The following is a 249,835-nucleotide window of genomic DNA, read 5'->3' as shown; positions in this document are numbered from 1 at the left end:
CTCCCAAAATGCATAGTAACAAGGATTGATAAAAAGACTAACCCTTGTGACTAAAAACTTAATCCCATTAATATGGAATGAGGGCAGCAAAGCTGAATGGCAATTCTTGTAAAAGAGTTAGAATTGGGTTGGATTAATAGAGGCTTGTTCACAACAAGGGAGGTGACGGGCCAGTGTACTCCACACAGGCCTGGTCCCAGGTGCATCATGCCAGTCCTAGCCCTTATTAGAAAAGGCCACTGTCACAATGGAAGGGCCCAGAGGCAGGCACCCTGCACAGAAAAGGACTGGAGGGACCCTAGTGGACATGTCCTTAGAGGAATGGTCAAAAGGGCTAGGGATGTTTAGTCCAGAAAAGAGACCAGGGTAGGGCAGGGAGGATAAGATCCTTTCTTCAAAGCTGTTAGGTGACCAACATATAGCTCTTCTAAGTAGAAGCTCTAACTCGTGGGGTAGAACTTGGCCTCAATGCAAGTCTCCAGGGTCAATATTTTTGGCAACTTTTTGACAAAGATGTTTAAAAGTGGTAATGAACTTCCCAACACAGGAAGTATTCAAGCAGAGGCTCTTAAATGCTGGAAGAGAGATTTCTAAATCAGAGAGGGTGGTGGTGAGAAAAGGTAGCGGAGAGGTGAGAGAAGGTGGTGAGAGGGTGGTTGATTCCAGGGCCACAAACACGGGAGTGAAGACTCTCCAGGAATTAGGGTCCCAGCCTTTTGTCTAGGGAGCGTCCTGGCTGCTGGCCTTTGCTGGTTTTTTCCCAGCCCAGCCTCCCAGAGCTTTGGGCCTCCTCTCCTTTGCCCTCCCCACCCAGGTCTCCGCAGGGGCAAGCAGCCGAGGCTGGCCGGGGAGGCCTCTTGAGGAAAAGAAGCAGGCCGTCCTTGGGAAGAGCAGCATGGCTGGCTGCGGCCCTGCCCTCTAGTGGTTACGTGGGAGATTGCTCATCTCAACTTCTGCTGCCCATCTCCCCCACCCTCCAGTCCCCACCACTGCCCTCTACTGTGTCCCAAACCAAATCCGGGCGTCTAGTCGGGACACTCCCAGAAAGACGCACCCTCACCACCTGCCAGTCCTGAGTTCCTCTCGCTTCCCTAGGCCCAGGTCCTCTGGCCTCAGGGGGGCCTGAGGCCAGTACTGCCCACCTCCCACTCCAGGAAGCCTTGTCCCACCCTCCTCACTCCAGCTGCCGAGACAGTCACGTGCCCTGCGTCCTCTTAGGATTGGGAAAGCCCTCCACGGGGACCTAGGGTTGGTGTCCTGGAGCCCCACTCCTGCCCCAGGAGAGGCAGGATGCGGTCAGGTGTGCTGTGAGCCCAGGAACAGTGTCCTGGTCATTACCAGGAAGGCTGGGGCACAAGCTGGGTCTCTGCCCTCCCCATGCCTCTCCTGTGGAGGCCGAGGGTCAGAGACCAGACCTCTGCCCAGGCCTGCTGTGCCCAGAGCTCCTTCTGAGGGTCTAGGAAGGGGCCTGGGGGAGTGGAGCCCAGGCCACCCTCGGGAGTCTCCAAGGCCTGGTGCTGAGCAGGGAGGGCCAGGGTGCTGGTTAGTCTAGGGTGGCAGCCAGAGACACGGTGGGGCTGCAGGCTTTCTGGGGGAGGGGTGTGGCTAAACTACCCCCCTCCCCAGCACCCCTATCCCCACCTGCCCACTCCCCCGGAGAACTGGAGGAAGGAGGACGCTTTCTCAAAGAAGGCAGTGGGATGGTGCCTGCAGGTTAACTCCTGCGGTGCAGGTGGTGGCCAGGGGCCTCGGGCACAGGACAATACCTGGGGGTCCCTGTTCCAGCCATTCCCTGCTCACCACTGCAACGCAACACCGTCTCCAACGCTGTGACATCAAGGCCCCAGGAGGCTGGAAACGAAGCTGCCTTCCCAGTGGTGATTCCTGCTCTCAGCTCCAGAGGCGGATCTGAGAGGGACAAGGAGGATGAGCACTGCCATGTAGTGCATCCACAGGAAGGCCGCACCCATGACCACCTGACCCCACAGATGACCCCAGGGCCCGATCTGCCCAGCCTGGCACCATCCCTATGTCAGGCACACCTTTCCCCCACGTCCTCCACTAGCACCCCTCCTGGGGGCCCACTACACTGGATGACTGTGACCTTGAAGAAGACCCCAGCTGCCAGTGCCAGCTCAGCTCCAATGGTTGCCGTGGCACCTGCTACCGTTGCAGGCAGAAGCCAAACAGCCAGAGTCCACTGGCAGGCAGCTGCTGCAGGTACTGCCCCTAAGGGCACCAGGCACCTTCTGGGGGCCCTGGAGGCAGCTGCTGCCCTGCTGCCCAGCTGCCCAGCCTGGGGAGTGCAGCCACAGCAACGTGGGCTGCCAAGAGGTACGTCCCTGCTCCCCTTTGAGCTTCTGCTCTCCCCTCCCTCTGGCCTTCTGAGAAGGGGACAGATTGGTTCTAGAAATCACCATTGCCTGCTGTCCGGCAGAGCAGCGCCGATGGCTAGGAGCCAGCGAGGACTGAGGAAGCAGTCCTGAGCGCCCCGGGCAGGCTCTCACTGGCTCATCACCCAGGTAGGCCAAGTTCTTGGAATCTGCAGCCTAGTTCCTGCTAAGCCGCACCCTCCCAGGGTCAACTTAGTCTAGCAAGATGCTCAAAGGCAGAGGGCCTGTGCAACTGTAGCCCTGCCCAGGGCTACCCCAAACCAGGGGCCCAGGCCCTGGGAGCCAGGTGCATGGAGAGCACGGCAGCAAGTGTGCAGCCCAAGGGTACCCCAGAGAAGGGGCTGGAGCAGCCCTCCATCCCCACTGCAGGAGAACTAACCACTCCCTCCAAGTCAGAACCTCCCCATTGGCACTCAGACACAGAGTGGTCCAGACATGGCCATTTTAATGCAGAAAACCACCATAATTTACAAATGAATCACTTTTATGGGCCAGAGCCAGGACGGCCCGAGGGGCTATGAGGGCAGAGAGGAGGTGGAGACTGTTGAGGGGCCACGAGCTCAGTCAGCACCTTCACGACCCAGCCTACCCAGGCTCTCGCATGCTGGTCGGCCCTGGAGGTCCCTGGTCCCTGCCCCTTGACTCCTGCTAGTCATTCCCAAGTGACTCCTTGGGTCCGTTTCAGGGCAGAAGGTGGACATAGAGAGACAGATCCTTGGAAGTGAGGGCCTGGAGGGCAGGGGAGCCAACAAGGCTGCTGTCCAGCCACTCCACTCTGGCTCTGTCCCCTCCAGCCAAAACACAGCATGAAGCAGAGCCAGGCTCTGAAGGCCCAGGACACCACCACTCCCTTGCCCTCCCTCCCAGCAGCCAGCAGAAGGACAGAACACAAGCTCAGAGCAAAAAGGGCATGGCGGCGGGGGGTGGGGGGGAGGCGCGAGTTCTCGGGTTGAGGTTTGGGGAAGGGGCTATTGGATTGATCTGGCTTGGAGAAAGGGAAGGGTCTCAGATGAGGCAGCTGCTGAGGGAGCCATCAAACCCAATTCCAGACCACCCCCCACAAGATAGGTACATCCGTCTGTCTGTTGGCACCATGCTGGTCTGGGCTCAGCACCTCCCACGTGGGGCATGTGAGGGGATGGGCTGGAGGCTCAGGGCACTGGAGGTAGAAAGGAGCCCTCCCCGCTTCCCCAAGCCAGGAAGGTCAAAAACACATCTAAGGCAGCCCAGATTCCCGCCTGGCCCGGGACTGGCAATGCTGGGCTTCCCAGGGGTGGTTGTGGTCCAGGTTGCGACTGGCTACAGGTACTTCCCCCAAGTCTGGCAAGGTGAAGAGGACCCCCAGAGGGCTGGGCCCTGTCAGCCCATCCAAACAAGAGAATGCGGTCTCCAGCAGCATCCACTGGGGGCTGGCAGCAGGGGCAGAACCTTCTCCCTAGACACCCACCTGTCCCCTCTCCCACCTTGTCCAAGCGTTGGACCCAGAGCAGAGCCGAGCCCTGGAGAACAGGTCTGACCAGGCAGGTGGGGGGAGGGACGAGGAAGCTGGTCACTTTGGCATCTCCAAGGCTGACACCTGAGGCTTCACCTCCAAGTACTGGTTGAATCGGATCACTGCGTACCTGCGGAACACGGGGCAGGGCGCTGGGAGTGAGACGGGAGGCCAGGGAGGCCGCGCTGGGGCACTCACGCCACGGGGGAAGTTTCTCACCAGCTCAGCCCATCTAGGTCTGGGCAGGTCAACCCCAGCCCAGGCTGATTTTTACTTTTTTTTATTTCAACTATCATTTTTTCTTCTTAGATCAAACTGGAGCCACCCTTCCCCAAATATGTTTGCTTGCTTTCTGATTTTTTACAGCCTAGTAGTATTAGGAACATTCATATTGTTGTGCTACAGATCTCCACGATTTTCTCATTTTGCAAAACTGAAACTCTGTCCCTGTTAATCAGCAACCCTCCATTCCCCTCCCCCTAACCCCTGGCACCCACCAGTCTACTTTCTGTTTCTACGATTGACTACTCTAGGTACTTCATATAGGTGGGATCAAACAGTGTTTGTCCTTTCATGACTGGCTTATTTCACTCGGCATAATGTCAAGATGCATTCATGTTGTAGCATGTGACAGGATTTCCTTCCTTTTTAAGGCTGAATAATATTCCATTGTATGACTAGACCACATTTCGTTTATCTATTCATCATCCCTAGCCAGTGGGGTTGCTTCTGCCTTGTGGCTATTGTAAGTAATGCTGCTATGAGCATGGGTGTGCAAATATCTCTTCGAGGCCCTGCTTTCAATCCTTTTAGATATATACCCAGCAGTAAGATTTGCTGGATCATATGGTCATTTTATTTGTAATTTTTTGAGGAAGCACAGTATTGCTTTCCATAGCAGCTGCACCATTTTACATTCCCACCAGCAGTGCACAGGCTTCCAGTTTCCCCACATCCTCGCCAGCGCTCATCATTCTGTTTATTTGATAGCAGCCATCATCCTGGGTGTGAGGTGCTGTCTCATTGAGCTTTGGGCTGCATCTCCCTAATGGTCACGAACTGTGAAGCCAAGGTAGTGACTCCTTTCCAGCTGAGGGTGGGTCAGGAAGAAAAGGGCAAGGAGGACAAAGTGATTGCTGGCCCTCAGGGACACCTGTACCTGGCAGGACGGGCCCTGGAGCAATCAGAATTCAAGTACGGTCTCCCATCTCCATATAGCTCTGAATGTATCACTGAGGCCACTGAAGGAGGAGCTGGGTCTGACACCCACACAGGAAGCCTGAGCCAGCCCCGGGGCCTCAGCAGTCACTTCCACTCTCCAGAACTCTGTCTCTTCTGCTATAGAGTGAGGCTCAACTCACAATCTTTCAGACCGATTTTCAACACTTCCCTTCCCTTTGCTGCCTGGCTCCGTGGCTAGGAGCGTGGCTAGCAAAGCGGACCATGGTGGGGGGGGCAGGGAGAGGGGAAGCCAGGGAGGGGAGTTCGAGAGCTTCTGACTGCTTTCTGAGTGCTGCTCCTGGTCACATGCTCCCCAGGCTCCCCGGAGCCGTGACCCCACTGGACACAGGCTGGCCAAAATGGGCATGAGTTAGAGCAGAGGCATGGCCTCTGGACGTTCTATTCAGGCTGTCCTTTGCCCCTACACCCTCAGCTGCAGGCTCTTCCTTTCCTCCGCCCCTGCCCCCAGCTTGTCCCCTGCACTCACCTGAGGAAATCAAAGTTGATGGTGGAGAACTGGGCCTGGATGAGGGCCCAGAGTGCCCAGAAGAAGTGGGACGCCTGGAAAGACCAGAGAGGGTCAGCGTGGCAATCCCCTCATGCCTGTCACGAACCCCACATGGCTAGAGGGGCATAGTCTGGAAGACACAGAACTAGGACACTGGCAGAGACACAGTGGGGTCTCCCCAGCAGAGGTGAGGGAAATTGCAGAGATCAAGTCACTGGACAGCACATGGGGGCTCCACTCCCTCTAGAAAAAGGCAAGCAGAGTCGGCTCCACCCATCCCGGGAGAGGGTCAGCAGGATGGTGCTTCTAGGGCTTTCAGCTTGTTCCCCAGCCTAAGCAGGACCCGAACTCCACCCCTGGCCTCTCCCCTGCCTGGGCAATCTCCTCAAGTCTTCCAGGCCAAGGTATCCAGGACAAGATGAACCTCTAAGCCAGAGCTCAGGCCCAGGGGAGGGGCTGGGGCCCCTCAGCAGAGCCCTGGCCACATGGTCATCGGGGGTCCTGTCTGCTGGAAGACCCCTAAAACTGCCCTCCTCCACCCCTTTCCCTCTCTCCTCTCAGGAGGTGGGTTGTGTGGGAGAACGAGTGCAGGTGTGGGAAGCAGAGCCCCGAGTCTGGGCGCCGACTGAGCACTGACCTGCACTCCCCGGAGCCAGAGGCCACCCCAAGCTCAAGAAGCCAGAGAGCCGTGCTTCCTGCTGCCCTGGACAAACTGCAGTGACATCACCACTCTCCCAGGCCGGGGCCCCCACCCTAGTCCTGCTCGCTCTGGGGTTGGCTATAAGCACCTCCTTCTACTTGCCTCCCTTCTCAGGACTTAAAGGGGGCCTAGATCAATTAGCAAGTATGAATGATTACTAAAAATTTAGCAAGAGAAAGGCATGGGTGGAACAGTTAAGAAGAACCTGATGGAGAATCAGTTTTGTGCCAGGGAGGAAAATAGAAGAGGCAATCCAAAACCACAGGTAAGTAAAGATTTTCTTGAGCTCTACAATGTGCTGTGAAATTCAAGGCCACTGACATTAACAAGACCAGTTAGCAATCCCCTGAGCACATAGCAGTGGAGACCTGGCACGAACCATGTACCTTGGATAAGTGGTACTCAAAATTGAGAACTGACAGCATGGTAATGGGAGCAGGAAGAGCCTGATGGGAAAGGCTTACATAGAGTTCTGAGTCAGCAGAGGTAGTTAACAAGGAGGATTAGAACTGACATTCTCTATAAGACCTGAAACCATGAAACTTCTAGAAGAAAACACAGGCAGTACGCTCTTCGACATCGGTCTTAGCAGCATATTCTCAAGTACCATGTCTGACTGGTCAAGGGAAACAAAAGAAAAAATAAACAAATGGGACTACATCAAACTAAAAAGCTTCTGCACAGCAAAGGAAACCATCAACAAAACAAAAAGACAATCTAACAATTGGGAGAAGATATTTGCAAACCATACATCTGATAAGGGGTTAATCTCCAAAATATATAAAAAACTCAGACATCTCAACAACAAAAAAACTAACAACCCAATTAAAAAATGGGCAAAAGACCTAAACAAACACTTCTCCAAAGAATATATACAGATGGCCAACAGACACATGAAAAGATGTTCCACATCATTAACTGTCAGGGAAATGCAAATCCAAACTACAATGAGATATCACCTCACACCCATCAGAATAGCTATAATTAACAACACAGGAAACAAGTGTTGGAGAGGATGTGGAGAGAAGGGAACTCGCACTGCTGCTGGGAGTGCAAACTGGTGCAGCCACTATGGAAAACGGTATGGAGATTCCTCAAAAAATTAAGGATAGAACTACCATATGATCCAGCTATTCCACTGCTGGGTATTTATCCAAAGAACTTGAAAACACCAATGCGTAAAGATACATGCACCCCTGTGTTCATTGCAGCGTTATTCACAATAGCCAAGACATGGAAGCAACCTAAATGCCCATCAAAGGAAGAATGGATAAAGAAGATGTGGTATACATACACAATGGAATACTACTCAGCCATAAGAAACGATGAAATCCAGCCATTTGTGACAACATGGATGGACATTGAGGGTATTATGCTAAGCAAAATAAGTCAGAGGGAGAAGGTCAAATACCATATGATCTCACAAGTAGAAGATAAAAACAACAACACACACACACATAGAGACAGAGATTGGATTGGCGGTTACCACAGGGGAAGGGGGAAGGGGGGGGAAAGGGGTGATTAGGCACATGTGTGTGGTGATGGGTTGTAATTAGTATTTGGGTGGTGAACATGATGTAATCTATGCAGAAATAGAAGTATAATGATGTACACCTGAAATTTATATGTTATAAACCAATGTTACTGCAATAAATAAATAAATTTATTAAAAAAAAAAAAGAACTGACATACTCTATCTCCTCCAAAGGCTAAAAAAAAAAAAAAAAATGAAGGGATGCTTTTAACTGTAGCATGAAAGGCTAAGGTTAGATACCAGAAAGAACTACTTGTCCAAATGAGGGAATTGCTAACAAAGGAAGCCGGGATCTTTCTTGGAAGTAGTTCTCTAGGAAGGAGAGAACCTAGACCTGATGGGGTGGGGGAAACAGGGAATAGGGCATCTTAGTATTAAGAGGATGCCAGAGATGGCTCTTCCCAGACCAGACCTCTAGGCTGGGGTTCAGGAGCATATGATGGGGGTCCCCAGGACCTCACATCTGACCCTGGGCTATGCTTCCTCCTCCACCACAAGGCTGTGAGAGGGTAGGAGCTGGGGGTGGATCTGTGTCCCTCCCTCCCCTGCCCCCTCCCAGTCACAAGCACTCACCAGGGCAAACTTGTTGACTTGCACGTAGAGCCTCTCCACCTCCCTGGGGGTCACGGCTGTCCCCTTTTGTGCCTGCAGGTAGTAGCGCAGCCACTGCAGCTGGGTCTCCCGCGCTGGGTACTGGCAGTAATCGACTTCATTCACACCTGATGGGGAGGTGGGGCGCACAGAAGTTGCTAGGAGATGGGCCCACCTGGGGGTCTCTTCCAGCTCAGTAGGTGTTCCCTGCTCCCCTCAAAACCTGCATCAACTTTGCCCTGCAGGGCTGTGCCCCAGGAGGCAGGCCTGGGAATGCAGCCAAACTCCTTTGACCACCAAATTCATTGAATGTGTGGAGGGCCGAGCCCCACCCCAACCAGGGACACTGCTTTCAGTGGGCTGGAGGAAGCAGAGACAGGCAGACTGGTTGAGAGGCAAGGCACGGTCCTGGGAGTGACGGGGACCCCCTAAGACAGAACTACTGCATCCCTATGCCCTCTATGAAACTAGGGCACGGAGAAGGAGCTCAGCCAAAGCATGGCATCAGAGGCCTAGTCATCTTAGGTCTAATGCTAATCTCCAGTTAGCCGTGGGCAAGCCCTTTCCTCTCATCAGCCTAAATCTCCTCATTTTTAAGGGAGGGAGCTGGACTTAACACGTGTGGCTCAAACATTGCTTCCTGGACCATTGTTGAGCTAGCTACTTAAAAATATCACCTGGAGGGCTTGGTGAAAACAGATTCCCAGTACCCCTCCCCTGTGTCCAATTCTCCAGAGGATTTGGAAATGCAGCCAGGCTGGAACCCCTGGACTAGACGGCCTTGATTCCTTCCAGCCCTGCCCTTCCTTGAGTCCTCAAGCTGCCAGCCCACTATGCACCAGTCACATCCTGGGCATGGCAGCAGAGACCCTGGCTTCACAGCTGGTACAGAAAGCAGTAATTTATTTAAGATGGGACCAGGACTGGGCCACGTTCCCCACAGTCTCTTCCTAACCTCTTCTTTCCTTCCTATCCTTCACAAGCCTCCCTTACATTCCTAGAGAAACACACTCACTCTCCTGGGGCCCCAAGAGTAGAGCTGGAGAAGAATTTCCTCACGCAGATGTAGACACTAAGGCCCAGAGAGAAGCAATGTGCTCAAGGTCACACAGCCAGTTAGAGGTGAGTTCAGGGTTGGAGTCCTTCCTCCCAGCCCCCGAGAACGCAGGAGGGCCCTTCGCTAGCTCTCAATCTCCTCTGTTGCCCTCCTCCTCCCCCATGCCAGGTTCCATCTCCTTCATTCTCAACTTGGGAGCAGGATGCAATCTGCTCCTTTGGAGAAATTCCAGCTGGACTTTGCTCTGGGCAGTGGGTGAAAAGGACTTAAAATGCTTAAGAATTATCTCTTCTGGAAAGGCCGGTGGGTCTGGCAGCTGACACCCAGGGTCCAGTGCCCTGGCAGTGCCAGCCTCTGCACCATGCCACAGCCCACAGCTCAGCTGCTCTGCCCAGCTGAGGCCCTGTCATCCCCTGGGGTCCTCAGTGCAGCTGGCGGCCACCCCGAGGAGTCATCCCCTCAGGTACAGTCCGTGCTTGACAGACCTGGTCACCTGGGCTTCCACAGGGGACCTGACTGGGCTGGGGAGTGGCTGAGGCTGGGCCAGGTGGTGGCTTTACAGTTGGTCTGGGCGTGCCGCACCCATGCTAGGCCACAGGGGCTGGCCACCTAATGCTGAGCACCCCCACTGCCAGCCCGGACGTCCCTCCAGCCTCAGCGTCCAGCTCCATCCCAGAGTTGCCTCTTCAGTCCCATCAAATTGTTTTTTAACAATGAAGCCCTCAAGCTGGAAAAACCTGCCCTGTTTCCTTTACTCAAATGATTCTATTGTACACAGGGTCCTTTAGAGAACATTGCCCGCCCCTAGGAAACACGCCCTCACCCAGCCTCTGCCATGCCTGCTCCAGGCTCCCTCAGCTGCCTACTGTCAGCAGTAAATACCAACAGGATGCTTAGTATGTGTCATACTTGTGTGTGTAACTCATATCAATACTATGAAGCAGGTACTATTAATATCTCCATTTTACAGAGGCACAGAGAAAGTAAGGAACCTGCCCAAGGTCACACAGCTAGCAGGCAACAAAGCCAAAACATGAACTTGGGGTGTCAAGTTACAGAATACATACATTTAACTAGTTCCACCTAGATTATTCTCATCAGGCCACCAAACAGCTACTCACAGGTTGCTCTTCTCCTTATCTGCATGCAGGGCCCTTATTTCTAATTGTGCAGGCTGTACTGGGCATAAAGGAGCTTGGACAAGGGGGCAAGTGGAGGCTGGGGCTGTCCTGTGCTGGCCCAGCTGTCGTGGGCGGTGTCTGCCCAGAGGAAGGGGTCTTTTTCTAACTCACATGCCAAGCCAAGTATCCTCAGAGGGCACGTTTTCCTAATTTGTACCAAACTACCGTATGGGCTAGCAGGGGTCTCCTCTGTGTATGTGGGTCCTGCCTCCCCCATGAGACTTGGAGCTCTCTCAGGCAGGCTGTGCCTTTCCCCCTCGAGCTGTGATATTTTGGAGGACAGTGGTTGTCTCGCCTCCACCCCCCAAGTATCAAACCCCTCTTATCCTCCCCCTGGACCTGCCCCTCCAACATAAGGAGGGTATCTTGGACACTGGCCAAATAGCAATGCCCCTCTCACCTGCAAACTCATTGAAATGGTTGCCAATGTCAAAAGCTTGGTAGTTGTAGCCGGCATATTCATAGTCAATGAACCGTACATGACCTATGAGGTAGAAGAGAGGCAATGAGGGTCCGTCCCAGGAGATCTGGAAATAGGGGCTGTCAAGCTTGCACAGACTTCTGGAATGCACCCCTGACCCTCTGCAGCAACCCGGCCTAACCCAACCTGCTCAGCAGCAATCTTCTCAGTTGCTTCCTTCCATCTGTCCATTTGTCCACCTGCCCTGCCCTCTGCTCTGTCCCTGCCCTGTCCCTCTCCCATGGCTGGACCCTCAGGCTCTCTCCATCTAAAGACACCTGTCCTCAGCATGGCTGAGGACTAGAAATCAAGCTCAGGACCCCCTGGGGGGAGGCTCTCTCTCCACGAAGGCTTGGGGCAGCCAACATGTCCTAGGAAGCCCAAAATGTCGCCAGGGGCAATGGCTCAGGTGCCCTAATATTGAGGACTTCCACAAACCACGATCCGACTTCTTTCTTGGCATAGATTATTCTAAGTGGGAATTTGCTTCCTTTTCCATTTGTCTCCTACAAATTACCTAAAGACCTAAACCAGAAGGTTTTTGTCCAAGTACTTGTCCAAGTACCAGCCTGAGAGACAGAAGCCTGAAGCCAGCTGATGCACCAGCCTGAGGCCTGCTGCGGCCTGGCCAGGGTCAGGGAAGCCGTACCTTTGGTGCTGTCATAGATGATATTCTTGCAGAGCAGGTCATTGTGACAAAACACCACAGGGGAGTCCAACTGGGACAGGTGCTCCTTCAGCCAGGCCAGCTCCTGTTCCAACACCTCTACCTTAGGGACATCTGCAGAAAGGCTGGACAGTGCGAGAAAGTGCTGGTGGGGGAGGGCTGATGGTAGACAGGTAGGTGCTTGGCCTCAAGAGCCCTGAGCTCTGGCTCCATCACTGCCTCTTACTGCAGAGGGGCCCTGCACAGACGGCTGGCCTTCCAGACCCTCCCTTGTGTCACCTGTAAAATGGCACTAAGGCCTCCTGTCCTTCTGACTTCCTGTGGTTTCTCTAAGAAGCTGAGAAAACACGGGTGTAAAAGCATTTTGCAAAGCATAAAAGTCCCTGACCGAACAGCATCCCTGCTACTTTGTGAAAGGGACAGGAAGGCAAGGAAGGAGGCACAAGAGAGGACAGGGGAGGTGGGAATGAGCGTCCAAACTCAGTTATCCCAGACTAAGAGAACAAGGGCAGAGGGAAGAGATGCAGACAGACCTGCTCTTAGGACACAGGACACATTCCTAGGGGCAGGTGTCGCTCTCTACAAGATTCTCCCAGCCAAGTTCCCCAGGCAGAGGAACTGCAGCACCTGGGGAGGGCGGGAGCACCGTGCTCTCTCAAGGAGGCAGAGGCACGTCCCGGTATGTCTCCCTCATGCTCTAGCGCCTGGTGTCACAGGTGGAAAGGACCAGAGAGATCACGTAGTCTAACCTCTCAGCTCACAGAGAGACCACTCAGGCCCATACAAGAGAGCGAGCAAGTTCCTTCTGGGCTCGCTCCTCCATGCCGAGGGAATGTCAGGGCCTCTCAGTGGAAAAGCACTTGCTCTGTAGCTCCCAGGAACGGGCCCCTCCCACCCTGAACTACGAGTGTGTGCTTCCTGGTCCCAGAACCCTGCCAGGCTGTGCAGGGGCAGCTTGAGGGCAGGAACAAGCATGCACGGAGGCCACCCCTACTGCGGCCCCACCCTGTCCCATGGCACATGCAGACATTTCTGCGGAGTGCATGGGTCAGGCAATGACATCCTCAGGGGCATGGGGAAGCTGGCGATGGCGTGCTGTGCCCAGATGCTCTGAACTTTGGTCCCCAGGAAGCACACAGGTCTATTTACACTGAAAAGCCAAATAGCTAGCAAGGCCCTTAAAACCCCAGAACCACCAATGGGTGGAGGGGAGGAGGCTGGGGTTTAATCTCCAGTCACATGTCCCCTGTTTGCTTTCTCGTCCAGGGCAGGGAGAGAACACGCAGGAGGATGAGACTGAGATTTGTCCTCTCTGACTCTCCCACAAGATGGCTCATTGTCCCCTCACCCAGCCCAGAGGCCAGAACACAGCAAAAAGTATTCAGCGAAGAGTATTCAGCGACTAAGGCATCCCCAGTTCCCCCAGGAAAAGGATGAGTGGCAGGCTCCCCCCCCTCTTTGATCTGAGAAGGTCAAAACTAAAAAGGATCTTAAGTCTCCAGTCCAACCCCATAAGGAAACTGAGGCTCAAGGAGGGGCAGAGGTGTCCTTCCAGCTTCTAGATGTCTCTGGCATAGGTGGACTCTCTACTACCTCATCTCAGGAAAGCAGTCCTGGGATTCAGAATCGAGCTGAGCCTCCTAACTGGAAGGGCTTGGTGCCCCTCGGAGGCTCTGCACAGGCAGCCCCAAGTCCAGGAGTCTGAGTGGGATGATCTGGGGGAGGCCACCCCTCATCCTCACTGGAATTTATCTGTGTCAATGGGTCTGCATAAGATGCATTTCAATCTTGGCTCTCCTTAAGAAGCTACCTTTCCTTTTAAGATTCTCTTCTTTTTCCTTGGGCTGAGACCATCCAAAGATAAGAATCAGGAGGCTTCCTTTGGTTTGCCCAGGTCTCAGCCTGAAAAACATGTCTTTGACATCCCAGATAGCGGCTGCCCAGGCCCTGACCTCTGTCTGACCCCACCCTACCTACCCCAAGGCCATGCAGATGCTTACTGTGGGAACAACCCAGGCCTCTATCTCTCTGGGCAGCCTCCATCGGCTGCCGTGCTTCCCTCCCCTGAGCACTTGAAACATCGCCAGCTTTGCTACCAGCCCTGACACCACTAGACTCTCTTAAGGCTGCAGGGTTGGCAGAACAGTAACTACCACCACATCACAGAAACGTTCACACCGCAGGCAGAACGGATCCTCCCACTCTGTCCCTCAGAGGCAGCAGGAGGGGGATGAAGGGGTAGGGGCCCTCCTCGGGGAAGCCTGGGGGTTCCTCCTGATGAAGGGACTGCTGCCTGGCCAGCGTCCACTCAGCTCTCAGGATCCGGGTGGGGGAACGTACCTTCTCTCATGATGGACTTCCTACGTGTTCAAGCTTCCTGGCTCATCACCTTTGCCCTCACACCACTCAACCCATCCGAATCTCCTCTTAATGCCCCCGAAGCAGTCATCAACCCCACATTCTCCCAGCCACCCCAGACACCTCCACGCCCACCCAAGCACCAAGGCTACCAAATCTATGTATGTCCACAAGGTCTCTGCCTCATCCCCCTATTCTCCAACCCCCGATGAAGCTGCCCTAGGGCAAGGCTCCTCAAAATGTGGTTCCTTGATCCCCTGCCTCAGAATCACCTGGGGAGCCTGCCAAAATGCAGAATCCTAGGGTCTAATGCAAGACCTCCTGCCCAGTCTCCAGGTTGGGTGGGAATCTGCGCTTAGTGAGCACTCTAGGGAATTGCAGGCTCAGATGCTGAGAACCCGAGTCCCAGATCTTGCTCATTCCGTACAACACTCCCTCAGTCGGTCTCCCTACCTCAAATCCCTACCTCCTTCCCCAACTCCCACCCAAATCTTCCTTTACAATGTTGGAAAGCTTTCTTGCTAAACCACAGTCGTGGCCAAGTTACTGACCTGAGTCCCTGGCTCAAACACCTTCACAATGGCTTTCCACTGGCCTGCTGAGTTAAATCTTGGCTCCTTGGCCTGGCATTTAAGACCCCTCACAATCCAGCTCCAATTCACCTCTGCAGTCCCATCTCCCATGACCCCTCCCACTCCCTCCTGAAAGTCTGCTCCAGCCAACCTCAACGACCCATCATCTAGGAGCAAACCGCACTCATTCCACCTCCTCCAGTTGGAGTGGCCTCCCTCTCATCTCTGTCCTGCCGCCTCTGCCAAGAAGACTCTCCCTGGCTCCCCCACCCTCAGCATACATTATACACCCTGCCTTCTTTTGCAGCTAGGCATGGGCAGGTCCTATTTACACAGATAGTTACTAAGCTCCTTGAGGACAGGGCCAATGTCAAGTTCCTGTTTTTGTTTTAATCCCAATCACTGTGCAACGAAGGACTGACTGTGTCAGGATTGTTAGGCAGCAACTGGAGTGCAAGTGCTTCACCTTGTCCAAGTGACTGCTCCCCACTGCCCTGCTATGGGCACGAGGCAGTTTAGGGCTGACATCAGCCCCTAGTGAGGCTCAAAGAGGTTACGCAACTTGATTTGCCCAAGGTCAATGGTGTGACAAGAGCAAAGGGGTTGGCTGGCTCTTCTCCAGGAACCACTCCCCTCCCAACAAGGTCACCCCCAAGGTCACACAGTGACAGTACAGTCAAAGGGAGCTGAAGTAGCAAGGATCGTGCCTGAGCATCAGGCCTGAACTCTAGTCCTTGAGCTGCCGCTGATCGACTTGACTTTGGGCAAGTCCCCTCCCCTCTCTGGGCCTCAGTCCTTCCACCTGTCAAATGGAGGCAGTGGGCTGGATGATCAGAGGGTCCTCTTGGCTCAGACAGCACAGGATCCTGCTCTCCCACTGCAGTTCAACTCCTGAGGGGGAAGGCAGTCCTTGTCCTAGAGATGACATTTGACATAGAAGGTCTGAACATGGGCCATCCTGGACAAACAGTCCCAAAGCAGTGCTTGATGTTCATTAAGTGGAAGGATCCAGATAAAGTCACGCACGTGTGTGTGTGACAGAGACACATGAAGGGGACAGAGTTAATTACCGTCTTGTCATCTGAAAGGGTGGAAGGAGAAATCCTTCCCCCAATCCCCTTCTGTACCCCACTCCCGTGAACTTCTGGAACAAGGATGGTGTTCAACCCCAGCAGGGAGCATGAGGGATCAGAGACTCACTACTGCCTTTCTTGTGGAGGGCGGTAGGAGTGACAGCACTCTTCTCCACGCCACCATCCTTTCCTCAGCACTCAAGGGTATGTCGGGGAGTCGCGTATCTGAAGGCCAGAAGGACTCTCAGGTTGCCAGCCAGAGAGCTTAACTGTGTAGGAACCCCATCTTCCCCGGGGAAAGGCAATGTCAGGATGGGTGGAGTACTCCCTTCCTGGAAAGAACGGCGAGGAAGCAGCTGGCTGTCAGTCTGAACAAGGTGGGGAGCAGCGTCCCCAGGGGCATGTGGCGACGAGAGGTGTCCAGGCAAGTAGCAGGAATCTTGATGTTCCGAGGCCTTGTCGGCTGACGAGCTCAGTTCTTCTGCCTGACTCTGAACTCGGCCTCACCCCATTCTGAGGGCCGGCCCTCCCTTCTCATTGCTCAGAAGGCAGCGCAGATAGAAAGGGCTCTGGGCCTGCCTCCGACTCGGCCCTGACATTGGGCAAAGCTTAGTCTCTGAGCCTCAATACCCTTCAAGTAAAATGGGAGACACTGCCCCCAACCCTAGTCCCTGCCACAACCAGAAGACTCAAGGAGAGATAAGTGCAAAGGTATAAAACTGTGGATCTAAGTTCCTGAGATGTAGTCAATCGGCCCAACTCTGCTTGGAGACAGAGACTCAGCAATCAGGACTGAAGCCCCTAAACCTCCTGTTGGCATGGGAGGGAGCCAAAAGAATGGGGGCATCACATTAAGGCAGTGGAGATGGTAGCAGCCTGGAACCCTCCCAGATCTTTGTACCTGGGGCTGATCTCGCTCTTCACAAGGGTGAAATAATTGTGCATCCTGTGCCAGAGAGTGGGCCTGGGCAGGCTGCCGTTGGCGTGGATGGTGTGAATCTTTGCCATTTCTAAGGCGATTAGCCTACAGCAGAAAACAGGAAGGGCAGAGTATCAGTGTGGGGCAGGCCCTCCTCAGCTCAGCCCCTCCTGACCAGAAAGGGGCCCTACAGGGTCCACTGGGGGGCTAGCCAGACGGTGAGTGTGGGGCTATTACAAATCTTTCAGAAACTCTCAGTCCTACAGGAGGATGGTCTCAGCAGACGGTGTGAAAATGAGAGAAAGCCTTTAGCCCGGCAGCAGCTCCCTCTCCCTCTCCAGAGCTGGGCAGCTTCAGGCAGCGAAAGGGCAAAGCAGTGGGCTGCTGGCCACAGGTCAATGACCCTGTCCCACCCCAAGGCTGTACCCACAGCAACCCCTGACGACAGAGGGGTCACCTGGGGATGGAGGCAGTGCCCCCACGCCCTCCTTTGACTCTGACCCATGCCCTCAGGGGGAGGTGAGGGCAGGGCACCAAGGGGTCAGGGGGTGGTGCTGCCAGGCAGGGAAGAAATGCCCGCCTCTTATCAGCCTGGCCAAGGTAGGGAGGGAAGCAAGCTGGCCCAGGGCAGCCCCTTCCTCTGCGGCAGGGAGTTGATGCTGGCGGCTGGGTGCCAAGGACGCAAAACAAACCAGCGTTCTATTTTCAAGTTCTCCTGTGGACATTATCCAAGGTCCCGGGAGAGAAGGAGGGGCGGAGGGGAGAGGAGAAAGCAGCACTGGGGAAGGGTACTGGGCGAGGGCTGGGGTAGATGGAGGACTGACCAGTCAGAGAGGGAGGGCCTTGATAAAGACCTCAGCATCTGAGGCCCTATGTGCCAGCTGGGCTCCCCCAGGCCTCTGCCAGCCCTCCCTTCTGGAGTCCCAGCCCCCACCCAGCTGCCAAGCCTCCAACATTCAAGCTTCCTTTGCCTCTGCCTGTTGCTCGAATAATAATCACTGGGAAAGACAACAAAGGCACTGGCTGTTTGAAACCTTGTTACCGAGCTGTTCCAGGGACACCCCTCCCCTTGCCAGGTCCTGGGAAGGGACAGGCCATCACCCAACAGGATAACAGGGCAGACTAGGGGCTCCTCCGGAAGCCCTCGAGGCTCCCACCTCCTAAAGGGTGGAAGGAGCAGGGGGTGTGGCAGCAACTGACTGCGTGAGAGATGAAGGCTGTGCTTTCAGAGCCTAGAGGCCCTGGGGCAGGAGGGAGCCCGCCAGGGTCTGGGCAAGGCAGAGAAACAGACCTGAGACCCAGGCCTTCCCTTCCCAAAGGAAGATTCCGAATAGAGCACGAACAGAGCGTTTCCTTGAATATCAATAGGGCTGTTGTCTGGAATAGCAATGAAAGTAACCTCAACACTCAGCACTTTTATGCTGCAAAGCCTCAGCTGGCAGAGGTTGGGAAATGGGGTTCAGGGGAACATGGGGAGGTAGCTCCCCAAGGCCTTCTCCTCCCTGCCTTTCCCTCAGAGATCCACCTTCACCCCAGAAAGATAATGGTCCATCCTGGGAAATCACCAAGGAACGGCCTACCTCCTACACCTATCCCAATTTCTGGCTCTCGCCAAATGTAAAGTTCTTATCGAACCTAAATCCCCCTTCAATCTTCCTGACAATGGTAATTGTTTCCATGAGAGAATGAGTGAAAGCATCAGATTCACAGAGGTGGAGGGAAACCAGGAGTGGTGAGGACCTGCTGATATTTGAGCTTGTTTGCATCAGACTGAGGGAGAGCTGGGAGGAGTCCAGTGGAAGAAGCCAGGACAGGGCCCCGCACTGCCCTGCTCTGACCTCACATCTCCGGTGGACGCACTGGAGCTGCTCAGCCGGAGCCTGAGAAGACCCTTGCACAGGTTTGTATGTCCCCCACCCGCAGACACGCACACACAGCTGAACACACAACTCTACGTGAATGAATATCCTGGAGCCTGACCAACCTCAGAGGCAGTGCTCAGGAGCACTGGGGGGCGGGGGGTGGTGGACTCAGATTCCCTTCTTCTAGGTCCTGAGAGGGCCTGCCAGGGGGTCTCTGCAAATAGGCCCACATGCACTAACTTGGGGTTCACTGGGTAGCAGGTGAGGGAGCAAAGGAGTTTCCTGGTCGACTCCCTGGGTGGGCTTGACTGCTTCCCCTTGGAATTTGGAAGGCTACTTCCCTTGGGTGAGACAGGACAGATGCCCAGGATCCCAGGCAGACCCCTGCACTGCTGGCCTCAGTGTCAGGCATAAACCTCACCTGCCTAGGGCCTCACTAGAGGCTGAGAGCCCTGCACATGGGCGTGGCATTGGAGGGAGGAAGGTGGTACTGCTGGACACCCCTGCCCAGCATGGTCAGAGAAAGGGAATGTACTCCGGGCTCCTCTTTGGTTCTCCCCATTCCAGACCACACAGAGGCATCCACAGGGCTTGAAGGTTAAGTCCAATTCCCGGGTCCTACACATCCAGGCATTTAATGGGAGGGGCTCCCTGGGGGCCATTGGTTCTTGGGAGCTTCTGGAAGGAAGCCTTGGCAACTCCCCAAACCTGAGCTCCCACCTGTCAGGGAACCTGGAAGGAGCTCAGACTGGGGGAGGGACGGCGTCTCTCTGGGCTGGTAAAAGCATGCTCACCGTGGATGGGGCCACTCTCCTAGCATACCTGAGCTCTTGGCAGGAGGAGAGGGGCAGGAAACCCCAAGCGCTCTGGGGATTTGACTCAGATTTCATTTCCAAGGCTCCGAGATGTTTCCAGGTCAGACTTGGGGTGGGCAGAAGGCTGAGGCATGGGCCGGGAAGCAGATCCCTGCTGCATTTAGGGAACCAGGTCCTTTGGTCTAATGTTGACCAAACTTCTCACTTGCCTCCTCAAGAACTCATCCTTCTAGCAGACCCCACTGCAAATCTATACAAAGCTATAACCCCTCTCTGCAGAGCAATGCACATAAATGCACACACATTTTCCATGCAATTTCAGGGAGTTCACAGATCTTAAGACCCTCATTCAGGGACACCACTCTACACCAAGAAGCTGGTCAAGGATTTCAAAGCCCAAGGCCTGAGGAACAGTAGAGACGCACGGTACCTGGGCACCCGCTCACCTGAAAAGCCGGGGCTCACGGATGTGCTCAGGCCCCAGGGCCATGCCCCGCATGTACTCATAGCACAGCCCATTCTGGAAGGTGCAGTAGAGTTTAGGGGCGCAGCCATGTGCTCGCAGCAGCTGGAAGTTCCTGACCTCATTCTCCCGGTCCACCAGCAGCTCCGTCCGCTCCCCGTACACCCGGACCAGCACACAGTCCCGCATGTCCTCCTCCACGTAGCAGGCCACCAGCTTGTTGGTAATGCCATCAGTGAAGCGCTAGCATGGGGACAGGGCAGCGCAGGTGTGTGGGCAGGGCCTCCGCTGCTGCCTTGGACTCCCCAACTCCAGGACAGGGTGCTCACCTGAATGCTGAGCACACCATGCAGGACCCCAGGCCTTCAGCCCCCTCCCTTAACAAAGAGCTCAGCACTGTTCCCACTGCTCTGCTCTGTCCCCATGCCTGCAGCAGCCCACGGAGTTCAAAAAGAAAACAGTAGCCTAGGCTCAGCCCCGGCACTCACTCCCCCTGGGTGTGCCTCTAGTGGGTGGGAGCTGGCAGTGGAGAAACGTCCATATCACTTGGCAGGTAGAAGCCCTCTCTCCCTCCTTACTCTTCCATCCTGGCCCTGAAAGAAACCTCCACGGACCAGAATGTGACAGAGGAGGGCCGAAAGTTGCCCAGGACGAGTGCGTCCAACCCACCGCCTCTCACCGCCTGCCAGGCAGGGGGCTCTTTGCTGTCCCTCTTGCCCTATCCAGTGGCAGAGGTGCAGGACCCCACAGCTTTGTGGTCAGAGCTCCTTAGGGCCTCTGCATTCCCACCAGAAGAGACAGTGGATCCTGGGCTGGGAGAGCGGACTCTGGGTAGGGTGACAAGGAGGGATGAACCATGGAATTTATGGGGAACAGTGTGACAGAGCTGGAAGGGGCCTTAGAGAACATGTGAACCAATTCTAGGTGGGGAAACTGAGGCCCAGAGAGAGGAGGGACTGGCAGATAGCATGTTAAGTCAGTGCTAGAATTAACCTCAGCCTTGCTTGATGCTGGGACAGTTTTACCCCAGAGGGGGCTTTTTATTTTGGAAATGCTACCCACCTATGGCTCCCCCAAGAGGGGCCTGTCAGCCTCCCCACTTGGTCCTGACCCTGCCTTTCCCCACCCCAAGGCCCACCAGCGCGGAGCTCCTACCACTCCAGCACAAGCTGCAGGTGCCCCGCTCAGGGCACCTTCCTCTCCAGGCAGCATCCAGAGAGTCTGGGGGAGGGGGGGCAGGTGAAGACTCTTTTCAGAGGATGCAGGTCAGCTGGGGAGTCAGTGGGAGGCTCCTCAGCGGGAGGCTCTGGCTGCATCCCTGTCCCTGAGAATGTGCCCAGCTGGGCGTGGGGAGGCGCCCTTTGTGTGGGCTGCTGAGCTAGAGCCTGGCGCCATGGCGAGGCTTGCACCCAGGGCAGGGGCTCGGGGCTAACCGCAATTCCACAGGGGAGCTCCTGGGACCCGCAGGGCCACTCAGAGTCTGGAGGCTCTGCTTCCACACGGGGTGGAGAGGGAGCAGCAACGTGTGTGTGAGTTTGGGGGGTTCCTTTAAAAGTTCCCGCCGCCTCAGGTTTCAGAGCCGGCTGGGTACGCGCTTCTGGGCAGCCAGGGGCACCAACACGCAGTGACAGGGGGTGGGCCCTGCACGCGCAGCATGCTGACAGTGGGCAGGAGACCCCAAGAGGAGGGGGATGTGTGCAGGGCCGACGGGGGCGGGAGCCTAGCTTTGCTTAGGGACCAAAATAGATGGAGAAAGATACATACACAAACTGCCAATCCAACCCTTTCCTGCGCAGCAGCCGCGCACGCCTGCACCGACACCCGGGCGGATGCACGGACAGACGTCCCCGCACCCCGTTCCGGCCCCGGCAGGGCCCCAGCCCGGACCCCGCGGCCGCTCGGCTACCTTGGTCCGAACTTGCTCGGGCTTCCAGCGCGGCCGCAGCTCCTGGATGAGGCGCAGGGCGCCGGGGAGGATGTTGTCCTGGTCCACCGATATGCCGAAGCACGGGACGGCGGCGGCCCTCGGGGGGCCCGGCGGCGCACGGCAGCCCGCGCCGGCCGCCGCCTTCTCCTCCATGCCCCATGAGCAGCGCGCGCTCGGCGCCCGCCTCCCCAGGTGCACGGGCGAGCGCGGCGGAGGAGCCGAAGGGGGCACAGCCATCCCCGGCACCCGCGCCCTCGGAGCCGCGCGCCAACGCCAGCCCCTGCGGGGGGCCGGCGCGAGTGGGAGTACTGGAGGAGGGGCCGCGGGCAGTCCGTGACTCAGGGGCCCGCGGCCCGGCGCCCGAGGCCGACCCGGGAACGCCGGGCCCGCCGCGCCTGTGACATCACGGGCGGAGGGCCGTGGGGCGGGGGCCGTGGGAACGCCCCCTCCCCCGCCCGCGGGCCGCGGGGGACCGCTGACCCACAGCTACCTGGAGCGCCAGGCGGGGCGTCACCCCCGGGAGGCCGTGACGCCAGGGGCCGGGCGGAGGGCGGGGCGGGGCCTGGGCGGATCGGCCGGGGGCGGGGCAGGGGCCGGGACCGCCCCGACCTGGGTGCCAGGCCCGGCTGACCCGGCTAGCTTCCCTGTTTCAGAAGTGGCGAGGTGGCCTCCTCCCTCCCACCTCGGCTGGGGCCGCTCTCCCTGGGCAGCCTGGGGCAGTGCCGGGGGAGGGCTCTTCCTGCGCCTCCACTCCATCCCGGAGTACGGATATCTGGCTGCTTCCAAGAGGTCCGTGTGGGCTCACCCTCCTGTTCCCCACCTCCCTGCCCCAAGTCCCTGGATTCCTGGAGAAAGCTCTGGGGAGCGGCCCCTGCTGCATCTCAAAGGCCCTTCCCTGCAGGGAGCCCTCAAGGCAAATTCCCCACCCCCCAAAACACACACACTCGATGGAGGGAGGACGTGGGGTGCTGCATGTTGGGCGTCGGTGTGCCAACGGGGACCTCACTAGTGACGAAGCTGGGTGGAGAGCTCTCACTGCCCCACCCAGAAAAGTGCCTACAGAGAAGGGGCCCTTTTCTGTTTCCCCGGGTGGTCCCTTTGGCCTGTTCAGGAACCTCTCAACCACAAGGCCCCTATCATTATTGCTGTCCAGAATCCAGCTCTGCCCAGTGGAACTTCTGCAATGATGGAAATGTTGTATATCTGTGCTGTCCAGTGCAGGGGCCACTAGCCACATGTGACTATCCGGCACTTGAAATATGGCTGGTGTGACATTTTATTAAATTTTATTTAATTTTAATTTAAATGTAAACAGCCATTACGTGACTACCATATTGGACAGTGTAGGAGATGGGGGGGGAGCTGCCCACTTAAGGTCGTGGAGCCCCAGGATGTCAGAGCTGGAAAGGACACTGACTCCAGCCCTTCCTTTCTGCAGTGAGAAAATAAAGCCAGGCAGGCAAGCGAGCCACAGGGGGAGAAGGCAGATGTCCAGAGTCTTGAACACAGGCTCACACTCGAGGCTCTGCGCAGGGATGCTGCACACAGCTCCTGCCTGCAGGCATGCTGTCCTAGAGGAGTGCTGGGGTTCCACACAATCCCAAGAGCCTGAAATTCTAGAACTATAAGGTTTGCCAGGCCCTGGTTAGGCCATGCACTGCCTCACCCATTTTGGTCAAAAGAGGAGTGAGCAGCTACCATGAGGAGGGACAGTGTCAATGGCTTCAGGTGGGTGCTGCCTCTCATTCCCCAAGCTGTGCATCTCCTGCAGACGGCCCAAGGGGTAAGAGTGGGAGAAGACTTCAGCCTGTTGTTCCCAAGTCCATGAGATGGAGGGGAGCAGTATGCGTCTGTGTGCTTATACACACGTCCCCATACCAGGGTGTGGGAAGCTCTGTTCCTGAGAAGATACACCTGCACGTGGTCCCCCAGGACCTGAGTCAGACAGGCTGGTTCTAGTCTTGATTTTTCACACTTCACTGAGTGATCTTGGCCAAATGCCTTCCATCTTCTAAGCCTCGATTTCGCCACATGTCGGATCTCTTGTGGTTTCTAGGTGATAGTGCCCTAGACTGCAGGTGTAAATGGCTACATGGGGGCGGGAGGGGGGGGACGGGGAGGGCTGCAGTGCACAGAGACAGGGCTGGCTAGCTCAGCAGTGCAGAGCCTAAGCTTGGGGCTGGCTTCCACAAGCTGGGAGCATCTTTCTGACCCACAGTGACTGTCACAGCATTAGCCTTGGTCCTCGAGAGGCTAGAAGGGGCACAAGGCTGGCTCTCTGCAAACTTCCCACCCAAGGTTGTGTAAACAACCCTACCTAAAGGGATGGATGGCATCATCCTTGCACACAGGAACCTGTGCATGCAGGTGAATGTGTAGTTTGTCATTCTGTGTCACGTTCCTATCCACACATGATCACACGGCCGTGCCTCTCTGTTTCAAACCCAAGTGAACCCAGGTGCAACAGGGTTATGAACATGAAGTCTTTATTCTGTTTGTCCTCAAAGCTGGGAAGAGCTGGTGCCGGGAGCAGGGCAAGCGTCCAGGAGGAGCTCCACGCCCCAGGCTCCTGCGCAAGGGCACAAGCTAGGCAGCGGGGGCCCCAGAGGTGCTCTGGCTCTGGGCTAGGGCTGAGGGCAAAGCCCGCCTGGGCAGCAGAGGGCCTCAGCGGGCCAAGGCAAAGCCAATGCGATTGTTGTGCCGATCAAACTCTGTGTAGAATTTGCGAATGAAGCTGGCGCCCAGGACCCAGACAGGCCCAGTGGGCGGTGGGACATCCAGACCGTGGAGCGCCAGTGTGCACAGATCATCATTACTGTAGGGATCCTGGCAGGAAACGAGGGTTTCTCCACTGCCCAGCACATAACCATTCTCCCTCCACCTTGCCTGACCCCAGCAGCTGTCCTCAGCAACATCTCCCACCCCTCCCCCATCCACACTGGGACTCCATCGCATCCTGGCCCTTTCAACCCCTCATGGATCGCATGCCTCCTGGATGCAGGCACTGAGCTGGACACCGGGCAGACAATGCGTCAGGCACAGTGCTACCTTCAAGAGCTTACAGTCTGGCAGAGCTTCTGACCCTAGGCCAGTCACTTCACTGCGCTAAGTCAACTGAATATGAAAGGGGATGAGATACAGGACTACAGCATTCCTGGGGGCGTTTGATGAGAACCTGGAGACAAGAGGATGAGCACAGCGATTCCTGAACTTGGCTGCACGTTGCAATCGCCCAGGGGAATTTTGAAAACTCTGATGCCCAGGTGCCACGCCCAGAGCTTCTGAGTTAATAGATTTGGGAAGTGGCTTGTTACTGGGATTTTTAAAAGCTCCTAGCTGACTCTAACATGCAGCCCAGTTTGAGAACCACTGATCTAGCATCTAATCTGTGCATAATAACTTGTCGCTTTTTGGGGGCCCCTGCCCACCCTTCCTCCCTATCGCTGAGGGCAGACTCAGGCCTCACCTGTAACACGTAGTCCTCACTGGTAAGTGTGTAGGCTCTGCCTCCGAGGTGGAAGGAGATGTCGGGGAGTGTGGGCACCTGGTTACAGTTCACGACATACTGGGCCGAGGGTAGAGGGAGCCCCTTTGAGTGTGGGAAGTCCCCCAGCAGACACAGCCCTGTGCTTTTGGCCTGGGCCCTCTGCTGGAGAGGGCTGGGTGCATGCTCCCCTCCCCCGGGGAAAGAGTGTGAGAGGTGAGGAGGGGAAGGCCCCAAATGGCCTCATTTGGGACCTAATGCTGCCTGGGGTAATTTCAGGGCCTCGATCAGGTGGTGCTCCCCCCACCCTTGGCACCCACCCCTCCAGCTTCTTACTTCATCCGAGCTCAGCTCCTTGGCCCCCAGTGTCTCCATAAGCAGCCTCAGGGAGCTGGTGGGACCTGAGACATAGGATGCGCCGGTATCCACCACTACCATGCAGCCCTCCTCACAGAGCAAGGTGGCCGACCTCACAGACACCCTGGGGGAGACCACAGTCAGACAGGCAGAAGGCTGATGGGGCACCACCAGGCTACATAGCTTTCCTGAGGGCAGGCAGGTGATAGGAGGCCATGCTGGGGTCCAGTGATGCATTGGGGGATGGGTAAGGCGTGAGCTGGAGGAGAAAAGGTGCTGTCCCTCTCCCTCAGCACGTGACTTAGTGACCCTCCACTTCCTCTCAGGAGGCCCCCTCCCCTGTTCCTCATATCTGTGTTGCCCATCCCTGGACAGAGCAGGCAGAGAGCAAATGTTGGCTGTACCTTAAGAAGTGGTTGCATCAGGAGAGACCCTGCCCCTCCATCCCCCCCGACCCCCACGGCAGCAGCATTTTTGGAGAGCTGGGAGAGTGGAAGATTCCTGACCCTTTCATTTTGATCTGCCAGGAGTCAGTCTTGCTGATGCTCACGTAGTGGAAATTCCCTTGGTAATACTGGGGGTCACTGCCTCCCAGCACAATCTCTCCCCCCAACAAGTGGGAATTCCTAAAAGGAAGATCAGAGGCTCTTGGAGACCCATAACCTCGGAGACCCAGCAACCCCAGCCACAGGATGGGGGTGGTTGGGCAGGGTGCAGGGTGGGGCAGAGGAAGGCGGGAGGGCAAGGCTGGGAAGTTGTGGAGCACACCGCTTCTCCACCTTTCTGGCCCCTCCCCAAGCCCAGCCAGAGGTGGCTCCGGGATAGTCCAACCGCATCCAATAAAGCATCCCCAGAGAGGTCACAGAAAAGGAACAGGCACAGGGACAGAGAGTAGAATGCAAACAAGACGCAAATTGCCCCCACCTTCCCTTGGCTCTGGGCCGCTGCGGGTTGAGCAAGTGCACGGGAGGGGACTCTGGGGAGCTGCTGGGCAGGGGTGGGCAGGGGCATGAGGTGGGCAGGAGTGGGGCGTGGAGAACTTTGGCTCCTAGGCAGAGCCTGGGCCTGCTGAGGTAAGTTTTGGGCGAGTGGCATGTGTGATTCTGGGCCAGGTGCTCTGGAGGGTCAGGGCCATGTGGGGGGTTTCGTCTCCTTACTTGGAATTTCTGCAGAGAAAGAGACACAGCAGAAAGGAAGCTTTTGTTTCTGGTGAGCCTCACCAGCCTGTGGTTTGGAGTCACCAAGAGGTGAAGTCACTTGCCTAAAGTCACCCAGGCGGGGAGTGGGGTGATGGAGGACTGGAGCCAGGGCTCCTGGTGCCCAGTCTGAAGCGGATCCCCCTTGCTTTCTTCTCCAGGCTGCACAATGCCTCCCACAGCTCAGGGCCTACTTTAGGGCTGGTTTCCAGAGTGTGCGCGCACACGTGTGTGTGTGTGTGTGTGTGTGTGTGTGTGTGTGTGTGTGTGTGTGTGATGGGGTTTTCCAGAGCTCATAATAGGAGGCATGAGTATATGCACATGTGTGCATGGGTGTGTAGGTGTGCACATGTTATTCGTGCAAGTGCAGTTAATTGCATTTTTACAAATCCAGTATGTATGTGCACATGCCAGCACAAGCTCCTTCCGCCCCTCCTGACACTTCAAGATCTCTAGGGATGTTCCCTCCTTCCCCTCCTAGGGTAAAGGAAGAGGCAGGCCCTCTCCTCAACAAGGCCCGCCTTCTTCCTGTTTGCTGGGTCCTCCTCCCTTCCATGGCCTCCAGGCTCCTGGGCCCTCAATTATCTCCACTTTTTCCCAACATTTTCAATCTCTCACTTTCCATTGGCTTCCTTCTCCACCTGCAAGCATGCTCAGGCGTGTTCCAGCATTTAAAACACCTACCCTTCTTCTCTCTGCTTCTCTGCATCTCTGCCTGCACCCCCACCTGAAACTCCCTTCCCTGTTCAATCTCTCAGGGCAGCCTACATCTGCCCTTCACTTCCTGACACCCGCACCTTCACTACTTGCCATCTGGCCTTGCTCCCCTCTAAAATGGCTCTTCCCAAGACTGCTCCTGATGGCAGAGCCGACTGGGGGCCTTTTCTCAACGCCTCCCTTTTTCTCACCAAACCAGACGCTCCTCTCTGCTTTACCTCTGCGATTTCTCTGGACTCCAACCCTCGCCTCCATCCTGCCACTGGCCTCATGTTCTTACCCTTATCATCCCTTGTCTCCAGCTCAGACCACCTTTCTAAACCCAGCAGCTCGGAGCAGATCACAGCCCTGCTCAGCAGCTGCCGACGGCTTCCCCAGGCTGGCGGAGCTGCATGTGAGCTCAGCCTAGAATGGAAAAGCACCTACAGGTTTCAGCCCTGTGCTCCCTGCTGTTGCTCACAGGTTGTAATGTTTCTTGTTTTCCCTGCAGACTATAGGCTCTGTGAGGGCAGGGACTCTGTCTCGTACACTGTGTTCATGGCTGTACCCCCAGAGCCTCGCACAGCACTTGGCACATAAGCACCCAATATTTGTCGAATCAATGAGCAAACAAATTCATAAATTAATGGATGAATGAAGTCGGCTGTTGCTGTGTGAGAGGAGCCGTGGGCTCTCACGGGGAGGGTCCCTAGGTCACAGCAATGCCTGCTTCCCAGCCCCCCACCCTGCATTCTCCTCTTGTTCTAGAGCAGCGCTGTCTAATAGAGCTTTCTGCAATCACGCAAATGTTCTGTATCTGTACTATCCAATATGGTAGCCACTGTGGAGCATTTGAAATGTGGCTAGTGAGGCTAAGCCACACTGAATGCCTAATTTCGTTTGACTTTAGTTCATTTAAATGCAAGTAGTAGCTTCCATATCGGATAGTGAAGCTCTAGATACGGACGGGATATCACCTCATCATGAACACATCTGGCCCACACTCTCCTCCTTCTCTCCAGCTCTTCTGCTTCTCTCCCTGTCTCTGCCTCAGCCCCTGGAGTCCCAGGCCCACCTGCTGTAGTAGACGGAGAAGACGTCCTCCTTTAGCACCCTCTGGGAGAGGATGTGGTCGAAGAGGGGGGTGACCCCGCCGACGGCCTGTGCAGGGAAGCCCATGCCCAGAACCCCATCAAACTTGGCCAGCATGAAGGGCATCAAAGGCAGCTCCGTGACCTCTCCAAATGTCTGTGTCACTGTGATTCCGGCCACCTGTGGGAGGAAGAACTGGAGGAGACCAAGCTCACTGCCCATCCCCTGGCCAGAATCTGGTCTGGGCTTCCACACTGGGGGCCCCAGGGATGCATATGCTCCAGGGTATAGCAATTTGGGGTAAGACCATTTCATCAACCCTCTCTCTCCTTGTATACATCCAGGCTGTGGAGTCCAGAGAGAACTGGGGTTGCCCAGTGACTGAAAGGGGCAGAAGCTAAAAAGGCAGTACTACCAAGCAGGAGCAGAAAAGATGCCAGGAACTCCCATTCCCCTTCCCCAATGGCCCAGCTTTCACAGCGGCAGGACTGGGTCTGAGTCCCCCACCTCCATATGGGCTAAGGATTTCTTCAGCACAGCCAGGCCTGCCCTTGATGTTCCTTTTTCCCTTATTTCACAGACAAGGGGAGAAGTAAGTTCATACTGATTTCCTCCAGGTTCCACGTGCAGCCCTCTCCTAACTCTCACAGCTCAGGGCTAGAGAAACCCCAGAATGGGGAGGAGTCAGACACAGGCCAATGAAAAAGAAAACCAGGCCCTGACCCTGATCCCAAACTCTAACCTCAGCCATGACCTTAAAACCTGTGAAAACTAATCAAGGATACCTCAACTAAAATTGGAGTTGGGAAGGCCTGTAGAGGGAGCTCTCAAGCCCTACCACTCCTCCTCAATTACTCCAAACAGGAAGGGTCAGTTACTGACCCCAACAGGATGAGAGTACCTTGTACTCCCAGACAGGAAGTACAACTGCTATACTACTCCAGCAGAGCGGAGGAAGACTTCCTTCTTGCCCAGCAATAAGCTGAGCCAATGGAAAATGCTGCAGCTCAGCCAACGAGAAGCTGTCATCACCTGAACTTTTACCTTTCTCCAATGAATTTTCATTTTTTCCTTGCTGATGACTTCATTTCCTTGACCCATCTGCTTTACTATAAAAGCCTTCCATGTTATGTACCCCCTTCAAGTATCTGTCTCTATGCCAGATGAAATGCTGCCTGATGCATGAATCGTTTAATAAAGCCGGTTAGATTTTCAGATTTACTCAGTTGAATTTTGTTTTTTAACAAACCTATGCCTGACCCTAAAACCAACCCTGACTATGATGTCAAAAATTCCCCTGACTCTGACTTTGATTTCAGTCTAGGGTCTGGTTAGGAGCCAGTCAGAGCTGGGTGACCTCAGTTGATTACTTGACTGGAACCTGTGGGGCTCAGGACAAGCCCTACATGTGAGTTAGATGCAAAAGCCTCCATAAATCACCCAGCATCCAGCAGAGAGCTCAGGCTTGCTCTGTCGCAGGTGCTGCTGTGTTGTGGCTCCAGCGAGAGGTGGCAGAGTAGGGTATTCCTCAACTCCCCAGGCCCCAAGGTGGGCTGGACTGAGCATTCCCCAAGTACGGGCCCTAGAGTGGCAAGAGAGAGCTGGGGACACAAAAGGCAAGGAGTCAGATGACCTGGGGCAGTCCCACTTACAGTCACCATGTCCTGGCTCAGGAAACCTTTGACTTTCCCAGATCCATAGTGGATGGTGAATTCCGTTCCATTCTCCATGTAGCTGGAGGATTCCGAGGAGTCATAGAGGCTGTGAATCTCTGGCAGAGGGACATAGGCTCAGGTCTGTCCAAGAGCGGCCCAGCACAGGGGTTCAGAGGCAGGCGCGTTGTGGGTAGGCTCGGGTGGCTGAGGACTTAGGTGCAGGGAGGGGGTGGCCCTGAGGGTGGAGGCTTGGAAAATGTGTTTCATCAGTCAAGGACTGTGTTCTTTGGGCCCCTGTCGTGTGCCCATATCTCTGAGAATTTTGTCTCAAATGAAGCATTTTAAAGCAATTTCCAACACTGGCAGAAGGAGAAGATTCTGGTCGCAGTAAGCACTCAACAAAAGGCTGTTGACTAAGGATGGGGTGGGAGAGCAGACGTGCCTGGCTGGGTCTGGGAATTCAGTCCTCGCTCAGTCTCAGGAAGGCTGGCAAATGGCCTTCGGTGTGGGCTGGGGCCTCCTGGAGCTTGCTTTCTGACCTTGGTGGCCATATCAGGAAAATGGGGGACATTTTCCTCTCTCCACTCAGGGGCAGTGGGAGTAGAGGGAGAGAGGAAACAGCTCAAATGGTAGCAGGAGGGATGTAGCGGGGTGTGAGGCAGGACTGCCCAAGCGCGGCAGGGCAGGGGGCTTGGGGGGCACCACAGGTCTTGGGGCTCACCACAGGCTGTGTAGAGAGGGCTGCACTTGCTGGAGGGCACCCAGAGGTTGGCCGAGCCCGTGTCAAAGATGACTTTGAAGGTCTGGGGTGGGGTGCCAATGCCGATCTCGCCGTAGTACTGTGTCTGTAGGGGTGAAAGGAAAGAGGCGGCAGGAGGGGCTTGGGGAGCCTTGGGGTCTTGCCTGATACCCCTGTTGGCTCTTGGGATGAGATTAAGTAGATCATACAGCCTCTCTGGGATTCCATTTTCCAGCAAGACCTGGGTGGGAGGCTTAGCACTGTCTTGTGACTTCCCAGGAAATGAGATAAGAGGGCAAAATAAAAATATGAAGCAAGAGGGTGCTCCCCTCGCCCCCCCATCCCCCGCATCCCCCGAAGGAACCACTGACGCAGTAAGCAGTCAGGCTGTGCTCAGCCTGGTCACAGAAACCTGCATCTGAGGTCACACACCCCTCCTGCCCACTGGCGACACCAGAGCCGGATTCCTGAGTTCCAAGCCTAACTCTGCCTCTGGACTCCCTCCTGCCCTCTGTGCCTCAGGCTTCCAGCTGTGAAACGGGAATTTTGTAGGGTGCTTAGTGGTCCTCAGTCAAAGACAGCATGGAAAGAGCAAAGAAAGCTTTCTGCCCAAGAGAGAAGGAGCCAGGGAAGAGCAAGTGACTGGGCGGGGACTCACGTCCAGGTAGTTGGTGAGGACCACCGGGGAGGTGCTGTTGTCACAGGAGCGTCTTTTGGTGAACTGGCTCCACTCAGCGCCGAGCCTGCTCACGTCCACGCCTCGCTCCCTCAGGGTCTCCCGGACTGAGGGTATCTTCTTGAGGAAGATCCTGGCCCAGGACAGAGGAAGAAAAAATAGAAGAGCTCCATACTCCCCTATAATAATAGCAGAGTCCTTGAAACTTCTAGTACAACTCTCCCTATCGCAGCCCAGGCAGCTAAGAATCACTCTTGTGCCCTCAGTCCTCTGAAGGAGAATTTCCAAGCCTCCTCGAGTCACCTGTGCTGGTATTCAATAACCCTCAACTTCCTACTGTTGTCTAATTTTGATCCCTACCGCTGCAAGGCCATGTGTGCCTTCACTCATTCCTTCATTCATTCCATAAGCACATTGTGAACACACACTCCGTGCCCGCACCGCACTGGATACTAGAGATATAAACATCGCTGCTGCCTTCACGGAGCTCCCGCATTGGCATCCCCCTGACAGAGATGAAGGCTGGGAGTGCCCCCTCAAGGCTGGACAGGAGGAGGCAGTGCCATGTGGGGGCTGTAGGTGGCAGCAGAGGCCTGCAGCAGCCTGCCCGGGGCTCCGGGATGCCCCAGGGCAGGTGCCCAGCCAGGGCTGCAGCGTGGAGCAGACTGACCGAACTGGGTGGGGCAGGGAGAAAGAGGCCCGCGTCTCCAGAGTGCCTGTGCACCCTGTCCTTGGAAAGATGTGCCTTCTTGAGCCTAAGTCCCAGTCCCTCGGCTTCTCGTCCTGACACCTTTGGGAGGCGCAATTAAAGAGACCTGGCACCACAGCATACTGGGTGCCAAAGACTGTTCACGCCCCATGTAACCCTCACAACCCTGCAACCAGCTGTTGCCCTCACTTTATGATGAGGAAACGGAGGCTCACAGGGACGAGGTGCCTCAGACGTGATGGAGCAGGGATTCAAAGCTGCGTGTCTGGCCCTATTCCGCATATGGGGTCCCCTGGGCTCCATGAAGGCTGTTTGCGGAAGGCTGGAGGAAGATGTCCCTAACTGTTGGCTGGGGGCTGTCCCAGGATTGCAGCCCACTTTGTGGAGAATGCGCCGTCTTCTCAGCTCTAGTGCCCCTGTCACTGCGCAGTCCTTTCCTTGTCACTCCCCCACGTCTACGTCCCCAAGACACCCATGAACACAAAGGCAACTTTCATGCCTGTCAGTGTAATATTTTAATGGAAATGACTTGCAGATTCATATCACAGTTTGCTGTTGACAAAGTATTGTCACAATTATAATCTTATCTGATTCTCAGCCACCCCATGAGGTGGGTAATTTTATTATTCTCATTTTACAGATGGGAAAATTAAGGGGCAGAGAAGGCTCGACCCCGAAGAGGGTGCATTTTCTACTAGTTACTCAGAGCAGCCCCCACTCTGGACCTTTACCTTTACCATTCTCCTTTCAGAAAGTCCCTTCCTTCTCCCCTTCCCTTCCTCCCAGTCTTTCATCCTTCCAAGCGCAGCCCGCACCACCTCCTCCAGGAAGCTTGCCCATGAACTCCCGTTCACACTGGCCTCACCTTCACTTGGGCTCCTTGGTGCTCACAGCCAGCACTGCACGGCTAATGCTCATGGAGGTGGTGCTGTCTGGGGGTGAGATTCTGAGCCTTTTCTGAGGCCTCATAAACTCCTCTATAAAAATGGACTTAAAGGTAGTACCTACCCAGAGAATCACTGTACAGATTAAACAAAGTGCCTGCTGCCCGATGAATATAAATTGTGTGTGTAAAAGGCAATGAGCGCTCCTTGAGGATGGGGTCCTGCGTTAAGATCTCCCAGACACATGGCAGTGTGCCTTGCGTGATGCTCTGCACGCAGCAAGTGGCGCAATTCCTATGATTGTGCTTCAGAAGCCTGACTCCCTCTCCACCCCTGGCCCAACTCCCTTCTTCTTTTCTGTTTGAAGATAACAAGGGAGAATGATTCCACCTTGCTCTGCCTTTCCCCCGGGCGTGGGGGCTCCCTCGGGCAAGTGCAGCTGAGAAGCTCTCGTCCTCTCACCCCACACCCCTAACCCAGCAACTACTCTCTGGGAGCCTTGGAGCAGGCGAAAGAGGCTTTGGGAACAAAAGGCCTGGTGTGTGTCGAGGATCAGCCTCTTACAGGTGGCCTCCCTGAGCCTCAATATCCTCATCTGTAAAATGGGACGGTTGGGTTGTTGGGAGGGGGATTTGAGATGAGATACATGAAAAGATCCTGTGGAATCCTAAGTGTTTTACAGGCTTAGCAACTATTACTGTTATTAAAACCTGCCCTCTTACCTTCAGCTCTTCTGGTCCTGTCTGCACTCCCCAGACTGAAGCCCCTTTTCCGCGTGGCCCTTTCCCATCCTGCCTCTCCCCTTCTGCAGGCTTGATGAATCGCTGGTCCCCACAGGGCCTGGCACCGAGTGTGGATGTTAGTCCAGTCTCTCTCCTTTGGGCTGCCTGAAGCCTTTCTTTAACCTTTCTGGTAATCTGCCCTACAGTGCTGACAGCTGGGCTCTCACAGCCTGCGGCATCACGCTGAGGCCTTTACATGTGTTACCTCATTAAATCTTCAAAGCCACTCTAGTGAAGTCGGTGCCTATTATCCCTGTTTTAAAAAACTGTAAGTGGAGACCTGGAGAGGTTAAGTAACTTGCCTGTGGTTCCAGAGCTAGTGAGCTCTGCTAGTGGAGCAGCGTTTAGACCCTGACAATTCAACTCTAGCAGCTTTGCACTTACCATATGCCGTGCTTCCTCCTGCTAGACTTAACCACACCACGCTCCTCTTAACAGTCAGGCCGAGAGCTCCTCGAGGGCAAGGGGCCTGTCTAAATCACGTCTGCCTTCCCCACGGTGCCTAGCATGGTGATCTGTGCAGAAGGCAAGAGCTCTGGGCAGGGATCAAAGACATGGCTTCCAGGCCTGACTAGTGCCACTATTGGCTGTGTGACACTGGGGGAGTCACCTGACCTCTCTGAATGGGACCATACCTCCCTGCCCAGCTAGTGGTGAGGACTGGATGACATCACATATCTGAAAGCCAGGGGAGTTAGGAAGGTGGGAAGTCCTGTGCCCTGCCACCCTCTCTGGGCCCCAGTTACCGTCTGAAGGCGCCGGCGTCTGCAGGTGGGCCAAAGGAGCAGGAGCCCCAGAGCACCAGCAGGAGTCCCCAGCGGGGCATTCTGCTCCATTGGTTCATGCTGCTCCTGGGTCCCGGGCTCTCTGGGATCCACTGAAGCCTTGTGGCTCCCAGACTCTCCTCCTTTTATACCCACCACACTTAGGATGCTTGCGATTCTGCTCTGCCCTGATTTATCACCCTGGGGCAGACGGCAGGACAGCCAGTAATAAATCCCCCCATGGGGCAGTGCTAGGTGGGTGAAGGGTGACCAGGTTTCCGCATGGAACAGGGGAGCTGGAGGAAGGAGGGCTGTGGGAAAGCAATGCTGCGTCCGATGACGCCAGCAGGCTCGTCTCAGCCTGGCCCTCTGACCCCTGAAGAGGGCAGGGGCTGATGAAAAACAGCACTGCTCAGGAACAAGGTCAGGGCTGGGACTGGCATAGAACCTAGGTTTCCAACCCCCTGGCCAGACTCCAGCCCCCATGCCCTTAAAGATCCGTCCTCTCTGTTAACCTTGGCTGTGCCCCTGACCGGCTTCTCCCAGGCTGCATCTCAGTGTTCCCATCTGGTACATGGGTAACTCCTCCTGGCTTGTTCCCTGACAGAGCCAGATCCAGGGGCCTCCATGCTGCCTCCCTCCAAGCCTCTGTCAGCAGCAGCTGTTTACGGGAAAGTGCAGCACAGCTTGGCAGGAGAAGACGCTCCTTGTGTAGCCCTCAGGAAGCAGGAAGCTGGGGCCGGGTGTGTGTCCATCCTCAGCTGACCTAGTATCGGTGAGAGGGAAGGGCAGCCCTCAGGGGCTCGGGGAGGCTTTTGAAGAAGAGTGTGGCAGGGCAGCTGGTCTTCCACCTCCTCCTCCTCTTTCTGCTTGGCCCTAACTCCTTCTGGGCCCTGCCTCTGCCTCCTGCCCTTTTCCTTGTAGTTTACAAGCAGTCTGGGGCAGCTCCCCAAACACACATCTGCCCCTAAACCCCAGGACGGGTGCTGTTCATTCAGCCTCCGATGCCCTCTCCTGGCTTCTCCCTGCTCCTTCTTCAGGGCCCACTTCAGCTATCCCCTCCTTCTCCACGAAGCAGGCCCTTGATGCAGCCCGGAATTGACTGCTTTCTGCTGCAGGCTTCCACGGCGCAGATAGGAGCCCTTCTGCAAGAGCAGGGACCAACTGTCCTCTATCCGAGTTATTTCTGCATGCAGGCATCTGCCTCTTGCCCAAAGTGGTGCGTAACCCTTATCAAACGAGTGAACTCGTGACCTGCGACGGGCGGTGCGAACAGCTCTGAGCGAGTTGTCAGGACCTGGGTTCTAGTTCTGACTCCACCACGAGCTTGCTGTGTGGCGTTGGGCCCCTCCCTTCCGCCCTCTGTATAATGAAGCAGATGGCAGGTGGCCCCCAGGGTGCTTCCTGCTCGGACACCTCGTCTTCTAGGTTCTGCGCCTTCAGGTGCCGCTCCCTGTGCCAGCTGTGCGCCGTTAGGACTCAGTCAGAGGAGCTCCCTGTGCTGCTGATGTGCTGGCTAATTATGTATTCGCACCCCTGAGATTATGACCTCCTCACCAAATGATGGCAGGATTTGGTGTAAACTCTTACTGGAGAACGTTCAGTCCCTGTGGTTGCCAGTGGGGGAAGTATCTGAGGGCAGGGCAAACTTGAGAACTTCTCAAAGTGGGAGATCTGTCTTGTGAGTGGATATTTACTAAGTGTTCCTGTTGGCCTCCATACTCTTTTGCTCCTCTTTCACTCATTAGCAAATATTCATTGAGCATTTACTTGTCAGACACTTTGCTAGATGCCGAGTTACAAAAGTGACAAAAATGAACACAGTTTCTGCTCTTATGGAGTCCACGGTCTGTAGGAGAGATGAATTGTTACCATCACAACATAAATGTAAAATGATAACGATGAGCAGCCCCCGTCAGGGAACTCCAGGAGAGTTTCCCCCAGGGGAATTACACCCGAGTTGTGATCTGAAGCTGCATAGTCAGGAAGTGAATAGCTGAAGAGGAAAGAAAGAGAGTGCCAATGGAGAAAGCATGTGCAAAGGCCCCGTGGAGAGAAGGAACATGGGAGAATAAGGGCCCAAAAGAAAGCCGATGTGGCCAGAGAGAGACGAGAGGGGTGGGGCGGGAGATGAGACTGGGGAGGCAGAGGATGATAAGAGCTAACACTTATCAAATGCTTATTATGGGTCAGGCACCATTCTAAGTGCTTAATGCATTTAATTCTCACAACAACCATGTGAGGTAGTACCATTATTACTCCATCTCACAAAACAGGAAACTGAGATACAGGAGGATTCAGAAGGTAACTTGCCCAGGGTCACACTGACAATAGTGATGGAGTCTGGCTGTAAATTTAGCCATAACTCATTCCATAGCTGACTTGAGTATCAAACCATAAAGGTTCTTGAACTCCATGCTTTGTTTACCCTAAGAGCAATGGGTAAATAGGCTATGAAGGGAATAATGGTGTAACTGGATGTGCTTTACAAAGACACTCTAGTAACAGTGTGCATAGCAAGGACTTGGGAATGGTCCAGAATCATGTAGCACATACCAGGGAGGAAGCCATGACACTAGAGCTAGCTTGTACTGGGGGAGGTGGCCAGGTGGAGATGGAGAAGATTGGATGGATTCGAGAGAAGTGTGGGAAATAAAATCCATAGGATTTGGTGATGGGTTGGCTATGAGAGTGAGGGAGATTGAGGTTTCTAGATGCCTGGTGATACATAGGGTGCTGTGGAAGAGAATCAGGATTCCAGAAGGATAAGAGGGTTGGGGAGATATGAGTTTGAGGACATGTTGAGTGTGGGGTTCCTTTGAGATATCCCAGGGGTGACATTAAATAGCAGGTGTATATATGGACCCAGGAGAAAGATTTATGTGTTATTTGCAATTGGAATTAATGCCACAGTTATGAATGAAAGTAGTCAGGGAGAGGGTAGAGAGAAAGAAGGCCCAGGACTCCAAGCTTTCATGGACCAGCAGTGGAGGAAGGGTCTGCAGAGGAGAACCAAATAGAGAGGGCAGAGAGGCAGGAGGAAACCAGGAAGTGTCCCTGAAGTCGAAGGAGGAGAGCCATTAATGGGGGATAGTGAGCAATGGTGGATGCTGCTAAAACGTCAGGCAAGATGTGAGTTAAAAGATAGACATGCAGTCATTGGTGCTGTTAGTGAGAGCTTTTTTGGTGATGCAGAGGGACAGGAATCCAGACAGGGATTGGTGGAAGAGTGATGGGTAGTAGGGAGATGAAGGCAATACAGTATAGGCAGCAATTTTGAGACGCTGGGCTGTAAGGAAGGGGGAAGAGAGTTATAGCTGGAGGGAAATGAGAACCGACAAGGAGGTCTCTCTCTTGTCTCCTCCCTCCTTCCCTCTCTTCCTTTCATTCTTCTTTCTCTTCTCTTCCCTTCTCTTCTCTTCTCTTCTTTTCCCTTCTCTTCTCCTCTCCTCTCTCCTCTCCACCTCTCTCTTTCCTCTCCTCTCCCCCTCCCCCCCATCCCCAGCCCTCTTCCCCCTCCCTCTCTCCTTCTCCTCCCCCTCCCCCACCTCCCCCTACCTTTCTAAGGACAGGAACGAGTTGAATATATTTAAAGGCCTAGAAAGGACTCCATTGACAGGAAGGGATACTCAAGACAGTAGAATTCCTGAGAGGGCAGGAGTGCACAGGTGGACCACTGCTAGGAAAGGAAGACAGGAAGGTAGGGCATGTGCCCTCTTGTGGTTCATTTGCTTGGTATTGGAAGCTGAGGGACTTTCTGTCTGGTGACTATTATCTTCTCGGACAAGAAGGGAGTAAGGACCTCTGCTGGGAGTTGGGGATAGGAGGGGGTTTGGAGGTATGAGGAAAATGGAGAAGGTCTGAAATAATGATGGAAAGCGGGAAGAAGATGGCCAGGGAAACTAGAAGGATTTCTGAAAGGAATTAAGACATTTAATGGCTGGAGATGATGACTTTATACAGGAAGCCAGTCTGCCCTGTTCTCTGACTCTCCTTCCACCACTACAGTGCTTGGCTGCTTGGGTACAGATGCAGAGAAAGTACATGGGTGGCTTCATCCAGGGCCGGGATGATGCCAGATGTGGTGATCAAAGATGAGGGACAAAAAAATGGGTTACTCAGGGTCTAGCAAAAATGTTCTTGAATGATAGACTGTGGACCAGAAGGTAGATGTGGAGAGAAGTCAACACAGGAGGGATGGATGAACTGGAAGGAAGCAGAGGACCACAGATGGGTGAGAAGAAAGAGCAGCAGTGGTGGGAATAGTTGAAGCATAAAGTTGGAGGGCAAAGAGCTGGTCAAGAGTGGGTCTTCGAGATAATCTCTTTGGAGGTGGAGCAGTTACAAGTGATGGCAAATCCAGAGCAGGATGTGAGGGTGGATGGCTGAAGTGGAGTGGGGGTGAGGCCATTGGAAGGAGGGCACTCAAGGAGCCAAGAGGTCAGGGTGCTGGCTGGGTCACCGTCTGCGTGGATGGTGATGTCATCCAGGAGGATGCAGAGGGCACGGGGTGGAGGAAAGCTGTAAGCCAGAAGCCCAAGTCCTTGATAAATGATGAGGCGGGACCTGCAAGTCCAGTAATGACATTGAGTGAGTGAGGGAAGGTCCAGGGCAGAAAGCAAGGGCCTGAGAGGAGGACATTCTTCTCCCCGTGTCTACATCAGTCCTGGGAGGCGAGTGAACTGGTATCCCCCTAACACAGGAGGAAACCAAGACCTGGAGAAAAGTAATGTGTCCTAATTCACAGCTGGTAAGTGGCAGAGTGGGGCCTTGTATCTCCCCTGTACCATATCCTGTGTTACACGTGGGTCCAGCTGCCAAGGTGGCGGGGTGCCCTGCCCCAGAACCTCACTTCTCCCCACCTTGAGGCCCTCTGCTGATGGAGAGTCGGTCAGGAATCTCAGGAGACTGGCTTAACAGTGATGTTCTTTCCTTTCCCACCAACAGACCCTGACAAGCCTGTGACCTATCATGGCCAGTGCGTGTGACTGACCACCCACCCTTCCTCTCCCTCCCCTCTCCCCAGCCCTAGAGCAGAAGGAGCAAGGAGCAGGGAGAAAGCAAGTGGGGAGAAGGGGTCAGCCTGGAGGCTGCTTTCAGAACAGAGTAACCAGCCCCATTTATTGGGCACCTACAATGTACCGTGAAGTACTTTGCATATGAATGTGTTTCATCCTCTCAGCAGCCCTGGGAAGGGGGCGTTCTCTCTCATTTCCACTGTTCAGATAAGGAGGCTGAGGCTGCAGAGAGCTCAGGGAGGGACGAGCTGAGCACTCCACCTTGTGACTCCTGGCCCCTCTGTGTGACTGTGGGTGTCAGAGATGACTGGCAGAGCCAACGGGGTTCAAAAGAGAGAGGTGCTGAGCTGTGGCTGGGCTGTAGAGAGTGCTGCCAGCCCCTCAGAGCTTGCCGCAGGAAGGAGCTTTTTAAAGCCTGTTGGGGCCCAGGGCAGGCCACCCCCGAATATCTGGCAATAGCATGTTGAGTATTTTGACTTAAAGTTACTTGAGAAGCACAAAGGGCTTTCTGACCCTCCTCTCTGTGTTCCTCCTGAAAGCAGGAAATCAATCTCCCCTGTGAAAGGTGCTCCCCTGAATCCTCGTCACCAGAGCTAGGAATTCAGGGCTGAGAAGCCTGTATAAACAGACCTTGCTAATTTATTACCTCCAGCCTAAACTCTGCTTAAATTCCTCACTATTTATGTACCCTAAACCTAAGTTTCTTTGTTCTGTCAATTCTTCACAAATTTATTGTTTCGTTTTGTAAAAGTTATACTGCCTGCTTTGTTCACTCTCTGAGCATCATTTCTTTATGATCTCTAGTACGTATGTATTAAACTGAGTTTTTCTCCTGTTAATCTGGTCTTGTGTCAATTTTATTATTAGTCCAGCCATAAGAACACAAGAAGGAAAGAAAGGGGATTTTCCCCCGTCCCAGCAAGCCCCACCCCTAGCTGAGGTTGGATATCCAGTATACTGTAGCAGGACCGTGACATATATTTTAGCTTAACATTCAAGACTCTTCTATGGCAAAGGCAGGGCCAGAGGGTCCAGCCAAAAAGTCTAGGCCCCCTGTGGCCCCAGGCACTCTCCAACGAAAAATGCCCTCCCTCCTCACATCCCTGTCTCCTGCCAGTGTGTGCAGCACATCCACATGCTACCCGGAGACCAGCAGTGGGACACAAGTGTGAATCAGAAGTGTGAACAGCCTCACCAGGAGAGAGACTCACGACAGTATGAGGCTGCTGTCAAACTGTGGACAAGAGTTGCAGGGGACCAGAGGAGAGGCAAGGAAATAACTTCTAAGAGGCTAACAGGATCCAGAAATAACAGTTTCTTGTTTCTCCTGATCACTCCAGCTCAGAAGCTGGGAGACTGGCAGCTGTTCCTTGCTCTTTTCTTGGCTCCCCTCAGTCCACCTTCTCAACTTTTGTGGGCCCAAGACCCTGAGACCAGAGACCAGGTACCACATCCAAGCACAACTCCTCATGGTCTGGAATCGGAATGAGCAAAGACCCTGAAACCCGGTCCTTAAGGTCTGTCAAGGGCTCTGCAGCAGCTTAGCCAGGAGAGAGATGCCCCAGGGGGTCATAAAGCCCTTGAAGGATTTTCCAAGGGAAGCAGAGCCAGCCCTATCTGCGCAGCCCTACAGGACAGAACTGAGGCCCGTGAAGAGTGGCAGAGAGAAGGGGTCCTGTGTGAGTTCCGTTCTGAGGAAGAGCTGTCTAGCAGTTGGCCTGCCCAGTAGGAGTGAGCGCCCTGCAAGGCGGTCAGCTCCGACCCTGGGACAGCCAGCTCTGGTCTTTGAGGAGTCTGTGTGGCCTGACTCTCTGCCAGGTTGCCTGACCTATGGCTCTTCCATTTCCACTGTTGGTGGAGATAGTGCAGAAGGGATGTGGAACCGCCACTAGAGTCTCTCCTGTCTGAACTTGGACCTTCCAGTGCCCTGGGCTGTGGGGTGGAAAGCAGAGTGGGCAGGGACCCATATCAGTTATCCCCCAAGCCCCGGCAGCCCAGGGCTCCAGTTTTTCTCACAGAGACTCCCCAGGATCCCACGTCTGGGCCCCAGGCTGCGTCAGCTTGAGGTCGCGGGAAGTGGAGCTGGCGGAGGCAGAGGGAAGGTTTGCGTGCACCTGCCTTTTCCCAGTGGGGCAGACCCAGGACGTGAGAACTGGTCGGGGAAGCGTAAATCCCTCAGAGCCTGGCCCTCTCCTCTCTTCGGATCCCACAGCTCAGTGTAGAGAGTGGGGGCAGGGCTGGGGGCTGGTCTGGGGGTCTCTCAGGAGACAGGTGGTGCTCAGGGTTTCTCTAAAAATGGCCCCAAATCCCACTTTGCTCCATGATAAAGATCCCAAAGAAATTTGGGTATTGTGATCAAGGCTGGGAGTGGCCAGCAGAGGTCAAGGGTAGAGGGAAAGAAGTCTGGTAGTAGAAGAACCCGTTTTATGCTGCTTTGAAACGGGCATGGATTTATTCCTGGCCATTATTAGTTTCGTGGAAAACGCTTGCCATGACCACTGCCCTGGGGAAGGTGATGAAAAGATGGAAATTGGACTTATTGAAGTTTAGTGTTGAGGAGCTAAACGTCTTTGGGCTGGTCCTGCTTCTGTTCATACAAAGTGAACAGAGAAGCAGCAGTAAAGGTAAAAAATGGACATGTCTGTCTTCCACCTGTCTTCCCCCTACATCACGCTTCACTCCCATCCCTGGAGGGCCCCAGCTGGCTCCTCGGAGGAATTTTCAATCACATGGGGCACTAAGCTCATCAGAGATGAGCACTCAGCACAGATGAGCAGCTGGGGCCTTGAGAGGGAAAGAAAGAGTTTAATAACAGCCAGGGCTGCCTTGTGTGGGTGGACCCTCTGGGAGGCGTAATTACTTAGAGAGCTGTGGGGAAGGCATTGGGGAGCAGGAGAACCTTGGGCGGGGGTGGAGAGAACCAGGCATCCTTAGCTGTTTGTTCAGGGGACCTTGGAGGAACAGAAATTCAGCTAGAGGGCTGGGGTGATCCCAACCTGAGGGCTGCTCAAGTGGTGAGCCAAGAAAATTGAAGTCAGGGTCACGCGGGTCTCGGGAGCTGCAGGGGCCAGGGGAGGATTGGCAAGGGAGTACTTGGTAGGAGAGCCTGGTCAAAGGCGTCTTCCTGAAATAAGATGCACCCAACGTAGTGGGAACAGACACCATATTCTGTGGCATGAAAGCTAGACACATCATAAATTGCTTTTTCCCAGATGGCGCCAAATGTCTGTTTTATTATCAAAAAGCGTAAACTAGAGTCTCTTCATCCAGAGGAGGGCGTGACAGCAGAGCAGCTCAGTGGAGTGTGTGTGGGGTTGGGGGCTTGATGCAGCGACAGTGTTCTGATGGGAGGTTTTGTGTGCTAAGAGTGTCCCCAGCAGAAGTGCAGCTGGGATGGGGGAGGGCTGTTAGGGAAAGAGATTGTATCCCAAGAATGCCTTTCCCAGAAAATGAGCCTCTTCCTCCCTCCCTCCTTTTCTTCTTTCCCGCTTTCCTATTATTTTTTATCAGAAAAATAAACACTCTAGTTTTAAAAACCAATAGAACTAAAAGGCTTATCATGAAAACCAGCAGTCATCAGTTCCGTCCCCAGTCCCCCCAGCCCCTCAACCTGCCCCCAGCCCCCCAGCACCCAGCCCCTAGCACCCAGCCCCCAGTTCCCAAGCCCCTAGCCACCCAGCACCCCTGCCCCCAGCATCCCAGCCTCCAGTCCCCCAGCCTCCCAGCCCCCAGGCCCCCGGGCCCCATCCCCCCAGGCCCCAGCCCCCTGTCTCCAGCCCCCCAGACCCCAGCCCCCTAGTCCCCCAGCCTTGTGACCCCCAGTCCCTCAGCACCCCAGCCCCCCAGCACTCAGCCCCCAGTCCCCCAGCCCCTAGCCCCCCAATCCCCCAGCCTCCAGCCCTCCAGCACCCCAGCCCCCAGCCTCTCTACCTGCCCCCAGCCCCCAGTCCCCCAGCACCCCAGCCCCTAGCACCCAGCCCCTAGCCCTCCAATCCCCCAGCCTCCAGCCCACCACATCCCAGCCTCCAGCCCCTCCCACCCCCCAGAACCTAGCCCCCAGGCCCCAGCCCCCCAGCACCCAGCTCCCAGCACCCAGTCCCCAGTGTCCCAGCCCCCAGTCCTCCAGCCCCTCCAGCACCCCAGCCCCCAGTCCTCCAGCCCCCCAGCACCCCAGCCTCCAGCCTCCCAGCACCTCAGCCCCCAGCCCCCAGCACCCAGCCCCCCAGCCCCCAGTCCCCCAGCCCCCAGCCCCCCAGCACCCCAGCCCCCAGCCCCCCAGCACTCAGCACTCAGCCCCCCAGCACCCCAATCCCCAGCCCCCCAGCACCCAGCCTCCCAGCCCTCAGCCCCCAGTCCCCCAGCCTCTAGCACTCCAGCCTCCAGCACCCCAGCACTCCATCTCCCAGCCCCCAGCCCCCCAGCACCCCAGCCCCCAGCCCCCCAGGCCTCAGCCCCCAGCCACCAGCCCTGCTCCACAGAGGCAACACCTTTCAACTCTCTTGGCTATTTTGCTGTTGTCGGTAGCCCATACTCCTGAAGGTCATGCTTATTCTGCCATTTCTTAATTTTTCTATTTTATACATTATTTATTGATCTTCCTTTATGGCAGATGAGGATTTCTCTCTCTTATACTCTGCCCCTCCAATTTTGGCAAAATCAAAAGTCAGTATTCACATTATTTTAATTAAACTATTGTTCATTGTGTATTATCATTACATTTCCTTTCATGTGTAATTTTTTGCTTTTCGTTAAGTTCATCATTGCCCCTTCCCCCTTTTCCACTCCTTGTTTTCCTTTGATCCTATGAATTCTATCCAGATGCTCACACCCCCTTTCCACCTGGTGAACGCCCAGGTATGTACAGTGGGACTTTCTCCCAGAGCTCCGTGCCCCGGGTGGGCGGCACGCTGCTGTCTCACTGTCTGGGGCATGTGTGCTGTGTCCTCTGTGGCTTTCTGTCTCAGGCTGCGAGGGCTCCTCTCCCTTGGTTTGCACTGTTGTTTAAGCGGAGCATGTACTCTGGAAGCTTGCTGAGAAGCAAACGTTTCCAGTCCTGGCACGTCTAAAAATGTTTCCATTCGACCTGTACTCCAAATAGTTTAGTTGTGAATAGAATTCTAGGTTGAAATTTATTTTCCCTCTGATATTGGCAGTTGTTTTTCCAATATCTTCTGATTTTCCTGAGTCTGGTGCAGTTCTGACCGCGACTCCCGTGGTTTTATCTGAAGGGCCTTTCACCCGCTCTTCTCCTCCCTGTCTTTGGGTCTTTTTCCATTCATTTGCTGAGCACTCCGTGGACGCCCTCAATCTGGAAACTCATGTCCTTCCATTCTGGGAAATCAGCCCACATCAGTTCTTTGGGAAATCAGCCCACATCAGTTCTTTGGTCATTTCTTTCCTTCCATTTTCTGTTTTCTCTCTTCTGGAACTCATATTACTAGGCTATTGCAACTTTTGTTTGTTTTCTAAGATTCTTATATTTTATCTCCTGATTTCTTTCTCTTCTACCTTCCAGGAGATTTTCTGACCTTTATTTTCCAACTCTTTTATTTCTTTAAAAATTTTTTTCTCCTATATTTTTAACTTCCAAGGGCCCTTTCTGATTCTTTGACTACTCTTATATTTATTGCGTCCACTACTTGTTTCATGGATGCAAAATTTTCTGATGCCCCTGAGAATCTTCATTACAGACTAGTTTTCTTTAAACGCTGTTTCTCTTCTCTGTGTTTGTTAGCTTTGGTCTCTTTCCAACCGGGGGTTTCCCTCAAACTCCTGGGACTCCTTGGCTCTCGACTCACAGTGAAGAGAGAGACGGCTGGAGGGGCCTTGAAACTCAGTGTGCGGGGGCAGGGCTGGTGCACCTCACGCTAGGGGGGCCTCTGAGCTGGCTTTTCCCTGGGGCACTACCATAGACTGAATGTCCATGTCCCCCCAAAATCAAGTTGAAACCTAACCCCCAATGTGATGGTATTTGGAGGTGGGACCTTCGGTAGGTGATGACATCATGAGGGTGGAGCCTCATGAATGGGATTAGTGTAAAAGAGGCCCCACAGAACTCCCTCTTCCTTTCTGCCACATGAGGACACAGCAAAATGACTATGAACCAGGAAGCAGGCTGTCACCAAGCACTAAACCTGGGGCCCCTTGATCTTGGACTTCCAGCCTCCAGAACAGTGAGAAATAAATTTCTGTTGTTTATAAGCCACCCAGTGTGTGGTATTTTGTTACAGCAGCCCGAATGGACTAAGACAGGCACCCTCCATGTCAGTATCTGATGGTCTTTTCTTTGGGGCCTCCATCTCCCCCCTGGGGTCTGGGGAGGCAACCTTGCTGCCTGTGTAGTGGGAAGGGCTTAGGATGGGGCTGGGGGCTCGCCCAGACAGACTTGCACACAGTCCCTCTCTTGTCAGCCACTCTCTATCTCCATCCTCATGCGCTTGTGTCTCCATGACTGGAGGTCTCTACTGAGTCCTCAAAAGAGGAACCCTCCAGCCTCTTCCTGGCGTGGAAGCAGGATAGCCTGGCTGTGTTGGCTGGGGAGAGCAGACCAGGAAGTCTAACTTCTCCATGTACAGATTTGCTGTCAGTCCTACTGTTTTCAGTCCAGATTCATCCCAGACACCTCCAAGCACCGAGACCTGGTCCTGCGGTGAACCCATCATGTCCCTTTAGTAACCTCCTTTGCTGGCTTTGAGGTTGTGGCTTCCTTCATTCGGCCAAGCCCTCCATCTAATTTCCATCTTGAAAATCTGGTTTCTTGAAAATCATTTCTTGTCTGCTGTGGTTTCCTCTCCCTTCTCTTTGTCCTTCAGAGTTGATACCGCTCTTATTCACGTTGTCTTCAGAGGCTTAGGGAGTGCATGACTCATAAATGTGTCAAAGTGGTACTTTGTAACATTTCATGGAGGTGATATGTTGAAGGGACAGTTGTTAAGACTATATTGGACAGATTGAGCCAGCCCTTCTAGTGGTTAAGATTTGGCGCTCTTACCACCATGGCCTGGGTTCGTTTCCCAGTCGTGGAGCCAGGCGGCTCACGTAGAGAATTAAGCTAACAACTAGGCTACACAACTACACGCTGAAACTTAAAAATAAAAAGACTATATTGGACAGATAATAGAGAAACTGTAGGAAAGTCAAATCTGAGAAGGTGGTGAAAGTGGGGGCTGTTTCTTGTGTCCTGGCTCTCCCCAAAACAACAACCAAGTCCTGTCCCCAGCTCCCTGCTCTTGGCCAAGCACTGAAATGTGTGGGGCTCTGATGTCTGCCAAATGGAAGAAGGCACTGAAGGTGAGGAAGGGCATGCTAGCTCTGCTCAACTTGACGTCCTTCACCTCCCTGTGACCAAGTCTCGACTTGGGGAAGCTGCTTCCAGAGAGAGAAGGAGACAGACGGGGCAAAACCCAGATGGTTGGGCCCTGGCAGGAGCTTTGAGAGGAGGAGGCCTGCTCTGGGGATTGGTGACTTCACCTGTGTTATCATCAAAGAAGTCTAGAGAGTGACTGGGAGAGAGTTTCATTGGCTGCTGGACCTGCTTCCGAAGACAAATCATTCAGGAAAAGGGTTGGCTCTGCCACGCAGCAGGACCAGAGAAAAAGGGAAGACTAGTGTGTAGGAAGATTATGGCATTTGGAGTTAGAATGTGCGAGTCTGTTCTTGGCTCTGTAACTTTCCAGCTATCTGACCTTGGGCACACCACTTAACCTCTCGGAGCCTCAGTTTCCTCTTCTATACAATGGGGATGTACTGCCCGCTCAGGCAGTTGTGAGGATGAAATGGGGTAGCCCTGTGCTTGGCACACTGAGAGGACTCAAAAATTGCTTGTTAATGTATTAAGAGTGATACTAGAGGCAGAACTCTCTCTGTACGCCTCCCACCCCCGCCCCCCAATTCCTTCCCATAGGGGTGTGAGACCAGCTCCCTACTAGCATAACAGACTCTCCAAAAGGGGTGGAACCTGGAAAGAAGACTCTCCCACTGCACCTTCTTCCAGCGAGGGATGCCCAGGCCCTCCTGGTTTCTTGCCCTTTAGGGACTGTCCAGAGATCCCAGGGAGGATCCTAGGATTTGAGCACTCCTAGGCAGCCCCACTGTTTCCAAGTCTTTGGGCTCTGGTCCCCTAGCTCTCCGAGCTCACCCAGAAAATTTGGACACACGGACAGGAGTCCCTGGGGCTTATAATGTTTATAGCCCCTCACGGCCTCCAACCTGCCCTACACCCTCCCTCCAATCTGTGGAGCAGGTTCAGAGTCAAGCTGGAAGCCTGCTCTGAAACAAAGACCCCTTTGTCCCATGGAGACCCCTATCTCTCCCCAGGACATAGGGCAAAGAACCGCAAAGCCCAGGGTCTCACACACAGCAGTCCTGGCACAAGAGGCATGGGGCAGGCAGACACAGCTCTCCTCCTGCTTCCTGCTGAAGCAGGGCCTCTGAGTCAGCGAGCACAGAGATCCTGCGGGACACTGCGGAGCAGGGGCAACTGATGGGGCCTGAAATGTCGAGAGAGCCCACGCCACACACAGGGTCACACAGACTCCTGGATGTGAACATGCACACAGTTTCTCATATTTATCCCTCTCACACAGACAGGCCTACTTCCTACACTAGAGATCATGCGTCACTCTCCTGCCGCTGAAACTACACACACACTCCTGCCTCCTATCTGCCTAAACTTAAGCCTTTGAGGAAGGGCTAGAGGGGATCACAGGGAATTTTGTAAAATCAGGCTGGCTAAGAGCAGATTTCAGAGACCCAGCAGCCTCTCGCCCCACAGTCTTCATCAGGGAAAGGACTGTCCAGGGAGGAGGAGAACAGCTGACTCAGAATTGAGGCTGAGTTTGTGATCCCTCTCCCAGAGGTACAAGGACACATCCCAGGAGGTTTGGGGGATGAAATGCCTTTCTAAATAGCCACAGCATCCCCTGTTATGCCATGTATGACATGAGCTCACAGCAGCATTGATAATGTGAGAGATCCTGGAGGACTGTTTCAGGGTAGAGATGGGGGTGGGTGGGTTGTCATGTTCCCATGGCAGCCTATCTCGTTGCCATAGCAACAGCAGGTAGAGTCCTGGTTTCTGTAATGGGTGGAACACTGTGGCCTTTCACAGGGTGGTGGTGGGTCCCACAATCCTTCTGGGAGAGAACATTTTCCTCCTAGACCAAGCAGGGTAGGGGTGGCCTGCATCCGTCAGATAGGGCTGGGTTTTCTTGTGTGCAAAAAGGTGGCTTTCCTGGGGTTTCCCTACTGCAAGCTCTGCTCCTTCCCACAGCAATTCCAACTCCCCCGTTATCAGGCCTCCAGGAATGTCCCCACAAGGCAGACTGCCCTTTCCTGATGTCCACCACGGCTGACTCAGATGGAAACTCTGCCATTTCAGAGAGGAATGACAGTGCAGTGGGGGAGCCAGGCTCTGGTGTCAGGAGCTGGGTTAGGCTTGCTTCTCATTGGCTGTGGGACTTGAGCAAGTCATTTATCTTTCTGAACCTCAGGGCTCTCACATGTGAAACAGGGCTAATGCATGCCCAGCTCCCTGGGTGGTTACGAGGGTGCGGAGAAGTGATAACGTAAAGTGGTGGACTCACCAAGGGCTTCCCAGGGGCCAAGGGATGGATGGCCCAGTCCACTGTTGACACCCCTTGAATGTGGAGTGGGGCTCAGTGCCTTGGGCTAAGCACGTGCAGAGGTCTGATTGTGGGGTTGGGGTGGTATTGACCCTCAGTGGAGAGGGCAGTGGTTGGCATGATCTTCCAGATCAAGCCGTCCAACTGGCTGAAAACTTCCCAGGGAGAGGAGAAGGTACCTAAGGCGGCCGCCTTCCCCTGGCCTAGATCAGTGCTACTCAAGGTGTGGGCCGTGGCCCATGCCTCTGTGCAAAGTGTCTGTTACCCCTTCTCAGCAAGACACTGTAGGAATTAAGAAGACGTCTTCAGAAATTTTTATGGAAACTTGATATTGCTGAAACACCCAAGCAGCATCCGATTTGAGCTTCTCATTAGCTTTTTTTAAAATTTTTCAGTTTTTTTAGTGATTCATTTTTAGTGTGTGTGTGTGTTTAAAAGTATTGGTCTACCCCGGGGTTGGGGGTAAAAAACACCTGGTCCTTCACCACCTCTAGTCTGAAAAGCCCTGACCTCGGTAACAGTAAAGCCAACGTAAAACCAGCTAAAGACCCGATCGAGGAGAGAAGGCAAACAACCTCATCCAGGCTGCTTGCAAAAATGAGCCACAAATCACACGTGGGTGAGTCGTCAGCATTTCCTTTATCGCTTCAGGACAGAAACTCCAGTCGTCCTCCCTCTGCCCTGCCCCCAGCCCCGGCCCCGCGCGCTCGGACCCTCGTCCGTGCGGGGTCGTCCAGCGCCGCCACCGCGCGCTCAGCCCCGCGCGGCACCTCCGCGCGGCGTCCCGGGCGCCGCCCGCCGCCGGCCGTAGCGCAGCCCGAAGGAATTCCAGTTGTAGGCGGGCAGCGCCTTCTCCCGCTGCACGGGCGCGGCACCCCGGGGCGCGGGGATCCGGCGGCTGCGGGGGGTGCACGGGCCCGGGCGCTGGGGCCCCGCGGAGCTCCCCGGAGGCGGGCACAGCCAGGCCCCCCGAGGGCGCGGCCCGGCCAGGGCGGGCTTCCCCTCCGCGCGGCGCGGGCTCTGCGCCCAGGGGGCCAGGAGCGCCAGGGGTCCGAGCCGCCGGCCTAGGACAGAGCCACAGGGAGAGGCTGTGGTGAGGCTGGCTCACGAGGGGCGGCTTTAGAATACCTACCTACGCACGTGCCCATCCTGTGCTTCCTTCTTGCGCCTTGACCTCGAGGAAGCCCAGCGCTCAGTGCCGGGCACCATCAGCATCAGCATCTCAGCCTGGCTGGTGAAGCCATTTGCTCCTCCCTTCTTCAACATAGCTTTGATTTCAAATGTTTTCCAGAATTATCCTAAATAGCTTTTATATTACATTACTTCCTTTTAGGAAGCAAACAGGGTGCAGCTTGGAAATAAAGAAAACGACAGTATTTGCTGAACACTGGGCTTTGCTCCTCTTCCTGGCTCACTGCTGGCCTCTGTCCCTCTCTGCCTCAGGCTCCTCCGCTGGACTGTGAGCCCTGGGGCCGGCAGCGGCCTCCGTTCCTCTCTGTCTCACTCAGAGTGCTTGGGACAGTGCCTTGCACACACATAGTAGGGCCTCAGTAAGCGCTTGTTAAATATGTGAAAGCTAATGAGAAGCTTGTAGTTACAGAAATCAAGAAAGTGGAGCTGAGACCATTCATTGTGCCCGCACATCCCTTCAATAACTGCGACCCCATAATAAGCAATACAAGGCCTCGATGAACAGTGGGGAATTATCTAGGTCATCTTAGGCGGCTCACCTCCTCCACTCCGGGCGTAATCAATCTGTCCCCTTCAAACTGAGGGTTAACGAGGCCAATTTGGAAGGCACTGCACATGCAAGGCTCATTGAGTTCACTCTAATTTTGGGCAGTAAAATAGTGCAACTAGCTCTGAGTAGACAATAACCCCAGCCAATTGTGGCAAGAGATCAGTGGAAATGAGGCCTGGTGTGTGAGTGGGTGTGTGTTGGCCGGGTGGTTAGCTTTGAGCCCTGCCCTTCCATTCCCTGGCTTACTTTGGAGGAGTGTGGGCATGGTCCAGAGTTAATAATAATCTTCCTAGGAGGCCCCTCCCACCTTACCTAGGGCCTGGCTGAGATGGGGAGGGCTTCCTTCCCAGTTACACCCATATCCTGCAGTAGGATCACTGCTCAGGCTGCTGAAAGCCTTTTGCCAAAAAAAGCCAAGAGCTCAGTGTCTCAGGACAGTGGTGAGGTTATTCTCCGGGGGCCTCCCTTACCCAGAAAGGACACCTGATCCCAGGAAAGACGCTCTGGGCAAAGGACATCGGGCCGTGTTCTTTTGATCTGGGATATCTTATGTAACAATGAAATCAAGTGTGGAGAGAATCTGCTCCACGTCCCACGGCTGGAGGAGCTGAGGTCCCGAGAGGCTAAGCCATGGCTCGTTTGCCCAGAGAGCTGACCACTGGGCAGTGTTAACCCCTGACTCCATTCTAGCTCGTGTCCCTTAGAGACACACTCTTGGGGAGCTCTGCGCCTGCTGGGCTTCTGAGCGTTTGATCAGTGACTTTGGGGACGTTTGTTTTCCTCTTTGGGCCTCAGTTTCTCCTGCTCATCAGCTCCACAGTGAACTCATACGGTTGACAGGAATTAGGATCTGTCCTTCTGTTTAGGTTCTTTTTTTTTTTTTCCAAATTCCCCACAAAGGGTCTGAGGTCACTAATAAAAGAAACCTACGTCGTAAATTCCTTCTCAATAGATCTGCACAGAGAGGCAGTTGGCGTGAAGCAGAGAAAACCGTGCAGAAGCCCTGCCGTTAACAAGCGCCTGAACCCAGGGGAGCCTCCTGACGCCCATAACAGCGGCAAGCCAGCCCTAACATGCAAGGTGAATGGGACCCCTAAATGAGTTGCATGGGCCAGTCTCCGGCTTCCATTAGATGCAGTGTTAAACTCACTTCAGTAGACTAGCCATCATCTGAAAAATATGGTAACTCGCACTTTGCAACAATTCGCTTCCTCCCTCCCACCCTTATTCCCAGACGGCGCATACCTGTGGATCTAGGATTCTCCGCGGGCGCCACCTTTTCTAATGTCTCCCTGAAGGAGGTGGCACAGAGGAAAAGCATCAGCTGCCAAAAAACCAGTGAGTTCATTGTGGTGGGAAGATGCAGGTCCTGGAAGTGCCCTGAGGCCAAGACAGAGAGAGGGAAGAAGGACTAGGGGAGGCGCAGGGTCTGGCTTGGGTGCTGGGGCAGAGCCCCGGGTGAAGGAGAGAGCCCTGGAAGGGAGGAAACAGACCCTGTCCTTGGAGGTCCCAGGAGAGGGATGAGTCTGAACAGATGCATCATGGAAATGGGACTGAGACCACTTACACAGTCTAGTTAAAGCTGAACTGATGCTAAGTGAGGATTGTCAGGGAGGGCTTCCTGCAGGAGGTGAGGCCAGTCAAGTTAGGAAGGAAGGAAGGGCCCATATTGATGGAAAGGGCAAGACTGCTCAGGTTGGAGAATGGCCGGGATTCTGAATCTCAGGCTTGCTTGAGAGGAACATTGTAGAAAGGAGGGGTGAGATGCAATGTGTCGGAGTGAGCAGGGAGGGGTGAAGGGATGTGATGCAAGGCATGCCACGGAGTGGTAGGACGTTGGGATCAAATGTTCTCTCTGGAGCCTGCAAGCAGGCGCTTCTTCCCTCCAGCTGGGCTCTGCATAAATGTACTCTGCTCTTCTCATTAGAATGTGCTTTCTCGAACCTGGCCCAGTTCCCTCCTGCTGTAATAGAAACTTAATTCTTTTCCTTTTTCAAGAAAAAAGGAAGAAAGAGGCAATCATCTTGCGCTCTCTCTCTTATAGCCTTTCACAGCCTTGAAGACCGTCATTAAATTGTCTTATTGCCTATAATTCAGAGAAGAGAAAAACCTTTCCCTGGTTTCTCAGGGCTATTGTCCCCGTATTCTATTCTCTGCGGGCTGGGAGGATATGAATGGAATTGACCTCAGGATTTAGGCTATTGAAATGGGAGCTGTGTACCGTGACCTCCCTTCACCCCCTTTCCCTTTACCCTCTCACGCCCTCCACGCCCGCCGCGTTGCGCTTCCAGCTCCCAAGTTTAATTTCTCTTTGAAAAAGTCATCAGGCACTTTGAGATTGTGCGACAGGCATGATTAATGACAAACTGATGGGGAGGAGGTGGCGCTGCAGGCTCAGGAAAAGGGCATCAGCGCTAGATCTAAGGGCTGGAGCCTTCTTGGTGAGCGAGGGGGCAAGAGGGAGGGAGGGGCGGGACCATCAGCTCCTAACGGTTGCTCAGCCCCATCCGTCCTTCCGTCCTCGCCCCCACTCCCCATTTCCCCTTCCAGCTCCCTCCAGGCCCCAGGCGAGGGGTAGAGGGTAGGAATCCTGAACCGGGATCAGGAATACCGGAATCTGGCCCCAGCTCTGCCCACCCCTCCCTGTGGGACGTGAGCAAATCACGCCCATCTCTGGGCCTTATTGCTCCGTCTGTAAATAGGAGCATTGGATCAGACTGGCCACCGACTGTCCCCTCAGATGGTCATTTATCCTTGCAGACTTTGATTCTTTGACACCCGAAACCAGACCTCCGCTCTCTGCACTTGCCTTAAGGCCTGGGGTGGGGCGTGGAGTAGAAGCAGGATCAATATGTTAGAGAGAACAGTGCGAAACCATTCCTTTTGTGGCTCCAGACCCTGGATGCATAGGGTCCAGGTTAGTTCAGAAATCGTTCCTGATCACAGCACCGCCTAGGTACTGTGTGTGCACAAGTGTGTCAAGGCACAGGGTTGCGGCCGGCAGCCCCTCCCCCCAGATCTCGAGTCTAGCACAAGAAATTGAGTCGTCAGCAGGCCATTTCAAAATAACACTGTACTGGTAGGCCAGATGAGTTGGTACACAGGGACTGGGGGGTCTGGAGGGTCCAGGCAGGCTTTCAGCAGGGCTGGCACCTGAGCTGAGTTTCTGAGCACAAGTCTGCCAGATGAAGAACGGTTTACAGAAGGCAATTCCAGCAGGGGGAGCTGGAGCGGGCCGGCCGGGCTGGGTGTGGAGGGAACTGCGGGCCCCTCAGCCCGCCAGAAGGGTGGGGCCCTGCCGGAGAGAGTAAGGAGGCTGGGGAAGGGGCCAAGCAGGGGCTTTGTCCTGGAACAGGCTGAGCCGGAGAGGAATGTATGTAGATATGCATTTCAGATGGAGCCTTCTAGCGGCCCTGCAGGAGCAGGATGGTGAATGAGGAAGCGGGGAGAGGGCAGGCTGTGTGGGTAGAAGGTAGTGCTCCTCTCACCCCGTGTTGCCTCCTCCCCATCATAGAGAGCACTTACCATGGGCACCACGTGAGAATTCTGGTTTCCCCCCACTGCCTGACCCCAGCACGCACACGCACACACACACACACGCACACGCACACACAGATTCCCTCAACTCTGAACATGTGGTAGAATTGAATTGTTTGGAAAAGAACTGTCAGCTTCCAAGGGGCCACAATGTGGTTCCCCTGCCCCTGGGGCTTTTGTACCTAGTGAGTAACAGAGCAATTCCAGGCATAGTTGGAAAGCTTTTGAGGTGGGGTGGCCTCCTTCCTGGGGGGACCCCAGTTCTCTGTACAGGGGGCTCACAGGGTGGGACGGGGCTCTGGTAGGTTTGGATTTGCTATCCATAAGTTGGGGGAACTTCTCAGAGGAGCCCCGATGAGCCCATGAGCCCCGAGGGGTTCCCCTGCTCCCTCTAATTCCAGCCACAGAGAGTTCATTCATTGCCTTCACTCTTACCACAGTAAGGGGAGTCCTTGGGAGGGTCCTGGCTTCACAAATCAAGTGCAAAAGTCAGCGTATTCACCCCAACATCCCAGAATAATCTGGACAACCTGGTCGTCAGGAAGGATCACCACCAACTCCTTTGCCTGCCTGGGACACATCTGTCAGTCCAGGAACTGAATTCCTGCCCCCACCTCCAGAGCCTCCCGGCTGGGCAGACCCCTCCCAGGTGTGGATGACCCCTTTCAGGTGCACCTACCTTGGCTCCGTTCTGGGATGGTGGGAGCCCCAGCAGCGTCTCTGAGGTGGTGACTACTGAGGTGGATGAACGCCCAGAGGGAGGGGAGCTGTGCTCCTGGGCTCCCTCTGCCAGCCCCCCTGATCATGTCCGTTTTATAAAGCCTTGGGTGACGTCTCCAGGCACAGGCCCACCTCTGCCTCTCTCCCTCCTCCTCAGACCCCTCAGAGAGCACAGCCCAGACTTCTGTCTCCAGCCTCCTGGCTCTCATGACTGAAATCAGCCTCTTCCTACCCCCAGAAGTCCTCCTAGGCTGGCTTTCTGGTTGTCACGAGTTCCTTCCATCCTCCTCACCCCCTTCCTCCAGACCCACTCAGCTGGAGACCCATTCTGCCCCAAACAACGTGGAAATGGACTATTTGTGAAATGTCTTATTCCCCCTGCGGACAAGAACGACAAGCACACGCAGTGTGAGGTGAGTGTGGTAAAGGAGGAGGCAGTGAGAGGACAGGGGCGCAGTCTGACCAAGGGGCTCCTTGCTCCCGCATGCTCCCAGCTCTGGCCAGCTCAGCTTGGGGCTCAGACCAGAAGGCGGCTCCTGGGCTGTGATCTGCAACTCGGGGGAAATGCTCTCTCTTTTTTTTTTCCTTCCTTCTTCCCTTCTTTTCCCAAACAATTGCTGAGCACTTGCTCAGCACAGGGTTTCGAGATGAATATGACGTGGGCAGATGGGTGAGGCAGGTATGTCAGCCCTTGGCAAAGAGAGAGGAATAAAATGGCCGCAGGTGCACCTACGTGCAGGAAGTGCTCAGGGAACGCAGAAAAGTGACCTCCAGGTGCAGTGTCTTGGGAGGTCCTGCTCCTGGGGCCCCACCTCCGCGTGTCGTGGCCGTGATCACAGCGCTTTGTCGTTGCTGGGTACTTCACTTTGAAGTACCAGGTATCGTCCTTTGGCACCCTCAGCATCCACTCCATTTCCCTGGTCCAGACGTAAAGGCTCTCATAGTTACTAAATGTGTGCATTGCAACGACGACCCTTGTCTCTTTCTTTGGCCTGCAAGAAGGCTCCTTGCCCTTGGACAAGGGGCTCCCCAGGACAGAGGCTCTTCCCTTGGTCAGACTGGGGCTCTCCAAAGGCAGCGGCTACGTCTCTACCCTCAGACAGGAAGCTCTCCCAGCACAGGCTCTACCTGGTGGGTGTGCTGTGCCGACACCCCCCTAATTAATGGTTGAGAATTAATGGTTGAATACCCATCACTTATCTAATGCCTACTGCTAACAGGGGCTTGCAAACGTATTGTCTCACTCGTTAGGACTATTAAACACCAGGACAGAAATGACAGCCTGTGAGAGCAAGCCTGCCCCTCGCCCTGTGGAATGATGCGTGTGTCGCCTGCCCTGAGTCAGAGAGTGGACCTAATGGGCTAGAGACACTGACTCTGAGTCTCGGACACACTCACAGCTGGGGGATTTAATCTTTGCTTTTCCTCCCATAAATACAGGGCGGGATGTGATAGCAGCCCCAGTCCCATCTCCAGGGGGCCCTGGATCTCTGCTCCCATCGTCCCGACAGCCTCTTGAGTTGACTTGGGAATCTGAGGTCAGTCACTTGGCTCCATCCTTCCTTCTGGCCTTGGAGAGGTCCGGGTATGACGGGAGATGACTAAGTGCAGGGTTGGGGCATGAGGGGTTGGGCCCCATTTCTTTTCCAGCCCGTCAACCAATGATCCAACTTCAAGGAGCTCATCTCTGCTGTTCAGACCATTGAGCTTGTGCCTTGAAGCCTCCGGAACAGCTGTGGGAGCCAAGAATCATTACTCCAGACAAAGAGTGTGGAGCAGACTCAATATCTAGGTTATTATGGAACGGAGCTGGCCTTGAGAGCAGGGGCAGTGCCAAGTGCAGATATGGAGAGGGGCCTCAGGGTGTGCCCAGCTGGCGGGCGTGTCAAGGTGCTGGCCGTAGGCCCTCCCTGGGCTTCTCAGAGAGCTCATATCCTGTCAGGTGCTTCAGAAAAAGGGAGGGGCTGGGGACCACTGCCCCCTGCCTGCCGCAAGGAGAGGACAGAATCTGCCATCTGCTTTTCCTGCTGTCATTGGCTGTCACACATCCTCTTCATGCCTGGGGCCCAGACTCAGCCAGCTCCCCAGAAATCTCTGGCACTTTCTGGCTGAGTCACCTAGACCATCTGAGTCTTTGTTTCTTGGGCTCTAATAAGGAGCTATTAATAGCCACCTTCCTGTCTACTCACACCTTAGGCACAGCTGTTCACGAGTCCCCTCACCTCGTCTGCTCCTGTCAAATGGAGATGGCGCAGGGGGGGGAAGAGGAGCTGGGGCTGGCCAACCTGGGGAAGGGGGTCTCAGGGGAGATGGGGGAGGTCCTCTGCACCTGGGGCAGCAGTTTTACCAACTCCCTGTGCTCCCCTACCCCAAGGCACCCCCATCACGCCACATGCATAAGCCACTTACTGCACTCAGGAAGGGGATGTTGGAGGCATTGCCCAGGAAGCCAAAGGCCACAGGGAAAAAGCCCCTAGGAGCACAGGAGTAGAGGAGGGGTCAGTCATGGCCCGGGAGGGGAGCACAGAGGATAATGAGGCTGAGGTCCACCAAAAGGCTCCAGCTTTGGCTCCCAGGAGAATTGACTCCTGGGCACTGGGGACGGGCTTTGTTCTGCACCTCTGTTTCTTGGGCAGCCAAGTGGAGTAGCTAAGAATGAAGGCCCTGGGGTCAGACTCCTTGGGTTCAGATCTTGGCTCTGCCACTTACTGGCACTGCAGAAACTTGGGCAAAGTCCTTCACTTCTCTGAATCTCAGTTTCCAACTGTAAAATGGGGTTAATAATAATAGTATCTACATCAGAGGGCCTTACACAAGAAATGCTCTGGAGAGTTTATTTTTATGATTGTTGCTGTCTTCTCCTCCCTTGGTTGGGTGTGCACCACCTGCTGCAGGTCTCCTGGGCTCCAGGGAATGTGTTCATTCCCCCACACACCCTGGCACCCCCACTCTTATCAAAGCCCCTCTGGCAAGCCTGGCTGGGGAAAGATGTGTGATCCTTCAAAGGGCTTGGAGGCGCCGGTTGGCATGGGAAGAGAGCCCTGTGTCTAGTGGAGAGGTGAGGGGTTAGAAATTTGAATTCTGGCTGAGCTGTCTCCTTTCCTTGGGCCTCAACTCCCTGAGGTTCACCTGCATCTCTGAGGTCCTGATAGCTCTGATTATTATTATTTTTTTATCTCTTACAATGCTGCTGCAAGGCTCCTTTGTCAAGGGTTACTTCTGGTTGGAACTACTGCACCTGCGGTGGCCCCCCTCACACCTCTAAGCCCTCCATAAATGGGAGCTATTGTCAGAATTTACTTGTCCCCTACTAAATTGCAAGTTCCACAGGAAGTTTCTCCTCGTTTCGTGCCGTATCCCCACACCAGCCCTGCATTTGGCATGCAGTAGATGCTTTTTATGTACTTGACTGAATAAATGACTGAGTAATGTCGTATGTGAATATTGAATAAATAGATGGCAGAACATGGTGAGGAAATTCAGTTTCTTGAAGCCACACTCTCTGATGTCTATGAGGTCTAGGGTGTTCAGGAGAATCAAGGTGTTTTCAGGGCTGCACTGAGCGAATGGAGGCCACATGAGGACCCAGGGGCTCCTGCCCCCAGCTCCTTCCCATGAGTCCATAGCCATGATTCTCCATCCCCCATCATCCCCCACCCTACCCCATTCTCTCCACAGGGCCCCAAGACACTTGAGTCTCCCCTCACACCCCCATCTTCCCTGATAGCCTTTCCTTTCTTCTCGTTAAGCACCCTCCAGTCTTCTCTGAGACCCTCCCCACCCCTCAAGGTCCCGCTTCCTCTAGGACACCTCCCTGGCCCTGAATGTGGCCACACATCCTTCCTGAGTTCCACTCTGCCTTTCCCCAGGCCCAGGCTGACAGGGGCCAGGCTGAGGGGTGTGGGGCCAGGAGCCAGAGACACCTGGATCAAGTTCAGATCCTCTGCACACGACTTGTGAGGCCTCGGGCAGGGGGCAGCCTCTCTGAGCGTTGGTTTCCTGATCTGTAGAGGACAATCCTACAGTGGGTTGTGGAGATGACAAAATGAGATAATGATTGTGACCGTGCTTGGTGCATGTTAGGGGCCTGGCAAATGCTGGCTCATTGCCCTTCCTCCTCATCTGGATCATTGGACTTGAGGGCAGGCCCCGTGGCCCCTCCCTGGCGATGGGCACAGTGCTGGGCACACTACAGGTGCTCAGTGTTTGCTGATGGATGGGCTGATCCCTCCAATTTACCCTTCCACCTACTGGAGGAGGGGCCTTTCCGAGTGTCTGCCTGACACTCCTCCTGTTTTCAATCCTTCAGTGGCTCCCATCTCTTGCAGGATAAAGTTCAGCCTCTACACACTCTGCTGATGGTGCTGCCCACCCGGGGGTCGTGATCTCAACTACTCAGAGGCCCTGTGGACCCGTCCAGGGGAAGGGGACCGGCGCTCACTTGAAGAGGCTAAAGAATCGGTAGGTTTCCAGGCACATGCCCAGGAGGGGCCAGCACAGGAGCACAATGACCACACCCCGCAGGAAGAGGCTGGTCCCCTTGAGCTTGTGCCTCTGGAAGAAAAAGGCAAGTGTCTTCTTCAGGCCGATGATGATGGAGAGGCCGGCCAGGAACAGGAGCTGGGGGTCAGGGAGAGGAGCGTGACGCCTACACACCAGCCCCTCGGGAGTCAGGGGCCAGGTGTTCTGCCGTGAGGCACGGGGCAGGGCTTGCTAACTCTTCAAGGAGGGACGACATGAGAGAGGGCGACCCAGCAACGTGGCAAATTCCCGGAGCCTTGAGTGATTTGGGCTTGTTAGGAATGGAACGGCCCAGAGGCACGGGGATGGACAAGAGAACTTGGAAGGTCCCCGGCTTCTCACCCAATTGGACCCAATTTCTTGGATCCTAAGTACTTCTTCATATAGGACTTTATTTCTCATCAAACCTCCCATGGAAGATGGGATAGATAGTGAGAGCCTCTTTGTCTTACAAATGAGGCCTAAATAGGTTAGGTGGCCCCACCCAAAGTCACAGGGAATCGTTGAGGCTCCACTGCCTGTGGAGTTACACTCAGGCCCTCTGCTCTAAGACCCTGTCACCGTCTTCAGCTTGGCTGCTAATGATCCCTTCAGAGTGCCTAGGCCCCCACCAAATTTAAGTCTGGCTTTCTTCCAGCACGTTCCACCCACCTCACAGTGCTTTGTCCTCCTCCACGCCCATTTCCTTTCCACGTTCCTTTTCATCCTTCCTCCCACTGGGTGTGCTTTTCCTCCAAGCACCTTGTTTCGTATTAAATGTGTTTATCTTACTGTGACTTTACTGCTGCCCCTGCCCTCCTTCCTAGTCGTGTATGTTCATGTTACATCCCTGTCCCTGGACGGCAGGATTCCGATGGCAGGAACAGTGTCTGATTCATCTTGGCACCCCCAGGGCCTCACCCAGAGCTTGGCATGAGAATCCAGATCCTCAGACTCTCCATGCCCAGCAGGCCTCACTGTCCACCCCCAGCCACACTCACCTGCCCAGGCTTGATGGTGTCTGACGCCTGGATGGGCATGATCTGCATGAACTTGGGCTGACCCCTCCAGCAATAGAGACCTCAGGTAGGTTGGTGGGGGAGGTACACAGGGCTGGGCACTCACGTTTCCGAAGGCCAGGAGCACCGAATCAAAGTACAGGAGTATTCCAAAGAGGATGAAGAAGATGCCGAAGCCAGTGGTGCCCACACCAATCTCTGCGATTGGCAAGGAGGCGGTGGTGGGATGGGCTTTGGGGAGCGGGCTGGGATGCTGGAACTTTCCCCCATTGGTGCTGGACAGGAACCCTCTTGGGCTGGGGGAAGGGGTGGCTCCATTTCCATCCAGGAATCTCACTTCACTGCTCTCAGGGAATGATGAGACAGGAGGGGAAAGGAAGGATGGGCACGAATCTCTGTTTAGCACCCGGAACTGCTGGTCGGTTCTACATGTTATGGCATTCTGTCCTCACAACAGCCCCACGAGGCGGCTGGTGCTACCCTCACTGCTTTCTATTTTCAGCTTCCCCTTGTCTTCAAATGCTACATCACCCAGATCATTATCAGGGTTGGCTCCTGGCCTAAGACAACCGCCTGCCTACTCTGTTCCTGTCCTCTTCCCCTTGGGAGCCGCCGGTGCCCAACCCGCGCCCGGGCAGGAGGGTACCACTGAGAACTCACGACTGCCAGCCCCAGAGGGTCTCAGAACCGCCCGGCTGTCCTGCTCTACTTCTCAAGAGGCTTGAACAACTCTTCACACCATCTCCTTCCTCCTCTATACTGCCCCAGCTTTCGAGTGATGAGCTCTCACACTTGACTGGAGAAATGGAAGTCATCAATCAGGAATGTGCTCGTCATTCCCACCTGGGAGTCTACACCCTAGCCTGCACCTGCTCCATTCTCCTCCCCCCTCCTGCAGCAGCCACCTTGGGGGCCCTGCCACACACCCCTGAGCCTCCCAATGTCAGTGCTGGGCAGGTCTGCGCAGGGTTGGACCCGTGCTGACTGAGCCCCGCCCAGTCTGCGGGTGGCTTCCAGCTTGGTGTCTCAGGGTCTTCTTTGAAGCTGCAGGAGTGTGCTCAGAGCCACTGAGCACAGCACAGAAGTGCAGGGTATTAAGGCTCTCTTGTTTGGTCAAGGGCTACATTTTTGACAGTTTGATACACTTTTCAGATTACTCTGCTCAAGAAGAGTTGTAATAACAGGTTATGAAGTTCCTTTTTTCTTAAACCCTCTTCATCAGGCAGAATTGTTAATTTTTCTTATCTTTGCCACTCTGATAGTCAACAAATGACAATTCATTGTGTTGCTTCATTTTTAAATTGAATTGATTGAATTTTTTATTTTAAATTATGATAAAATACACATAAAATTTACCATGTTAACCATTTTTAAGTATACAGTCCAGTGGCATTAAGTACATCATTCACATTGTTGTGCATCACCACCATCCATCTACAGAGCTCTTTTCATCTTGCAAAACTGAAACTCCATCCCCATTAAACACTAACTCCCCTTCCCCACTCCCTCAGACCCTGGCACCCACAATTCTACTTTTCGTCTCTATGATTCTGACTACTCTAGGAACCTCATGTGAGTAGAATCATACAGTATTTGTCTTTTTTGTGCCTGGCTTATTTCACTCAGCATAATATCCTCAAGGTTCATCTATGTTGTAGCATGTGACAGGATTTCCTTCCTTTTTAAGGCTGAATAATATTCCATTGTATGAATAGACCACATTTCGTTTATCTATTCATCATCCATAAACACTTGGGTTGCTTTTGCCTCGTGGCTATTGTAAGTAATGCTGCTATGAGCATGGGTGTGCAAATATCTCTTCGAGACCCTGCTCACTTCTTTTGGATATATACCCAGAAGTGGAATTGCTAGATCATATGGTAGTTCTATTTTTAATTTTTTTTGTGTGTGTGTGAGGAAGATCAGCCCTGAGCTAACATCCGATGCCAATCCTCCTCTTTTTTGCTGAGGATGATTGGCCCTGGGCTAACATCCATGCCCATTTTCCTCTACTTTACATGGGACGCTGCCACAGCATGGCTCGACAAGCAATGGGTCAGTGCGTGCCTGGGATCCGAACCTGCAAACCTGCAAACCCAGGGCTGCTGCAGCGAAGCACACGCACTTAACCAGTGTGCCACCAGGCCGGCCCCTATTTTTTTTTTTTTTGTGAGGAAGATCAGCCCTGAGCTAACATCCGTGCTAATTCTCCTCTTTTTGCTGAGGAAGACTGGCTCTGAGCTAACATCTATTGCCAATCCTCCTCTTTTTTTTTCCCCCAAAGCCCCAGAAGATAGTTGTATGTCATAGTTGCACATCCTTCTAGTTGCTGTATGTGGGACGCGGTCTCAGCATGGCCGGAGAAGAGGTGCGTCGGTGCATGCCTGGGATCCGAACCCGGGCCGCCAGTAGCGGAGCGCACACACTTAACCGCTAAGCCACGGGGCCGGCCCCGGCCCCTAGTTTTAATTTTTTGAGGAACCGCCATACTGTTTCCCATTGTGGCTGCACCATTTACACGTGAACAAGGGTTCCCATTTCTTCACATCCTCACCAACACTTGTTGTATTCTGTTTTTTGTTTTGTTTTGTTTTTGATAGCATCCATCCTAATAGGTATGAGGTGGTATCTCATTGTGGTTTGATTTGCATTTCCCTACTGGTTAGTGATGTTGAGCATCTTTTCATGTGCTTGTTGGTCATTTGTATATCTTCTCTGAAGAAATGTTTATTCAAGTCCTTTGCCCATTTTTTAAACAGGTTGTTTGGGTTTTTTGTTGTTGAGTTGTAGGAGTTCTTTATATATTCTGGATATTAACCCCTTATCAGATGTATGACTTGCAAATATTTTCTCCCACTACATAGGTTGCCTTTTCACTCTGTTGATTGTGTCCTTTGATGCATAAAAGTTTTTAATTTTGATAGTTCAATTTGTCTATTTTTTCTTTAGTTGCCTGTGCTTTTGGTATTATATCCCAGAAATCACTGTCAAATCCAATGTTAGGAAGCTTTTCTCCTATGTTTTCTTCTAAGAGTTATAGTTTTAGCTCTTACTTTGATCTAAAATGAACTTTCTGTTAATTTGGTATATATGTATAAACCTTATGACATAAGGTAAGGGTCCAATTTCAGTCTTTTGCCTGTGGATATCCAGTTTTTCCAATATCATTTGTTGAAAAGCCTGTCCTTTCCCCATTGAATGGTCTTGGAACCTTTGTTGAAAATCATTTGGCCATATATGCCAGCGTGTATTTCTGGGCTCTCTATTATATTTCATCGGTCTATGTGTCTCTCTTTATACCAGTCTCACACTGTTTTGATTACTGTAGCTTTGTAATAAGTTTTGAAATCAGGAAGTGTGAAACTTCCAACTTTGCTCTCCTTTTTCAAGATTGCTTTAGCTATTTGAGATCTCTTGAGATTCCATATCAATTTTAGGATGGATTTTTCTATTTCTGCAAAAAAACACCATTGGGATTTTGATAGAGATTGCATTGAATCTGTAGATTTCTTTGGGTAGTAGTGACATCTTAACAATATTAAGTCTTACAATCCATGAACACAGGATCTTTCTATTTTTTTGTGTCTTTTAAAATTTCTTTCAGCAACATATTGTAGTTTTCAATGTAAAAATCTTTTGCCGCCTTGGTTAAGTTTATTCCTAAGTATTTTATTCTTTCTGATGCTATTATAAATGGAATTTTGTTGCTTCCTTTTAAAAAATTACTGATGGGGTTGTATGACTTCAAGTTTATATTCTACATACGGTTTTGAACTTGCTTTAGATACTTAATATACCTAGAATGCCTTATTTTCTTTTTATTGTAAATTTTATGGTAGATAGGGACATGGCAAGATTATCTTTTTAAACTACAACATGCATAACTTTATTAAAAATGGCTTAATTTTTTAAAATTGAAGTTGGCTTAATTTCCTTAAAGAAAACATATAGGTAATTTTTAAAGAGAAAAATCTTACTGGACTTGTTAACTAACATCTTAGAATTGATCCTCAAAATCTCTGTGAAATTGGTATTATTGCCATGCATTTATAGATAGTTGTAAAAAGTTGTTAAAAGTCTGGTTGTTAAGAGGCAGAACTATAAAAACAAAATAAAAACAAAATTATTGAGACTAGATTTATTGGCTAAGTTATATTTACAACTGAAAGAAAATGAAACAACACAACTGTCTTCCATGTAGTTACTTTCATAATCTGTTACTTTACAGATTTTAAGAGGATTAGGATCAGTTCCAGTACAGAAATAAGGCCAACGGGCTTCTTTAAAAGAATCATTAAAAATATAGACATGAGATTTATCATTCAAATTATAGACTGAGGGGCCGGCCTGGTGGTGTAGTGGTTAAGTTTGTGCGCTCCGCCTTGGCGGCCCGTGGGTTCGGATCTCAGGCGCAGACCTATGCATCGCTCATTAAGGCATGCTGTGGCAACATCCCATATACAAAACAGAGGAAGATGGGCACAGATGTCAGCTCAGGGACAATCTTCCTCACCAGAAAAAAAAAAAAAATTATAGACTGAAACATCACTCAATTTACAGTCCAGAAAAATGCCTGTCTTATTAGGTCTCCCTTTTGGCAGAGCTAGATTTTGTTAGGACCCAACACAATATCATTTCTCTCAACATATCGCCCAGCTGCCCAGAATCTGTCTTCTACTAATGGCTGATTCCTTCTGTTTCTCACAAATCTCCGGGATCTAGTTGAGCTTGTTTCCTATGTCTCCTCCCAGTCATGCCTGCCTGAATTAAATCTCTTAGAACCTAGGACCCTGGGCAGAGTACAACCCCCTTGGGTCATTACGAAGGTTGTGCTCTGTCTGTTTATATTGTGTGACTTTTCTGTCCTCAGAAATAATAAGCTGAGGATCCAGAAGTACATCTACTTTGTCGTGATAATTTTATGTAGGCCAGGATATTGTGGAGGAAGACCACAATCATATTTCTTCAATCTGAATGACAAAGGTATTTTAAGTTTTTATGCCTGTTATAAAAATATTGTGATATATATATACACACCATGGAATATTATTCAGCCATAAAAACAGAATGAAATCCTGCCATTTGCACAACATAGATGGACCTTGAGGGCATTATGCAAAGCGAACTAAGTCAGACAGAGGAAGACAAATACCGTATGATTTCACTTATATGCGGAAACTAAAAACAAAAACCAAATTCATAGAAACAGAGAACAGATTGGTGGTTGCCGGGGCGGGGAGAAAAGAGTAAATTGTTGTGTTTTTTTTAGTTTAAATAAATTGAATTACAAGATAAAAATATGTTATTAGCTTATACCTGCCATAAAAATATGTCATTGATCCTAGCTCTGATGATACACCCTGCCCCTCTATCTCCTCAGTAGATGTTTTTATGTGGAAACACAATGTCAACATTTTATTGTATTTTGTTAAGTATCCATATGCCCACCCTGTGAACACTTAAGAACAGCCTTTTACTCATTTTGTGAAAATGGCGTAAGTTTCTCAAATCCACACTTCATGTCTTCTGTTCTATATTATACTTTCTTCTGCAACAATGATTTGCTGGTTTGCATGGTTATTACTTTTCCAACTTGTTCCACACCCTTCTTCGAGGGCTGGTGCAATTCCAGAATTTTCCCGTGCTGGGGCAGCCTTCTTTACGGGTCCCACTTAGTCTTCCAGTGTTCGGCGGAGACACTGCGCCGTGGACACAAAACCCAAAGAAAAGGGTCAGAAACTGTCCGTCTCCCCGGCAAGCCTCAGACCTTCCTCGGCCTGTCGCTTCCGGAGTAGCGTAGCGGTTCAGTCAAGTGATCAGCAGCGCCTGCTCCAGAAGTTCTTCGCGGGGCCCCAAGCATGGCGGGGGTGGGGGTGGGGGGGACGGGCGTGTCCCCAGGAGGGATGAAGCACCGAGCCCACCGCGGTCCTGGATCCACAGCTGGGGCGGCGCGCCCCCTGCTGGAGGCCGGCGGCGCTGTCGGGCCGCGGCGCAGAGAACGGCGGGGGCCCGGTTGTCCCGGGAATATCCTTTACAGCAAAACGACCCAGTTCAGAATCCCCGGTGGCATTTGGTTGCCACGTCTCTTTAGTCTCTTATGTCTGGAAGAGCTCCTCGGTCTCTCCTTGACGTGACCTGGGCACTTTTGAAGGTTCGCGCCTGTTATTTTGCAGCTGTCCCTCTCTTTGGGTTTGTCCGATGTTTCCTCGGGACTAGATGCAGGATATGCGGAAATATCAACAAGAGGTAGTGCTTTTTTTTCTCACTGCCTCTGTGAGGTGACACACGATTTCAATTTGACCCATCGCTGAGGAGGTTTCTCTAATCACTTGATCAAGGCAGCGTCTGCCAGGCCCCTCCACTGTGATGTCATTCTCCACTCCTACCCCGACCCTCCCGGATGCGCTCGGCACCCTGCCTTGGCTCCAGGCCAACCCAGAGTGGACACCCCTCCACCAGCTAGAGCTCTGACACCCACTCTGGGCACTCCCCTTCCACCTAATGGCTTTAGGACTGAAGTTCAAGAAGAGGAAGGAGGGAAATGGAAAGAGAAAGAGCTTCCCTTCACTTTTCAAAGTTAACAATAGTGATTAAAAGTAATAACTGCGAACACTACTGAACACACGGTGCCAGGCACAGTCTGAGCACTTTAAGTACTAACTCATTTACTTTTCATAACTACCTATGAGATACATATGCCATTAGCCCCATTTCAGAAGCAGAACTAAAACACCGCCAGGGGTACACAGCCAGAAGCTGGCAGAACCAGGATTTAAAGTCTGGCTCTAGAAAAAGTGTCTTTAACCAACCCTGTCCAGTCCACTTCCGCCCCCTACACCCGTCCACAGAAATTGCTCTTGCTTTGGCTCCCTGTGACGTCCATGTTCCCAAATCCAATGGACAGGTGCCAGTCCTCATCTGTCAGCGGTTGGCCACTCCCTTTTGGAAGGATCTTCTCTCGGCTTCCATGACACGGGATGGTTGCTTTCCTCCTGCTGCTCTGACCACTCTTTCCCAGTCTCTCTTGCCAGCTCCTACTTCTCTCTCTTCCTCTTGGGATTTGAATTGCTCAGGGCTTTGGCTCGAGCTCGCTTCTCCTCTCATTCTACTTTCACGTGTATCCCATGTCTTTGAGTATCACTCGTGTGCTGACAACATCCATATTTATCTTTCTAGCCATGCCTGTCTTTGAGCTTCCAAACTCATATCCAGCTGCCTACTTGGCATATCTGCTTGGTTTTCTGTCTCCAAGGCATTGTGAACTCAACAGGTCCAAACTGAGCTATTAATCTTCCTTCCCTAAACCTGCACCTCCCTTCGTTTACCCCAAATGAGTAAAAATGTCATCACTACCCAGCCAGCAGCTTGTGGCAGAAGCCAGAGAGCCATCACTGAGTCTCCTCACTGCTCCTGCCACCCTCCGCCATTCAACCCACAGCTACACTTCATTGCTTCGTCTTCCCGCACATGTCTTGAAGGCTGTCCATTTTGCTTCACTCTTCCGCTGCGTTGCAAGCCACCATCACCTCTTTCCTGGACTCCTGCAACATTCTCCACTTAGTCTCCTGCTTCCTTCCTGCCACCCTCTTATCCCTTCTCCACACAGCAGTCAGGGATCTTGGAAAACACACAATCCAATCATATTCGTGCACTGCGGAGAATCCTTGGTGGCTTCACAGCGGGCTTAGAATGAAACAGAGTCCTCCCATCCACACCTTGGCTTATAGGCCTAGCATGATGGGACCTAGGCCTGCTGATCCAACTTTATCTCCTGCCGCTATCGCCCTTGCCTGCCATGCTCCAATCACATCATTGTTTCCCTGATGAAATTTCCTGCCTCAGGGCCTTTGAATATGTGGTTTACTCCCACTTGTTTATCTGCTTAACTGCATAATCACCCTTCAAATCTCAATGCAATTGTAGGACCTCAGGTAAAACTGGTCCACTCTCCCCTCCCTGACATAAATCTGGTTCCCTCCTTTCTCTCTCTCATAGGGCTGATCACATGTTGGTTTAATAACATGTTGGGTTGCCGTTGGGCTCCGGCCTCAGCTCTCTTCTCTCTATATTTTTATTCCCTAGGTCAGTGGTTCTCAACTGGGGAGTTGGGGGGTGGGGCAGGGGATGATTTTGTTCCCTAGGGGACATTTGGTAATGTCTGGAGACATTTTTGGTTGTCACAACTAGGAGTGGGAGTGTGCTACTGGCATCTAGTGGGTAGAGGCCATGGATGCTGCTAAAATCCTATAAGGCACAGGACAGCCTCCGCAACAAAGAATTACCCTGCCTGAAAATGTCAGTAGTGGGGAGGCTGAGAAACTGTGCCCCAGAGCATCTCATGGTCCCTCATGGTTTTAAATACCATCTATGTGCTGGCAACTGCCAAATTTCTCTCTCTATCCCAGACTCATCCTGACTGCCTACTTGACATCTCACCTGGATGTCTCATAGCACATCAAACTCAACATGTCTAAAACCCAACTCCTCCTTTCCCTGCTACTCGACCTTCTAAATGCTCAGGCTAAAATACTGGAGGCATTCTTGACTTCTTTCTCTCATAGTCCCCATCCAATGCATCCATAAGTCCTTTCAGCAATTTACTGAATGCAGACCCAGAATTGACCACCTCCCACCAGTTCACTGCTACCACCAAGGTCTCCTGCACCATCTCTAACCTCAAACGGGTCTCCTACACGATCTCTCAGTCAGACTGGTCTCCTGCACCATGTCTCAACTCAGACTGGTCTCCTGCACCTCTTCTCACCTCGGACTGGTCTCCTGCACAATGTCTCACTTGGACAGTTCTCCTGCACCATTTCTGACCTCAGAGTTGTCTCCTGCACCTCGTCTCACCTCAGACTGGTCTCCTACAACTCGTCTCACCTCGGACTGGTCTCCTGCACTTCGTCTCATCTCTGACTGTTCTCCTGCACCATGTCTCACCTCGGACTGGTCTCCTGCACCATGTCTCACCTCGGACTGGTCTCCTGCCCCATGTCTCACCTCAGACTGGTCTCCTGCACCATGTGTCACCTCAGACTGGTCTCTTGCACCTTGTCTCACCTCAGAACTGGTCTCCTGCACCATGTGTCACCTCAGACTGGTCTCCTGCACCATGTCTCACCTCAGAACTCGTCTCCTGCACCATGTGTCACCTCAGACTGGTCTCCTGCACTTCTCTCACCTCAGACTGGTCTCCTGCACCATGTCTCACCTCAGAACTCGTCTCCTGCACCATGTGTCACCTCAGACTGGTCTCCTGCACCATGTCTCACCTCAGGCTGGTCTCACCTCGAAATGGTCTCCTGCACAATGTCTCACTTGGACTGTTCTCCTGCACCATTTCTCACCTCACACTCGTCTCCTGCACCTCGTCTCACCTCAGAACTGGTCTCCTGCACCATGTCACACCTGAGACTTGTCTGCACCTTGTCTGACCTCGGAACTGGTCTCCTGCACCATGTCTCACCTCGGACTTGTCTCCTGCACCTTGTCTCATCTTGGACTGGTCTCCTGCACTTCGTCTCACCTCTGACTTCTCCTGCACCATGTCTCACCTCAGAACTCATCTCCTGTACCATGTCTCACCTCGGAATGGTCTCCTGCACCATGTCTCCCCTCAGACTGGTCTCCTGCACCTTGTCTCACCTCAGACTGGTCTCCTGCACCTTGTCTCACCTCAGAACTGGTCTCCTGAACCATGTCTCACCTCACACTGGTCTCCTGCACCTGGTCTCACCTCAGAACTCATCTCCTGCACCATGTCTCCCCTCAGACTGTTCTCCTGCACCTTGTCTCACCTCGGACTGGTCTCCTGAACATTGTTTCACCTCACAACGTGTCTTGTTCAGTATGTCTCACCTCGGACTGGTCTCCAGCACCATGTCTCACCTCCGACTGGTCTCCTGCACCATGTCTCACCTCAGACTGGTCTCCTGCACCTTCTGTCATCTCAGACTGGTCTCCTGCACCATGAATCACCTCGGACGGGTCTCCTGCAGGATGTCTCACCTCAGAACTGGTCTTCTGCACCTCGTCTCACCTCAGACGGGTCTCCTGCACCTCGTCTCACATCAGACGGGTCTCCCGCACCATGTCCCACCTCGGACTGGTCTCCTGCACCTCGTCTCACCTCGGAATGCTCTCCTGAACCTTGTTTCACCTCAGAACGGGTCTTGTTCAGCATGTCTCACCTTGGACTGGTCTCCTGCACCTTGTCTCACCTCAGACTCGTCTCCTGCACCACGTCTCACCTCAGACTGGTGTCCTACACCATATCTCACCTCAGACTCGTCTCCGGCACCACGTCTCTTGCACCATGTCTCACCTCGGACTGGTCTCCTGCACCATGTGTCACCTCGGACTCGTCTCCTGCTCTTCGTGTCCCCTCAGAACTGGTCTCCTGCACCATGTGTCACCTCTGACTTGTCTCCTGCACTTCCTTTCACCTCAGAACTGGTCTCCTGCACTTCGTCTCACCCCAGAACTGGTCTCGCTGTTGCTGACCTCAGCCCTCTACACTCTATTCTCAACTCAGCATCCGAATTGATTTCTTAAAAATCAATCCTATCCCATATCACTCCTATACCCAAAAACCTCCAATCATTTCCCATATTTTGGAGATAAAACCAAAGTTCTTACACATTCTGGCCCCTCAGTGACCTTCCTGACTAAACTCCTACTACTCTCCCTTTTACTCACTTTGCTCCATCCACACTAGCCTCTTTGTTCTTTAGACACACCAAGTATCCTAATACCTCAGGGCCTTTGCACTGGCTGTTCTGTCCTGCTAGAACATTTACCCTCCAGATAGCTGCACAGCTTTGCTTGGTCACTTCCTGTGGGTCTCTGTATAAAAGGCACCTTCCCAGTGAAGCCTTTCCTGACCACCCTATATGCACTCCCTAGCCTTCTTATCCTATTCTGTTTTTGTCCCCAGGACGCATCACCATCTGACATACTACACACTGGCTTCTTTATCTGTTAGTGACCTAGAATGTAAGCAGAGAATACATCTGTGCCACTGTCGTATACCCTAGGCCCAACACAGTGCTTGGCACAGAGAGGAGACACATTTGTTCAGAGAATGAATGAGTATTACCTCCACTTTACAGATGAAACACTGGGGCTCAGAGGCTTTGAGTAACTCACGCATGTGAAGCTCACAGGCCATGGTTCTCCCCTCCCCCAGACCTGTGGACTACCGCCTGCTTCCTCCCCCAAAGGAAGGGGAAGGAAGTTCAGGAGCGAGGATATGGTGGTTTGGGGAGGGGAGTGGGGTTTAGTTTCTGATGAGAAGGGACCTATAACTACAGGAGATCCTGAATTTTTGAGGAGGACAGATGTCTGAATGGGCAGAGGCCTCCTGAGTCCACCTTTGCAGCATCCCAAGTCTAAGACCCTGAATGGAAAAGGGACTAGCTTGAGTGCTGAACTTGCCAGTCCCCCTAGGCACCAGCCTCTGGCCACCTAGGGGTCCTGAGCAACCCCCCACCCACTGGAAGGCAGGGGAGCCACACCCAGCCCTGGCCCCAGCCCTGACCCTGCTGCCTCAAGAATGCCAACACAGCAGCTCCCTGACATTGGCTCCAGAGGTTGCCTTGTCGGTTCCCCAGAGAGAGATCCCAGCTGGGAGCAGTCATCTCCACCCCACCCCAGCCTGGATACCCCCTTCCAGCCCAGCCCCCTTGAGCACAGGCTGCGCACTCACTCTGCCATTCGGTGATGGAGATCATGCTGTAGGCTGCCTGGGGCGCCTTCTGGGTGGGAGCTGGCAAGGGGTGAGGAGCAGAAAGGACCGAACTCACACATGTCAAGGGAAGCTGACCCTTGGTAAGTTGTGAAACGAGCGTGTGGTAAATCATTAACTCCCCTGACACAAATGGCTGCTGAAAGTCGCAGGCACTCTCCTCCTGGTTCTCCCCGGAGGGCACTGCCCCCTCCTGCTCTGCCCCCCTGGAGACGGCAAGGCCCACCTGCCTCTCTTATCGCCCACCCTCCATGCCTGGAGGCTGAGTCCAGCTGCTTCCATCTGCTCTGCAAAGTGTGGACTGTGTGTGGAAGAACGGGGAGGCAGCGAACCCGGGCTCCTCACTTGGTTTGGTGGAGGGCGTGGGAAGAGTTGGACTCATGTTTCTCTTTGAAAAAGTACTAAATTCACCCTGTAAGGCAAGTTGGCTTGCTTTGTGCTCTTACCCATGCTGGACGCTAGGGGGTGACAAGTAACTGAGAAAACTTGCTGCTAACAATCCCCTGGGAGAGCCAGATTCCTTAAATCAGGGGCAGGAGTGCCCCAGGGGAGTTAGACATGAGGGCTTCAACTCCTTTCCCAGCAATGTCAGCTTTGAACTGCGAGGTTGAGCTCCGGGAGACGAAAGATGAACTTGGGCTTAGGGGAGGGCCGGACGATTCAGGAAGCCTGGTCCGCGTCCACTGGGTAGCTACGGAGCCGTGGGCGCATCCTTTCTCCCTCTGTGGGCCTGAACAAAGAGGCAGACAAGTTCCTCACACCCTTTCTCCCACTGTGGAGTGTGGTTCTCAGCCCCCTTAGAGCCAGCGTCCCCTTTGTAATGTCCCCTCTACCTTGAAATGCAGTTCACAGATGCTATGGCCATTCTACATACATCATTTTGAAAAAGGCAAATAAAGCCAATTATAATAAAGAAGAAAAAAAAGAAGAATTTATAATAAAACACGATGTCTCTCAATGTATAAATGCTCAGGCAATAGCATCCAAGAGCACGTGGATGAAATAGGCAGATTGCTTGCACCTATTTGAATTTAAGAGAAATAATAGACCAGAGCATTATATACAAAACAAACAAACAAACAAAAAATACCACCACCAACCCCCCACCCCCGAGAATGAAAGAGCAGTAGAGAGTAAACACTAGAATAAAAACTGTTAGGTAAGTCATGACAGATTAGCCGTACTTGTGCATAAAAAGAGACAGAGGGAGAACACCTTAGTTGAAGTAGGGATAACAAGCAAGGCAAATTAGCCATGGCGACAGGGAGCCAGCGAGCAGGCGCCACATGGTGCAGAGGCGCCACTGCTGAAGTAGTGCCAGGTGTCAGGGCTTGGGAGAGGGGGCACGCATCACAGACCCAGTGGTCTCCATCTTGACGCCATCGTGTGGTGAGGTAAAATTCAGCGGTGGGATGGATCTTCGGAGGCCTTGGGGACCGTACATTTCCAACAGGCACTGGGGACTAGAGGAGGGGCTGGAAAGAGCAATGGTCACACAAGCGGTTTAGGGCAATGGCATGTGGACCCCGGGGCAGTATTGGAGGAAGATAGACAAACAACAGGCAACGCCCCAAACGTTTCCACACGGAATCGTTACAACATGGTGCTCAACCTTGGGCTGCAAATGTAAAGGATGGAAAAGATAAGGATGGCGATGATGTGAAGTCCTTGCTAAAAGCACTTGGTGAGGAGATCCAGTGAGAGGCCTGCGTTTTAAGCATCTTTGCTTTGATGGTGTCTGGGGCTCTCAGATCTCCTCAGGTAAATATCTGCAGTCAGTCTCTTTGCTTATTCCCTAAGACTCCATTGGAACCACTTGCAACCAAATCCACAGTAGTTGAAATGGTATAATCCATTGTGTAGACAATGCCTGGAGTAGATTATTCAACAATTTTGAGACATTGTCTTTATTCCATTTAAATTTCTTCTCCATAATAACCATCTCCTAACTTACTGAGTTATTCATGAAACATTAAAAAAATACTTAGAAGCTTATAAAAACTTTTTAGTACTATTATGAATTGCAGTATGACCGACTTAGTAATACTGGTAGTGGGTTTAGTCCCGTAGTACATTTTAAGGTCGTGCAGGATAGAGGACAGTTATTTTGGAAATCTTCCCTGTGCATTGCAGCAACTAAACACCAGGAAGAGTTTTGCCCTCTCATCACCGAGATAACCCAAGACCCCCCACAAATTTCCAAAATCCCGCTAGGAGCCGGTGTCACCCCACTGAAGCCCACCTGTGGGTTAAGAGCTTGTCAGAGCCCTGGGCTTCATTCATCCCAGCCATGTGAAACCTTAGACATTCATTTACCCTCTCTGTTCCTCAGTTCCTTGGGTAATAACAGCATCTATGACACAGAGATATATTGAGCAGTAGTGAGTAAATACATGTGAAGTGCATAGAACTGAGTCCCTGGCACATGGTAAACGCTTGATGAGCCTTCGTTATTACTATTCTAAGATAGTTATGATAAGTACTATTGTTATTAATATCACTATTATTAGTATGCTGTTATATGAAAGACTTCTGCTCTCATCTTAAATTGTGCTCCCACAGGTCTCATACACCTATAGCAGCTAAGAATACCTCCCCCAGCCATGGAGCCTACCTGTGAGCTCAGGAGAACTGAACTCTCCTGAAACTGGGCCCTCCTGGCCTGGTTCTCTGATGGCAGTGCTGGGTTCTGGAGTTGGGCCCAGAGGGGCTTGTCCACAGCCCACCTCCCTGGAGAGGAGCCCCTTTGTGGGGGCCACCCCAGGGAGGAGGATGTAGGCCCTGGAGGGCTGGGGCTGGGCCTCAGCCTGTGGCAGCCCATGGCCTGGCCACGGTGGGGAAGGGCTGGGGCAGTGCATTACTCCCTAGCACTGGAGGAATAGACGTGGGCAAGGGAAGGACGCCTCAGAGGGCAGAACGGCTGGGGCCCTGGCGACATCTCCCAGCAAAGGCCGTGCAGCCAGCAAAGTGGGGGACCTTGGGAAATATTTTCCCACTTCCCTCATCATGCCCCTGAAGGTGGCTGAGGGACCTACCTGATGTCACTCACCACCTCCTCACACTTGTAAATGAATTTGAGTTTTCAAATCTACGCCCAGTGGTGCTGTGCTCTCACATCCACCTCCTCTCCGAGCTGCTGGCTCTGACCTGGTGTTTTTCATCCGTTTTCTCATTTGACTTTCTTGCGAGCTCCATAAGATGGCCGTTGACATCCCCATTTCACAGATGAGGAAACCGAGACACAAGGATTTTAGTGAGTCTTCATGCAGCTGCAAGGAGCAGGGCCAGGAGCTGAGCATGACACATCACCTTCTCTCCCCTCAGTCTCAGCGCTGGGGGGACCCAGTTCTGCAGTGGGGACTCGGGGACAAGGCGGGTGGTGTGGCCCCAGGTCCCTGGCCGCAGCAGGGTCTGAAGCCTGGCTGCCCACCTGGCCCTGTTGTGCCTCTCTTCAACAGTACATGAATGATCCTGCAATTACAGCACCACTGCTTACAGGGCATTCTGCTCACTCCGCTCTTCCGTTTACGTTTCCTGACTACTGCCCCTTGTATAGCCCTAGCCTGGCTTGATCAGGGGGCTGCTCTGGGCCCGGTGGTGGAGCAGGCAGGGACCTGCAGCATCTTCCTTGGAGAGGAGCCAGCCCTTGTTCCTGGGGACAGTGACGCCCAGCGGTGCTCTGTGCTCTCACATCCACCTCCTCTCCAAGCCGCTGGCTCTGGCCCACAGGGGCTGCAGATGGAGCGGCAGGCCCCGGACGTCGACAAGTTCTCCCACACACCTCCTCCAGCCCCAAAGGCCTCTGTCTTGAGCCTGCATCTGGTCCCATCCCTCCCTCATTCACAAAGGACATCAGGGTATATAGCTCTCCCAGGGGTCATAAAATCCAAAATATAGTCACTTTATTTGTAAAAAAAAAAAAAAAAAAAAAATGAGCACACACTCTCCTAGCCCTTTAGGGGTGAGAATAGGTGTTTAGAATTCAAAATCACCATTAGAGCCAGACTGAGGCAAATCAGGAATTAGAAGCAGCTGGCCACCCCATCTCCTCTTGCGCAATTTTCTTCTCTTCCCCGAACCACTAATGCCTCCCTCTCTCCCCAGACATCCTACGGAAGCCCAGCTGGGGCCTGCCACTATCCTGCCTCACTTTCTGTCTCTACTCCCCATCCTGTAGAATTTACAGGGCTTCTTACTTTTATTCTTCACAGAAAGATTTCAGGGGCCGGCCCCGTGGCGTAGTGGTTAAGTGCGCGCTCAGCTGCTGGCGGCCTGGGTTCGGATCCCGGGCGCACATTGATGCACCGCTTGTCAGCCCATGCTGTGGAGGCGTCCCATATAGTGGAAGAAGACGGGCACGGATGTTAGCCCAGGGCCAATCTTCCTCAGCAAAAAGAGGAGGATTGGCATGGATGTTAGCTCAGGGCTGATCATCCTCACACACACACACACACACACACACACACACAAAACAAATGAAAAAAAACCAAAGATTTCAAATGAAGAAGCTCTGGTAAAGTCCTTCACACTGAGTGTCAATAACTGATAACCACTGAGTACCTGCCAAGAGAAATAAACCCAAGGCATTGAGGCTGGATGAGAAGAATTTGGGTGGCCTTTTTGATAACCTCCCTCAATCATGCACCTTCTTGTACCCTAAAGCAGAAATACAGGGCATGGTGTAGCAGCAGAGAGAGGCTGGGAATTATTTTTCTTCCCCTATAGTCCTACCCTCAGTCTCAGGGACAAATCAAGGGAAAGTTTCCAGGGCCTGAAACATCTAATGCTGCCATCACATGGGACCTTGGACAAGCCTTGATCTGGGGTGACCTGGACTGAAAAGATGACCGTGGTGTTGGCAGCACACCATCACCCCCGGCTCATGGGGTGGAGCACTCTTCTGAGAACTCTGGGATTCCTGCCGGGGAGGGAGGCCAGCAGAGCAGCCCGAGGCATGGGGGAAGGGGTGGTACATATGCCTTGAACCCAGCTTTGCTCTTAGTGAGGCAGACCCGTCCCAGACCCCCCTCCCCTTTTCTGCCAAGCCAGTAAATTGCCACGGACCCTGAGGCCAGCCACAGACAGACAGGGACACCGCGCGAGGGGCACACCACTTGTACAAACCATTTTATTTCCTGTATAGGGTTTATACAAACTTGCAAGATACAAATGCAGAGCTCACTGGGATTCCTCAGGTCCTATGTCTGAAAAGAATGCTGCTGAGAAGGGAAGCAAGCTCTCACCTGTCAGTCGGGACACCCCCTCCCCGGGGAGGGGGCTCATTTTCTAGAAGGATGCAAAGGGGCTGCTACAGTTGTTTGGTCCCCTGACAGAGATGCCCTCTGTTTACCTAACCTTAACTCTTCTCCTAAGGTCACTTTTATACTAAATAAAGACACTGAGATCATACATTTCCTTGTATGGTTTATTGTCTAATACTAGCAAATCAAATTGGCCCCAATATGTGCATAAATAGATATATGTATATATATGTATATTTCATATTTTTCCTTATTTTAAGAGCTGCCTGGTGGGGGGGCGCCTAATGGGGAAAGGAACTGATTCCATCTTGCTATAGTCAGCCCTGCCCAAGAACATGCCTCTCACTCAGGCAGGAGAGCACGTGAGCTCAGCTCATGACCTCACAAAATCTTTAAAGTGACAGTACCAGCATTTGATTACAGCCTCTTGGTTATTGGTCAGGGAGGTAATGTGCTAATTGGGAAGGCCCTAGATTAGTAACCACAGCTGTCCCCAGGTGGGTTACTCAGCCCTGGGCCTCCATCTGGGCCCCATTCATAGTAAGATGCTCTAGGCTGGGAATAGGGTACCAGTAAATGACAAAATTGGGAGATCAGCCTTCAAATGCTGGCTAGGAGCTCTGGGCTAGATTCCAAAACCCTTGAGTCCAGATCTGGACAAAAGACTTCCATTCTGCCCAAATCCTTGCAAGGCAAGAGCCCCTTGCCCGCGTTGACTGTCGACAGGCAGTTTAAAAGGCTGAGCTGGCTTAGTTCAGCGCCCCAGCAGCAGGCAGCCTGCCAGAGGAAAATCCTGGGGGTTTCTTGGGCAAGGCTGAGATGCTACATTGTCCACAGGACCCTCCTTAGCCCACAAGCTGACTTCGCAATCTGGATGCCAGACTGAGGTACCGTCCCCATGATAACAGCCCCCAGAGGAAAGGTCACAGAGGGAGACACATGCCATAGATGTGACCCAGATCAGAGAGGGATCAAGTGGAAAAGAGGGTGAGAAGTCCTGGAACTCGAACGTGTCTGCGCTGAAGGACCCGTGATCCCAAACCGCTTCCATTGTCCTTTGCACCGTACCCCGGGTCCATCAGGAGTAGAATACTTGGTGCTGTTTAGCATAGGCTGCCATTAAACTGTACACCCTTTCCAGCAGGGTGATGAGGGGAGGTGGCCCAGGAGCACAGCTGGACGGGGGGTGGGGGGGGTGCCTGCATGGGTCTACTTTTGTGCACACAACTGTAAACATTTCCTCCAAAAGGACTCACATCTCATCATCCTAGAGGGTTATCAAGGGTTGACAGTGTAATCAAATCCATAGACTGGCACTTCCAAGAGAATGTCCTGCCCTGGCAAGATGCTGTCCGGGTGAGCTTCTGGAGACCAGCCCTTTGCAGATAAGGAAAGAGGAAGGAAGCCACAGAGGGAAGGGCATAGGGCTGGACCTAGAGGCGGCCACCCCAGTCTCCTCGTATTGTTTGCCAATTCCATTCAGACATTGCACATTTTGAAAATAGATTTGCTTTTATAACAAAAGCGTAAAATAGATCTGTCTTAAAATAAGTCTTTCCTCTCCCCTTCTTTGGATCAAAGGCATGGGGTATGGCCACAACATGCTAGGAATGGCTGGAAAGTCAAGGAGAGAAAACAGGCCTGGGCAGGAGTTCTCAGAACGAATCAGACAGCCAAACAAATATATATACGACACACACACCTGTCATCTGTGTACTCTCCATACAACATATATTAAGGCATGTAAAGCAACATAAAGAGCCAGCTTTATGACAGAGGAGGTGAGAGAGGTGGCGGAGGGGCAGACATTAATCCTTGGTATTTTACATCTATTTCTAAAAACAACACTTAAAAAAAAGAACAGACAAAGAAAGGGGAAGGCATGGAAGGACCCCCAAAATTCATTTCTTGTGGATGGAGAAAGGTGTGGGGAAAGAGGAGGAGAGGGTTACCTGGGAGCCAATCCTACCTGCCAGTCTGTGGGGGAGAAAGGACAGGTGTGGGGGGCTTGAGCTGTGCTAAAGATGGGAAATGTAGCCAAGGGTCATGTTCAAAAAGTCTGCTAGAAGTGATGATAAGTGGAAGCCCCAGCCTGTAACCCCTTGGAAGCATGAGAATGTCCTAAGCACCTAGAACAGTGCCTGGTACATAAAAGGTGCTCGATAAATATTTGTTGAATGAACAGTCATCTTTACTTGCATATGAACCCACAACTGTCCCAGCCATGACGGAGTGGAGAAGAACTGGTGGAAGATAAAGTAGTTGTTCTGGGAGCTGTGGGAGGTCAGGCTGAAGTATCCGGGCAGCAGCTCTGGCAGAGACGGCCTGGGGGCCAAGGGTTTTTCAGCTTCTCTCTCTCTCCTCCATCCTCTCTGGCTACATTTGTCTCAAGGTGGGTGGAGCGGAGGAAGAACGAGCTTTGCTTCTGTGTCTCCCCCATCAGCCTCCCTGGGTAGGTGGACTATGAGAGAGCCAAGCTAGAAGGGAGTCCCCCGGTACAGCCTCACCAGTCCTCATCTGGGAGGCCCCGGATGCTGGGTAGGGTCCCAGAATCTGGCCTCCGGATTAAGGCCACATTCCCTCTCCCTGGGGCACAGTCTCAGTTGGTCCACGGCACATCGAGGGGGAAGGGGGACAGGAAAATGTCACAAAAATGGGTTAGGAAAGGCCCCAAGGCTGACCACACCCTACATAAGACAGGTCCTTCTCTCTGCCCTTGACCCCAGGAGGGGGAGGCAGACACCAGGCCCAGACCTACAAAGAGCCATCTCTCTTCCAGGCTGTCCTACCCAAGCCCTTCCTCCCACACCTCCATCCCCATGCCAAGTGCCTCAGCTGAAGGCCACCATGTGCTTGCTGGTGGGTCCTCCTGGGGGCCCGCTGATGCAGGGGACAAGGTGGGAGGTGCAGAGCTGACAGTCTGGCACTGCACTTAGCGCTAAGCTAAGGCTCCACCTGGGGAAACCAATCCCATAGCCCCTTCCCATCTCCCTCCTTTGACCTGCGAATGAGTCCTGCTGCTTCCCTTCCCTTCCACTTTCCTCAGACCTCTCCTCCTCTCTGCTACCCCTTCTCAACCTCCCCTCAGACACTGCACAGACCTGCTGCTCTCTATCCACAGCCAGCACTGCCCCTCTGGGAGCCGAGGAGCCTCTCCCCATCTCTCCTCATCTTGTCTTTGGCTCAAGCAGGGTGGTCAGTCTCCACCGGACCCCAAAGGAGCACCCATAACAGAGACGCGTCAAAGTCCTGGGTACAGCTGGGGTAGTGGGGTGGGGCTGATGGGGGAAGGGGATGATGGCAGGTGCTGTCCTCGGTGTCAAGAAGGGCGGGAAGAGGCAGAGTGTCCATCTTCTCTTCACCTCTAGTCCTAACCTAAGATGGCCCAGGGCGTGTTCCCCACCACGGCATCTTCTCCGTCAGGGAATGTTCCACTGGGGCTACCACAACCCCAGCCAGAGCCAGGCCCAGGCTCCTTGTGACTTGGGTACTAGACAGGATGCGCTCCCCACCTCGCCATCTCAGGCGCTAGCCAGGGACCACCGTCTGAGTAGTGAGGGCTTCAGGCCGGGTGTGGCAGGTATGTGGATGCTGAGCGATCCGTGCTCCTCTCAGCAGCAACCACTGGCCCCTAGCCTAGCTCCCTGCAGCATTCCCATGGAAGCACAGGGGCAGGGGGCCAGGGTGGGAGCCAGGACCTCAGGCGGGCAGAAGAGGGCTTCAGAATGTGGCTCTGTGGAGCTTCACAGCATTAGCCTCAGCCAGGGCTTGCACTAAAGAAAAGAGAAATGGGGTGAGAACGGCACAGCACACAGGAGCAATGGTTTCAACCTTCCCCGGAGAGTAGGGTCTCCTCCTGTATAAACCCTGTGGAAACCTGCCCTCCCTCATCCCTGAGAGAGGGAGCAAAGGGACAAAAGGCGATATGCTTTCCCACGTGCCTGACACTGAGCAGCTGAGTGCTGGGGGAGGAAGGGACCCAGCCTTTGGCTATAGTTCTCCAACGTTATTTTAATTTACAATAAGGTCTGGAAGAAGCAGCTTCTGGGGGCTTCTGAGGCAGGACTGCTGTGTATCTCAACAGACGGAAGGATTGTTGGCCAACGGGAGGTACAGGGGTGGGCCGTCAGGAAGTCCCTTCCCTGACAGCAGACAGGGAGGCCTCAGCTCTGTTCCCTGTCTGCTTCTGGAGGAGCAAAGCCGGTGGGCACCGCAGCACCCACGAAGCGCGCCGCCAGCCGGCTCTAGCCCAGCACTGCATGGGGAAGCTGGCGGGCTCAAGCAGATGGGCGGGGGCTAAGAGCAGCAAGGGCGGGGGTGGGGGAGAAGCGATGCCAGGATGAGAGGGTGTGGATGGCTCAACGTGGGGGAAAGGGCCCCACTCCTGGGTGGACGCAATACAGTAGAAAAGTGCTTACGTCAGAGCTCAGACCCGCATGGCATGGCTGCTGTCGGCGCCCCGTGGGGATTCAGACGATGAGGGGTTGGCGGACGGAGTCGGGGAAGCAGGGGAGGTGGGAGGGCTTGGGGAGGCACATTGCACTGGAAACAGAAATGAACAGGGAAGTGAATAGGGTGGGTGGGGGTGGGAGGAGCCAGGAGGCTGGGCACCCAGAGCAAGCGAGGACCTCCTCCGGGCAGGTGGGAGCAAGGCAGGAGGCAAGCAGAGAGGAGAGCTGAGCCTGGGAACTTGCTCAAGCTGAGGCAGAGCTGCCTCGTTCCGCGCACCATGGAGGAGAGCATGGGGCCCCAGAGGAGACCTGGCTGAATCCAGGCTCTGCTGGGAACCAGTGTGACTGTGGGCGGGGCCAGCCTCTCTGGGCCCAAGGCTCCCCTCCCATCTGTACAACGGGAGAGGCACACACCTCTCCGCTATCGTGCGGAGAGAATGTAAGTGCGGATGGCACCTTATGTATGGTGATATCGCTAATGATTAATAGTGCAGTAAAATCACACCAATCCACATCTTCAGGTCCCCCTGTAATGACTAGATGCAGGTGAAGTGATCCCCACATTAATTCACTCCATGAAAGTGGAGGCTTCTGACAGGCTTAAAGTGAGCTGTTCACTTGGACAGGCTCAAGGGCTCCCCACCATCACAGGAAACCCCCTTTTCATCAGTCCAGGAAAGGCGAACTTCAATCCACCCCTGAACAAATCATTATAAGCCTCAAAGTGGTGACATTTGAATTACTGAGATTTTACTCTATTATCATTCTTATTCCATGATGAGAACAGCCAAGTGGAAGGAAAACGGGCGGGAGAGTTAACGTTAGGGACAAGCTCCACACGGGCTCCAGACCCTCGTGCACCCTCAGTGTAGCTGCGAGGCAGGAGAGGGGCAGACAGCATGTCCTCACTTGGGCTCAGGGAAGAACCAGACCTCCTCCAAGAAAGGGATCCTGACCCTGAACTTCCAGTGCCCTGCTCCCCTGCCCTGGACCTCACCATGTTCCCTGCCCTCTGCACAAGAGAAGGGCCAGCGCAGCTCCCATCGCACATATATATACACCCACATACGTACCTAACACTTAGGGTGCTCTCATGAACAGCTAGTTGTGTCTGCCCACACACAATACATAGCTTCTGCATGGGATCTGGCAACACCTTGTCTTTACACATTTACACATTGCACACAACTCAGATATGTGTGTGCTTGTGCACTTCCAAACCTCAGTCGGCCACATGACCCAACACACTGGTAACTTCACATACAAATACACTCACAGATGCTTTCAAAACACACATTTGTGTGCATATCCATGTCACAGACCCAATGGTTAGTTATCTGGCAACTTCAACTTCTAATACAGTCAGAAAACCAAAAACTAAGCAAGAAATGTCTCAAGGAAGCCAAATAGATGTTACAACCAACACGCAGAGGAGCTCCTTGGAGTCCAGTTACTCTCATTCACACACATTCTAATAGGGGGTGATGTGCTGGGTTTCTAGCCCGTGGGAGATTAGAAACAGGAAAATTAGAAGAGAGAGAGGAATGGCGAGGCCCCCTGACATCCATAAGAGGCACAAGTGAAGAGAGAAAATCTTTTGTAAAAAGTAGACATCGTAAGTTTGAAAGTGTAACGGTTTGGCAGCATTTAGCACAGCTACAAACAGATTTGTACTGCCCACAGCCCCTCAGGGCACCCCTTCAAAGCAGGTCAGCAAAATAAGGATATCCATAACCACACGAAACGAGCGAGAGCAAGAAAGATTAATTATGTTAATTATAACGTCTTTAAGAAGGCAGAGAAATAGTACATAGACATCAGGAACATATCCATGAAAATAAATTCACATAGGTAGCAGATATGTATTGGACAGGTGTGATATTATAGCTGTGTGTTCACAAGTCCTACCACATCTGCACACATAATCAGTCACACGCACTCATATTCATGAGGCTGCTGTCTTCCCCATTCTGCACACACAGGTATATGTTCACAAATACTGCAATATATACACTGTGCACAACATACACACAAATGTTATCATTCCTCATACTGCAAAAAAGTCCATCACACATAATTACGTGCATTCATAAACACTACCTCCATCCATGTCCTGTACACTCACATTCTACACTCCAACAGCTTACCAAACACCACTGTACTAATAATGGCCTCCACACAATTGCCAGACATTTTGCACACATTCAAACTCCTATATTTGTACTCAGACGTTCCTTCCACCCACACGCCCCACAGGTGAATACACACATTTGTATACACACGTGTATCTAAAAACATTCCCTGATACAGACATGCACATGACATCATGCCACACACACAAACCTACGACTGCCACATCTTCCTATACACTACATCCTTGAGTTTGCGCACGTCGGTGTACTGACAGACACTGCAACCCTCGTCCCTGACCGCACCATCCATGCACACGCCCACACTCAGGCACCAACTCTGCATTCTGTGCCAGCTGCGCTATCCTCACGCCCTGTACCCAGCACTCCCATACACACAGGACCGGGCCTGGGCCATCGCACACTGCGCGTGCCCGGGGAACAGTCCTTGCTGTGCCTGACAGAGCTGCAGCTCTGGGAATCTGGGCCTCAGGCCAGGGGCGGTGGGGACAGTGGGCTAAGTCTGAGGTCTGGCCCTGCCACAGCTATTTTTTAAATAGTTGGGATTTTGGCAAAAGCAAGGTGACTGTTGCTGTCAGCGTACAGACCCTGAAATGCAAGCCAGTGTGTATCTAGGGGGAAATCGGATAGGCCTGCCTAGGCACATTTTCATGGAACCTTTGGCTGGGGAGGGGCAGAGGGAAGTTTTTAAAACAGTGTTGTACATTCTAACCCTTGAAACAGGAAGTTGCCTTTTGCCCGGAGCACGTGGAATTTGATCTTTGGAAGGTTTGAGTTCATTCTGCAGCTAAACTACAGGGAGCTTCAGCAGAGGCCTCCTTGCAGCCAAACTGGCTCTGCTGCCTTTAGGCTGCAGCATGGGGCTCTCAGAAGCCCATCCCTTCTCTGGCCCTCAACTCCAGCCCAAGTGACAGCCTCTCTCTGAAATACCTCCAGGGTCTCTCCCTACCACATCTAACTACCCATCTAACATCCTTTAAACCCTAACTGCCAGGAGGTTCTTCCTTAAGGCTTACTTAAACCCCATTTGGTGTAGCCTAAAACCCTCTGCTTTCTGCAAATATCCATATTTAAAATAAAGAGAAAAACCACAAACGGTTCCTACTTCTACTTCAGCTATTGCTATTTCAGCAAGTACTGCCACCATCCCAACACCACACCACTCCCCTCATCACCAGCAGCACACAGCTGGCCAGCATTTATGGGCACTGACTAAGCGCCAGGCGCTGTGCTAGGTGCTCAGCACACCTGATTGTTTCCCATCCTCACACCAGCAGACAGGAATTCTGATCTGAATTTTACAGATGAGAAAATGGAGCCTCAGAGAGCCGACTTCGAGCCCTGACTCACCAACACAAGACACCATCCCTTCCACTGTGCTCCCAGCCACAACCCTTACTGCTTGCTGCCTGCCTCTCGCCCAGGCTACCACAACCCGTCTCTGCCTCCTCTACCAAAGCCATCGCAGCCCTGGCTTCCTCCTGGGCACCCCTCTCGCCTGGCCTTCAGTGCCCTCGCTCTCCCGCTCCCTCTGCATCCTCACCACCTTCTGTGTTGAGGAGGAGGAAATACTCATTCTGCCAGGCTTCTTGACTCACCCACTGCCTTTCCCCTGCCTCCCCACCCATGCATACAGAAGCTCCTGCATTCTTCCCGGTTACATCCTCATCTGTTCCAGATAACGTCCTGTAGTGTCTACTCGGGACTTGCTAGCCTTTGTATCAGGGTGAAGGCAGTTCCTCATACTCATCTTTTCTCAGCAGAAAAGTGGCTTTGGGTCAGTAGCCAAGGTGGCGACTGTCACTCTCAGCTCCTTGGCTGCCTGCACCAGCTTCTCTTTTTAGTCTTCTTATTTGCATGCAGCGAGAATGGGGAGAATATCCTGGAATACCTGGCCCTCACTCCACAGCTGCTCAATGCTTTGATTTTCCCCAGTCAGGCTCGGTTACCACTTTGTCTCTGGGCCTTTCCTGACCTTCCTGGGAAGAATGGCTCCCTGTGCTCCCCACGCCTCTGGCCATTCCTCCATACAGTGGCTAGGAGGGTCATCATGGCTCTGACTCCTGGAGGTCAGCACCTCTGCCCTCTGCACCCTCAGGGCTAGCAAAGTAGCTGGTGCTCAGTAAATGCTCATCCCGACCTTGAGGAACCTCTCCCCGGTCCTGGACCTCTCTGTCCCTGGCCCCCTTGCAGCTCTGTGACTTCTCCCCGACACCTGGTCAGCCGGTATCCCTGGTGGAGCGAGGCCCAGCCCCTCTCACCAGACAGCATGCGGCCCCTGCGGGAGGCCTCGGTCGCCAGGGCACAGGAGATTTCAATCCGCTTTTCCTGCTCCTGCAGCTGGCTCTCTGAGTCCTGGGGCACGTCCACAAGGTCCCCCTCGCCGATAGGCACCACGTTCTGCATACTGAAGAGGCACAGACACACAGACATGGGGTGGGGGGACAGGATGGTCCAATTGGCTGGGGGGTGGGGCCTGCGGACTGAGGTTAGTTGGGGGGCCAGAAGCCTGTGAATGTGCAGGCGCTGGTTCCCACCAAGGCTGTCCCCAGGGGTGAGTGGGACCCTGGCAAAACATGTGTTGGGACCCCTACCTGCAACAGTTCAAAATGAATTAGAAGGTTCAAGTGAACATTTAGGGCAGTCTTGCAGGGGAAAAGAAGTCACCAGACGGCAACCCATCACTTTGTCTTGACGATACCAAATGCCTGAGCTCAGCAGGCCTCTTTGGCCCCCAATGGCAGCCTCCTTGCCCCTGCCGCGTGCCTGGGCCCAGTCCGCTGCCTTGAGCCACTGTCTCCATTTGCTCTCTGCTGGAGAGGCTCGGGGCCCCCAACGACATAGGTCAGGGCACTGGATCCAGTGACACTGGTGCCCCAGGTGTCCTAGGTGCCAGGGTGGGCAGAGGATGTGGAGGTTCACCCAGGCCTGTTACCTGGACTTGGCAATGAGTGTCTTGATCCTCTCCACCTTCTTCTGCTTCTCCTTCAGCTCCTCGGGGCTCAGGGGGGTGTCAGGCTCCAGGTCAATGTACCGTTCGGGGATGAGGACTTTGTCTGGGGTGGAGAGCTGCGGAGGGACAGAGGTCACCGCCTCCGTCGCCTCCCAGGGTTCCCCCTCCACCCCTTCTGGGCTCCGCTCACCTCCTTATTGATGTCCACATCATAGTGCTGGGGCTCCAGCTCCATTTTGCGAAGCCGGGCAATTTCCTCCCGCGGCGTCTCATAGGCCTGCCCTCCAGGCTCCTCTGCCCGCAGGGCTGCCTCCAGGTTGGAGATGTCCACCTCATGGATGCTGCGGTGACGGCGCACCTAGGGGACAGCACCATCATGACCACATGGGGCCTTTGTCACAATGCCAGCAGCATCTCCACTGCTACCCCTGCCTCCATGCAGCCCTAACCACGCCTGTGTCCTCACTGTCCCTGCCCAGCCCACATGATCTTGCCTCCACCCACCGCTCCCACCGCCCCCACTGCAGAGCTATCCTCCTTCCACGCTGCTCATCCAAAGCCCACCCCCCCTGCCAGGGCCCAGAGGTAAAATCTCATCAATCTCTCTCGCCAATACTCGTCATTCCCCATCCCGTTGTGCCCTGTGTTCACATTCTGTGCGTATACTTCAGGCGGCTGAATCAGTGTGTCTTACACTGATCTCTAACCATGTCATACGACAGAAGTTCCAATCCACCAACTAGAATGTAAACTGTTTGAGGGCAGGATCTGTGAGTCATAATTTTCCCATATGTCTGAAATTTAGTGGAAAGAAAAATTAGGCAGGTGCCTTGTGTTACTCTCAGCTCTGCACTTAATAGCTGTGTGGCCCAGGAATCCCTTAATTTCTCAAGACTTTGTTTCCCTATCTCTAAAATAGGGACAATAATTCCTAACCCAGCGTTGTTGAAAGGACTAAGCGAGATGACATGAAAGGGATCTGTGAACTGTCTTGGGCTGTGCAACACAGGTTATCGTGATCACTTTCAGGATACCCAGCCCAATGTCACCCACACAGAAAATGCTCTAGAAACAGGTATAAGTGATGGCTCTTTCTGGGTGTTGGATTTTGTACTCTCTTTTATTAACTGAATTTTGTGTAATTCATTTCAACCAAAATAATCAAGGCATTCTTCTTTGTGACTTACTTTTCTTTAAACAGAAAAGGAAGCACTTGCTGCTGTATCTCTTTTGCCCAGTGGGGAGAGGCCTCCCCAGTTCTCCCAGGTGCCCCACTTGGGTCCATCCCAGCCCCTCCCTCACTACCACCCCCTAAGGCTGGCCACACTCTGCGAGTGGGCAGTGTCGGCAGATGCCAGGCCACGCCTAAGAGTGGCTGAGAGGACGTTACCACTTTGTAGGCAGGCCGGGCAGTGGGGTCAGGGGCCGGGCTGGCTGGGAGCTGCAGGCTCCTGCGCTTCTCCTTCATAGAGCCACTCTGGTGCCGGCGCATGCGGTCAATCTGCTCCTCCACACTCATCTTGACCTTGCCCTCGCCAGGGAACACAGCACTCTTGGGGCGCTCCTGCTGCAGTGAGAGAATAGGGCTCTGACCGGTGCCTCGTCCCTCACCCAGCCTTTTCATCTGCCCATATCACTTAAAATTTCCCTTCTCTGTGAAGCCTGCCTCTAGTGGGTTGAACAGTGGTCCCCAAAAGCTATATCCAAGTCCTAACCCCTAGTACTTGTGAATGTGACCTTATTTGGAAATTGGGTCTTTACAGATGTAATTAAGTTAAGGATCTCCAGATGAGATCATTGTGAATTAGGGTGAGCCCTAAATCCAATAAAGGGTGGCCTTATAAGAAACACAAAAAATGAAGACATGTAGAGTAGAAGGTGATATGAAGGTGGAGGCAGAGATTGGAGTCATGTGTCTACAAGCCAAGGAATGCCAAGGATTGCTAGCTGTGGCCATAAGCTAGGAGAGAGGCACGGAATGGACGCTCCCTCAGAGCCTCCAGAGGGAAGCAACCCTGTGACACCTTGATTTCAGACTTCCGACCTCCACAACTGTGAGAGAATAAACTTTTGTTGTTTTAAGCCACCAAGTTGGTGGTATATTGTTAATTTCCTAGCAGCCTGAGGAAACTAACACACTGCCTTGGGTCAGCACATTTGATACTGACCACTGACTTTGCTGCATTTGTATTTCATCGCTGGCACATTATAACAGTTTTGTTAAATTTCTTGTATCTTTATCATGCACCTCTTCCTTGCCCCTTGACATATCTCCCCGAAATAGACTCCTCCTCCAGTGGGGCTGTGCCTTTCTCGCTTGTTCTGCCTTCCTCCTCCAGCCCCAGGTTGCCTGAACAGTGGTGACAGATGGGTGGACACACAAGGTCCCTGGGCCCACATGAGCTCTCGAGCCTGCAGGTGTGTACTCACTCGGGAGGAGAGTCCATTGGTGAGCCCATTGGCACTCCTCCTCACCACCCTTGATGGGGTCACCTCCTCATCAGTGGGTGACTTTGTCCGCGGGGGCACAATGCCAACTGCAGGGAGACAGGGCAGCCGGTGGGCCTCATGGAGAGCAAGAGGTGGAGAGACAAGTGGAACAGCTCCTCAGAGAGGTTCGGCCCTGCGCCACGGGGGTAGGTGAGCACTCTCTTTGGGCATGAGTGGGCCCCACTCTGACCCTTAGCCTTACTTCTAGGGGAGGATGGGACAGGAAGTACCTTTGTTGAGAGCTGCCTGCTTCTCTGCCTCCACCTCTTGCCTGGTGGGCACAAGGCTGATGTCTCTAGAGGTGTCCAGGGGTGATGTCTGGTGGAGGTCTTTCTTGCTTTGCTCATAGCTTGCCTTGGGCTGGGAGAAAGGATGAGAAGACAATTGATGCTAGAGTGACTGCTGGAAATTTGGCCCCCAGTGGTGTTTCTTTGTTTTGCAATGGTTGAAGCACAAACACTTGAAAACACGGGTCAGGGAAACTTTACATGTCCCAGCTGGGAAGTGGGCAGGGATGCATCGGGGCCTCCCAGCCAAGCCACCTTAAGGCTAGCCAGGGCGGGGCCATCCTGGGGAGTGAGGGCTCAGGGCCTCCAGAAGGCCCTCGGTTGAGGCCAATCAGACAGGCCCCTCAACCAGACCAGTCGTCTTGGCAAGCACCAAGAAGCACAGATTTGCTGTGAGCCAGAGAGGAGGGGCTCAAGGCCAAGGATCTCTGAAGATTCTGTTGGGATCCCACCCAAGACTTAAGCAAAAGAACCAGGTGAGCTTTGGAACCAGGATTCTGGGGGAAGTGAAAGGGCACTTTTTACTTGTGAGCTTGCAGAATCATGAGACCAGAAAGGTCCTCAGACATCATCTCAGACATCACCATCCCCCTCCACTGTGTAGTCGAAGAATCTAAGCCTCAGTGAGGGGAATACAGAAGAAAGACTAGGCCAGAGGTCAGAACCAGTGCTAGTCCAACCAGAGAGCATGGGTGAGTCCTACCACCTTTCTTCATCTGTAAAACAGAGGGAATGTTCCCTGCTCTGCCCACCTCTGGGCAGACCCTCAAGGGTTATGCAAATGCCGGTAGCTGAGCCTAGATGAGAATATGGGTTTCCCAATTTTAGACACAGGACTCTTTCTACTCACCACGCAACCTCTTCCAAGCCTAACTGCACATCTCTCCTGGATCTTGGCTAGGGATCCAGGTCAGAGAAGGAGCCAGAACAGGGGAGAAAAGGGCCTGTATCCTTACCCTGCAGGGGCTGCTGAGACCCAAAGAGGACACAGGCAAGGCAGAGACAGACAGAGAGCATGGGGGATTGGAGTCTGCAGTGGACGAGAGCAGGGATTGGAATGGTACTAGTGTGTGTGGGGGTGTCACTTGATTTCCATCGTCTGCTGGTGCTGGTAAAGAGTGGGGCATAACCCACTACCCACAGCCATGGGCCGCCCAGGAGCCTGGGCAGGGGTAGGGCAGCAACTCATTTTCCCATCATCCAAAGAAAGCAAAAAGAGGAAAGAGGGCCTGTATGAGCATCTCCACATCCCTTTCCTTATCCCGGAGTCCCACTGGGCAGAGGGCCCAGTAGAAATTGAGCTGTGGGAAAATTAAGATTGGGACAGGGAAAATGACTCAGGGTCTGGCCTTGCCCCGTTCCCTCCACCCCTGCCCTCCAGGACCCAAGGGTGCTGGGTACCTGACCCCTGGCTGTCTCGCCACTGTGGTGCCAGGAAGGGGAGTTGGGGTAGGGCCAGAAGCGGCTCTCACTAGGGAGTGGAGGCACGGTGGGAGGAGACTCCAGGGGGACGTAGGCTTTGGGGAGGGGAGGCCGTGGGGGGCCAGCTTCCTAAGGCAGAGAGAAGCCAGAGCGTTAGAGGAACAAGAGCGGCCGCTGTGAGAGCAGGAGAAAAGATAGTTAGCAGGAGGCAGACGACAACATCACTGGAGCCCTGGGGTGGCTGGACCACCAAACTCCCACCCGTGGCCTGGATGGAGCTCCAGCTCCGGAGCGAACTCTCTGCCTGGCCTGCAAGGCCCTCCTGGACTGAGCCCTGCCTGTGCACCCCTCCCCGGGGCTCTCTCCACACTGCTCACATCCCACGGTGCGTTCCCACCCGGCCCTCTGCTCCCGCCATCTCTCCTGCCTGTAAGGCCTTCCCCGTTCCCCTATCTATCCCAAAGCCTAATGGCCCAGTTTAAGTCCCACCTTGTCTTTGCAACCTCAGAGCACTACGGTCTGGACCATGTGGCTCAATACAGAGACACACATGGCCACGTTCCAGAGGCAGGTCATTCACTACGAGTTGGTCTTGTCCCCACTGGACGCTGGGATCCCTGAGCGGAGGGCCTTGGGCGTGCATGTGGCTCTTTCTGAGAGGGCCTCACAGCACCCCTGCCCACAGCAGAGCTTCAGTAAACACCTGCTGATTGACTGACGAGGAAACAGCTCCCCACACCGGCCCTCAACCCTCTCACCCCCGGAACAATCCTGGATTTAAATTCCTATTAAGGGTTTTGTATCTTTGCTAACCATCCTGGTGCTCAGGAAGAGACTTCTCTAAAGGGAGCTAAGATGACAGACAGAGACAAAAACAGGTGAAGGAGAAATCTGGAGGAAGGTCACCAAGCCAGCTGTGAGAATGACACCTCAGACAGAGCCCGAGCACTAGGACTGAGGCCTCTGGGGAAGAGACGGGCTCAGAAGTTGTGTAGTTTCAGGCAAATGAGGACCTGCTCCTCCCTCCCCCACATACCTGCTGCTCCATTTTCTCCACTTACCTCATTGGACGCAGGCTTGGTGGGAGACCCCTGAGAGCCAGACACCAGTGAGAAGGGGCTCAGGGGGCTGGTGAGGCTGGCGGAGCTGAGGGGGCTGGCAGGGCTGTTGGAGCTGCAGGTGGCAGAGGGGCCGAGGCCTCCTTGTGGGAAACAGAAGGGGAGAGAGATGAGGGAGGGGTAGAGTGAGCCTGGGGTGTGGACGCGATCCATAGGTAGAGGAGGCCAGGGAGGACCAGGGATGTGGGAGGGAGGATTCATTATCTCAGGGCCACCAGGGCCTGCTGAAGGGACTTATTACAGGGCTGGGTCACAGGCCGGCTGTTGAGAGGCATGCTGGGCAGGGGAAGATGACGGACGGAAATAACACTGTTGCCTCCGAGGTGTCAAGGAAAGCCAGCCCGAGGTCCCGGGGCTTGAGGAAGACACTAAGGTTGTGGTCTCAGATCACCCATGGGCCCATGGGGTTAGGGGCTGGGGAGGCCCACGTGCTCTTTGACCTTTTCTGGGAAGGAATCTAGAGTGTCATGGCCAACAGTGTCTCTGAGTAGTATGTATGGTCTATTCTAGGGGGGAGAGGGAGGGATAAAGGAGGCCCACCTAGTATCTCAGAGGAAGGGGAAGATTCTGGAGTCCTGAGAAGGCCCTGACTGGCTCTGAGCACAGTGTGAGGGCCTGGAGAGCTGTGAGTTGGCAGGTGTGGGACAGCGTTTCTGGTGAGGCCAGAAGCCCTGGAGGCTGGTGGATGAGGCACTCACCTCTGTGCTTGGCTGTGTCTGTGCCCCGGGATGGGTTATTCTTCCTCAGCCCCTCCAGCACATCTTGGATCCTCCAGATCTCCTTCTGGATTTGCCGGTTGAGCACCTCATTCTGAAACAGTCCCAGAGCAGGTCAAAGGAAGCGGCTGCCGAGAGGGTCCCAGCCCTCTCCCCACAGCCCTTTGGACGAGCAGCAGGCAGGAGCCTTCTGTGTGTGTGCGCATGTGTGCACACACACACATCCCTCCAGCACATTCATCTTTCTCACGGGCGGCCTCTGCCTCTTTAGCTTCTATGAAACAGAGTTCCGCAACTACCAGAGGAGGGGCCCCGTCACCACAGTAGAGAGCCCCCTAGGTGAACACGCGGCCTCGGAACCAGGGGAATGAGGACCCGCTCAGGCCCCCGGGAGGTCAGGAGGTCTGGGACCGTGTGCCCCTCGGGCGGATACTTTCTGTAGCTTGTTTCCCATGGGCGACAACTTCCAGGGTACTGTTTTTCTTTACACCCAAACAACCCTTTCTTAACACCCACACCCAACGTGCCTAAATCCTCATGAATTATATTCGGTTAGAGTTCACACTCCGAAAAGTGGTAACTACCAATTGTCTAGCGCCCCCAGAGCAGGGCTGGCTGTGTGCTGTGCACACACCAGCTCACAGGGGCTGCACAGCAGCTCTAGGGGCCAGGGGAACAGTTGTCCTGACTTCACTGATGAAGGGACTCACGCCCAAGACCATCTTAAGAGACGTGTAAGGAGTGTGCCCACCATCTAAGTCTGGGTCTGTTTGTCGCAAAGGCTGGTACTCTTGAGCACGATGCTACCCCACCTCTAGGCAGAGTGCTCTAACCCCCCACAAAGGAGAGCCTCTCTCTTATCTTAACATTCCCGAGGGGCCGGGCGCTGCCGTCGACCCTCTGACGCCGTGAGAGAAATTTATATTTATATTATACTTATGTCTATAAGTCTGTTAAAACTTTTCAGTCATAAAACACCTTACGTCTAACCTAAGGCTCCCATGCTTCAGTTTTCCTCCTTCCGCACAATTTGATGGAATAAAGAAGAACCCACGCTATCTTCATCCTAAAACTTAGAGCATGTTTCAAGCGGCCCTGAACCTGGCCTTTGTCTCAGGACCAAGTCCTCCCTCCAGTCTCTGAGATCTCTAAAGAAAGGAAGCCACTCTGGTCTCTTTTGGCCAAAAGGACAAGGGAAGCCCAAAGCACACAGTGACCCGCCTGCCCGGGCTCTCTTCACCTGGGCATCCAGACTGAGCTGCTCCCAGAGGTCGTCGTGCAGGGCAGAGACCTCCGACTCGAGGCTCTCGTACTCGACGGTGCTGTTCGTCAGGGCCTGCAAGGGGGAGGTTTACTGAGACAGCATTCCTCCTGGTCCTGCCTCAGGGCCTGGGGCCAGAGAACCTGAGGTCTGCGGTCAGGGGAGGAGGGCACAGGGCTGAGACATTCTAATGACAGCCAAACACTGGCCCAGCAAGAGGTGCACCAGCCCATCCTGCTGCAAACCAAAATAAGGGGAAACAGAATCCTCTCCAGACATGTGCCCAGGCCAAAGCGAGTACCATCACCCCACACCCTCCTCTTCTCCCCAGACTGCGCGATACAAAGTGAAGGGCAAAAGGAAAGAGGTGAGGGGAAGGTGTCTGCTCTCTGGAGCGGGAGACCTTCCTCCTTCCTGGGCCACCTTTCCCTGGCTCTTGCTGCTGCCCCTAGAGCTATTGCCCAGGCCATCTGGCTTGGTGGGTCTGCCCCCTGCTCACCGGGAAATGACCAGGGCAGCAGTGTTTCTACTGGTGTCCTGGTTCTCCAGGGCAGAGGACAGAGGTGGGCAGCAGTGGTGTCAGAGCAGCCGAGGGAAGAAATGGCCTTCAACTCCAGGATGTCCTGAGCGAATCCCAGTGCAGGGACAGTTAGTGGGAAATAAGCCACCTTCCTTGCAGACTCAATGGAATGAGTGGGCTGGCACATTTGCTGTGTATTTGCAAGGCAGCGTTAGGGTCTTTGTGTATGCCCCTCCCGGACAAGAGCACCCTGCTCTTACGCTCAGAGGAGAACCTGGATCGGGGAGCACCAGCCGGGAGGCTCTCCTATCCCGGTGCTGACAGTTGGGCGGGGGGGAGGTTGGGCACAGACCCTGCTCTCCGGGTTACCGTGGTTGCCTGAGACAGCTCCACCCGGATGTTGATGAGCTGGTTCTGCAGCGATTCCTTCTTGTGTAGCAGCTTCTCTGGGTAGGCAGGCTGGCTTCCAAACATCTCCAGTTCCTGGTGGGTCCCCATCAAGGCACTTTCCAGGCTCTCCTGAAGAAAGGGAGGAATGGCTATGAGCAGCCCTGATATCTCCTCTCTGGGACTTTGAGCAGCAGAAGCCTGAGCCCTAGAGGTTCAACCAGGCAACTTAGTGGAGGTCGTCCTCACACTGCCTGAGGTCCCCAAGAGAGCCTCAGCAGTTCCCGTCAAAGGCAGGACAGAAGTTTAAGGAAGGACTAGGCTCTGTCAGCTTAGTTAGGATGGAGATAGCGACTCACCCCTTCCCCCAGCCAGCTGCCCAAGTGCCCCCACTCAGGACCACCCTGGGCTCTCACCTTCTCGGCTCGGAGTTGCTGCACCAGCCGGTCCTGCTCCCTCACCACCTTGTTCTGCTCACACAATTTGCCCAGCAGCTTCTGGGGTCCCAAGGGAGTTGGGGGAAGGGAAGGAGAGAGAAGGAGATGAAGGACACGGTTTGATGGGGACCCGGGAACTGGATTGGCAGGGCCTGGCCTCTGGATACCACCTCCTTTCCCCTGCTGAGGAACCCTGGGCCTTCGCCTTCACCTTGGAGGCTCCTGGGAACACGAAGATGGTCTTCACCTTGGGAGACTCCCCAGGGACCCACTGGGAAGGGAGATGTGTTTATTCTCTGAGGAAGTGAGTCAGGTTGACAAGGAAGAAGGCTCCTGTGCTCCCATCCTCCTGGGGCTCTAACTCACAAGGAGTTGAGGAGACCATGTGCCCCCGCCTCCCGGGACAGTATGGATTAGTGAGGTAGGCGGAGTGTCTGAACAAGTCTTAGAAGAACCAGCAAACATTGTAAACTAGTTCCCCGGTCCCACAGGGCCCTGTTCTCCCCTCCTCCTTCCAGGGTCTCAGGATGGCTGATGCTGGGGTCCCTCCAAGATCTGGTCCTTTCCTGGATGGAACCTCTCCCACGCCTGCTGGGCAGATCCGCTAGCCAGGCCAGGCCGGAGGTGATGGGGAGGAGGCAGTTTAGGCCAAACTTCTCTTGTGGAAATACCTGCACTTTCCTGCATCCACACCTTATTCACACCATCCCTCAAATACCCCCTTGGCTCTTTTCTACTGAGCCAAATCTTGTCCTCCGGGCCTTTTACTTCAAGGCCCAGCTCACACGCTACCTGTTTTGCCCCTGACCCAGCAGCCCACATGGTCTCATAGCCCCGCATTCCTGTAGAACCTATCATGGGTCCCGTGCAGTGTATGAATCATATGTTGCCACCTGCCGCTACCCAGCTCTCCTACCATCCAGAGGGCGGGGCGGGGCCGTAACCTTTCCAGCCACCTAAGGACTCTGGCCATGCTGGGCACAAAGTAGACTGATTTACCTCCTAACAAAGTCTGTGTTCCTGTAATAAGCAGATCCCACTGCTGCAGACAAGAGGGCCTAGAGCTCAGTGGAGAAACATACACAGCCAGCATGGAGGTGGGGTAAGTGCTAAGAACAAGAAAGAGGGGGATGAGGAGGGACAGGCAGAATGTTGTCTTTGTGGTGAGAGAGGACATGAATTAAATGTATGAAGAGCCACCAGAAGGAGAGAAATGGATGGAGGAACAGCCCCTGAGGAGGAGCTCTAGGCTGAGGATGACAGCGGGAGGGGCTGGAGCGGACAGAGGGAGCAGGAGAGCTGCTCTTACATCTGTGTCTTGCTCGTTTAACTTGTAGGTGTGGAGGCTGTCCCGGAACACTTCTGGGTACGGAGGGACCTGCAGGAACATGAGGCCGGTTACTGCAGCAGGGGACAGACAGGGCCCATGGGCGGGAAAGCTGACAACTCTTGCTCCATTCTTGCCAGAGACCCGCAGATCATCACCTCTGGTAGCTTCCATTCTAGGGATCTGAGCTGAGCTAATTCTCTCTGGTCTAGGTTCTGTCCCAATTGTCCCAGGCTGATTCTGGAGACAGAGAGGCTGCTCTGTGCCTGCTCTGGTTCTCCTCTCCCCCACGCTCTAGGATCTACTGCCAAGAGGGACTCCAGGGGTGTGTAGCTCCTGGATGGCTTACTGGTAACAACCATGAGGACAACAGTTAACCGTTGGCTGTTTTTGAGGATATGGCATCGAGAATGGAATGAGCATTGGAAACATCTGAGAACTATTGCCCCAATAGACTGAACACCAGTCACAGTGCTTGTGCCTAACCCAGAAGAGTCTCAGGTCCAACAAATGCTGCCTACCCTTGGTGATGCATCCGGTAACCACAGCACATTCTACACACCCTTGGCATTGGATGGTTCCATATCACACGTCTCAGGACCTTAACCCCATGATGCCCGTTAAGAAGATACCAGATATGAAATAGAAGTCCTGGACATTAAAAAGCAGATGTATGATCCCTGGCATGGCATGAAATGTTGGTGCTGGCTATTTTGATGGTTTGGGAAATGGGCCTTGGGTTCACCCAAGAACGTGAAGAATGGAGGAGACACGGTGGAATTAAAGGAGGAAGCCCAGGCTGAGCCTGGGAGATGAAGCCTGGCAGATGAGCGGGTTGGGCCGAGGAAGCCCCATCCCAGATGGGTTGACTCGACCATGCACAAGCAGCTGAAATGGTGTTGACAGAGACTGTGCTGCCAGGCAGAGGTCTTACTTGCATGAAGAGTTGGGCCCTGGGGGAAGAGTTTTCCACCATGCGGTTCACCATACTGATGAGAGTCTCGCTCTCACTCATCTGCAGCAGAGGAAGGAATGGACAGTTCAAACTCAGACCCCCATGGAGGTATCTCCCCCATACCAGCCTGTGCTTGTCTTCCAGGAACAGGAAAGGGCAGCTCCTCTTGGGGCCTCCAGCACCCACTGTTTGGCCTTACATCGCTCACCCCTTGTGAAGTCCACCTCAGGGCCAGCGCTGAAGCTGCCCTTGAGGAGAGGCCACAGAAGGGAGCTGAGACTTGCTGTGCCCTGACTGCAGCTCTGAAGAGGCCACTGACCAACGACACTCCCAAGGTCCCTGAGTGTTGTGGCCTCATCCACTTTGGCCAAGGTGGTCATCTCCTTGCCCCAGCTCTCATTTTTCATACTGCTCTGGTCAAAGAACACACAGGCAGTTGGAAAGGCCGATCTCCCAAAATTTGAACTAAATGAAACAACTGGAAAAAACTGAGACCTGCTCTTTGGATGGGCTTCAAAAGTAGGGGTCTCTCTCCCAACCCCCGCCTACCCCTGGCTCTAGAGTAGAAAAGATTGCTAAACATGGTTTCCAGAGCTGGGCTGGTAGCATCCATGCTGATCTTGGATGACACTAGGGAGCAAATAAGGAGGCCAAACAAGTGAGTCATGTTAAAGGGACACCAGATAATGCAACACTGCTCCCCAACATGTTATCTTATGTTTCAAGAACCATTAGGAACGTGGAAGGGGAAAGACTATTTGCCAAATGAAAAAGAGAGAGAGAAAGAGAGAAGGAAGGGTAAGAGAAGGAGAGAAGGAGACGGAGAGAGGGAGGGAGGGAGGACAAGCCAACCAAATCAACCAGAAATGCCATCATTTCCCCCACTGGTTCCAGTGTGACAGCATCAAAAAGTGAACATATTAGGGAGTGTCCTTGGCTATGTCCCTTTAACTCAATTGATCCACAGGAAAAGGAGGCAGAAGACAGAAGGAAGCTGTGCGGGAAAATGGTTTTGGGGAGAGGAAGTGAGTGAGGGAAGGGACAGAGCCACCTTAGGGCAGATCTTCTGGGGTCACAGTTCAGGGCCCCATGTTTTTGCCCTTGTCTTCCCGATCTCTGTGGGACCCACATATATTTTCCTCTTGCCCCATTTAGGCGGCCACATAACGCTGCCCTGCTCCGTGTGCTGTGGACGGGGTGAGGGGCACCCGGCCACCCCCATTCGCAAGGGTCTACAGCATTTTAAAAGGCTTTCCTAGGATCTGATTTTTCTCTTTAGCCCGGTTGGAAATTTTTTCTATGGCATAAAGTGTCATTTAAAAGGCTTTCAAAAGAGCAGCTGTAATATGAGGTTGAGTCTTTGTAAAGCAGTTAAAAGTCAACAGGACATCAACCCCAGTTTCTGTAAGGATCTGAACTCAAGTTGATCCCTGTCTTCCCGGAGCTTGCGTGTGTGGATGACACTGCGTTGACTGTGTACGGGGTGTGCATGTGTGGTGTGTGTGTGATCATATACAGGGTGTGTATGTTTATGTCTGCTGCCTGTATGTCATGCCTGTGTCCTGTGTGCGGTGTGTGTGTACGGGGTGTGTGCACATGGAGGACAAGGCTGATCTACCACACATCAGGCTTTGAGAGGGTCAGGGAGGCCCAGGCTCTTCCTGGACACCCACTGATCTTATTCCTTCCGCAACCCGTGGGTCTAATGCAATAAGGAAGGAAGCAGGAATGTTCTCGCCCTCGCCTGCTCCCACCAGTGCTGTGGCTTTGGGGATCTTTGAGCCCAAGTAGGCCTTGCCTCTAGGAGGATTCCCATTTGCCACCTTCTGTCTCTACAAACTGTTAGAGGAATTTGGTGAGAAAGCACTTAGCCCAGTGCCTTATACATAGTAAGTGGTCCTCAATTAACATTTTTAATTGAGTTTTAGAAGAATAATAAAATAAGTGTAGCAGCAGTCACCACCCCTCACCATGCCTGCCAAAGTGCTCTCGCATACACTCTCGCTGCTTCGCCCAGTAACTCTGTGAGGCAGAAAGGGCAGGTGCTACAATGTCCATTTTATGATTGAGAAAACAAAGACCCAGAGAGGCTGAGTGATGTTTCCAAGGTTAAAAAAAAAATCCTTGTAAATGGCAGAGCTGGAACTAGAGTACAAGGTCTGACTGTGTTCTGAACTCTACTCATCATACAAAAGTGCCTTTTAAGAATATTATCCCTGGGGGCCGGCCCCGTGGCTTAGCGGTTAAGTGTGCGTGCTCCGCTAGCAGCGGCCCGGGTTTGGATGCCGGCCCGGGTTCAGATACGCACCGCTTGTCCGGCCATGCTGAGGCCGCGTCCCACATACAGCAACTAGAAGGATGTGCAACTGTGACATACAACAATCTACTGGGGCTTTGGGGATAAAAAGGAAAAAAAAAAAAAAAATGGAGGAGAATTGGCAATAGATGTTAGCTCAGGGCCAGTCTTCCTCAGCAAAAAGAGGAGGATTGGCATGGATGTTAGCTCAGGGCTGATCTTCCTCACAAAAAAAAAAAAAAAACAGAATATTACCCTTCATCTAGGAGGATGTCCGCTGAAAGGTTACTTCTGAAGCCCCCAGCCTAAAGGCTTAGCCCCTCTGTGAAGCCAGAAGCCCCCAGGAAGGAATGCTTGGCACTGTGGAAGGGCCACAGGGAGGACGCCCTGCCCAGTGGGCCGGAGGGAACCGAGCCCGGCCCCTCACTACTCCCAGTGCTGCAGACCCTGCTTCCCAGCCCTGGTCTGCGTGACATCCCAGGACTCGTCCCCACATGGACCAGAATGCTCATGGCGTGGACACGACGCGCTGCTTCTGGAATGAAAATACAATGTCCTTGAAGGCCGGCAACTGTCCCTGCTGATAAAAATACAGCTATCAGTGCTTCCCAGTGCCCAGGGTCTTCTATGAGGACGATCTCACTGAGATACCGAGGCCCTGTGAGATGACAGGTGACATGGCACACGGATTATGACTACAACCACCACCAGTCACAGGTATAGCCTCTGATTTCAGGTTTTCCGTTCTTTCTGCAACTTTAAGAGCATAAAATCATCCCGATGAGGTTTGACCCCAGCTTCTTCACATATTAGATGTTTCCTCAGCTGTAAACGGGGTCAAAAGCTCGGAGTCACATTCCAAGCTCTGCCGTTTACTGGCTGTGTGTACTTGGCACATCATTTAACTTCTCTGGGTTTTCATTTCATCAGCTATAAAATGGGGATAATAACAGTACCCACCTTGCAGTGTTGTTATAAAGATTAAACGAGTTAGGATCTGTAAGGTGCTTAAAATAGTAGGGGGCACAGAGGAAGCACCCGGTTATGGTATCTGCCACCATTATTATTATTATTATTATTATTATTATTATTATTGCCATCATTATTTCCACCCCCCCAGCTGCCTTCACAAGACAATGTGGTGTATGCCCAGTCCCCTATGACATGTAGCACAGATCTGAACACAAGAGTCTGTGCTCATATCAATGCACAGCATATTGACCCCCCCGCCTGTCTAAACCCAGCGACCTCAAAAGGCAAGGCAGCCAACAGTCAGAACCAGGAGCCAGGAGCCCAGGCAGCCAGTCGCTTCCATCTCATAGGAACACTCACTGCCCCTTCAGGATGCTCATCTGTAAAACCAGGTTGATACCACTGCTTCTGTTTACTATACCGCATTCTCAGGAAAACACGAGCAAAAGAAAGTATGCAAAAGAAAGTTGTGGAGGAAGTAACAAATATACTGAATTAATATAACTTTTTAAATCATCCTAGGGCAGGTCTGTAGTCCTCAGTTTACAAATTACGAAGTTTACCAATGACCTGTGGAATACAACTGGATAATTTCCCAGATGCAGGCTGAACTGAGTCCCTAGCATTTTAGGCCAAGCACAGAGCTCCTCCTACAGTCTATGCTACTCTCTCCAGCAAAAATGCAAATTCCCGCTTGTGCCGGCCTGGGGCAGTTCCATCTGCTGAACAAACAGGAGATGCATTAATTATTCATGTGGTCATTTATTATTCTGCTTTCCCTAGGAAATCCCCAGCTGCCCTAAAGGGCTTTGAAGAGAAGGGGTGTGAAGGCGCAAAGCAAAATATAAGCCCCTTTGTTGTGTCCTGGTTGTGGCAACAAAGGTTGTCAAATGGATGAAGATGAGGAGGTGGGAGGAGTGGGAGGCGCAGGGAGGGAGGGGATGGCAAGGGGCACCAGCTCTGCCTACCTGCTGATCCAAATACTCTAGGTTTCTTTGCAACTGAAGGTCTAAAAGTTCATCCTACCCGGAGCCCGAGGCCCAACGGCAACACAAACAAACAGGAACAGGACAAAAGAAAACAATAAAAAGGAAGCAAAGCAGTTAAGAGTTAGCTGGGCAGGACCAAGAGAGGCCTCTCTCTGCCCTGGAGGAGTTCTGGGGAGGGAGGGGTGAGGGAGGTCGCCCACTGGACACGCCCAGCCCAGCGAGAGGAGGCAAGCACTGGGCCCCAGCTGAGGCTCCTAGGTCTGCCTGGCCCTCCCCCGGGAGAGGGAAGCACCCACAGCAGCAATCTAGTCAGCACTTCCTAGCAGCTCTTTCTTAGTTTTCTGGAAACACCCATTGTTTCTGGATGGGTGTATTTGCTGTGTGCCGAGGCTACAGAGTTTGGACACTGGCAGAGCAGAATGAGAGACGGGGAAGGAGGAGCAGCAGTTCCCCTACCCCCGGCCCTCCCCCTTCCCCTCCTCCCCGGCCTGTCAAGCCCTGCCCACCCTGGCCTCTTAGGGCTATGGAGGCAGAGGGGTCAGCAACAGGCCTGGGGGACAAGGATTCCGTCTGTTGGTTCCAATAGTGTCCCCACCCCCTACCCCCACCCCCTGCTCCCTGGAGTATCTGCATCTAGTTCTCCAGGTTGAGGGGAAAATTCTCAGAAGAACAAATTCCAGAAGGAGATACAAGTAGAAAGGGGAGAGAAAAGGAGAGACACAACATGGAAAATCTTTTCTTAATCCCGCCACTTGTCTCTTTCTCCAAAAGTAGCGTATCAGGCAAGGACAAACTTGGAGCAAAATGCTCTGGGGTGACAGGGGGAGGCTAGAAGATCATGCCTGTCGTGGGAGCTTCAGCCTGACTTTTCTTCCCAGCCCACTACCTAAGCCCCATCCAGGCCCCTCCGCACGCTGGAGAGGGTTGTTCTGAGGTCAAGAGGACTGGGAAGTTACATGCTGCCAGATCTCGTCCCTGCTCCTCTGCCCTGTGTCAGAGAGGAACAGGGGTAGCTGGCACCAAATTCTGTATTGGGGCTAGAGGCCTAGTCAGGAGGGAGGAGGTATCCAGAGGCTGCTAAAAGCCAGATGGGCCAGGCATTGAGCACAGAGCATCCCTGGTCTGCCCTAGTTTGCCCGCACCCTGGGAGGAGAGGTGGGGGAGTGGAGTGGAGAGAGGACGTACCATCTTATCGTGGACCGTAGGGGATGGCGGGTAGTTGTAGGGGAACAGTCCTGCAGGGACTGGCCGCCTGTCTCCCAGGTAATCATACTGGAAGAGAAAGGGGATTGGAGAGGTGAGGGGGTCCAAATGGGACACAGACTTCCCCACCAACTGAAGTTCAAGGTTAGGGATGTTTGTATCCTGTCCCAGACCAGATTCCAAACTAAAATGAACAGCATTTGTCCCCTGCAATATCCTTGCAACGATCTGTCCAGGTCCTCAAGACTTGAAAAGACAGAACCTTGTCTGCCCTCTTATATAGAACTAGGGTTCCTGGCACAACCTGGGGACGGGCGCAGAGAGCCATGTTCCCACTCAGTGGGCAAAGCAAACCCCTCAAGGCAGCTCTCCTGTGGACGGATCACAGGGCCACTGGCTCCCCAGGCAGCATCGCTGGTCCTGCCCACACACAGCGCAGTGACCTTGTGTCCCAGATGCCCCACACCTCCACCTCTTCTCAGCAGGTATCTCAGGCTTCTGGGAGACCTCAGGGGGTGAGGAAGGAGGGGCAGGCTAGTGGCTCACCTTGGGGGAGCTGATGGATCGCCTCATCACATAGGCAGTGGGGTCAGCATAGATGTCCTCACTGCGAGGTGGCAGCCGCTCAAAACGGGCACTGGGTGAGCGGACTGGGGAGTAAATGCGGGCGCGGCTGTAGGAGCCCTGGCTGGGCGAGCGGGGCACGGAGTGCGAACGGGGCTGCAAGGACAGGTGGCGCAGGGAGCCGGAGGCGGCATCCAGCTCGTCATAATAGGCGGGCTGCCGGGAGGGGCTGGGGATCCAGATGGTGCCCTCCTGCCGCCCATAGCCAGCAGGCTCCTTCCACTCGTGCAGCTGGAAGGTGGGGCCGCCTCCGTTGCGGAAGGCCTGGCGCTTGTCCTCCAGGGCCCAGGGAGGGCTGATTCGACCGTAGGCCGGCATTGAGCAGATGCTGTCCGGCCGCACCCCTGGTGGGTAGTACTGGTAATCGTCAGAGTACTGGGAGGAATAGGGGCCGTAATACTCGGGGACCCTGCGGGTCATGGGGTAGAACCTAGAGGGACTGAGAGAGAGAGGATGCTGTAAGGAAGCCAGACAAAATGGGCGCGTCCCCACACGGCTGGTGCCCCAGCCCCACCTCCACATCCTCCAGCCTAGAGTGGGTTTGACTAAGTGAAGGTGCCCAGGCTGGCCTTGGGAGCACACAGATTGGCCACTGCCCAGGTGCTGAGGCATGTTTCCAGAGGTGCAGGGAAAGACCTGTCCTCAAAGCTCCCTCCCTCAACCAGCTCCAAGGCCGGCCAGAAATTCCATCATTCAGAGCTTCCATCTTTGTCTTTTTAAAATGAAATACCCCTGGGGAAGAACTTTAAGCCTATTAGCCAACTCTATCTCAGCATGAACCAATTTATCAGGTCCTCTCCAGAGAGAAGAACAGCAGAAAGAGTCGAGTGTACCAGGCACCTGGAGGAGGGACAAAGGGCGGCTTCCGTGATCTTAGGATCTTGTCAAGGACGGAGGCAGTAGGTTCCTGAGACTCCTCCTGAATGAGGCTCAGGCAGGTGCCCCAGGCATCAGACCAGCCTCAAACAGCCCTCCTGAGGCTGTTACCTGCATCCTGGGAGCTGCCCAGGCCTGGGAAGGAGCCGCAGCCCCACTTGCCCCACTGATGAACGCTATCAGGCCCAATGTCTTCAAATATTGAAAGCCAGTCACTAGGTAAAGGAGTCAATTGGTCTAGAGGGCAGAACTCGGATCAGTGAGCAGCAACATTTTGTTTCTTTCCTTTTTTTAAAACTGTATAAAATAATGCCTTTCAAACAATTAGAGCCACTCAAAAACAGAGTGTGTTGGCTTGGTGGTTAGTGAGTCTTGTGTTGGTAGAAACACTGGAACAGAGGATGTTGTAAGAGGGTCCGAAGCTTGGGGAGGTCTGACTGGAACAACACTAAGGCCCCTCCCTATGACCACCAGCCCATTTCTCAGCGTCCCTTTGGAGAGGCGCTGGGTGTTCCGTCCCTTCCTCTGAAGGAGGGCGACAGAGAGAGCAAGAATCAGGAACAGGGGTCAAACTCTACAGATGGAGCCCTGAGGCAGGAAAGGATTTGGGCAAGCTGGGAATGCTGGGCTTTTCTTGGTTTCCCAACTCAGCCTGGCTTCCGGAAGGTTTCTAACAGGGGTGCCTCAAATGTTACTACCCCAGCCCCAGCCCCTAGCCGGAATACCATCCTGGCCCCACCCCTGCCCCCCACTGCCTCACCTCCGAAGGTCTTCAGGTGGGGGCACCCCTCGGCGCAGGTTCACCCACTGCTGAAGCTGGTTCATGGAGCTCTTGCGCTGGGCGATTTTGTCGGGGTTGGCGCGTTGAGGGAAGCTCCGCCGATGTCCCCCACTCTCTGAGTCCTGAGGCGGGAAAGCTGTGCTCCCTGGCCGGCTTGGGGAGCTATACTGCCAGCCATTGGGCTGGGCAGGCCGCTCCCCACGCCCTGGGACCCTTGAGCCCTCGGGATATGGGCTGCCCGGCTCTGAGGCTGGCTCTGGTCCAGGCTGGAGGCCATTGGCTTTCACCAAAGGCTCACTCTTGACATCGGGCCTCTCCGGCCTCCTCTCTGCCTTCTCGCAGCCTCGGCCATCACCCTCCCCTCGAGTCTTGGCCTCTGGTTCAGGCTTGGGGAGGCTGTTGGGGGGTGGCTGGTGGTGGTGTTTGCTGGGTGGGATGTTCTCTGAGTCTGGCTTCTCATGGCTGCAGGATGCCAAGGGAGACGCTGTAAGTGACTCCAGCCCAGCATGGAGTTGGGCAGGGGTGGTAGACTGGGAAGGAGGAATGGAGTGGAGAAGGATGGGCAGGAAGGTAGCGATGGAAACAGGACTCAACAAATGACAATTCCGTTTCCTCAATCTCACTGTTTTATCTTCCAGCCTGAGCAATTATCATAAAACATAACCCAATCCTGCCTACACACCACGTGCTCACTCTGCCCTCCAGGTCGTCATGGGTCACTCTCCGCTCCCCTCTGTGGACCTGCCTTGAGCCCAGCCTTTAAGCTGTGACCAAGAATAATCTCACCAGACCTGGGCTCCTCTGTAGTCTGTCCAGGGTGTGTACTCTCCCAAGTTAATAGCAACCGTCTTTGATGCCCCAGCTACAGGTCACCCTCTCTCCTATGGAAAGTTACTCAATTCCATGAGTCTTGGCTCCTCAACGGCAGGAGGGTATGACAATACCACCCCTCACAGGACAGGACTGCCGTGAGACCAAACACAACAGAGGCTGTGGCCTCAGACTTCAGAGGCAGAGAAACATGCTCATTCCCTTCTCCAAAGCAAGCTTCTCCAGGACTGACTTCTGCTAGAACAGAAGCTCCCTGAGCAGGAGCCTGTCAGACTTTCCTCCTCTGTGTCCCCAGCACCTGGCACAGTGCCTGACATGCTTATGTATACGGTAAATACTTATGAGATGAAGGCCTGAACTTCGGGAAGTATGCCTCTTGGTTGAAGCAGATTTGGAATCTTGCGACAGTGTTCTCCCGATAGCTTCCCAAATACAACATATTCAAGCATCCTTGTCGGGACACTGTTGTAAACATGTCTACGACTCGTGACTAGACTTGGAGTCTATGTTCTAGATCCCCGTGAACATCCAACTTGGATTCAATACCCAGTTCAAGTAGAGACAGGTGCTGAGACTGGATGACTGCCACATACTGAGTGTTACCACACACCCAGCATCCTACATATACTACTCAGTCCTCACACAACCCTGTGAGGTAGCAGTATAATTGCTGTCTTTGAGGAGAGGAAACTCGGGTTCAGAGAGGTTAAACAACTCACACTGAGGTCACATTGTGGGCAAGTGACCAAGTTGGGATTTGAACCTGAGCCTACCTTCCTCCAAAGGCTGTGTGCTTAACATGCACAGCTGAGAAAAACAAGCCAATGACCCTGGTTTTGGGCTTCTGGCCAGGCCCCGATGGAACCTGGCTTCTCTCTTGGCCTCTACCAACTCAGAGAGAAGAGGAGGTGGTGGTCAGGGGAGGAGAGAAGAAAGGCTCGGAAATCACCAGCCAGGCACCCTTCATGTTCTCAGAGGTTCAGACGGCACAGGGTTGGGTACTTCCTCGCACCTCCTCTTTCTCTAGTGCTTCCCAGTCCAAGCCCAGTACCCAGGCACTCACTTGTGACGCACGGCTTGGGGCACCGACTTCTGGGCTGGGGGGATCTGTACTCGGGCAGCCTCCCCCATGGCCTGAATCCAGGCTTCCTGTTCCTCAGGGCTCTCGGCACTGAAGAAGTAGGTGCGGACGCCGGCGTGCTCAGCCTGTGGGGAGAGGCATTGCGTGGAACTGGCCCTGGCCTCGTCCACCCAGCACACAGTCACCTGCAGGGAGAAGACACCCACACCCACAGAACGAGTGGTCAGCCAGGCTGTTCCTTGACTTGCAGCTCTTCTCCCCACATGGAGCTCAGGAACAAGGTGAAGAGGATGGGCCACAGCTCTCAAGTGCTCCAGCTAGTACCCAGGTATCTGCCTCAGCTTGCTCTGCAGACACCAGTAGGCACCCCAAGAGCCAGGAAGCTTACCTGACCCATCGGAGGTGATTATAAGCAGGGAGGACAATTACCACACCCGCTCTCCTATCAAATTCCATCTTTGATTTGAAGGGCAATTACACAATGTCTGGGCGGGATGCCCCCCCGGCCCCCGGGCACATGCCAATCTCGACCCCAGCTTGGCTTCTAAGAAGCTGGCACTGTCTCTTCCATGCACAGAGACAGCCAGGCCTCTATCTCCGTGGGCATGCAAGGGGCATGCAGAAAGTCAGAGCACACTACCTAGTTGGCGGCCGCAAACAGGCACGGCAGGCGGGAACCCAGAAGAGAGCTCCTGTCCAGAGGAGGGGTCCTCACACGGTCAGAAGGAGGAGAAGCAGAGAACAGGTCAACCAAACACCAGAGGGAGAGATAGAAGACGACATGGCAGGAATGTTGAGGAGCAGAAGTGGGGAGCTATTGAGACTGTCCCCCTCGGTGTCACCAATAGGACGACAGCACCCAGCAATGCCCAGTTCAGCCCATAAGATGGGGAGCAAAGAGCTTGCACCAACTGATTTTGGGCTGGTGGTGGAGAGAAGTCAGGGCCTCCCAGTGCTACTTCCAGCTCTGTTCTGACCAGTTCTGCAACTGCAAACAGCTTGTGATTTTCCTCTCTCCTTCATTGACACGTCTGTTTAATGGGGGAAACTCAAAGTTCTTAAGCCACAAGGAAAAGATGCTCCAGAGTAGACTCGTTCTGGGACCTCAGCATACACCCCAGGTGAGATCTTCAATCTCCCAGAATAGCAGGCAGCCTTGTTTATCCCACTCAACATGAGACATCCACAAGTGATTAAGAACCTCACCTTGGCCTCTGACCCCTAGGTGCTAAAACCTGGGTCTCTGGGGGTTGGAAGGACAGAAGACAGGGCCCCTCTGACCACACCCCAGGGCTCTCCTAAGCAGCGTCAAATCCACAGCCTCCAAGTGCTTTCCCAGGAGACCTTCACCCCACCGCAGCACCTCTCCCCAGCACGTGACTTCTCTCTGACAGGAGCCATTACCCAGTGAGCATGCGTCCTACTTCTCTAGGGGCGGCCATGGGCCTCCTTCCTCTGGATCCTGCCAGTCCCCACTCCAGCAGGGGCCCAGCATGTGGACTGAGGCATGGAGGTGCTGACGAAAAGCCAGTGACGCTGTAAGAAGGCAACTGCACAGTGCCATGGAGACCAGGGGCCCAGGCAAGCCCTCGGGTGGAGAACACAAGGTTAGCGTAGAGGAGGGAGGCACAGGCAGGACTCATGGGAGTGTCCGGGGGCAGGTGGGCACGGGCAGCAAATGAATGAATTTGCTAAGCACCTATGAGCATCCTATGTGTGCAGAGCTCCTCTGTAGGCACCAGTCACAAGGAAAGCAAAGCCATGCTCTCTGCACTTGAGGAGCTCATGGGACACGGGAGAGAGCAAAGGCACAGGCACAACTGCCTGTGACAGGGAAGGCAGAGGGCCTGGGAAGACAGGGCGCTTGAGGGCGAGCAGAGGAATCATCAGCTGGCACATGAAAGGGGGCCAGAGAACTGAGGGAGGAGCCCCAGGGGGCGGGTTAGGAAGAGGTTAAGGCTTCAGCAGGAGGCTGGGCAGGGACAGCACCTGCTCATTATTAGCCATCCAAGCATTTGGCCTGGTGGCCATCGCGGGACAAGCCTCCCATCTGTCTCAGCCTTCCTCCCTTCCCCGGGGAAGGGCCACTGAATGGCCACAGTGGTAACCTTGGCGGGCCTCTGAGCACAGCCCTCATAGTTGGGTTTTCAAGAGCCAGTGTGCTCCCCGGTGGAGGGGAAGGAGGAGTGCGCTTCAGGGCACAAAAGGAGAGCTGGGGCTTACAGCGGGTGGGTGTCAGTCCCTCGGGAAGGTGATCTGTCGCCTGATGGCAGCACAGCTCCGAACCGGAGTGTGCATGTGTCTCTGCACAGGTCTGAAGGAGAGGGTGAGCCAGGCTGTTGAACTGTGTGAGTGGACGTGTGCATTGTGTACAGCAGGACTGTTTGCTGTTGGTTAAACAGCCTGTTCCTATTTCCCCAGCTAGAACCCGGCTCCCTGGAGCCAGAGTTTTATTATCGTTCATTCACATCTCTCTCAGACAGGTCCCTTGGAGGCTAGAAACTAATTATGTGCCACAGAAGTCCCTCCTTGTTACCCGGAGCAGCACCTGTGTATACTGCCCACCTCTTTTCTGTGGCCCGGTGACCAGAGGTTGAAGGACACCAAGGGGCAGAGTCTCTGAGGCCCTGTGAGCTCGGACCCTGGCCTGGTGGGACCTGCAGGTCCTACTGTTTAACACCATAGCCTTAGGTTTTCAGGGTCTTGGACGGCAATTCTCAACTGGGGGAGACGGGGCTTTGTTCTAAGAAGATGCATGGTCGATATCATAATTTTATATTTGGAAAATAGAAGGGAACCTATGGTCTTTGCATCATAAAGTATAAAAAGGGTATGAGATTTTTATCATTTTTAATGGGTCATGAATTTTTAAATGTGGAAAAACCCTGGCCTAGGATGAGCCAGCTGCAGGCACGTCTGATGGGTGAATCCCCCAGGGGCTCCGAGGACACGGAGCCCAGCAGGCAGGTAAGGCCCATCTTCTCGCAACTTGTTCTTTCAAACTGGCGTCTATGTGAGGTTTGCCTCTCTTGATTGTCGTGAAACTCAACTCCTAATTTTCTCTAGAGATTGAAATTTGAGTAAGCTTCAATTTCAAACTGGGGGTCCAGTTTCCCAGGCCCAAGGTGGGGAGGAAGCCTTTCCAGAAGGGATCTCAGAACCCCACCAGCCCGCAGCTCTGCCTCTGTTGCGAGGGATTTCCCAAGCGCCAGGTGCCAGGCAGAGGGTCCACTGGCTCAGGACATAGGTATTTCTCCCCCAGAATTTACCACTAAAGCACATCTCTGCTGGCCCAGCCTGGAGAGAATGACCCACCCGATGCCCGAGAAAAGAGGAGGGGGTCCCGGCATAGCCTCACCTTAGCCTTACAACAGCCTGCTCCTTCCAGCATCACACTTGGGGTTCCTCAGGGCAGTGGCCCTGGATCCTTCTCCACTCCCGTCTGCTCCAGAAGAGCAGGCCGCCGCCCCCTCCCACCTGGAACAGGAAGGCCAACTGACCTTAAAGGTGTGTTTTCGGCTGATGTTGTCTGATGGCTGCACGGCAGCCACTCGAAAGCTCAGGAGGGGTATGCTGCCCAGGATGCTCTCCTCCTTCTCATCTGCCAGGAAAACAGAGGCACAGGTGAGATGTGTGTGCACGTGTGTGCATGTGCAGGGGGAGGGGAGGGGAGGGTGTCAGCCCTATTATGACAAATATTTGTTGCTCATCTACTGTTTGTCAGGCACTCAGGGCCACCGCACACAACCACACAGGTGTGCTCTGCATGATGCCGAGAGGCACGGTCCTCTGGTGTGGGGCGCTGGCGAACGTGGCGGCCCTGCCGACCCTGTTCTAGACACTGGGTCTACAGAGGTGAATGAGGGAGCAGCAGCCCCACCTCAGGGAGCCTACATTCAGTACACAGCAAACACACACATTCGTAGTCTGAACCCAAGAAGCTTGCACTTGCAACTGCTCTCCTATCTACAGAGCCTCTCCAAGCAAGACAAGTCCAGCAGGGACACATGGAATGGAGTAATAATGGACAGGGCGTGGCAGAGTGGATGGCTCCTCCAGGTAACCGTTTCTAAGGTTCTCCCAGGCACCCGGCAGCTGGCTTTGTCCTCACCTGATGTAGACCCTCCCCTTCACGGTCCGTGTCTACACAGGAAGACATGCCCCTGCACGGCCTGCTGGCCCTCTGCTCCCTGGATCAGGCTAACAATCAGGCTGTTATAATTCATCCTGCATCTCCAAAAGAGCCTGATGGATTAACGAGTCAAGTCCCCAGCTGTCAGCAAGAGGCCGGAAAGGGCAGGGGTGCTCTGTGGGACAGGTGGAGGCCACTATGAGGCTACGGCAAGACCCTCCTTACTTCCCAGGGATAGCTCTTTATTCCCTGGGCTGGGGACTGTGTAAAACCCTCAGTTGGAGTTCAGGAGAAATCCCTTAGGGGTTACAAACTCGACTGGCTCCCCTTCTCCTCCTCCTCATCACCTGCAGAAGATACTTGGCCCAAGGTCCAGCTCCTGTGCAGACTTCAGCATGGTGCCCAGAGATATGGCTAAGTTGAAGGAGCAGGAGGGACCTGGGGCTGGGACCCAGGGCTTCTTCAGAAAAGCAGAGGCTGTCATCCCCTGGAGGAGATGGGCCCCTGCCTGGTAAAGGCCAAGCCAGTGTTTAGAGGGTCTTCTGAGACCATCTCTTGGTGGATAGTGAGCCCCATCACAGTGCCCCTTGATTTTACAGCTTTTTCAGGTTCTACCCTCACACCAGTCCCCAAGTCTCTCCTCTGCAGAGATCCTGGCTTTCCTCCCGTTTCTCACACTCTGGCCCAGTGCAGCCCTGTATCCCAGGGCCCAGCCTAGGCAGACTCTTCTTCCCCAATCTTTGGGTCTCCTCTGTGACTGGCCCCTGCAACTGCAGCCCCTTCCTGATTTCTCTCCTCTGGGTTCAGGTGGCAGCCACTCAGGGCACAAGGACAGCAGCGTTCTGGAGGGTCACTGGGTACAACCTTTGTTTGCCAAAGTTAATGATTCACTGAATTGCTCCCAAGAGGCCCAGAGAAATCAGGAGTCTGCCATTCCCAGGGCATGGAGGAAAAGGAAACAGCCTCTCCTGCTAAAATCATTTTACCCTCTCTCTTCTTAGCACCCATGCCTATTTCCTTGCACTGCATCAGTGTGACAGGACCATCACTGTCATCAGTCCTCACTAGTTCCCTTTGTGCCCTCCTTGACACAATGTCGCTGTATATACAGTTGGCCCTCCGTATCCGAGGGCTCTGCATCCGCGGATTCAACCAAGAGCCGATCAAAAGGCCGACATGGTTGCGTCTGTACTGAACATGTACAGACTGTTTTTTCTTGTCATTATTCCCTAAACAATACAGTATAACAACTATTCACTTAGCATTTACATTGAATTAGGTAGTATAAGTAATCTAGAGAGGATTGAAAGTACACAGGAGGACGTGCGTAGGTTATATGCAAACACTACGCCATTTTATATAAGGGATTGAGCATTGCGGATGTTGGTATGTGTGGGAATCCTGGAACCAAACCCCCGGATACCGAGGGATGACTGTATTTTCCTTTTTTTTTCATTTCGAGGAAGATCAGCCCTGAGCTAACATCCATGCCAATCCTCCTCTTTTTGCTGAGGAAGACCGGCTCTGAGCAAACATCTATTGCCAATCCTCCTCCTTTTTTTCCCCAAAGCCCCAGCAGATAGTTGTATGTCATAGTTGCACATCCTTCTAGTTGCTATATGTGGGACGCGGCCTCAGCATGGCCGGAGAAGCGGTGCATCGGTGTGCGCCCGGGATCCGAACCCAGGCCACCGGTAGCAGAGCGCACACTTAACCGCTAAGCCACGGGGCCAGCCCCTAGGGATGACTGTACTTTAAAAATAACTTCCTAGAGGCTGCTGTACCAAAGTTATCAGATCTTTGCCCTCCTTTGTTTTGTTTGAGTGAGTAGGGAGGGAGTGTGGAATGGGCAGAGAGGGTAGAAGCTGGGGATGTGTGTTCTTCTTCGTTGACAGAGCACCTACTGTGTGCCATGCACCGCTTTAGGGGCTGCAGACACAGCAGTGCACACAACTGACAAAACTGCTGCAGCACGGATGGGACCGTACACACCGGTGTGCAGCCAGAAGACGAACACACAAGCTCCAGTCGGTAGGTGACCTGCTGGGAGTGACTGGGTCCCTTCTTCTCCCTCTTCCTTTTTCTCCCTCCTCCCCCAGGACTTTGGCATCTGTCATTGACTGTCTCCTTCTCCCAGGGTATCATGAACCAGGGCCCAGAACTCTGCCTGAAACCTGGCAGGCCCTCAGTGATACAGTAGAATGTGAAGTGAGATAGTGAGCGTGTGTGTGTCTGTGTGAATGAGAGACTGTGTGAGTGACTAAGCGTGTAACTGAGTGTGTGTGAGTGACTGAGTGTGTGAGTATGTGAGGACATGAGCTTTGTCTTTATCTCACTGTCATGCCCACTGGTGCTGGAGACCACAGTGGGAAAATCTGCACCCCCACAATGTCCATCCAAAGCAATGCCCAGTGATCTGGCAGAACAAGAAAGAGTGTGGGCCCAGGAACGAGCTCACCTTTATAGTAGAAGAGGCAGCGATCCACCAGGACGAACCAGCGCTTGTTCCACTGCTTGACCCCAGAGCTGGCCTGCAGGGCACACGGAGAGAAAGACAGGAGGGGCTGTGAGCTGGGCGGTGGGAAGCAGGGGTGGATGCAGTGGAAAGGTGCTGCACTAATTATAAGGACCTCCTAACAAGTGGCAGCAACCCCCTTGAGACCTCAGATGCAGAGAACTGACATTAGATTATTGCCTGTGACCTTCCTGTTCTGTCATTCTTGTGTCTCAGTGCCTCCCCCAGGAAGATAAAAGGGAAAAAAGAAGAGCCAGAATGTAAGCAGAAGACAGGCAGGGATAGTGGCAAGGTCAATCTGGGGAGAACTGGTGGACCCCTAGAACCCACCCCTCCCGTAGCAAGAGGGACCTGCTGAGAATGAGCCAGTGAGTTGCTCCCATTGGGTTGGTGACCCAGCATATTTCAAAGTCATTGCATCTACCCATCAAGAGATCTGGCTGGGTTCCCACATTTGACACTAATTTTTCTGTGTGATTTTGGGAAGATACTCACCTTCTCTGAGCCTTTATAAAATCAGGAGATTCATTCACAGAGATATACCAAAAAAGGGCATGGAAGGACGTACCAAAATACACACGGGCTCATGTAAATACAGAGGAATTACAGTGCTATAAGGAGAAAGCAGTGGTTATGGTGGGCAGAATGGCAGAGGAGGCCTCACCTGTTTGAAGAGCCAGCCCGCCTTGGTGACAGGGGCATTGGGGTTCCGCTTCATGGAGTGTGAGCGCTTGCCAAAAGCGATGGCCTTGCGGGATGTTCGGGTTGCCTAGGCAGACAGAGAAGCTGGCCTAACTCGCTCCCTCTCCTCCTTTCTGCCCAATCTGCAAGGGGAGCTACCTTTGGTGGGAGCTATATCTCTCCAGGGTTACCCCTGGGGTGTCCTCACGCCCAGAGGCCCAGGTGTGAATCTTGGATCTGCTACTAACTCGAGGGCATGGCCTTTCAATTCTTTGGCTCTTTTTCTTATCTCTAAAATGGGGCTCAAGATCATAGTCTTACCTGTCTCACAGCAGTGTGGGGTTTTTTGTGTTTTTTGAGGGAAAAGTAAGATTTTTCATTTCATTCCTGGCCTATCATTTTTTTTTACTGCCCTGACTCCCTACTTCTTTTATAATGCTTTCTGGAACCCTTCAACTGCAAGTAAATTCTGACATCATCATCATCTCAGAGTCCTGTTCATTCCTGAATGTCCAACACACCACAGAGCAGGGAGGACACATGGATGTTCTCCTAGCTCCTAATGCCACGTGGACACTGTCAGTCTTCCACATTCTGGCAACAATCTCTCTTGAAGCACCACTGATCTTCCACTGCTCAGCCCTTTTCATCACTATCAGCTTCTAGATCATTCTTTCACAGTCGAAGGATTTTAATATCAGTCACCCTCTTCATTCTAAGTCTTGCCATCACTGTGGCATTGTTCTTCAGGATGATGCATCCAGTGCCGTAATTTTATACTACCTTGATGTCCTCAACTCCAAAATCCTCCCCTTCACCCCAGCAACTCACTCCCATGGCTACACCTCAGACCTGGTCAGCACCCAAGCCCCTTCACTGCTAACATCTTCAATTCTAATATTCCCATTTTATGATCACAACATTCCATCCTTTGGTCTTTGTCACTCTGTTACTCAACTACACCAGCTTTTCTACTCCACTGGGATCCCCAGCTCCTCGATCCTTCCCTTTTTTCCTGGATCCATCAGCTACCTCCTGGTTTTGGTTATTTCCCTACAAAGCCTAGTTCCCTGGTGGAGTAGATCAACTGACTCTCAAACACCCCATCATCTTTCTGCTTCATCTTCTCTAAAACTCAAAATCCCAGATTAGTCCAACTATCCACCCTCCCTGCACTCACAGCCAGATCATGGTGCTGCTGGAGAAAAATCACACTGCAGGACAGACGAGGCCACCGCAGACCCACGGTCCCCAACCCCAGCTGGGCTCGGCCCCAGATGGCAACTCCACTGCACACCCTCCCAGTTCTCCCAAGCCCTGCAACCTTGCCCTCTGCCCTCCCCACAGTGGACCTGGTCCCTCCTCCACAGAGAAAACTGAGGTTTTCAGACACACACTTCCTCAATTTTACACCCTTTCACCTAGAAAATTACTGCCTGTACCCTTATCTTTGTCTCTTTCCCTCCAATTTCAAAAGAAGAGGAGCTGCCCTCCTCTCCAAGGCTAACACGTCTGACCCGCCATCTCTGAGACTTTGCTCCATCAATAGATAATCTCCTCTTTAGTCTGTCTTCAACTTTTCCTTCTCCACTGGCTTCTCCTCAGCAAACATGTGGCACAGGTCTCTCTTAAAGCATCTGTCTCTGTCTCTCTCTGTCTCTCACACACACTCCCGACACACCTGAATGCCCCTTTAACCATACATCTACTGCCCACTGTCAGGTAATATCTTCCCTCTCTTCCCTCTCTCTCTCTTCAGGGACAGGCTACTGGGAACAGTCCCGACTTCCTCTCCTCGCATTTACTCCTAGACCTCCTCCACCACTTTTCTGAAATGGGTCTTGCAACGTCATTGAATTAAGGCTGCTCAGTCCTTGACCATTCTAAAGCATTGGACCGTATTAACCTTTCTGTCCTTCCTGAAACTCATCTTGTGGTTTCTGTGACAGTATTCTTCCTTTTCAACACCCCTTCTGTGGCCCCACCTTCTCAATCTCCACCTCTACTCTAAGTGTTGATGGACCTCTAACAAACTTTTTTTATTTGTTTTTCTCATTATACATTGTGCCCACGTATCTCATCTATACCCACTGCCTCAACTGCCAGCAATATGCTGAAAATTCCCTAATCTCTGTCTCTCTCCTAGCCCCAGTCCATTCTGTAACTGGTTGTCCGACCAGGATTAAATAAGTACAAAGCCAAACTCATCCTCTTTCTAACCAAACCTGTTCTTCAGTATTTCTCATTTTAGTGAATGGTACTATAATCCACCTAGTTGCCCAAACCAGCACTCTGAACTGCCTCACACTGTTCCTTCCTTCCTCTATTCCTTTATACAATCATTTAGGCAGGGCTGACCTCTCTATCTTCCTAATAGCTCTTAAATCTGTTCTTTCCTCTCAAATTCTACTGTTGTTGCCTCCCAGGTTGTCATCTCTTCCTGCTGTTCACCCTCTGCAATGAACTAAGGTTATCTTTCTAAAACACAACATAATCACATCACTCTCTTGCTTAAAATTTCTTACCGCCTCTCATCACTTAGAAGAGAATTCAAATTCTTCAGCACACACAAGAACGGGTCTGTAAGATCTGGCTGGGCCCATAACCCACCTCCTGGCCCTCTATCAGACAGGCCGTGCCCTGGTCATGCCAGACTCCTGGCGGTTCTCTCCTACCCCCTAGGCCTCTGCCCACCTTGCTCTCCCATGGGGGTGGGGGAGCCTGATCTCCCTTGTCCACCAACAAATCCCAACTCATCCTTTAAAGCCTAGTGCAGGGCCCCCCTACTCCATGAAACCTCCCTGATCCCCTAGAGCAGTTAGCTCCTCCTTCCTCTCTGGACATTTTTATAGTCTAAAACTTGTCATACTGTGATAAAATGTTGGCCTTCCATCTCCTTCACTAGACTGGGAGCTCTTTTCAGGGGGGAGCTTTTGTTTTATTCATCTCTTTATCACCAGAGCCTAGCCAGGTGTACAGCTATAATAAGCACTCAGTAAATACTTGTAGAAGGAAGGAAAAAAGAAATTGGAGTTTATTATAAAGTACCCACCAAACTGGGAAATAAATTTTCTGAACTTTGCTAGTAAAAATCCACATATAATGGCTGAGATGAGTCATCTGAAGAAGTCATCCACCACCCTAAGAATATGCAAATCCCTAAATCTTTTCCTCTACTCTCAGTCCATCATCTGTCCGAGTTTCCCTTCCTTCCAGTAGTTCACTCCTTCAGCCATTCTCCTCCAACCCTTCAATACTCCAGCCTCTTTATCTTTCTGCCACAGCTTCCCAGCAACCTCCCGCTTAGGTCAATGCCCCCACCTGCTGTCCCTGCTTTCACAGCCAGGCTATGAGCATTGCTGGAGGAAAACCACACACGCCTGGGGACTGGAGCCACACAGATTCAGTCTATGACCTCAGATGACGCTGTGACATTATCGGGCAGCATTTCCTACGTCACTAGTTGACTGCTGTTCCTGTTCTCTAAGCCTCCCAATGCCTCTCCACCCACCCCACTCCTCTCAGCAGAAAACCCTACCTCCTACTTCCCTACAAAAGTCGAGGACATCAGGTGGGGATGTCTTTAACTTCCTAGACCCCACCCCAGCCCCACATACCTTTCCTATGCAGTCTCAGGAAGAGCACCCCCTCCCTACCTGGCCCCTGACTGCTCCTGTCTGCACAGAAGGTGGCTCACTGGCTACCCTCTGTCTCCTGAACCTCTCTAGCTACTGGGTTATTCCCCTCCTGCCTCCAATAAAACAAAAAGCACAAAGAAAACCTCCCTCCATCTTGCATATCTTCTATCTTCCACCCCCACCCCCACCCCCATCCCTCATTTTCCCTAACAGTCAAATTTCTTTAAAAATATTTTTTTGAAACATTTCAGAAAAGTAGGGAATAAATCACCACTACGTGTTGGTATGTTTCCCTAATAAAACATGACAAATAGAGCTGAAACACCCCTTGAGGCCCTCCCCAACCTCATTACCTTTTCTTCCTCCCTAGAGGCAACCCACTGACCCAAAATTAGTCAGCCTGTCCGTGGTTATATGCTCGTACTGCAAATTTATCTATAAAAGTGTGATGTTGCTTTTCATGTTGGTACATTTTACACAAATGATACATTTTTCATATTCTGCAACTTGCTTTTTACTCAACATTATGTTTTTAAGATTTACCCTTGCTAATCATATAGCTCCGGTCCATTTTAATTTTTGGAGAGTCCTCCATTGTATGGCTATACCACCATTCATTGTCTAGTTTCTCAGAAGAAAGTTTCTGCTCTTCATTGTTTCTACCTCTCCCATCTCCTCTTTCACCCCCTCCAGCTTGTCTTCTCCCTCATCGCACCACTGGAACTGCCCCTGTTGGGTCTCCAGTCACCACAGCGTTGCTAAACCCCATAGACACTTTCAGCACTTATCTTACTCGACCTCTGGGCAGCATTCTTCTCTGGAGTACCTCTTCCTCCTGAGGATCTCTTCCTTCCTCCTCCCTTTCTGAGCTCTCAACTGCCATGTCCTTCATGAGTTATTTTTCTTTGGCTGTCTCCCTAAATCAGTGGTTCTCAATGAGGGCAGGGCAAATTTGTCCCACAGGGGACATTTGATGATGTCTGGACACATTTTTGGTTGTCACAGGGTGGGTGCTACTGGCAGCTAGTGGGCAGAGGCCAGGGATGCTGCTCAACATTCTACAATGAAAAGATAGTCCCACACCACAAAGAATTATCCAGCCCCAAACACTAATAGTGCCGAGGTTGAGAACCCCTGGCCTAGATGTGGGTCTTCTACAAGGTTCTTGTCTGAGCCCTCTTCCCTTCCCCCTCTTCACTCCTCCTGCATCACCTCCCCTGCTCTTTGAAGCCTGCAGAAACAGCCGTGCCGGCTAATATACATTTCCTCTGATTCCTGCCCAACAGCTGGCCTTGGGGGCTGGACTCACCCGGATGCTGGGAGGCTCTGGAGGGACCTCAGACACCATGTTGTGGTTGGATCCGTCACTGTTGGTGGTAGCTGGGCGTTTCCCACCTGCTTTATTGGACATGTCCAAGGCCGATCTGATTTCAAGTTGACCAGAAGGGAGAAAGAGACTAGTCAGAACCAAGAAACAATGGAGACTACTCATCCCTTTTCTGCATGCCACGGCCCATTGTTCCAGCAGCAGCCACAATCAGATCCCCTAATGCATGAAGAGGTCATCTCAGTGGCTCCCTCAGCTCTTCTGAGACTATATACCAGTAATCCTGGACATTTTCTCCTTTCTCTCCTGCAAATTTATTTAAAAAATCTAGACCCTAGGACTCAGGGACTTCTTTCCCTTCTAATTTAAAAGATACAATGGCCCAGCTGACTACAAGATTCATTTAATTATTTTTTTTTCTTCATTCACTGAGCCAAGATTAATAGAGGAATTAGCATTGGCTTTCATGGTTACATCAGATTCCCTCACCACTCTTGCCAAGGCCCCTGATATGCCAACCTCAGACCTGTCTCAGTCCTTTAGCTCAACCTATGGGAAGGACCAACCTGAGATCTGCTAGAGTCCGGGAAAAGTGGATGAGGTGTCAAGCCAGATGGGTATCAGAAGCTTCCAGTCCTCATAACTGAGGTGAGTGACCCTAAATCCCTTCTGCTCTGCCCCTCCCCCACCCCATTCCTTCCCTTTCCCAGCTGCAAAGTGGCAGTGGGACGGTGGTGGTTAAGGTTGGAAAGGCCAAGCAGCAAGTGGTGGCAGACATACGTTTTCAAGTCAAATTTTTTGTTTTCCTCTGGGACCTGGCCAGTCACTGGGTGTACAAATGTGTTCCGTCTTTCATTGTGGCTGTAGAGGCAAAAAAGAGAGAGAAGTTGTGGTCAAGATGAAGGCAGAGACATAAACCAAAGGGTAGACGGGCCCTGGGCAGTGACAGGGATGGGTGACCACAGGGGAGCTGATCCTTCTGTCCTCCAGTGGGATCTAGGAGAGGCAAGAGGGAGGACTGGGCTGTAGAAGCAGCAGCTCCAGGCAGCTGGGGGTGGAGAAGACACCTTTCACTAGTGAGTGTTAACTACTTCCTAGAGATCCCTGAGGCTGGAAACAGCCGGACTTAACCCTCTCAGTGGTCATCCTGGGCGTGTATGTGGCTAGGGTGGGGAGGGGACTCCATAGTCAAGATTTCACGTGTGGGAGGTTCTCTCCCAGGGACAACTACCAGTGCTCCACATAAAAACTGCTCACTCATTATTTGCTGAAAGAATTCTCTGGTGACCTTGGACTCCTTCCTCTCCTGCTTTATGTTCCATCTCTTTTTTTAAACGGAATGAGAGATACAGAAACTCCGTTCTTGAGCTTGGGCTGGGACCCATCCACACTCTGAGTCCGGGGTCTCCCGTCTAAGGGCTACGTGATGTAACCAAGACCTCAGGAGATGTCAGGCATTGAGGTTAGTGCTGGCACAACAGTCAGATCTAATCAAGGGATGCTGTGGGCCAGGAGTGGGGTGGGGTGTTGTGAGGACAGCCTGCGGGAAGCAGTGGGGAGCATGGGCCAGGGGTAAGGTCTATGCAGAGGCAGATGGGGAGCAGTCTTGTGGATGCTCCTTTGGAAAGTCCTGCCGTGGCTCTTCTGGCTGACCGAATGTCAGATAGTTCCCTGGTGGCTCTCTGGGAAGGTGGGGAGGAAGGGCAGCAGATAGAGCTGGTGCAGTGGGTTTCAGCCACAAACGGCAGCCATTTGAGATAGATTCTGCAAGCAGGGGACCACCTGGCAAGAATGTTGTAGGAGATTCAAGCATCCAGGCAGTGGGGGGCTGGAATAGTTTTAAGGTCCTCTTTACCCATCCTTCTTGAGAGAGACTGCGAGAGCCCAGAGCAGGCTCAGTCGACCCCAATAAGCAGGCACTTGGACAGAGCCTGCTGAGTCTGCACTGAGCTTGGGGGTCCTAACACTGGGCCACAGGTGCACTCCCATAGCAAAGAGCTGGTGGTCTGCTTGGCAAGCAGCAGATCAGCTAGCGCCAGAGGAAAGAGATCTTAGCTCTGTCCCTTCAGCTGCATGAGAGAAGTAAAATAACTTTTTGGAGAGCCTCTTTCAATAGCCCAGGACACATCCCAGCCCTTGGGCTGTCTGCTGAAGCTAAAGATAATATCAAAGGGTGTTGTTTTTTTTGTGTGTGAGGAAGATCAGCCCTGAGCTAACATCCATGCCAATCCTCCTCTTTTTGCTGAGGAAGACCAGCCCTGAGCTAACATCTATTGCCAATCCTCCTCCTTTTTCTCCCCCAAGCCCCAGTAGGTAGTTGTATGTCATAGTTGCACATCCTTCTAGTTGCTGTATGTGGGACGCGGTCTCAGCATGGCCGGACAAGCGGTGCGTCGGTGTGCGCCCGGGATCTGAACCCGGGCCCCCGTAGTGGAGCGCGTGCACTTAACCGCTAAGCCAAGGGGCCGGCCCCTCAAAGGGTGTTTTTCCATTTTCCAAACCAGTTATGTTCAGATCGAACCCAAAGACACGTAGGATAGCAGCACAGCGAGAGGTGGCTACAGCCTACGTGGAAATCTGGGTTTTGCAGCCTGGGCTTGCCGACCAGGACCCTAAATCTGGCCAGCGTCCACCAGGCCTGGGTTCTAACTCTTAGCACACTGATAACCCACTCGCCACTTCTCAAACTTTATTCCCTTCTCCCTCCCAGGTCCAACAAGGATGCTCTCCTCAACTTAACTGCAGGGGATCTTTACAAGGAAGAGTGGCTGTTTCTACTCACCCTCATCCCTGGCTCTGCCCCACCTAGGGGTCTGGGGGGCAGGCAGGCAGTGACAACCAAGGTTCCTGAGGTGCCAAGGTCTCTGCTTTTCCCAGTGGCACAGAGCACCTGTCCCCCACCCTCCAGTCCTCTTCTACTCTACATGTTCCCTGAGCTAACTCTGCAGGCACTGGTATAGACACACACACACACAGAAGCATACACACAGTCTGCTGTCAGCAGGCGCAGGTCTTTCAGGGTCCAGTGAATTTCTCCCTGCCCCAGACTCTCCTACAAATGACGTCCTCTCTCCATCCTGGCGCTACCAATTTCAAAATAGCCTCCCCTTCACAAGCACTGCAATGCAGCAACCATTGACCTAACTACTCTTCCTTCTCCAGGTCACGTCAGGCAGGCCCCTCACTCTGAAGCCTGGGATCCAATGAGCTGCTAACTCAGCCTGCTCTCACTTAACTTGGTCCACTGTCCATTGAAGAAATTCCTACCTGACCCGTCGATCAGCCCGAAACTTCAACATCTTTTTGGCAGCTCTGTCCCTCGTTTGGCAGCCTCAGAGGACCCGCCAGCCACCCTGCTCCTACCATCCCTCTGAGAAGTAAGTCCTCCGGTCCTGCTCGCGGTGCCGGGGCCGAACTCCAGGGTGAGCGGGGCTGGCACTGCTGCTTCCCCCTCCTCCTGGCTCCGGCACCAGGGAAGGGGGAGGGGCACTCCCTGGGTGGTAGTAGGGGGTACCCAGGTGCCCTAGGGGGTCTGTGGCTTCCCAGCATTCAGCGGAATGCCACCCGTTAGAGTGCTAGAAGCAGAATAAGCGAGCAGGGGATGAGATCCTCTCAGCTCAGGTCCCGAAGGAGAAAATGCTGAAACGGAGAGATAGGCGTGCACAGAGCAGGTGTACAACTTGAAGGTAGTCTGACCTCGCTGAGCCAAGGACACGGAGTAGCTGGGTGGCAAGGAGTCTGGGGCTGCGCTCCCATCTGCACAGCAGAAACTCACGCCAGCCCCACCTGCAGGAAGACAGTCCTCCTTGCCTCCTCGACTCCCAGCCAGAACACAGGCCCTTGGGCTGCAATCAACCTTCTTCTCAGAGACCCTTCCACTCCTGTGGGCACAAGGGTTAAATGCAGCTCCAGATTCACCTGCTGTTGTTGCTGCTGCTGTGACTGAATCAGTCTCCTCTCTCCTCTCTCCGCCTGCCCAGCCTTCTTCTGTCCAGACAGGAGCGTCACGAAGGAGCCTCCTCTGCCGCGTCCCCTGCATGCTCTTTCGGACACAGCCCCAGCTTGCTCGCCCTCCGCTTGGGGTAGTCCAGCCGAGGAGGAGCAGGTGGAGCACATGGGCGTGGGTGCTGTGGAGCCAAAGGTGGTGGCAAGGACTCGCTTCTTCACTCTGGTGAAATTGAAGGAAAGCTTCCTCCCAGAGCTTGTGAGGGAGAGGGCAGCAAAGGGGACTCAGAGGGAGCCACCGTGTGTTTATTTCTGAAAATATTCCCAGATGCGATATGATAAATTCCAGCTGGCAACTGTCAGATCTGCTCAGGGGCAAGGAGGTTTGCATCGTCGTTAATTCCCCTGAATTCTCCAGAGGCCGAAGATGGTCAAATCTCCCCTTTTCCTTGAGTCTTCCATGTCTGAGGGCCCTTGAACCGCAAGGGCCTTCTGAAGGTCATTTCTTCCATCCCCCGCCTCCAGGCAAACGCGCTTTCTGATCAGTCTCATTAATTGCCTGGGTGGTTTGTAAAGAGTTCTAGCAAAGGAAGCTCCAGACCCCCTGTTACCTTACACTGCTGAGATGTTCTTTTCTCATATCAAATTCCAGTTCCTCTGGCTTTCAATATTATTCCATTTTTGTCTTCAGATGACAGAATCCTTTCTGACCAACGCGGTTCTTTTTAGCAGCACCAGGCATTTTGTTGACATCATAGTCTATTGTTATGGCAATTCTGTGATGTCACAACACACACTGAACGGGAGGGCTAATCTAATTTTTGGATTGAGGACAGAACTCCGTCAGAGAACAATGCAATCAGTGGATGGAAAAGCAAATGGATGACATTATTATTGAACCATGATGAGACAAGCTGGCCAGCTATAGCAGGGTTCAACAGCTGCTGACATTTAGGCAACTCACCATAAATCCAAAAGGCCAATAGACTCAGCCATTTAGTGGTACTTTTGCAAATGCTTTACCCTGGTGACAAGAGGCTCCTGTTTCCAGACCCCACCACTCAGTGTCCCTAATCCAGTCACTTGAGCCCTGCGATGGTCATGGAGAGGTGGGCCCTCCCTGAGGTCCGCCTGAGGTCTCTGCCTGTGCACATTGAGTGCCCAACAGACATTTGCTGAACAAATGAGTGAATAAATGAAGGAACAAAAGAAACTCTCCATGCTCTGATTTCATCTTTAACTGCCTGCATTTGGAGTTTGACATTCTATTACCAAGGGCTCCCCCATCTTTGCTCTCTCTTAAAATTAATTACTTCCTCTCCATGAGAGCAGCTCTGTTTCTGCCCCCTCAGCCCCTCACTCAGTTCCCCTGCCTGGCTCCCCCTTGAATAGATAGCTTGGCTTTGATCCATCTTCATTAGGAGGGGAAGAAAATTAAGCTCATCTGCACAGGAGGAGTGGGTGGAGGTGCACTGGGAAAATGAGTTTTCTTCCTCTAGAAGCAAAAATATCCTCTTTCCCTCCAAACTGAGCTCAGGGGCCTCCCACAGCCTTTGCTTAAGTTGCAAGTTAAATTACTCCTCCCATGCCCAGTGAAGACAGCAGGAGGGAGTAGGAACAAAGGCTTAAGTTTTCCCCTGCTTGTTGACAGCTCTGACATCCTCAGGGTTAAGTCAGCACACAGATGCCTAGCTGGGGTTCTTTCCCTTTGCCACTAAACTGCACAGAATGACAGGTTTTCATTTTAGGTTAGACGCCAGGAAGAACTTACCAGCTGTAGAACATTAAAGAAGGGAAACAAAGATAGGTAATCAGTTTTCTCTCTCCTCTTCCCTTTCTTTTGGGATGTCAAAAGGCCTCCATTTCTCAAGGACAATTATGAATATATCTCCAAACGGACCTCTTGAATTGCACCCAAAGAAAGGGAGAATCTCAAGCAGTAAAGGAGATTTTGTGATGGAGGCAGGAGCATCCCTAAACCCCCGAGCTGCCCACTAGGTGGTCACCTTATCCACTGTTCCTTCGAAGGTGGCCCCAATGGCAGTGCCATCAGTGGAAGGAGAATCTGGCAGGACGAGGCTTCAGTCCAAGACCTAACATGAATTTCGGTCCAAGACCCAACTTGACATCTTTGGCCCTTAGTTTTCTCATGTGCAAATGAAGTATCTTCTAATTCTATGAAATATTAGCTGTAAACTTACAAAACGTCTTATGCATAAGAGATAATGGCTATGATCATTTTGCTTAAAAACAAATCAAGAAATATGCCAGGTGCCGGAGCTAGAAAATGAAAAACACACAGTCTCAGACTTAAGAAGGCTGTGTATGGGGTAGGGGCTGGGCATGCAGGGGCTGGCATTCCAGAAGTACCAAAACCAATAAATCACAAAGAAAAGAGGTAGCTCCTCTCCACTTTCCGGGCATTTGTCTCTCCATCTAGTTGGGGCTTTTTCACAGTTCAAGCGACACTGCCAGCCTCTAAGTCCTAGTGACGGCCTCACCACAGAGATAATTCTACTGATTGATCTCCAAACATCCTTCCCAAGAATCAGCATCTATCTGGAATGATACCTGGCACTACGCAGTCAGAAGCAGCAAATCAACCCAGGTCTTCATGCCCCTTTGCAGGCATGCATGTTTGTACATGTGCACACGCACGTGCACACCCACACACCCGGGCTGGACACCCGGAGCTCCCACTGTGATAAATATTGAACAACTAGAGAAATACACTCACCCCCTTCCACCCCTGGGCCCCTCTTGGTTATCTGCCGTACACCAAGCTGCTTCATTTCCATAGCTCCTTAGAATCTGCTGACAGAGGCTTAGTCCTGGCCAGGCTTCCCCATCCTGGGAACGCTTTGGTTTTTGGCATTACAGCTCATTAGACGGGGAGAAGACCGTGAGGTGAGTGGGAAGGAGGTCTGCCTGTGGCCCGTCCCTCCCACTTCCTTCTTTCCCTCAGCTAGCAAATTCCAAGCAAGACTGTCCACACTCCAGGGAGGATTTCTGCTGCTGACAGAGGAAGGGAAGGTGGGCAGAGGTTTGCTCCTGCTCTCCCCCTTCCCCTCTGGGTCTCTTCATTATTTTCAAGGAGGTTTATCTACTCCAGCGTTCCATCCCAATTAAAAAACAGCTCAGTTTACATTGCCAACAATCCTGATGTACCCGATTCCCGAAGCTCCCCCAGGCATTCCTACGAAAAAATACACTTCCCAGCCAACATCTCCCCTCCAAGTCCCTCTGCTCACCTGCCTATCCCTGCCACACACAGAGACCCAGGGGCTCAGGCCCTGGGGGTACCTCTAGGTATTTGCCAGTGAGAAGGAGCCCCTCTAAAAACACTGTCTCTTCCATGTGCTGCCTACAGAGCAAAAGCCCAGTTCTGCAGGCTCAGGGGACCCAGCTGCCAGGCTTGTATTTGCCCTTGCTCCCTCCTCTCCTCTCCGCCCTGGCCCCACCGCTCCTCCTAGGCCACAGTAATTTCTAAAAAGGCAAGAATAGGGTGTCCTCCTCCAAGCAAGCCTGGAACATCCGAAAATGCTAGGCTACCAGGCTGAGTGTCTAGGAGATAAGACAGTGCTGCCCTCTTTCCTGCTTAACCCTGCCTATGCTCACAATCCCCCAACCCCACCCCAAAGGGTCAAAACACATGTTCCTATCTACCACAGCCAGTTTGGGAATGCTGGGGGAATTTCAGCCTGAGCTCGGCCCCTACCTCAGACAGAAGCAGAAGAGCTGGCTCAGTAGCCAAGGGATGGAAATCACAAATCAGCGGCCAGATCCCGATTTCCTCCCTTCCATCCTATGCAGGGCTCCTTCCCCACTCTCTCACGTGTTAGCTCCTAGCCCCGCCATGGGTCTGGACAGTCCTTTTATTGCTATAATAGGAGACAGGAAAGCCTAAGACAGCAGGGTACGGGCAGGAGGGCCTAGTGTACTCTTCAGTCAGGGTGATGGTTCATAGCGTGTACACGTGCGTATGTATGTAATATGCATGTGTGTATATGTGTATGTGTGTGCATATGTATGTAGTGTGTGTGTGTGTGTGTGTGTGTGCGTGTGTGTATGGGCGGGGAGAGAACATGAATATCACTCAGGGGAACTTCATGGGGAATCTTTATGCTGATTTTCTACCCTAACTTGGATTATCTTTCAAACTGATTATTTTACTTCATGGAATTCCATGTCTTCTGAAAAATGAAGATAACCAGGGTGGATATTCAGCATAACCAAGCCAGTTATTAAAATGTTGAAATTCGGGGCCAGCCTCCTGGCGTAGGGGTTAAGTGCAAGCGCTCCGCTGCTGGTGGCCCAGGTTCGGATCCTGGGCGTGCACCGACGCACCGCTTGTCAGGCCGTGCTGTGGCAGCGTCCCACATAAAGTGGAGGAAGATGGGCACAGATGTTAGCCCAGGGCCAGTCTTCCTCAGCAAAAAGAGGAGGATTGGCATGGATGTTAGCTCAGGAATGATCTTCCTCACAAAAAAAAAAAAAAAAAACTGTTGAAATTCTTCCTTACTGGTTGGTAAAGGGCTGCTCTGCTGGCCTCCCCAGTGCCCCCCCCCCCGCCTCCCTGCCCAGTGCCTGGGCCCTCCCTACCACTGGGAGATCCAGATACACCACAAGGCCCTCCAGGACTCCAGACCAGTGTTCTTTCTGGCTGATGAATTATTGAATGTCATTCCTGAGGCAGTCATTCCTTAACTGTCTCAACACCAATGGCCTTTCCAAATGTTCAGACTGTGCTTCTGGGGCCTGGAGGTCTTCACAGTCAGGATGGGAGGCATTTTCCCCCTCACACCCTGACCCTACTTGGAGAGCTGGGGCAGCCCAGCTCCCTGGGGCTTCTCACACTCTTGTCCCGTACTTTCGTTTTGTTCCCTGCTAAGGGGAAAAGGACATGAAGAAAGGAGGAAAAGGAGCTGCCCATGGCTCCAGCTCCACATTTTCCTTCTCCCAACCTTCCCCTGAGTGGCCCTGGCTAAGCCAGATAGAAGCAGAGGGAAAAGGGCTCTGTCCCCTCCCCTTGCCTTCAAGTTGCCTCTCCTGCAGTCAGCAATGGGAGAGTCCCAAGAGGTACCGGGCTGGGCAATAATTAACTCCCCTCCCCCCAGCTCTGAGCCAAATCCTAAACCCCTACCCTTCAGAGGCTGAGGCAGCCCAGCTGTCTAATTCCTGGCCTATGAATGTCACTGGAACCAGCTCTCTTTCTTCCTAGCTCAGCAGATTTAGTTCTGGTGTCCCACAGAGAGCAGTGACCCCACTTCACCCCTAGAAGGAATCTTATGAAGTACATGTTTGGAGAGTAATGCAGCTGGGCTGATGGCCATCCTTCTACACCCTCAAAAGCTACAAATGCCTTCTTGGTTCCCAATCCAGCAATTTGCCAGGGTCAAGCTGTTTCATGCCTTAGTTTCCTCATTTTAAGAATGAAGCAATCGTAATAAATGATGCCCTGTTCAGTAGACAACACAAATTTCCCACCAGACCAGAGAGCAGAGGAAGGAAGGTGATGATAGTTCGAAGGGGAATGAAAAAAGGGAAAAGCTGAACTCACATGGTCTCTGGTCCTCACATTGGAAGGAAGGCAAGGCCCTTTTCAGAGTCAGGGGAGCTGAGGTCCATGGCCCTAGCTATAGTGACAGGACAGAGAAGACAAAGTCCCCATCTCCTTGGCTGTCCCCAGTCCCAGCTATCTGTCCAACTTGAGCTCCTTGTCTCCAAGGAAGGAGAGGGAGAGCTTCATGACTCAGAGGGGAAACTCGAGCTCCACAAGGCCTGCAGTAAGAACACGGGGTGAAAGCCACAAATCCTCTCACTGGGAACCCCCGTGAGGTCTGGGCTGTGTGTGATGTGGGGTGGGGGTACCCACAAATGTCTGCCCGACAACACCTGCCCAGGTGCAGGGGTGTGGAAGGGCAGCTGCACACGGACTGCTTACAGCCTGGGCCTCTGTCCTGCTGTGCCCTGACCCACGCCTCACACAGCAGGAACTGAGTGGCTGTCTGACGGAGCAGCTGTAGAGGCAGGCCAGTGGTCTCACGGCAGTGGAGGAGGGGACATGTGTCATCCTGTTCTGGGATGCTGAATTGTGAGTGAGAGAGACAGGAGAGCTCAGTCTCAAATCTCTCTCATGGGGGATCTGATGGGCAGGTTCCATCTGCTCTGGGGCTCCTCCTCTCGCCACTCCCTCTACAGCCTGGACTCTGATAAGAGTCTGCAAAGCAGAGGCTTTATCTGGGGAAGAGGAGAGCAATAACTCAGTGGGAGCAGGAGCCTGGGTGACTGCTTCTGGAGGGAGGAGCCCCCCAACTCAGGGGCGGCATGGGGTGGGGATGCAAAGGCAGGTGGGATGGCAGCAAAGCTCTAGTGTTAGCGTTCTCCTCACCTGCCCAGGAGACCAAGTCTGCCCCTGGCCCCCAGGGAGGGCTCGGCTACTCGTCTCTCCTAGATGGGGAGTATCGGGCCAGTGGGGACACACACGGATTGCTGGAAATTTTGAGCACCTCCTTTTGCCAGGAGTGAGGAGTCTGGAATTTCTCGTGTCCTTGGGGGGCTTGTCAACGGCTCTGAGGGCAGAGGGATCTCCCTGGATTGCTGTCTGCTGTAGGGGATCCAAAAGAAGTTGCACACGAGGGCCACCAGTAGAACCAGCCAGAAGACGGTTGTGCCTGGGGAGAGTCGTCAGTGTCTTCCCCCTCTGTGGAGTGAGGACAATCACTGTGAGCTCCTCGGACATCCCAGAGTGGAAAAGTGAGAGTTGGAAGGGAGAGGACTTGGAGGACTTCTGGAGGCAGCTGTCACATGAAGACAAAGAATGGACATGTATGGGCGATCCTCAGGGAAAAGGGGGAGAGCAGTGGTCTCAGAGTCAGGAGTCTCCGGCTGAGCAGCACTGACCTCAACCTGTCCAGGCCCCAGTCCCCCGCCTATAACATGGAGCGATGCCAGACTTGCTGGGAGGACTACACAGGATCATTCATTTAAAGCATCTAGGAGAATGCCTGGCACGTAACGGCTGCTTAGTAAGTGGCTGATGTTATCATCATTAATAAAATAAAGGAATAGAACAGAATAAGTAGCCATATCCCAGGGCTGTGCCATCCAATTTAGTAGCCACAAGTAATACGCAGCAATTTACATTTTAATTAATTAAAATTAAATAAAATTAAAATTTTAGTTCCTCAGTCGTGCTGGCCCCAGTGGCTAGTGGCTACCATGCTGGACAGAACAGTCGTAGCACACCCCACATTGTGGAACACTCTATTGGAGAGCGCTGGGCTAGATATCCTTTAAGCCACCTTCCAGCTCTAATATTTTTGGATTCTATGAAACACTTAATTCTAAAACAGCCTGTCCTTCCACCAGCTGATATGTGCTCAGTGTCCTCAGGGAATGTACATTCTCTTAGTGTCCTCAGCTAAACTAAAAGAAATGGAAATCTGCTGCCCACAACAACAACGAAAATGTTAAAAATCTAAAATCAAAAGATACGTTCCCTTGGGTCGGCCCCATGGCTTATCGGTTAAGTGATCGCACTCCGATGCTGGCGGCCCGGGTTCGGATCCCGGGCACGCACCGATGCACCGCTTGTCGGGCCATGCTGAGGCCGCGTCCCACATACAGCGACTAGAAGGATGTGCAACTATGACATACAACTATCTACTGGGGCTTTGGGGAAAAATAAATAAATAAATAAAATTATAAAAAAAAAAAAAAGATACGTTCCAAAGTCCAATCAAAATTAATTTAGATAATCCATTGTTTTTAAATATATGCCTTAAGACTCCCCTCCAGGATTTGAACAGCCTTATCGGGGCAGGCCCGGGGAGGAACCTGGGAAAGGGGATGGTGCTGCTCGAGGCAGTGGGGAGAAGAGAGCTGGGAAAGGGACAAGAATTCAGGAGAAGAAGTCTAGAGACACAGGGACCTGTTCCTCCCTCCTGCCTTCCTTTCCTCCGTGGACTGGCCAACCTCTGGCCGAGGCTGCAAGGAAGAAGAGGAAAGAGGTCTTCTGCAGGGTCCTTTGGTCCAGAGCAGGAAAAGCTGGAGCGGGGGAGAGAGAGAGGAGCTGTCCCCAAGGCCAGCAGGTTTAGGAGTCTTCCTTTCTTCCCTTGCCCCTCCCCTGTCCCCACCCCAGCACCACCCAGACCTGGAGCCCGTGGTAGTCACAAGACACAGTCTGTTCCTAAACAAATAGTACATGAAGCAGGTGCCAGAGTGTGTCCATGCATAACTGTGGCTTGGAAGAAGAGAGGGCATGGAAGAAGAACTCACACAGCTCAACAACAAAAAACTAACAACCTGATCAAAAAATGGGCAGAGGATATGAATAGATGTCTTTCCAAAGAAAATATACAAATGGCCAACAGGCACATGAGAAGATGTCCAACATCACTAATTTTAGGGAAATGTAAATCAAAACACAATGTGATAGCACCTTATACCAGTCAGAACGGCTATAATTAACAAGACAAGAAATAACAAGTGTCAGAGAGGATGTAGAGAAAAGGGACCCCTCATACACTGCTGGTGGGAATGCAAACTGGTGCAGCCACTATGGAAAACAGTACGGAGATTTCTCAAAAAATTAAAAATAGAAATACCATACGATCCAGCTATCCCACTACTGGGTATTTACCCAAAGAACATTAAAAACTACTTTGAAAAGATGTATGCACCCCTATGTTCATTGCAGCGTTATTCACAGTAGCCAAGACTTGGAAGCAACCCAAGTGCCCAACAACGGATAAATGGATAAAGAAGATGTGGTGTGTGTGTGTGTATATATATATATATATATATATATATATATACACACACACACACACACACACACACACACATATACACACACACACAACGGAATACTACTCAGTTGTAAAAAAAAAAAAAAAAAAAAGACAAAATCGTGCCATTTGCAACAACATGGATGGACCTTGAGGGTATTATGCTATGCAAAATAAGCCAGACAGAGAAAGACAAACACTATATGATTTTACTTACATGTGGAAGATAAAACAAACACATGAATAAAGAGAACAGATTAGTGGTTACCAGAGGGGAAAGGGGTGGGGGTGGGTGAAAGGGGTAAAGTGGCACATATGTATGCTGACGGATAAAAACTGGACTGTTGGTGGTGAACATGATGCAGTCTATACAGAAACTGAAATATAATAATGTACACCTGAAATTTACACTAATGTTATAAGCGAATATGACCTCAATAAAATAATTGGAAAAAAAAAAAGATCTCAGAGGAATAGAAAAAGCATGCCCAGGCCCAGCCCCCAGCCTGGAGCCCAGGTAAGGAAGGATAGAGGGAGGAGGGGCAAAGGGAATCAGGTAAAGGACATTGCTGCCACCTCCTCTGTACCCTTGCCATGGAGTGGCCTTGAAGGTAGACTGGGCAGGGAAACTGAAACAAGGAGGAACAGATGCTTTGGGAGGGGAATAGAGAGGACGAAAGGGAAAGATGCTGTGCTAGTCCCAGCCAGGACAGAAGCCAGTCTTGGTGAGCAACGCCTGAGTAACAGGCAAGTCTGCCTACACCTGTTGGAGCCTATGAACTACTATCCTGCTGCTTGCAGCTTCTGGCTGGGCCTGGGAATAGCACTGGTTACACAATTTGCAGGGCCCAGCGCAAAATAAAAATGCAGGGGGCCCTTTGTTCAAAAGTTAAAGAGTTTCAGGATGGCAACAACAGAGCATTAAACCCAGTTCTTCTGAGCCTGCGGGGACGGCACACGTTGCATGCCCACCAAGCCTGCCCTGCCTGGGAGCAGCAACTCCTCTGTGCTGCCTCTTCTGGGAGTGTAAGGACACACACAGCGTGGCCAGTCACCTTTGTGGCTAACTCTGAATACAAGGCACAGCACGCGAGCAGCCTCGCTCCTCTCCCAGGCTTGACTCTTCCTCCTTTCTTGGCTCATATGCCCAGAAACTTGGCTGCTTTTGTTCTTGTCCTGCTGGGTCCAGGGGCTGGCACCTCCCCCTTATTGTGCCTGGTTTCTGTTAGCCTGTGGCAGCCCAGCCAGAGGAAGCGCCACAGCCAAAGCTACCAGAGGGGTGGGGTTTGCCTTATCTCTCAAATCTGCCTTCAAGAATGGCACAGGAAGCACTCTGTTCCTGCCCAACAGACCCCTGCAGGGCCGCCTACCAGCACCATTATGTCATGGAACCTTTTTCCTCCCAAGAAAGAGGTAGGGGACAAAAGGGTTCCTGGCTGAGAGTGGGTAAGGGCAACCTTTCTGCTCTGGAGACAAATCAGGCTCTCATTTTGTGTCACATGTGCATGCGCGCGCTCGCGCTTACACACACACACACACACACACACACACACACACACACACACACACACACACACACACACAATCATCAGCTGAGAAAAGTCCGTCTGCTCCAGCTCCTCCAGCAAAGCCAAGGAAGTCTTGTCCACGTTACGGGCATAAGTCTGACTTGTCATGAGATGGTGCCTGGGTCAAAGAACACAAATGTTTTGGAGGCCGATGGAATGAGGGACCTGAATGGGAAGTTGAGGGAACGGGGACAACAGACGTCTGAACTCAAAAGATTGGTTCTTTCTTTCTGGATATCAGTTTTGCTCCCAAATGACAACTTTGTCTTCTTAACGAGCTAAGAGCTCTCCCCCAACTCTGTGCACGGCCCCCCTCACCCCGTTCTGTCCTGGCCTCTGCCTCCCCACACCTGACTCGAAGTAAAAGAAGAAGCAAGGCCCAGCTACCCCAGGCTCCTGTGGCTGTGCCCTCCCCACCTCACTTCCCTGGCCAGTCCCAGGAATCACCCCAGAGGGGCTGATGGCACTTCTCTCTGGAGACAATGCCTTAGAGAGGCAGGAAGACAGCAGCTCCAGCTTTGTGTGCAGGGTGGCCACACAAAACCATTGTCTCCACAGCCGGACAGACAACGGTCTCTATCTCGGCTTCTGTGCCAAGTAGCTCACTCCCTTGGACTAAAACAATCCCTGAAGATCTCCTTCTAATAAATAGGATTGATACCAAAACCTGGCCCCCCAAGCTGAGAATTTGTATTGGTTGTAACAAAAGCTCTAGCTGATGGAAGGGTATATCTAGTGTTCCCTCACCTGTCCCAGAGCCACCCAGATGAACACACACCCAACAGAAAACCCCTCACTCACCGGCTCTTCTCTGCAGTCCCCTCTGCCGGCTCACCCGACTCCTTTCACACTCAGGAATAGGGAAAGGTTTCCCGTTAACACTCACCAGGTCGCTGGTGGGGAGCAATCATTAACAGCCACACATGCGGACTGGCCTTAACCCCTTCGGCGCCAGTTGCCTCAAGCTGGCCAGTGGACGGCCCTGTCCCCTCTTCCCAGCGCTGAGAAGTGGCAACTCCCACCTTGATGCCATCCACCTGAGTACCGCTGTGGCCTCCCATGTGGAGAGCGAAGGCCTCTGGTCCCACCCAGGCGGCCCGCCTGATTGGAGCACACTCCCAACCTGAGCGCTGGGCTCTGGCACGATGCCCAATTGGATGAGCCCACATTATGAAATATCTGCCTAGCGGGCCAATAGAGGAGCCAGGATCTGGGGGAGGGATGATATTTTTGTTTATTCCTGGAGAAGGGAGAACAGACAAAGGTAGTCATAGCATCCCCAGCCCTGGGACAGAAAGCGGAGGGAAGGCGGTCTGTAGGTCGATATAAGAGCCTCCAGCTCCTCTGTCCAGGTACAGTGCACTCGTCCTTGAAGGCTTCTAAGCAATTTTAGCTCCTGGCTGTTTAGCTAGAGGGTTTCTTTGCCTTAATAACTTCTTGCCTCACTCAGGAGTTTGGAGAGTGGACCCGGGAATTATAACAGAAGTGAAGGGAAACACCTTGACTAGCAAGGGAGTGCTTTATCTGCATCAACTAGGGGCCACAGGCGGTCAGCTTTGTATTTCAAAGTTGCAGAAATCACTCTTGCATCTTTGGAGGATGCAGATGAAGGTGGGCAGGAATAAGTAGAGAGAAATCCCCTCTTTATTCCTTTAAAAATAGGCAACTGATTTGGGGAAATCTAAATCCAGCATAAAAGTATCTATGAGTAGACACATGCAAATCTAAGCAGATAGGTGCAAATGAGCAGCTCCTGGCTTTTCAGAGTCAGTCTTTGCCAGCATTTTTCTAGTTTGAGCAAGAAATCAGGTAGTCTCCAAACCCTGTATCAGAGCACCTCCCTGGAGCATAAAAGGATCAGTAGAGAGAGCAGAAGGAACTCAGTAAACACCTGTATTGAACGTTTACCACAAACACAGCCTTTAAGTAGTCTAGAAGGGTTTGTAAATAGGATAGGATACACAGGAGCTTGCAAATGTCTTCTCTCTACACACCCACAGCGAACACCCCTTCTCCTTTAGCTCCAGGGGGTGAGCTGGCTGCTCCACATCTTGCCAACCTGGGTCTGGCCACTGGCACCTCCTCCTTATCACCCTGGTTCCTGTTTGTCTATCAGTAGTCCAGCCACTGTGGCTCAGGACCCTGGCTTAAACCAGCCAGGGGGGCCTTATCTTATCTCCCGGCTGCCTTCCCAGTGGCCTGATGGCTGGTTGGCCCTGGTCTCTTAAAGGGGCTGCACTGCATTCCCACCTGCTCCATTCACCCTCAAGGATACCCCAGAAATCTATGGGAGCACTGCCTGTGGAGGTTCAGATTCACCATACCACGCCTCCTCTTGCACTCTTTACAGCCACAGCTGGCTGCAGGGCTGCTACTAGAATGACTTATTGACTTAAAACAGAGAAAGATGCTGATGTTTTTACATGCCATTTTAAATGCTTATCATATCATGCAAAACCTCAGTATTTCCAGGTTCCTGCTCTGTTAAATTGAGTTTTAAAAAAGGCAAGGAGGGGTTCAGGATACAAAGTCAATACTTAAAAATCAGTTGTATCTCTACACACCAGCAGCAAACAATAAAAAAACTGAAATTTAAAAACACTACTTATGGAGCCGGCCCATGGCGTAGTGGTTAAGTGCCCGTGCTCCACTGTGGCGGCCCGGGGTTTGCAGGTTTGGATCCCGGGCGCGCACAGATGCACCACTTGTCAAGCCATGCTGTGGCAGGTGTCCTACATAAAGTAGAGGAAGATGGGCATGGATGTTAGCCCAGGGCCAGTCTTCCTCAGCAAAAAGAGGAGGATTGGCGACAGATGTTAGCTCAGGGCTGATCTTCCTCATGAAAAATAAATAAATAAATAAAAAATAAAAACACTACTTATAGTAACATAAAAAACATGAAATATTTAGGAATAAATTTGACAAAAGATGTGCAAGACATATACACTGAAAACAAGAAAACATTGCCGAGAGAAGTGAAATAAAATCTAAATAAAAAGAGAGATATATTGTTTGCATGGATCAGAAAACTCAATATTGTTAAGATACCAGTTCTCCCATCTTTTTCTATTGATTTAACACAATCCCAATTAAAATCCAGATAGATTCTTTGTAAAAATTGACAAGTTGATTCCGAAATTCCTATGGAAATTCAAAGAACCTAGAATAACCAAAAAACTTTGAGAAAGAATAATGTTGGAAGATAGAACACCTGACTTGAAGACTTGGCATGAAGCTCCAGTAATCAAGACAATGTGGTATCAGCATATAGATACATGGAACAGAATAGGGTCCAACAACAAACCCTGCACATGGGGTCAACTGGTTTTCAACAAAGGTTTTATAAAGGCAGATCAATGGGAGAATGATAGCCTTTTCAATACATGTGCTGGAAAAACTGGAGATCCACATACTAAAACAAAACAAAAAAATCCTTGACCCTACCATTAAAAAATTAACTCAAAATCAGTGACTGGGTTTGGCCAAGATTTCTTAAATATGACACAAAATGCATCAACGATAAAGAAATATCAATAAATTGAACTTCATCAAAGTAAAAACTTTGCTCTTCAAAAGACGCTGTTCCAAAAACGAAAAGGTAAGCCATAAACTGAGAAAAATAGTTTGCAAAATATGTAACTGCCATAGACTTTTTTTTTTTTTTTAGGTGAGGAAGATTGGCCCTGGGCTAACAGCCGTGCCCATCTTCCTCTGCTTTATATGTAGGATGCCTGCTGCAGCACGGCTTGACAGACAGTGCGTAGGAGCGCTTGGGATCCAAACCTGCGAACCCCGGGCCACTGAGGCAGGGCACTAGAACTTAACCACTACGCCACCTGGCTGACCCCCTGACATAGACTTTTATCTAGACCATATAAAGAACTCTTACAACTAAATATTAAGACAGCAAACAACACAATAAAAAAACACAGGCAAAAGGGGCCGGCCCAGTGGCTTAGTGGTTAAGTGTGGCACTCCGCTGCTGGCGGCCCGGGTTCGGATCCCGGGCGCACACCGATGCACCGCTTCTCCGGCCATGCTGAGGCTGCGTCCCACATACAGCAACTAGAAGGATGTGCAGCTATGACATACAACTATCTACTGGGGCTTTGGGGGTAAAATAAATAAATAAATAAAATCTTTAAAAAAATAAAAAAAAGAAAAGAAAACACGGGCAAAAGATTTAAACAGACACTCCGCCAAAGAAGATATCCCATGTCAAAGTACATGACAAGATGCTCAACATCATTAGTCATGAGGGAAATGCAAATTGACTCCACAGTAAGATAACACTACACGCACCCACTAGAATAGCTAAAATTAAGGCTAATCATACCAAGTGTTGTCAAGAATGTTGATGAACTGGAACTCACACACTGCTGATGAGAATGTAAGTGGCACAGCCACTTTGGAAAAGTTTGTCAGTTTCTTAAAAAGTGAAACATACAGTTACCATACAACCCCACTGATTCCTAGGTATTTACCTGAAAGAAATGAAAGCATTTGTCCACACAAAGACTTGCACACAAATGTCCACAGCAGCTTGTTTGTACAAGGCCCAAATGTCCAGGAATAGGTGAGTACAATACACATGTGACACCATACAACAGAATACGACTCAGCAGTAAAAAGAGATGAATTATTGATGCATACAACAGCACGATGCATCTCAAATTATGCTGAGTGAAAAAACCCAGACCCCCCCCAAATAAAAAATGTATACTGTATGATTCCCTTATATAAAATTCTAAACAATGCAAACTAATCCATAATAGCAGAAAGCAGACCAGAAGCTGCGTGGGGATGGGGTAAATGCAGGGATTTCAAAAAGGCAGGAAGAAACTTTGGGGAGTGACAGATATATGTGCATTATCTTAACTGTGGTTCTAGTGTCACAAAACTCATCAAATTTTACCCTTTAAATATATGTAGTTTATTAAGCTATAAAAAAGAAAACAAAAGCCTTCAGTTAAGACATTAAAAAAAAACAAACCCAACAAGTACTCCTGGCCCCACCCACTCCTGGCCCCACCATGTTTTACACTGCAATGGAATGTGGGTGAGTGGGTGAGGAACAGACAGGGATTCTAGCTTTTCCTAGCCACCTGCGTCAGTCTGACAGAAATGCTGGTTAAAGACAGGGATGGACCCGGGCCCTGAGTCGGCCTGTTCTCCTGTCACGCATTAAGGTCAAACAATGTGGCAGACCTGAATATGATCTTTACAAAAATAAAGGATTATTTGTCTTATGACAGAAGGGAAAATATCAAGTAAAACCCTTTACAATTGTAAAGGTATCTCATTTGATTGTTTTTTTTTTCATTTGATTCTTTTATGGTCCTATGAGGTAGGCAGAAATATATTAACACTCTCATTTTACCAAAAAAACCTGAAGCTCAAAGAGCTTTGTAAAGAGCCTTGGCTAAGATAACCCACCTCTTTCACGGCGGCAAGGCTAACCTGGAGTCTCTCAACCTCAGTCAGAGCTCTCTCCTGTTACTACATGACCTGCCCCCAGCCTGGCTGACACCAGCCTGTGTGCTCGGCCCTGGCCTCTCAGCCCTGGCTCCACTCCCAGAGCCGTGGGGACGTGGCCCAGCATCATGGTGCTCACCCTGCACTGGGTAGATGCTCAGGCCAGCGGCCAGTGACAGACCTGGAAGGGTCTCCCAGGACAGATGAAAGCAGGGGCAGATCTAGGGTCAGAATAGGATCAACTAAGTGGAAACAGGCAGTGTTAAGACAGGGAGACTGGTAAAGAGGAGGGGGCCCAAGGATCTGATTAGATCACATAATTGATGAGAAAAGGGGGAAATCCTACTGAACACCACTCCCAAGGCAGGAAGTCTGGTGGGTGTGGAAACAGCTGGAAGCTGTTAGAGGGCTCCAGGCCTCTGCACCCTCCTCCCCAGCCTCTTCTCTGTCCCCCACCCTCCCTCCTCCTCCACTCTGGCCAGGGCACAGGGACAGTGTCTGGCTGGGAGCCCCACCTCGCCCTCTCCCTTATTCTGAGGACAGGGTGATGGGAAGAGGGAAACGCCCCCCCTGCCGGGCACGGGGGCATAAATGTAAGGGGTGTCCCAACACTCAGCAATCAAGAGGAATAACATTTTAATGCAATATTTTTTGAAATAAAAATGGATGCAAAAAATCCATGATGAATGAAATATCATTTTCCATAAAGACCAGGTCAGTATTACTGAATCCCCTTCGCCTGAGGCTTGGAGCGGCCTGTTACTGAGGCCGTCTTGATCAAAAATGGTGATATTCTGTTTTCCATGAAATTTTTGCACTGATTTTGATTTTTAAAAATGTTGCATTAAAATGTTATTTATCTTGATTACTGAGTGTTTTGGTGCCCTCTTAAATTTTGTTCCTCAACTGCCTCACCCTTGTCAGCCCTGCTCAGGCATGAGGCTGGGGGAGTGGGAGGGAGATGGGAAGGCTGGACAACCAACGCCCAGAAAGGGCCAGGGTGGGTCCTGCACTCTTCAAAAATGCATGAATAACAAAGAAAGGCGAGGAATTGTTCCAGATTAAAGGGGAGTAGAGACATGGTCCTGGATTAGAGTCTAATGACATTATTAGGGCAACTGGTGAGATTTGAATATGGATTTTATGTTAGATAATAGCATTGTATCAATGTTAATTGAATTTGCTAATTGTAGTGCAGCTATGCAAGAGACTATCCTTATTTTTAAAAGGGAAAAAAAAAGATGACAAGCAAGAGGGGCAGAAGGTGACAGCTGCCTGAGAGCTGCATTAAGCCACCACCCTCTCTCTCCAGCCCATCTCTCCTCCAATTCCAGGCAGTCTCAAGAGGGGACAGTAAGAAATGGTGATGGCAGGCAGTCTGGTCCAGGAGACCAACTATTGGAGAGCTGGTTAGACATTTTCGTCTTGAAACAAGGATTAACCTTGAATTCCCAAATCACTCTTCACCCTCCCCAGGAAGATGTGACAATTGGCACAGAAAAGAAAAGGAAATGAACACCTACCCAAAACAGAACACTAGCAAATTCTCTGCTTAACCTCCCGAGATAGGTATTGCTGTCCTGCACTTACAGAGGAGGAACCTGAGAGGTCAGGTAAGTAGCCCAGGGCTACACAGTTAGGAAGTGGGAGAGCTGGGATCAGAGCCCAGGACACAGTCCAAAGCCAGCTCTCTTCCCACTTCATGTTAGTTGTGCAACTTGAAATTCCCTTCTCATGCATCATCCTACAAGCTAATCCTTTAGTTTATTTTTATTGAGTTGAATCTGCATTGGCCTTGAGATTTTTGGCTCTGGAGTCAGACTGCCCCAGTTTCAATCCTGGCTCCACTGTTACTACCTAAAGACTTTGATGAGTGACTTAACCTCTCTGTGCTTTCATTCTCCCATCTGTAAAAAGGGTAATATAAGCACCTACCTCATTGATTTGTCACAGGATTAAATGAGATTATATAAGTAGACAATGTAAGAGAGATCTTGGCCCCTAGTGAATGTTCAATAAAAGCCAGTGATCATTATTATCTGTCTGCCTCTCCCTGGGACTGTTCACTCATGGTCCCCATTTTGACGATAAAACCCCTCAGCACTTCGACACATAAGGATGGATGCTTAATAATTGCTCCTAAAGAAGTTACCCATCAAGATGGCACCTAGAGATTCCTACACCCAGCTTGTAAGGCCTTTAAGATACCACCCACCTCAGATCAAGAGACTCTCTGAGGCAGTCCCTGTCCCCCTATCCTTAGAAGCCAGAATAGTCAACACCTGAGAATCTCAAATGGGAGGGAGGTCTGCCCTGGCATACTTTGAACTGGGAGGTGGAGTTTTTTCCTGCATCCTTTTCACACTTGGAAGTTAAAAAGCAAGTCAATTCCCAGGGCTACGTCACTGGGCAGAAGGAGCTGACTGAGAAGACCCAAGTGCCAGTGCTTACACTGCACCCATCCACCTGTAGGATGTGGGCAAGGGCCGGTCGCACCGCCCCAGACAGACAGGGAATCACCATGCTCCTAGTGCCAACGCGAGGACAGAAGAGGCCATTGAGTCCTGGGCGCTTCAGGTTCTTCTGGAAAGCCCCTCTCTAAGGCTAATTTCCCATCTAGAGCCCTCTCTCCATTTTAGAGGTTTGGGTTCAACTGGGAGGACCCAGAGCACGAGAAGGAAAACAAACCCACAGATTATGCATCCAGGGTACTGACGGGGGCCGGCCCAGAGCAGGGTGCCCGAGGGTCAAGCAGCAGTCAGACGTAGCCAAGATGGTCCATCTGTGACAAAGGCAGAGCTGGAGCAGGGCAATTTTCTAACTATAAACAGAAACTCAAGAAGCCCCAAACCACACGCAGGCAAGTGTGAGGATGAGGGTGAAGCACAGAAGACACGGGGAGTGTGTGTGGACAGGGCTCTGTGAAGAGGACGCAGGGAGGGAGGCCTGAGTGCATGCTGTGCATATGGATGCAGGGCAGAGCCAGGTTTTGTGGGGCCTGAGGCTTACACAGTTTGGGGGTCCTCATGAAGAGAAAGCCTACAAACACAAATTCCGTAGTGCCTGGAAGGGCCAGTGCGCGAGGGAGCCTGAAGCTAAGCTGCGTGGCTTCACAGTAAACTCGCCCCGATGCCTGTGCGTGTCCCCGAACACTGGCGCACACTCACACATCTGTGTGCGCTGGGCCTCCTTGCCCCACCTCAGCACTGTTTCTCCGTCGCTTCACACGGGGCTTTGTCTGACCTAAATTTTTTTCATGGCTGAGAGCACGAATCAGAGCCCCTCCCCACCTCAGTGCAGTGGGCACTTGGATTCTGTGCCACACCCACCCCTCCAAGGCACCACACCATCACCACCAGGGCCCAGCCCCCCGCCCCCACCTACTCTGCTGAGGGCCCCACCTTCCCCAAAGGGCACTGCAGGGTCCCCCAAGCTGCCAGAAGGGGTGAGACTGCAGCTCCCCCGCTGCCTGACCCCTTGCATTCCAGCCTGTGCCCAGAGTCTGACCTTCTCTGCGGCTGCCCATGTGTCCTGTGTTCCAGAAATAGCCCAGCTCCTGGGCCCTGCAGGCCCTCCCTCCCCTCCATTCAGGGACTCCACCTCCCAGGCTCCAGGGGAACCAGGCAAGACCAGAGGGAAGGGCTCCGCTCTCCATCCCCTCCCACCCCCTCACAGAGCAGAGCCCAGTGGGGCCTGCCTCCCTCTTCCCCCTTCCAGCCCAGCACTCTGCTCCACGTCTGCCATCACAGTGGGTGGAGGGAGGAGTCTGGAGGAGTAAGGCGTGAAGGAGGGCATACAGAAAAATGGGTACAGCACATGAAAAGACTATACAATTTGACCCCTCAGTTTGTCTCCTCTTCTCTGGGGTCATTTGGATGAAAGGCAGCAACCAGCCAGAAATGGTTCCAATTCCCATATACCCTGGCCCAATCCCTGTCTTCTCATGCAGGGGCGATTTCATAGTCACTGATCAATCCCAACCTAAACAAGATGGTGGGCACCAGACCTCCTCATGAGCCCAGGATGGAATGAGGGACATTGTAAACAACTGAAAGTGGAAACAGTGATGCGCTTTTAGATTTGAAGCTTTGGATGTTGACTCCCTCATGTCTGACAAACAATAAAATCTCTTATGATAAAGTTTTACCTGTGGGTAGGGTGAGGGCCTGACTGGCCATCAGGCTTCAGGTTCCACGCCTTCTCCACCCACACGGGAGGCAATGACACCACGGCCATCCCGGCTCCTTCAGTCACACTGCCGTGCCACCTCTAGGCCCTGCCAGGCCCCTTGGTCAGGCGGGAAAAGAGCTGCGAGAGAGGTCAGGGGTGCAGAAACTCTCCAAGCCAAACTCCTCTAGGCTTGGAGGTCCAAGAAGGGCTAACATGACAGACAGCACCCACCCCGATACCTGCACAGTACAGTGGTACTAGCCATGTTCCTAAACCTGGCACCACTCTCTTGGTTACAGGGCAGCTACCTGATCCCAGCTCAGCCAAAACCCCTCCGCAGGGATGGGAACTTGGATTGAGAGAGAAAGAGATCAGTCCTCCTCCAGGTGACATGGACATGAGGAAGCCGCTCGAGGCCACCTTTCTACCCTGTAGACTGACCACCAAGCCAAGAGCCCTCTCTGCAGTGAGAGGAAAGACTGAAGCCAGCACAAGGAGAGGAGCAAGACCATACTTGTGGCATCTGGCTTCTTGGTCTTAGCTTGTTCCCGTGGTCCAGCCATTTCTTTTTTTTTTTTTTTTAAAGATTTTTATTTATTTATTTTTCCCCCCAAAAGCCCCAGTAGATAGTTGTATGTCATAGCTGCACATCCTTCTAGTTGCTGTATGTGGGACGCGGCCTCAGCTTGGCCGGAGAAGCCACGCGTCGGTGCGCGCCCGGGATCCGAACCCGGGCCGCCAGCAGCGGAGCGCGCGCACTTAACCGCTAAGCCACGGGGCCGGCCCTACCATTTCTTGATCCTTATAATAAAATCTCCTTTAGGGCTTAAGCTGCTTTGAGCAGTGTCAGTAATACATACTCAGAAGTCCTAACTAATACTTCTGGAGGACCCAATGTCTCATCGACTCTGCATACATGGTTGGCAAGAGGGAAAAAAAGAAGGGAAGAAGAGGAAGAAGGAGAAGGACTGGAGGCGCGCCCAAGGAAAGGGTGGGGGCGACCTCGGCTGGCCTGGAGATCAGGCCGTCTGAGGACAGGACGGACGTAAGGGTCAGAGATAGCAGATTCATTTACTACTCCCAGGTTAGAAAAGCTCCTAGGATGCGTAGGAGGGAGCCGGCCACAGAAGTGGGGGCCGTACAGGCGAGCTAGGATCCCTATGGAAGGTGGCAGGCGCAGCTGACAGAGGGGCTTGGGAGCTCTGACACAGCTCGGAGACATGTTCCCAGAGGACAGCCATTATTCAGGGGAGAAAAAATCTTGTCTTCTCTCTCTTGCACTTTCCAAAACAAATGTGGGTCCTTTGCTGCTTTAGAGCCCCACAGTTCTCTCAGGCTAAGGGTCTTCTCTGCCCCTCATGTCTCCTTGAGAAAAACCTATGGCCTTGGTACCAATTCCATGAGCTAATGGTCCCTTTAAGAATTTTTTTCCTGCATCTGTTCCACAGTTGGCTGGAGCAGATGTTCCTTGTTCCTATGGCAACTAATCTACCACCTTTCCTAACGGGTCTCTTCCTAGCAAAGGACACAGCGCAGGCCACTCACCTGCGGAGCAGCTGGCCCTTACACTGCTCTGAGATCACTGACAGCAGGCTCCTCACCACACCATGGACACCTGCGTGTCTGGACAGTAAGAGTTCAAATCTTCCTGACCTAGAGATGACTCTGGAATGGCAGTTGTCATCTGATAGCACGTAGAAGGCAGGGGAAGGAGGTTATCTATGCCATTGCCCAGACAACAGACCAACGTCCATCCTTCCAATGAAGTGTTAAAAGCACATGGTGTATCCTCAGCAGATTGAATTAGCACTTCCTTTGACCTTTTTTCATGTCACTAATGAAGACCAGTGAGACTCCCTAATTGAATTCTTATTTCAAGCTGAACATCACTCTCATCCTTATCTGGGGTTTGTGATCCTTCCAGATAGTCCTTCTCTCAAGACTGGTCCCTACTCAAGGCAAGACTTCTACAGCCAGGCGATGGGTGGGGAAGCAGGAAGCACTGTGCATTCCATCGGTTCTGCATGGGGGTTGTTTTGACTGCAGATGATGCTTCTCTCACTAAACTCAACTTGACCCCATTTGTTCTTGGCTCTCACAGCCCCCACAGAGCCAGCTGGATTCTTCTTGTAAGCCACAAAGTTGACTGAACTTTAGCTTCCTCTCTTCTGAGCCTTTAGCCTCCCGGGATCCCAGAAGTCAATGTATAAATAAGAACAAGTCAATAAATGATCCCTATCAGATGTGCAGAGAGAGCCTCCCTAACCTGGAAAAATGGCCAAGTCAGAGCTGCCCACCCCCACCCTCACAGCTCCTTCACTCACTGCTGGAGAAGTAAAGCGTCCTGTAGGGTACCTTGGAGGAAAACACCTGGCTCCAGAGGCAGACAGACCTGGATTGGGACCAGAGCTCAGCAGCTCTTCGGCTGCCTGGCACCAGGCAAGTTGCTGATGGTCTCTGAGCCCAAGTTTCCACATCTGTATAGCGGGAGTGCTAATTCCCACCTGACAGGCTTGTAGGAGGCGGCACAGAACCGCAATGCCTTAACAGCATTCCCAAATCCATAGACATCTGAAAGTTGAAGTTTTTCCTTAACTCAACTGGTGGCCGAATTCCAACCTGACTTGACCCCAGTTAGCAGCAAAGCATGACCTGACTGGCATGAGACTCTTTGTAGCCTTTATTTATCCCACTTATGTGACTCCTTAGATAAGTCTCGCTGCAGAAATATTAACACAGTTGATTCTGGAGCTGCTCCCGACCCTGCTGAAGGTTGTATGTAATACACATTATGTGCCCATGTCACTGTTGTAAAATCCACAGGCCACGAGGGTTTCAGACGACAAGTTGTGGAGCTGCATACGCCGCTCCACCAGACCCTGAAGACAGGGCTTTCAGGAAAGCCACCAGAGTTATTTAAGCTAATGATGTCGACAGCCCTTCCAAGCACTTGTCTCATCACGATCTGGATGTCTCCTGGGTCCCTGGGTTCCTGCAGCCTGGAGCCGTTTCCCTGGAATGCAAGTTGGCCTGGGGCAGAGGAGAGGATTCAAACACCAGCCCATGGGCCCATAAGAATCTGCTGCTTTTCCACCTGAACGCAGCTGGCAGAGGCAGTGTGGTGTTATTTGGTTGGACTTCAGGTATAGACACGCCTGAAGATTCCAACGTGCCTCCCAACTCCCCACCTCTTGGGCTTCCAGCCCTCTCTCCCCACTACCACCACCCCACAGCTTCATCTGTGCTACCTACTCCCTAGAGGCATTTACAGGGGGAATAAATGACTGAACTTCAGGGAAAACTAAGGGGTGGAGGAGGCCAAAGTCTGTGGGAAATTGGACTGAAGGAAGGAAAAGATGCTGAGTGTGAGGGAGATAACGAAGATGGGTGCTCCGGGGTGAGAAGCAAATACACACAACACACGCTGGGACAGGTTTGCTGTGTTTCTTCCTGACACTGTTTCATCGCCCCAGGAGGCTTTTAAAATGGGAAACGAGCCCTGGCCAATAACTGTGAGCAATACTGGGCAATCACTATTCTCAGATCTCTCAGCTCTTGCAGTACATTTTAGGGACATACTGATGATTGTTTGAGACTCGACTCCTACCAACACGCAGTCACCCAAGTGGGCTCTCAGTTCTGACCCTGGATCTGCTGTCTTGGGAATACCTCTCTTATCCTGCCACCTTGAGCCACTTTTCTAACACATGCAATTGTTGTACAGTAGACCTGCAATTCTGAAAGAAGTATAGACTCTCCTTCTCTGGGAGTGGTAAGGTCTACCTGAAGTTCTAGGAAAGCCCCCACTGTCTGTCAAATGGAGAACTGTGGCAAGTAGAGTTAAACAAATAGGATGGTGGCCCTCACATTCATTTTACAGATGAGAAATCTGAGGCCCAGGTGAGACTGAGTTGCCCAAGACCACATAGTCAGTTGAAGACAAAGGTGGCCCTGGAGTCCAGGTACTGCTTTCCATACTCTCACCATGACAAGGATGGGGACATCTTTAAGGTCCCAGTCATGTCCTTGTTGACCTTTACAATCAGAAAAGGCCATGCTGAATGGTGAACACCTTCTGCCCTTTGGGTTGAACATCTCAGAAGAGATCCTCATCTCCAAGATTTCAGCTCTTCTCCCTGACCCTGTCCCAAATCTATCCAAAGTTAGGACAAAATCCTCATTAAAGTCTCCTTGGGAAAAGCCACCATCAGAGGTAACCAGAGATAGGCTAAGAGAACCACTTCTTTGTCACCATCATTCACCTGCCCCAAACCTAGGTGGAGCCATCAGATGGACTGTGGAGGGGTCTACCATGCAGAAGTTCCTCAGGTGGCAGAGATCCTTAACTTGCACTTCTTGGATCCTTTTTCATTTTGTCTTTCCCCCTCAGCTAGTTTGAACAGGCCCATGGTGTCTGTCATCAGTCACAGGTGTAGGCTTTTCCATAGCACCCTTCTTGCAGGCTGTGCTGCTAAACTAACCATCACTCTCCAGAAACCTTTTGGGGAGGAGACACTCATGCACTGGGCTTGGTCTTCCAAGTCAGAGCCTCAGGGTCCCCTGTTTTCTTTAGTAGTTTGTTCTGCTTCTCTCTCTTCCCCAGGAACGCTTGAGGGTCTGCTACCCACTCCCCCAAATTTAACAACCTAAGCCGAACCTCAACTGCTTTCCTAGGCTAGGAGGGCTCTTGTTTCAGAACATGAAAATGGGGTGAAAAATCAGAAAATTCTCTCCTACAAAGAAGCTCCTGGGAATCAACTTTCAGAAAAGGGGTCCTAGAATGAAACTCAAAAAGAGCATCTAGTTCCATTTCCAGGGTGATTTCAAACTGATTTTCCCCTAAACACATTCTCTCCTACAAGTCTGCATACATGTGCACACCAAATCACGTGTCTCAGTCTGGCAGCTGGGGCTGCCTGGGGATTCCCACATATTTGTTGCTATTCCAGGCCTGACTCCTCAGAAGGTAGAAGACTCAGACACTCTAATGCCTCCAGGAGACTCCAGATTTAGAAAAGCCCCAGCTGATATTCTTGAGAGCTCAAGAAGATCCACCATTTGAAAAACTGATAGCAGGATTTTTAAATGCCCTTGACTCTTGACTATCTAGCTAAAAAGGTGTTTCTGAATGATTAACACTGGACATCAAGACCCCAAATGTAAAACATACCTTATGCTGCTCCCATAATCCAATCTACAAATTCCGTCTGTCTTTTCTAAGGATAGAAGATGACTTCCATCATTTCCAAAAGATGACTATAGGAATGGGAACTGGCAAGGCCTAATCCCAGAGCCCCTCAGAGAACAGAGTCTCTGATTCTCTGACAAAGGAGCAGAGGAAATGAGGGCACATTCATTTGCCCATGGCCTTGTCCTGGAGGTAGGAACCTCTCACAACTCAAAAATGAGGAAACCAAGACTCAATGTGAGTTTATCACGGTCGAGGACCCACAGGGAAAGAACAGTGGCACGAAGATCAGAATCCAAGTTTTCAGGAATCTGCCCAAAGAGCCCTTATCAGGAAGATTCTCATCTGTTTGGAGAAGGTCCTGCCTGGAGGCAAGATTTTTGGATTTCGTGGACCAGTTAAATTTCAAAAAGTGGAATTTAAGGAACCACTCTAAGGTTGCCAACTTTTTATTCTGCCAAATAAGGACATTTTAAAAGCCCAACTACCATCTACTCTCACCATCAGCTCATGAAAAGAATAAGAAAGCCATAATCTCAGAATAAATATTTTAGCACATTTCCTGCCCCCAAAATAAATCCTTTAAACTGAATACATTTTGCTTTCTGAAAAAATTCAATATGTTTTCCCTATTTTTCTCATTGTACCTAAGACTGATGAAAGCTGTGTCACAGACCAAACTTTGAGCATCACTGGGCCAGATGACCTCCTATGTCCCTTTTAGCTTAAGCCTAAAAATTAAGAGAAAAACCCTAAGCTTTGGGGATTTGGACTTTTCCAGAAAATCTGAGCTGGACAAATGTGGAAGGGAGAGGGAAATCAACAAGCATACTATTCTTTGCTTAGGTGAATGCACTCTGTAAGTTACAAAGAACTGAACAAATGTCAGTTGTTATTTTATAAATCAAGTGTTCAGTGAGTCTCTACCTCCATGAGGAGCCTCCCAAGTTTCTGTGAGCCCCAAATTTTACAGTCCCCTTGCCTGTTCAGATAATCCAGGGAAAGGGGAGGAAGACCATCTGTCCCAAGTCAAGAATTATCTGAGAGATAAAGGCGGCCTCTGGTCAGTGGTGGAGAGCATGAACAAAACATAGACACAGACCCACAGATGCCATTTCAGGTGCCCAGAGAGGACTGACTCCATTCCAGGGAGTAGTTTTTCTATCTCCTTCCACAGATGACTGCTTCTTGCTCATTATTCTGATGGAGAAAGTATGGGGGATGCATGGGTAGAGGGAGGTAGATACAGTACTGTAGTGTAAAGGGAAGAAACACAAAAAAAAGCACTGGGTTAGGAGTTGGATCTTGATCCCAATCCCTGCCCTTCTGCTGACTAACCACAAGTCCGTTAGCATCTTTTGGCTCCAGTTTCCTCATCTACATTGTAGGAATAATATTCTCTCTGTCTTCCTTATAGGACTGCAGTTAGACCATGAGGGCCTTGAGGGCAGAACCAGGCTCATCCATGTCTATGTACTCAATATCTAACACAGTGCCTATGAGAGAACAGAGATTGGTAAACATCTGCTGAATTGAGCTAGACTGAGAGCATGTCTATGAACATGTACTCTGAGCTGGAAAGTACTGCACGACTGAAGAAAAGGAAGGGGTTATTATCTGTTGGCCAAAATTATCCATCGCACCATCCATCAAATATACAAAGACACTGGAATTCTATTGGAAGTAGCTGGTGATACAAAAAATAATTTTTTTAAATGCACATAGTTTCAAAAATAACCAGACTGAACAACCTGTTAATTATATTGCCTAACAAATACTGGTGTGATTGCCTCCCAGATTCAACTGCACTATACAATTTCTTGTGCTGAAAATGTGTTTTTACTTTACTTTGCCCAGCCCACATCGCCTCTCATCCATCTATCTTGTTATATTCAGAAGTCAGTAGGCAAACCCTGGCTCTCTCTCTATTCCAGGTTACATCTATATTGAGAGCTGAGATCCCTTCGCTGGCTGCAGCTTTGGAATGTATCAGAGCTTAAGATTCCCGGGTCCCCTCTCATGATTCCCTTCCATCCACTCCAGGTTCTGCCTCCAGCTCACTCCACCAGACTCCTTTTCCAATGCTCATCTCACCACCCCAAATCTGCTTTCCAAAAGCCACCTCCAGCCTCTTGCAGAGCCCCACTGGCCTGGCCCACCCACCATTCCTGCAGGACGCAGCCTCACAGCATGTGCTGCCCACTGGGCATGCTGTGCAAACAGGTCTTGGCCGCTAGGCCAGGCTGCCAGCCCACCAGTCCCTGTATGAGGTAGTTCTCTGATCTCTGCTCCTAGCCACTAAGAAACACTACGCAAACCCTGGAAAGACGGAGCCACATTCAGCCAGCCTTACTCACCACCCACCAATCACCTCCCCACCCATATTTCTGCTTTCAGACAGAGTGCCAAGTCCCAGCCCCACGCCCAGGCATTGGCCTCCATCCTGCTCAATTCTGAGGCACTGAGAAGAAAGTGCTCCTGGCACTTATCTCTCACAGCTTTGATCCCTTTATGCTGGTTCACGCTAATTCCACATGGAGACCATGCTGGAATCCATACTGGTTATACCTTCCCACCATGCAAACAGCTACAGGATTTACAGTTAGCTTTATCAGGAATGTTTCCAAGTGCCTTCAAAAGCAGGGCTGGCTCTAGGGGCATCAGTGCTCTGGACACATATCTCTAGTACAGACACATGTCCCCAAGTTCCCTCTGCAGCCCCACCTCCAAGTGAGGAAATGTTCACATTCTAGAAGTCAGAAACTTTCTTTAACTTTTTAATGGGCAACCCCCAAGGAAGATGGACATTCTTATTTGTTATGAGAGAAAGAGGGGATAAACGAAAGGAAGAGGAAGTGGAAGAAGATTTGCTTTCCAAATGTAATAGAAGTGCCCCCAACACACACACACACACACACACCCTCTCCCTCCCTCTCTGTCACTCAAATCCCTCTTGCTGTGAATTATTCCTCTTTGCCCAACATGTGCATGCATCCTTCTACCAGTCCTCTCCATTGTAAGTCTGGATAGCCCCAGTTCTTCCCAGCCCAGATCCCCAGAACTTACCTTCCATGCTGGAAGTCAGGACCCAGCCGGAAGACGCAGACTGCTGATTGGGAAGGAATGAAGCAATACTCCAGATCCAAGAAAATTGCCAAGGGTGGCTGCTGCAGCTCCCATGAGAAGGAAGGAGACAGGGAGCCCGGGGATCCAGAATTTCCCCAGCCTTCCAGGAAAGCTCTGGTGTCAGCTCTCTCCCTGCTCCAGCATTGACTGAAAACCAGGGGAAAGTCTCCTGATAAACCGGGGTCTGAAATCCGAAACTGCAGGTTGGCGAGTCCTATATAAACACACACACCCCTGCTCCTCTCTCCGCGCCTCGGGTCTGACGGCTCACCCGCCCTCGCGTTCCTCTCACTCCCCACCCCGCCTGCTGCTTGGTAACGTCAGACGGCCCTCTAGCGGCAGCTCTCCAGAAACCCAGAGAGCAGCAGAGCCGGCAGGTACAGCCAGAGACCTGTCAGGCGCTGCCCCCCCCCCCACCGTCCCTCCGGCCCCACCCCCTCAGCAGCGCAAGCCCTGGTGCCGAAGTGGCAATCAGGGGCCTGGCGGTAAGGCTGACGTGCAGGTCCCCAGTTTATGAGCAGAGCTGTCTAGACTCTTCCTCCACATCAAGCAATAATATTCTTCTAAGGATTGGATTCCAGATAACTGGTCTGGCACGTACTAATTGCTAAACTCACCTTCCTCTCCTCTTCTCTGCCAGTTTTCTGCATCTGACTTGTACAGAGCCACCCTTTTCCTCTATGTTTCACCCATAACAGAATCAAGCCAGGGAAAAGCGGGAAGGGAAATCCTGGTGGCAGTGCCTCATTTTGTAGATGAGGGAGCTGAGACCAGGAAGATGAAACGGCACCTCAGAGCTGGCGAGTGACTCCCAGCCTGATTTGGCATCTTGGGTGATAGAATGGAAAGAGAAGTCTTTAAAAGTCAGATGGAATCACACTTGACTACAACTAGGTAGTTGTAGTCAAGCCACTTGAATCACTGATTGTGAGAAAAATCACTTAACCTCTCTGGGCCCCAATTTCCTTGTTTGTAAAATGAGGCACATGATACCACCTAGAGAGAAACAACTGAATAAGGTAACAAGTAAAAGCAGTAGGCACACAGTCGGCATCAGTCAAGACCTACGCCCCCTTGCTACTCCACACCACCTTTACTAGCTCACTTCTGACTCCAGAAGGTAACTCTCAAGTGACGTTAGTATTTACTTTCCTTCAGGTGCTGGTTTAACGTTTCTCATTCATTGTCTTTACATCAATCTATTAACATTCACAGTTTACTTCGGACAGTGCTCAGAATGCAAGCCTTCATTTCTATAAAGGGAAATCTTTGATCCACGGGCCAAGGTCACAGACAGACTGGACTGAAGACCTCCTGCAGATGTCTCTCACATCTCCACCTCCAGGCTCCACGCTTCAGTCCCAGAAGCCCAACCACCCACTGAGCTTTTCCTCAGGGTAACTAGTCTTTGTCTAAAATCAAATTAAGATTCACCACCCACAGACTAATTATATTATAGTATTGATACGGAACAGTCTCCAAGATAGAGTAAGTGAAAATAGTGAGGGGCAGAACAATTAACTTAGCATGCTACCATCTGGGTTAAGAAACTACTTATACGATGATATCTGCCTAGAGCAGGGGTCAGCAAACTTTTTATGTAAAGATTCAGACAGTAAACATCTTCAGCTTCGTGGGCCATACAGTCTCTCTTGGAACTACTCCAATCTGCCCTTTTAGTTCAAAGGCAGCCACAGACAAGACGTAAACAAATGAGCATGAATGAATGAGCACAATCGAATGAGCATGGCTGGGTTTCAATAAAACTCTGCTAGTGAACACTAAAATGTGAAATTCATATAATTTTAATGCGTCACAAAACATCATTCTCCTTTTGATTTTTTTCAGCCAATTAAAATATAAACATTGTTCTTGGCTCCTGGGTTATACAAAATTAGGTGGTGGGCCAGACTGGGCCCCCAGATCATGGCCTAGACTGGCTTAGAGCTTCTCGGGGAGGGTCCACCAGACACTGGTAACAGCAATCACCTCCAAGGAGGGAACTGGGTGTAGACCAGAGACGGGCAGGAGGGAAACTACTCCCAGAACACTTCTCTGTACCATTTGAGTACTGTAACCCACACATGTTAAAACCAGTCAGTTATAATGGGCTCTCAATTTAAGTTCTCTCACATCTATCAATGTCGACATTAGCCGTCCCAGTCAAACAGGCTTATAACCACCAGGTCAACTTTGACTCTCCCTCTCCCACCCCAGTCCCTACCCAATGGTAATCAGTGTCCAAATCCACTGGCCCAGTCCATCAAAGTGCCTCAGCCCACAAATAGCTATCTATCACTCTCCCACACACTCCAACTGTGGTCTTCACCACTGACCTGTCATTTACACACAGCCTTGGACTTCAACTGATTTTTCACCTGTATAAAACTTATTTCCAAAAGAGAAACTGAAGCTTTTTAAGGACTGGGACTATTTACTACAATTCCTTGCATTCCCCCTCAATTCCTACACCTGTGCCTTACACCTAGTAGGAATGCCATAAGTAGTTGCTTGATGGTTAATCTCATGTCCTGCTAGAGATGGTTTGAAATACAGGGAAAAGATCCACCCAGAATAGAAGCTGGTTCTGAGACATGCAGCAGGGCGAGAGTCACACAAGCTCCAAGCCTCTGATGGTGGAAGAACATTTAGGGAGAGGAAAGATGTGTGAGTCGAGACCTGGTCCAAACAGAAGGGCTGTGCTTTGGAGAAGTCAGGAAGCCAGGGGGGAATTTCCCTTGCAGTTCTGTCTCAGCTGCATCAGCCTCGTAGGGTAGGGAAACTCCTGACTCTCAGCTGGGAATTTTGGAGATCCCAGAATCAGGCCTCCCACAGCAAGGAGGGGTCTCAGCACTAAGCAGTCTGTGCTCCCACCCAGTGCAGGAAACGCCCTCTCTACCACGGAGGAAAGACGGACACGCACTTGAACTCCTGCAGGCACAGGGTGCTCACTACTTTTGAAGGCAGCCTGTTGCACTGTTGAAGAGTGCTGTTAGACAGTTTTTCTGCTTCCCCCATTGTTTCTAGTTCTAGAACTAAACAGATCAAGACTTCCTGAGTAACAAAAAACTAATGATAACTGCCAAATATAATAGAGTTTTCAAATATTTCTTCCTTCTAAGATGTTCAAAGGGTTTCTAAAGATACAAAATCATTGAGTCTTTGGAACTGGAAATACCTTTGCTCAAAAATGTTTATTGAATGAAATTGAACACAGTCCCGTTTCCTGCTTCTCAACATGAAAGCACTCAGGTTATGCTGTAAAGGGAATTGTTTTGTTTCTTTCTAGGAGGAAACTTCGCAATCACCAATGGCAATGTGGGTCCTAAAAACCCATTTTATACCACAGGGAACTCATGATTAGAGGAGTCAGCTAACTTGCCCAAAGTCACACAGCTAGTAAGTGATAAAGCTAGGTCTGCCCAGCTTCAAAATTCACAGTCTTTTTCCTATAGTCCAAAGTTTCCATTACAGTAGGTCATCTCTGCCAACCTCACTCTGTCTCTGCAATGGGCAGAAATAATTATTTCCATCATTTGCATCAGAAGCATGGAAGAGATCAACAGCAGGCAGCAGTCCTACAGGCCCTCACCAGATTCCATCCTCTTGAGGCATTCAGCCCTTCCTGGGATGGAGGAAACGAGACCAAAGACGATCCAAAGCCAAGATGCCAGCGTCCCAGAGACACCCAAGCGGCAGAGTGGCATCTGCCTGGCTCATGCATGGTGCATGGCCCTGGGCTTTCCTGCAGCCAGCCTTCGCAGGGGCCTGGCTCAGGCCTCCCAACAGAGCTGCGGTGTTGGGAGCCCATGAAGCATGGCATTGTTTGGATGGCACAAACACTACATTTACCTGGCCTGGCACCTTTCCTCTGCAGCCTTGCTTTTGGTAAATATTTAGCTGGCTCACCCAAGAGAGAGCTGGGGCCTCTTTGCCCCAACAACCCCAGTCCTAGGAAGGTGAGCTGAAGAGTACTGGGGACAGGCACAGAAGAACCACACACACTTAAACACAGCCACTCCCCCAGGCATCAGAGAAAATCACTAGCATCGGTTTGCCTCTAGCACACTCTCTGAGCAGCTCTGAAACATTTGTAGTGGGGCTCTCAGCCCAGTATCAAAACTCAGCCTCACATCCCACGGTGGTTCTTGATCGTCTGGCGGGAGCTCCCGCCTGGCTCTTTCCAACCGAACTACAGGTGCCTGGCAGAGCACCTGGTGGCTCTCCACATCAGGGTACTACATTCCTGGGCTCATCTGGCCTTGGTCACTACCTCGACACAGGGGATGGCCCTCCCATTTCTCAAGAGGACCAACCACACCAGAAATTGGAAGCCCACACAGGATGGTAATACTGGAGACAGAAACAGGCCTGAGCCTGCTGCCTCTCCACTCAGTCCCTGGAGAGAAAACACGTGCCCCCTTTGATTGTCTACAGTCTGTACTGGCCAAGGACAGCCCATGACCCTCTACCCACTGCCCCCACTCACGGTGCTGTCCTTGAGACCTTCCCCTGGCGCTCTGAAGCTACCTGCCCTTTTATCTGCCCTGGGAGATGTGGTCATTACCAGAGAGCACTACGTAGGTGTCTAATTAAGCAATCAGCAGCAAATGCAAAACCCTGTTCCACCCACCCCACAGAGCATCCATCCGGGGATCCTCTTACAGGTAACTCCTTCCCTCCAGCTTCCTGGAAAGGTCCCTATTGTTTGTCTAGAACACAGAAAAGTGTCCAATTCTGCCCTCCTACTTACCTGCTGGCACTGACTCCCTGGCCTCTGCAAAACCCCACAGGGTGCCATTCACATAGACAGAGTATGGATGGTGCCCCCAGAATTGTGGGACACAGCAGCCCCAGGTAAGTGGGAAAGTGCAGGTCCCCAGATGGGAGCGACAGCGTCTTCTGAGGGGATGTCCGCCTACCTGGCCTCTTTAGGTGGCCCAGAGCCATATCCTGCCATGCTGGCATTTTGGGTTCAGGGCGCAGGAAGCAAGGTGCCCCCGAGCAGTTGGTAGGCAAGTGGCAGAGGCGCAGGTGGGCAGCGTGAGTGGCTCAGCCACACTCCTCCCACCTGTGTCTCTGAGTCCGCTCTCTTTGCTGCACTGTGCACTCACCTGTTCCTGTTTCCCCGCCTTTCAATGGAATGTTCCACTTGCCCTGCGAGCCCGGGGGGGGAAGAAATTCCCTATTCAAGAAAAGCTTTCTTTTTCAGAGACTGCAGTCTGGGATTCTCTCAGATACTCCTGCAGATGACAGGTGGAGGAAATGGGACAGGGCCACAGCAGAGAGGGCCTTGGAGGACAAGACAGACTGGAACTCGCGCCCACTCCCCCTAGCCTGGGGATGGTCGAAGCAGGAGACTAGAAGGGGACAGACACCTGCTGCCTCCCTTGCTCCTGGCAGATCCCACTCTCAGGTGTCACTGGCACCCCAACAAGCTGGAGGGAGAAACAGTGAGGCCCCCTTAACCTCTTCTCCTGTGCCCTCCCTGGATCACATCTGTCTTTCTTCTTCCAGGCCCTTATCTCCTGGCTCAGAGACCTTTATCAGCTTCCTCTCTTTTACCTTCACAATGGAGCAGGAGGGCAGAGATGCCTGTATCGATGCCCATAAGCTTTTCAAAGGAACAGAACGAACGCCAGTATTGGGGGGTGGAGAGGGGGAAGAGCACCTCAGGAACAAATCCAGGGCTTCTAATTCCACCGGGGCTCTGATTACCTGGACGTCGGCACCTGTATCAATGCAGGCTCGTTGCCCTCATATGCCCCAGTGCTCTGCCAGCTCGACCCAGAACCCTGGCACACACGCTTGTTCCACCAAGATATGTGGGTTCTCTCTGACAGGAATGGGAGAATGACTTCGCTTTCCTGTCACTAGGGCCTGTCCAGCTGTCTTCCAACTCCTGTGTGACAAACTGGACTTTAATTACAGCAGGAAACAAGTTAGACACCAAGAAGCACTTTGAATGGGTGATAAGAGGAAGTTTAGGACTCTGCCTTTGGGCTTTAAAAATACAGCTAATTTCCTCTCTGTAGTGTGTAGTTTAACGCCTGTTTTCATCACGTTACTCTCCTGCTCAGAAAATTTCAGTGGTTGCCCCTCCCCTGCCTGCTACATAAAGGCTTAACTCCTCATCTTCACATCCAAGACCCACAGCAGTGCATCCCCATTCATCTTCCAATCGTCATATTCCACTGCTCCATGTGTAAAATCTTCTAGTTCAGCCAGACTGAGCATCTCAATATGTCCCATTAGGTTTCCCTGCGTTTGGCCATGCCATCCCCCTTCTCTCTCCCCCAGGATGTCCCCCTCCTCTCCAGCCACCAGAGAAGCCAACCTTCAAGACAGCAGATCTCAGCCAAACTATCTGATAACCAAAGGAACTTCTCTAAAAACAGAGTCCCAGATTCCATCCTAGATGCCTGTTGGATCCAGATCTCCCGGGGGGAGGCAGGTGGACACTGCTTATAGGCTGAGCTCAAATACCACCTCTTCCAGAAAGCCTCTGTGAACCCCTCCCCATAGAAAGCCCCTCCCCCGAGAAGGTATGGGCATGTCTTAGTCCTGCCTTCCATAGACATGTCCTAACCATCCACAGTCCAGAGACTGAGATAAGTGGTCCTTGAACTTGAGGAACCCCAGTCTCCTGGCTGGACACAGACAAAACCAAATCCACCCTCCCCTCAAAGGCAGCCCGTGATATGGCTGGAATGAATGGAGAGTCAGGGGATGATCAGGGGAGGCAGCAGCTTCTCAGCAGAGGAGAGTGGGCATTCCAGAAAGGGAGCCACAGCAAAGAGGTGAGGGAATATTGGGGCCCCTTGACGAGGTCAGGGGTCATGCTGGGAAATGAGAATACTAATGGGAACTAACACGTACTGTGTGCCTACTGCTGGAACTGCTCTCTGTGATCTTGTTCATCCCTTGTAACTCCCCGAAGCTGGAAGGGTATTTGGGGGCCAGGCTGTGGAGTCCCACCATGCACAAAGTGGCTCCTGCTCAATAAATATTTTCTCACTGATCGATAGATAAAATGACCTTGAAGGCTCACTCCAGCGGGAGGAAGCCGAGATCCTTCAGGAGTAACTACGGCTCTGAAAAATATTTTCCTAACTTTTTAAACTATTAAAAGCCACGCCAGGACTGCCGAGGGGAGGAGAGGTGCTAGCTGGGTGAGAGCCTGGCTTTCCTGATACAGGATGTAGGAGTGGGCAGTAGAGTACTCACTGTTCCCATAAGAAACCAAAGTGAGGTCTGGGGAGACACCTGCCCTGAAAGACAGCTGCAGGTGCCTCAGAATAGGGACACAGGAGAATGTTCTCAATGGGCCAGCCTAGTGGTACACAACCTCCCCAGCAGTCCCTTGTACCAAACGCCGGTGCAGGACCTGTAGGGGCAGGGTTCCCTCAGCACGCCCCACAACTGGGAGAGCCTCCTGGCTGACCTTTCCTTCCTCCTGCTCCAGGGGTGCAGCACCTCCGCTGACCCATTCCAGAGAGATGGAGGTTCTTCTAAAAGGTCATAACCTCCCTTGGTTTCCACTTTCTCTAGCCTCCCAGTCTTGGGGCTAACCTTTTCCTGGCTGAAATTTAAACCCATTCCCTGCTGAGGAAGTCGATACAGATAACAAACTTACTCAGACAAGAATGATACCACAAGGCAGACGGAAGCTGCAGCGCATCCCGCATCCCTCTGGCCTGTGCGTCAGGACAGCCCAGGGTGGGGACGACTCTACTGTATTTCACCAGGGGCAGCTGGGGCTGAAGGACAGAAGAGCCAAATGACAAGCCCCTGAGAGGTGAAGTGGCCTCTTCGTACCCCTGCCTTAGCCATCTCCAAGGTTAATACGGAATCACACAACCGATCGCGTAACTTGCAGCTGAAGCCCCAGGACAGGAAGCCCAGAGACCTGCATCCAGTCCACTCTGAGCCCTGGCCAAATCACTGGGCATCTCTGTGTCCCTCTTCCTTCGCCTGTGGAATGGAAGGGAGCCTGTGCTCACTTAATGCAGCTCTCCTGAGTGTAAAATAACTGATAAATATAACAACGTCTCAAAAGTTAAACCCAACAGCAAAACCTAGGGTACTCTTGACAGGACACTCACGCCCTCGGCAACCAGCCCCATGTGCTGCACACCAGGCGGGGGCTCCAGCTGGGCATGCCTTCCCTGATTTGGGTCTGGGAAGGGTCAGGGTAACGACCAGCAAGATCCCCACAGCCAGGGCTCTAGGAACAAACGCCGGAGCTCGGCTGCAGCCGTCTCTGAGGGTCTTCGGAGCCCACCTCTGGGGAGCACCAGGTACCTCCTCACCATCTCAGCCCTGGCACGCCCAGCCAGAGCTCCACATGTTTTGGAAAAAAGGCCGACAGAAGCCCACCGCATCTTCTCCCTCCTTCCCCTCAAGAGTCTTCTCCTGGCTACCCTCCTCGCTTTCTGAGTCGATTCTGGAAGACAGTGACTTTCACACTGAATGTTTCAGTGGGTTGGGAAATCAATTTAGTAAAGCAAGATTGCATTTTTTTAATTTAACGGAACAGAAAATATCAGTGTGCACTGTACTTGGTAAGAGTGTTATTTTGTGATACTTTTAAAACACATAACACACACACAGTCTTAGAATCTTGACTCAGCCACTTAATCTTTCTCTGCTTCAGTTTCTTCTTTAAAATGGCTACACTGACAGTGTCCACCTCATAAGGCTGTTGTGAAGATTAGTTAATATACGTTAAGCATTTGGAAAAACCGTAGACACAAGTGCTACATGAAAGTGTAATTTCATATATTTATATACACATAAGTTCATGTGTGTGTGTGTACGTGTGCAAGCACATGTGTGTATCCTTGCTTACAAGGTAAATATCTTTCTGTAGTGTGGAAAAAATCTGAAAGCAGCTGCTGTGGGAGAAGCTAAGAAGTGTCTCCCCAAGAACAATACACGCTCAGAGTCAAACGCCCAGTCTCAGAGGTTTCACGGGTGTCTGTACTCCTGCCGTTAGGGAAAGAGGCCTAGGGGATTTGAGGAGCACGGGGCTGGGCAGAGTGGGTTGGAGTGTCAGAGAGCACTATGCTGAGCGCTTTCCAAATTAACTCGTTTAAGACACACACAACCCTGAGGGCAGGTGTTATTACTCCCACTTGACACAGAGGGTGACGTTGGCACACAGCTAATGAGTAGCGGAGCAGGAGTTGAGTTCTGCCTCCCAATTCTAGACCTTTAACCATTACACTACACTGTCTGTTCACTTTGATGCCACCTTCTGGCGTGGGATGAGGAAGCCAGACCTCAGAAAGTTCTACCACTGAGGAGGTGGTCCCGTTTGTGACAGGGATGGCTTCATATGCACTCACCCTCAAAACCAAGCAACTTAATTTTCTAACGGCTTAAATTCAGGAAACAGCACCTCCACGTCCCATGATCAAATGCAGAGTTCTGCTGCAGCAGCTGGAGGTATAAACTTGGTTAATAGAGCTCATAGCAATATGATGCATCAAGTACTAGAATAACTTGAGCAGTATAAATGTGACTGGACGAGATTAAATTCTCCCACACCCTTTATTCTGGAAGACTCAGGTTCTTTCTGATTGCTCACGGTCCAGAGATGCCAGAAGGGGCAAGATTCTCCCATCTTACAGTCCTGGGGTGCCCATGACCTGCCGGAGGTCACTCTGTAAGTGCTCCGTGACAAGTGGGAAGCTTTCTGATGAATGGGAAAATGGGGAGGGTGCCTCCATCTCAAAGTTCCTAGTGGCACCTGGCTCTCCCAGTCCACCCTGTTTTCTTCCCACCTTGACATCAATGCAAGTTCCCCCCAACACAAGGCACTTGGTTTATCTCTGGAACCAACCACCCATTTCATCAAACCTGGTACTTCTGATGGGAAGAAAAAGGAGAGAAGAAGACAACCAGGACAGTAGTTGTGGATGAAATCTTCGTTCCCCCAGAGCTTCCCCAGTCCTCCACCTTGCTACAGGAAATTCCTAACACTTGCGGCAGAGCAGAAGCAGGTGTTTCTAGCCCATCAGCTTTATGGACCATTTCCTCCGAAATTCCCAGCATCCCTGTTTACTGTCCTCTCCAATGAGAGCTGGGTCACATCCCCTCATACTAGGCAAAACCCAGGCCTTTTGTTTATACCTTTTCATTCTGTGGTAAGCCTCACTTTAAAAAAAAAAAAAAAAGCAAATGGGGAAACTGAGATCCAGAGAGGTAAGGGACTTGCTCCTGGTCACAAACTTTGTGAATATAAGTGAGTGAGTGTGGGTCCCAGTAAGGCCAGACTCTTTTTGGAGCTGGTAGGAACTTCCACTCCCCCATAAATCCCTCATTCCCCAGCCCCACAAAAGTGGGGCCCCCTCCCTCACTTGTTCCTTCCCTGTAAGTCTTACAGGGGTATTTCCAAGCCATGCTATCGTCAGTACTGCAGTGATCTGTTTACATGTCTGTCTCCCCCACCTCACTCTGAGTCCCTCAGGCAGTGCCCAGGTCTTATCCGTCTTTGCATTCCTGGTTTCTGGCATATAGTGATTTCTCAATAAACGTTTGGGGAAGAAAGGGCTGGAAGGGAGGAAAAGTGGATGGATAAAGAGGGAGGAGAGAGAGGAGAGAAGTGGAAGGGGGAGGGAGGGAGGAGGGGTGAGCAGGAAGGCAGGCGGGAAGGAGGGAAGGTGAGAGGGTACCGGGAGATAATGGTCACCTCAAGCCATGGAATTGGAGGCACATGGCCCTCCGCTGCTCTAAGTCTACCTGGGACGTGTGGAAACAGGCTGCCCTCCGGAGCCCATCAAGGACATCAACAAGGAACACTTGTCAGGGGGTGGCCTTCAGCTGCCCAAGAGGCCAGGCAGCTTCCCAGGACTCTAGACACGGCTGCTCCATCGTCCCTCCTCCTCTCCTTTCCCCCTCCAGAAAGTGAGTGGAGCCAGCTGCCTCTTCTCAGGTATGTTCCACAGCTCCTCATGCCTGGTGTTCCCACTGTTAAATGGAAGCTCATTGCCGGCCTTGATGATGGGAAACGATTTAGGAGAATGGGGGACTGCAATATAGGCTGGGGAGACCCCTCCACTGGACCCCCAACCCCAGAGCTTTCGGGGTGCTTCTCGGGTGAGGAGCTGGTGCCAGCAGGAACCTGAGGAAGAAGCTAAGTTCCTCCATCTGGATTCATGACAAACACAAGCTCTGCCTCCTGGGGAGGCTGTGAGGAGGGAGGGAGGAGTGGCTTCTACAGGAAGGGGCCCGAGCAGGCTTGATCCCCGCAGGACTCAGGGAAACAACTGGAAACCATAACATAACTAGTTGGCTTCTCTCTCGAATTTCCCTGGGGTGAGGAGACAGGGAGACTCTCTGATCAGACTGAACCCCTCTGAGGTCCCGGCTCCTCCTCTTTTCTGGAAAGTACCGGGACCCCTACCTCTCCCCATATGGTCCATTGCTCATACATCAGTCGCCCGACGCGTGTTTGTGGAGACCTACTATATGCAAGGCATGCTGGCCCTGGGGGCAAACTCTAGGAACTAGATGTCTAGCGTAGATGGGAGTAGGATGGGGTGCAGACGGGGTTCTTGGCCTTCTCCAAAAAATCCAGAATAATGCCATTACGCTCTGCAAATCCTGCCCAATCTCTTTTGAAAAACGAGTCCTCAAGCCAAATCTGGTACATGCCAGGCAGCCAGGCACCTGGAGATGAAGCAGGAAGCAATTCCAGGGGATCTTGTGGCTTCTCCTTTGTGCCAAAGAACTGGCGGGGGGGGGGGGGTCTAGGCTCAGTCACACCGGGCTCTCGGAATGGACAAGACTGTTGTGGCAAGACAGAATGTGGGATAGTGTTAGCCAGAGGCCTCAGCTGCCCTGATGACCCCTGGGAGCATCCACAAAGGACAGCACAAGGAGTCAAGCGATAGTGACAGGACAGTTCACTATATAAAGCACCACTGAGTGGAAGCCAAGGGCGCTGAGCTCTCATTCTGACCCTACAGCTAATGCACTGTGTGCCCTCAGGCTGGCCACAAGCCTCTCTGATCCTCAGGTAACTCGTCTGCACAGAGCCGTAAGGATGAGGGCAAAGAGAGGAAGCAAACTGCGCCCTATGCGTGCTTGAACCCTTAAAGGATTAAATCCAATCTCCTGCGTAGGACTGTCAAGGCTCTTTGCCAGCCAGCCCATCTTCAGCCACCTCCCCTGAGACTCCTGGAGCATTCTCTGTGCTTCAGCCCCTGACCGTGCTGACAAATTTCCAGTTCCCACACTGCCTCGTGCATTTCAGCCTCAGGGCGCACTGCTCCTTCTGCGTGAACTGCACCCTCCCACCCCTCACCCGCACCTGAAGGTTCAGCCCACACCTGCCCCCTGCAGCAATTCCCGACTTCCACCCAGATGGTCTTCCTCCCTCTGTGCCTGCAAAGCACTCTGTGCACCTAATCTTATTTTTAATTCCTCATTTCAAGTCTGTGTCCCCTGCTAGACTGTGAATTTTAAAGGACCATGTCAAATTCACCCTTCACTCAACAAACATTGAGCAAATGTCTGCTCTGTCCCAGGCACTGTTAGGTGCCAGACACAAAGCAGAGATAGGCAGTGTCACAGTCTGGTGTCCCCAGTGCTTAGGACAGTGTGGGCCAGCGGAGCCCAGCCTGCTGCAGAGTCAGGAGAGGCAGGCGCCGGGAGCCACACCAGGGGCTCTGCTGTGCATACTCTGCCTCCTCCCCCTTTAGCAGGAGACTAAAGGATATCAGGAAGGAGAAACTAAAAACACAAACCATGACCACTTCCTGAGCACTTTACTACAAACTTCGTAGGCACTGTTGTCAGTACTTTAGACGCACGATTTTTCTTAATCCTCAAATTAACTCTCTGACAAAGGCCTTTGTAGATGAGAAAAGTCATGCCCAGAGAGGTTGAGAAACTTGCTCAAGGTCACATAGCAGGTGGCAGAGCTTGGATAGGACCTCAGGTCTGCATGACCACCGCCTGCCCTTGGTCTCATGCTGCCCAGTTTAAATACACTAAGAAATGAGCACCTGTCTGTGCCTAGACTTCTTTTTTAAAAAGGAGGAAATAACGATCTATTAACCTCAAGGCTCTAAACTATATGACTTCAGTCCTAGCTGCCCAGGCAGTCTTCTGGAAATTCTCCATCCTCTTCCTTTCCCATTGCAACAGCAGTTCCTGGAACTCTAACGAGCCAGGCCAGCCTCCCCGCCCCCTCTGCCTGGTGAAGCCAGTGGGACTGCACGTCCAGTGCTGCCAGCCAGCTTTGCCACTTTCAAAGTGTCATCAGTGGCTGCTTGGCAGGTGGTCCCAGGCCCCTGCAGCCTCAACCACTGTCCCTATTATCCAGAGCTGTCAATCACTGGGATTCTGCCTGGATGGGGAGACAGTGGATGATGGGCCTCCCGTGGTCGACTCCTCTACCAACCACAATCGTACTTCTCAGACGTGCTCCTCCACATTCCCCTGCCAAGTCACTGGCTCTCTCAAGACTCAGTTGCAAACTCCTCTGCCTGGGCTCTTTCCCAGCATCCCTGAGTCCTTCACTCCTTTCTTCTGCAACCAAGCTAACTGGCCCCGGGGATTTTGCAAATGCCCTTCCTGTCCCATGGAGTGTCGTTTTACCCATGCAAGTTCTTCTCCTTCTTCCCATCCTAAATCTAAAATCATCTCTTCCAGGATGCCCTCCCTGATAGACCATACCCAACCCTGATCTTGCCTTTGCTTGGCATTTCCTCAGAACTTAATATCCTCTCGGCATTTCTGTTGGTTGGAGCCATCTATTATATTCGTTCATTTGACAAACATTTATTAAGGGTCTACAACAACTGAATGTGCCAGGCATTCATTGTGCGTCTCCTGGGTGCCAAGCACTGTGCTCTGCCCTGGCCATTCAATGCCTTCAAGGGGCTTGCACTCTTGTTAATTACTTTCAGGTCCTTCCTGGGGCAGGTCCACCTCTGCACCTAGATTGGGAGTTCCCTCGGGGACCATCTCCTCTTTGTTCCATCCTAGCACCTGATATTTACATAGGACTTTTACTTTTGCATGGTGCTTCTGCATCCGGTATCTCATTTTACCTGCACAGCATCCCTACAAGGTAGGATGGAAGAGGTTATCATTCCATTTGAAAGATGGGGACACCGAGACCCAGAAAGACTAAGTGACCTGTTCAAGGCCCCCCAGCTGGTTACCAGCCAGGTTATCGAAAGAATTCAGGTCCCCTGACTCCCAAGGCAAGTGGCCTTTGCACACACCATGTTCCACACTGTGCATACTAAAGTCATCAATAGCTAGATGGGACCTAAGTGATAACCCATTTCTCACCCTCTATCACTGCCAATGGATGCTGAGGAAGAAAGAAGGCTGAAGCCAAAATAGAGGGCATTATAAAATGCTGTCTAGCAGGAAACTTTGAACAACTTCATCTGTGTATTCCTGGCATATCATAGGCACTCAGGACATATTCATCAAATGAAGGAACAACTTCCTAGAGAGGCAAATGGCAGAGGGATGAGCCAGCTAATAATAATAGTTATTGTGTCAGGCATGATTCTAAATGCAGCTCATTTCATCCTCACAACCTTTTGAGATGGCTGTTCCCATCTCCCTTTTACAGACGAGACAAGATGAAATTCAATACCTGGAGTGGTGGGACCCGGACGGAACCTGGGCAGACGGACTCTACAGCTGTGCTCCTGACCACTTTAGCCAAGCACAGGTCCTGTGCTCCCGCCACCCACGGTACCACTCAATTCTCATGAGAAGTGTACTGAATGAGTGTTCCGATGAGTGCTGAGTGAGGACTGAAGGCACACTGCCGCCCTGGGCCCCAAGGTTCTAGTGAGTCGCCCCTGGCTGTAAGGAGGTGTAATGAAAATCCAGCCGGGGCTGTGTTTCAGCTGCATGAGGACTTCATGAGTCCTCGCCACTGTCCACATCCCAGAGTCCTGCCGCCACCCACGGGCCTGTCCCCCAAAGAGCAGCTCCTCTCTCTGACTGTGATTGCCAAACAGACCTGGTAAGAGCCAGGGCTATGCGTTGTGAAGGGCAGAGGATGGAAGGAAATTTCTAGTATCTCAACCAAGGCTGAAGAAAAGGACAGGGTTAAGGAGGGTAGAGTAGTGCTTGTCACTGGGACAAAGACATGCCAAAAAGATTTATAAATAGCATGAAGAGAGGGCCTGGAATGGGAAGGATGCGGCTGGGCAACCCCAGCTCTGGTTATTTTGGGCCCCGTCAGAAAAGAGGCTGACACTTAGACAGAAAAGTCTCACCTCCAAAAGACAGGCACAAGGGCCAAAGAAAACATAGGAATAATCTCTGAGGCTGGGTTTCTCTGACAAAATCTGAACTGGGAGGGAAAAGATTCAGAAGAAGTGATTTGGAGCAGGAGAGACTATCCCAGAAATCAGAAAAGCTGAAGGTTTTGTGCCTAAAGATGCTGAATTGGAAATGGATTCTTTTTTTTTTTTCCCCCCAAAGCCCCAGTAGATAGTTGTATGTCATAGCTGCACATCCTTCTAGTTGCTGTATGTGGGACACGGCCTCAGCATGGCCGGAGAAGCAGTGCGTCGGTGCACGCCTGGGATTCGAACCCGGGCCGCCAGCAGTGGAGCGTGTGCACTTAACTGCTAAGCCACGGGGCCGGCCCTGGAAATGGATTCTTGATCTTAGCACTTCTTGATGATCTTGAGCCAGCAGCTTACTAAACTCTCCATAGACTTCGTTTTCTCCACTTATGAAAAGCATATTGTGTCACCCGTATGTGTCGTCACCCTTTGGCACAGGGACCACATTAGGGTAAAGAATCACAGAGAGCAGATGATGCTAGGAGTTACCGAGGGGAGGACATGCAGAAATGCAAGATCTGGTCAGAGCTCGCAGTGGTAGACAGGCAGGGGCCCTCTCTAGGCTGTTTCAGCCGCCCCAACTGCAGGCAGAGAGAAGCAATTATTTTCATTGTCTTGGAGCTCCTGAGAGAGAGGGGAGACGTGCCTCATGCACCCTGGGTCAGCCACATCTCTGCCCAGCTATCTGTGGGTTCAGATCTCTAGGGTCAGCCCACAGAAGCTGAATGGCTGGAAGAAATGTTCCCCGTGATTTAAGCAACACAGAGAAACGCAAACCGGGTCTAGAGGGCTGGCAGAGGGAGCATCTGCCAACTGTCCCAGTTTGCCCAGCACTGAGGGGGTTCCCAGAATGCAGGACTTTCAGTGCTAAAGGGAGAAAGTCCCAGGCAAACTGGGACAAATTGGTCACCCTACCGAAGGACTCACACATTAAATACCCCTCTGGTTTGGCAAAGAACCCACGGGCACCACATGAAATCTTCATGCTCAGAAATGTTGAGAGCTCAGGTCCCACATTGGGAGGCCGAGTGCCCAGATACCTGTCCCGATGAGCCCTCGGCACCCATGGTACTCTGGGCACATCTGGCCTCACTTGGTTCCTCCAGATCTGGATAAGTTTACCTTCCCAGCTGGAGGACAATACTGTTAGAAACTGACTGAAGCTGCTCGGGCCCGTAAGCCCTGAGAAAGTCCTTCTTGGTGATTTCTTACAGTAGCCAGTGAGCAAACCCAGGAGGAGCCATAGAGCAGGACTCTGCTTCCTAGCTGTACCCAGAGGTCACTGCAAAGATCTCAGCGGCCGGGGCGAACAAAGGGTCAAAGGATGGGCATGGGGAGAAGCAATGACAGCCATTTCCAGGCTGCCAATGCCAAGTACAGCTGAGCTGCGGTTAACTCATAGACTGGACAGAGCACAAAAGGGGCCAGTGCCCCCAGTTTGTCACCCTGCCCAGCCCCTTCCCTAATGAGTTCAGCACAGTGGGCTTAGCTTCCCCTGGCTTGAATCCACTTAACTTTCTCCTAAGCTGCTTTGTGGGGCAGGCTGCTGAGTACCTGACGTGTCCAGTCCTGCAGTAGCCGACTTTCTCTGCGGCCAAGGGCAAGCTCCAGTCCCATGCCCCTTCCGCCAGCTGAAACAGAGCTTGGGCTCAAACTGGGCCCTGAGTTCACGGAGACCAGAGGGCTTAAGCAGATACTCAGCTCCTCTGTCTCTTAAAGGCAGTCTGCCCCATTCTAGGGCCAGGGAGAGGAACAGGGCCCAAGAAGGCAGGATGGAGAAAGTTTCTCCCTCCTGCCTCTGCTGACCTACAGTCATTTCTCAATTTAGCAAATGTTCCGTCAGTGCCCACCCTGTGCAAAGCACTGCAGGAGAAACAGACACAGCTGAGACCAGACTCAGAACCCAAGGAGAGACAGGAGGGCACAGAGAGCTGAAACCTATAGATACTGCCCAACTCTCACTCGAGGATTCTATGCATGGCTGCCTACTCTGTGTCTCCTCACACCCCACCAGTGTGAGCACATGCAGAGACGTGGAGATAAAAAGAAAAGAAGAGAAGCCAATATCGTGGTTAATTCACAAAGTAGTGCTCTGTGGGACAGATAAGCAAGCTATACTTCAACTTACAACACATTTCTAACAAATAACTTTTGCTGCCTGAGCCCCAAGTCCAACCCCTAGGATCAAGCAGAAGAATTTAAAGGGTTTAAGGAGAAATGTAGTCAAACCCTTTTCCTTCTCCTTGACTGGTTCATTCATTCATTCATTCATTCAATTCATATTTTATGAAAGCCCCTGTGTGCCAGCACAGAGCCAGGTATCGGGACTCAGGGGAAAGTTCAGTCTGACCTCACTCAGCATCCACTGCCCCATCATCCCTATTCTGCCTCTATGATCCAAATGGGTCACGGGGGTGCGCTCACTTGAACTCTGCTCATTGCCCAAACCCTGGGCCCCGTGCAGAGGCCAGGACGGTCCAGGCAGAAGCCAGCTCCGCCTAGCAGCCTCTGTAGTGTGAAATTATGGACAAGGCAGATACCTGGGTGTCTGCCTCTCCTCAGTCTCTCCCCTCCCCACTTTCTTCTCTGCTGGGATGGACACTCTGTCACTCTCTGCTCACATGCTTGAGTCACAAGGCTGAGCTCCCAGCAAAAGAAGTAGCTCAAAGATACGCCAGGTAGGAGTTCAGTGAAACAGAAACAGAATCTTTTATTTTGTTCATTCTGTACCAGTCACCTTTTCTGATGCCTAAGAAAGCAGTACCAACACTTATTGTTCCCCCAGCCCTCCCGCCTCTCCTGTCCACCTGGAATTGAGGCCTCAGTCCCCGTTTATCCTCAGCGGCATTCCCTTGTGTATCACTCTCAAGGCCCACGAACGGTGTCTTATTGTCTGTACTGCCCAGCACGCGGAGAGTTACAGGAACTAGCCAGTGATAAGGAGCCAATACCGAGCAGACGAGCTTGGTGCCCACCAGTGTCTCCCTCTCTACAAGCCCCTCCTCGGGAGCCCTTCCTGACCTGGAATCTCTGGCCCTCTTAGGCCAAGGAGAGCGCTGGGAGCCCCATGGCTGATTGGCACCTCGTAAGTAGGCTTCCTCCTCTGCCCAGGTAGGTTGTTGTGTCTAATTGTCTAACTGCAGATTTCCATCTCTGATCTGCACGGGCAGATGGGCAAGCAGCTGTGCCAGGCCCCAGGGGGCCACAAGCTCCCAGGGAGGAGGCGTGTCTACCTGGACCTCTAGACCTGAGGCCTCAAGGGGCCTCTTCAAGGACAAGAGACAGCCCAGGCCTCCAAGAGGGAAAAACACAAGAGCAAGTCTAAGACAAACCCCAGTCCTCCCACCCCCTCCCATGGGCTCCCACTCCTAAGGAGGGACAGAGCAGGGATCAAAGAGCCAGGGTGGCTGGGTTCTCCTTCCATTTGCGGCATCTCTTCTGACTCACTGTGTTTCTGAGAGCATGTTCTCTGACTTCTCCGGATACAACTTCATCATCCTTAAAATCAGACTGGAGCCCTGGCTCCTTTATGATGACGCTGGCTGGGGTGAAACGGAAAGACACTGCTGTGAAATGGGCTTGGACCTCCCGACTGATGGACCCTGGACAAGCAGCATCCATTCTGCAGCTGTGATGCAGGATCAACTTTCCATCGTCTGCTGCTGCTCAGTCCTTGTACAGTGTCTGTAGGTAGATACTGGATTGCTCTGAGCAGATGTTTCACTGTGACAACAGCTAACACTTCCTGAGCACCTACTATGTGCAGGCACTGTGCTAGGCCCTTTGTTTACATCACCTCATGTAATATTCAGAACAACCCCGCAAGGCAGGTGGAGACGCTGATGCAGAGAGAAGTTAGCTGACTCACCCAGGGCCAATCAACTAGAAAGTGGTGGATCAAAGTCCACACTCAAGCAAGCTGACCTCAGTGCTTCCCTCTTAACCTCTCGTGTGTGTGTGTGTGTGTGTGTGTGTGTGTGTGTACGCGTGCTTGCAAACTATTATACAAATATGAAGATTTATTATTAGGTCACTGATAGTCACAAGACCCAGGGGTGGGGATAGGGGATAGTTAGAGAAGATTTGAGTCTGAGCATTAACCTGTATTTCAGAGCTAATTGGAAAAGTTATTTGGAGTGTCTTGGGCTCTGACTCCCTCCATCAGCACAAAGACTTGAAATTTGACTGAAGAGAGAGGCAAAGGACTGTTCCCAGGACTCCCAACCTGGCATTTATGGGATGCCTGCCTCACCAACCCACAGAGAGGCCAGGATGGGTAGGAGTGGGCCACCCCACTGCCATGTGGTCTCAGGCTCCACAGCAACACGTCCCACAGAAGGAGGCCTCGCTCAAAGTGAGAGATCGCTTGCTGTGGCATGAAAGAAGCAACGTCTAATTAGAGAGAGTCATTAATAGGCAATTAGCCTGTAATGAATGAATGGATCTAGGTGATGACTGTCCAGGCTGCTAGCATCACAGGAGGAGAGACAAGCAGACATTGTGTCTCCTGATGGATGTACACACCACAACCAAGGGATCCTTGCCCCTCCTACAAATAAATTAAAGAAAACTGAAATGATTAAGCCCTAAATCTAACTACACATATGGATAATACAGGGACAGTGGGACATGTGAAATGACAGGATGAGGATGCAATCAGCCAAACCCAGAATGTGAAAAACTCTAAAAGATAAACGACCCAGTTTCTTCAGCAAAACATTGCAAGAGAGACAGAAAGAGAAAAAGAATATACCTCAACTAGTGCCAATCCCTGCACGGCCTTCAGGCCAATTCCAGAGCTGCCACCATCAGCAGCACCAGATTCCTTTCCCTCACCTACGATGGCATTTTTTTTTGTAAGTAACTTATTTATTTTTTTGGTGAGGAAGAGTGGCCCTGAGCTAACATCTGTGCCAATCTTCCTTTATTTTGTATGTGGGATGCCTCCACAGCATGGCTTGATGAGTGGTGTAGGTCCACGCCCATGATCTGAACGGGTGAACCCCGGGCCACCAAAATGGAGCACGTGAACTCAACCACTACACCACCAGGCTGGCCCCTATGATGGCATTTTTACAAAATTTTTGTTTTTATCTTACATATACTCAATGGTTTACTATATTTTATCTAATAAAATTCATTTGACATAAAATTTATCTCTTTAAAAAAAAAGAATATCTATAGATTGAGTGACTTAAGAACTATAACAACCAATCACAATGTTTGGACTTACTTGGATCCAAATTAAAGAGAAAAATAGGAAAAAATGTTTACAAAAATCAGAGAAATATGAATACTAATGGATATTTGATTATATTAAGGAATTGTTAATTTTGTTTAGGTGTGATAATGATATTTTGTTGTTTCTTTTTTTGTGTGTGTGAGGAAGACTGGCGCTGAGCTAACATCCATGGCCAATCCTCCTCTTTTTGCTGAGGAAGATTAGCCCTGAGCTAACATCTGTGCCCACCTTTCTCTATTTTGTATGTGGGATGCCGCCACAGCATGGCTTGATGAGCGGTGTGCAGGTCTGCACCCAGGATCTGAACCTGTGAACTCCAGGCCGCCGAAGCGGAGCGTGTGAACTTAACCACTATGCCACAGGGCCAGCCTGTTGTTTCTTTCTTAAGAATCCCTAACTTTATAGAGGAAATGATAAAGCGACTAGGATTTACTTCAAAATAATCAGGGGGAAGAAAGGACTAGAAGTAGACTTAAAACAAGATTGGCCGTGAGATGCCTTCAGAACGATGAAGCTTGGGTACACGGCTTATTACATTATTCTCCCAACTTTTGTATATGCTTGCAATTTTCTACAATCAAATTTTTTTTTTTTTTTTAATAAAAATCAGACCCTCCATTGGGCCGGCCCCATGGCTTAGCGGTTAAGTGCGCAAGCTCCGCTGCTGGCGGCCCGGGTTGGGATCCCGCGCGTGCACCAACACACCGCTTCTCCGGCCATGCTGAGGCCGTGTCCCACATACAGCAACTAGAAGGATGTGCAACTATGACATACAACTATCTACTGGGGCTTTGGGGGAAAAAAATAAATAAATGAAATCTTTAAAAAAAAAAAAAAATCAGACCCTCCGTGATCACCATTGTGGTGACCCCAGCACAGTGCAATAAACTCCTGGCTAGCAGGCCGCTGGCTCTGGTCTCTGGGGCCCCTCTTGGAGAACGTGATGGGAGAGGCCCCTCAGGCTGCTCTTCCCTTCCAGCAGTTCCACTGCAGCAAGCCTCACCTCACTTTCTACAGCCGGATCCCTGGGGGCCTTTGACAGAGGTGGGGCTAGGGGTCCATACAGAAAGCAACCCTCCCAAGGTCCCACCAGCAGACAGCAGCGGAGCCACATTCAGTCTTCTGAGGTGAAATCTCACACTCCCCCTCCGCCCCTGACCCCCAGCTCAGGGCTGAAAACTAAGAGCTTTTCCAGCCCCATGTTGAATTCAGCCTCTTCCTAGCCTGGGGTCTGGAAAAGAACTAGTATCTCCACAAAGCAGCATCTGCAGTGGCTAGATCAAATGCCTGCTGCCTGTCCGCCTCCATTAGGCATCAGAGTGGGGAAGAAGAGGAGGGGAGAAGGAGGAAGTTTCGGGAAGGGCAGGCCACAGAAGAGCAAAGCACCCAAGCAAGCCCACGCTGCAGCCCAGCTCCAGCGCAGCACAGGGACCCACCTTGGGCAAACAGCGGGCCCCTCCCAGGCTGGTCCTTCTCTTGGCACTTCCTGGTGCTGCTGGTCACAGAGCTCACAGGAGAGGAGAGAAGACTGGAGGAGAAAGGGACGGAAAATTCAGAAGGGAAAGGGAGAGGAGGTATGGGTGTCTGGAGAAGTCTTGGGGAAGGGAGGGATCAGAGAGGGAGAGTACCAGACCTGGCACATTCCAGACCTCCAATTTGCTGAGGAAATAAGTAAAAGAAAGAGAAGAGAAAAGGAGAGAGCAAGGGAGAAAGAAAACAACAGTAAGGAGCGAGGGGAGAAAGAGGGAGCAAGGAGGGTTCAAGAGCCCCAGGAACACACAGCCAGAGCCCCGGTCAGCGCACGGCCCTCGCTGCTCCCGCAGCCCCGGCCACCAGGGCCGGGCAGCCACTCCGGGCCCAGGAGGGGTGTGTGGGCCAGCTCACAGACACACCTCACAGCCCAGCCGTCCCCTTCCTACCTCCTGGCAGCTGCTCCTGGACGAGAGACGAGTGGACTGATCCACCTGCCTCCCGAGAGGCGGAGTGCCAGGAGGGAGGCTCCTCCTCAGAACAAGTGGCCAATCAAGGCAGCCAAAAGGAGCCTGCCCCGAGCCCACCCTTTTGGGGCACACTGCTGAAGGGGACACAGGGTTAACTTGGTTTTCATCCACCGTGCCTGTTCCATATTCATGCCCATGCTGGGCCGTCACAAGATGACCGCCTTCCACCTCAGCACACTCACTGACCTTCAGGGACCACAGGGCCCAAGGTTACCTCAGAGTCAACCCACACCAAAGCCAGGGCAGGCAGGCAGCAGGCACCGAGGAAGTGGGCCAACAGGTCCCTCGCTGACAGCGGAGGGACCTCGACACCAACTCTGAAACTCAAATCCTGGCTCCATCGCTTGCTGTGTGCACAACCAAAGGCAAGCCAGGACTGCCTCCGAGCCTCAGTTACCAAGTCACCGAGGTCCTTCCCCCAGCCCGCGCCTCCTGCGCCCCCAGAGCGCAGGGGCCTCCCCTTGGCCCGCGCCTCCAGCGCCTCCGGAGCCGCGGGAGAAGTGCTCTGGGCGCCCAGAGGTGACGCTCTATAAACTGAGGCATCATTACCACAAACGAAAGTTCCTGCCACACCTAGGGAGGGGGGTGCACGTTTCTGTCAGGCTCTGCAAGGCCATCCTGAATAAGGACAAGAAAAATGACACACCAAGCCAGAGAACACCGAGGCCCCCAGGCCCCAGGCACCCTGCCCAGGAGAGCCAGAGGGCCCCCCAGCTCCATCAGAGGGAAGTGAAAACTGCTGGCAAGGAAGAGGAAGGAAGAGGGGAAGGAAGGGGCGGCCAGGGAGGTGTGGTCTGGCCGGAGGACTGGTATCTGTGGGCTGACTGGGTTTCTCTCACTGTCGGCCTGGCCACCTGGCCCACAGTGGGCCAGCCTGGAGGAGCAGGCACTGCCCCCATGGATGCTTCTCCTGCACATCCCCAGGGAGGAAGCTGTGGGCTGCAGGAACTTCCACCAGGAATTAGGGCTCAAACCCAGGACTCCAAGAGTTCTCCCTCTCCTAAGTGTCATAATATTAATAATATTTTCTCACATTTGCATAGCTTTTTACACACATTGACTATTTTTCATTGCAGCTTCACATAACCTTACGAGGGACGCCTTATGCTCATTCCCAGTCCTCAAGTGATTAAACAGTTGGGGCTGGGAGGAGATAAGGAACAATCTGAAGACATCTTAGGGAATCTTAGGGAAGTGCCAAAGCCAGGACCAGAACCGTGGTGGGGGATGCTCAGAGCCGCCTCGGACCCTGAGCAGCCCAGGGCTTGGCCCTCAAGGGGTAAACACTACACCAGGCCTGAGCCCGCTCTCAGGGAGGAACCTCCTCGGCTCTGCAGCCACTCTGGGAGAGCTCCTCTCAGGGTTATGGTAAGCAAGAGTTAGTGACCTCCTTCTGGCCTGGGCAAGTTCAGGGCCTCAGGGGCTAAAGGCAGAGTGTTCTATGGCAAATCCAGGGTTTCACTGGCAATAAATTCCCTTAAAAACTTAAGAAATGCCCACTCATCTTGCTCCTGATCAACAACGACTTCTTAATCAGCCTATTCAAAACTGTAAGGTCCCTCTGAGCTTGTGAGTTCTGACAGATCCCGCCTTCGGCCATTTCTCCCCAGGTCTTGAATACAAATGGCCAAGAGTAGTATGATGCTGACCATGGCAGGGATGGGGGAGGAAGGGAATCCCCTGTCTACAGACCTCCCCTGGAGCAGCCTAGGATGGGGGTAGAGCAGGCAGTGTGGACTAGAAGTGCTGCAGTCCAGGGGCCTTGGAAAACTGCTCCGAGGCAAACCTGCTTCTGGGAAGGGAACAAGACCACTACACAGCTAATTCCACCCCCAAGGGGTGTGGTGTGGGGTGGCTCTCATCCCGTTCAGTGAAATTTGAAATCTTTGTGCTAAGAGAGGGAGTGACTCAAAGATCCTAACCATCCAACCTCTCTAATTATCCATGAAATACATTTGCGCTCCCAGTAAGGTCGCCATCGGAGGAGGGCCCTGGGCCTGCCATTCTGGACTTGGTCTTGATGAGACCACCTGTCTAGGAAACGGACAGAGACACTTTTCCACTGGACTTTTTCCTTCCCCTTGGCCTCCCAAGGGTTAACTTACAGATGACCCCTCCCTTCCATTCCCAGCCAGGCCAGGAAAGCAGGATGGCTGGGGCAGCTGGTGGGGGTGTTTAGCTTGGCCTCAGCCCAGCACTGCAGACAACTCCACTCAACATATAGACACCCAGACTGGGCCCCTTGGACCAAGTCCCTCCCTTGCTTCTCCACCAGAGAAAGGCTTTAGAGAAGGCCTCTCTGGGGGGAGGAGAGCTAGAGAACAGTCTGAAGGAGGATCCCATCTCTCAATGCATCTTTGAAGCTGCAATAGGCAGCTACACCCTTCTCTGCTCTCTGCCCGGAGCAACTGGATTAAGGCAAGAAGAAATTCCGGAAACACTGGCAGCCCCCAGCTCCAGTGATAGCAAGACCAGGAAGATGGTGCCAGTTTTGATGAGCAGAGACAAAAGTGACCTTGGGAGAAAGCGGACAGACAAGGAGTCATGTCATTCCCCACTTCCCTTCTCTGGGCAGGAAGGGCCGAGCTCCCAGGGGGAATGGAAGGGCCAGCTGCTCTGAGCCAGGCAATGCGGATGATGGTGCATATGTGACACGGGCATATCTGTACCTTTTCAATCCCCCCTCCCATAGCCACTGCTGTCCCACGGTCCCCTGTCACCTCCCCTCAACTACTTTGACGGCCAGCAAACAATTCTGTCAGGTCACTTTAACCGGTGCCTCTAAAGGGTTCCAGGACAAAAGCCTCTTCATATGGGGGTGGGCCAGTGTAAATCTCTCTAGTGTCAAAAGGGGCTTTCTAATGGGTCGTGGACCTAACCCCCCCACCTGGTCCCCTATGCCCTAACCCCAACCCTGCTGCCTCCAGCCACCAACTCAACCTTTACCCTGAGACTTGGATTCCCGACCTGGCCCCCTAAGCCCCTGAAATAGCTCTCAGCATGTCACACCTCCATTACCAATCAATCCTCCCTGCCCGTGATGTAGCCTTCAGACTATAGAGTAAAGATGACCCAGCAACCCCTGAACGATGTCATCCCCAGTCCCACTGCCCAGCAGATGAAAGTCTGCCTCTGACTCTGGTCTCCCTGCTCTCTCCACATGACAATTCGGTCACACCCTGTCTCACAACCTTCCCTGTATCTCTACTGCCTACAGGATAGAGGTGAAACTTCTTAGCTCCAAATGCAAGGCCTTTTATAAGCCAGCCCCAATTTATTTATCCAATACGATCTTCTACTACCACCCTAAAACTAAAAGTATAGATCTCCTGTAAATTTTACAAGTCATTGGTGCCAGAAGAATTCAGCGGAAGGAGAGGTCACTTCTGGCTGAGGCCATCAGGCCAGAATCCATGGAAGGCGTGTGTGTGTGTGTGTGTGTGTGTGTGTGTGTGTGTGTGTATGTGCGTGTGGTGGGAGGGATCATTCAGAATCACGCGCTGGACCAGCTTGCTACAGTTCTGCCGTCCTCCTCCCCACCTCACCCCACCACAGGCTTGTAAGCATAAAGGACATATATTTGCAAATCCATGTGGATGCAGGAAATGCTTTTCTGCACTTGAAGATTTGTCAAATTCCAGGCATTCAGGAACAGAATCAGACTGGAACAGAATCACAAAAGCTAGCAACTGCCTGTGACAAGCCCCCTGCTAGTGCTGGCCAGAGTGCTAGCGAGAGGGGTCTGGAGAGGCCTCCTCCACGGCTCCTGACGGGGCAGTTTGCTGGGACTGCTTCCATTTCACCTCCCCTGAGCCCTGCTGCTCCACCAAAGGACTAGCACCTGAAGGAAAGAAGAGCCTGGAGGCCGAGAGGGAAGAATTTTAAGAAACTCACCTCTTTCTGGACTCCCAGACTTTTCAGTTTGGACCTTTGGAGGGAAGGGTGTGAGAAGAGTTAAGAAAAAAATCCAACCTCCTCTGCCTTCTGTGCTTCTGGCAACTCAGTGCACGTATCAGTGGCCAGGCAGGGGAGTGGGAGATGGAACCAAGCTTGGAATGAAGGGACAGAAGACCAGACCAGACTAGTGGACGCCTAACCTAGCCAGCTCCTCCCTTCCCAAGCAGCATCTTGAGCCAGAGAATGATGAGGCCAGAGCCAAAGCAACAAGAGGGAAGGGCGTCACGGAAGGAAAGACATAAATTATCGCTGCCCTATAAATTATCGGAACCCCCTCCACAGTGCTGCACTCTCCTGTCAAGTCCATATCATAACTCACCCAGCAGAACATCCCCACGGCACAATCGTCCTGAATGGGATCCTTGTATGTGACGAGACAGAGAGACCAAAAAACGGAATCAGAGCTGAGAGGTGAGGAGAGCAAGTGAGCACGAGGATGAGAAAAAGGAAAGAACTAATGAGCTCTTGTTGGAATTAATTTTCAAAGAGCAAACAAAAGCAATTAATGTGGGAGGGTGGAATCCCCAGGCTCAGCTGCTCTAGGAAAGCCGCCTGGGTGACTGGAGACCTGGCTGTCTGCTCTGTGATTACAAAGAAGGTGGGAGGCTGCTCACTGGAGGGGAATCCGGGGGCAAGGACTGCCGTGTGCTCCAGGGGGAGGAGAGGAGTAACCAGGAAGCACGTACCAGAGTAATTACGTGTGTGTCGGTGAACAATGCACACACCCAAAGATGTCAACAGGGCAGTTCCAGCAACCACATCGCTAGCCATAAAGCCATCCCAAATGTGTAGAGAGCTTGTCAAACCCTTGAGAACAAGAAGGAATGTCATGATAGGCAAGACGGAGTGAATGCCCACTCTACGCCGAGCACTAGATGTTTTGCATGTCTTATTTCTTTTCATCCAAATAACCCTAGGAGGGAAGTACTATCCTCCCCATTTTACAGATGAAGAAACTGAGGTTCCAAGGTTAAGTGTACAGGAGAGAACATTTGCCTTAAGTTCCCAAAGTCCTAGGTTTGAATCATAGCTCCATGACTTTCTATGTGACCCAACAGAGTCACTTTGGACACGCTATTTAACATCTCTGAACTTCGGGTTCATCATCTGTAAAATAGGGATACTACTAGTACTTCCCAGGTTGTTGTAAAAATATAATAAGATAATTTATATGATGCTCCTGGCTTGTGCTGGGAAGTGCTCATATTAAGTGTTCAGTAAAAGTTTGTCCTCTCCCCGTCCCCAATTTCATTAGGATAATTTATTCATTCATTCAACAGACATTGGAGTGTCCAGTGTATGAAAAAAGGGGAAGGGAATGGAATTTATGGAAGCCCTTTTACATGCCGGGCACTTTACTGGTCTTTAGGGTAGGGTGTGGAGATTAACAAAAAGAACAGGGCAGAGTCCCTGCCTTCAAGCAGGAGTTTACAGCCTAGGGAGCCAGCCCACAAATAACTGAAGGCCCGTGATATGTGATAAGAGCCATTTAAGACAGGGCAGACAAAGATACAGAGCCTTGGAGTTAAGAAAGGGGAGGGAGGAGGGACGCACGCAGGAAGAGAGAGATGACTGGTGTAGGGAATGGGCAGGATTTGGAGTGGAAATGAAGGGGCGGGTCTCATCTGGGCTCTCGTGAGGCAGCTGACAGGATTCACAGGATACTAATCAATATGTGCTTTCCGTCTTCAAGTGTGGAGGATCAAAGATGGCTGCAAATTCTGCTACCTCCACCATGAGAGGTGGAGTCTAGTCCCTCTCGCCTTCATCTGGACCCACAGAATGGAACAGAAGTGACGCTGTGTGACTCCTGAGGCTAGAGCATAAGAAGCCCTCAGGTTTCCACTTGGGTCTCTTGGAATGCTCTCTCTTGAGACACTCCCTCTCAGGACCAACTGCCACGCTGAGGGAAGCCCCGGCCACGTGGAGAGGCCACATGTAGGTGCTCGGGTTGACAGCCCAGCTGAGCTCCCAGATGACAGCCATGTGAGGAGCCACCTTGGCTGTCGGGCCCCGTCCAGCATCCAGATGACCGCAAGGGCAGAAGACAAACCAAGCAAGCCCCCAGCGGAGCCCAGGTACCCTGGAGAACCCCAAGAGGCAACAATAAACTACAGTCCTCAGCCACCACATTGTGGGGTGATCTATTATGCAGCAATAGATAACCAGAGCACCAAATCTCTCCTTCACTAACGTGGGTTGTTACTTGGGAAGTTGGAGCAAGGATCATTCTAGAAATGGATGGGAAAAGAGGTGAGAAAAGAAGGAATTGTGTATTGGGAGAGGGTGGGGAGGGAATCAGTTAAACTCTCCCATAGCCTCCAGCTCCCCTCTCCCCTCAACTCCTCCCAACATCATGCCAGATCAATATAACTCATAATTCAGTTTACCCCCAGGGAAATAACTGGGGGAAAAATCAGTAATATATAAAGATGTTTATAGTGGAGCCATTAATAATAGCAACAAACTGGAAACATCCCAAATCCCCAGGACTAAGAGAAGAGCAATACACTAATGGAGGAACATGACAGAATTATTTATCGCTATTTAACATGACAAATTTATGGACCATTGTCACACCTGGAGGTGTTTGTATAAAATAACGTTAAACAAAAAAATGCATGGCACAGGACAATAGCTACACACTAATTACAACCATGTAAAAATATTAAGGATCAGAAGGCCATGGAATAAGGCACAGAGTTTAGGATTTAGTTTCCCCTTTTTTAGGCAAAGTTAAGAATTACTTTCTAAAAAGCAGCAATTCAACCACACAAATCCTCAAAATGGGGTCATGGCTGCATGGGAACTAGGAGATGATATTTTAGGAGATGGAAACATGGTTTCTGTCATCCAGGGAATGTGGGTGAAACCCCCTGGGTGGGGGGTGGGGGGCTGGAAGACAGAGATGGAGCAAGCGGGAGGGGCTGTGGCACCCTCAGCAGGGGGACTGAATGTTAGGAAACAAACCCTCCGTGTTTGCTGACACAGTGCAAGGAGGACTCACACAAAAGCCACCCATTATCCCATAATTATTGTCTCTCGTGCCTGCAATTAACGGCTGTCTGAGAGGCGGCTGCCGGGTAAATGAACGTTCACCCGCATTACAGTCAATCAGCCAGCTGAAGCGCCAGTTAACAAGCCCACTGCAGAGTCTCTCCCGGCACCCAGCAGCAACTGGGGGAGGGAAGGGGCAAGACGAGATAACACAGACCTGGGGCACACTCCTACCCCAGAAGCAGGGAAGGGATGCTCAGAGCGACATCCTGAGCCCCAGGTAGAAGCTAGTCTTGCCCCAAATGAGCCAAGCTGGGCACGCAGGTGCTCTGACCCCCAATGCCAAGTCAGAGGGGTCTGTATGCATTCTTGTATCGGTCAGCAAGGTTCCAGGGAGCCACTGCAGCTCTGGTGTGGGGCAGCCCTTGGCCTGTGGGAGTCTGTGAAGGCAAAGAGATGCAAGAGGAGGCCTCCGAGGTGCTGTCACCTCCTGAGTTACAGGAGGACAGAAACAGAGGGCAAAGAGAGGAATCAGACAGGAAGTCATCTTGACTGACTTACGCTGAAACTGACTTAAACTGGCCTTTGGCTATTTTTCTTAAGCAGCAAGCTTAGAAACACAGAAAAGGAGCTAGTGTCAGAGAAGTCAAAGATGATTCTTTTGTCCAGAGGAGAAAGGCAGGAGAACAAGCGGCTGATAGGAGGCATCCCCAGTCCTCTCCCAGGGATTTGGGGAAGACAGGGGTGCCCTGCAGTCCTGCATGGCATGCCCAGAGCCTGCCACCATGCTACACCAGCCAGCCAGGCCCTCTCTCCTACCACAGACTGCAGCCAGCAGAGCTCAGGCTTTGGGACTAGACTGCCAGGGAGCCCGACCATGCATGTTAGAGATGATCTGGTCCAATGGTTCTCAATCCTGGCTTTACACTAGATTAACAGAAAGCTTTTTAAAAACACTAATGTGGGGCTGGCCCAGTGGTGTAGTGGTTAAGTTCATGCACTCCACTTCAGTGGCCTGGGGTTAGCAGGTTTGGATCCTGGGCGTGGACCAACGCACCACTTATCAAGCCATGCTGTGGCAGCGACCCACATATAAAGTAGAGGAAGATGGGCACAGATGTTAGCCCAGGGCCAATCTTCCTCAGCAAAAAGAGGAGGATTGGCAACGAATGTTAGCTCAGGGCTAATCTTCCTCACAAAAAAAAAAAAAAACCCACACACTAATGCTCAGGTACCATCACAGATCAACTGAATCAGAATCTCTGGGCAGGGCTGGGGAGGCCCAGGCACATGCATTTCTTTAATGCACCCTAGGGGATGCTGATGACTACTCCAATTTCCTCAATTACAGATGAAGAAACAGGCATCTGGGGCAGTAGTACCTTGTCCAAAAGTGACAAAGGCAGCAAGGAGCAGAGCCGGCTCATCTGATTGCAGGCATGCGGCTCCCGCACTCAGGAACACTGGCTGAATGAATGAAGGAGCCTCCAATGGTGCACCACAGGGCTCTATTCGTGACCCTGCTGTGTTCTATGTTTTCATCCTCCATGAGCTGCATCAAGACTCAGAAGGCAAGCCTCCTGTGTTTGCTACTGACAAAGCCAGGAGGGATGGCTAACGTACGGCAGAATTGGGATTCCATATACTGAAACACTGGCCTGACAGTAACAAAATGAAATATATCATAAATGTAAACCCTACATTGAACATTTAAAAAACGATTCCAATTGTACATATAATCCAAAGCTTTGAGATACATTCAAGAGCATGTTACTAATAAAATGGGGAAAACACAAGGACAATCTATATGTTTTTAATGTATTTTTTTTGAGAAAGATTGACCCTGGGCTAACATCTGTAGCCAATCTTCCTCCTTTTTTCCTTTTGTCTCCCCAAAGCCCCAGTAGATAGTTGTGTCATAGTTGTATATCCTTCTAGATGCTCTATGTGGGACGCTGCCTCAGTATGGCTTGATGAGCTGTGTGTAGCTCCGTGCCCAGGATCCGAACCTGCGAACACTGGCCGCCGAAGCGGAGCCCACGAAATTAACCACTATGCCACCGGGCTGGCCCCTAATGTATGTTTTATAAAAACCTTATTATTGGCATTCCAAGAAGCAAATGGGGGCATGTGGAGAACTAGTGATCAAATATCCTGGAAACAGTTTTATGTTTGTCCCCAGGGGCCTGGTCAGTAGGACTGATGTCAAGATCTTGGAAGATAGGATCCTCTCCCCTCAACTTCATTCCTACCTCAAGCTGAATATATGTAGAGCAATACTTCTTAAATGTTAATGCACATATGAGTCACCTGGGGATCTTGTTAAAACCCAGATTCTGATTTGGTAGGCTGGGAGTGAGGCCTGAGATTCTGCATTTCTAACAAGTGATTTTTGCATTTGTGATTCTGCATTTCTGCATTTCTAACAGCTCTCAGGTGATTTAGATGCTGCTGGCCCATGAAGAGCACAGATTTAAACATTCTCGAGGGTTCACCTGTGAGAGCAGGCACTCTGAACATGCTCGGGGCACCTGTGTCCCTTTCCCTAGATCCTGGGAACCGAGAGAAGTGGAGGAGCGGGTTTGGAGGTTGGAAGGTCCCAACAGTACTGCTCAGCTCACCTGATAAGCAGGTGTAGCAAATGAGCAGAGAAGAGTGAGAGAGACCCACAGAAAGAGACCCACGAGGAGGGGAATTTTATTCTAGGCCGGTGTGAGTCAAGTGATTTTCCAAATAGAACACCAGCTGCTGAATGGCACGGTAAAAGGACCGGACTGCATCACTAAGGAGTGTGCGTGTGGACCAATGTGAAGGGACGCTCCAGGCTCCCCTTGACACTGACCTTCCTTCCAAAGCAGATCACATCTTTTATGTAGGAGACAGGAGATCTACACCTAACAGCTGTCCAAGGGAGAATAACCTGAGGATTTCAGTACAATGAGCTCCATTTAAACACCAGTGATTTGCAAACTTAGTCTGACGTAATAGAAATAGATTGTCAAGTGGAGGGTATCGGAATCCTGCTGAACAGACCACATCTGGAATATTGTGTCCAATTCTAGACAGCTTATTTTTTTATATATAATTTTATTTATTTATTTTTTCTCCCAAAGCCCCAGTAGATAGTTGTATGTCATAGCTGCACATCCTTCTAGTCGCTGTATGTGGGACGCAGCCTCAGCATGGCCGGAGAAGCGGTGCGTCGGTGCGCGCCCAGGATCGGGATCCAAACCCGGGCCGCCAGCAGCGGAGCGCGCGCACTTAACCGCTAAGCCATGGGGCCGGCCCTAGACAGCTTATTTTAAGAGAAGATGGAAAGGTGCCATGTGCTGAGTGGCTTATAGTTGCCAGACACTGTTCTAAGCTTTTTACATGTGTTACTTTGTTTAACTCTCTCAACAACTCTAGGAGGTAAGTGCCATCATTACCCACATTTTACAGATAGGTACATTGAGGCTCAGAGAGGTTAAGAATTATAACCAGGGTCACACAGCTGGCAAGTGTGAAGCCAGGTGCAAACCCCAGCAGACAGACCCCAGAGCCTATATTTTTCCTGCTGTGTCGTATTCTCTCACGACACGTGTCTGACTCTTGGAAGGACAAACAAACAAATGAGCCCAGGAAACGATGGCCAGGACGTCAAACCGGAACCAAAGTGGGGATGGCAGAAGAAGAAAAGTTAAGTTCAACATTAAGGAAGGAGAGACGTGGAAGCTGTCCAAAAATGGAAAAGCTGCTTCACAGAGCAGTGCCCCTGTCACTGGCGATACGTAAGTGGTGCTGGCTGGTCGCGTGTGGGGGACACTGGAAACGCGACAGCTATCTGGGAGGAGGGGTGGACCAAACGAAAGGTCGCTTCCAAGATTGAGGCTCTAGGTCCCTCCCCTGAACTGGTCTCTCCATCTGGACACCGAAGCACAGTATTTATAAGGAGCTACACTGAGCCCGGACTGGCCCACCAATTTTGATGGTGTGATGGAGAGAAAGTGACAGCAATGCCCAGACTACAAGCCGCCAGGACGGCTGTGAATTGAGCGGAAGGATTGTGGGAAATATGCAAATGAGCTTCTGCCGCCGCCTCCGCCTCCACCTTCTCCTGACCTGTTATCTCACGAGGTTCTTGCGGGAGCGATCAAGTCCTCTAAGCTGGCTAAAAATAGCTCCCTCTTTCTCAAAATTAAAAATTTGGAGAGTCATCATACAAAGTATGAAAGATGTTCAGTGTTTCCTTACCCAAATTAGACTGCGGACCAGCACCTTATCCGAGTACCCTAGAAGTGAGTGACAAAGCCATGTCTCCGAGGAGGAAGGCAGAGAAGGATGGACACTATATGATCAAACTCCACCCTGCCAATCCTTCAGCCAGTGAAGCGGAAGACAGTCATCCTGGCTCTGAGCCACAAGGTGGAGAACTAATCCGAAATCTCAGCCCACGCAAGGATCTCGGCTGAGAGCAGCTTCATATCTAGCTCTCCTGCATGTTGCCCCATCCCCGAGCATGATGCCCAGGGAAGGTGGGGAGGCATCTATAAGCACCAACTATTTCAAGGCATTATGCTAATGACTGTGGAGAGATACAAATTTATCAGAGAAGGACATATGTGAATAAAAATATTTTAGAACAACTTCTATTTCCAACTGGCTGTTTCAGCCAATAAAAGGACACTTTTAAAACTATAGCTTAATAAGTATAAGTGTTGATGACTTGGCCTTGGTTCTGACAACACCAGATTTGGAAGATGCTGGGCCAGACTGGGACGCTTTCCATTTAGATTCAAGAAAGTCCTTTCTGGGGTCTAGACCAGAGGCAGTGCATCAAAAGGTATCGGAGCTTGGCCCTGTCCCTGCCAACACAGGCTTCCTTTCTCAGACCCTAGGCCCTACTCCCTTCAAGGTTTCCCTCCACTAAGAACCCTGCTTTCTTCTCATCTGAGATCTGCCACCACGAGGCAGTGTGCAGGATCTCCATCTTTATTCCCCCTCAGAACCCAGGTGTGCTGTGCATTGGGTACAACCTCACCCATAGCACAGGTCCTAGAGAACTGTGGAGCTAGATGGTTCGGGCACTCTAGCATCGGCCCAAATAGGACAAGGACCCCAGCTGGATCAACCATGAGTCCTCCTGTTCCCTCTTCTCCCACATCATGCTCTGCTCCCTCCCCCTGCAGCAGGTCCCCCCACAAAAGCCACTGGAACAAAACCTCCTTTCTCTGCCTAGTCACTTGACCTTAATAGTGAGGAACCAGAGGCACGGGGGACCGTCAGCTCACCCGCATCCCCACTGGCTCTCCACCCTCACATCTACACACACAGTGACCACAATGATAGGGCGACAGGGAAGAGCAGAGACACACAGGAGTGGAGTGCAGGGCGAAGAAGAGAATGAGTTAAGCCTGCCCTGCTGCCTGCCACCAGAAGGTTACATTGGGTTTAAACGAGGACACTGGTTTCTGGATTCAGAGAAGACCTGTGCTGCAGGAGGAGGCTAGGGCTCCTAGAGGAGATGCTGCCCTTTAGATCATTCCTTCCTCCACTAGTCTGTGGGCAGGAGGGAGCTGTAGGACCAGCACGGGCTATGGTCTCTGATTCTCCCTCCAGCCCAGCTCTGCCTCCAAGCCTTTGCCTCGGCATCTCTGTGTCTTTCTTTGGGCTCGGTCTGAAGGGCCTCCTTCATCAGACCCAGAGCAGCTGGCGGGCCATCTCCTATATGCATATGAACATGCAAGTAACACATGCACACACTCCCACTCCTCCAGAGGGGCCAGCATCCACCACCTGCCTCTTCCAGGACACAGGGGCTGGGCATCTGGAGAGAAGAGGCCAGCTGGGCAGCACTGAGCAGCCACAAATGAGCTGTGGCTGTTGGGGTGTCATGACAAAGTGGAGCCAAATAAACAATCACATCCTCCCGCCTCTGTGCCCCCATCTCCATCATCTCACTGGCTAACACGCCTGCATTCAAACCTGGGTCACACGAGGGGCAAGGAAATGCTTGAGCAGGAAACATGGAAACATCCCTAAATTCTAATTCTGATTCCTCCCTCTCAATGTGGTCTTGAATAAGAGGACCATCATCTCAGCAATATAGATTCTTCATAGGTAAACAGGGATAACCAAAGTCACCCTGGACAAGCTGGAGGGAATGTAGAATATAGTATCCTGGGTACATGCAGAACATACGAACGCAGAGATAGCAGGTCTATACAAGAAAGATACTCAGCTTCCCTCAGTGTGAATCTGTTCATCCTCAATCACAAGCACAACCTCCTGGTATGATCCTAAGGTACCGATTCTCTTTACTGAAAACCCACCATCGCCTCAGCCTCAGACCGAAACATACACCCTACTGGAGTCCCAGCAGAATTGCTAGTTACATACCCACCGCCCTGGCCTGACATGTTAAAAAGGCACCAAAAGCCTGAAATCAGGAGCCTGGACAAGATACCTCTGACTGCTCTCACTTTTATGGCTGGAACTGTTGATGCTCAGATCAGTGGGTGCTAAGTTAACAAGAAGCCTGCGAGACAAGAACACAGCAGGGTGTGGAGCACCCCCATCTGTTTCCAGAGCACAGGCCTGTGCCACAAGCCCACCACGCTACCCCCAGCGCCCCCCTCAACACTGGGCAGCTGGGGCAGCTTTCTGTGCAGTAGGGGCCGTGCAGAAGCTGAAAAGGGAACATACCCAAACGGAAAGGAAATGCCTCTCAGCTGTAAATGCCTTGCCTTGCTGTTCTTCTGTTTGCCAAGGGCAAAGTCCACAGAGGGGAGGGAGGGAACGGCACCATCTCCTGAGCCCCCCACGAACAGGAAACCAGGTCCTGAGAGATTGAGAAACAGCCTAAATTCTCCCAGCACAGCTGAAAATGGAACCAAGCAGTATGAATTCCTCCTTGTGCTCTTGATGCTTTTCCAGGCCTTATCTTAATTTATCACAGTAAATATGTATAGGGTCCGCACTGTGCCTGGGCATTCCAGAGCCACTCGTGCCCTCCCCCTCAGCGCCACTTCACCTCAGCCACCTGGTACCAAGCTCTCCCCCGGCCAAACCTACCCTGTGGTCAAGTCCACACGTGGCAGGCCTCCTGCTGACTGTTGTTTCCGTTGTCTTACAGGAGATAGACAATTAAAACTGGCTTCTCTGGGGACTGCCTTAAGGCTTTCTGTCAGAAAATCTCCCAGAAGCCTGAGGTCTTTAGGCCCGGCCCCAGGACTCTGACACGGAATCTTCCTCACAGTTAGACCCAGCCCTGCTCAGCCACCAGAAATGCTCACTGGGAGGGGTGTTGAAGCGTGGCCAGGCCCACCCTTCCCTTCCCCACTTACTCCCTCACAAACTCTGAGGGGACAGCCAGACTGCTCCGGGCTCACACCATCTCTCAATAGCCCTCCTCAGCACCCAGCCTCTCCAAGCCCCGCGACAACAGACAAGAGGCACTGAGTTCTAGGCTCAGCTCCAGGCCCTCGATTTCAAGGGGGCTGGGACAGATCCATTTGGATCTTTAGATTCCAGCCTCTCTCTCTGTAAGGAGAGTCCTCTCAGTTCCTCACTCAGCAAGAATAAAACTGGGCAAGAGATTCAGCACACATGGGGTGCACCATGAACCTGAGCAACAGACAGCCCCCATTTAAGCCTTGGTTCTAAGACCCTGGGCAAACCGTGTGACCTCTGATCTGTGACCCTGGGCAAGTCGTGCGACCTCTGAGCCTCAGTCACCTCACAGACTGCAGCTGTGAGGATCCAACCAGATAACACCACACGTGGAAGGGGAGAGAAGCCTGAGCCCTCTACACACCTGAGGAGCTTTAGTTTGTGTTCTCTCTCAGTCTTTCTCAAACTAAAGGCTCTGACCCACTGGTGGGTGTGAAATCAAGCTGAAAGGTCAAGATATCGTTTTGTGTGTCTGTGTGTGAGAAAGATCAGCCCTGAGCTAACATCTATTGCCAATCCTCCTTTTTTTCCCCTTTTTCTCCCCAAAGCCCCAGTAGATAGTTGTATGTCTTAGTTGCACATCCTTCTAGTTGCTGTATGTGGGACGCTGCCTCAGCACAGCCGGACAAGCAGTGTGTCGGTGTGCGCCCGGGATCCGAACCCGGGCCGCCAGCAGCGGAGCGCGCGCACTTAACCACTAAGCCATGGGACCGGCCCCCGATATCCTTTTTTTTTAAAACAAAATAGGCCAGACTAGACTAGAATATAACAGGAAGCTAGCATGCACCATACACAGTAAGAGTAACACACTTGTGTTCACTGGGTTGTGATAAAAAATGTATTTCTACTGGTTGCAGTAAAAAATTTCAGTTAGGTCTTAGAAAACTTTCTTGCAGACGTTTCCACCTGTATAAACTTGCTTCCTGCCCCTGCAGATTGGGATGGTAACCTCCTCTCGAGTGAGAGCCCCATCTCTTGGTTCTCAAGAATTCCGACTCCTGCCACAGGGCTGGGCTCAGACCAGCGGGGCTTCCAGTACAAGCGGCTCACAGGCTGGAAAGTATCCACCGAATAGAAAATCAGCATGGAAGGAGAGGAGGGAACCGCCACTGATAGTGCCAGGCTGTCCCAAACAGTGCCCCTAGAGGTCCATGTTAGCACCTCCATCTTAAGGACAAGGAAACTAGAACCCAAAGAGGTTAAGTTGTCTGGAGGCAGGGGGACCAATTCTGAGATCTGGGTTTGGATGGTCCACAGCTTCCCCCTTGGACCTCACTGCCTTCAGCACTGCCCGGGAGATCCTGCACCGCCCTATCAAATCTTCCAGACGTCCTGCATTGGCCAAGAGGACTCACACCACAAAACACACACACACACAGGGCACGAAACAACACAACATCCATTCCTACCTGCCTTTCTCTGGCTTTCCCAATCCCGTGAGGAAGAGAGGAGTGGGTGCTGGGGGCACCTAGGATTTGTCTTCCTCTTGGTCCCGCCCTTGTCCCTCTCTGCCTCTTTTGAGGCTGATTCCCCCCAGCTCACCACCCCCTCCTCCAATACCAGCTAACTGGTTACCCGGGCAACCCAGCTGGGAGGCTGCCAGTTACCACGGCAACCCAGCATGGCCGCCAGGCTGCCTTGCTTTGGAAGGTCAGGGGACCAGCCAGGCGACAGAGCTGCTGGGATGTTGCCGGCAAGACTGGCCCGGGCTGGGGGCATACATGCCTGAAGGAATTAAGTTCCAGCTGTCAGGGGGCCACTTCTTAGTTTCCCATGAGGCAGGCTCACAAGCCGACCTCCACAGCTCCATCACCCAAGCCAGGTCCCTCCAATCTTTTCAACAGAGTTCCAGTCACCTGGATTCGTGGAAGGTTTCTCAGACTAAGCAGCAACTGCCTGTTACTCAGCCTAATTCTGGGCCTCCCTCTCTCTCCTCCCTTTCTGAGCATATCTGGGAGTCAACATGCATGCAACATGTGCGTGTGTGCATGCAGATGCATTCTCTCCATGAAATATGTTGGTAACAACAAAGAAGAGCTACTATTTTCTAGTACTTACTATGTGCCAGGTATGTTCTAGGTACCTTGTGTGTAGTCTCTCCATGGATCCATACAGCAAACTTATCATTCCCACTCTGCAGATATAGCAACTGAGACTTGGAGAAGTTAAGGAACTCGTTCAAGGTCGCACAGGTACGAACTAGCAGAGCTAAGAGGAAGTTGTATGGATCAGCTTCTGGAATTCCTTCAGCTCCTGGCTTCTGTCCCTCCCCCACCAAGCAATCACCCAGCCTGGCTTCAAGAAAACATTTTAACATTTATTAAAGGGTTATTCAGTGCCAGATGTTTTATTCATATTACTTTATTTCATTTTGTCCTCACTTCCCTGAAGGAGGCTTAGCAAATATGCTAGCTTAGGAAACCGAGACCCAAAGAAATTATGCGACTTTCCAGAGCTGATGAGACGGCTTAAGGCCCATTCCTTGGGGAATCCTTTCCTGACTCTCCCGGGAGAGTCTACCACTCTCTTTCTTGGCCACCAATAGATATAGCATAAGCCCCTATCCTACACAGGATTTGCCCACATGTCTGCTCCCTCACTAGACCATGAGTTTAAAAATTCATTTTTGCAACCCAGTACCTGCCTGGTACATAATGAGCATACAGTCGATATTTGCCAAAAGAAAGTGGTGGGGCCAGGATCCCAAGGCCTATTCATCTGACTCTTAATTCCATGCTCTCTCTACCACATTACTCTGACTCGTTCATTCATTCATTCAAAAAGCAGTTATCGAACAACTGCTATGTGCCTGGCTCTGTGCAAAACATCACAAAGACAAAGACAGACAAGACCACCTCTTGCCTTGGAGCAGCTCACTCTAATGGAGTGAGGGGCGAGGCTGAGGAGGACAGGAAGTAAATGCCCCCCTCTGCTATCAAAGGCTTCTCATGTATGTTTCCTCAGGCCTTTTTCTTGGGCCAAACTCCCTCCTATCCAAAGCTTCATCGATCCAACCAACATTTACTGAGCACCTACTGTGTGCGGATGCTCTCAAATCACCCAAGGTTTGGGAGACAGAGGGCAGGAGGAGAAGACAACGGAATCAAGAATTTCCAGACAGCACCAGGAGTGACTGATAAGAGACAGGGGTCCGGGAGCTAGCAGCCAGGGACACTGGGACCATCTGTGTAACTCTGAAGGGCTTCACATCTGACATGATAAAGCGATTTCACGTTGCATTGCTTTACATTCACACCCACTTCCTACACTAACTCACTTGACCCTCAGGCAGGGCAGGAATTGTTAGTCCCATTGTAGAGATGGGGAAACTGAGGCTCAAAAGAGGAAACTAAGGCTCAGAAGGGGGAAAGCATTGGATTAGAAGGAGGGAACCTGGGTTCTTCACTTGTGGTTCTAACAAGTCTCTTAGCACTATGCCTCCATCAGCACAGCCCCACCCCACCATCCTACCTCACCAAAAGCCATTTTTCCTTCCCCGCTATGACCTCCAATTCCCCAGCGAGGCAGCCACAGTTTCAGGCGAGGCAAACAGGCTTGCCTGCAGTTTCTGGATAGCCATTGATGCTAAGAAGGACCCAGGAGCAAAGCAAAAACAGAAAAACCACCTCAATTCAACCAAAGGCCAGGTTGAATTTAACAGACTAATCGCAAGCATTAGGTTAATTAAAAGCAAATTGGCACCTGCAATTATAGACTCAGGTTCTCAGGCAATGCTGAGCCAGACTGGGTGGACGTGGTGACATCAGAGCTAAGGAGGGACCTCACCTCCCCACGGAGGGGGATCCAAGGCCCTGCAGGAAGGAGTAAAGCCTCAGCACCCACACATGTTTACAGATCAGCACCCATGTGCCCAGCCCTGTCTCCTGACTCAAACAGTAAGGATGGACCCTTGACAGAGTGCTAGGGAGCTCTGTAAGCCGCCTGGGAGGACTTGATGGGCACCCTGTACACCACCTGCCCTTCACACACCTCCTACTAACCCCCTCAGCACCTGTCTGACCTCTGAGTTAAAGCATTGCTTTCTGAGATACACTGCTCAAACACCCATGTCTAATAATAACCGACATTATTTGCAGTTTACAAAGCACTTCTATCTATAGTACTCATCTAGCTATCAACTAGGTAAGTGGGTAGTGATACTAACCCCATTTTTCAGACTAGGAAACAAAAGCTCAGAGAGATTAAGTGACGTGCTACAAATCATACAGTGGCTAACTTGGACCGGGATTTCAATCTACGTCTTCAAATTTCAGATGGGCATTCTGTCCATAACCCTGGCAGGCAGTGCACCGACTCTCTCTTATTAACCCATGAACCAGAATTAATCTATCAAATCACTAGTGCTACTTCGGAAAGTGCAAACAGGGCTCAAGGGAATGGGGAACACTGTGGATAGATCTGACAAGGAGGGATCGAGAAAGGATATGCACGTGGTAGTGTGTGAGGGGGGCGGGCAGGGGGGCTGGGCGACTGCAGGAGGGGGCTCCAGTGGGGTGTCCTGTTAGCCAGAAGACACCAGAGGAGCTGAACTCTCTTGATCCAGGCAGCTGCCAGGAGAAGCCCCCAGAAGTGTGACGTTCCAGGGGATCATCCTGGGAATGGGTGTGTCCACCTCACCATGCTCTATGCTGGTGGGACCACGCTTGGTGTGAGGTACCAGGAAAGCCTGAGAAAGAGAGCAGGGGGTCACTGGAGGAACAGAGGCATTTAGCCCCAAACAAGGAGACCTGGGGGGTCTGGAGGGAGGGAGATCATGATACAGTCTTCAGATATCTACATTTCTCATGCAAATCAACAACAGTAACATAATAACACATTGTCACTTACTCTGCTCAGCACGATTCTACATGCCTTACATATATGACCTCATTTATCTTCACAAGAAGTCTATGAGATAGGTCACATTATTATTTTCATTTTACAGATGGAGAAATTAAGGTACAAAGGGATTAAGTCACTTGTCAAGGTCATATTGCTGGTAAGTGGCCAAACCCAGATTCACCCAGTGTTTGACCCCATAACTGTGATCTTGACGCTGCACTCAACAGCCTGTTAAGCAAAGCCAAAGACTCCAACAAATGACAACAGAGAACTATTCACACTTAATGAACCTCTTTAAAAATTTAAATCTCGGGCCAGCCCAGTGGCGCAAGCAGTTAACCGGGGTTCACCGGTTCGGATCCTGGGCACACACCGACGCACCGCTTGGCAAGCCATGCTGTGGTGGTGTCCCGTATAAAGTGGAGGAAGATGGGCACGGACATTAGCCCAGGGCCAGTCTTCCTCAGCAAAAAGAGGAGGATTGGCAGATGTTAGCACAGGGCTGATCTTCCTCACACACACAAAAAAATTAAATCTCACTACCAATCAAATAAATGGAGTAAAACAACGAAGAAATAGTGAATTAAAGCAAAGAGGGCCGGCCTCGTGGCTTAGCGGTTAAGTGCGCGTGCTCCACTGCTGGCGGCCCAGGTTCCGATCCCGGGCCCGCACCGACGCACCGCTTCTCCTGCCATGCTGAGGCCGCGTCCCACGTACAGCAAGTAGAAGGATGTGCAGCTATGACATACAACTATCTACTGGGGCTTTAGGGGGAAAATAAATAAATAAATAAAATCTTTAACAAAAAAATTTTTTAAAAAAAGCAAAGAAAAAGTTATAATATTCAATGCTGATCTTCATGCAACAAAATGCAGCCTCATACACAGCTGCTGGGAATGTAAATCAGTACTTTCTAACAAGGAATTTGGCAAAATATGTCAAAATATTTAAAAATGTAGCAATTCCACTTCTAGAAATGTAACCTGGGCCGGCCCCATGGCTTAGCAGTTAAGTGCGCGCTCCACTACTGGCAGCCCGGGTTTGGATCCCGGGTGTGCACCAACGCACCGCTTCTCCGGCCATGCTGAGGCCGCATCCCACATAGAGAAACTAGAAGGATGTGCAACTATGACATACAACTATCTACTGGGGCTTTGGGGGAAAAAAAAGGAGGAGGATTGGCAATAGATGTTAGCTCAGAGCCAGTCTTCCGCAGCAAAAAGAGGAGGATTAGCATGGATGTTAGCTCAGGGCTGATCTTCCTCACAAAAAAAAAAAAAAGAAAAAAGAAATGTAACCTAAGAAAAAAATCATTGATATGTGTAAAGATTCAGATATTTATATATTCATTGTAGTATTGTTTATAAAAGCGAAAAACTGGAAATACCTAGTTTAACATAGGGATCAATTAAACAAATAAAATAGATATATAGTGAAACACTAGGCAGTCACTTAAAAATGATGTTGTAAAAGAATATTTAATGACATAGAAAAGTGCTTTCTATTAAAGTGGCAAAAATATATATTTGGTCCAAAATTTTAACAGTATACATGTATATTTCAATAATAAATTTAGTCATATGTCTGTGCATGAATTCATAAAAACATATATATATACCAAAATGTTAAAATTATATACCAAATTTCTGAGAGAATTATGGGTAATTTTAATCTTTTATTTATATGTTTTTCTACATTTTTGAATGACTATGTATTACTTTTATACTCACAGAATAGTAATTTTTTACATGTATACCCTTCATCACATTAATTCTATGTCTTGGGATTTATCCTAAGGAAATAATCCAAAATACAGGAAAAGTGTTATGCACAAAAATGTCTATGTTGTATTATTTGTAAAAGGAACATAAGAGTAACAACCTAAATGTCCAACACAAATATGGCTACATAAAATATATTATGTCCACACAGTGACTATTATATACTATTTCAATGTGAAGAAACCATCTTTATCACCATGGAAAAGAGAGAGCTGACTTGCTCTGTGCTGCTTCAAAGAATCAGAACCAAAAGGCGGAACTTAGAAGTGGGTAGATCTTGATTCAATATAGAAGAATGTTCTACCCACGGAGCAGGCTGCCTGGTGAGGTCACGAGCGCTCCATCACTGGAGTTATCCAGGCAAGGCTAGTGCTCCCCGCAGGGAGGCTGTGGAGTGCTCTCTGGGCTTGGAGGGAGGCTGGACTGGACAGTCTCTGGGGAATCTGGAGGTGTGGGTGCTGGGCAAGAGCCCACTTGGACTGAGTGACAGCCAAGGAAAGGGTCCTGCTCAGCTGACCCTCAACTCCTCTTCCTGTCTGCTCACCATCTATTCCAAATGTCTCCCAAACAAAGTGTGTTCTTTCCTCTCTACACGTTTTTTTAACTGGGTGGAGACTGGCTTGCCAAAGTCCTCTCACTAATGCACTGGCTTCCAGACCGCCTCAGCCCAGAGCTCAGACCTGGCAAAACCTCCAAAAACCAGGGCCCACTCCTGCACCTGCAGCCCCTGCCGGTCAGCAAGCTCTCCCAACGCCCAGCTTCAATCTTCTTCCTCCTGACCTTCCTCTGGGGCGTCCACACACTCGGTGCCCGTGGCCTCAGGCCAGTGAGGAAGACAGAGTACGCGGGCTCAGAGAGACCGAGGCTGACCAGGACTGGCCGACACCAGGCTTCTCCACTCCGGGCTAGGCCCACTCTCAGCTCAGCTTCTCCTCGTCCAGCGCCCTGGGCCCGCGGGCTCCCTCTTCTGAGCCCCACGCCAGGCCGCAGGCAGGCCCGGGCTGGGTGGGGGCGTCTCGGGCCGGCAGGCGGTGATGGCAGCGGGAGCCGGGGCTGGCCGCCTCGCTCACTGACTTTCTCTGTAATTACTTCATTTACAACCAGCAGGAAGAATCCAACTCAATAATCCAGGCAGACACTTTAAAAGTAATTATCTGTGTAATGTGTCCTGCACCGTCACCTTCCTGTGAAGGAGGAAAAAAAGCCGAACCCGGCAAAGAAAGAAAAAAAAGCCCCCATTGTCTCGAGCCTGTGCAGCCGCCGCCAGGATTAATTACACACCCGCGCTAACGCATTTATCACCTCGCTGCTGATTGGCAAACCAAGGACTTGTAATAATTCCTATCTGCGGCCCAGCACTCTGCGCCCTTGTGAGGAGACACAGAGAGCCACTTGTTTTCTCCAAGGAAAGCCCAGTGGCAGTGCCAGGCAGCCGCCCTCAGCATCCCCCTGCCACCCCACCTGGAGACAGCTCCAAGCCCCCGGCCACAGTCTGGGTCCCTCAAGGAGCCAGCCGGGCTGCAGAAGAGAGGGGCTGGTTGTCTCTGTGGGCCCCTACCCCCTCTCCACCAGGAGGTCCTGCTCATCTCCTGCACGAGCCCAAGTGGAAATGCTCTGAGGTGGGAGCCCTCAGAGCCCTCCCCAGCTCCATGCTCCTCCAAGTGGCTGGAAGCCAGGACTCAGGGGCTGTGTAGGGCAGGGCTTGCCATGCCCTGCAGCCGTCTGGACAGCAGGCTTAGGCAGAGACAGGCCGGCCAGGGCTCCCACCCCACGTGCAGGAAGCCCTTGGCGGCCCACATGGCCCAAACCACCAGATTGAGGGTGAGGGGTCTACAGGGATTGGGGAAGGACCACGAAGCCCTGAAGGCCCAGACCCCCTCTGACTCTGACTCTGAGCCCATCCTCCTCCCACCACCTTCCCCCCTGCAGCTCAGCCTCCCCACCCCTGCGCCCGAGGGCTGGCTCCCTGCATCCTGGCTCTGCCAAGGCCCACAGCCCAGGCTCCAGCCCTCTCTTTCTTCCCTTCCCTGGCTGGCCTGTGGTAGCAAAGAGCATCTCCTGTAGACCTTTCTCCCTTCTTTTCCCTCTACCTTTCCTGCCTAATGCCCCTTCCGTGCCCCCCACCCTACCTCTCATCACCTCTCTCTGCCAGCTCCCCAACCTTGCTCCTTTGCCCAGAAACTCACACAATAAGCCCGAGGCTCTGCTAGCTGCCTCCTGGTCCCACCATTATAAACCCATCACCTGCATGGCCCCCACGCCCATGCATCAGGCTCCTTCAGGTGCTCCCCACTAAATCTGAGACTCCAGCGATGAGAGGCCCCCTAGGAATCCAAGAGCCTCGGCAGCCATGGGCCCCAATCTCCGGCCCATAAAAGACACACACCCTGACCCCTCCCCACACTGAGGGAGGTGAGGCTCTGGGGCTGACCTGAGCCTGGGCCCTGGGCCCTCTCCATCTCTCCTTCCTGCTGGCCTTCGACTCAGTCCTTCTGGCAAGATTAGAGGCAGGGTGGGGCTGGCCTCTTGGCTCCATCAAGGCTGGTGGGCCCAGCTGGACCCTAGGAAGCTGGCAGCCCCAAAGCTGGCCTCACCCAGGAGATGCCATTCAAACATAATCAATTCAAACAACATCAGCCCTCCCTGGGATTCTGGAGGTGGGGGTGAGGGCACAGAAAAGGCTATAATTAGCATTCTCAGCATCCATGATCCTCTAGTAATGCTGCCAAGAATGAGGGACGGGGAAAGCAGTGGCAGCGCAGTGCCAGCAGCCCAGCATCACACGGCAGGCGGCTGCCAGCCCTGACCAGAGCCCAACCTTCCCCCACCTCATCTATATGATGCATCAAAACACTCACCGGCTGCTGAGGTGTGAGCCCCATGCTGCAAAGCGACAACTCTCCAAGCCCCACAGCACCCCTCCCCCAGCTCAGGCCAGCTGGGGTCTTCCTCCCCTGCCCCTCAGGGCCCCTTCTGAAGAGCGGGGCTCTGGATCTGATCTGGTCTAATCAGTCATCTCTCCGGCTGGCAGGTCCCTGGCGCAGGGAGAAGATGCTGTTGTGGTGACTGCAGGATCCAGCATCTTTCCCAGGCAGAAGCAGCTGGGCATGCTCCATCGGCTCCCGTGGGGATTTCAGGGCCACGTGACTCTCCCTCCCCAAGCTGTCACTTAGGATCAGGAGTAAATAGTCCCCGGAAAGGTTTAACTCCATCCACACCAGTGACAAGCTGACTGCCTGGGAGAGGACAGAGGACTTCAGCACAGCCTTCCTGGCCTTCTACCACGGGGACGAAGCTGCCCCCAAAGGAGATCTGGGCCAGCGGCTGTGTGAGCTGCATTTTGCAGTTTTCCCATCAGAGTGCAAGGAGCCAGAAGCTGCCCAGGGGTCTGGCATCCTGAGGCCTCACCAGACCTGTTGCCTTTTGTCTCTGTGGCTGCCCACCCAAGAGATGGGCACATGTCTAGGTATCAGGTAGGCTTGGCCGGGGCCCTAGTGCCTTCACATCCCCCAAACTCAGCACAACGAATTTAAAGAAATAACATTTGGAGCTGGTTGGAGCCCATTACAAAATGCCAGGACCTCCTAGGTCCTCAGCCCAAATTGGTCTCCAATGACCTTAGGCAAGGATGCTAGCCGAGCCTGGGAGCACCTGCGTTTTGCATTATTGAGGGTCAGAGGCAGAAGGGAGGGCTTCAGACAATAGAATTGCAGCCCTGTTTCTGCTGCAGACAAGCCCATGCCATTAAGAGATCTCTTTCTCAATCTCAATCTGTCTCTCTCTCTCTCTCTCTGCCTCAGTCTCCTTCTCTTCACATTTCTGTGGATGCTGGAAAAATAATAGATTCTCTGTGACAATGGGTAAATGCAATAGAAACACTGAGTTTCATAACCGAGATCAGAAAGAAAGAAAATGGAGTATTCTTGAACTTCCAGGCAGGTTCACGGGGTCTCAACCCCACCTGCCCCTGAGACCCAGAAGCTGGAGACTGAGCTAGATGAGCTCGTGGGGTCACTTCTGAATACAGAACTATTTCAAGAAGCAGGGGCTGGAGGAGGGGCATCTGCAAGGACCCACCCACACGATTATCACATCTCGCTTGAATGTTTATCATTAGAACAACTTCATTTTAAAAATTAAGCCTCTCTTCACTCAAATACAACTATTTACCCTTCTCTAAAGGTCTCTTTTAATGTGATCTGAGTATAAGCATCATTTTTTTTTTTTTTTGGTGAGGAAGATTAGCCCTGAGCTAACATCCGTGCTAATCCTCCTCTTTTTGTTGAGGAAGACCGGCTCTGACCTGACATCTATTGCCCATCCTCCTCCTTTTTTTCCCTTTTTCTCCCCAAAGCCCCAGTAGATAGTTGTATGTCATAGTTGCACATCCTTCTAGCTGCTGTCTGTGGGACGCAGCCTCAGCACGGCCGGACAAGCGGTGCGTCAGTGCGCGCCTGGGATCCGAACCCAGGCCGCCAGTAGCGGAGCGCGTGCACTTAACAGCTAAGCCATGGGGCCGGCCCTAAGCATCGTTTTTATCAACTGAAGTCTTTATCTTTAAAAAGAATCTACCATGGAAGAAGAAGGAGCACAGACTTCCCTCCCAGTATCCAGGAGGAGCCCAGTTGGTGGAGGGGGTGTTGTTAAGGGGATCTAATCCACACCCCACTCCTACACACCCCAGAGAGAGCTACTAGAAGGACCGTCCTTCCCAACCCTGAGCAGGCCAGGCCAGAGCCGGGAATCTCAGGTTAGAGCAGCAGGCACTCACCTGAAGCCGTGGTGGGGAGAGGGTTCCCTGGGTCAGCCCTCTCTTATCCCTCGGCCTGGCTGAGATGCTGAGGTCATCGGCTATAGGAAAGTCCTGGGTGCAGGCCCAGTGCCAGGCAGCACCGATGAAGCCCAACCCACCTGCCCTGGCTCTCCAGGACTTGGCAAGGCCAAGTACAGGCAGAGGAGGGCCGGCTTCCAGCCAGACCAAGTTGAGGGGATCTTGGGGGGTCTCTGGCCTTGAGGAGCTGAAGGAGCAAAGCAGCATTGGGGCCAGAGGTTACAGCATCCAGGAGGGGACAGGGAGAGGGGAGAAGAGGACAAGGAGCCCAGCCCCCATCCCACACAATCCTCAGGCAGCTGGAAAAGGCAGGAGACAGACAGATGGGCCTGCTGGGAGGGCTTCCTCTCTGGCAGACACAGGGCAAGGGCTGCAGACGAGTCTCACACAGATCCTCTGAGAAGCCTGAGCCAGACATGGTGATGCTTCTGGAGATTTGGGTGGCCCTGGAGGCAGGAGAGGCCAAAAGGAGGATTGCTGTGGGGGCAGTGCCTTCGTTTTGGGGAGCAAGGTGCGGAAACATCGCAGCAGGAGGGCCTTAGAGTTCCGACAAGGATGGGTGAGGTGGAGCAGAGAAACAAACTCCCTTCACCAAATCTAACTTCTCTTTCTGTTAGCCCAGCAGAGGAGAAGCAAGACTCATCTGCGACAGGATGGGAGGGGGGTAAGCTGCGGCCTGAGGGAGAGAGGATTCTGTGGAAAGCGCCTCTGTGATTCTGCCCATTCTGTGCTCTAGAATCCACGGCCCCTGTGCTCACCAAAACTCCTGGACACACAGTCACAGTCTCTAAACACTCAGGTCCTCCCTGCCTTTCGAGTGACATCACCAATCCCGCCACAGTCTTGGTGGCCACGAAATTGACTGACTTGCCCCTCAAAGGTGCCTTACCCATTCCTCACCCAGGCCGTGTCCACGTGGCTCTCTCCCTCCCAGAATGCACCAACTGGGGAGCAGAGCAAGGAGCCCACCTGAGGATTTCTCTCTCAGGACCTACATGAGTTTGAACCCAGCTCCACCCCTGACCAGCTGAGGGACTTGAACACGCTACTTGACTGCTAGACCTCAGTTTTCCTCATCTGCAAATGGGGTTTCTCTCCCCCAAGCCCCACACCATTCACTACTTTTCTTCTCGTCTGTCTCACTCTTTGCTGCTCTGGGGTGTTATGTGCCTTTCTATGGGCAGAGCTAGTCGGGTCACTAATTACCAGATCTGCCACCCTGTGACTCTCTCCCTCTGGAGACAACAGAACAACTCTTAGTGGCTCCGCTGCACTCCGGCGCGCCACCTCTCTGGGATCCCACAGGTTGGGGTCTACATTGATGACTCTCAGGGACCCATCCCACGAACATCAGGGGCAGAGCCCTGGGCTTCTGCGTCCCTGCCTCCCCGCAGCCCCTGCACAGCACCGAGCAGCTCACGGACGAGCTGGAGGCACCAGAGGGAGTGACTGCCCGTTCTGGCACCTTCTTGGCGGAAGCATTCAAACCAGAAACTGGAAGAAGTGATAACGCTGGGTGGGGCTCCCCAGGAGTGAAGAGGTGCTAGGCCAAGTTGGCGTCGGGGGAGCAGCAGGGCCCAGGTTGGGAACAAGGGTTATCAGGGGTGTAGTTCTGCAGAAAGTGCCCCTGCCACGTTTCCCTCCCTGCCAACTGTGGAGAAAGAGATAGGCACCCTCGGAGACAGAATTGGCAAGCTCCACGGCTGGCTGCTTCAGGGGAAGAAGTCGGGGCCAGGGAAAATCAGGAATGGGTGTCACACAGACAGATCTTTAAGCATTGGAAAGAAGTCTCCCATAGCCGTGGTGGTTGAGACATGGCAGAGGATGGTCAAGATGGTTCTATCAGGTCCTGGAGTGAAGCTGTGGGTCACCACTTAGCAAACCCCTTCCTGGTCTCAGTGGGGCCGATCATGTGTGCTTTGGTGCCCTCTTGTGGACTGATGTGGCACATGCATACAGGCATGCAAGGGGTTTCAACCCATGTTTTAACCCTTTGCTTTTTCTCCTCTCCTCGCACAGCCTTTCTGGTACACTACAGCTTCAAACTGCAGGCACATAGAGCAATGGCATCAGGGTGGCACTGTGAGAAGTACCTTCCAGGCAACATGAAAGCCAGGGCTTTACTGACACAATTATATTCATCTGATCCTGGGCAAATGTCAATATTTGCTCAGTGAAATTTGACTCATCCACACTAGAAGGAAAAAATAGCTTCCCAAGTTGTCTGTACATCTGCCTCTTATTATGACCTCTTGGGATCCATGTCTGGGGTCCCAGAGTTTCTAACTCACCCACCAACCAAATGTCATAAACCTTTGCAGGGAATTGATTGTGCAGGGAGCTGTGAAAACAAGGAGAGTGGGCCGGAGTCATTCACTCATTCACTCACTCACTCATTCAGTCAGGGTTTATCGAGCACCTCCCTTGTCCGAGGATGGAGGCAGCCATGGCGTGATACTCAGAGCACCACCTGTGAAATCAGGCAGACATGGGGCTGCATCCAGCTCTGCTTTCCACAAGCATCATGACATTGAACAAGTCATTTACTAAGTCTCGGTTTTCTCCTTACTTGTTCAAACAGCTGGGGAGGACAGCATCTCCCGCATAACGTTGTTGTCAGGATTGAATGAGATCATGGAGGAAAGCGCTCAGCTCTCAGAGTAGCCACGGCTACTCCTGCTGTATGGAGCGGCCAGCATGTTCGGGAACAGGCACAAATGCATAACAGATGGCTGGTTGACATTTCATTACAATACATAATGAAATAATATTGTCTCTGTTTCCAGACTTTACGGCCACTCTGTGTTCGCCCCTGCCCTTGATGAGTTTTCAGTCTAGACGGGTGGTTCTCAAAGTGTGGTCCCTGGACCAGCAGCATCAGCATCACCCGGGACCTGCTATGAAATAGAAATCCTCAGCCCCTCTGACCAAAATCTCGGTGTGGGGGGCTAGCGATTTGTTTTCACAAGCCCTCCAGGGGACTGTGATGCACACTCACATTTGTGACCACCAATCTAGGGAAAATGACACGTGTAAACAAACAATTACAATACAAGCGGGCTTCCCTGAAGAAGCGATGCAACAGGCAGAGTCCTGAAGAAACAGCAAGTGTTCACAGGTGGACACAAGATGTGTTTGAGGAGGGATTAGCACTTGCAAAGGCTGGGAGGCCTGGAAGGGAGGCATGTGCGGAGGGAACCACAGGTGATTTGGTCTGGCCACCTGGGGGGTGTGGGAGGCCAGCCTGGGGGAGGAAGGCAGGGGCCAGATTAGGAGGCCCTCTCAGTGTCTGCGTTCAGAATTTAGATTCTATCCTACACCTGATGGGAAGCATGAAAGGTTTTTAATGGAAAAAGATATGAGCAAATTTGCATTGTAGAAAAAAGCACTGTTGCAGCAAGATGGCCTAGAGGCAGGAAGATCAGTCAAAAAGCTGCTAGAATGTTCCAGCAGAGAGGCCACGTAGGCATGAACTCAGGCGGTGGCCATGGGGATGATGAGAAGTGGGTGGGTTGACAGATATTTAGGAGGAGAATTGCCAGGACCTATGGGAGGGGCCTGAGGAGGACTGAGGGTCCTGCCTTGGAGCTGCTGCTGAGGAAGATGGAACCAGCGTCCGTCCGTGAGGGAAGGTGATGAGTCAGGACCGGACACGCTGAATTGGGAGACCTCAGGAGAGCACGCTGGGCTGTGGCTGAAGCAGGAATTAATTATGCCTCTGTTGTTTATCTCCCAACATTTTTCACTCATTTATTTATTTCAGCAAATACTGGGTTCCTATCATGTGCCAGAAAGGTTCTAGGATAGAGAAGAAAGCAAAATAGCCAGAATTTGTTCTCAGGGCTGACAAGCCAGTGGAGGAATACCAACAATAAATAAGTGAACAAATACATAAACCAAAAACATTCCAGTCATGGTAGGTGCTATGAAGAAAGTAAGAGGGACTAGGAGGAGGGGGGGACTTCAGCTGGGACAGTCAAGAAAGGTCCCTCTGAGAAGACGACATTTGAGCTAAACGAGAAGTAGGAGCTAGATGTGCAAAAATAGGAGGAAAGTGCTCCCAGGCAGAGGAAGCAGCAGATGCAAAGGCCCTGAGGTCAGAATGAACTTGGCCTGATAGAGGACAAGAAAGATGAAAATCAGCATAGCTGGCCAGCGTGGCAGTTGAGGTCAGAGAAGTAGACAGGGCCAGACCACAGTAGGTGGTGAGTTTTTAGAGACTGAAGAGATGAGGTAATACATGTGAAAGTGCTTAGTAAATGGTCTCAAGAACCCAATGCACATAAAGGAATTCTAAGAGGGTATCTTCAAGGGGAAAAGAAGAAATAAGTCTTAACTGAACCAAGAAGGATTTTGGTTCAATTTCAGGGAAAGCTCAGGCTGTAAGAGCCCTGTTATATCAGAACAATTTCCAAAACAGATACTTTGTCCTTTTTGTTGTTGTTTTAAGAATACAGTTCACAGCCAAGCTGATGTAAGTGCTGGCTGATCTGGGGCAGGGGATGGAAAGATGACAGCTCATGGTGTAGACGACGAAGACTTCGAAGAAGAGAGGGAGAGGAAGGAGACAGGAAGAGGGCACTCCCTCCACCGCCTGGGCGGGGGCTCCCTGGGGCAGCCGCTCTCCACCAGCCCTGCAGAGTCTTAGGCCAGCCCAGGCGGGGCGACCCACAGGCCTGAGCACGCTGAGCCTCACCCATGGGAAAGAGGCCAGGACCCCACCCGGCCGGGAGATGGAGAGACCAGACCACGGCAGAGGGAAGTGAGTCCACTCAGGTAGGTGCTGACCACTCCAGGCCAAAGAGCTGTCTTCTGCTCCCTAGGCTACGTCCAGGCCGTTCGCCAGTGCACTTTCAGTTGCTGAGAGCGTGAGCTACCCGGCCCACCGAGGGGCCTGACCAACCCCCTAGAGGAAAGCACAGCACCCCACACACCTGCCACCTCCAGGATTGCAAACACCCCCACCCAGGAGAACAAGGGTCACAGTCGGCTGTGCCACCACCCAACCTGCCTGTCTGTGCACCCTATTCACACCCTCCCCACACTGGCCCCACTTCCTCCCGCTCATGGCATCCAGCGCTCCATCTCCTGCCTCTGAACCTTTGTCCCGTGTGTTTCCAGAAGAGCTCTTTCCTCTACTTTGTTGAGCCGTCTCCCTCCCACCCATACAGCCCAGCCCAACGCTCCACCCACCCACCCCAACCCAGAAAACTTCCCGTGATTGACACTGGCGCTCCCGGGGCCAACATAAACATGCACACAGACACACACACTCCTGCCTTTATCTGCAGCACTCTCCCAGAAGCCTTGACGCCTCCTGGCCATTCAGACCCCGGCAAGGCCTTCAGCGAAAAACCAGACCCTTTAACCACCTCTCCTCCCGAGGAGGTGGCGTCAGTGACAAGCACAAAAGCGGCACCAACAGTGAGACCAGAAACTCCACCTTACTCACTTGATGAAGTACACGGCTCCTTCCCGGGTGGAATCCACCTCCCATCCCCTGGGCAAACCTGTGAGGAAGCAAAGTCACAAGATCACCCTCTCTTCCTTCTCAGCCCCACAAGCCTGATCTGCGTCAGGAGGGCTGGGTGGGAGAACCAGGAAGATTCCTAGATGAGCCAACAGTGTTCAAACCAACCATTTCACCCTTTTCTGTCCATTATTCCTATCAATCTATGTTTCCAGCAAATAAGAGAGATGGCAGTGGAAGGGACGTCCCCTGTCAATGAGCGGTGAAGTGACCAAATGAATCGTTGCCTCAAAGATCCACTCATTCATTCAACAAACTTTTCCTGAGCATCTGCTCCATGCCAGGCCCTGCACCAGCCCCCGGGGGATACAGCAGTGAATGCACAGATGGTGGCCCTGGAAGGGTCCTCAGGATCATCCCACAAGCACTCTGGTGTCACAGAAGCAGAAGCTAGAGCCAAGGGTGGTCACATGCCCCAGGCCTCACAGATAATTAGCATGCAAGATCAGACCAGGACTCAAGTCTCTCAATCCCAGACCAGTGTTATTACCTCCAGATTCTGCTGCTTTTGGATGAGCTGCTGAGGACTTTGGAAATCAGTCCCAGAAAAATGGAGAGACTTGAAAATTTTTTTGATAGCACCTCTCAAAAAAACTAACCATGGAAATGCTCCGAGTGGAGAATCAGTGAGCCAGGACAGCATAGCTGAGGCAGCTGACCCTCCCAAAAGTGCCTGGGCAGCCCCTGCAGGTGGGCGCCGCCCTGACTGGAGGCTCCGGGGAGCACGGCGCCTCCGTCTCCTGGAGCGCCCTCATCCTGTCCACTCTCCCAAACAGCCACCCTGGCAGTGTCCTGCCTCCCAGCAAACGAGATTCCTCCACCACAAGGCAGAGGAGGAGGAGTCTTTTGAGAAACCCAAGAGAATCCGCTGTCAGAGGTGGGGACAGGCAGGGCCCAGGTGGGGAGCATTCGTTTTGGGAGTGCGAGAGCCCCGGCATTGACCTCCTGGAAAACAGGTCCAGCTTCTCCTGACAACCACTGCCACCTCTCTTGTCGGTCCAGACGCCCGCCTTGTGTGTGAGGTTTATAAAGCACAGCTATTTGCCGGGGGTCTGAACCTCTCCAGCGATATTCTCTGCTGCCTATGGTTCTCTGCAGAGCTGGGTTCTGTAGAGGGGTCAGCCCCGTTTTCATTCATCCATTTACTCACCCCTATTTATCAAGGGTTTAGATTTCCACAGTTGCTGCTGATGGTGATGCTGCTGCTTCAACGCAGCAGGGCAGCCAGCGGACCCACTCCCCTGGCAGGGCTTGGTCCATAGAAATAATAACACCAGCTACCATTTAGCGAGTGCTTCCTTCCTCTAAGCTACACATGGTGCCACTGCCAGCACATTTAATCTGCACAGCAACATTATATAACAGGCACCAGCCCGAGCACTTTTACAAATGAGGAAACTGAGACCCAGAGAGGTTAATCAATTTGCTTAAGGTCACACAGAGAGTGTCTGGGCCGGGATGTGAGTCTGGTTTACGGCCTCCAAAGCTCACATTCTTTCCTCTGAGCTGCTCCATAAATGCTACTTGTTCCCCTCTGTCCCTGTGGGAGGACGTCCCCATTCAGCAGGGCCAGGTTGGCAGCCTCCCCAAGTGAAGGGATCCCCATTGGGTCAGAATCATAAATAATCCTGCCACTGTGATGTGCCTGGGAAAGAGGCCAGCATGGATTATGCCCCCTGCCTTTTCCAGCAACTCCCCTCCACACTGCCCTCTCTGCCCGGGCAACACCACGACCGCTTATACTCCTGTCCAGGCGGAGCGCCCGCCGAGGCAGCTGCCCTCTCAGCAAGCTTCGGCGGCGCTTTAACCCCTTCCCAGCCTTGCACAACCAGCTGGCTGCAGCCAAAAGTGAAAGAACTGGCTCACAGGCTTTGATCCACCCTCCAGTCCTACTGAGGGTCAAGATGGGAGGGAGGGGCTAAACTGTGAACACTGGGGCACTGGAGGCGGCAACCACACCAACAGGAAGAGGGAAACAGCTTGGCCATGGGGTCAGGAGGCCTCGCTTCAGGTCGGAAATACAACAGTGACAATAACAACAGCAGTCACCTCCATCAATAGTGACTCTCTCCTGTAATCTTCACTCCAGCCTTTTGAGGTTTATAATCCTACCCCATTTCACAGACGAAGAAGCCAAGTCCGGGAAAGATCAGACCACTCGCTCAAGACCATGGCAACAGAAAGTAGCGCCCAGGTCTGAGCTCAGGTGTGTCTGCCTCTAGAACGTCTACATTTGAGCCCGATACTGCTTTGCTTATTCGCTGAGTGGCCTTGAGCCAGGCACTTCCTCTGGGCTCTTCAATTTCCCTTCCTTTAACATGAAGGAGTTGGACTCCAGGATCCCTGAAGTCCCTTCCAGCTCTGAAAACACAATGATTCCAGCCCAGAATCTAAAAGAAAGTAGGCCCTGGGCAAGTCAACACCTTAACCCAACGGGTCCGCAGTGCCGGCGTGTCCCATGAGCAAATGGCTCCTGGAACCACATGACTGCAGTGCGGTCAGGTGAAGGGCTGGAAGGCCAGTGGGTGCGGGGGTTTCCCACGTAGCAGCTCACATCCCTGCCCTTTAGTGGCCTGTGGCGGCCTCCTGACAAGGACGGTGTTGTTCACTTGAAGTGACCCCGGCCTTCTGACTCTCGGGGTCTCCACCTCTTCAATTAGATGGGAATCTTCCTTGGCCCTCCGTGTCCCTCCTCTGCACCAGCCTGCGAGGTCCCTGAGAGCTAGCAACAGGGTCTTCTCCAGAGTGAGCAGTCAGTGTTGGCCCTGTCCACTTTTCTTTCATGTTCCCCTTGATGAGAAGGAGTTCCTACTAGCCATGTGGGGATATATTGTGTGTGTGTGTGTAAGGAAGATCGGCCCTGAGCCAACATCTGCCAATCCTCCTCTTTTTTTTGCTGAGGAAGACTGGCCCTGGGCTAACATCCATGCCCATTTTCCTCCACTTTATATGGGACAGCATGGCTTGACAGGTGATGCACCGGTGCGAGCCCGGGATCCGAATCAGCGAGCCCTGGGCCGCCAGAGCAGAGCACGCGCACTTAACCACTTGCACCACCAGGCTGGCCCCCATGTGGGGATATTTAAATTTAAAATTAATTAAAATCTAAAATTCAGTTCCTCAGTCACACTTTCATTTCAATTGCACAGCAGGTACACGTGACTAGTGGCGACTGTACTGGGCAGCGCAGAGAGAGAACATTTCCATCGTGGCATGAAGTGCTATGATACAGCACTGGGGCTGCGGCTCTGCCCAGCTCAAGAGATCTCAGGACAGACGGGATTTTCTGACTGGGCCGAGGGATGAGAGAGGAGTATAATACTTGTCCTCAAAGGTCTGTCCCAGATACTAATCATAGAGCTGGAAGCTTGGAAAGACCTTGAGGTGAGCATTAACTCTCCTGCAACATCTCCCAGATGGCGGTCCAAATGCTAAGCTTGGTCCATCCACAAAGAAAGGAAAGTCAGAAGCAAAGTCAGAGCAGGGTGTTCCTACTGCCACTGGGAGCCACTGCTTCCTCCTCGACTGCAAAGGCAAAGACAGACGCACTCCTTACCTGGGCTGGAGGAGTGTCCACTCTGGATGGGTGACTCTGTCCCAGGGTGCACCCAGCTGGTTGACTTTTCCTCATCACTGTGAAAACCAATAAGAAAGTGTCACATACAAGAGAGGCTTCCCTGAGCAGGACACTCATCTCTAAATTCACATCAACACTGACTGTCCCATCCCAAACACGTGAGATGGGGCATCCGCACTGCCATTCGTTCACTCACATTCACAGAGCACTTACTGAGCAGACTCTGAGGACTCAGAGACAAATACTCATCTCTGATCCCTGACCTCAAAGGACTTATAACCCACTGGGGAAACAGGTATATAAAAAGAGAGTTGCAATATGAAGCAATGGGAACTATAATCCGTATGAGAGCTCTGCATAGAGAGTGTTACACCATGGCCGAGGAGGGAGTGCTGACCGGGATGAAGTTGAGGAAGGGGAACAGCACGAAGGCTTCACTGAAGAGGGGACATTTGAGGGGACTGGCGACGTCGCATGGGAAGAACAGGGAAGGTCTTTAACTGACAGCTTCTCGATGGATAAGAAAGGAGGAGGGGCCGGCCCAGTGGCGCAGGCGGTTAAGTGCGTGCGCTCTGCTGCGGCGCCCGGGGTTCGCAGGTTCGGATCCCGGGCGCGCACCGACGCACTGCTTGGTAAGCCATGCTGTGGCGGCGTCCCATATAAAGTGGAGGAAGATGGGCATGGATGTTGGCCCAGGGTCGGTCTTCCTCAGCAAAAAAAGAGGAGGATTGGCAGATGTTAGCACAGGGCTGATCGCCTCACAAAAAAAAAAAAAAAAGAAAAGAAAAGAAGAAAGGAGGAGGCTGAGTGAACCCACGGTCCCTGAATGTCTACAATGCTATGTAGTTTCATTCCCAACACTCCCTCCCATTAGGAAGTTTACAGATTATGAATCTGGGCTTCAGAGAAGTTAAGTAATTTGTCCCCAAGTCACACAATCAATAAGCGATGAAGCCAGGATTCAGACATAGATCTGTCCCCTCTAAAACCTAAGCTCTTGCTAATGTCTCACTCCCAGCAAGGTGGGCTCCCCAACAATGCAGACCCTCTAGGCTCTAGGTCTGATGGCAGATGAGCCCATCAACATTTCTCAATCCCCCACCAACCAAGCGACACCAATTTTCCCCGAGCCCGATGTAACCTAGCAGGACGGATCCAGGCGTGTGGAGGAGAGACCTCTCAGATCACCTGGGTCATCCAGGCTGTAGGGTGGGGCCTCAGTGCCCAGGACAGGACTCCACTCAATGCTTTTAAAGCATAATTAATACCTTAATATAATAAACTCCACTAGGAAGGGCTCCACTAAATTTTTACTAAAGTAAGATACAGAATAAACTGCACATATTTAAAGGGTACAATTTAATAAGTTTTCACATATGTATACACCTGCGAAACTACCACCAAATCAAGATGTGAACTCCCAAACTTTCTTTGTGCCCCTTTGTAATTCCTCTCCCTCTCTGCCAACTCCTGCTATCCTCACCCTCCCCCCAGAGCAACTGATCTGCTTTCTGTTACTATAGATAAGTCTGCATTTTCTACAGTTTCTGGAATTTTAGATAAATGGAATCATACAAACTAGACTTTTCCTTCTTTCGTTCCTTGTTTCTTTCTTCCAAATGGTAGCATGTGTTAACAGTTCATTCCGTTTCATTACTGAGTAGTATTCCATTGTAGGATATACCACGTGTGTTCATCCACTCACCCGTTGATGGACATTTGGGTTGTTTTCAGTTCTGGCCACCACAAATAAAGCTGCTATGAACATTCGTCTCTAAGTCTTTGTGTGGACATATGTTTTCTTTTCTCTTAACTCTACTAATGTTTCTCTAAGTCTGGACACCTGCTGTAGGAAGAGATTTCCCAGCTGACCCGCCCCTCTGATGAGGAGAGAAGGAACAAAGTCACTGTCCTGGTGCCCCTGGGGCCCGGGAGCCATTGTGCGCCTTCAGAGATGACCTGTGGTCTGGGCTTCGGTCCTGGGAGGCAGTGGGAGAGGAAGCCGGGAAGGAGAGATCAGCCAGCACTGAACTTTAAGTGGGAGGTGAAACTGATTCTTACACCTTCTCTTCAGCCCCCATCCCTCCCCTCCTCTCACACTGTCGGCTCCCACAGACCTCACTCTATCTCCACCTCGCCTGGATCTCACGGATATCACAGGGGTGGGCACAACACCCCCACACCCTTGACTCCCTCTTCCCTTTGTCCTGCTAGCCTCCCCTCGTCAGCCCTAGCCCAGAGCAATGCATTCACAGGCCGTCTCCACTCCCGCTTTGGGCTGATGGGGAAACTGGAACTGGGAGGACTGGTGTCACTGCAAATCCACAGTCCCCAGGCTTGGCTGGGCCCTAAGCGCCACCTAGAATCTTCTCCGGGGTCCCTAGCCAGTTGCCACTTGCAGAGTGTTCTAAGGCTTCCCCACCAACCTCAAGGCCCAGTCCTACCTCCCCCTCCCCTCCCCATTCTCAGTGGATAATCTTATCTCTTAACTCAAGAAAAAATAACAACTGATATACAACTATGTACTGGGGGCTTTGGGGAGAAAAAGAAAAAAAGAGGAAGACTGGCAACAGATGTTAGCTCAGGGCCAATCTTCCTCAAAAAAAAAAAAACCTCATTTAAAAAAAAGAAAAAATAGAAAAAAATAGAAAATAGAAATTATGCAGGTGCTTCCCCAACACACCCAACCGCCCCACCTCCAAACTGACCCATGTTCCCATCATCCTTTAACACTTGTCTCTACACTGGAGAAGAGGTGGCTTCCTCCATTTAAGGCTAAACCCTCTGCCTGGTTTGTAGTCCCCAACCTCTCCCATCTTTTCTAGAACCTTATTCTATTGAGCATCACAGACTTGTACCTTCAACTTCTCTCTCCCTCTTGGGTCCATCCCTTTAGACTCCACTCCTTCACATCTTTCAGTCTGAGCTCTCGGCCTCCCTCTCAATGCCTCCTCCTCTCCCAGCTTCCCTTCTCCTTCTCTTCTTCTTACTGACCAGACATCCCTCTGGGAAACTAGTCCCTTCTAGCTGTCCCCACTTCCTGGTCTCCCACTCACCAGTCGTCTGCAGTCTGGTTTCTGTCCCCACCCTCCCCTGAGACCACTTTCCTCAAGGGCACTGAAGACCTCCCTGGCTCTGAAACCCAGCAGATATCTTTCAGCCTTGAGCTCGTTTGGCTTCTCCTCTGTGGACCGTTCCTTCCTTCTCAACACCCCTCTTCCTCGCCTTCTAGGGCAGCACCCTACCCTGCCCTTGTGCTACCCACCTCTGCAACCCCTGGGTCTTCTTCTCCACCTGGCCTCTCTTCCTCTATCCTTTCCTCCAATGCTGGTGCCCTCCTGCCTGGGTACCCTCTTGTCTTCTCCCTCACACACTTCTGGGTGGTTCCACCTCCAGCGATGACTCCCAGGACTCTCTCTCCAGCCCTGGCCTCTCTCTTCAACCTCCATCCTGTACATCCAGCTGCCTGAATGTCCTACGGGGACCTCGAATTCAGTATCTCCCCATTGAACCTGTACTCTCCCTAAAATCTGTTCCTCTTCTCATACTCCTGATCTCTGTCAAACTCAAATTCAAAATTCTGAGATTTACCTTCAGTTCTTCCTTTCCACCCCCCATTCCCCACTACCCAGGTACTAAATGAACACTCGTGATTCTCCTACTAAAGATTGCTCCCATCTCTCCCTCCCCTTCGTTCTAGTCTCACCGCTTTAATTCAGGTCCCCGTCAGCTGTCTCCCAGACTTTTTACAATCGCCTCCTAACTGCTCTCCATACCTCAAATTTCTCGCCCTGCCCCCCATTCAGCCCTCAAATCATCATCCATGCAGCTGCCCAAGAGAGATCCTGCTAAAACGCAAATCTAACTATGCCAATGCTCTGTTTACAATCTCCTTTGGTGCCCCATCACCTCCAGGATCAAGTTCAAACCCCTTAGCCGAACACATAAGGCCTTTCTCCAAAGCAGTCCCCTTCCTACTTGTTCTGCCTCATCTTCTGCAGCGTGCCGGCAGCCTCCACTCCATCTCTACTGAACCCCTCAGAGTGTTCTACATAACTCGTGCCCTGGCACCTATCAGTACCCTCCTTCCCACAGGCCTCTGCTTCAAGGCCCCTTTCACTGTAGTCTCTGTCCTCCAGAATCAGCTCAAATGTTTCCTCCTCCAGGAGGCCCTCCCTCAACTCCCCAGAGAGCATTAGCTCTTTCTTCCTTGTGTTCCTATAACATCATGCAAATACCTCTAGAATGTATGCTATTATTTCTTAAGGATTTTTTTGCCTTTTTCTCCCTACTACCTTCAAGGAAGGTATCTGTATCTTATTGCTTTTTTTTTTTTTTTTTTTTACCTCCAATGCATAGCACTGTGGCAGACAAATAGTGGATACTCAATAAATGTTTCTGGAATGAAAGATGAAAAGAAGTCAGAAGGCAAACAAGAGATTGAGAGGAAAGAAGAGAAGAGCCACATTAACCACTGCCTCAGAATATCTGAGGAGTTTGTGGAAATTCAGATTCTCGGGCACCACACCAGATCTTCTGAATTGGAATCTTGGGATGTAGGGCTCCGGAATCAGCCTTTTTAATAAGTTCCTTGGGTGATTTTTATGGACTGTAAAGTCTCAAACTACTGACTGAAGGGACTCCAGTTTTAATACCGGGGAAGTTCTGTTATTTAAGAATCTGACCTAGGGTCAAGAACTTTAGTAGAGTTAATTTCTAAGATAATATAATTACAACATCAATTATGATCACGGTGCGATAATTACAGAAGAAAGGCCTACAGCAAATGTGGAAACTCAGAAACTCCAGAGAGAAACTGCTGGCTGCTTGAGCTCCTGCAAAGGCCGCCTGGTACCAGGGGAGAAGCAGTGCACCCAGATCCGCCGGCACTGGGCTTCGTCTGAGCTCTAACTAACCAGTGGTTTTATCTCTGGACAAGTACTCTCAGTCTCTGAGGACCTCGCTCCTGACCTGAAAAATGAAGGGGTTGCATCCAAGGCTCCTCTCAGCTCTAATGCTCTGTAAGTGACTGTCTTGAGGAGGGGAAGCCTCATCATGTGTGGGTAACAGTTCAGAATGCTGTAGTTCTAGACTTGCTAGATTATCGGGAGATTTTTCTCCTGGCAAAAGATGACTACAGTAGGAGTGGGCCAAAACAGCGCCAGCGGGGCCACGCCGGTATAATGAGATTATGCCAGAGCCATTTTGGTTTATGAAATTAATATAACAGTGCTAATATATGACTAGGAGCAGCAAAGGTTCCCTCTCTCTAAAGAGCGCCAAACGCATTGTGGGCATCTTCTCCTTCCCCTGGACCACAGCCTCAAAAAGAAGCAGGAAGGGAGAGGGACTGCCCTCTGGGCACCCCTGAGTCCTAGGGTGTGGGACTCCCCGGAACTGGGTGGCAGAGGCAGGGTCCCTCGGCATCTTGTCACTGAGTCCAAGTCTTCCCGTAGGAAGTGGGGGTCGGGGGGTGGGGCGGGCCTAAAAAGAAAGTACTCGCCCCCCGCCCTTTCGGTGGACCCAGCTGAAAGGGAAGAACTGCAGGCTGGCGCGGGGTCTAGCCGCTGTCCTCAGGGCCCCACCCCCGTGGCTGGGGGAGAGGAGAAAGCCCAGCACCTGCCGGGCCCTGCCCTGCCTTCCCAGACCCGGGTCAGCGCTGAGCCTTCGCAGGACTTTGACCCATCGAGGGAAAGGCGGGAGACACATTCAAACCGGCACGCCGATAAACTTATTAGTCACGCTGCCCCTCCAGCCACCGCTCCCCACCCTCCAGCCGCCCCCGGCCCCGCCACCCTTCCAGTTGGCCAACTTCAGAGAAAACATGAAAACACGGGAGGGACCCACGTACTTGACGAAGAAGACTCTCCCGCCGCGGTCCACTCCGTAGGTCCAGCGGCCGGGTAGGTCCAGCCAGTCGATCTCCTCGGCCATCGCGGGCCCGCAGCCCCTCGCCCACCCGGCGGCCCGCTGCCCGCTCCTCGGAGGCCGGGCCGGCGCGGCGCACCTCCCGGCCGCGGACGGCCTCTCCCGAAGCGGCGGGCGGGACTTAGCCCGCGGGGCCGGCTCGGGGCGCGGACACGCCTCCCGGTCCGAGCGCTCGCGGCCGCCTCCGAGCTCAGCGCGCCGGGAGGGGCGCGGGGAGCGCGCGGACGCCCCTCTGCCGGACCCCCACCCCAGCGAGCGGGGCCGCCCGGGACCAGGCTGCGGGGCGCGGGCGGAGCGGCGTGTGCTGGCTCGGCTCCGGCCCGGCCCGGCCCGCACTGGAGCGAAGGCGGCGGGGTAGGCGGGGCCGCCCCAGGTGATCCACCGCCGCCCGGCCAGTGCAGGCGCAGGGCTGACAGAGCCTTGAGTCACCAACGGAGGGACAAGACCAGCCACCGAACGGAAAGGGGAAGTGGTCAAACCTGGCTCTACTCGGCGGGAGGTCAGTAGAGGAACAAAGGTCAGAGCAGGGAAGGGTGGCAGGCTGTGAGCAGCAAGGGGCCCTCGGTGTCTCTTCTTCCCAAGATGTCAGCTGAATTAGTCAAGCTGGTCTTACCTTTCTTTCCCAGCACCTCCTCCAAGAAGCCTGCCATGACAAAGTAGAATCAGAGGGAGACCTAGCAACACACTCAGAAACCAACAGCTTTTATGTCCCTTTCCCCTAACTTGCACCAAAAAAGAAAAAGGGGGGAAAAAAAAACAAGCAGAGGAGGGGATGTGTTCTGTGCACAGAATAGGGTTGTAAACATTCAATACTGGCACACCAAAAATAGTATTGTTGGAGCGCACAGTTTCTGCTGTCTCTGACTGTGTATCAAAGCTGGGCTCCAGGCAGCTTTCCTGGTTTACTCAGGGCCTGCCCCTGGGGCTGGGACTAGGTGCACACTGCTCCAAACCGTGTGTCAGACTGAGGGAATGGTTAGACAATGGGAGAGACACCTGTCTTTAGAGGAAGCAACGTGTCGCGTGGCAGTTGGCAAGCATCTGCTGAGTGAGCATACTACTTGTAAGCAGTCTAAGGGATTTGATCCCTATTTCGCCTAGATAATTCCTACTCACCCCTTCAGTGCCCGCCCGTGTGTCATCTCCTCCAGGAAGCCATTCTTGACGCCACCCCAGACAGATTTATATGTCCATCCTCTATGTGTCATGGTACCTTATTAATAACCCTATAGTGAAACTTATCACACTGTAATGCAATCCTCGATTTATTCATCTGTCTCCTTCACTGGGCTTCACTGTGCTCCTCGGGGCAGGGGTCCATCTTATTCACCTTGTAGCCCCAGCACCTACCCGGGGCACCCAATTAATGTCTGATGAATGACTGATACTGCCATAACTAGGAACGGCTCTCAACTCTAACCACAATCCTGTACTTTAGGACCTTATTTAGGGGCCTGCTGAATATAACCATCAGCAACATTAGGGTGTGTGTGGGGAGAGCTTTCTGGAAAAATAAACCACCAGTGAGCCTTCCCAGGTATCCCAAATGCTCAAACTGGAGGGTGCAAGTATATACATCTGACAGATAGTGAAGCTAGAAGATATCTCAGAGAACATCTTGGTCCAATCCTCTTGTTTTTAGGATGGAAAAGTGAGGAGCAAAGAAGGGAAGACATCAGTTAAGGTCACTGAGCAAGGTGGTGGCAGAGAAGGATCTGCCCACCAATGTCCCAGGCTAGGGCTCCTTCCATTACATCATTCTGCCTCCAACACTGGAAATTCACTTTGCCAACATATGCAGGTTGATTCCTGGATGCCAGGTCTAAGCTGACTCCATTCTCCCCATGTAGAAGAGGAGCAGAAACCCAAAATACCAACCCTTTTCTCCCTTCTCAGATCCTACAGGTTTCTAGTAGAGAAAGCTGCGTTCGACAGTAAAGCAGAGCCTCAGCTGAGAAGCGATGAGGCTCTACGCTCCTTAGTTCCTGAATTGGGGAGGTGGGAGGGTCAAGGGAGCCGACTCATCTCTAGGCCCGAGGCTCCAGCCCTGTGAGACTGTTAAGACTCATCCCGCTGATAGAGCACGAAGCCACCTGCCCAGCCCCTGCGCTAGCCGAGGATCTGAACTGCCAGAATTGCTGCCAAGATGCCTCCAAGGAAAATACCAGCACCCAGCGCGCTTCCAGTCCAACCTGAGCAACCAGTAAGGGCAGCTGCTTGGGCTGAATGTGGGTGGAAATAGGGGACAAGATGACATGTATTTGAAAACATGTATTCCGCCACTGCCTTCTTTGAGGAATAGGGACTCCTGTGGATTTCTTCACAAAATTTTTGTCTTATCTCTAATCTGGCGTGGGGTTCCTTGGGACATTTACCTAGACAAGGAAAGGCCAGTGGTTGAGATTTTGAATGTTTTTTACTCATTTGAAATCAGAAAAATCAGGTTTGAAAATATTTTTCTGTGGTAAATTCTCACTAGTGACTTTTTACATTCCACTTCTTGTTTATCAAATACGATCGGTATTAATACTGCTAATAAAGTCATTTTAACAAAGGATCTAAAGACAATGCAGAAAAGGAGTAGAAAATTCAAGTAAAACAGCTACTTGCTCAACAGTGACCTGGGAGCGGGCAGGAGGGTTGATATGTTGAAATGAAAACCTCACACGCTCTGCAATAAAGACAGAAATTTAGTTGTTTGCTTTACCCCTCCAGCACATTTTATTTTACCTCTTTAAAAGGCAAAAAAGCATGTGGATAAAATATACCAGTGATATTTAGAAGTTATTCTGATTCTCTCATACCTTTTGAGACCATAGATTAGTCAAGAATAGTATGCTTCTGGCTGGGTACCTGTGGTAGGCTGGAAAACAGCCCCCCAAAGGTGTCCATGTCAAATCCCTGGAACCTAGGAATGTGACTTATTTGGAAAAAGGTCTTTGCAGATGTAATTAAGTTAAGGATCTTGAGATGAGAAGATTATTCTGGATTATTCAGGTGGGCCCTAAATTCAGTGACAAGTCCTTGTAAGAGAAGGGGGGCCAGAATTTGAGATGGACAGAAGAGGAGAGGCAGTGCGCCGGCAGAGGCAGAGAGTGGAGATGTGGCCACAAGTGAAGGAATGTCTACGGCCACCCAGAGGCTGGGAGAGGCAAAGAAGGACTTCTCCCCTAGAGTCTCCAGAGGGAGTGTGACCCTGTCAACACCTTGATTTCAGACTTCTGGAGTGAGAGAAATTTTTGTTGTTTTAAGCCACCCAGTTTCTTGGTAATTCGTTACAGCAGCCATGGGAAATTAATTTTGTTGTTGTTGTTAGTGCTGTTGAGTCAATTCCTACTCCTAGCAACCTGCCTGGTCTTTATGCACCACCCTCTCACCTTCCAGTGCCATATCAGACAATGCTTTGCTGCTATTCATAGGGATTTCATGGCCAATTTTTTCAGCAGTGGGTGGCCAAGTCCTTCTTCCTAGTCTGTCTTAGTCTGGAAGCTCTGCTGAAACCTGTCCACCATGGGTGACCCTGCTGGTATTTGAAATCCCAATGGCAGAGCTTTCAGCATCACAGTAACGCTCAGCCGCCACAGTATGACAACCAACAGATGGGTGGTTTGGTTCCCTGACCAGGAAATGAACCCGGGCTATGGTGGAGAGAGCACTGAATCTTAACCACTAGGCCACCAGGGCTGGCTGGAAAATTAATATAGTACCTATAAGAAAATCATAACTTAATGAGGACTGAAATAAATGTCTATTATTTTTACTTGTCCAATATCCAATCTCCCTTCTTCTGTTGATAGCCCCCTGAGTTTCCACTTGACATCCACCCTTCTGCCACTGTCAGACCACGTGGGTTGGTTGGGCTGGCCCCATCCCCACCCCAGCTGTGATACAGATGTGGCTAATCTGACTCTATTCCCCTGGCCCTAGTGATTGGTTCAGGAAAGAACACAAGACTCAGACCAGACTAATGAGATTCAGTTTTAAAAAGATCCCAGAATTCTTGGAAGAAGCCCTTTTTCTCTTGGATTTGAAGCTGGCAGGTGTCATTTTGGTGCTGCTGGGGTCTTCATGTGGGGCGAGTCTGCGGAAAGTGAAGCCCAATACAGGAGAAAGTGGAGCTAGAAGATGAAGAGAGACTGGTCCTCCTTACATCCCTTGAGCCCTGAGACCCAGAAAAGGCTCTACCCTTGGAATTTCAACTTGTCAGTGTCAATAACCACCCTTATTTGCTTCAGCCAGTTTGAGTTGGCCTTCTGCCCCTAACAACTGAAAAACTCCTGACCAGTACAGAAGTCACCAGGTCTCATGTCCCTGTTTCTTTGGAGTAACCGATGTTTCTTTGGGAAAGCCAAAGAGATAACCACCTGCATTTCTAGTGACTCAAGAATGGGAACTGTTCTCTTTCAAGAAACCTACAATTTTAGATCAAGAACGGGTCTTAGTGATCATCTAGTCAAAGCCCACATTTTCCCCCAGAGGGTACTGGAGAACTCAGGAAAAGCACCCAGAGTTGTGGCAATTCCATGGCAGAGTTGGGACCATGACCCAGGTCTCCTAGAAACCTGATCGGTAGAAAGCTGTATTTCAAGACGTTTGCTTTATCATTTAAACAGAGTTGGTGCAGAGACTCACATAGTTACAAGAAGATTATAACAGATTCCTCTGCTCCGTGAAAGAATACAGTCATCTGTTGGTATCTGCCGGGGATTGGTTCCAGGACATCCTGCGGATGCTCAAGTCCCTAGTATAAAATGGCGTAGTGTTTGCATATAACCTACACACATCCTCCTGTGTACTTTCAATCATCTCTAGATTACTTATTCTACCTAATACAATGTAAGTGCTACGTAAATAGTTGTTATACTGTAGTGTTTAGGGAGTAATGACAAGAAAAAAGTCTGTACATGTTCAGTACAGAAGCAGCCTTCGTAGGCGTTTTGATCCACTGTTGGTTGAATCCACAGATGTGGAATTGCGGATATGGAGGCTGACTGTAACCACAACAGAAATTTTTACTGAGTGTTGGTGTTTAATAGTTATGTTCACCTGCAAGGTAGGTCACCAGCCACTGCTGATCTTCTTACAGGAACTAGGAAGCAAAGGAAAAGAAGGCAAGGCCTCTCTGCTGGATTAGATAGATGACTGTGTAAATATGCAAGAGCCCAGACAAACTAGCCGTGTTTCTAACAGGGCTTCAGAGGGCAAGTTTTTGTTATAAAGACTGCTGTACTAGTGCTGGAAACCAGAAGAGTGTGGAATCCTGAAGTTTCCCTACAGCCAGTTGACCTGAATTACATTGGTTCCACAGATGAGCCCAGTACTGTTCTAGGTACAGGAGATACGGGGGAAATAAAACAGAGAGCCCCTGCTCTGACAGAGTTTACAGTTGATAAATACACAGTCTCAGAGGCTGAGGAGTCTGTGGAGCAAAACTGGAAGAGTGAAGGGGACCGGAGAGCAGCAGATGCCCTATCTTATATTCCACGTTTCCTACAGGGTGGGCAGGAAAGGGCTCACTGAGAAGAACGACATTTGAACAAAGACTCGAAGGAAACAAGAGAGCCAACCCTGTGGACACTGGGGAGACATTCCAGGTGGAGGAAATAACTAGTGCAAAGGCTCTGAGGCAGGAACATCCCTGGAGTGTTTGAGAAACAACCAGGAGGCCACTGTGGCTGAAGCACAGTGAATGAGGGAGAGAATAGTGGGAGCTGAGGACAGAGGGGGTGGGGGAGGGCAGATCATTCCAGGCCATAAGGAGATTTGCTGTTATTCGGAATGAGATGGGAAACTGTTGAAGGGTTGAGTGTGGGAGTGACGTGATCGTCATAACTTCATGACTCTTTTAGAGGATCATTCTGGCTGCTGTTTGGAATAGGGTAGAAGCAGATTCTAGCTAGGAGGCTACTGCAATAATCCAAGCAAGACATGTTGATGGCTTGGTTCCTGGTGTTGGGGGATAGAGGCAGTCAGAAACGGTCAGATTCTGGGTAATTTCTGACGATAGAACGACAGGATTTGCTGATAGATTGTAATTGGGCTGTGAGAAGAAGAGAGGAGGCAGGTTGACTTCATGGTATTTGGCCTGAGCAATTGGAAGGATAGAGTTTCCACTGACAGAGAGTAGGGAACGGAAGTTCAATTTTGAGCGTGTTAAATAGGAGATGCCTATGAAATACCCAAGTAGAGATGGCAAGGAGGTGACTGGATACATAGGCTAGAGTCTGTCTCAAGAGTAGAGACATACAGTTGGTATTTTTCAGTGATTAGATGGTATTAACACCATGAGGCTGGTTGAGATCACAAAGGAAATGAGTGTAGGTTCGGAGGAGGCGGACATCAAGGGCTGAGAACTGGGACACTCCAACTTTTAGAGGTCAAGTTAATGAGAAGGAGCCTGCACAGGAGACTGAATAACAAGTGGCAAGTGAAGTAGGAGGAGAACAAGAGAGAGTAGCCTCCTGGAAGCGAGCCTGGGGTTGTATTCCCATCACTTACTAGGAGAAAGAATGTGCGAATGGTGCTTGCGTTCTGGAAGGGCTGAGGTTAGGGTGGGTTCTGTCTGAGCAGGAAACAACTTGTCTTCCTGTGTGAAAGGGTGGAGAGACAGCTCAGGTTATCTTTAAGTTGGGCTGAGAATGGCCTGGGAAGATGATGGTTTGGCTAATAAGCCCTTGCTCACTGTGGCGAACTGTGCCTGTAACGTGCTTCCTCCAGCTCCATCTCTCAGCCTCTGCTCTGGCTTCTCCTGAGAATGACGCCAGCCCAAGATGGCTAGCTGATTTTTCCTGCCAAGACTGTGTCATGGAGCAAAGAACTGGCACTGGCAGCTCCCGGGGACTGTGGCGGGTACGGGGGGAGCAAGGGGTATGGAATGAAATTGTCAGTCATCAGCTCAGAGCAAGAGATGTGGGCCGGGTGGAGCCTGGAGGAATGGCCTGGTAGTCAACCTGCTGATGTTTCTTCTCTGGGTCTCTTCTTGAATCTTCAGCTTAGGCAACGCTCTTTCTGTGCTGACTTTAATGTCTGATCTGAGCTTTTTCTAGAAAATGGCAGCTAGTGCTGACTTGGGCATTTCCTGGAACTAACACAGCACTTGGGTTCAGTTTGGTTCAATAAACTTAAAAGGCACCATTATGCCTCTGTCTCTAAAACTGTTCCAGCCTTCAGCCAACCAGTTTCTTCCCTTCTTGTCTCTGCCACCCACCAACCTGCTGGTCCGTCCTCTACACTCATCAAAGGCCTTGGCTCCTGCCTCAGCATCTTCCTCTCCATCCCTTTTCTCCCTCTCATTCTGGGTGATTTCAGTGCTAATGTGAATTAACTATCCAATGTCCTAACCTCACAGTACCTTAATATCCTCAACTCCTCCACTGCAATAAGTTACTCACACCCAAGGCCATAACTTAGACTTTCTTACCACACAGATTTACTCTGACTTGGAACCATAAACTCTCATATCTCACTTTCTGGCCACAGTTTTGGTCCTTCTAATACCCTCATTCCTTTCTTCTCTTTACACCTGTTCCTTGTCTTCCTACAGTACCTTTAGCCTCTCAAATTTGCTCCTAATCTATAAATGAAAGCCTTGTTTCATTTCCTGCACTATTTACCCCAAACTCACGGCCTGTCACATTATCCCCTCACCAGCCAATATTCTTGTCCACTTGTCCTCAGCGGTATCCACACTGCAAAACCCCACTCTGGACTAATCTGTCCACATTTTCTGAGCCTATGCCCAGAAAAATATCATACCAAGCTATTGGAAAAATTAAACCAATCAATGCCCCTATCATTCTCACTCTCCAGCCCCCCACATATTTCTTGCTGGCTCTACAGTCACTCTCAGCAGCAGGCCCATCATTATTCGAAGAAAAAATAAAGGCAATTGGAAAGGCACAGCCTTACCCTAGAACAGCTTCGCTCAGGCTCCCTCTGCCCCGTTACAATCTTATCTACGTTTCTGCCCATCTGTTTCTCTTTCCTCCTACCCAAAGCTAACCTTTCTACATGTTCCCATCCTTACAAATGCCCATTCTTACCAGCTCCTCGGAAATCTTACTCCACCAATTATCTCCTCTCTCCTATATTTTCAAGCTTTCCCTTCTCTTCTAGTTCTTTCTCTCGAGCCTATAACTAAGCTCAGGATTTCATCCATAAAAAGAAGCCAAACACACAGCAAATCCCACCCCCCTGCCCACCCCGACCCCAACTACCTTATCACTACTCTCTATTTCCTCTCACTTCAAGTTTCTGAAAGGAGTGAGCTGTGCGCTTGGTGTGTCTAATTCCTTGTCTCCCAGTTACTCACAAGCTGGTTTCTGTCCCCACAGCTCTTTGAAAATGGCTAAGACGATTCTGGCAAAGATAAGCACTTACTTCCAGGTTGCTAAATCCAACAGAAACTTTTCAGTTCTCAGGTGACCTTTCTGACGCATTTGCCAGCTCTGGCCCCCCCCACCTCCCTGCACTGGGTGCCCCTATTTGTTTCACCACTCTGTGCCCCAGCCATCAAGAGCCCTACACCTGACCGTACCTTTGTGCCTATGGCCTCCTCAGCTTGGAGAACCCTTCTCGGTCTGCTTCTTGTTCTCCAATTCTCCTTCAAAGGGCAGCCCAGGAAGGAGCTCTGCCCTTGCCCGGTGTCCTGTGCTTATCACTGCCACAGCACCCCTCCCTGTGTGGGAGTTGACCTTCCTGTCCCCCACTAGACTGAGACTCCTCGGGAGCTGTCTTTTAAGTCCACCTTTTGTCTTCATTTTACTCAGCAGCACTTGACACTCGGTGAAGGCCACTCTCACCTTCATGAAGCTTTTCTTTTCTAGGCCTTTCTGGCACCACATTCCCTGGTTTATCTTCCACTTCACTGGCTATTCCTTCTTAATCTCTTGGGTAACTGCTTCTCCTCTGCTTAACCTCAGAGTGTTGGAGTATCCAAACGCCACCCTCGGCTTGCTTCTCTTCTCTGTCTACATACTCTTCCTAGGCAATCTCCCCACTGTTTTAAATACCATCTACATGCTGCTGGCTCCCAAATTTCTATCTGAATCTGCCCTCTCCCTTGGGCTTCAGATATATCTTGGCATATATCCAATTGCCTATTCCTTCTCCACATAGATATTTAATCTCAAATTTAACGTGGCCAAACTAGAACTCTTGATTTATACCTCCAGACCTGTTCTCCTTGAGTCCTCTCAGTCTATAGCATGATCAACAACCACCCCATTGCTTGGCCTAAAAACTTAGGAGCAGTGTGACAATTGTCCTGGTTTGTCTGGGACTTGTCCTGGTTTTGGCCCTGAAAACTCCATGTCCCAGGAAACTCCTCAGTCTCAGGCAAACCAGACGGGTCCTACCTAGGAGTTGCCCTAGATTTCCTTCTGTTCCTCACATTCTACAGCCAATCAACTGGCTCTCCCTCCAGATATACCACACATTTGCACTCTTTCCACTTCCACTGTCTCCTGGTCCAAGCCCCCATCACGTCCCACCTACGCCATCCCAGGAGCCTCTTCATCTGGTCTCTTCCTTCTTTGCTGGGCCCACTACATTTTTCACACAATAGCCAGAGGATCTTTTCAAAGAGAAAATCTCCGTGTAGCACCCCACACCCCGACCAGTTAAAGCCCTCCAATGATACTTAGAATAAATCCAAGTTTCCTTCCTGCAGGCTCCACATGATCTGGCCCCTGCTTTCCTACCCACTATCATCTCATGGTTTGCTCCCCCTTCCTGTCCCTGCTTCCCGGATCACCTCATGACCCACTCCTCCTACCACTCAGGGATGAGGCCGGAGGCCCCATCCTCAGAGACGCCTTCCGCAGTCACTGCATCCAGAGTCCTCCCCAGGTTCCCCCATCATATCACTCTCTGGTGTCTTCACGGCATGTGTCACCACCTGAAGCTATCTTGTTAATTTTTTTGTTTTTGTTTATTGACTCCCCCATCTAAGATGTAAGCTCCCTGAGAGCAGAGGCCCTGCGGGTCCTGTTCACATGGGTATTCCTGGCCCTTAGCCTGGCACACAGTGCGTGCTCAGTAAACATTTGCTGAGTAAATGAGCATTCAGCACCCAGTACAAGGCCTCTCACTGCACTCATGAATGACACTGAATGAGCACATTAATGAGAGTCAGCCAAGCTCTGTGCTAGGCACTGGGCCCACCTTAATAACTAAGATATGGTTCCTTAGGAGCTTATGGTCTACTAAGAAACAGAGGCATAAACTAAATAATCATTACAGTTATAAATATGCTGGAGAGTAAGAAATATCATAGTCTTTTATTTTCTTAAGTAAAATGTGATCTGCTCTGGGTCCCCATCCCACTGCGGTGGCAGGAGATTCAATCTCAATCATCATTGAGCCCCTCCCCCAACCTCTAGAATCATACAGAGCACCCAGGGGTCCAAAAGATTCAGAAAGAGCCCTTTAATCTTCAGGCTACCCTGGCCACCTCCCATATGGTGCTGGCTCAAGTCTTCATAGTTCCTTGAAGGGTCAGCTGCTGCTTGGTCAAGCTTGGACTTGAGGGGAAAGGACAGGTAAGAGAGGTTGAGGTGGGGGTTTTGTGGGAGCAAAGTGCTGCCCCAAGCTACTCATAGGACCTCTTCAAACCCCCTGCCATTTTCAGCTCAGGGAAATTGTTCCAAACCTGCTTCTGGTCTGTGAATTCCACCTCTCTTCATCCAACCCCTACTTTCCCTCCCCACTTGGAACTATCCTACAAAATCTCCCTTAGGTGGCCCACATTGCTGCTTCCTGCAGATGGAGAAGACACTAGAAATGGTCAGTTGTCAATGTAAAGCAGAATTCTTACACCTCCCTCCACCAAACTGCTCCTCTTTCAGAATTCCCTAGCTCAATTAATAATTGAGCTCACCTTCCTCCTTGTCACCAATGATAGCAAAGCTGACTCATTTGTAACCTGTCCTTCTCCTTCACCTAATCAGCCAACTCTTATCCCTCCGTGACTCCCCCTTTCCAGTCTAACCATCCCTCTGGTTGAGCTCATTCTTTATGCCTATACTTGTGCAAGAACATTCTACTTGATCTCTCTATTCTAGTTTCTCCTCAGTTCAGTCCATCCACCAAATGACCTAAGGGCTATCCCAAAAGAACCAGTCTGACCATGTCACTCACTTGATGGCTTGTCACTTTATGCAGAATGAAACAGAACAAATTTCTTAGCATGACCCTCAAAGTACTCTCATTTAGACTCTACATGACAAACCTTATCCTCCAGTACACTTCTCCACCCCACAGAACCTATACCCAGTTTGACCAGCCTGTTAGACTTTTCCCCAAGATGCTTCTTATATTCTCCCATTTCTACCTTTTCCTAAAACTATTTTTCCTATTTGAAATGTCCTTTGCCTCCCTCCCCTTTATCTGCCCCCTTTCCCCATCATCCACCCGATTAAGAGTACTCATCTTTAAAAGTCCCACACTATTTTCATCTTATCCATTAATGTTTACTGAGAGAAGGAAGTATTCATAATGAATGAAGCATTGTAGTTAAAGGCATGGACTCTGAAGCCAGACTGGGTTTAACTCCCACTTCTCTGCCATTCCTTACTTGGGTAAGCTTGAGTAGTTTACTGCACTTCAGGTCCCTTTACTGTAAATTGGGAGATATATACCTATTTTACATAATACACACTATGTGTTTGATATTATTATTACATGCCAAATATGGTATTAAGAACTTTCCATACAATATCTAATTTAGTCTTCCTACCTGCTCTGAGAGATATTATTATTCAATGTTTACATGTGACCTCCTAGGAGTCAAGTAATTTACTGAAGAGCACACAGCTAGTGGAAATGGAAAGCTGGAATTCAAGCCCAAATCTGTCTGGACCATTGCATAGGTTCTCTTCATAGCACTGGAAAGAGCCCTGGGAAGGAAACCGGAGAGGCCTGATCTCTCAAACTTTTCTGAGATGGAGCAGGCAAAGGAGAATATGTACTCCAGGCAAGAATACAGGGAAACAGAATCATGAGGCAATAATATTAGGGTCAGAGTCAAAGGCAGACAATAGGCCAGTGTGTAACCCATCATGGAAAAAGAAATGACTGGAAACATTACACACGGGTATGATCCCAATAGCAATATCAGAATTTGTTACTAGGAAAAGGTAAATGTGTTTCTGAAACTGTTAACTTGAAGAGACAAGTATTACATCTAACATCTTAACACCAAGGAACCTAGCACAAAATTAGAAACTCAAAGAGTTTAAGAGCTGGATAAGACAATGGAGTGACATCTTTAAAGCACTAAAAGAAAAAAAAAACAATTAACTTAGAATTCTATAGCTAGTGAAAATATCTTTCAAAAATGAAGGGAAGTAAAGACTTCATTTCAGACAAACAAGATCTGAGAGAAATCATCATCAGTAAACTTGCGTGACAAGAAATGTTAAAGATGTTCTTCATGCAGAAGGAAAATATTTGATAGAAATTTTTATCTACACAAAGCACAGAAAATGGTAAATATGTGGTAAATAAAAAGACATTTTTTTCTAATTTTCAATCTCTTTAAAATATGACTGACCCCTTAAAGCAAAAATAATACCAATGTAATGTAGATTTAGCAAGCCCTGGTGGTCCAGTGGTTAAGATTCAGCGCTCTCACTGCTGCAGTTTGGGTTCATTTCCAGTCAGGGAACCAAACCACCCATCTGTCAGATGTCATACTGTGGCAGCTGTGTATTGCTGTGATGCTGAAAGCTATGTCACCAGTATTTCAGATACCAGCAGGGTCACCAATGGTGGACAGGTTTCAGCAGAGCTTCTAGAATAAGAAAGACTAGGAAGAAGGACCCGGCCACTCAATTCCAAAAAAATCGGCCATGAAAACCCTATGAATAGCAGCAGAGCATTGCCTGATACAGCGCCAGAAGGGGAGAGGATGGCGCAAAAAGACCAGGCAGGGTTCCACTCCGCTGGGCACAGGGTCACTAGGAGTTGGAATTGACTCAATGGCACTAACAACAGAAAGTAGGTTTATAATTTTTGTATAAGAAAAAGGTATCAACAGTAGCACAAGGGACAGGAGGGGAGAGATAGAAGCATATTGTTGTAAGGTGTGTGTGTGTGTGTATGTGTATATATAGTGCTGTACATGAAGTGGTATAATATTATTTAAACATACACTGTGATGGGTTAAAGCTATATATTTAAACATTACAACAGCCACTAAAGTCAAATCAAATAGAGAGGTATAGCTAATAAGCCAATAGTGAAGACAAAATAGAATCACAAAAAAAGAATACTCAATGCAAAAGAAGGCAGGAAAAGAGGAGAAAAAGGAATGAAATCAGATGGGACATACAGAAAATAAAAACCAAGATAGTAGATTTAAGCTCAACCTATCAATAATTACATTAATGTAAACGGTCTAAATACTCCCAATTAAAAGGCAGACATTGTCATATTGGATTAAAAAAATTCTTGTATGCTGTCTACAAAAAACCTACTCTAAATATAAAAACAGGTTAAAAATAAAAGGATAGTCAGACTTCCAGCTATGGTGGCGTGAAGAGATCAGCAAACCCCCTTCACCAAAAGCAAATATAAAAAATATTTTTATCTTTTTGGACAAAATTGCCAAAAAGAAACATTTCAGGGCTCTGGAAATGAACCAAAGACAGACAAAATAATGAGAACTGTTTATTCTTGAAAAACTGCTAGAGCTTTTGGTATGAAATATTAAAGACATTGGATTTCTCAACCTCAGCATATGACATTTGGGGCTGAATAATGCTTTATTGTGGGGGCTGTCCCAGGCATTGCAGGATGTTGAGCAGCATCCCTGGCTTCTCCCCACTAGATGCCAGCAGCATCCTCCCAGCTGCAACAACCAATAATGTCTCCAGATATTTCCAAATGTCCCCTAGGGGGCAAAATCAGGAAGATAAACAATTATAAATTTACATGCACCTAGCAAAGAGTTCCAAAACACCTGAAGCAAAAACTGACAGTAGTGAAGGCAGAAATAAACAATTCAGTTCAATGATTATAGTTGGCAATTCTGACACTCATCTCTCAATAATTGGTTAAAAAAAAAAAACAAAAAAAACAAAAAAAAAACCTAGACAGAACATCAGTAAGTATATAAAGGACTTGAACAGCACTATCAACCAACTTGACCTAACTGACACAGAAAACATGTCACCCAGTAACAGCAGAATATACTTTTTTTGGTCAAACGTATATGGAACATTCTACAGGATAGACATATGTGAGGGCATAAAACAAGTCTCAGTAAATTTAAAAGGAATAAAAACCAAACAAAATATGCTCGCTATTCACAATTAAACTAGAAATCAACAAGAAATTTGGGAAATCCCCAAATATTTGGAAATGAAACAACATACTTCTAAAATCTCATGGATCAAAAAAGAAAGCACAAGGGAAATTAGAAAATAACTTGAAATGAAGGAAAATTAAAACAACATATAAACACATTTGAGAAGCAGCTAAAGCAGTGCAAATACAGAAAGTTATAGCATTAGGTACTTTTATTAGAAGAAAAGAAGGGTTTTGAACCAGTGGTCTAAGTTCCACCCTAACAAATTAGAAAATCAAATTAAACCCAAAGAATGTAGAAAGAAGAGAATGGACTAAAATCAGAAACCCATGGACTAGAACACAATATACAGCAAAACAGAACAAAAACAACAGAGAAAAAGCAATGAAACCAAAAGCTGATTCTTTGAAAAGATCAACAAAATAGGTAAACCTGTAGCCAGACTAATAAGAAAAAAAAGAGAGAAGACATGAATTGCCAACATCAGGAATGAAAGAGAAGACATCACTGATTCCTACTGACAAGACAAGGATGTTTGCTTTCACCACTTCTATTCAACAACGTACTAAATATCCTAGCCAGTAAAATAAGGCAAGAAAAAAGAAAAAAAAAAGGCATACAGATTGGAAAGAAAGAAGCAAAACTATTTTTATTCTAGGATGTGACCATCAATGTAAAAAATCCTAAGATCACAGGATACAAGATCAATATACAAAAATAAATTGTATCTCCATATATTAGCAGCAAAGAATTGGAAATTGAATTGAAAAAAAGCACAATTTACAATAGCATAAAAAATAGGAAATATTTAGGGATAAAGGTAACAAAATATGTGCAAGATCAGTATATTGAAAACTATAAAACACTGCTGAGAAAAATTTTAAGACTCAAATAAATGGAGGGATATACTATGTTTATGGATCAGAAGACTCAGTATTGTTAAGATGTCAACGCCTCCTAAATCAATCTATAAAGTCAATATAATCTTATTCAATACCTCAGCAGGTTTGTTTTTTTGTTTTTTTTTTGGTAGAATGAGCTGGCTCTAAAATTCTAATACAGAGCCAGCCCTGGTGGTCTAGTGGTTAAGATTTGGTGCTCTCACCGCCATGACCCAAGTTTGTTTCCCAGTCGTAGAACCACACCACCCGTCTTTCAGTTGTCATACTGTGGTGGTGGTTCACATAGAGAACTAAAAACTAACAACTAGGATATACAACCATGCACTGAAGCTTTAAAAAATAAATAAAGGGAACGGCCTGGTGGCGCAAGCGGTTAAGTGCACGCACTCCACCACCGGTTCAGAGCCCGGGCGCACACCAACGCACTGCTTGGCAAGCCATGCTGTGGCAGTGTCCCATATAAAGTGGAGGAAGATGGGCACAGATGTTAGCCCAGGGCCAGTCTTCCTCAGCAAAAAAAAAAAAAAGGAGGACTGGCAGATGTTAGCACAGGGCTGATCTCAAAATAAATAAATAAATAAATAAATAAATAAATAAATAAATAAATAAAATTAAATAAATAAATAAATACAGGCCAGCCCCATGGTATAGTGGTTAAGTTCGCAAGCTTCATTTCGGCGGCCCGGGGTTCACAGGGTCGGATCCTGGGCATGGACTTATGCACCGTTTATCAAGCCACGCTGTGGGAGGTGTCCCACATATAAAGTAGAGGAAGATGGGCATGGATGTTAGCCCATGGTCAATCTTTCTCAGCAAAAGAGGAGGATTGGCAACAGATGTTAGCTCAGGGCTAATCGTCCTCACAAACAAATAAATAAATAAATATTAAAAAAATAAAATTCTAGGGCCGGCCCCGTGGCTTAGCGGTTAAGTGCGCGTGCTCCGCTGTCGGCGGCCTGGGTTCGGATCCCGGGCACGCACCAACGCACGGCTTCTCCAGCCATGCTGAGGCCGCGTCCCACATACAGCAACTAGAAGGATGTGCAGCTATGACATACAACTATCTACTGGGGCTTTGGGGGAAAAAATAAATAAGTAAAATTATAATAAATAAATAAATAAATAAATAAAATTCTAATACAGATGCAAAGGACCTAGAATAGCCCAAACAATTTTGAAAAAGAACAAAGTGATTTCAAGACTTACTGTAAACTTAGAGTAATTAAGACAGTGTGGAATTTATGTAAGGACAGAGATACAGATCAATGAAATAAACTGGAGGGTCCAGAAATAGACCCAAATATATCATCAATTGATTTTTAACAAAGATGCCAAGGTTATTCAATGGAGAAACGATAGTCTTCTCAACAACTGAATATCTATGTGCAAAAACATGAATCTCAACTCTTACTTCATACCATATACAAAATTTAACTCAAAATGGATCATAGACTTAAATGTCACAGTTAAAACTGTAAAACTTCCAGAAGAAAACATAAGCAAAAATATTTGTAACCTTGCACTGGGGAAAGATTTCTGAGATAGAGCACAAAAAGCATGAACTGTGGGGGGAAAAAATTGATAAATTGGACTTCTGCAAAATTTTAAAATTTTGCTCTTCAAATGACATTATTAACAAAATGAAAAGGCAAGCCATGGACTGGGAAAGAATATTTGCAAAACATAAATATGATAAGGGACTTCTATCTAGAATATATTATAAAACCATGCACATACAGATATATATAGATTGATACACAGATAGATATACATATATTATATATATAAAAACATACAAACAACTTGGTTAAAAAAATAGACAAAACATCTGAACACATACTTTACCAAAGAAGATATCTGCCATTGCAAATAAACGTATGAAAAGATGCTCCACATCATTAAACATTAAGGAAACGTAAATTTACACCAAAATAAGATGAGACTACAAATCCACTAGAATAGCTAAACTTAAAAAGACTTACAATATCAAGTGTTGGTAAGGATGTAGAACTGGATCTCTCATACATTGCTGCCAAGTAGTACAGCCACTTTGGAAAACTGGGAGTTTCCTTGTAAAGTTAAACATATGCTTACCATATGATCCAGCAATCTCACTCCTAAATTTATCCAAAAGGAATGAAAATGGATGTCCACAGGAACACTTGTATGCAAATGTTCACAGCAGCTTTATTCATAATAGCTACAAATTGTAAACAAACCAACTATCCATCAACTAGTGAATGAATAAACAAATTGTGGTATATCTATACAATGGAATACTACTCAGCAATAAAAAGGAATGGACTACTGATATACTCAAGAGCATAGATGAATTTCAAAAGTACTACAATAGAAAAGGTAAAAAGCAGATTGATGGCTGCCAAAAGCTGGAGGTTTGTTGAATACAAAAGAGCATGAGAGAACTTTTTGGGGTGATGGAAATGCTCTATATTCTGATTGTGGTAGTGTTTACATGATTCTACATGTTTATCAAAACTCATTGAATTTTACACTTAAAAGTGATGAATTTTATTGTATGTAAATTATACCTCAACAGCTGATTTTAAAAATGTCCTTGGGCCAGCCCCATGGCATAGTGGTTAAGTTCCTTATGTTCTGCTTCTGTGGCCCAGGTTTGCAGATTTGGATCCTGGGCACAGACCTACCACTCATCAGCCATGCTGAGGCGGCGTCCCACATACAAAGTAGAGGAAGACTGGCAAAGATGTTAGCTCACGGCTAATCTTCCTCAAGCAAAAAAAAAAAAGTCCTTAACTAACTAGAAAAATTGGATATGAATGATACCCTGCCTAATGAAGAAGGGCCTTTCATAACACTGATAAGGTTCCAATGAACCTCATCCTATCACTTGAAAGATCAGATCAGTAATGAAGACATGACAACTGATTTAGAACCTTAGGTTTAAAGTCATCATCAGGAACACAGCCAGCCCTCTATATAAGTGTTCCCCATCTGCTGATTCAGCCAACTGCACATAGAAAGGCCTATGATGGTTATGTCTATACTGAACACGTACATACTGTTTTTTCTTGTCATTATTCCCTAAGCAATACAGTATAACAACTATTTACATAGCATTTACATTGTATTAGGTATTATAAGTAATCTAGAGATGATTTAAAGTACATGGAAGGATGCAGATAGGTTATATGCAAATACCATTTTATATAAGAGATTGAGCATCCGCAGATTTTGGTATCCTGGGGGGGAGGGGTCCTAGAACCAAGCCCTCCACGAATAAGGAGGGACAACTGTACTAGCTTCTCAAAAATACCTCAAGTACTATAAATAAACATAATGTATACATTGAAGACAGACTTCTTCACACATTTAATTGCTTCTTTGAAACACATGAATTAATAAATTACCTTACTGGTGTGGCAGGGGGGCCTATCCATTGGGAGAAGGCTATGGAAATTGTCACTTCAGTTAAAGAAAAGTATATTGTGCACCTAAGACATTCTGGTTCCTGTGCTGAGGATGCTTCCCCCAAGAGGTGATAGTCTACAGGAAGTGAAATGGAAGTGCAAACCACAATTACAATTCCATGTGATACAAACAGTGATAAAAAGGTGTACTGGGTGCTGTAACACTGAAAACAAGATATGAATTCTGAGGATATAGAGATGGAGTCATCATCAGGGAAGCCTTTAGAGGGGAGATGGAACTTGATCAAGGAAGGTAAATATTCCCAAAGGACCCTGAGGGGTCTATGCCGAATGGGAGGGATAAGAAGGGACATTGGCTTAAAGTAACTTATCATCCTATGAAACAACCAGGGAAATTACTGCAAGAAAATGCACCTGCTTCAACCCTTTGACTTCCCAACAGACTTTTCTTCTGTAATTCAATATTCCTCTAAAAAACTTGCCTTCTCTCAGGCAGTACAGGTTTACTCCCCCTGGGCCAATCAAGCTGTGACTTTCAGCAGGTTGTCCTGGGGAAGGGAATGTGTTCAGAGGTGAATGTCTAGAAAAGTGGCAATTGGCAGTAAAAAAAAAAAAAAAAAGAAAAAAAATCCTCTATAAATTCCTGAAGGTACCAAAAAAAAAAAAACACCTCCTACCCTCCCTACTCAGTCAAATCAAGCAGAAACAGAAGAAAGAAAGGTGCACAGTCACTGCAGGCACAGGAAAATTGTATGCAAACACACAATGGCCATCCATTCTGCACACCTGGAAGGGGATTGGGGGCAGCCCCTTGGAGCCAGTCCCAACCTACCAAAGAGCAGTCCTGGATAGCCACCTGGCGTTGGCCCTAAGAGGGAAGCAGGCAACACCAGCACGAAAACCCAGCCCAGCCCAATAGTTCTTGAGGCTCTTTTCTTCCTTCCAGGCCAGCCAAATGTACAACTCTGTAATCAGACAGTGATGCCCCACGTCCCGAGCAATGTAGCACCCTCTCTCTCCTGTTACTGAGTGACTGCCCTGATGCACAGGAATGCAACAGAAAGCTGAATGCTAAGCAAATAGTTAAGTGAGATAAAACCCTAACTGGAAAAACCCTAATACAGAAAAGCCAGCACATGTCCATACATCAGCTTCTTAGATCTCACCTCCAATCTCCTAAATCACCATATTCACTTTATTCTCCCTCCGTCTAGATCAGAAAGAATTGTTTGGTTCAAATACAAATCTTGGCTCTCCCATGAGGCGCTGCCCCCACTTCTGGGTAGTTACCACAAAAAGGTGGAGTCACAATGGGCCAGGTAGCCCTGGAGTGGGCAGGGCAGGGCCATTTTCCAGCATGTTACAAAACAACCTCCAAGCCAGCAACAGCCATCAGATTAGTAATAACAGGGATCCATCAGGCACTCCGAGATGGTAAGTAACGCCATCTGGTGGAATCAACAGAGCATCTCTAGAAACCCAAAGCCACTCTTTTGCCAAAAAGGAGAACTGAAACCTCTGGTGTGGTGGGTACTCCAATACGGAATATTAATTCTGGAAAAGAAAGGTCCCAGCTGATTTGCTCACATATGAAATTCACAAATTAACATGCACTTTATTAATGACACTCAAATTAATTGATGTGGTATCCCTAACCAAATTAAAATTTGTACTTACATCCTACAAACTCTACAAGCTTACTGCAACTTCTCTCTAAGGACCTTCCAGTTCTGTGATTCTACATCATCTATGACTGTGGCACATTTGGTTCTCATCTTGGCTGTACTGATGAAATCTCAGTAAAGGTATATGAGAGGTGATTTTAAGTTATTAACTTATTCAACAAATATCTGTTGACTCTTCATAATGTTGTCAGGCACAGTTCTAGGCTCCATATAGGATAAACAAGACACACAAGATCTCTGCTGTCAGAGTTTACAGACTAGTGAGGGTGGCAGCAGACAAGAAACAAGTAAAAATGTTAAGATGAAGTTAGAGTGAACGTAATTTTAAAAGGTGACATGAAAGGGCAAGGAGAGGTGGGGATAGGGTGCTGAGGGATCTCTTGGAGGGGGTGTTTGAGATCCAAAGAGGAGCTAGTCTTCTCATGGTGAAATCTGTTTTTAAAAACAACCTTTCCACATCATATATCCAGATAAGCCTTTTTCACAATTCTTTTGGGACTCCTCTCTGGTTTTTCCCTTCAGAGCCTAAGTACGAACTCCTTTAAGAAAAACAGGCTCAACTCAAAGCAGTATAATCCAGCCTTACTATCACCTCCTCCTTTGACCTGAACATCTCTGGGATGCTTCTGCAAATTAATCCAGTCTCAAAGTGTATATGTTAACCAGAAGTTTTGGTGGAGAAACGTGCACTGAGCTCTGGAGAGTTAAGAGCTCTGTGAGGTCCCTTCTTCTCGACAGATGGTATCTCTAGTGAGCACACACCTCTGGCAACTGTGCTGTTCTTTCGCTATGAAGGTCCTCATCCTTCTTCCTCTAGGGCAGGATCTATAAAACAGTAGTGAAAATAAAACATTCAGCAAACAGAGGCAGGAGGACACTGGAAGAAAATGATAGTACTGAGACAAAGGGAAGGGTAAAAGATTAAAAGAACAAAACCTGAGAAATGGCTCCAAAGCTGCTTCCTTTGCAGTTCAGCTTTCTAGACTTTACGTCTCAGTAGATCTCTAGGGTACCCTCCCCATGGGTCAAGCAACCCACTTTCCATGAACCTACTTTCCTCTATCTTTCCCTGATGACATTAAGGAGTCTGCCAAGGGTAAAACAGTGATGTGACTCAAATTGCTACAGCCATACATGTTCTACACGCCACATGTATAATGATTTCTCTTTCAATTCCCTGAGGTCAAACCTGTCACTAAAGTGTATTAATTGAAAGCATTATGGATCTTGCTGGACGAATCCTCAAAGTGAACAGGATTAGAAGAGATTTCTCCAAGGCTGGCCTGGTGGCGCAAGCGGTTAAGTGTGCGTGCTCTGCTATGGCAGCCCGGGGTTCGCGGGTTCGGATCCCAGGCGCGCACCGACACACTGCTTGGCTAAGCCATGCTGTGGCGGCCTCCCATATAAGGTGGAGGAAGATGGGCACAGACGTTAGCCCAGGGCCAGTCTTCCTCGGCAAAAAGAGAGGATGGATAGGCAGATGTTAGCACAGGGCTGATCTCCCCACAAAAAAAAAAAAAAAAGAGATTTATCCTATTTATTACACCTATTATTATAGATCTTGATATCATGCTGCCTTTGTCTTCTGAAGTCACAACTGACCGACATGAACAGTCTTGCTGGAGCAAACCCAGGAAGAAAAAGACAAGTGTTTTCTATTGATCACAAAGCATTCAACTAAGGCTATAAGGAAAGAATCCTAATTACCCATGTAGAAAGATTCCAAATAGCTAACATTTGTGCCATAAGCAGTTAAATGAAGAAATACCAAAACCTCTTTATATACATAAAAAGAAATTGTCTCTCACCTCAAAAAGCCACCCTGGGCAGCATACTTATCTTTTAGAATGTACCAAGAATGCCTTCGTATATCTCTATATTAGCTCATTTTATAAACATGTATTTTTAAGAGAAAAAATGAAGACATTTCCACTTTTGTTTTTTTAAAAGTACACCGAATCCAAAGGAAGTCTCCAAATGAGACCACCAAATTCCACAGGTAACTATCAAAATTCCTGAGATCAGCAAATATTTGCTTTAAACTTTGAACTAAAGTAGGGGAAAAAGCACAATTTCTATAGGATATCAGGATAGTGATAGCAACAAATCTGGCTTGATGTGAATATGGCTATTTTCATATACCTTCCTGGGGATAAACAGCCAAAAATGCTTCATTTAAACCCAAGATGGTAAGAAAAGTATAACCTTGGGGCTGTCAATTCAATTTGTACTAAACATTGATTATCTACAACTAAATGTTAGTTTCTTTCCTTCCAGTGCAACAATGTACCTTTGGCAATTTTTCTTCATTAGCTAGGAAGATCCAAATGCCTAAATGAAAAATGCTGCTATGCCTTAATCCATTAATAGGCTTGCCATAACCCAAATGTTTGTCTTTTTTTTCAGGGTAAAAAGTTTGTTTTTTCTGATATCACCATCATATTCATTCAATATTATAAATGGGAGAACATCATGACTTACAATATCATGGCCATCATTAATAATAATGCACAAAACAGAGAAGCAGAGGATTTCCCTGCTCCTTAGGGGCAACACTACACTAACCCCAGCATCTGAATTTGACTGCTTCTGTGAAGACTCTGTTTACTTTACTGTCTTTTTTGCAGCAGAAGTGGGTGGCTGGGGCCAATCGTAGAATCAAATCCCGTCTCTAAAAAGGGCATTTCATTTTCTAAGAACCAAATTCTCCTTTCTATTACTAAACTGTGGTTGGTAATTACAATATTTACCCCTTTACCATTCCCCTCCAATTAGCTGAGGTGCAATTCACATGTCACATAACCCTTTAAACCACAGAAATTTGTCCAGTATCTCTAAATTTATAGTGCTTCTATAAAAATACCTGATTTAATCCTGAAAATCCTGCTCAGTAATTCCAAAATCCATGTAAAATACTATGAAACATACAATATAAAGTTGAACCAAGATATCATGTAACATTTAATAATTGCAAATATATTTATTACAATTTACAGATTAGTTAAGTTATATACACAAATATAATTTTAGCTATAAAATCCCAACAAACTGGTTACTTTTAAATCATTGGATCTGTAGAAGCCAATTTAGAAGTCTTCTCTTCTGCTAACCACCTTCCTTAAATTATAAAAAAATAAAATCTGATAGTTTTGATTTCAAGTTAAAGATGAAGAGGTGCTGTTATCACATTTCAACACTCAGAAAAGGTAATTTTACCTGTCTGTACAAAGCCTTTCACATGCTACATTGATACTTAAAGCACCATTGCAAGACTTTTAAGTGTGTAAAATGTTCAATTAAAACTTCCAAGGATTTTCTAAGATTGTGGGGGTTTAACTTTGTTCTAACAACTAAGATTTGATGAAAATGACAAGAATTTTGTTTTTCTCCTCAGTCCAACGTAAAATGGTCCTTTCTGTCCTTCTCATCGTCTGATCACTTCCTTTAAAGGAGGGTAGTAGGGGCAAGCCCCGTGGTGTAGAGCTTAAGTGCGCATGCTCTGCTGCTGGCAGCCCGGGTTCGGATCCCGGGCATGCACCAATGCACTGCTTGTCAGGCCATGCTGTGGCGGCCTCCCATATAAAGTGGAGGAAGATGGGCACGGATGTTAGCCCAGGGCCAGTCTTCCTCAGCTAAAAAAGAGGAGGATTGGCATGGATGTTAGCTCAGGGCTGATCTTCCTCACAAGAAAAAAAAAAAAAAGGAGGGTAGTAAATAGGAGAACTTTTAATCAAGCTTTTACTCATTTGGTAGTGAGGCTGGAATCCCAGGGAACAATTTCCCAAATTCCTATAAATGTAAAGATATCCCACTATTTTCAAATATGCAGAGGTCCCAGATTTCAGAAACACAAAACACAACCTAAGTCTCTGAAATAAAAGTATACTTTAGCCTGGTTTTAAAAGAATGCCTACACATTTTCAGAAAGCTTTTTTCAAGGCGAAAGACGCCTGCCTTCTCACTGACACAGCTAGTGCTTGAAACTAGCCCGTTTCCACAGTGTTACACCACCCTCCACAGGCTCATCCCCTGTGACTATCTAACGTGGAGGTGCCCAGAACATGCTGAATATGGGCTCTGTGAAAATCTGACCAGCCTTCATGTTGAGCACTCTCAGTGTGTTTACATATGGAATATACACATTAACACTGGAGGCAGTTCTTAGAGCAAACCAGAAAGAAAGAAAACAACGACCAGGTAGATTATAAACTGAGGTAGTAGTCCTTCAAGCACCTCTCATGAAAACTTGGTTCCCACAGAGACAAGGTCAAAATCTGTCACCTTTCTACTCAGGCTGTCCATTACCTGTGACAGGAGGTGCGTGGAACAGAAACAGACCACTAGGAGCTGGTTAACATTCCCTCAACCTCACAGATGCACACATGGAGAACTAACCAAATAAACCAAGCACAACCAGTCACTGCAGAAACTTCGATTCAAAAGTAAACTTTGGGCTAAAGATATTAAGACTTTCTAGTTGTTAAATCTATAGTTCTATCCCTTCCTCAAAGTACAGACTTGCCATTACTTCTCTCATTATTACAATAGTAGAACACAATAACCTTGGATACTGACTGAAGTCTGTATCTTACATTTCAAACTGGAAAATTCAGAACTGCCCATCTCCAAGTTTAGTGTCACTCTGACAGGTTTTAAAAGTGACAGTGCTGAGGCATGGTATTAATAACACTGGTTTTCTGCTGAGAGCATATACAACAAAACCAAATTGCTCTGAGATGTCTCCTATCTTCTTTCTAGGAAAATTCTAGGCTTTTAAGTTTAAAAAACAAATGCCTATGATGCAATTATTACTTTCTGGAGTCTTTTACAACAATTTCTACCTGTTGCAAGATACAAAGAACCATTCAACTAGGAACTACAATAACATATACAGAACCCTCTCCAAAAGTCTGCACAGAAGTTAAATATATTAGACGTCAAAATTTGGCAGAAAGATGCAGCTTTCCCAAAGTAGCAGAGTACTGCACATGTAGGTTTTGTGGCAGTCCTTGGAAATAGGTAGAAATTAAACTAGAAATAAAAACCCACCACATATTTTCAACCAAAGTCATTTAGAAGGAAAAAAAAAAGTGGCACAAGATAATATACTTTAAGTTGGTAGTATATACAAGATTATTTTCTTAGCCTTAAGGTAGAAGGGCCACATCACTGAAAAAAATATATAGAGAAAATAAAAAAGCCCACTAATTTCAGAATGTTGGGGTGGGGGAAGAGCCCCAAATTTTTAGATGGGTACACAATTTAAATTAGAATCGAAAATGGGCTCTAAACCCTATAAACATTGTTGCCCAAGAAAATAAGTTTTGAAAGTGCAAAATTACACTTCAAAAGGTCCCCTTTTCACCCAAGCAAGCAAATGGCATTCAAAAACACATCCATCTAAATCAAAAACAGGAGGATTAGAAATGACACCATCTCACCCTTCATTATCAGGGCTTGCTTTAAACCTGGATATTTCTGAGCAGGACATGTTGCCAAAAAATATTAAACTAGGTTATTGGATCCAAGGTGCATACCCTCTAAAAACAAGTCAAAGGACAGCTGCCAATTTTTGTTTTTAAAAGAAACCTCTCAAGTAAGAGGTAGTGTATGCTAGGGCTAGAGACTGTCAAACCATCTTAACATTGCTCAAAAATATTAAGTCCTTTGAAGCATGTTTCCTGGAGTCTATTAAACATTCTTTCTCTGTGCTCAAATGTCAAGCAATATCCAATAGCATCTTCTGTTTCTTGAATTCGTTTCTGGAACCTGCATCCATCCCGCGCAAATTCTTCCCATGGGCCTTTGCGATCCTCATCACCACTTATATAATACTCAGTAACTTCTTCAAAGAAGGTTACCTATAAAGACAAAGACTAATTTTAATCAAGCTCTAGGATCTTACAATCATCGAGTAATTAACCCTTTATGCTACTAATTCTTTAAGAATATCACATATCTTACAGGAATATCTGGTCTCAAGTATAACAGAAGTAAAAAAAGAAAGAATAAGTTCTGACTGACTAGATGGCGTCTGAATATAATGGGCAAATGCCTTCTTAATTTCTTGCTTACACACACAGTCCTGTCCCAAATCTGTCATCCTAGCCCCCTCCCGTTGGCTTTTGGTGTTAATAAAATAAATCCACATGGTCAACTGAAATTTTCCTGATATTAATCCTTACTTTTTTTTAATCCATAGGGAAATACAGTTTTGTGATACTCTTCTTCCAAAATGACAAATGTTTCCAAACAAAGTATTACAAAAATATATCCCTGGAACATAATGCTTTCATTTCAACACAAAACCTTTAAGACCTTTAATAAGATCTCCACTTATTTCTATTCTTCCTTTTAAAAAATTTTCACTTTTCAGTGCTTTCCAACTTTTGAACCATGAACACGTAGTATTCTTTTGCGTGTGTGTGTGTGTGTGTGTGTGTGTGAGGGAGACTGGCCCTGAGCTAACATCTGTGCCAATCTTTCCTCTATTTTGTATGTGGGTCGCCACCACAGCATGGCTTGACAAGTAGTGTAGGTCAGCGCCCGGGATCTGAACCCGCAAACCTGGGCCACCAAAGCAGAGTGTACCGGACTTAACCACTACACAACCGGGCTGGCCCCAGTATTATTCTTATATTATTACTTTTGTAATCAGAATATAGAAGAGAAAGTTACTTAGTAAACACTAAGGTGCAGCAAAATTACCATATCTTCAAGGCTATGTTACTATAAGCGACTCTGTAGTTAAGATAAAAACCCTCTTTGTATTCCTCCTCAATATGCTATCACTACATATACATGAAATTGTGATTATAATATACATGATCACATGTAATGAGTGACAGTCCCTTTTAATCCCTAATTAATTTCTAATATATAAGTTTCTTTCTAAGATATCCAACTCCAAAAGTAAATACTTGCTTTAAAGTATGTTCAGTAGTTACATCAGCTAATCCCACCGTGGCCTACTACTTTTATTCCCTTTACATCAGGCAAAGAAATCCCCTGAGAACAATTAGTAGGTAGTAACACCTTACTAGATATTGCATTCTAGTGCTCCTCATTCATCGTGTCACTAAGATAAATAATAATAACAAACATATATATAGTGTTTACCATACGCCAGGCTCTTTTCAAAGTACTTTACAATTTTTATCTCATTTAATCCTCGTATCAACCCTATTGGGTATGTACTATTACCATCTCCATTGTACAGATAAGCAAAAACAAAGGTAGAGAGGTGAACTGACTTGTTCAAATCACACAGCTCCTGCGTGGTGTAACCAGGATCCAAACCGAGTCTGGCTCCACAAGCTGCGCTGTTATGCCAGGACACAAGGCATTTTAAACTCCCATATCTGAAGACCTCATTCTAAGAATTAGGCACTACCCACTATTCCCATAGACCTAAAAGAATGGCACATAGTTAGAGGCTGCCAAATAACTTTACCATATTTTAGACATAATCTTTTATAAATGTTGCTTCTAGTTCATAGTAGTACTCACATCTACTTGACTCATCTCATCTTTACTCAATGAGCAAGCTCAAATGAGACATGAGACTGGCCTGAGGTCCCTGAGCAATAAGAGCTACCATTTAAAGGCAAAACAACGAATTATTAAGTTTTATTTATTCATCTCATTTAAATCATGCAACTAACTCATACAACAGATATTATTACTATTCCCATCAGATAAGGGAGTGAATCAAGGCCATGAGAGGTCAAGTACTTCCCACGCCTGGCTGTCTTCCCAAGTCTCTTGGCCCTAACCAGTCAGGAGTAGGGAACACAGGTCTCCAGATGCCAAGTGCTCATTCCATCGCCCCACTTTGTTCCTTACCTAGTCACTAAATAGGTCATTTTGTCAGGGGGCCCTTAAAAAGATAGAGAAAAGCTCTTTTATGATGGCACTTACAGAAGTATGAACTAAAATTTAATTTTTAACATGACTTATTCTGCTTCTACCAGTAAGACTTAAGATTACCACCACTTAGAGACATTTAATACCCCAGGAATAGTTTCAAAGTATTAAGCTGGCCCTTAGGGGCCAATGGATTACAGTACCGACTACTTGAAACTTCCTGATGGTGCAGAATTTGAGATCAATAATAATTCACTCACTCCTTTCTCTTTCCAAAAAACAGTACAAGTAAGTAAAGAAAGGTCCCCTCCGCAACAAAAGATACCCTATGAGTTTGGAAGGACTTCTCTCCAATTAATAACTTTAGCTGAATAAACAATAGAGGAAAAAAATAAAGCAATTCAAAAGACTCCCAAAGTAAGACTGACAATGTGTTAAGAGTAAAACACTCCATGAAGTTTTAAGACTAGCCTGGGAACAGGAAGCAACTACTCAAGATAAACCAAGTAAGCGACCATCACTGTTTACATACCATTATTAACCTGCAGTTGACCAACAATAACTAGTACTGCATTCATAAGAAAAGGCAACACTATTTCCCGTATTGTTTTTGACTATGAAGCACAATCATGTACATGTCCAAAAGTTTTCAATACTGAAATTAATATTTCCTTTCATGGCAAAAACCAGATAAATCTGACTTGCTATTTGGTACCATCATCCCTTTGGGCTCTAATGGACAGGAACAAAGACAGTTACCACGTAAATAAAATACTAAGTGTCTGCAAACGACATAACACATTTAACACCACTGTAAAACTCTATGGCTATAATAAGCCATTCCCAATCTCTAGAAAAATTGAGTCGTGTATACACAAGGTTTAATTTTTCTGTTCCTTAAAAAAGTGAAAAGTTGAAGCTTCTAGGCAAATAGCTCAAAGCTGACAACCCAAATGAAAATGGCACTTTCCTGCTAACAGCTACACACTGGCATCTTCGATTTAGAAAGGAACACCTTACATGAGGGAAAACAAGAGGGTCATTACTCAATCCAAGTATATGGCTTTAAAAAGCCTGGAGGCCTTCTTCAAAAATATGCATTGCTGCATATTTGCTATATATAAGTCATGTTGCTATATTCAACCATATCAAAACAGTCGGTACAAATTATCAGGCAGGTTAAAAGAAACAAACAAACCTTTTTTCTCTTGATATGCGTGTGTCTTGCTCCAGAAAGAACCCCACCCTGTAACAAGTCTGGACAGTCACATTCTCTGCTCCCTAACAGCTGCACCTTACAGGAAAGTAAGGCGTGACACTCAGAAATGGCCACAGTGGACTCAGACGGCCTCTCTGAGTCATGACAGCCTTTCCAACTTTTCCCTGATGTCTGAAAAGGAGCCTTAAAATTTAAAAGGTTGTAGGGGTCATCGGAATTACAGAAAGAGTTCCAGAGTTTGAGACTTTCTGCTTCATCTGCACTAGATTCCCAGTCATCTTCCTCCCCAGAATTATCGTCAGGAGACTCAGGAAGGCTTCCAGTCTGGGGAGAAGTCTCTACAGAGGACTTGTCAGACAAATCCTTCTCTGAGTCAGGAGGGTCTCCAGGAACAATTCTGGCAGCAGTCTGAATTGCTGCTGTGAAGTTCTGGGGATTATAAGGATCTACACTGTAGAAGGAGTTCCAAAGGTGAAGCCCTTCGGAGTCTAGTTCAAGGTCTGATTCTGAGAGCGAGCTATCACTATCGAAACCATCATCCTCAGCCTCCTCCTCCCAATCCTCACCTTCGGAATCAGAACCTGTTTCCACCTCACTGGATCCACCTCCCAAAATGTAATCTATCAATCTGTTACTACACGCTGGTCTGGCGGAAGCGGGAAGGTCATCTTCTATGTCTGAGGAGTCAACTACACTTCTTTGGTCCTCTGAAGGCTCTTGTTCCATAGGTTCCTCACCAGATGGACAGCTTTCCGAAGGGCACTGTCTTTCCAAGGCAAGTGGAACCCCTTTAGTCAACAATTCTACTTCTTCCTCAGTGCGCTCCGGGGCGGCTCCGGGAACGGCTCCAACAGGGTGGACACAGCGCGTGGGCCCATCTTCGCAGGGTTTCAGGTCCATCCGGAGCAGGCCGTGTTCCTCCTCCAGGCTGTGGTAGCCATGATCTTGGTCGGGGGTGGGTAACTCTTGCCCCCTGTTAGCCTGCTGAAGGAATTCCAGCCGTTTCATACGAAGATGGTGGATTTCCGGCAGGCCTTCTCTAGAAAGCGGGGGACACCGCTGCCACGAGGCCTGAGTGACGTCTGCATTCAGGGGCCGGGGACGAGAAAGGTTCTCAGACAGGTAGCCGCTCTCAGGGGTCGCTGTCTGGAAACCCACTGGCTCGCCACCTCCGACGATGTTCTGACAGCCGAGCTCTGCCCGGGGAAGGCCGTCCAGATAGGAGAGCTTCAGCAAACAGGAGACGACGTCGAAATTGCTTAAGCGCTGGAGGTTCGGAGGCCCGGAGGGCGGAGGGCCAAGATCGCGGTCAGCGAGCAGACGGGCCGGAAGGCTGCCTGGCAGCAGCTCCACTCCCCACAGCGGCGGCTGCAGGAGAAAGGCGTGCGCGGCGGGGTCCAACGCTCTTCCCTGCGCTTGAAGTTCCAGTTCCAGGGCCGCGGCCGCGCTCGGCCAGGGCAGCCCCTCCTCCAGCCAGCCGAGGGGGCCGGCGGCCGCGCCGTCGGGGGGGCCGAGCCGCAGCGGGCTCAGGGACTTCTGCGCCGGGGGGGCGGCCGGTTCCTCCCGCGCCCGCAGGGCTCTCAGGGCGCCGAGGCCCCCGGCCAAGTCCAGCCACCGGGCCGGAAGCATCCCGCCGAGGAGCTGGCTCCACTCCAGCAGCTTGTGCAGCAGGCCGGGCAGCGGCGCGAGAAGCTGGGCGAGCCCCTTCCTCCAGGAGCCGGCCCGAGCCTCGGGCGGCGGCGAGCGCGCGGGGCCGGGGTCCCCGGACGCGCGCGGGGAGCGCCGAGGGAGGGCGAGGGGCGGCGGGAGGCAGCGGCCCGGCTCCATCGCCGTCGCGCGGTCTGCCGGGGACGCGGGCTCAGCGGCGGCGCGGCTCCGAGGGCCTAGACGGCGCGGGCCGTGCCCAGCGGCGGCGTGGGCGCCCCGGGCCGCTCCCCGGGCCAGCAGCGGAGCCGCAGAGGGCCGCGGCGACGGCGGGCGGGTCCCGGTCCGGCACGGCGGGCGCGGGGCGCGGCGGCGGAGGCGACGTCCATGCTGCGGGAAGGTGTCCTAGTCGGCGCCCGGCCTCGCCACCATGGACGGCCTCCGCGGCGGCACCTCTCCACGACACCGAGCGCGAACCACCCCTGAGCGCCCGGACGGCCGGCGGGCGGGCGGGCGCGGGAAGAGGGGAAGTCCAAGATGGCCGCAGGGACGAGGCGAAGACGGCGGCCGCCGACGCCACCAGCCCGCGCCGAACGTCACTCGCAGGGCGGGCGCGTCGTTCTTCCGCGTGGCCGCCGCCCGCCCCGCCCAGCGCCCGGCCGCTTCCTTTCTCTGCGGTCGGCGGCGCGGGCCGTTGCATCAGCCAGGCCCAGGCTCCGCGCGTGCGCACTCACGCCCCGCGGGCTCCTTGGAGACGCCCCCCCACCCCCGCCGGAGTGGCCGGAGGAGGCGGGGGCGTTCCCAGGTGACCGGAGAATTCCCCCGAGCCATTTTAATGGCCTTACACACACCCAGGCGTCTACACTTATCGTAGACTTGCATGCGTCGGGGTTCCAGGATTGCTGAGTGCTAAGAAGGTCGTCAACCTGAGATCTTGGTATAATAAGAGTTGGACAATGCTGTAGAAATACATGTCTGGCGTTGAGACACGAAAAGTCTGGAGTGCGTAATATGGGAGTGAAAAATGACCCATACTTAGGCGTTCTTGCCCCCTCGGTTTTAGGGTTTCTAAATCGCTATTTAGCTGTGCCTGGGATCTAGCTTTGAGGTCTTGCAGCGTCCAACCCACACACATCCCCCACGAAAACGTGCGCTCGTGTTTCTCAGGTGGTGTCCCCATCAGACTATCCGCTTTCAGAGGGGCACGCTGAAGTGACAGAGGAGGAAAGAAACGTAGTCCCCAGAACTGGTCACTCTTCAATGCCTCCCAGCAGGCAGTACATTCAAATCATATTTATATCCCCAGCCCCCAGAACCACAGGGTACAACGCCTAAAGAAGGAAGCACGGACCATTATCCTTTGAAAAAATTTTGCCTGATAATTGTAGCTGCTATATTTGATTCTCTTATGAGTTTGGTCTTAGTTCATGTCCTTATGTCTGCTAAACTTTCTAATGACATCCCTGAAGTCAGACATCTGTTATAGAGGGAGGGTAGCCGTCAGGAGCACTGCGGACAGCAGCAAGGTCTTCTGGGAGCCAGGAGGAGGCCAGCAGCTCCTCCTGCTTCACGTGACTGTTCAAGGAACAACCAATTTCCTTCTAGGAAACTAAGAGGGCCTCAATTTGTAAGGCTTATCTCTTATATTATTATCCATATTTCTGGAAATATCTCATTTTCAATCCTAAGAACTTCAGAAAAATGGATTAATAACAGGGGCCGGCCTGGTGGTGCCGCGGTTAAGTGTACGTGATCTGCTGCAGCAGTCCAGGGTTCGCAGGTTCGGATCCCGGCGCGCACCAAGGCACCGCTTGCCACCACCGCTTGTCAAGCCATGCTGTGGTGGCGTCCCATATAAAGTAGAGGAAGATATGCATGGATATTAGCCCAGAGCCAGTCTTCCTCAGCAAAAAGAGGAGGATTGGCATTGGATGTTAGCTCAGAGCTGGTCTTCCTCCTCCTCCCCAACAAAAGGATTAATAATAGGAGTCAGTTTGATAATAGAAGAGAGATCCAAGTACGCAAGTTAACTACTTGAATCCTCAGTTTCTTTGGTTGTAAAGTGAGGCTAATAATTCCTCTTTCAATGGGTTGGTGAGAGAATGAAATTGCTAATATAGTGCCTCACCTAGACAGAGTAGGGGCACAAACAGCAGCTAGTATTTATTTATCAGCTAACAGTTGTTTCCCATTGCCTGCAGAATAAAGGCTCCATACAGCCTGTCCTCCCACCATCCTTTTCCAGCCTTCTCTTTAGCAATTTCCATTCATGCGTGTTATGTTCCAGGAACACTGGACTTGTTTCATGCCTTTACTCATGCTGTTCCTCAGCCAAGAAACCCTCACCTCCCCTTACATATCTACTCGTGCTTCAAGGTCCAACTCAAATGTCCACTCCTTCTTGAAGTCCTTGCTGACCTTCCCATTATACTCTATTAGAGCACTTGACACACGACACTATATATTCCTGTAAATCTTCTGTCCTGCAGGTCTCAGCTCCTTGAGGGCTGTATCCCAATACCTAGCACAGTGCTTCTCAAAGTGTGGTCTGGGCACCACCAGGGCTCCCATTTTAAGGCCCTTTCAGAAAGTCCTCAAGGTCAAAAATATTTTTATACTACTACTAAGCTGTTCTTTTCCTTTTTCACTCTCCTCTTCTCTCATG

At 50.9% G+C, this 249,835-nt stretch overlaps 6 protein-coding genes across 23 annotated transcripts; all 6 read right to left on the bottom strand.

Moving 5' to 3' along the window:
- Positions 1-3,114: 3,114 nt before the first annotated feature.
- On the bottom strand, positions 3,115-22,279 carry ETNK2 (ethanolamine kinase 2). Of its 5 annotated transcripts, XM_058540286.1 has the most exons (8): positions 21,773-22,279; positions 19,850-20,109; positions 16,709-16,831; positions 11,787-11,929; positions 11,078-11,161; positions 8,422-8,567; positions 5,594-5,667; positions 3,871-4,015 (listed from the first exon to the last, which is right to left on the bottom strand). In XM_058540286.1, exons 1-8 carry the CDS (start codon positions 22,028-22,030, stop codon positions 3,943-3,945), a joined length of 1,161 nt encoding a protein of 386 aa, XP_058396269.1. In that variant the 5' UTR covers positions 22,031-22,279; the 3' UTR covers positions 3,871-3,942. The 5 variants fall into 5 exon arrangements, with proteins under 5 accessions (XP_058396267.1, XP_058396268.1, XP_058396271.1 ...); XM_058540284.1 differs by lacking the exon at positions 5,594-5,667 and having other exon boundaries at positions 3,115-4,015; XM_058540287.1 differs by lacking the exon at positions 16,709-16,831.
- Positions 22,280-24,276: 1,997 nt separating this feature from the next.
- Positions 24,277-34,907, bottom strand: REN (renin). Its single transcript, XM_058538163.1, has 10 exons — positions 34,810-34,907; positions 31,671-31,821; positions 30,995-31,118; positions 30,271-30,389; positions 28,602-28,798; positions 26,792-26,800; positions 26,141-26,260; positions 25,614-25,758; positions 25,260-25,358; positions 24,277-24,619 (listed from the first exon to the last, which is right to left on the bottom strand). The coding sequence occupies exons 1-10, from the start codon at positions 34,905-34,907 to the stop codon at positions 24,458-24,460; spliced, it is 1,224 nt and encodes a 407-aa protein (XP_058394146.1). The 3' UTR covers positions 24,277-24,457.
- Positions 34,908-50,115: 15,208 nt separating this feature from the next.
- Positions 50,116-52,557, bottom strand: KISS1 (KiSS-1 metastasis suppressor). Its single transcript, XM_058538162.1, has 3 exons — positions 52,455-52,557; positions 50,247-50,532; positions 50,116-50,188 (listed from the first exon to the last, which is right to left on the bottom strand). Exons 1-3 carry the CDS (start codon positions 52,555-52,557, stop codon positions 50,116-50,118), a joined length of 462 nt encoding a protein of 153 aa, XP_058394145.1.
- Positions 52,558-57,160: 4,603 nt separating this feature from the next.
- GOLT1A (golgi transport 1A) lies at positions 57,161-61,822 on the bottom strand. The gene is made up of 5 exons (XM_058537012.1): positions 61,776-61,822; positions 61,092-61,410; positions 59,908-60,086; positions 57,876-57,939; positions 57,161-57,199 (listed from the first exon to the last, which is right to left on the bottom strand). The coding sequence occupies exons 1-5, from the start codon at positions 61,820-61,822 to the stop codon at positions 57,161-57,163; spliced, it is 648 nt and encodes a 215-aa protein (XP_058392995.1).
- A 19,880-nt stretch (positions 61,823-81,702) lies between these two features.
- Positions 81,703-216,327, bottom strand: PLEKHA6 (pleckstrin homology domain containing A6). 11 transcript variants are annotated; one of them, XM_058540269.1, is made up of 26 exons: positions 216,057-216,327; positions 210,185-210,261; positions 206,551-206,608; positions 121,196-121,276; positions 120,398-120,512; positions 115,434-115,538; positions 114,713-114,785; positions 111,623-111,723; positions 108,105-108,307; positions 106,190-106,672; positions 104,476-104,992; positions 103,912-103,998; positions 97,497-97,565; positions 96,167-96,247; positions 95,733-95,882; positions 94,823-94,918; positions 93,565-93,676; positions 92,810-92,949; positions 90,270-90,399; positions 89,980-90,086; positions 88,940-89,116; positions 87,740-87,907; positions 87,532-87,665; positions 86,858-87,003; positions 82,414-82,537; positions 81,703-81,768 (listed from the first exon to the last, which is right to left on the bottom strand). In XM_058540269.1, exons 1-25 carry the CDS (start codon positions 216,137-216,139, stop codon positions 82,422-82,424), a joined length of 3,609 nt encoding a protein of 1,202 aa, XP_058396252.1. In that variant the 5' UTR covers positions 216,140-216,327; the 3' UTR covers positions 81,703-81,768; positions 82,414-82,421. The 11 variants fall into 11 exon arrangements, 10 of the variants coding, with proteins under 10 accessions (XP_058396252.1, XP_058396253.1, XP_058396255.1 ...); XM_058540270.1 differs by having other exon boundaries at positions 88,940-89,113; XM_058540272.1 differs by having other exon boundaries at positions 108,105-108,247; positions 216,057-216,326.
- Positions 216,328-235,142: 18,815 nt separating this feature from the next.
- On the bottom strand, positions 235,143-247,771 carry PPP1R15B (protein phosphatase 1 regulatory subunit 15B). 4 transcript variants are annotated; one of them, XM_058540266.1, is made up of 3 exons: positions 245,506-247,767; positions 244,287-244,320; positions 242,287-242,302 (listed from the first exon to the last, which is right to left on the bottom strand). In XM_058540266.1, exons 1-2 carry the CDS (start codon positions 247,351-247,353, stop codon positions 244,303-244,305), a joined length of 1,866 nt encoding a protein of 621 aa, XP_058396249.1. In that variant the 5' UTR covers positions 247,354-247,767; the 3' UTR covers positions 242,287-242,302; positions 244,287-244,302. The 4 variants fall into 4 exon arrangements, with proteins under 4 accessions (XP_058396250.1, XP_058396248.1, XP_058396251.1 ...); XM_058540267.1 differs by lacking the exons at positions 242,287-242,302; positions 244,287-244,320 and adding an exon at positions 235,143-237,266 and having other exon boundaries at positions 245,506-247,766; XM_058540265.1 differs by lacking the exon at positions 244,287-244,320 and having other exon boundaries at positions 239,379-242,302; positions 245,506-247,762.
- Positions 247,772-249,835: the final 2,064 nt, after the last annotated feature.

This window comes from Diceros bicornis, chromosome 4, assembly GCF_020826845.1.
Source record: "Diceros bicornis minor isolate mBicDic1 chromosome 4, mDicBic1.mat.cur, whole genome shotgun sequence".
Taxonomy (NCBI): domain Eukaryota; kingdom Metazoa; phylum Chordata; class Mammalia; order Perissodactyla; family Rhinocerotidae; genus Diceros; species Diceros bicornis.
The sequence above is the reverse complement of the archived record's forward strand: the minus strand, read 5'-3'. Positions and strand labels throughout refer to the sequence as shown.

What these genes read in the sequence shown, in the direction of transcription:
- PLEKHA6 (XM_058540269.1), bottom strand. Translation starts at nt 216,139, where the DNA reads ATGGCCGAGGAGATCGACTGGCTGGACCTACCCGGCCGCTGGACCTAC. An exon ending in AAAAAATTTGACTTGAAAAC is followed by an intron (nt 120,513 to 121,195) that starts GTATGTCTGCCA and finishes ACTTGAAATCAG; the next exon opens with ATCGGCCTTGGACATGTCCA. An exon ending in AGCTGTCTCAGGCAACCACG is followed by an intron (nt 94,919 to 95,732) that starts GTAACCCGGAGA and finishes TCCCCCTTGCAG; the next exon opens with GCCCTGACGAACAGCACCGT.
- KISS1 (XM_058538162.1), bottom strand. Translation starts at nt 52,557, where the DNA reads ATGAACTCACTGGTTTTTTGGCAGCTGATGCTTTTCCTCTGTGCCACC. An exon ending in GGAGAATCCTAGATCCACAG is followed by an intron (nt 50,533 to 52,454) that starts GTATGCGCCGTC and finishes GCTCTGTCCTAG; the next exon opens with GCCGGCGGCTCGGACCCCTG. An exon ending in CGGGCGGCGCCCGGGACGCC is followed by an intron (nt 50,189 to 50,246) that starts GCGCGGAGGTGC and finishes CGACCCCGCACG; the next exon opens with GACGAGGGTCCGAGCGCGCG.
- REN (XM_058538163.1), bottom strand. Translation starts at nt 34,907, where the DNA reads ATGAACCAATGGAGCAGAATGCCCCGCTGGGGACTCCTGCTGGTGCTC. An exon ending in CCCTCTCTACACAGCCTGTG is followed by an intron (nt 30,390 to 30,994) that starts GTGAGCCCCAAG and finishes TCCCTCTGCCAG; the next exon opens with AGATTCACAGCCTCTATGAC. An exon ending in TGGCAGATCAAAATGAAAGG is followed by an intron (nt 25,759 to 26,140) that starts GTCAGGAATCTT and finishes GGTCTCCCCCAG; the next exon opens with GGTGTCTGTGAGGTCGGCCA.
- ETNK2 (XM_058540284.1), bottom strand. Translation starts at nt 22,030, where the DNA reads ATGGCTGTGCCCCCTTCGGCTCCTCCGCCGCGCTCGCCCGTGCACCTG. An exon ending in CATCTATGACAGCACCAAAG is followed by an intron (nt 11,162 to 11,786) that starts GTACGGCTTCCC and finishes TCTACCTCATAG; the next exon opens with GTCATGTACGGTTCATTGAC. An exon ending in CCATTTCAATGAGTTTGCAG is followed by an intron (nt 8,568 to 11,077) that starts GTGAGAGGGGCA and finishes CCTCCCCATCAG; the next exon opens with GTGTGAATGAAGTCGATTAC.
- PPP1R15B (XM_058540265.1), bottom strand. Translation starts at nt 247,353, where the DNA reads ATGGAGCCGGGCCGCTGCCTCCCGCCGCCCCTCGCCCTCCCTCGGCGC. An exon ending in CGCATATCAAGAGAAAAAAG is followed by an intron (nt 242,303 to 245,505) that starts GTTTGTTTGTTT and finishes TTGTCTTTATAG; the next exon opens with GTAACCTTCTTTGAAGAAGT.
- GOLT1A (XM_058537012.1), bottom strand. Translation starts at nt 61,822, where the DNA reads ATGACGAGCACATTCCTGATTGATGACTTCCATTTCTCCAGTCAAGT. An exon ending in TGCTCCTGGCCTTCGGAAAC is followed by an intron (nt 60,087 to 61,091) that starts GTGAGTGCCCAG and finishes CCTGACCCCCAG; the next exon opens with CTCCTGTTCCTGGCCGGCCT. An exon ending in CGATTCTTTAGCCTCTTCAA is followed by an intron (nt 57,940 to 59,907) that starts GTGAGCGCCGGT and finishes CTGTGCTCCTAG; the next exon opens with GGGCTTTTTCCCTGTGGCCT.